At 39.1% G+C, this 214432-nt stretch overlaps 4 protein-coding genes across 6 annotated transcripts in view; 2 read left to right on the top strand and 2 right to left on the bottom strand.

Moving 5' to 3' along the window:
* Positions 1–1359: 1359 nt before the first annotated feature.
* On the bottom strand, positions 1360–21548 carry SLC39A6 (solute carrier family 39 member 6). 2 transcript variants are annotated; one of them, XM_083359790.1, is made up of 11 exons: positions 21382–21548; positions 18431–18496; positions 16254–16868; positions 14807–14987; positions 14096–14265; positions 11301–11513; positions 10723–10816; positions 7448–7825; positions 6212–6292; positions 3197–3387; positions 1360–2202 (listed from the first exon to the last, which is right to left on the bottom strand). In XM_083359790.1, the coding sequence occupies exons 3-11, from the start codon at positions 16857–16859 to the stop codon at positions 2050–2052; spliced, it is 2067 nt and encodes a 688-aa protein (XP_083215916.1). In that variant the 5' UTR covers positions 16860–16868; positions 18431–18496; positions 21382–21548; the 3' UTR covers positions 1360–2049. The 2 variants fall into 2 exon arrangements, with proteins under 2 accessions (XP_083215916.1, XP_083215915.1); XM_083359789.1 differs by having other exon boundaries at positions 18431–18499; positions 21382–21483.
* A 24658-nt stretch (positions 21549–46206) lies between these two features.
* TMEFF1 (transmembrane protein with EGF like and two follistatin like domains 1) lies at positions 46207–155706 on the top strand (the record flags this gene model as incomplete). Its single annotated transcript, XM_083360389.1, has 10 exons — positions 46207–46378; positions 101377–101486; positions 103292–103421; positions 113132–113158; positions 121862–121958; positions 136000–136148; positions 144566–144631; positions 149114–149237; positions 151576–151734; positions 155539–155706. The coding sequence occupies 10 exons, from the start codon at positions 46207–46209 to the stop codon at positions 155621–155623; spliced, it is 1119 nt and encodes a 372-aa protein (XP_083216515.1). The 3' UTR covers positions 155624–155706.
* Positions 155707–156837: 1131 nt separating this feature from the next.
* On the top strand, positions 156838–165720 carry CAVIN4 (caveolae associated protein 4). Its single transcript, XM_083358605.1, has 2 exons — positions 156838–157895; positions 164505–165720. Exons 1-2 carry the CDS (start codon positions 157488–157490, stop codon positions 165147–165149), a joined length of 1053 nt encoding a protein of 350 aa, XP_083214731.1. The 5' UTR covers positions 156838–157487; the 3' UTR covers positions 165150–165720.
* An 11456-nt stretch (positions 165721–177176) lies between these two features.
* The window catches only part of SLC12A7 (solute carrier family 12 member 7), a 115482-nt gene continuing 78226 nt past the window's right edge, over positions 177177–214432 (bottom strand). Inside the window, exons 18-25 of one of the 2 annotated variants that reach the window (XM_083358537.1) lie at positions 212497–212692; positions 207817–207986; positions 206441–206572; positions 204209–204316; positions 202686–202802; positions 197014–197195; positions 179996–180129; positions 177177–178048 (exon numbers count right to left, since the gene is read on the bottom strand). In XM_083358537.1, coding sequence (XP_083214663.1) covers positions 177957–178048; positions 179996–180129; positions 197014–197195; positions 202686–202802; positions 204209–204316; positions 206441–206572; positions 207817–207986; positions 212497–212692 — 1131 coding nt within the window. In that variant the 3' untranslated portion in view covers positions 177177–177956. The remainder of the gene's footprint in view (positions 178049–179995; positions 180130–197013; positions 197196–202685; positions 202803–204208; positions 204317–206440; positions 206573–207816; positions 207987–212496; positions 212693–214432) is intronic. The other variant, XM_083358538.1, reaches the window with a different exon arrangement.

Here is a 214432-nt window from a genome sequence, read left to right as displayed (position 1 = left end):
ATAGAAAAACGCCCCCACAGCATGAACAAACGAGATGATACCTCTTGCCTATCGAACAAAAGCAGCACAACTCACCAGTTCAGGTCTAAGGCTGGCAGCTGAGACCAGCCCATCCACTCAAAACACATCCGCACCCAATCAGAACACAGCCCCCATTCAAAACACACTCCCACCCAATCAGAACACAGCTAAGCCCCCACCCAATCAGAGCACACCTCCACCCCATCAGAACACAGCCAAGCCTCCACCCACAGAACACACCCTCTCTGGCAGTTTAAAAAAGAAAAAACAGCCATATAAAATTACAAAAAATGTTACTTTCAAGTTTGGAGTAAGACATTCTCAGGATTCAGTTCTGAACAATCATGGTCATTTAGGAACTGCCTGCTTAAAACAGGGTACGTGTTGTGAGGTAATGGCTAGCAATGTTAAACAAAGAGTGATTCTGGCTAGTTATCTTTCTGCCTATATAGTTATTGTGACAATAACAAAAGTAGAGAAAGCATTCAGAGAATCACTCCTAAAGTTCTTTACAAGTCCTTTAACTCCAGTGGCCATAGGAGGTATGTGTACTTTTTTCTGTGAATCAAAGTAGCATGTTGCATCTGCATATGTTCATTTTCTCCTTAAAAGACTGATCAAATTGTACATGTTACCACATGAGGCTATATTAACAACTGTCTTTTATCAGCCACTTTAACTCTCCGGCAGTTTTCTGCTACATGTTCTTCAACTTTTTCATAATAGCAATTTTTTTAAGAATGCAGATTGTTGAAAGCGAAGAATGTTTCATCACTTCTATTCTGAGCATATATGGTGTGAAAAAGTTGTTCTTGATTCTAATATGCATCATCTATCAAATAGCCGCTGAAGATTCACATGTACCCAGAGACTTAGACAGAATCTCACTATTATAACTATACAAATACATAACTCATAGCAGAAATCCTCCATTATATGTCCTATTCCAGATGTTCATGTACTTAACCCATTAATGAAGTCTGGAATAGACTTCTACTGCATTGCACTGAATGAAACATAGGCGGCCATTGTTCAGAGATGGTTGTATAGGCATTCTTTTTGCATGCCAGCAAATTTTAACTTTTCCCACTTGACTGTGCCTTGTCTTTTCCCGTCTCCCAATAGGAAGTCGGAAGCAATCAGCACGCAATAGGAAGTCGGAAGCAATCAACACACACCTCCACACAACACAGAGTTGGGATTCAGGAAGCGTTTGCAGCTCTCTAAATCCTCCACTTACCCATCAACCGCTTCACAATGTAGGTAGGTACACAACAACAGCTATAGGCAATTGGGGCAACTTGATAAATACACAAAAACATACTTTGGACATTTAGTCAGACCAAGAATCATGTAATTTTAATTGCAAATAAAATAACAGATTTCTTCTTTGGAATACATATTTGAAGTAACATAATTGTTCTCCACCATCACTACCAAAAAAAAGGTAATAATTTTAGATTTTTCTACATCTTAAAAGCAACAATAGTTGATATGTTTGTACCACTTTAACATATACAAGACAAACTTTAGCAAAGCATGCTATAATCAGATTTGCAATATTAATTTTCTTTTTTAAAAGAAAGTCCAAGTTACAAACTATTTATACTTTTATTTTTCACTATGTTTGGTAATAAGACAATTTTCTCTCTATGCCACTGGTAATCCCCTGCAATTTATGAAAGATTATTAAAATCTCTATGACTAATGGGAGGAAAAGTGCCTACAATTAAACTATATAGACAATATCAATAGTATGAAAAGTAAACAAAACATGCATCTGAAGCATTGTACTACTTCAATAAGCAAACTTCAGTTCATGGAAGCAACTGTAATCCTTCAGTGGTTCACCCCTGGATGAAGAAGGGGGTGAGGGTGATTTCACAATTTTCTTCCATCATCCCGTACCTCTACATTTCTCATCCTCCCTCGAAGATCACCCAGCCTCCATAGCAAATTTTCAGGAGGAACAAGAAACTTGGTAAAAATTCTTCCACCTCAAGTGCAGCTCTGAGTATGAATACAATCCTATAAATTAATGCTGAACACAATTTTATGTTCAAACACAGAGATAAGTAACATGATACCAAAACCTAATAGAATTCCTGCATTTTGTAACAGGAAATATCCCCAGCGGCTACATCCGTGATCACTAGCATCATTGTGAAGCATTTCCGGGACCTATATTTAAAGAAACATACATAATTTTAAGTCATGCATATTATAAAAATGTTTCCACGTATTCAGTGGTTAATGTTGGTATTATTGATCAACCCCGTTATAATAGACATGAAACCTGCCAGAAAATATTGCAGTATATTCTCATCTGTAAAATGTGCTCCAATTCTTACTTCCAGGCAGCTAACTATTGTATCTAGATTTTTTTTTAAAACCATTTAATTCCTTGCATCTGGATGGAATCAAGTATTTACTGGGTAGATGCCCTTCCTGATGCCTATGCAGTTTGCAGCAGACAATTACGCAATGCACCCAAGGAGAGAAATACCTGCTGCTACCTAGGATCGAACTCACAGCCTCCTGATTTTGAGCTGAGAGCTCCTCTAGGCCACCACCCCGCTCATATCTAGAAAAATTAAGGTATCAATTATATTTTCTTTATATTTCTATTTATGTTTTTCAGTGAATGACTTAATTTTCCATGCTTCCTGGATCCACTGATCATTATGATACTTAAAATGAGTACTGTGGCTGGTTGCCTGTGATCAAGTATGAGTTGAAAGTATTGTGCTTTAACAAATCTTGAAATTCTTCTTAGTATACTATTTACACACACACACACACACACGCACACACACCAAATGCATTGATTAGAACAAATCCTACTTAGGAATGTGTGTGCCAAGGTTTCATTCTTAAAATGAATCCAGGATGATCCTCAGAAAATAATAATTGGATGAATGAATACACTTGGCTATAATTGCCAGAATGGCCATGTTATTTGGGTAAAGTTTTTACAACGCTAATATTATTTCCCCACCCTACTCCATTCTTCTAATCACTACTTCTATTGGCTAGTGAATAAGCATATTCTGAGGTCAGTGCCAGACTAGTATTCCCCTAAGAATATCTCATTGGCATTCCAAAGGATGTGTTTCTATTTAGTATTGGAATGCTATTAATATCTATTAATGTCTACTAATAAGCATATACTTACCATATCAACAAGAGCAACATACATGAACAGCCCAGCAGTAAGGGCAAAGATCCACATGGAAACATTATCGGCATAATGGCCAATAAGTATCCCAGTAGCCATTCCAAGGTATGCCAACATAGCTGAGAGAGCATTATAAAGAACAGCTTGCTTGACAGTCATACCAGCTTTGAGAAGTACAGCAAAATCTCCTTCAAAAGAGAGATACAAACATGTTTATATCAATAATTTATATTAAAATGTCAGCATTTTGACATTCCATTTTGACAACATGGAAGTCATGTCAAAAAATTATGAGTTGTTTTTTTAAAAAAAATCACTGGCTTTCATATAATCAGGTGCTTCAAAACTGTAGAACAGGGGCGTCAAACTGCCGGCCCACGGGCCAGATGCGTCACGCAGAAGCCACGCCCACCCCACTGCCAACAATGGCAAACAATCCCGATACGTTGCGTGACGTCACATGACGTCGCGAGTTTGACATGTCTGCTGTAGAATGGAGACATGCGTAAGCATAATTGCTTTTGTCCTACTGTATAGTTTCTATGTGCTTGCCAATACACAAATATATACAAACTAGGATTGTATACAGGTAGGATTGTGAAAACCAGTGTCTTTTCCCAAGATTTCATGATTGCCATCCTCAGCTGGAGTACAACACCAAAAAAAGGACAGAGTTGCTTTAAAGAGTGGCTCATAAGTGCAGTATAATCACAGACATGCGAAAGGACCGCTTTCTTCACAAACCCATTCTTCTAACACACACATCTACAATTTATATTAATGTGGAATAAAACACTTTAAAATTATTTGCTACTACATATTACAGAAAGTCCTCAACCTAAGACCACAATGAAGGCCAGAATTTCAATGGTAAGTCATTGCAATCATAAAGGAAGGGACTGTGAGACCAGACTTGATTTTATAACTGTTGTAAAATAAGTCACCAAGGTAATTAAGCAAACCACATGCTTGTTAAAGAGAATCCAGCAAATCTAATGGCCATTTTCCCCTATTTTCTGTTGGAAAAGAGCAAAAAACATAGCAAATTAAGATCACATGACCATGGGATGCTGCAACTGATCACAAATGTGAGCAGATTGCCAAGCAGCCAAAATGCAATCGCATAACTATGGAGAGTGCGTGTATGTGCAGCAGGCATACCTTTCAGGACAGGTTTATAAGTAGCTTTACTGAAGTCCATTTTAACTTTAATAAGCAAACAGCTGTAAATCCAGGACTATCTGTAAAACCCTTTAAATTAGAAGCATGCAACTGAATTGAGACAAATCTTCACAAAGTAAACCAAATTAGATCAGGTTTGTGTGAGTTTGGAATATGCTTTTGAACATTATGAACTCTAGTACAACTGGTAGATGCAGTAGATAGGCAATAAAATTATATTAGCTCGTTGATAAGATTTTAGTGTTTGTTTGTCTTTTAATTAAACTTCTGTCTTCTTTACTCTATTGAAAAGTTTTATTGTATTATTTAAAACTGAATCACCAGACCATGTTTGAAACTGTGGGTGGGTACTCAACAAATCTTAAATTCACATATGCGCCAATAGAGTCTAGGTTAGCCATACAGGTAGTAAGAGGCATGGTACAGATCAGGGAAGATGTGAGGGAATTTGGAAGGGTGTATAGCACACACAGAGGAGCATGGAAGGTGCATGAGAGATGCACAAGAGATGCACAAGTAAGAAAGGAGACATAAGAGACACTGCATGGATCAAGAGGCGTGTGTGTGTGGGGGGAGGTGTTAAGTCGCCAGTGTGTGCAAGCACAGAGGGGCTGGGAAAAGGTGCACTTGGGGGCAAGACTTTCCCTAGAAACTTGCAATCTTCCCTGCCAGCTTCTGCACTGACTGGGGAAGTCAGCGAAGAAAGTTGCACACGGCAATCACATAATTGTGCGATGCTTGAAAATGGTCATAGATTTAAGGACTACCTGTATATGTAGGTACCTGTATATGATCTTGACAGCTTAATTTAAAAAAAAATTCAATATCCAAAAAGCAAAAAGTTATTTCTCAACAGAGATCATTAGAAAATGGAAAGAAATTTAATTTCTTCTGTAATGGTTTTGTACAAATTTAGGAATTTGGAATATATTTAGAATACCATGCATAGTTTTTGATGTTCCATGTCCCCCCCACAAAAAAAAGTGATGCCAAAGTACAGGAAAGTTATCCAGAATAATCAGAGAATTGAAATAACTCTCCCATGAACAAAGTAACAAGAGTAAGGATTAGTTTAGAAAAAGGGTACAATTTGGAATGTGGAATGTGTGGAGGAAGGGATGAAGAAAACAAATACAGAAATGTATTTCTCAATCTCTCACAATACCAGAAACCCAAAAAACAACTCAACTGTTATTTTTCTGTTTCTGTTTAGTTTAACTAAATGTAATGACGACCATAAACCCAGCTTAAGAAGGTGTACACCAGGGGTCCCCAACCCCCGGTCCGTGGACCAGTACCGGGCCGCAGCATGCCAGGAACCCGTCTGTACAAACAAGCAAAGCCCCATCCGTGGGATGCAGGCAGCACACAAAAGCACACACCCTCCGGTCCGCGGAAAAACTTCTCTCCACGGAACCAGTCCCTGGTGCCCAAAAGGTTGGGAACCCCTGGTGTACAGAAAAGAAACACAGAAAATTCTATGAAGAACAAGCTTATCAATGGCTACTATAGATTCAAGGGCTTTATAATATATTTAGAAACAGAAAAATAACAGTTGCAAAGGAACAAAAGCAGAGACTCCACTGTGCATGCTTGACAGGGTTCTGTGAGAAACAATATTTTCTCTGATCTGAGAAGGCAATTACACTGTGATAAACCTTAATAAAATGATAGATTACTGTTCAGCGTTTAAAACAAAAACAAAAATAAATACTTATGCGTCAGCAATGGGAATTTGGGCCTTTATTACTATTACTATCAGTCTACAATTGATATACGAATTAAAGCATGGAAACTATATCCTACTGCTCTCTAACACATATGTCTTACCCAACTCATGTGGCAACTCATGACAAAAGACTGCAACAGATGTACTTAAGCCACTGGATAAACCTTCAGTGAAAGCAGCCCCTAGGAAAAATAAAAGAACATTATTAAAAAGCAATTACATTGGAAAATGCAGGCAAATCCAAAAACAAATTTAAATTAAGAAAGATGTTTTCTAATCAGTATTGTGTATTATAGGTGCTGTATTGCAAGAAACATGGATTAAAATCATACAAGGGGGAACAAGAAATAAATGACTAGTTGTAAGAAATATGCTTCCTATAAAGAAAAGTTAAAAAAATACACCCATTTTCTGAACAAAAGCTATACAGTACTTTCAGCTAGCCCTCAAGGTCATTCTTATTTCTATTTCGGTTCTAGTGAAGAGAATCATTTTCCTATCTCTGTACTTGTTTAGAATTTCAATTTAAATGATGAGCAATTTATAGTTACCTGAAAATCACAGAACTACAGCTTTTAATAAGATGCAATCAGATAAAAGAGCTAAGGCAATAGCAACAGGACTGCAGATAGTCTTCACATAACAATAGTAATTGGGACCAGAATTTCTGTTGCTAAGTGATACAGTCATAAAACACAGCATCGCATGACCATGCTATCTACCAACAGCCATTCTAGCACCTTCAGTTTCTGTCATTAAGTGAATAACAGTAGGTTAAGTGAGGATGTCACATGGACGCCATTTGTGACTCCCTGCTGGTTTTCGCACTGACTTTGCTTGTAAAAATCTATCAAAAGTTGCCAGTGGCGATCATGTGATCATGGAGATGCTATGAGGGATGTACTTATGAAGGCTGGTCACAGCTATCATTCATTCAACACCATTGTTAAGTTTGAATGGTCATTGAACGAGTGGTTGTTAAGCGAGGACCACATGCAATTTTTATGTTCTTTAAAACTAAGACATCTTGATTCTTGGTTACAACAGGAAACAATAACCAATTATTAGCAGAGCCTACATACAGACAAATAAGATTCATGTCTACCTAACTGCTAGTTATGGTCAAAAAACAGAACATGAATTTTAATGCATTTGTAATTCATGACATAATTATAATTTCTGGGGAAAATAACTGAGAATCCTGACAGGCTTAATTTTAACAAAAAATCTTTTATTATTCCTCTTCTGCATTTACAAAAAAAAATGTTACTGCAATGTTGCTCCCATTTACCTTTATGAACTAGCAACCATAGGAAAGCCAATACGTATGGACTCACCAATCGCGAGACCGTCACTGAAGTTATGCAGGCCATCTCCCATTATTACCATCCAGGCTAATGTAGCTATACCAGCATCTTTCAATTCCTCACGTGAATACCGCTGGCTATGGCTATGTGGGTGATGATTTTGATGATGGTGGTGATGCAAAATATGATGATAGTCATGGTGATGATGACTGAGATCATCTGACTGCCCTAGAGTGTCATGCAAGTGTGAATGGCATTTGTTTCTACATCCTCTGGATGCATATTCATGATCAGCTGCCTCTTTCTGGGTGTGTGCGATCATGACCTCTTCTTCTTCTTGTACCATGGGTTTCTGAGACAGGAAATTTGATGGTTCTTGAGAAAGTACCCCCAAATAATTTTCAGGCCCTTGGAGGAAAAAAGAAAAGAAAACAACACAAATAATTATCCAATTAAAGAAAAAAGGGAATAATTAGAATAACTGCTATACAGCTAAAACACTTTGTTTTATTTTCACATGCTTTTACTGGAAGTATACCATGCAAGTAGATAATATTTTCATTTACTTTATGTTTTAGGACAAATCTATAAAAGGCAGGCACACATAACCATACATTATGCCACGTATTTAGAATCATATGTTTAAAAACTGGCCTATGCATAAATGCACCTAAAGTTCAGGTTCCAACATTTACCCATAATAAACAAGGTTTCCTGTCTCATCTCATTTTTTTTCAAAAAGATTGCACTCATAAAAAAAGAAAGTGGTATTAATATGAAAACAAAAATGATAATGACCTACGTGTTTCATTTGCAGGTGTGTCACATGCCCGGGGGAGGGGGAAAATGTGGGGATAATAGGGATCACCCTGGAACAGTCCCATGAACTTGATTTTGTCAGGGCCATCATGGCAACCTTTTTTTTTTAAAGGAAAGTTTTCTTTTACAATGGGAACTATTTAGCAACAACTCCCATTGCATGATTTTAAAATTCCCGATGTGTCCATCAGCACAAATGGTTCTAAACCCTTATCTTGCAGCATGTAGAAATCAATTAGAGAAAAAGCGGTGCAAACTGAACAGTCATTTTCGAAACTTACTCATAAAAGCCAAATCTATTTCTGATGGATCAACATAGCACAGGAATGCCTCACTATACTTTTTTTGATTTGGCTAATAATTTATATTATTTATAATAACTAGCAGCATGAAGAGACATGTGAAAGAATATCTAGCAATCAGCGAGGGCAAGTAAACATCAATCATCTCTCTGCAAATTCTTTTTTGTGTGACAAAAAAACAACAACAGATGGCATACAGTACATAAGAGCCAGTCGGTATAGTGATTTAAGGCACAAGTCTAGAAAATGGGAGATCAGAAGTTCTAGTTCCACCTCAGGCACAAAGCCAGCTGGGTGGCCTCAGGCCAGTCCCTCTTTCTTAGTCCTAGAAAGCAGGTAATGGTAAACCACTTCCAAAAAATACTGCCAAAAAAACTGCAAGACATTGTCCAGATAGTTGCCAGGAGTCAAAAACTGACTCCAAGGGACAAAAAAGAGGAAAAAATACACCAACAAATGACAATGAAGAGCAACTCTTATGGGGCAAAAAAAGCAGGTATGAAGAAAAGGTTGCAATAATGAGAAACTAAAATCGTGTTTGCCAAAATAGCTTTAGTAGCCTCTAGTAGAGATATGCAGGAAACTACCAATGAAGTCTAAATCATTATAGTAATAACGCATGATGAAAAATTATGAAATTAAATGTGGTTAAAAATATTCCAAACAATATCTGCACCACTTTCACTCAACCCTCCCTATTACAATGATTAGACTTTTTGTGAGATTTTTCTTTATAATTGTAGCAGCCATCTTTCAAAACCTGGGACCGAGAAGGGAGTTTCTAGATCCGTGGTGGCGAGCCTATGGCACACATGCCACAGGTGGCACGCAGAGCCCTCTCTGTGGGGACGCACGCCCTCGCCCCAGTCCTAGGCCTTCAGCTGGATTTTATAAAACCTTTTCGCTTTAAGCCTCCACCGCCGTGTGCAAAAAAAAAAGGTTCAATCAATTTCAATTTCTCGCGGGGAAAAAAGATCATGCAAAATTGGAATTGACTGAACTTTTTAGTCCCACCCAGTCTGCCATTACCACCACAGCCACGCCCACCCAATGGGCCACACCCACCCAATGGGCCACGCCCACCCGGCACCCGACAATACATAAGTGGATTTTGGGTTGCAGTTTGGGCACTCGGTCTCTAAAAGGTTCGCCATCACTGTTCTAGATTTTCAGAAACTGAGATGCATTGGCTGCCATACTTTAAGTTTATCTTCCCTATGTTAATATTTGGAACACAAAAGGAGCTGAAAAAATAAAACTCTGGATAAATGCTAAGCCAACACTGTTTTATGACAACAGCAACATGTTTCTTAACAGAATGTATCTCATTCATTACTCTCTGTAATAAGATGGTTTTTATTAAAGGGAAAGGACAATTCCCATTCACTTTTTAATATATTTGTCAAGAGATGGGGAGACAACAGGGAAGTTTGTTAGAAGAGAAAAAGCAATTTCTCCTTTTTTATATCCAATAATGTACTAGAAACAAGGGACGCAGTGGCTCAGTGGGTTAGGACGCTGAGCTTGTCGATCAGATGGTCGGCAGTTTGGCGGGTCGAATCCCGAATGCCACATAACAGAGTGCCTGTTACTCGTCCCAGCTTCTGCCAACCTAGCAGTTCGAAAGCACGTAAAAATGCAAGTAGAAAAATAGAGACCACTCCGGTGGGAAGGTAACAGCGTTCTGTGCGCCTTTGGCGTCTAGTCATGCCGGCCACATGACCACGGAGACATCCTCGGACAAGCACTGGCTCTTCGGCTTTGAAACAGACATGAGCACCGACCCCTAGAATTGGAAACAACTAGCACTCATGTGCGGGGGAACCTTTACCTTTTTTTACTGTACTAGAAAGTGCAATCTATAATGTGTTTAAGATTGAAACTAATATCGTGTATTTTATTTTTGTTCATTCTTGATTTGTATTACAAACACCATTTGTAATAGGTTTGCTTGGACTCTCTAGTGCTCTTAGTACCCACAGAAAATTGTAGGATTTTTGAAACTGCAGATACATACATGCAAAACTGGAAAAAAACATGTTTTGTATACAAGGATTTATATTAGTTTTTGCTAAACTGAAAGTTTCCAAGCTGTATGGTGGATTTCAGATCCCCTTATATTGCCATAAATACATTTCACAAAGATTTTAGAAGATTTTTATGCAAAAGTTTATTGAAACTTACTATCATCTGCATCTATTTTGTCATTTCCTGAAAGCTGAGAGTCATATTTAGACAGCTGTTTCTTGATTTCTGATTCATCATCATCATTTTTTTTCTAGCTCCAAAAAAAAAAAAACACAACAAAAAACCCACCATTGAAATTATTAACATTTTGGCTATTGTTCCTGAATGACACATGTATCAACAGATTATAGATATACAGACAGAATATAGTAATAGAATATAGAAAAATATAGACAGTGGAATAGAAAAATGTCGAAATACATCTGAAATTTCTCTAAGTAGATTGATTAGAAAAAAACCACACATTTTTGCTATTGTAATTTCTTTCAGTTTTAAAACTTCACATCAGCTAGGGCTTAAAATTCAATACTAATCTCAAATACTTATGGATATAACATTTTTTTCTTTGAAAAACTCCCTCTGTAATGGTGAAATCTAAGTAACTGATGCTATTACAGAAAAGCAATATCCAGTGAAAGCATTATTCCATAAATTGGTTATAAGCATTACTTTCAAATAGCCTCATAGAAGAAAATTTAAGCAAAACAAAATTCTGATAAAAACCAGTAGTTTACCTTTTTTTTCTTATCCTTAAACTGTTTAATTAATGTGATCAAGTGCTCAACAAGAAACATAAAATATAATCCTCCAAGGGCCGTGAGGCCTTTCCATGTAGAATCCAAATAAGCGTTTTCTTCTGAACTTTGGAAAACTAGATGCTTTAAAGGGAGATCATTACTGTGCGCCATCAAAGGTTTTTCATGATGATGGTGGTGCTTTCCATGAGACTGAATATGGATATTTGAAAAGAAAAATAAGTTTAGACAACACTCCATATAGAATATGAGATAGGATGAGTAGACAAACGAAATAGTGAGGTTTCTCAGCCCGATATATAGACAAGATAGAAAAGGTAAAACTTTTATTTTATATATTTTATTATTTTATTCATGTTATATATTATTTTATTATATAAATATATTATATATTAACTTATAATTAATTTAAATAAATATATTAAATATTATTTATTATTTATATTATTTATTTATTTTATTTTACTGCAATCAGTAACCACCCACAAGTAAAACTGATAGACTAAGGCCTAGGATGATTCCAGAAGAATAAACTCTTATAATTTCAGACAATACATAAGAATATGGAAATAGATGAGATTCTAGAGTCAAAAGTCCTTGTACTCCTTGCAAAAACTCCAAGAAAAATATGGCATATGGGTGTGTGGGGTGGACCTGGGAGGAACTATTGCATTTATTTCACCTACAGGATATTGTTCACTGTCATTTTTAAAAAGAGTGATACCACACCTGTAGCATAAACATTTGTAAAACACTATTACAATATCTCATATTATTCCAGGGATAAGATTCAAAATATATTCAGGTGACTGTCAAACTACACATTTAGCCTAATAGTTACATTTAGAAACTCAGAAACTTCTTTATGCCAGCTATGAAATATTTCCAAATTATACCAAATGTTTACTTATTTTTAGCCAAAATGTCACACAGGTTCACTGACCCCAGAAGATTTATTTGCTTTAAATACAGTACTGAGCTATGATGCTAAACCTTTCAATCCCCACAAACTGAATGACACAGAACAGCTTTGTATTATTTGGCAAATCTAACCTGAACACAAACCATAATTGGCAACATTAACTGTAAGTTCTTTTCAATACTGTTATTTTGGGAACCAGTCACTACTATATAACCAAGCACAGCCTAAACCAGTGGTGCAACAGGTTTTTACAAGGAATGTCCGTGTACAAAAATATGCTAACTACATGCCAATAATCCTGGATACCAAATTTAAAAGCAAAAAATATGAAAAATCTCAAAAATATAGATTTTATAAATGTTGATATTCAAATCTATTGAATGTCTCTATTTGGTTGCTATGCCACAAATGTTTAGCCATAGAAATTTTGTACTACTAAATCAGATTGCTACTGAACGGCCTTGTCACATGTACAAACTGCAATGCTATAAGCATCCCATGATGATCTCCCAAAATAATTTTTCTCTTCAACCAAAGCAGGAGGGGGTGATTTTTCTCCCACTATAAGCTATGCGAGCTACAACAGGAAGGTAAGGAGGAGGGGAAATATCTCCCTTGCATACGTGCACAAAGTTTCACAAAGCAAACTCTTCCTGAGAAATGCACAAGCACTGCAGCTTACAAAAAAATTCTACCTGACAAGGGGAGAGGAAGAAATTAAATTAAATCAAGTATGTATTTCTCTTATTCCAGACCTATGGTCTAATCCAGGGGTCAGCAACCTGAAACAGTAAAAGAGCCACTTGGAACTGGTTCCCTCACAAAAGGAAAAACTGGGAGCCGCAAAAAAATGTGTGCACATGCGCATACATGCGCGCATGCGCAGAACAGGGTTTGACTAAAGAGTGGAGTCAAGGCGAGATATGCACCTACCCTGCATATTTGAATTGATTGGTTGAACTTTTTTAGTCCCACTTACATGGCAGAGGACTGGGAGCCGCAGGAGACGGCTGAAAGAGCCGCATGCGGCTCCAGAGCCACAGTTTGCAGACCTGTGGTCTAATCCATCAAAAAGCTGATGAAATAATGTGACTTTTAAAATGCAAATAAGGATGATGCCCCAGCAGTATTTCCACTGGGAGTGAATAGTGGTTTTTCAACGGGAGCTGGCTATGGCTACAAAAGTTGATGGAATTAGCAGAGATGGCTAAATTGACTGTTTTGATAAAAGAAAAGAAAAAAATAAGTACTTTTGTTTCTACTTGGAAACCGCTTCAGGACTCTGTGCTTGTGGTGGAAAAAAATGATGCTATGATTTTGGGTTTTACTGATTAGACTGATCTGTTGATACAGAAATGGCTAGTGCATACTACTATAGAAATGTAAAAAGTTGAGGTTCGATGTTAATGCTCTATTGTACTGCAACAGAGGGAGTCGGAAGTCAACACCTTTTTTCTCTCCCACCCCCCTTTCCACACTTCTTTTTCCCCTTCCCCTCCCTTTGTTCTGTATTATTTGCTTTTATATCTTTGTATTCTATGCTATAAGTGAATAAAACCTGTAATAAAAATTATAAATTAAAAAAAAGGACTTGAGCTAGCTAAGCTCGCCTTTCCCAAAGTCCTGCAATTGTTTCATGCCCTTCCTCACTGTGGTCATAAAAGTGTGTGAGTGCAGTGTTCACATCATTAGTAGTACATTTACTTTAGCCCTAACATTGTTAAGAAAAGCAGAGGACACACAGTCATCAGATTAGATGCTTTTGTTTCACTCTGCATCCTTTTCCTATTTACAGGCTTCCACTGACCCAAGATCACATATGTACTATTAATAGAAAAAACAATGTACTTACATGTGGAAGGAGATGTAAAAGAGCATCTCCGCTTAGAGTTCCAACGGCTAGCGCCACCAGGAAACTTAACAGGAACTTGAAAAATACACGATTCATAAGGGGCACCAATATAACACCCAGTAATGAAAGAAAACTGATAATGGAAATGGATATAAAGCCACCAATCCAAGCTGAAAAGAAGAAGAGCTTTATCATTTGATTGAAAAGTACAGTCTTTATTGACTAACTGCCTTCTTCTATTTTATTTATTTATTTATTTATTTATTTATTTAATTTATATACCGCCCTTCTCTCAAGAGACTCAGGGCGGTGAACAGGGCAATACATAAAAATAGGATACAAAAATTAAAATTATTAAAACATAATTAAACAATGCCCATAAATAATACAGATTTAAAATTGAAGTAGTAATAAAATCCCACCCCGTCCCATCAGGCCAGGCCCGCTTGTTTAAAAAGATGGGTTTTAAGATCGCGCCGGATCGCGCTAGTGAGTAGCTAGAAAGATTTTCTAACCTGAAAGATCACTGTAGCATTTTTGTATTAGTTCGCTGCCATTTATAAAAAGACCCATTCCTGGCTTGAGATAAAAAAAATACAAACATTTTGATTCAGATAAGTGAGCCAAAATAAAACCAATCCTGGAATAAGAATACCATCAAAAACAAGTATAAATATTAAATGGAAAGTTTAATTTCACCATCAAACTCACCAACTTGCAGTGAATACGTTTTCGGAACTGTTTCAGCCTTTTCACTTGTTGCATGAATTATACAGTTTCTACCATCAATCTGGTTAATTATAGCTGGACAAAGATAGCTAAATTCAGTGGCTGTCAAAGATGCTTGAATACTTATTCCATGGAAAAGCATCATTTCTGATGTATTAAAGCACTGTGGGAAAAAGTGTTAGAAAAATACACACATTAAAAGATGTAATTTCAAAACAGCAGCTTTTCTTCAACTGACAAACTTCATAATTGTCAGAAAAGCCAATAAAACAAGCACACTGCAAAGTTGTCATGTAAAATCAAAGAATATTATTGGTTTCCTCTATCTAGGTTTTAACTGCCCACCTGATACTTGAATATTATTTCCTCCCCAATCCCTACTATTCCCATCCTCCCATCACACATGGGAAACTGCTGAGAGTAACAGCTCTGGAAAAAAAATCTACTGAGATAGTAGTCAAACAAGCTATTTAATATTTAAGACAAAAGTGATTTTTTTAAAAAAAGTTATAGATGCACCAAAAGCCATTTTATTTGATTACTTTATAGCATCATAGAGACAATGCATTTTTGTATGTCACAAATAATTTAACGTGTTTAAAAACCAAAGATATTACAACTGTCTTTTAAAACATGGCTAGCAGTATAAGAAAACAATGTGATAACTAAAATGGTTGTTTAAAAATCTGCCCAAACTAACCTTATAAATTAAAACATGAAATCCCCAAAGATTGCATTACTTTTGGCAATTGGATAAGGGTATTTTTTTCTATATATACTGCTCAAAAAAATAAAGGGAACACTTAAACAACACAATGTACTGTATTTAATAGTAGGATGTCTTATTTTTGTGTTCCCTTTATTTTTTTGAGCAGTATACTTTTGAACCAGTGGATATCTAAACATTTCAGTACATTCAGAAAGATCACCAATTGCAGACGTGTAAGAATTAAGAACATTTAAATGTCAGCATGAAAAGATTGTAAAAAAGCTATTAGGTTAGAATCAGATCAAGTTTCAGTCAATGATAGCACAATCCCGTGTCTGCCAAACCGGATCGTTCCAATTTAAAATGCTTCAGAGATTTATTACAAGGAAAGTAAATCCAGTGTTCAAGAACCTTATTATCCCAAAGAACAAGACTAAAATATTGATGAACATGCCATTCTATGCGTGATAATCATATGCGAAAGCTTCTGAACCAACTCTTAGATGGTATTTTATTTGGAAGTGGAATAATAAATTAAAGAGGTAACTAAATTATTGGGGTTCTAAAAGAATAGAATCTTATATCAAATGTTTTTTTTAAAAAAGCCTCTTTTCAAATCTTTTGTGCAATTTGTTTGCTAATTTTAGGAAGACAGGGGACCTCCTGTTTCAGACCATCCTCATAAAAATGATTCCTTTGCTTTTCTATTTAAAAACTTACATTGCTACTGCTTTCTAGAACAGTGCTGGGATTGGAGCTGACAGAGTCTACGCGTGCTGACAATTCTGCAGTTTCTGAGTGCTGCAGCAAAGGGTTGCCCTCTGTAGTTGTGGTGTTGGCACCTGTTGTTATAGCAACATTTGTACTTTTGTTATCCATGGATTCTTGCTCATGGTCCTCCATATTCTCTGTTCTAGGCACATCTTTTGCTGGGTTATTCCAAAAAGCTTTGCTGCTACCACCACCTGATTCATCATTAGGACAATTGGTTTTGTCAAAGTTTGTCCTGAGTGTAGCATGGTTGTGATGATGGTGGTAATGATTGTGATCTATTCTTTTCACTTTCTCAATGCCTATATTGCGTAGCAATTTTTTAAACCCTTCAATATTCAATGTATTGTTCTCCCCATAACGAGAGAAGAGATCCTGAAGATGATGTCTCTGCCTACATAAAGCCAAACTAATATTAACACCAACTGCCTTCTCAGGAGTGAGTTTCTCTGTAGTTTGTGAAATTGTGGCTGGTTCCAAGCTAGGGTAGGAAGCACCACAAAACAAGAATGTGGAAAGTAAGTGAAGAAAACTTATATGAAGCTTGTTCGCCATAGTAGGGTCCTATGAAAAGAGAATGACAAAATTAATTTTAAAAACTGCCCATGTATATTATTCGATTAATTCAATAGAAAATAAAACAAATATTTAAAAGAAATTGCAAACTTAAAATGGTAAATTGCACATATTTTACTATATGAAATGTGCCTTTGTTATTTCAAGCAGTACCAGGTAACTACATTAACATAAATCCAAGATGATATAAAGAAAAAGGATGTAGAAAATACAAAAAAAATCTACAATTTGAAGAGATGGTAATATGCATATGAAAATTTACTATCTATAAAGAATATATCAAATTAAGAGCCTTGGTGGAGCAGTGGGCTAATGCCTCCTTAAGTAACACCAGCTGCCTGCAATTAGTGCAGGTTCGCATCCCACCAGGCTCAAGGTTGACTCAGCCTTCCATCCTTCCGAGGTAGGTAAAATGAGGACCCAGATTGTTGGGGGCAATTAAGCTGACTTTGTAATAATGCCGCTTGGGGGTGTATGAAAGCCCTAATAAGCAGGCATATACATAGAATGAAGGCTACTGCTAAGCTTGTAAGCCGCCCTGAGTCTTCGGAGAAGGGCGGGATATAAATAGAATTAAAATAAATAAATAAATAAATAAAATAAATTATAATTATTACTTTTAACTCCAACCAAATTTGATGAAATTGCGGGTCCTGCTTCTGAAATTTTATTACTTTATCTGTATTTTTTTCTGATGTGGCAACTGAAGAGAATTTTTTAGTCTACTACTCAATTGTTATGTTTTCTAACATTTTCCAATGTTACACAATTATTGTTTTGGCTAATAAAATTAAATAATCAGTTCTTTGTTTTTAAGCTTATAGTTTGGTCCGATAAATAAATGCAACAAGCCTAACTCTGGACAGCATTCAAGTTTATTGATACTTGTCTATCCAAAAGGTTTTCACTGACGAGGTGTAACTTTTTCATAGGATCACCACAAATAAAGAAAATGACCCCTTTTTTGACAACCTCTCCAGCATTTGGGAAGATAATTTTGATACATATGTGCCAATTAAATAGGAGTCCAATGTCAACAATATATGATCTTCCACTGAAATTCTTGCATTGAAACTGTAGTGAATCTGAGAGTTTCTATAACTGCTGTCAGAATCAGAAACCAAAGCTTCCTTTAATCCATATGGTACATATTGTATTTCTCATTGCAGGAATAACCTATACATGTTTAGAACTTTTCTTCTGATTGTAATAAATAATAAAGTATTAAATTCTCAAAACAATGAATACAAAGCCATATTGCTGAAGCTCTAATATTTCTATTGCCCCCCAAAAAAGATTTAAATTGATACCAAAAAAGCCATGGTAGCTTTTCACCTGTCCTATTCATTGCCCTTCATTACAAAATTTCAAGAAAATGTGCTAAAAAAATGCCTACTGTAGTATCCCTCCTTTGGCATTTATACTCTATTCCATTTCTCTCCCATCCTCAATTTTCTATTTACCAATTTCTGAACTGCCAGTGAACATTCTGACATTTTGTGTCCACTGAACATGCATAAACTTCATTATTTTGTTTCTTAGCTCCATACCTGAACAATTCTATTTTTTAGTTTCAGAAGCCATGGGATTCGTAGATGTCTTGTAGAGTGAAACTGCTGCTTTAAAAACCAAGGGAAAAAAATCAATGTTATTGGTAAAGTAAATGGTAAGATACTGGTGAAAATTATCATTCATTACAACTGACTGTTACATATAGGTAGTCCTCGATTTACAACCATTCAGTGACTGTTGGAAGTTACAACGGCACTGATAAAAGTGAGTTATGACCATTTTTCACACTTAGGACTACTGCAGCATCCCCATCATCATGCGATCAAAATTTGGACACTTGGTAACTAATATTTATGATGGTTGTAGGGTCATGTGATCACCTTTTGCAACTTTCTGACAAGCAAAGGCAATGAGGAAGCCAGATTCACTAAACAACCATATTGCTAACTTAACAACTGCAATGATTCACTTAACTGTGGCAAGAAAGGTTGTAAAATAGAGCAAAACTTGCTTAACAATTGGGGTCCAATTGTTTATAAGTCGAGAACTACTGTTACAGAGTTCCTCTATCATCAGCATAGATCAGTGATGGCGAACCTTTTAGAAACCGAGTGTCCAAACTGCAACCCAAAACCCACTTATGTATCATCGGGAGCCGGGTGGGTGTGGCCCATCGTCTGGGTGTGGTCAATTGGCTGGGTGTGGCCAGTTGGGTGGGTGTAGCTCATTGGGTGGGCATGGCCGCGGTGGTAACGGCAGACTGGATGGGAGTAAAAAGTTCAATCAAGCAATTCCAACTTTGCAAGATCTTTTTTTTACCTGCGAGAAGTTGAAATTGACTGACTGATTGAACCTTTTTTTTTTTGCACACGGTGGCGGGGGCTTAAAGCGAAAAGGTTTTATAAAACCCAGCTGAAGGCCTAGGACTGGGGCAACAGCGTGCATGCCCACAGAGAGGGCTCTGTGTGCCACCTGTGGCACGTGTGTCATAGGTTCGCCACCACGGGCATAGATATTCAAGACTTCCAAAAGAAACAAACCACCAAATACTTTGAAGAAAAATCAGTTTGAATTTTCATTTAATACTTCCTAAGGTTTTAATCTTTCTATCTTACTTTAAATAACAAGCTTTCAGTTTTGTGGTACTCAAAACACTTTGCTGCATTCTCAACAATCTAATGTCTTGGGAAGAGGAAGCATAAATGTCTACACAATTGCAATAATTTGGAGGAAGGGTCACAGAGGAGACAGGACAATCAAAAGTAAATGGAAGTACAAGAATAAGCATTTTATAGTTAATTACCACTAATCATAAAGTGGGATACAATTCTAAAATGAGAATTTCAATCTTTTAAATTGAATTTACAATAGATATTGAATAGTAACTGAGTCCTAGTAGAAATATATTGGGACTTTTGCAACCATTTCCTGTTTGGTGAAGCTGTAGAACTCAGATAATAGTGTATTCCATGCTATGCCATTAACCAGATGACCTATTTGCAGCTACATGAGTATTATGTATGCATTATTCTACACCTACAATCTTAATGAACATTCATTAAAAAGACTGAGTAGTTTATCACTTATGGGTTTTTCCTTCCTGATTTCCAATCTTATACTCTTGCATTGACAAATGTCCTAGGCTCACTTTCCAAAACTAAAAATCAGGGAAACCTTGATGGATATGTCAACAATCTAGGGATCATAGATCTTAGACATTAGGTTTCTATGTTTACCATTCAACTTATATTTTTATCATGGGTCTGCAAGTAACTTTACTTTCTTTATAACAGTTTGTTTATATCCTCCCTTTCTTTCAAAACATCCAAGTTAACATACATGGTCCTCCCCATCCCTCTCATTTTATTCTGACATCCATCCACTGAACTAAGAAGAACTCAACTAAGAACCCACCCTCCCAATAAATTCTATGGCAAGGTGGAGACTGAATTTGGGACAGACAGGCAAGTACTGGCCAATCAACCAGACATCGTGGCAGTAGACAAAGACCAGAAGACAGTCATGGCGATAGATGCAGCAGTGCCAAGTGACAGCAACATCAGGAGCAAGGAGTAGGAGAACCTGGAGAAGTATCGGCCTGGAGTAGAGAACCTGGAGAAGTATCAGGGCCTGGAGTAGAGAACCTGGAGAAGTATCAGGGCCTGGAGTAGAGAACCTGGAGAAGTATCAGGGCCTGAAGGAGGTGGCAGAGAGAAGTGGAAAGTAAAGGCCAAATTGGTCCCAGTATTGGTAGGAGCATTCAGGGTTGGGACTCCTCAGCTGGGAGAGCGGCTCCAACAGATCCCAGGAATGACACCATGAGCTCTCTGCCCAGAGCAATGTAAGTGGTAGGACATTTGGACAAGTTGCAGCATGCCATGAGCGGAAAATCCTGCACCTGGCGAAACTCCTCTCCTACACGTTCCTCCTTCTCAACTATTAGCAAGCCAGCTTGCCCTCTACTGTGCAAGAATTGCCTCCGATTCAAACCAGAACAGATCCTGTTTATTCAGCCGGACGGCCCCAAGGAAGGGCTGCAGACAACAACAGCCCTCTCCTTTCTTCTTCGCTAGCCTATAATACCCAGAGATTGACTACCATAAGACATGGAGGCTTTGGAAGCTTGAACGACTACTAAAGCCACTTTCTCACCCCATTCACTTGAGAGAGGCTGATTAAAAGGGAAGCTCATTGATCACTGCTGATCCTTTAGGACAGGGGTCTTCAAACTTGGCCCTTTTATGACTTGTGGACTTCAACTCCCAGAATTCCTCAGCCAGCAAAGCTGGCTGAGGAATTCTGGGAGTTGAAGTCCACAAGTCATAAAAGGGCCAAGTTTGAAGACCCCTGCTTTAGGACCCTCCAACGTCAAAGGAACGACTTCCGGACAATCAGCGCTGCCGGGCTAAGGCCTCGCCAGACAAAAACACCCTCTTCCCCCTAATCCCCCAACACAGACCCCCCCAACCACGGAGCCGTGGTTCCTCACCAACCGCTCCGGTCATTCCGCGCACGGAACCGCCTTGGCTCCCCGCCCGGAGCAGGATCGCAGCAAGCCGGCCTACGGACTACAGAGGGATGTCGTCGCTCAAAACAGCCAATCAGACTACGCTCTCCGATCAGCTGGGCAAAGAAGAACCAATGAGCGTTTCGTCGTCCATCCCGTTTCGTCCTCAGAAAAGGAGGGCCTTGGTCGAAGGCGGGGCGGGGGGGGGGCGAAAGCGAGACAAAAGAGCACTTGTATATAAGGCGGCCCACGTGGGGAGAAGGGTGGCCTCTTGCGCATGGGTGAACTGGGAGGCGCTTTAATGTTAAGGAATGAAGTATTTCTAGGTGGAAATTTTAGTAGGCAAATTGGTCGGTTTATGTTTGCGGTTCGCCAGACTCTTTTTTGGCGTCAACCCTCACGCTTTGATACGGGCTTTCTATCCAGCTAGTAGCATAATGTTTAACCGCAATTATTTATTTTTATTTTTATTTTTATTTTTATTCCATTTATATCCCGCCCTTCTCCGAAGACTCAGGGCGGCTTACAAGCTTAGCAGTTAATTAGCAATTAATTAGCAGTTAATTAGCAATTAAACTTTTCTTTTCCTCCACGAAGCTGAGCGAGAGATGTACAGTTTTAGTTAGTGAGTTAGAAACTAACCCTAATCAGGTCAAGCCAGAGCCAATCAGTTCCGACGATATTTATGTTAGATCTATCTGAAAGCCTCACTATAAGCCGTAACACCCATCTACCTAGGACGATCATAGATCTGACGCTTTGGGGGTAACACCTTGATATTAAACAGAAATCCGGGGCATAAATCTTCATGGACTTCGACGTTAAACCTAAAATCTCAGGTGAATCACAACCAATTGCATTAAAAAAGCCGTAACAGTGGGGATCTGACAATTGTGGATTTGTCCCAAATGTGATCCAAACCATGGATTTTCATTTCTCGTGAACTTCTTTGGGAATGACCTACTCTGAATCTTGACTGTTTTTGACAGTCATCCTCATTGCTGCACCAAATACTCAGCTGAGCAGAACTGAGTCAGATATGCACACAAATTCTCACATTCACTCAACCAAATCTCAATGAAACTATCCTTGATCATCATCGACAACACTTGGTGGAGTGTTTTAGGAATGAAAAACTGAATTAATTTACTGCAATCATGGATCAAAATAAAGCCCCTCCCCAATTACAACCATTAATTAGAACCACACATGTAAAAAACAAAAAAGTTAAGGAAATGATTGATCCGTTAGTGGGAGAAAGTGGCAAGAAAGTGACAAGCAACAGGGAGAAAGCAGAACTACTTAACTCGGTTTTTGCATCCGTCTTTACACAAAGGGAAAAAACAGTCCAACCTATCAAAAATAGTACCGTAAAAAACAGATTAGAAACATAAGTTAAGATAGGCAAGAAATTAAGTGAGCACCTGTGCAGCCTAGATGAGTTCAAATCCCCAGGACCAGATGGACTATATCTTTCAAAGATCCTGAAGCACTGGGAAACTACCAGAGGACTGGAAAAGAACTGATGTAGTTCCCATCTTTAAAAAAGAGAAAAAAATGGATCCAGGAAACTACAGACCTATCACCCTGACCTCAATACCTGGGAAGATTCTGGAAAAGATAATCAAACAATGAATCAGTGAATACCTAGAGCAGGCATGTCAAACTCGCGACGTGACGTCGCGTGATGTATCTGAGCTTTTTCCCCATTGCCAGCAATGGGGTGGGTGCGGTTTCATCGTGACGCGTCCGGCCCGCAAGCTGGCAGTTTGACACCCCTGACCTAGAGGAAAACAAAATCATTACCAAAAGCCAACATGGGTTTGTCAAAAACAGATCATGCCAGACCAATCCTATTGCATTCTTGGACCAGGTGACAAAATTAGTGGACCAGAGGAATGCTGTGGATATAATTTACTTGGACTTCAGTAAGGCATTTGATAAAATAGATCACAACCTACTACTTTAAGACAGAAAAATGTGGGTTAGACAGCATCACCACCAAATTGATTTGTAGCTGGCTGACTGGCCATACCCTGCGTGTGGTCCTCAATGGAACTGCATCTACATGGAGGGAAGTGTGCAGTGGGGTGCCCCAGGGCTCTGTTCTGGGCCCAGTGCTCTTCAATATCTTCATCAATGATTTGGATGAGGGGATAGACGGGGAACTGATGTGTTGCAAACAACACCAAGCTGGCAGGAATAGTCAACATTCCAGAAGATAGGCTTAAGATACAGAAGGATCTCGAGAGACTTGAACACTGGGCACTATCTAACAAAATGAAATTCAATGGTGAAAAAAGTAAGGTTCTATATTTAGGCAGGAAAAACCAAATGCACAGGTTTAGTATAGGTGGTACCTTGCTCAATAGTAGTAACTGTGAGGGATCTCGGGAGTCCTACCTAGTGGACAATCACTTAAATATGAGCCAGCAGTGTGCTGCAGCTGCCAAAAAAGTCAACACAGTGCTACACTGCATTAACAGAGGGATAGAATCAAGATCATGTGAAGTGTTAATACCACTTTACAATGCCTTGGTAAGGCCACACTTGGAATACTGCATCCAGTTTTGGTCACCACGATGTAAAAAAGATGTTGAGACTCTAGAAGGAGTACAGAGAAGAACAATAAAGATGATTAGGGGACTGGAGGTTAAAGCATATAAGGAATGGTTGCTGGAATTGGGTATGTCTAGTTCACGGGTCGGCAACCCGCGGCTCCCAGTCGCCGCATGCGGCTCTTTGAGCCGTCTCCTGCGGCTCCCAGTCGCCCGGTGCGCGTGCACCTCTTTGAACGGGCAGTGGTGCGCGCGCACCTCTCCAAATGGAGAGTGGCACCGCCCGTTCTGAGGTGCGCGCGCACCTTTCCGAAGGGCGGAGGTGCGCGCGCACCTCTCCAAACCGCCGCCGTCCCGTTCGGAGACCTGCCGCGTTTGCCTGGTGTGCTCCCCCCCTCCCCGGGCCTAGACAGGGCTCGGATGTCCGTGCGCGCGCGCGGGGGTGACAGTCCCCGCAGGCAGGCTGCGCTGAGCATTACCCAGTTGTCTTAGAAACCAGCAAAAAAGAGGTTGGCGGCCCGGCCGGTCGGAGAAGGAGGAGGGGTGGGAGAGGGGAGCGATTTGCCCGCAGTCTGCGAAGTAGCAGCTTCGCCGGAAGAAACCGACGGGGCCGCTAAAGCGCTTGGCGACCTTTGAGTGCAGGGAGGTGGGGTGAAGAAACCCGACACTGCCTCTGGTCCGGCTTCTCGGGCTCTCTCTCTCTCGAGGGGGGGGGACTATCTCGCTGCGCCTCCCACTCTTAGGACCAGCCGGGCAGAGCCACGCAGGTAAGCCCTCCTCCCTCCCTGGTAAAAAAAAAGAAATGCAGCAAGGAGGTGCCTGGGGCGGACCTTCGGCATCTTCCCTCTCATTCCTCCCCCCCTGACCGTCCCCCGCTCCCGGTGGATCGAGGCTGGAAAGGAGGGAGCCACAGTCTGGACGTCGTGTAAGGAATAAAGGCGGACGGGACGGCGGCGGCTTGGGGGAGGTGCGCGTGCACTCTTCAAACCGCCGCCATCCCGTTTGCACAGCTGCCGCGTTCAGGTCTCTGGACGGGACGGCGGTGGCGTCTTGGGGGAGGTGCGTGCGCACTCTCCAAACCGCCGCCATCCCGTTTGCACAGCTGCCGCGTTCAGGTCTCCGGATAGGACGGCGGCGGCGGCTTGGGGGAGGTGCGTGTGCACTCTCCAAACCGCCGCCATCCCGTTTGCACAGCTGCCGCATTCAGGTCTCCAGACGGGACGGCGGCGGCGGCTTGGGGAAGGTGCGTGCGCACTCTCAAAACCGCCGCCATCCCGTTTGCACAGCTGCCACGTTCAGGTCTCCGGATTGGACGGCACGCACCTCTCCAAAGGGGAGACCTGTTGCCGTGCAGGTGCCTCCCATTTTGTGCATGCGCAATTTTTTTGCACATGCACGTGAGTGGACGCACGCGTGCGCACTTTTTGCGGCTCCCACTTTTTTGTTTGTGTGATGGAACCGGTTCTGAGTGGCTCTTTTCCTTTTTCCGGTTGCCGACCCCTGGTCTAGTTTAATGAAGAGAAGGACTACCAGTGACATGATACCAGTGTTCCAATAGCTCAGAGGTTGGCACAAAGAAGAGGGAGTCAAGCTATTTTCCAAAGCACCTGAAGGCAGGACAAGAAGCAATGAATGGAAACTGATCAAAGAGAGAAGCAACCTAGAACTAAGGAGAAATTTCCTGACAGTTAGAACAATTAATCAGTGGAACAACCTGCCTCCAGAAGTCGTGAATGCTCCAACAAGTTTTTTAAAAGAGACTGGATAGCCATTTGTCTGAAATGGTATAGGGTTTCATATTTGAGCAGGGGGATGGACTAGATGACCTCCAAAGTCCCTTCCAACTTTATTATTGTTGTTATCATTGTTATTATCATTGTAATTATGTTGTTCTTATTAGTATCATCTATCCATCTGTGGGTAAACAAGGTCAAAGAATTTTGTGGCATGTATGGAAATTTAAGGAAATAAGATAAACTTCATTGACTAGTATATAGTGTTAATAATACATATCAGAAGGTCTTGATATTTACATAAATAAGGGTGATCAATTGATGGCAACTATCTCTATAAAACTGGCAATAATGAGAAACATGAGCTATAATTTTCCAGAAAGAAAAATACTATTTCTATCTCCATGCCCACTCATCTCTCTCTCTCTCTCCTCTCTCCCTCTCTCCCTCCCTCCCTCTTTCTCTCTCTCTCTCTCTCTCACACACACACACACACAAACACACACACAAACACACACACACACACAGAGAGAGAGAGAGAGAGAGAGAGAGAGAGAGAGAGAGAGAGAGAGAGAAATGCAGGAAGCTACGCACGAGTACAAATAAATCTCTTATGCCATCTTCTGTTGAAATGAAAGGATGCAAATGTGCTTCACTGATCATTCCTTTTTTCTTTCTTTCCATTTTTCTCAGCATTATAGATTTCTCTGGAGAGCTAGGTCTTTGCATAGTTATCTAAAATATTGATAATTTGGTTATTTGCCCTGAATGAGAACACTGGCTTTATTTGTTCTAGAATCTAGTTTTCCTCACTATTGATGGTATTTTCAGGAATGTTCTTTAACACCAAACTTCAAAAACTTAAACATCCTTTTTATTCTGCTTCTTCAAAGTCCAACCATCACTTCCATAAAATGTCATGAGGAAAACTGTTCCCCACACAATTCTGATCTTTATATACACATGTTATGATATCTGAAATATTTTCCATGTCATTCATTCTTCCCCTACCATATGTTAGTCTATGGCATGTCTAGTTCCTTCACTGTTGATAATCAATCTGAACAGTCAGAAGTTATCCACCACTTCAATATATTTATTGTCCTTTCTCAGACTCATTCCTGAACCTGTTATAATTAGCTTGGTCAATTGTAGTCCTATTTTTTTCACTGTGTTCCTTGCTCCTTGACTTTCATTACTATAGCTTGCAGATTATTTGCATTTTCAACTATCAAAGTAATGAATGTCATAAGTATAGCACTAATGTGTCTTCCTCCAGTAGAATTATTGAGTAGGTGAAATTCTTTAAAGATTTGGGCATTTCTTTTCAATCTTCTACCTTTTTGGGAAAATCAAGCAAAATCATTATAATATCTACACACACTCCCAAAGCATTTCTAGCTATTATTAAATCTGCAAGGTGACATGTGAATAGTTTTGATCCAAGTGCAATTAAAATATTAAAAGCTAAAGTTCCAGTTGTTTTGCTTTATGGAATTCAGTTGTGTAACTATAAGAAGATACATAATTTAAATTTCCTAAACCAGTATAGTAGCAAGCATCCATCATTCGACTTTTAGTGCTCTAATGCAGTTAGAGTGGATCATGTTCCAGAATTTTGTTACAAGGTATGCGTAAATGAAAAATCAGTAGATCTGCACATGACTTACACAATACTTTGCAGGACAGTGGCTTTATTACCTTTTAAACCCTAATTCTCTCTTTTTCTGCAACAATATTGGTTCATTCTATACTTCTGTTCCTTAGAAATGGAAGGAAAGCTACAATAATATGTCATAACTTTTTATTTTTTCTTCCTAGGATGATTGTACTGTACATAGGTCCACATAACATTACTTAAGCATTTCATGAACTATTGTTGTATTAAAAGTTTTAAAGCCATCTGAACTCTACAGGTCATGAACTACATTTTTATTTTTATTTTCAATATGGCAGCTAAATGTCTGGAATATTCATTATCAGACTTATGTTAGTACTACTTAACCTAGCAAAGATTTATTTTACTAGAATTCATTTATCTAAAGTTTTCTTTTTAGTTTCAGTTTAAGGATTTCACAATAGCTTGCCCTTTTTGCATATTTATTTACTTATTTATTCATCACATTCAGAGACTGCCCGTCTCACTCATGGACCAATTCTTCTTTGCAAATTTTGATCTGGTCTTCTATTTTAGCCGTTTGAACTGGGTTGCTCCTAGATTTTAAAGGAGCCAATTCTTTCATCCCTCATGGCAGCTTTCAATGTCTCCCAGACTTACTTTAAAGTCATTTCCAAGGGCAATTCCAAATGTTCTTGCATCACATATTTCCACTGCAGGTTAGAAAAGGCCACGGATAACAGTCCTGAATCAGTTATGGCTAGATAATGAGAGGTAATTTTGATCTTTCTGCTTACTGTTCAAAGACCATCTGTCATTCAAAGCATGGACATTAATTTATAGCCAGTTCTATTTACAGAGTTGCCTTGTTAAAAATTTAAAAAAAAAAAACACCCAAACCCTCCTTACCATCTCAGAGTTTCACTTCTATCAAGCTCCCAGGCCCAGATGACTTTGAAAGTGCTAAAAGAACAGGGACCAGCCTGTTTCAGATTTTCGGGTGGTTGATTAAAAGTTTTAAAGCCTCATCTAGAGGCTTCATTAGGTTTACTATGTTTAAGCTTTGTGTGCATATTAGCTGAAGAGGGCTAGGTTTCTTTGGATTAAAGCAAATATTTTACTATTTTAGCAGGATTAACCGTCTAGTAAAATCCTTCATTGGCACAGAACATTTAGCATTCAAATAGCATGCTTTTCATGTAGAGAAAAGGATCTTCAGCAGAAATTTATCCCATTTCAAAGATAAATTACCAAAATTTTATCTTGCATAATTCCTTTACTTCATTAATATGCCCTGATGAAATAAATAGGTAGTTTTTCTTGGATATTTGTCTTTTTAATTAATACTGCATCCTAATTATAAACAGCATTCCAAGCCAAATTGGAATCACATCATCATAATCTAATGATACTTGTTGCAAAAATTATTACTCGCTCTCCCAGCACATTCTTAATCACCACACTCTCAGACTTGATTATCAGTTATAATTAGGGCAACTTTTATTCTGAGTGCGCATTCCACTGCAGCATCTGCAGCCTTAGCTAAATGTTGTACCAATCTCTTGCCTTGTTTATAAGGGTGGATTAACAAGATATTTCGCCCATCGTGTTTTTCTCATTAGTAGTTGTGAATATTTTAAGTGCTCACTGTATTTTCTACTCAGTTTCACTAACCCCTATGCTGTGAAACAATTCTTGAACTCTAAGGGTGGGCTGCTAGTTATAATAAGCACATTAAGCTTAACTAGTTTCATTCATATCAAGAGACAATTGGCATTGAAATATGTTAATTATCAGTCTGTATCACTGTTTTAGCCTCTGTGTACATACATGAACACACACTTTTATTCTCTCACCTGCAGTTATAATAATGCCTTTTATAAAGGTAAAGGTAAAGGGTCCCCGCACATGCGTGCTAGTCGTTTCCGACTCTAGGGGCCGGTGCTCATCTCTGTTTCAAAGCCAAAGAGCCAGCGCTTGTCCGAGGACGTCTCCGTGGTCATGTGGCCGGCATGACTAGACGCCAAAGGCGCACGGAACGCTGTTACCTTCCCACCGTAGTGGTCCCTATTTTTCTACTTGGATTTTTACGTGCTTTCGAACTGCTAGGTTGGCAGAAGCTGGGATGAGTAACAGGTGCTCACTCTGCTACGCGGCACTCGGGATTCGACCCGCCAAACTGCCGACCATCTGATCGACAAGCTCAGCGTCCTAACCCACTGAGCCACCGCGTCCCTTAATGCCTTTTATACTCAGTTATAATTAATAGTAAGGGACGCGGTTACCAATTGTAAATATTCCAGTTGCTCTGGAAGCCAACTTAATAGGCAAGTGAGCAGCACCAATATCACATAACAATGGTGATACACTTTCTGCCATTAGGGTTCAAAGCATAATTTGTAATGCTGGCTTTAACTGATAAATTTACAGTTCTGGCATCCAGGCCTCTTGGATAACTCATTTTGCCTGATTAAGAGTATTCCACCAATACAGGGCATATTGGGAGTGTCCTGCCCATGGTAACAAGTTGCTCCTATGGAGTAACTTACCAGCAGAGATCCAGACAATGCTCTCCTAATTGTGTTCAGGGGGAGGGGCAGCCAAGATGTTTTGATGTTTGAAAAAGACGGCAATCACTCAGATATTAGTGCTGTATATTTTTTGGGGGGGGGGATTTTTTAATGTTTCTATGGATTTTTTATAATTATATACCATCAGGAATCCATATAAGGGCAGTCTGTAAGACTGAAATTTTCTGGGAGCAGAACTCTGGAGAAGCTGGAGGGCAAGGCTGGGGAAGGAATGGAAGTTTTCTTCTTTATTTGTTGATATTCTACTAAGGATACAATTATTATATTATTCCCAGACATTAGTGTGTTGAGAAAGATTGAGCAAACTCATTTATTATCCAGGAGTCACGGTCTTTCACATTCCAAAAACTCAATAAGTCTATTATTTGTGATTTTTGGTATGGTCCATTGGAATAAACTCATTATTAACTTAATGGGGAAGTGCATGATTTGCACAAAAATGATTACTTTCTGCATTTGTATGAAGAAAACAAATAATGACAAAATATGATGAGATATCATTTGCAATCCTTAATTTCTCATTAATCATAATTTAGTTGATGCTTAACTTCTACAATATGCCAAGTTGCCATTATTGGATGGCAGATCTATCTATCTGATAGTTAGCTAGATAGATAGATAAATAGATAGATAGTTAGAAAGCTAGATATAGATAGATAGATAGATAGACTCCTAGACAAAGATTTTATTTATTAGATCTGCAGTTGTTTCTGTAGATCTAATTACTATGCAGTTGTAATTAGTAGTAAAATCATTAATAGTAATTGTTGAAGTCAAGAACTTAGCAATAAAGCCAGGGCAGGGTACATAAGTCTCTAAACTAAGGGATTCATCAATCTTTGACTGCCCACTGCAGGCCACACTGCAAAAGGGGGTGGAGTAAAGCTAATTTATCAGTTTAAACATGAGACTCTCAATTCATTAATTACTATTCCCATAACCTTTTTCTATATAAGGCATTTTGATAAAACATTATTAACCTTGAACAATAGAAGGAGTACCCGGAAAACTGTTGATTGATCCCAGCCCTCAGCCCCAGAGTTTTCAAGGTCCACTTCAGAACTGCAATTATAGAACGGATGGGACATGTAAATGAGAACCAGACCAGAATTCAGTTCCTACTTGATGTCTGCTTGGGTGGAGAAAGGCAGAACATTTTCTTAAGGATGATATACCCAGGGATGCTTTAGGAAGGACTAGACAACAAGAGGAGCTGTTTGATATAAAACTATGCAACTGATGCCTGGCCATTGCAAATACAGCTCCTTGCTCAGTTCTCTGTATCTAAAATCGGACAGCTCGCTTCCTCTTCAGGAAATCCTCCTCTCAGACCAGTTGGACAGCTCCTCAGCCTGAGCAGTGAGAGAACTGAAGTCACACAGAAAGATGGGGAGATAATCACTCAATCAAGGCCTAGAACAGGGGTAGGCAACCTTGGCTCTTTTATGACTTGTGGACTTCAACTCCCAGAATTCCTGAGCCAGCCATTCTGGGAGTTGAAATCCACGAATCATAAAAGAACCAAGGTTGCCTACCGCTGGCCTAGAACACACACACACACACACACACACACACACACATACATTTTTAATAATTGGATAGTTTTTTTAAATGAGAAACAGTATTACAAAATTCTGTATCTAATGTATTTTGGGTGTAAATTTAATATTTTATTTATTTGTATTCTGACTTTATTATTGTATTATACTATACAAAGCATTTCTATATTATACTATTCAAATAATTCAAGGCAAGGAATATATTCAACGTACCTTCCTCGTCCTATTTTTCCCACAACAACCATTGGGCTGAGGGAGACTGACTGGCTGAAGGTCACCTCGCTGTCTTTCATGGCTAAGGCAGGACTATAATTTATGGTCTCCCACTTTCTAGTTTGGTGCCTTAACCACTCAACCAAACTGGATCTCTCTAGGAGGTAATTGCAATAATATTATAAATGCAAAGCAAACAACCTCCCACTCCTAAGGTGTTTCATAAATGTATACACTGTAAGTAATCCTCGCTTAATGACCACAATTGAGCCTGAAAATTTAGTTGTAAGTAGGGAAGTCATTAAGTAGATCACTGTCTGACCTCACACAATTTTATGACTGCTTCTACAGTGGTCATAAATCATGTCATTAAGCAAATCATATGGTCACTAAATGAATCTAGCATATCCAAAATGGCAAGAATATGGCAGATTATGGTCACTTGCAACCAGTCATAAATGCCAGCCAGCTGCCAAGTGCCCAAAATGTGGTCATGTCATTGCAGGGGGCTGTCTTAACAATATTTTTTGCAATGTTTTGCAATGTAATGCATTGTTTTCCGTGACTGGAAGTGTTTTATGGGCTATAAAACACCCTTTCTGAGGCCATTGTAATTTGAATGGTTGTTAAGTGACCAGTTGCTAAGTATTAAAACAAGACAGAGGAATATACAATGTCTCAAGTCTGTATAAAATGATGGCTAACATTGATGGTAATCTTGTGGTGATTAAATTTAAAAATATAGTTTGCAGGTTTTTAAAAAACTCAATTATATAAGCAAACGCTTTTGCTTCCTACACAATAGTTGTGGGATCATCAGTGCCCATATTAGTCAACATGCTCATAAGGCTCATAATTTATGACTGTTCATTATTGCAATTTATAATTGTCTCCTACTGTCAGTCCGTGACTTATGACCACAATGGAATCCAAAATTTCTTTTAGAATGGAAGACAGTTGTTAAGCATGTTGTGTCCATTTTATGGCCCCTTTGCCGCAGTTTTTAAGCCAATCACTGCAGTGATTAAATGAATCACGCGGTGATTAAGTGAATCTGTCTTCCCCCAGTGATTTTACTTTTTGGAAGCCAGCTGGGAAGGTTAGAAATGGTGATCATATTGCCGTGGGATAGCGCAACTGTCAAAAAGAGATTTCAGTTGTCAAATGACCAAATTTTGATTATATGATCATGGGGATGCTGCAATGGTCGTAAGTGTGAAAACTGGTTGTGTCACTTTTTAAAATGCTACTTTAATTTTGAATGGTCACAGACTGAATGATTGAAGCTCGAGAACTACCTTCACTTGATTTTTACTATGATTTCTAATATCTCTGATCTGTGAATCTCCTAAGGTCATTCCACACTGAGGTGAGCTAAACCAAATAAACAGATAAACACCAGCTCCTGCAGAAGCTTAGAGAGGTATATATCTGAAAAGTTTTGAAGGATCAGATAAAGTTATGGAAAGTAACTTTACAAAAAAGAGATTAGCTACAGTAGGCTAAGCCAAAACTCAAGGTATATATGGCATCGTGGTAGTTGGATTCTGAGGAAAAGGAAAGACAGTATATGGCTGTTATTACTTCTGGCTATGCTAGCGACTCGGAAGCCAAAGTCATTTGACTGCCTATGCTGGAAACAGATCCAACCTAGGTGCTGATCCAGCAAGTCATTTCTTGTGATCTTATGTTCCTAATGCTATTTGTAAAACCTCTACTGACAGGACTGGAAAAAATTACTTGTAGCAATTTAACTGTTTGCATCAGAATCTTACTATCTGCACTCAGGATAATTACAATCAATATACAATAGATCAGCTGCAGTATAGGCTTTAGAGTGCATAAGGGAACAGTTTAAAGCCATGTTAGCTATGCCTGCAGAATTACTGAATGGAATGGAATCCATCCCAACCCCCTTCAGTGTGAAAATGAGTGGTGTGAGTTATATCTCCAAACACTTAAAGTACTGGTGAAGGTATCTCTAGAAATTGATATATAATGTTTCTAAAAAAATACTCAGCCATAGTGAAAGTCATTTAGGGCTTTGATTTTTACTCTTTTCCATTATCTAACTTGAAGGTTTTTACGTAGCTGGTGGATGGCTGCCAGAGTATGCATTTATGGGCATGAATTCTTCAGAAACTGCAACACAAGGAAAGGGCATGCTATTATTGTCCTAGTAAGAGGTTTGACACTATTTCTAAGACTTTATTTAGATATTATATCCAATTGGCTCAAAATAAAAACGCTTATCAAGGCAGGTACTAACTACTTTCAAACCCACAGTTTTCAAACCTGATTGTCCAGCATTTCCACAGCTTAGTAGAACAGGAAATTGTCCTCGTCTTGGCAAATTGAATTGAATTGAATTGAATTTATTAAATTTATATGCCGCCCTTCTCCCTAAGGACTCAGGGCGGCTCACAACAATAAAAAGTTAAAAAATATAAAATACAAAATTTAAAAAAGAATTAAGCAATAAATGTAATAAATACATAACAATTAACCCAATAAAACCAAATTTAAAACTATAGTCAGTCCAGGCCCGATTGTTGGAACATCCATGTCTTCAGGTCACGGTGGAAGGACCAAAGGTCAGGGGCCATGCGCAGCTCCGGAGGCAACTTATTCCAGAGGGTCGGCGCGCCCACAGAGAAGGCTCTCCCCCTGGGGTCGCCAGCCGGCATTGCTTAGCCGATGGAACCCTGAGGAGGCCGACTCTGTGGGAGTGAACCAGGCAATGGGTGGTTGACAATGGCAGCAGGTGGTCTTACAAGTACCCCGGGCCTAAGCCATGTAGGGCTTTAAAGGTAATTACCAGCACCTTGAGTCGCACCCGGAGGGCAACCAGAAGCCAATGCAGCTTCCGCAGGAGTGGTATAACATGGGAGTATCGAGAAACTCCCATAAGCACCCGCGCGGCTGCATTTTGCACCAGCTGAAGCCTCTGGGTACACTTCAAGGGCAGCCCCATGTAGAGAGCATTGCAGTAATCCAGGCGAGAAGTGACAAGGGCGTGGGTGACTGTGCATAGGGCATCTCGGTCCAAAAAGGGGCGCAACTGGCGCACCAGGCGAACCTGTGCGAAGGCCCCCCTGGTCACAGCAGTTAGATGATCCTCCAAGTTAAGCCGTGAATCCAGGAGGACACCCAAGTTGTGGGCCCTTTCTGAGGGGGGCAACACCTCCCCCCAATCAAAAGACACCTCAATGCCCTCCATTTCTAATTCCATTTTAAAATAACTTAGCAGCCATTATTACATCTTGTAATGCAGATTCCAAGGGACCTTCTGTACTATGGAAAGCAAATTTGGACAGAAACTCTAGTTTCATTGCATGACTCCAGATTACACAGAGAAAGAAAAATGTCAACACAATGCAATATTGTATACCACTCCACTATCTGGTTCTTCCTATTCTTTAAGATCTAAATAGGTATATGCAATAGCTTCATATAAAAGTATTAGGATATTCACATTTTTAATACCTTTTCTAATAGTCATCAATAGGAACTTTATGAAATTTGCTTTTTTTTCAGCGGCTGCACCAGCATTCCCTGAACAATCCATCCTTGCAGGGAAAATAATTTAATGAGTGACCCCCCTTCTTGCTCATTCACAAGCATTTCAAATGTCATCAAAGATAACATGTGAATTTAGGATTTTTATTCCAGTGACCTTCATTAAACAGTTGGTTGCTTTGAACTGTATTTTCTACCCTACTCAAAAGTTTGGAGACTTTCTTTAAGAGCTGGGGTTTACTTGTTTGTTTAGGGGTTTTGGTAGCATTTCAAAGTGTCATTAAGTTGGTGTCATTAGAAAATCTCAGTTTTTACAGGCTGATTCTTCTAATGTGAGAATAGCCTCTTTGACGTATTTGTTCCTTTTTACACTTAATATCAGAAGATCTTTTTTTTTTAATCCCATGACTGCTAAATTTGTTTAGAATTTTCTGGTTGCAGACTTTGTTGAACACCTTTTAAAAAGTTGATTTTGCTCACTCATTGGTTCTCAACCTGTGGCCCACAGACTCCTGGGGGCTGCAATGTAGTCACAAGGGGTCCATGAAGGCTTAAAAAAATGTTATTATTTAAATCATAAGTCTTGGTGGTCCATGGCCATGGTCTGTGGCCACAAAAGGTATTTAAAGGGGGTTGGTGGTGAAGAAAAGGTTGAGAACCACTGTGCTAAATCATATAGGTTTCCCCTATCCCCAGCCTCAATATCTTAACAAGCCAGTGCTTAAATAAGTCATTTTATGACTCTCTCTCTCTCTTTTCTCTTTAAAATATATAGAATGGCTTACATGGCACTGTCAGTAATTTCCCATTTTAAGAAGAATCAAGAACATTCCCATTACAGTTCACAGGGCAGTTATGGATTAACATAAAAATGGAATAACATCTCCAAAGCACTAGCTTCAAACTATTCTCAAGCCACATTCTATTTGTAGCTATCTAGGGAATACCAAATGTCCAATATGTCTTGTCTGTTTCCAATTCCTTGTGGGAATCTCATATAACACCAGTAATAAGGGAGAGAAAGAAGACTCGCCACAAACTTAAAATGTATTTCTTTTGCATGCTAATTTGCAGGGTAGCTATTATTGTAATTACATTACTGCATCTCCCTCTGGATTCAAAGGAGCATGATGGAATTGGTGCCAGTTTTTATAGTCTGCAAAGTCAGCTAGCCAGTCAGCCTGGCTATGCTGCAAAATCCATTTGCATTTAATACTTGCTCAATGTGGGGAATGCTGGGCAAATGAACATCTTGTTTGTTTGGGAAATAAGGAAGAGGGATCTCTAGAGGAGGAAAGAAATAAACAAGTGTGTGGTTTAATATAAGAGATGTTTAAAGAAAAGGAAGGAAAGCAAAGAGAAAGGAATGGAAAAAAGAGGCATCTGTAGGGATGTCTATGGAGATACTCAGTCATCCAGGTCATGGTTGCCCAAAGGTGCTTTTTTTTAATTAAAGAGTTTTACAAAAACAAAATTTTACAATATATCCCCAAATCTCTCCCACCCCAAACCCCCCCACTTCCCCCCCACTTCCCAGAGCTAAGTACAGGATTATAGTTACAATAATCATATTCTAAATAAAAATTATGCATAATATACAATTAACCAAATTCATAATGTGCTTTAACTCCCCTTTAACATAACTACAAAGTACCAATAACAATATCCCACTAAAATCTACTCATAAGCTAAATAGAACTTTTTAGTCCCATATTTGTTCTGAATATAATTTATCCATCTCCTCCAAACTGAAATATATCTTTCCTGTGAATGATCTTTCAAATAAGCAGAAATCTTAGACATTTCTGCAAGATTTGAAACTTTAAACACCCATTCTTCTATAGTGGGCAAACTATCCTTCTTCCAATATTGTCCCACCAGTAACCGTGCTGCTGTTATCATGTTCAACATCAAGTTAGTTTCTTTAACATCACAATCTACAACAATACCCAATAAAAACAATTGCAGAGAAAACTTTATCTTTCTCTTAAAAATCTTTTGAATGTTCCACCAAATTTTGATCCAAAAAGCTTTTATATTTCCTTAAAGACATTTCACTTCTCATCCAAGAACCTGAGATTTTTGAAGAAGCTTCTCGGATGAGGAGGGAAACATCTTCAAGGAAAAACAACGAAAGTCCAGTTGCCTTTTGAAAAAGCACCTTGGGGACATCTGTAGGGTTGCAAAATTAAAAGATAGTTTGTGCTGGTGGGTGTTTGAGTAAAAAGCAGTAGGTTAACAAGGTGTTTTTTTTAAAACATTGACTTAAAACAATTACCATAATGCATTTCTGCATGGAAGATGACAATATAATTTTCTCAAATTAATACAGTGGAAAAAGAAGTCCTCAGAGTAATAAAGGTTGTATGGATCCTAAGGTGGAGCACCACTGCCAAGGGAGCTTCTTTATATAACAAAGTAGATGCTAGCAGTGAGAAGTTGTGTGTGTGACAATTCCGAAAGCTATTTTATTAGGTCCAAAACCTAGTTGAATTTGGTTCAACTTGTAGAAGAGATTTAGTAAAGAAGGCAATTACATGAAGTAGTTAGCAGTTGTTTGGAAATACAGTATATTTACTTTGTTTCTTTCGACTGCTTCCTCTATATTCTTTCTCTTACATTAAGGCCAGTTGTAAACATGCTTCTCTTTCAGGGAAAATGCATCTCAGCTAAACACTCAGTTAAATAGTGCTCAGAGATCATGCAGACAAAACGTATTTTTCCAAAGAATTACTGGTGATTTGAAAGAGGCAGGGACATGGAGTTGGACACCATTCTCCCATTCTTGCTTCTGCAAAATATGTTTTGTGAACTTGACTGTTGTTTTTAAAAGCTGTTTGATTAGAAACCATATAAAAATGGGTGTGCACGTCATAAAAAAATGAAGCCTTTCTCTCTTTGTTTCCTTCCCCAATATATAAACAATTACTGGATTCAGGCATTGTGAATTAAATAAACCTCAGCTAGCTATGTCTGCCCAATACACTAAACCAAAATGAAACCAACGACCTTATGAGTGTCTTAGCATGTTTTTTTTTAAAAAAGAGACACCAAATTATAAAGCAATTACAACTAAAACAAACAATTGCTTGAATAAAGAAGACACAATTTCTGTATTGTTAAATGGAATTGCTTAGGATATTTCTAAGACCAGTCCAAAATGAAGCTGCCCAACAATGAAAATCATGTTTTAAAGTTCTCATATATTATACCTCCAATGAATAAATGTAGCTGGTTGGTTATAAGAAAGACAGCTTTCCCAATTCTATAGCCTCACATATGGAAGGTCCTTTTCAAAGAGATTTAGTTAACACCCAATATCTTCTGGGACCATGGGAAAATATTTCATTCCAATTTTTTCCAAGAATTATAGATGTTAGCAATTTATATCTGAAGCACTATGTATCTACACCAGGCATTTCTGTATTTAGATATCTAACCTCTTGTAAGATCATCCTTTACTTCTGTATACAGGAAGTCATTGACTTATATCCGTTTAGCGACCCTTTGAAGTTACAATGGCACTGAAAAAGTGACTTATGACTGGTTGTTGCACTTATGACCATCCCAGCATCCCCACAATCATGCAAATAAAATTTGGGTGCTTGGCAACCGGCATGTATTTATGACAGTGGCAGCATCCCAGGGTGATGTGATTGCCATTTGTGACTTTCCCAGCTGGCTTCTGACAAGCAAAGTTAATAGGGAAGCTGGATTTGCTTAACATCTGCACTGCAATGATTAGCTTAACCATGGCAAAAAAGCTAATAAATTCAGGTGTGACTCACTTAACAACAGCCTCCCTTAGCAACAGAAAATCTGGTCCCAATTGTAGTTGTAAGTTGAGGACTAGCTGTAGGTGATTAACACGGACATTATATCACCACAACAGTATCTGGCAAAGGGTATAAATCAGTACTGAGCAAAGAGTCCAAGTTCAGATGGTAGCTTTTAAATATACCTATATCCTGCGTTTTATTTCGACTTTGTTTTTGAGCTATGCAACATGGCACATATTTTCTCTGCTTTCAGGCTTTTTTCCCCCCAAGCATCAAATAAAAAAGCAAGGAAGAGCAAAGCAAGGTAGTACTGAATCCCTTAAACATGACAGGATGCCTAATCTCTCCTTCCATTTAATATCCTGTAATCCTCCTTTTTTTCCTTATTAGTTAAAGGGTCCAATATGGGGCATATTATCTAAGACTCAGAACAGTTGGCTTGAAGCTAGCCCTTGTTGATTAATCATCTACTGTATTCTGGATAGGTTTTGGAGGATATTTCCATTTGAGAGAACACGTAGCTAAAGTGTCACAAGGAACTTAAGCTTTCTGAGAACTCTAGACACATGTTTTCTATGTGCTTTAGGACACACAGATGCCCTTTAAATATTACAGGCATGAAACAAAGGCAGATGCTGCAGTTGCTTTCTGCTGTAATAGGACCACAGAGATTTTAGATTCAGAGACAAATATAAATTGTTGTTTTTTGATAAAGCTGCACCCAGCATGCAATGTGATAGACTGGAAAAAAAGTCAATAATCTAATCTATATGGGAGCCGGCTAGTAATTACAAATCAGAGAAACATGTAAACACAATTAAAGAAAATAGAGTTTGAGAATAGCAACAAACATGGCTAGTGAGCAAGAAAGATTAAAGCACATGTGACAATTAAGATAATGGTGGTGATGGTGATAGTAGTGGTGATGATGTTAATTTTATGGGACTTCTGAATCACAGATGTCTAATATCTTGCAGTGGTTGACACATCTGGAATATTAAGATTATGTTCAGGCACTCTTACAATTGAGAAGGCCTTTCATTCACAAATAATCAGTCATAGGATAAAAGCTACGTAATTATAAATAACTAAATTGCTATCTGAACACTTCTTCATTTTTCTCCTCCTGCGAGCAACTTTGATCAGCTTTAGCCACTATTGATAATGGTGTGGAAGGTTGGGAACTGCATAGTCTGGGTCAAAACATGAGAACAAAGCAGACCTAATCTTGGAATAGAAAACATATCCATGAGTAGGGTATGTAGCAGTTCATCAGCCCTGGTGACAAGAAAAGAACACAATTCCATTAGTTGGTTGCTGTTATGAGAAAGGTAATCACGATCAATCCAGTAGGTCACCACCTTCATAATTGTGATAATCTTTCTCAGCAACCAGTCAGTGCAAGTATGTTCTCCTCTTTCTTCCATAACTGGTGAGGAAAGCCTTCACTAATGCATTTACTGTTATTTTGAAATATCTTCCTTCATTCTTTTCAACAATTAAAGTTGGAAATATTTTTTATTCTTCTTTTTAGGTTGCATTATTAATGTTCTCATTAAAGTGTCTCACTTTTATTCCTATATTTCTAAATTCTACTAACTATAACTCTTATTCAGAGCTTCCTTCTAACCCATGTTTAGTATGTTCTGCTAATCTTCCTGTTTCCTCAAACCTATCATTTGTGTTATTATTTCTATCGGCTTCAGACATTTTTTGTATTAAATTTCAAGTTATAGTTTTTATCTTTCTAGTGGCTGGCTGAGGCTGTAGTTGGAAAATGCAGTATTCCAAGAAGACCACAAGATGCTACAAATGAGTGTTTTTAACTAGGTCTCACAAAAGAGACTGCAACACTTTCAAATCATATTACAAGCCATAAGAATAGTCTAAAGACAATATTATATCTTAATGCCTAGTCAAAAGAATGAAAAAGAGAGTGCACAGTGTTTTGTAACTTGCATGGGGAAAAAAAGAGAATTAGACTGAGCACCAAATCAAACATAGCACAATATTCTTGACTAAACATTTTACCTATTTCTATAGAGACAGGAAAACTTCCTGAAGCAAAATTGTCCTCTGCTTCAGTGTTCTTGGAGGTTCTTAGAAATCCCAAGCTTTTCACAGAGGATTTTGGGAAGAATGATACTTGTATTCCTTACCTTGTATTCTCTTTCTCTTGCTTCTCTGTCATTGTGACCCTAGTCTTTTTTTTTTGTATTCAGCAGAGAGGCTGGGGATATCTGCCCTTGTATACTTGGTAAGAGAATATCATGAACATGTATATCCTGTTTCTGGCAAGCAGCCTGCAGTTTTGTGAATGCTTAGCAAGTAGGCCCAACACTCTTCAAGCTATTTTTGTTTCATTTTGCTGAACCTCAACTTCCTTAGCTAAATCCTTCCAATTCTTGAATTGAATGGAATTATGCTGCAGTTTTAGTTTATGTGCATGATGAATTAGATACATGGTGGATGTTATTGCTACTTGTTTTGATATCATACCTCACCCAGATCTTGGAGGCCACTCAGGATTAAGTCCATGACCATCTCTCTTCTGTTGGTAACATGATTATTTTAATATTTGGGTTACCTGATACCATTAAATTCTTCTGAATCAGGGGTGTCAAACTGCGAGACGCATCATCCGGAAGCCGCACCAACCCCATTGCCGGTGATGGCAAAACTCTCCCGATACGTTGTGCAACGTCACGTGACGTCACAGGTTTGACATGTCTGTCCTGGATCATCATGAAAATCCTTTTTACTATGGATCAAGACTTATTTATTTTTCAAGTTTCTTCTAATTTCTGAAAAATATTGTCTACTTAATTGCATTGGCTTTAATACATTTGTCTTTTGGTTAATTGTACTTGTTATCACTTACATTTTGTTAAACATTTGACAGCCTAATTCAGTAAGATTACATATTTGAAATTGACAAAATACCCATCGGTTTAAAAAGTTATTTTTCAGGTAAGAAAGTGTTAGCATTTAAATTGGGAACTAAAACCACTACAGAAAAAACATATTGCAAGTAAAATAAACTCTATCCTCTCATGAATTGCAATTCCATTTTATTATAGTTGGTAGGCATTTATAAAGAATACATACTGTTAAAATGATAATTAAGATCAACAGCCTGTTCAAAAACACAAACACAATGTGACTGAAAATAGTTCAGATCATAGGATCTAAAATCAAATAGTCAGTACCTTTGAACTGGCAATGTCAATAAACCTGGGCCCCCAACAGGTGGCATACCATTCTGGAGGTGGTTATTGAATTAAGAAATCCCACACCTTTCCCGGTGTACTTTGTGTTCTTCTTATCCACATTTTTAATTGTGCCTATTATTATTTTGTTATTGTTTTATTATTTTAATGCTTACTGGCTTTAATGCTTGTAAGCTGCCAAGTGTAGCCTCTAGGCAAGATGGGAAGCACATAAATCTAATAAATAAATAAACAAGTGCTATCAGAAATAACAGAATTATATTTTATTGATATAGGCCATAGTACAGTAACAGAATCCTGAAAACCTGGTGTTTTATCTTCCATCCTTTTCTGTTTTCCTGTGTGAAACATATGATTTGGTAACAATTGCCTCATGTTTCTTCAAGTCCATCTATTTATCCCTCTATAATAAGGAATTAAAACTGTCATGGCGATCCGGGTGAAGACCAAGATGGCTGGCTACCAGGCATACTTTCAAGGAAGAACATTTCTAAGTTGGGATGCCAGGCATCAGCAAATCTCATGGTTACCTTCCAACATTTAGATCTGGGTCTACTTGGAGAAGGACCTCCCTAGATGATCTTATTTATTTATATACAAAATGTTTAGCTCACTTTTCACTAAAAGTCATCGCAAAGAAGTACAAATCTATATTTGCTTGAGTTGAAATCTTTCTGAGATGACTTACTAACTTCTAGGAAATCAAAAATAATAAGAACTGGAGGCATATCTGCTACTGTATTGTTGATATGTTAATTGTTGATTGAACAATTGTTTATTAATAAAAAGATTAGACAGCCAGTTTAGTGGTTAAGGTGTCAGGCTAGAAAGTGGGAGACCAGGAATTCTAGTTCTGCTATAGGCACAGTCAACTGGATGATTTTGAGCCAGTCATTCTCTCTCAGCTCTAGGAAGGAGGCAATAGCAAACCCCTTCTGAAAACACTTGTCTGGACAGTCTCCAAGAAGTGAACACAACTGAATGGAAATAAAATGAAAAAAATTCTTCTTCAGATTAAGAACAAACGTTATATGGCCATTAATCTGCACACTCTTTTCATCTACACAGCTTTGTTACTGAAAAGCAGAAAGCTCTTGATTTGCTTCAAGAAGCTGGAAGCTGAGACTTCTGCAAAATGGGATTTGCCATATTTTTCTTCCATAACATCCTTTTCTACATGACAAATGGAAGATACTCAGTCACTTATGGTCCACTGATTAGGATAGTGGGAAAAGAGAGGTCGCATGTTTTATCACTTGGCTGCATCAAAACAAATTGCTATCTATTTTGTGTCATTCCCAATAACCACTCACCATTTTGGTGAAGAGAACAGAGTTGAACTTGGGTCAGGGAAGGCCTTTGATCAAATGTCAGCTCAACCACAAATGACACCCAGCGACCTGCCATAACTTATTGCAGAGGTCTGTGCCTATTGTGCCTGAAAAGAGTACTTCTATATTCTATCAACCTCAGCCTTATTCTACTGTAGAGGAAAATCAATTTTACAGGCCACAAAACAGTATAGCGTCAACTTCAGTAACTCTTACCATGTTTGTTAACTCCATTGAACTGCAACCAGCACCTTAGTTATTTGCATTTGGTTGTAGCACTAACGATGATTCTGCAAGTAATCTTCCTTTTTTCCCCACTACTTGTTCCAAATAAAATCAACATGCTGTTGGCAAAACAGGCCCTAAATAATACCTTGTTTGATTGTAATAAGACACTTGATTTGAAATCTTGTTTATAGAATGTCTTGTGTTTACTGCTCTTTCCCACTTGGACTTAACCATCACATAAACACACCACGGCAAACCTCTTTTTTTTCCTGCCATGTCACATCATTCCCAACTTATGAAGGAAACAACTTTCAATCATCCTCAGCTGTATCGACAAGATCGTAGTGTTTTCTCCTTTGTTACAACACTCTCCATGGGCAGCCACAATCTGTTACGCTTCCACCCTTGTTGCCTTGAATGACTGGCAGTGATTGAGAACAGAAACAAAAAGAGGCAGGAAAGGAATCAGCAGTGGGAACAACACATTTCATATCACTATTGTGTTCTGGCAACTCAAGGCTTGGTGGATAGGACCAGGGCTTTTTTTCTCATAGAACGCTCAGAGCAGTCCGCTTCTCTGCCAGTGGTGACAACTATGGGACAACACCCTGTAAAGGAAATGGCAATGTTGAACAGATTTAGCCCTTGACAATGTGATCTTTGTGGCATGCTTTAGTCCTGTGCCCTACATGCCACAGAGTGAAGTGCCTTCAAAGGGATCATCTTGCTCAACTGGGATTTATCTCTGTCTTTACCGGGGCTTTTTTTCTCACAGAACGCTCAGAACGGAGTTCCGGCACCTTTTTTTGGATGGAACCTTGTAGGGTAGGCAAGGCGGGTTGTATGACATGTGTGAGTTCCCGCAACTTTTTGTTTTACAAAACAAGCACTGGATAGGACTACCTCCTAGGCCAGGGGTAGGCAACCTCAGCTCTTTTATGACTCGTGGACTTCAACTCCCAGAATTCCTGAGCCAGCCAAGCTGGCTCAGGAATTCTGGGAGTTGAAGTCCGCGAGTCATAAAAGAGCCGAGGTTGCCTACCCCTGTCCTAGGCAATGAGGCAAGGCTGGAAGATCAACTCTGCTCCCTCCCCCTCTAAATGTGAGATACTGCCTGATCCTGAACATGCTCCTGGGGCAGGGGTCAGCAACCTGAAACAGTGAAAGAGCCACTCAGAACCGGTTCCCTCACAAAAGGAAAAACTGGGAGCCGCAAAAAATGTGTGCACATGCGCGTACATGCGCACATGCGCAGAACAGGGTTGGACTGAAGAGTGGAGCCAAGGCGAGATATGTACCTACCCTGCATATTTGAATTGACTGGTTGAACATTTTTAGTCCCACTTTCTTTTTTTTTTTTTGACTGCACATGGCAGAGGACTGGGAGCCACAGGAGACGGCTGAAAGAGCCGCATGCGGCTCCGGAGCCGCGGGTTGCAGACCCATGTCCTGGGGAACCAAGCCAACTATGCGAGCTCACTGGGATTTCTGGTTTGCCAGCATGCAGGTTCAATTCTTGTCAGTTTCATTCTCCGGCGATGGCTAGTTCCAAGGAGATCATCCAACGCCCCACTCCCGAGACCAACTCTGACCAGCCGTTGCGTTTCTATTATCTTCTCATTCCCCTCTTTCTGAAAGCGGTTAAAACAGCCCCCCCCAATCTTGTTCCCTTTGGCAGTTTAGAGCAGTGTTTCCCAACCTTAGGAACTTGAAGATGCGTGGACTTCAACTCCCAGAATTCCCCAGCCAGCATAGCTGGCTGGGGAATTCTGGGAGTTGAAGTCCACGCATCTTCAAGTTCCTAAAGGTTGGGAAACGCTGGTTTAGAGGAGGGAGATTTGGAGGCAGAGGAGAAGCTCCCCCACTTCTCCACCCCGGCAGGCTTCACGTGCGAGATAGGAGCGGCCCGGGCGAACGATCCCAGGACCGGCGCGCGGCTGAGCAAGGTGCCCGCGCACGGGCAAGTGGCAGTCGGGAAACAGGGGGGGCGTGGCGACCTGGAGTCGGGAACCCCCCCCCCGCTTCTGTCCCGGTCCCGGGGGAGGAGGCTGGCGGCATCGGCATCACGTGGACCCCCCTCCCCCTCTTCTCCCCCTCCCCCTGCCTCCATCTCCCCCCTCCCTTCCCTTTGTTGTAGCCCGAGCGGTGAGCGGCGACGCCGGCAGCAGCGGCGGTAGTAGCAGCAGCATCGACGACGACGGAGCAGGAGCATCGCACAAAGGGGGCGCGGGGAGGCAAGGCTATCCCTGCCGGCTCCCGGAAGCCGGGGGAAATAATAATAATAATAATTTATAAAAATTTAAAAAAATAAAAAAAGCCCGCCAGAAACCGATTCGGCCCGGCATGCGGAGCGCTGGCTGGCAGCAAGGCCGGTGGGTCCGCGCTCCTCCCGGCGGCGCCCATTGAGACCCAGAAGGGCCTCCAGTCCCCGCTTTGCGAGCCCTCGCCATGGCGGCCACCGCCCGGTCCCGGCCCTCGGCCGGCTGCAACGGCGTCCTGTTCCTGATGCTGGCGGTGGCTCTCTCCACCCTCGGCCCCGTCCGGACGTCCAACCTTCTCTCCCCCGCCGCGCCCGCCGCCGATTGCGCCGGCAAAGGGAAGGCGGGCGGCAACTGCTCAGGTAAGCTGCCGGACCGGCGGGCTGGGAGCTGGGCGGGGAGCGGAGGCTTGGACGGCCCACAAGCGCTCCTGCTGCCCACGCCGAGCATCCTTCCTTCCTTTCTGGCTGCCCTCCTCGTCTTTCGCGCTCTTAACCGATCGGGGTTGTGTTTTTGTTTTTCCGCCTCGGACGCCCATCTCGGCACGCCACATGGGCTGGCCGTGCCTTCCTCGTCCGTCCACCCCTTTCCCTTCCGTGCTGAACAGCTTCCGTCGGTAGCCAGCCCCATCTTTGTCTTGCTGTCAGTCACACTTTTGAAAAGCCATCACGCCACTTGCCTGCCTGCCTGCCTGCCTGCCTTCTCTCCCTCCTCCTCCTCCTCCTCCTCCCCCGAATTCCCCGCGCCACGTTCCGGTTCCGAAGAGCCAGAGCCGCGGCAATTCGGAGGCGCTTTCCTTCACGTCCGTCTGCACGGGATTTCAAGCGCTGGGTTGTCGCTTTCTGCCCCTTTAAGATGCCGTGAAACGGAGTCCGCGCGGGCTGTGCCTTCCTTCCTGCTACCGTAATTTCATGTCATAGATCGGGTTCTCTGACGCTCTACGCCAGGGGTCTTCAAACTTGGCCCTTTTGTGACTTGTGGACTTCAACTCCCAGAATTCCTCAGCCAGCCATGGCTGGCTGAGGAATTCTGGGAGTTGAAGTCCACAAGTCACAAAAGGGCCAAGTTTGAAGACCCCTGCTCTACACACAATCCTAGAGCCGATTTGCAGCGCAATCCTAAATCGCCAGGAATCTGCTTGCCCGGAGCCATCATCAGGTTGTGCGGATGAAAAATGGAAGATGGGAGCAGTCAAGAGCTACATTTCAGCCAATCTGCCTTTGGACCCAAGGTTCAGCCCTGGGTTATAGAATATGATTTTCATAATGACAGTCACTTCAGGTGCAATTCTATAACTTGCCTAAGAACAAGATGTTACTCAATAGGTCTTCCTTTCTGAATAGACGTGCCTGGTGGGATTGCGGGTTAATCTTCAAAATGTTATTCAGTACTTCCTTAAACCTAACACTGTGTGTGTGTGTATGTTCCAAAGTAAGCAAAATTCACCTGGGCTTATTTTCAGCTATTGTGTACAGTAGTTTTCACTAGCAACCCCTTTTTTTAAAATTTGCTCATTCAGAAGTAAATTTAATGGCACTGAAATCTTGGGCCTGGGTTCAAGAAGATTTTCTTTTTCTTTTAGTTCAGATTTTTTTTTAGTTCCACTTTTATTGTGGAAGCTAAACACTAAAAGGTAAAGGTAAAGGTTCCCCCGCACATGCGTGCTAGTCGTTTCCGACTCTAGGGGCCGGTGCTCATCTCCGTTTCAAAGCCGAAGAGCCAGCGCTTGTCCGAGGACATCTCTGTGGTCATGTGGCTGGCATGACTAGACGCCAAAGGCGCATGGAACGCTGTTACCTTCCCACTGTAGTGGTCTCTATTTTTCTACTTGCATTTTTACGTGCTTTCGAACTGCTAGGTTGGCAGAAGCTGGGACGAGTAACAGGCGCTCACTCTGTTACGCGGCACTCGGGATTCGACCTGCCAAACTGCCAACCATCTGATCGACAAGCTCAGCGTCCTAACCCACTGAGCCACCGCGTCCCTTTTTAGCTAAACACTACCTGGGTCCAAAAATCATACTGACCTGTAAAATCTCACACATTATCATCCAAATCCCTTTTGTATACAAAGAGGTCTCAACAGAAGCTCCATCTTCTTTCCCTCTTTTTCTTTTCACCTGCATGCATTTCAGAGCCCTATGTTCCCTCTGACATGAACAAGGGAAAGTAAATCTGGGAATGTGAGCGTTGACCTTGTGTGGGCACTGAGGGGGTCAACAGCTCATGCATCTGGAACCTCTGGTTAGTTCAGGGGTGGGGAACCTTGGCTCTTTTATGACTTGTGGACTTCAACTCGAAATTACATTTATTTATTTATTTAATTAAATAAATAAACTCCCAGAATTCCTGAACCAGCATGGCTGGCTGAGAATTCTGGGAGTTGAAGTCCACAAGTCATAAAAGAGCCAAGGTTCTCCATCAACTGGGCTAGGTGATATGAGTTCATTTCCTATTGCTGGAACTAAAAACAGTGCAGCTCTGATTTCAAAATGTACTTTTTTTAGTTGTGGCACAAGAAGGGAAAATAATTTCTGTTCAAAAGGCCACAAAAGAAAAAGCAAACGGGAAGTAGCCTTTCTTTTGTTTCTCACTGTTGGATGTGTATCAGGCTTATCACCACAATTACTACATCCATATTCACCACTTTCCCACTCTTTTTCCCCCCTCTGTTTCTTAAAAAGATTGCCTGAGAAACTCCAAATACAGAGATGTTGCTTCTGTAACCTGTTTAGATAATTGGCCTGCTTCTTGTCAGATGTGCAGCATTAATAAATATAATACAAGCCCTAGATCAAATCTAGTCTCTATTATCTAGAAAGACATATTGTGAAATACTTTGTGATCACAGCAAATGTATTTTTTTAAAAAAAATGTATTGTGTAAATGGTTACTTTATCCTCTTCCAACGCCTTGCAGAAATAAATGCTGTTTTTTAACTTCACATTTATTTTTTAAAAGTTATCTTTCTAAATTAGTACTTAAACAGATCCAGGAAATTAAAGGAAATTAAACTTATAATTGGGATTGGGTTTCTAAAAATGGTTTTCTTAAGCATATTTCTAGTTTATTGTTCCTTTTGACTAGATGTTTTGCCTTCCTCAAAGCTTAAGAGTTGTCATTTTTGTATCCCCCTACCCCTGTCATTTCAAGAGCATGGATGATTGCTCTGAAAGGATTGTTAGTAGAAATTACCTGCAACTGCTAGTGTCAAATTCATGAGAGATTCATAAGAGATTCTTCTTTACAATTTCATTGTCTTCTCTGAGAGAAGAAGACGGCTACCACTTTTTAAACAGCTTTGAGTGCTTTATATAGTGCTCTGTTTTGGTAGCATAAGTTACTGACAGCACATTTGTCTTGCCTTTTCAGGAATATGTTCCAACATAATTTTTTTTAAAGCAAGTTTGTTTAGGATTGCAATCTTAAGATTGCAGCTGTTTTGATACTTGCTAAAGAGTAAATTCTATGGGAAATAGCAGGATTAACCTTAAACGTATACTGTATAGGTTTGGCTTGAGTTGACTATCAAAGGAGCAGGCACTCAAGGCTTAAACATGTAGAACAATGGAACGATCTATGTTTTAAATGTTGAAGAATAATAAGGAACTCTAAGGAAGAGAATGTGGAACTCTTTCTTTCCTGTACATTCTTCCAAATTTCTAAACAATTTTTCTTAGAATCTTTCTAAACATTCTGAATCTGGCTGCCCCCCACCCCCACCTTAAATTACCATCAGGAGAAATTAGTGAATAGGGAGGAGCAGTTGCAAAAATACAAGCCCAATAGCATTCAGCGTATTTCTAAGGTCTAGTAACTGGCTTATTTCCATGTAGACAGGCATAGGCTAATATCCGGAAGTGTTATTATATTGTATCTTTAACTTAAAATATTTATATTGCACTGTGCCTTCTTTGTTATAGACAACTCTGACAACAGTGATTGGTGTGGTTAGCAATTTCTCACAAAAGCAAAAGGCATCCCACAATGTAAATTTCACCTTTGTTTGTTCCCTCAATCCTTGCTTGTTGAGTTTCTCATGTTGTGATTAAGAGACATGTTGAGCAAAGTGTTGCTCTTGCATGCTTGACTTGGATTCCTTTTGCATCCACATAATGACTTATTATGTTTTGTGCAAAGAAAGATTAGTAGGTTAATTTGCTACTGCCAAATGCCAGTTCATCTAACCAGCATATATATCGTGCATGCTGCATGGGAAAGTCATTTTAAAAAGCTGGCAGGCAGAGCAGATTTTTGGACCTGATATTTCTCTGTAATGCCTATAAATATAGTTGTACTGTTTTAAAAGAAGAAAAATCACATGCATCCAGCATAAAGTACAAGAAAACAAAATTGAACAGTATAACATAAAAGACAAGATTGCAAAGGTTTTGGTATACTTGTCTAATTGGAGAACATATTCTGCAAATTATAATACTTAGTATGGAAATATCTCCCAAGGGTCTTCTTTATATTCAGAGCTGCTTAATTTGGATACAACACAGATTTTCAAATCTAATTAATTTATCTAGTGTATACGAAGATGCTCTAGCTGATGTTCTTTTTAAAGTTTAGTTCCTGCCTCTTTCTCTGTGCAGTTCCTGTGTCCAGTTATGATAAATTACCTTTTAGGGAATCATGTTTCCCACTTTCTTTATGTTTCATTATGCAGATATTTGATAATGTCATACAGATGCCGTATGACTGTAACTAGAATTCTTTCTCTGTTCTTTCCAGTCATCCAAATAATCCATTATTCCTTATGTACACTTTCCTCTTCCTTCTGACTTAATCTCTCATTGTACTGGTGATATTTGACAGAATTACAAGGCAGTGCCCAGATTATATTTGCATAATCCATGCTAACATTCTTCTTCCATCAGAATCTCTTGTCCTGGCATGAGCAATTCTTGCGGATTCCTCCCTGGATCATGTTGTTCTATTAATCAGACATTTTTGTATGGCAATTAAGGCATAATAGTAGCACATTAATTAAGATCTTAATGGGAAAAAGTCCTTTCAAATGAGCATGGCAGTTTCAAAACCTTTCCCTAAGTAGTTTGGTTGAATTAGACTTAGATGATAAAATATCTTATGGAACTTTTGAGAGGCAAAAGTGCTCATCTTCCTTAACTCCCAGCCATCCTCTGCCTCACAAGCACCATTGCTGGAGGAAACAAGAAGGAGATGGGTTATTTTCATTCTGTAAATCGTATTAACCTACTTTAGGATTGAATGATTTTAGATTATTGCTTAGTCTCATTCCATTCACATCAGTGAATGGAATCTGACTTCCTTTCTAAAATTTTAGCCGTTCAATAAATCTAATTTCAAAGTTCACTCAATCCACCGCTTCAGATTCTTTTGGTTTGTCTATTGCTATATCATTTATACAGGTTTCTTCTACTACTGAAAATAAAACTTATGTAAAGTTGACAGGTTTCCATTAGTTTATTGAAATACCGAATGTTGGCTTTCCCCCCGTTACTCATGTTAAAAATTTAGGGATAGGACAGTAAACAAAAATAGTGGCAACCTCATGATGACAGGGTTCACATTTTCCTTGCTCAGAACAAAGGGTTTTGTTTACCCTTGCCAGTCGCAGGCTTTGAGAAACATAGTAGTTCTGTTCTCAGACTGAACTTCTGAACGGTAGTTATAGGGCAAGAGAAATGGAGCAGATCAGTGGTGCGATTCAAATTGTGAACAACTGGTTCTTTGTGTGGATACCACTTCCGGAAGTCCATTCTGGGCCTGGACAACAAAAAATTAGCTACCGTACCAGTTCTGCCGAAGTGGTGCGAACTGGCTGAATCCCACCGCTGGAGCAGATGCTATAGCTCTTTCTGCTATAGGGCCTGGCTGAGGCCAGGCTAAATTTCCTTCTTCTCAAGAGGGAGGAAGCATGGGTTGGGGAAAGGGGCAGTGTGACCTTGATTTGGAACAGTTAGTCTGCTTTTCAAAAAAAAAAAAGTTTTGAAAAGAAGTGGGATGATGATGATGTAGCTTCATGATACTGCATCTTTCATTTGGTGATTGCTTAGCTCACCCAGTGACAGCTACCACCAGCGCTGCATGCAGAAGGAGGAAAGTGAATTGTGATGCCCCCCTGAATCTTCTATGTCATATTGGTTCAGGCATAACACCAAGTGATTTATTTGTTTTTGATTTAGCCCGGTGGGTGACTTCATCCTTTTAGACTTATCTGGATGAGCTACAGTGCAATACTGTACATGTATTCAGCACTGTTGTTGTCGCTGGGTATTGCCCTTCAGAAGTGATTACCAAGTTTGGAGGCACAGTGGGCTTTTCCCCCCCAGTGTTCACAGGGAAGGTGATTCAGTGGACTCTATAAATTCTTAATCCTATATCTAATAGAAACAAAAGTAATCATAAGTACCTTAAAATGTATGTACTTTTTTGTTGATTGCTAAGTTTAGTTTGGATTGTCAGGTAATGGGTTTATTTGGGAAAATTTAAAAATAATAATAATTAGTATGTTAATGTTTATGTTTATTGGACTTATATACTACCCTTCTCCCATAGGACTCGGGGCGGTTCACAAGGAATTTAAAATAATACAAATTACAAAAGTTAAGAACAATTAAAATAATTAAATTTAGTCCTTGAATAAAATAAAACCCCTATTAAACTCCAATTAAAACCCAATTAAAATAAAATTACAATTAAAATTCTCAGTCCTGGCTGGAAAGCTCAAAGAGCCAGGTCTTCAGGTCCCGGCGGAATGAACGAAGGTCAGGGGCAGTCCAGAGCTCTACGGGCAGCTGGTTCCAAAGGGCAGGCGCACCCACAGAGAAGGCCCTCCCCCTGGGTGTTACCCGCCGGCAATCTTTTGCCGGCGGGTAACACCATTACCGTTAGTATATTATAGAAGCCATAATATGTTGGTGGCGATAGCTGTATGTTTGAAAAAAAGCATAAAAAAGGCTTGCTGGACCAGATTAAAATCAGTAAGAGCAGTACTTTTGGGAAAGAGAGGATGGGAGAGCAAAATCCCCCTCTGGCTTATATATCCCAAAAACTAATACTGAGAAATATACTGGCAGTATATAACCACCATATCTAGCAATTATTGATACCCAACCTTCTATTTGCTTAACCCTCTTTAAAGTTGTCCAAGTTTGTAGCTGCCTCTATATTTTGCCATAGCAAATGTCATAGCTTGGCAATATTTGATATAAGGAAGTATTTCCTTTTATCTCTGTGTTTGGAAACAGATTATGGTACTATTAAAACCAGAGTGGTTTTCTGCTATTATCCTGATAATCACAAAAATTGGCATAATTTTTAACATGCAAAGTCTGAACCCACTAAATACGATCTTTCTAATATCATCTGGAAAGCCTTTTGCTGTCTTTTTCCCTCCTGGGTCTTCTGCTAGTTTCCCATTCAAAGGACTGATAATCTCCACTTCTGCTTATCTTCAATCTCAGTGCAACATCAGATGCTTTTAAACTATTTATTAATTTGTACTGTTTACTCCATATGGACTGTTCATTATGGGAATAGTTCTCTGCCCAATTTGATGAACAATTTTAAACAGCTTGCCTACATGTAGAACAATAAAGTACATTTTCTGTCTGAAAAAACATTTGTCTTGGAGTTGATAAATATTCCAGTATGAAATAATCATATAGTCTACTTCAACTCTTCAAATACTACTACTTTTCCCTCAAAGTGCAATGAAGAGAAACAAAAAAAAGAACGCCATTCTACAACAATGTAATAATAATGACATATGGGAAATAGAACTAATGAAGTAGGTCACAGAATAATTAAGTGTTACAGAAGATGAGAAATAAGGGAATCGTGAACATTTCTGACATGATGCCAATAAATGAAAGATATCGTCAATCATTTCAATGGACAAGTAGCCACAAGTAACCACTATAGAACGTGCTTCTTAGCTGCCTCCAAACTTTTCATGGTTTTAGTATTTATAGAAGTTCAGATGAAATTGCAAACTCTTTCAAGGTTTATATTTTCACTTTGGATTTAAAGAGATGAATGAGATGTTCAGGTGCCGCAGATGTTGAAGAATCATGGAGTCTGTCATGTAGTTCTTACTGTAAGTAACAAGAGAAGGAGAACTTTTGGAGGGATAAATGAGGCTGCTTACTTGTTTCCTGATCACTGCTTTTCTCAACAATGCCTCCTTCCAGTAACTTTGCCTGGAGATGGGACAAGTACACTTGCTTGAGGAACCCAAGTAAGGAGTAAAAACTAAAGGGGAAATGTCAAGTAGGAAAAATGAGGTCATGGTGTTTTGGCTACTCCTCTTGTCAATTGTCCCATTCACTGACATTTTCTTACTGCTTAGCAGCCTATGGAATTTCCAGGCCCTTGAAAAGGGAACTGTTAACTAATTGCAGTTTATTCTAAAAAGACATTTTAAAAACCCATAAAAAAATCTCTGTTGGAAAGCTGATTTGAAATAATATCAAATACATTTCAAGTAAAATATTTTTTCACTGACATTGGTAATTCAGTGTGTAGTCAGCACTACTCTTGCCTTTCTTTAGATCAGATACTTGTTTTTCCTGAAACTCCTTAGTTATAGTCAATAGAGGTATTCAATGTGTATTGAAAGTGTGTTGCGTTGTGCAGTCTAAAGTGGTAGGCAGAGCACTGATGACACTCAGAGAATTTATAGAACTTCTAACTGATCCTGGAGAGTAAAAACATTTGCAACTGCGACTTAGTTTGAATATAAATCCCATGAGGGATTATTCAATAGTTAAGGTTAGAAACGTTATACGCTTGACCTTTTTCAGTCAAGACATCAACTTACAACAGTTTTTTTAGTGACTATTTAAAGTTACAATGCCACTGGAAAAAATGATTTTTATGACCATTTTTCACACATGACCATTGCAGAATTCCCATGATCATCAAATCAGAATTTGAAATTTTGGCAACTGACTCATATTATGACAGTTGCAGTGTCTCAGAATCATGTGATCATTTTTTGCGAACATCTGTCAAGCAAAGTCAGTGGGGAAGCCAGATTTACTTAACAATCATGTTACTAACTTAATAACTGCAACGATTCATTTAACTATAGCGAGAAAGGTCATAAAATGGGGCAAAATGCACTTAACAACTGCTTTGTTTAGCAACAAAAATTTTGGGCTCAATTGTAAGTCAAGGACTACCTGTTGCCAAACACCTGAAATGCAGTTGCATTATCACATAGGGACTAGTGCTATGTTTTAGGATGACAATGTAAATTTTTCTTACATTCATATAATTTACAAAATTAATATATTTTAAGACTGGGAAGATTAATACAGTTTAAGACTGGGAAGATTGGAAGATTGGAAGTTTACAACTAAAGTAAACACTAATTATATGAGATATGCAAACAACACTTTTTTGTCATCTGAAAGTAAAGAAGACTTAGAAGTGATGATGGTATGATGATGATGAAGATGAAACGTAAAACTATAAAATGAAAATATGGGTTATAGTAATGATAGATATTAAGGACACAATGACAATTTCAAGTCCACAGTTATTGAAGTTACAGTTGATTGTGAAAGCATAAAGGTGTTACATCAAGCTTTTCTTGAGCACAAGATTAGATAAGATGGATTGTGATGGAGAAAGGAAGAGGGAGGAAGCAATGACAACACCATGAAGGATTGCTACCTTTCAATGAAAACAGTTACAGTAGTGATTATCTACAGCTGTGAACTGACAGTGTAAGAAAGGTTGATGCTTTCCATTTCTGTTTTTGAAGATGTTTACTAAGAATACCATGAACTGCAAGAAGAATCAATGAAATCAGTCCTAGACTACAAAAGGTCCGACTGTGATTTTGAGATGCTGATCACTAAAAGAAATTTACATGATTTTGACAAGTTATGTTAATAAGTAGTAGGCTAGAGAAAGTAACTAAGCTTGGCATGGCAAAGGAAGTAGAAGAAAAAAACAATAGATAAGCTGGATGGATGGGATGAAAGACATTACAGTAATGTTCTTGGAAGAACTATGAGTTGTTATTGAAGAAGTTCAAGATGGCACACACTTCTCATAATGTCCCAAAGAATTAAATCTGACTTATTTAAGAGTAGATAAAGGAATTGATTCCAAAACAGATCTAAATACATGTTAACGCTATTGTTAAAATCAGCAGGATTTAAATTCTTAGTGTTGGCTTGATAGTCCTATTCTTTACAATTTAGTGAATATCCTATTCTTCTATTTCGAGCTAATTTTCTTTGTTCAGGCACCTGAAAATAGGTTATTCAAATTTTATTTCAGTTTATATTAATGTAAATCATGCAGCTGAAAGGAGGAAATTAGATTAAGAGGCAGGAAGAAAGGGAGATATATGAGAATTTTCCAAGGCTGAGGAGAAGTTTGAATTTGGTTATTTCCCTATGTTCCAACCACGTTCACTAACCTCAATAGTACTTCAATAATTGTTGTCTTTATGTAATTCAGTTTGGATTCAAACAATATTTATTTTCTAAATAGTAATCTACATTATTAGTATTATTAGTTTGATTAGCATCAGTTGACTTTTTATAATCAATCCAGACCATACGTAAATTGGTTTTTGCCTTTTGCAATTCTCCAAAACCATTATCTATTAGATGATTCTTTCCCTATTCTGATTATTTCTTTTCTGTTTACTGATAAGATGTTACTTTCTTCTAAACAATTTTGCATATTGTCCACTATTACGTTAGTGAGTAATTTAAACATTTTCAGGCAAGTATATTATCAGCCTGTAGTTTCTTGGTGTTGTCTCTTATGCTGGATCTTTTTGAATCAGGTAAGTTTTGCCAAATATTAACCAGTTGCTGATGTTTCCTTTATGTAATACTTCATTAAGCCGTTGAGCTATAACTGGATGTAAACTACTCAGATATTGGAGCCAAAGGCCATGTAACTGATCATTTTCAGGAGATAGTTTTTAATCCTTTTCACTCCATTTTTAACCATTTTACTGTTACTATTAGTTCTTCCACTTGATTTTACTAAATTTACCTTCAAATTCTTTTATCACTCAGCATTTTTATTATATATACTCTCTTTGAGTTTCCCATAGAACTTTCCAATACTGGATTATTTCCTTTTTGTTTGGTTTCCCATTTTCAGAATTTCCTGGGCTGTATATATATAGACTCGTCTCTGGTCTGATGGAAATAGTTGATTTTGCTTAAATTGGACGATTTGTGCTCACAGCATTCAATTTTCCTACGATTGCTGTGATTGTTGCTTTATGATTTCTGAAGCTTCTCCCATTTCTCTGGTAAGCGAGTTTTTAACATTATGGTTGTCTTGATTCTTCATTCTTTTTGCGCTCTCATGTTCCTTAAATCACTTGTATCTGATCTTAATTTCTTTGTCTTGGCCTCCAGTCTGATCTGCCACTTTGGAATTGAATATGATTTTGTTTTTGTTTTTCTAATTTCAATACCCAGTTGTTCTGTAACCACTATTGTTGCTCAAGCCAACAAAGGTATCCAATGCACCTTCCTCCTGCTATTTTGCCTATGGCAACAACCCTGTGAGATATGTTGGGCTGAGAAAGTGTGACAGACCCAACATCCAGATGGAATTTATGGCGAAGGTGGGACTTGAACTTACAGTCTCCTGTTTTGAAGCCTAATGCTTTAACCACTAGAGCAGACATGTCAAACACAAGGCCCGGGGGCCAGATCTGGCCCGCGAAGTGGTTTCATGTGGCCCACGAAGCCATCCTGGAAACAGTGAGGGAACGGCCCCCACTGCCTTGGCCCTGTCCCAGAGACCCTCCTCCTGCCAGAGACCCTCAGATCTGTCCCTCTCCTGCCCAGGCCCCCATAGGCACCCTTGATGCGAATGATGTAGAGCTGGCCATGCCCACCCAGTAGGCCATATGCACTCTAGCCACGCCCACCCAGTAGGCCACACCCACCCAGGCCACACCCACCCGGCCCCTTGAGGGCAACCGCAATGCTGATGCGGCCCTCAATGAAATTGAGTTTGACACCCCTGCACTAGAGCAAACAGATTTTTATTGTAGGCAAATTGTAGGTCTTTTTGATAGGTGCTATTTTAATCCTTCCAAGTGCCTTATTTACATCCTTCATTATAGATGCTAGATCTTTTGAGGGCACTATTTTCAGTACTGGCAGTGTTTGTCTTTCTATGGATTATTCTGTGTATGTGATAATTTTGTCTTTTCATTCCTCTTTTTGTGGGGAGGGTCCATTCATAGGTTATTTCAGGGCTGGCTCGTACTGGCTGTGTTGTTATTACTACTTCTAAATTCTCATTTCTGAAGTTCATATTAGCTTTTTCGTTTATATGTTATTTTAATAACAACTGTGTTATCTGAATTTCTTCTACTATTCTACTATTGTTTTGGGATCTTCCATTTTCACAATTCTTCTGAATCTTTTCCAGTTCTGCATTCCTGAATATTTTATTTCTGGTAATGAATTTCCTTTGATTTGCTAATCATTGTTCAGTGATATTTGAGTCTGGATAAATTTTTTTCCGGTGTTCAAGCATTAGCTTTAAGTATTCCCATTTTGTTGGTTCCAATTTATAATAAGAGGCCATAATGGCATAATTTTCAAACACATTATGCTTTTGTTATGTCTGTGCTTGTTCTTCCATTAATCCTACAATCCCAGTCATAGCTCCTGAGTCCTATTGCCCACTTGTCAACAGTTGGCCAGGAACTCTACCATCTGACATGGTTTTAATTGACCTGTGTGATAAGCCATCCAGTATAGAATTCTTTTTCTGTTTTCTCACTGTATTAAATGAATTGATATATATACTTAGTCTAGCTATTCTACTAAGACATGTCTGCCATGGATACTAACCCTTCTTATAGAATACACTATCACTAACATAGCTCTTAACCTCATCAGATCATCACAGGCTTCTCCCACAACTAGGGGGTATTCATGGAATTGAATAAATTATTTTTATGGGTAATCTACAGTTAGATTCACTGTCTAAAACTGGTGGAAACTTAATATTTCAAGCCCTAACTAAGAACCTAACAATTTTAATGTAGCATCCATGAATATAGGCACTTCCAAGCAAGGTAGTTTTTTTGTAAAATTAGTGTGTTCAGGGGTTCATCATTATTAATTGCTTAATTTTAGCCATATAAATGAATGGCATCATTTGTTTAATGGAAGAAATTAAGGTTAATGGGAATTCAGGAAGCACTCATTGAGTAGTATGAAGTCTTACTTGTACATACAGGTAGTCATTGACTTACAACAGTTCACTTAGTGATCGTTTGAAGTTACAAAGGCACTGAAAAAAGTGATTTATGACTGTTTTTCACACTTACGACCATTGTAGCATCCCCATTGTCATGTGATCAAAATTCAAATGCTTGGCAACTGGTTCATAATTATGACAATGGCAGTGTCCTGAGGTCACGTGATCACCTTTTGCAACCTTCTGAGTGGGGGAACCAGATTCACTTACAACCATGTTACTAATTTAACAACTGCAGTGATTCACTCAATACCTGTGGGAAGAAAAGTCATAAATTGGGGCAAAACTCACTTCGCAAATGTCTTGCTGAGCAACAGAAATATTGAGCTCAATTGTGGTCGTAAGTCAAGGACTACCTGTATTTAGACAACCATTTGTCTGAAATGGTATAGGGTTTCTGGCCTGAGCAGGGGATTGGACACTAGAAGACCTCCAAGGTCCCTTCCAATTCTGTAATTGTATGTATCTAGAATAGAGCGATGATTATGTTTCCTTGATTCTGATGGGTCTCTACTGCCACTTTTTGTTCTAGCCCACTTCAATTCTTTCTTAAACTTCAGTAGTGTATTTCAGTAGGGTACTTTGTATGGAAATGCATGTTACTACAGATTCCAGCTGGACAGCCATCTTTCATTTTTCTTTCAGCAGACAAAGAGAGCATTATCATAGCTTAACTTTTTTTTCTGGCATAGCTTGATTGCAGGTTTTTTAATCAGATATATAAAGTGTTGTTTGCAAATAGGCAGATAACCTACAGTATATAAGTATAGGAAGAACAGGCCACGAGATGCAGAATGTTCAGTTTCTATGCAAACAGACAAAAAAAAAGCATTCAGCGTAGGAAGAGAACGCTTTATTCAAAAGAGCATAAATTATACATTCTTACAAATGGAAATGTAAGAGAAAACCATAGTTCTGAACAGAACACAAGTGTACAAAATAAGAGCTTTTGATATTTTGTGATTATTGTTGAGTTCTATTAAAGACATATTTTCTCTGAAATAATCAGCAAAATATTTCGGGAAAATGAAATATTTTCTTGAGAATTTCTGAATGTTGCCATCCCAGCATCTTAATACCATTTTTCAACATAATCTTTGGAATTATTAGATAGGCATCCATACAATATATTCATAACAACTTCAAATTTAACAAAATCTGTACTGAAATACAAAACACTAGCATAAAATCAATACAAACTAAAATAAAATTAGGTTTCAATCTAGCACTTTTTATGGAGAAATATTTTAAAAATGAATAAAGCAAATGTAAGTTTATAGAAATAGATAGCCCTGACCTCTTCCAACCGCCTTGGATACATCTTCCACCATTGGGTCCCCCCCAGTCTATTATTCCAGAAGAATAGTTTGGCGTTGGCAAATGAGCTGTTGAATGAATCCCTGAGAATTGGTCTTGCTGGGTTCTTTCTTCAGTTTTGTTTGGTAGATGGTCCTAACTGAGTGCTTTTGCTAGATGCTCTTCTTTGCTGCCGAGCTGATTTGGGACTTTTATGTATTTTTAGGCACACCAGAGAAGTCCCCTAAGAGAAGCCGCAAAATATAGGCTGGTCTGTTTGACTAAATGTTCTCTGAGGGCTTTTACTGTCAGGGAATAATCAATCCCACATGTGTGTGTACAAAGTAGCCTTCCACAACTTGGAGAGGCCACGCTCGGCTGTTGTGGGAGTTTCAGTGGCAAAACAGCTGGAGGCAATGGGTGGTTGGGAAAGGTTGGGCTACTTCTTTAAAACACTTTTGGCTGTGCATCATGTAGGCACAAGAAAAATAAAAATTGAAATAAGCCTTGGCATATAAAGGATAGTAATTGGTCAACATAAACAAGTAGAGTGAAAACCCTCTTAAAAGCATATAGAAATGCATCAGTATGTAGAGAGAAACCATCTGCCAAATTCAACAGCTTACAGATCAAATACCTACCTGGTACTTCATTGAAGGCAGAAATATTTTAGAGCGGAACTAGCATCGTGTCTCTTGTTAGAGAATTCTTAAGCCCAGAGTCAGCCACTGAGAAAGTCCTCTCTCATGTTCCCACAATACCTCTAATGAAGCTGGACTGAGAGAAGAACTCAGTGGGAGACTTCAGCTTAGTTTCAAACAGCATATAATATATACAGGCACACATTTTTTTAAAAAAATGTGTTATATAGCATCTAGCACATTAATAATGCGTATTGGTGAAATAGCAGATGATACCACTCTAATGAAAGAAAGTGAAGAAGAACTAAAGAGCTTCTTGTTGCGGGTGAAGGAGAGTGCAAAAGTTGGGTTGAAACTTAACATTAAAAAAACCAAGATCATGGCATCCAGCCCTCTCAATTCCTGGCAAATAGATGGGGAAGAAATGGAGGTAGTGACAGTTTTTATTTTCCTGGGCTCCACTGCAGATGAGGACTATAGCCAAGAAATTAAAAGACGCTTGCTCCTGGGGAGGAAAGCCATGGCAAATCTAGACAGCATACTAAAAAGCAGAGACATCACCCTGTCAACAAAAGTGCGTATAGTCAAGGCTATGGTCTTCCCAGTTGCAATGTATGGCAGTGAAAGTTGGACCATAAAAAAGGCTGAGCGCCAAAGAATTGAGGCCTTTGAACTGTGGTGCTGGAGAAGACTCCTGCAAGTCCCTTGGACTGCAAGGCGATCAAACCGGTCAGTCCTAGAGGAGATCAACCCTGACTGCTCTTTAGAAGGCCAGATCCTGAAGTTGAAACTCAAATACTTTGGCCACCTAATGAGAAGGAAGGACTCACTGGAGAAGAGCCTAATGCTGGGAAAGATTGAGGGCAAGAGAAGAAGGGGACGACAGAGAATGAGGTGACTGGATGGAATCACTGAAGCAGTAGGCGTGAGCTTAAAAGGACTCCAGAAGATGGTAGAGGACAGGAAGGCCTGGAGGAACGTTGTCCATGGGGTCGCGATGGGTCGGACACGACTTCACAGCTAACAACAACATTGGTGAAATAATGATCAGTGCTTTGCATCATGCCCCCCAAAACAGAGGATGAGCCAGTGTTATAATAAAGAAGTCACATGTTTCCTATAATTTTCCCAGTCAGTGATGTGGCTACAGCATTTGGCACTAACTAAAATTTTGAATTCTTTGTAGTGAAGTCCTGAACTGACTACATTGCAGTAGTGTGAACAGAATGCAACTAAGCCATCTACCATTATGGCCAGATCTGGCATTAACAGGAACAGGTATAGTTGTGCTCTCCTGGCTACTGTTGAAAAAAGGACATAAATGTTCAAGGCTGAATCTGGGAAGACAACCAAGCTACAAACCTGAGCTTCAGATGACCAGAAGGACTTTGTCTTGTGTCCAGATTAAGCTTCAAATTGTGTCCTCATTCAGCCCCTGCTGGCTTCATATACAGTACTAATTTTGGGTGGGCTAATGGAATGGAGATATAAAATTGGTTGATGACCATATGCAGACTTATGGACAGCATCTCCTAAAGTTTCAAGTATATGTTAATTGCAAGGGGGGCAAACATTATAGTTTGGTAACCCGGGGATCTGGAGGGAGGTCAACAGAATTGAAATGGCAGGTGCAACCAGGGAAATTGAGGTGCCACTGCTTTAAACTTGCATGCCGTGAATACAACACATGTTAAAACGGGCCAATATTTTGATCACTATCACACACATTGTTGACTCCTTGTGGACGCCACTGCTCAGTGGCCACAGCTCTAAATAGGATTTTCTAAGCAGAATTTTCTGAAATCTTTCCTCTGGAGCCATGGTAAGTCATTGCCTTCAAATCCCATTGTAGCCAGGTTATTTCAGTGCATAATATGGTAATAAAAAGTTAACAGTGTTATTATAAAACCAACAGGAACACATTTCCTTTAATCTGATCCTAGCATAGATTATTCATCAACGTAGCCAAAGCAGGCTCAGGATCCTAATGAGAACTAAAATAAATGAAAAGAAATATAGATAATCCCCACAACTCGGATGGAGCTGCACTCTAGTATCTTGTCCAAGTACAGAATACTAGAGAAGTGTTATAGTAAAGAAATCATATGTTCCCCTATAATGTTCCCAGTCATTGATATGGTTATAATACAGGTAGTGCTTGACTTAGAACAGTTCATTTAGTGACCATTCGAAGTCATAACGGCACTGAAAAATGTGACTTATGACTGTTTTTCACACTTCCCACCGCTGCAGCATCCCCATGGTCACATGATCAAAATTCAGATGCTGACTCATATTTATGACATTTGCAATGTCCCGGGGTCACGTGATCATCTTTTGTGACCTTCTGACAATCAAAATCAATTATTAACTGTGTCACTAACCTAACAACTGGAGCGATTCACTTAACAACTGTGGCAAGAAAGGTTGTAAAATGGGGCAAAATTCACTTAACAAATGTTTCGCTTAGCAACAGAAATTTTGGGCTCAATTGTGCTGGTAAGTTGAGAACTGCCTGTGCTTGGTCCTAAGTAGCTAAAATTTCTGAATATTGGGGAAGGAGCTGGAAAATATTCATTTCAGGGATTAAAAAAGCACAGTTATCCTCAAGCATCTTTTAGGTCCAAAAGAATTACATCTTATAAAGAGGAATTTAATGCTCCTACCAATTGTGTTCACTTTTCTCATCCTGGCTGCTTTTTGTAGGGTTGAACAGATTGGTTCTCACATTTCCATGATTCTTGTCTAATCTTTGGAGAGTCCCAGTTGTCCATAACCAAGCAACTCCAAGCCGACTTTGCAAAAGCATAAACAAGAGGCGCTACAGATACAGTGCAAACAAAAAAGTCTTTCATGTGCAAGAGAAAGAGTTCACTGGGTCTCATTAAGTGCTAGAGATGTTGCTGTATGGTAACATTATATACCTCTTTGTTCTAGATTCCTCTCAGCATTTCTGGGAAAACAGGGAGTCAGCATTTACTGAAGGAAGGCGGGTAAAAAAGAAAAGCCCAGATGACTAATTGATGACAACTAATAATCAGTTCAGGCACACATTTTGTGTTTTGTGTCTAATGGGTGCATTGAAAAAACAAGCTGAGACTTGAAGTGGTAACCACTTGCCTCCACAATCATTCACCTATGAAGAATAACATTTGGTGGCTGTGGCCATCACAGGACAGGCATGGATTAATTCCAACTTTGATAACTAAATCAACCCATGAAAATATAAAAGAGGGGCATGTGTATTAGTTGCTCCTTGGTGGAGCAATGGGCTAATGCCTCCTTATGTAACACCAGCTGCCTGCAATTAGTGAAGGTTCGAGTCCCACCAGGCTCAAGGTTGACTCAGCCTTCTGTCCTTCCGAGGTAGGTAAAATGAGGACCCAGATTGTTGGGGGCAATTAAGCTGACTTTGTAATAATGCCGCTTGGGGTGTGTGTGAAAGCCCTAATAAGCAGGCATATACATAGAATGAAGGCTACTGCTAAGCACATTTGATTTGTGCTTTAAACTGTAAGCTGCCCTGAGTCTTTGGAGAAGGGCGGGATATAAATGGGATTAAAATAAAATATAAATAAATAAAATTTAGGTGATGAAATCTACAGTACCTGCATTGGTGGATGTTGAAAAAGTAAGCAGGTCTGGATCAACTTAGTATTTAAATGGGAAATCACCAGAAATACTGGAACTGTAACCTAGACTTGGAATTTGAAAACTACATAGATGGCTCCATGAAGTCAAACAAGAGGAATGCATATAACACCGTTACATATTTGGGAGTTAGCCTGGCTATAAAATCTGTGAAATCTGATGCCTGCTGGAGTAAAAATTATTGGATTGGGGTACACATGCCACATTTACTAGCATTCTGTTTATTTTAACCTCTGGCCCTTGGGCCACATGGGGCTCTGCTAGCTGCCAGACAGGCTGGCCAGGCATTCCTTTGCAGCCCATTTGTCATTCTCTTCAGTTGTGCAGGCCTGAGGTAGAACAACAATAGTTGTTTGAAAGTTTTTTGAATGGCTGAGCTTTATGCCGGAAAAATAAAAGCAGTATTCTTATTCATGAATATTCAGTCTGATCCCCTCATCATTCCTTGTAGTTTTATGTGTACAGCTCACAAATAAATATACTGGAATATAGATATAAACCACTGATAAAACTTAAATTACAATTAAAATGTTTTATTCAGAATAAAAAGTAAATACAGGTAAGTCCTCAACTTACGACCACAATTGAGCCCAAAGTTTCTGTTGCTAAGTTGCCCCATTTTTCGACTTTTCTTGCAACAGTTGTTAATTGAATTGTTGCAGTTGTCAAGTTAGTAACATGGTTGTTAAATGAATCTGGATTCCCCATTGACTTTGCATGTCAGAAGGTCACAAAAGGTGATCCCCTGGGACACTAACCATCACAAATATGAGTCAGTTGCCCAGTGTCTGAATTTTGATCATGTGATCATGGGGATGCTGCACTGGACACAAATGTGAAAAATGGTCATAAATCACTTTTTTCAGTGCCGCTGTAACTTTAAATGATCACTAAATGATCACTTAAAAGAGCCTTGGTGGAGCAGTGGGCTGATGCCTCCTTAAGTAACACCAGCTGCCTGCAATTAGTGCAGGTTCGCATCCCACCAGGCTCAAGGTTGACTCAGCCTTCCATCCTTCCGAGGTAGGTAAAATGAGGACCCAGATTGTTGGGGGCAATTAAGCTGACTTTGTAATAATGCCGTTTGGGGTGTGTGTGAAAGCCCTAATAAGCAGGCATATACATAGAATGAAGGCTACTGCTAAGCTTGTAAGCCGCCCTGAGTCTTCGGAAAAGGGCGGGATATAAATGTAATAAAAATAAAATAAAATAAAATAAAATAAATGAACTGTTGTAAGTGAAAGACTACTGGTAACGTGGGATGATATAAGACATTAAAGTAAATAAACATAATATTTAAAAAACTGTTATAGGTAGCTATAGTTTGCAAACCATGGCTTATGACTTAGTGTTAAGTGTGAAATCAGACATAATGGGCATGTCCCAATTGATTGAGGGCCTGATGCACAATGGAAGGGTTGTACACTATATCTGGTTTTCATCTCAGAGCTGTTTTGACGTGATCTAGTTTGGGGGAATATTACCATCTGATTGTTCTCTGGTTCGCTAGTGCCGCCCACCCATGACATAGTGCCGGTTTGATCAGCTCACCTCAGGTGACTGACGAAACCTATTGGGGAGCTTAGGGTTTCCTTGAGAATCCAATGGGCAATTTGGTGGAGCAGTGGGCTAATGCCTCCTTAAGTAACACCAGCTGCCTGCAATTAGTGCAGGTTCTCATCCCACCAGGCTCAAGGTTGACTCAGCCTTCCATCCTTCCGAGGTAGGTAAAATGAGGACCCAGATTGTTGGGGGCAATTAAGCTGACTTTGTAATAATGCCGCTTGGGGTGTGTGTGAAAGCCCTAATAAGCAGGCATATACATAGAATGAAGGCTACTGCTAAGCTTGTAAGCCGCCCTGAGTCTTTGGAGAAGGGCGGGATATAAATGGAATTAAAATAAATAAATAAATAAATTTGGCTCAGGACTTAATTCAGCCTGGAAAAGGTGGGAGGTCACGGCCTTGGGGACTGAATTGCTCCCAGGTGACATCTCTCTGTGCCAACTTTGGCTTTCTGAGGAGTTTTTGGAGATGAAGCTCCAGAAGGGCATCTAGTACACCATTGGAGGAAGAAACTGCCTCTTGGGTAAATTGGAAGAGTGTTCAGGTAGTGGTTTTTCAGTTCTTCCTGGTCTTTGATCAGGCTTATCCCCTTACTAGAGGCTAGCAAGGAGGAGCATTTTGATTTAGAAGTCCCATAAACTGGCTTTGTATCACTGAAGATCTCTCTGGTGGCATTCATGTCTGTGTAACATTCCACCTCTCAGCCTTCTGCCACCGTTTGTTCTGCATTTCTGGCAGTTCTGTTTGTATTTTGGACTGCAGCTGCTTAAACTTGTCTTTCTTTGAGATGGGTAATGGATCATTCTTCCAGTCTTTGTAGGCCTTGTTCTTGGCCTGGGTGGGGGGCTGCTGAAATGGTTTTGTAGTTTTCATCAAAGCAATCTTGATATGCCTGGGTTTTCAATCCAAGTACAGTCCTTGCACTGTGTGGGATGACATCTTTAAATTACATCCACTTTTCAGGACAGGTTCCTACAAGTGATAAATTGCTGGAAAGTTTTTTTTTATTATTAAACGCGTCTTGGAAGCAATGAACCTTTAAGAGCACACTGATGTACTATGACATAGTCAAACATGTGCCAGTGTTTTGACCTGAGATGCATCCAGATAGTTTTGTACTTGCTTGCATTGTGTTAGTGACACATAGGTTGTGCTCAGCATGTTTGTTCAGAGGTATCAGGATGTTTGCTATTTAGTTTTCCCATCCCATGCCTCCCAAGAACTCTGTCCCAGTTGTCACTATCTGTCCTTAACCTAACACTGAAGTTACCCAGCATAACAAGTTTGTCATTAGTGGCAGTTATTCAAATAATCTGGTCTAGGTCTTTCTTGTAAAACCTTATCTTCGTCTGGATATTTGAAAAGACAGACTCCTCCACCAGTAATACTACCGCATCCTTGAAGACTCCATCCATACTTAAGTCAATCTAGACTTAGTCACTGAAGTCCTGTTGGGTTACTTGAAACATGACTAGGTCTCATCCCAATTTCTGATATGCCATGAAATGAGGGAAAAGAAACACTTTTAGCGTTTAGTGGTTTTTAGTCATTAATTTATTGATCAGAATAAATACATTCCAAATTAAAATTCTGAGTCATCCTGATAAATTATTCTAGTTTAACTAATACCATTATTTATAATAGTATTATAAATAATATATATTACTGACTGCTGCGTTGCCTGCCTGGATTCACAAGAATATTCCTCGGCTTCTTATAAAAGGGATGCACGCTCTTTCCTCTTGAAACAGAATCAACACCGGGAGAGGCATGACTTCCGTCCTGCAGAGCAAAGGGAGATGCTACAGCCTCTTCCTCTCCTGGGTAGGAAATGCTGTATTCTTTTAAAAGAGGACCCAGAAACCTGGGGAAACAGAGAAAGAAACTGCTGTGCCTGAGCTTGGTAAGGGACTGATATCTGATAGAATGGTATTACCTTCAGTTACCAAAACGGGGCAGGTCCAGAGAAAAGAAGCAAAGAGTTTGCCTTGGGATCATCTCTAAGAAATAGCTCAATGGGCTAGGCAGAAGTTGTGGTAGGCTTTGGGTTATAGTTACTGTGTGTTCTTATCATCAGCATTATTTATAACTCTGAACAAGCTCAGTCATTATATAAACTTTTGTACATATATTAGATTGTGTAGGAAGATACTCCTTTTTTCAAATATTTTGACTTTATTATTATTTTTTCCTTGAGAAAAATCTTTTGCCTCTGTTAAAAACTGGTACCTGGGAGTGTTTGTAACATGTTGTGTAGTGAGTTCGTTGCGCAGGAATGAAGATGAGGCGAGTGAGTTCAGCAATGGTCATGTTTATTTGCTTGCAGGATCTGAACTGAGAACTGAGCTGCAGCCTGCAGCAATTTATAGCCTGGCCCCTAGGTGGCAGCCAATAGGTTTAAAGCAACCCATTGCCGCCTAGGGGCAGCCAATTGCAGCAGTGGAGATGGGGTGTCTGAGTTGCTGGGAGCCATTAGCTAGCTCCAGCCTACCACGTGGTGTTACAATTAAGCCCAATACATAACACCCCTCCCCTCTTAGAATGAACAAACATCATAGCAACAATAAGCGTGAAAATAACAAATTACAAGATTTAACAATAGTATGAATAGGTTCCCATTAACAATACAATAAGACAGTTAACAACATTATAGCTCCATGATTGTTTTAGTACAGTCTCATAGTCAACAATTATCACAAATGCATACAATCATTATAGTTCCTTTATTTTACTATATAATCTGCTAAATAAGCAGGAGGAATGTGTGCCCTTGTGGAACGCCTCAGGTGTTCAGTCACTTTCTGGTCTACCAGCTTACCCACAGGGCCCGGCAGACCAGTGTCCTTTGATGCACTTGAGCCAGAAGGATTTGGTGCTTTCTGGCTGGCCTCTCCAGGTTGGCCCACCCCAGAGTCAGACTGTTCAGCAGAGTTGGCACAGCAGTTGTGAAAGTCAGGTTGGCTTGTTTTGTCAGGGGACCCATGTTGCACTTCCGGACTCCCCTCCTCCACGGCTAACTCCTCATTGCTTGTGCTATGAGAGTCTTCAGAGTCTATGCATGGGCTGGCTTCGTTGCCACTTTGGGGACCTTGGGAGGGACTTATGATGCTGTCCTCGCTTAGTGGCTGTTCTGGAAACCACTTTCTGAGTTGGTCAATGTGGCGTCTGACAACTCGCCCTCCCTCCAGCCCCACTTCGTAAGAGAGAGGACCAGATGATTTAGTGATTTTTCCAGGAACCCACAGATTCCCATGCCCATAGTTTCTAGCCCACACCCCATCACCCACTTGGAGTCCCCTCGGGGGTTTTGGTCATCATACCTGCAGCCTGCAGCAATTTATAGCCTGGCCCCTAGGCGGCAGCCAATAGGTTTAAAGCAACCCATTGCTGCCTAGGGGCAGCCAATAGCAGCACTGGAGACGGGGTGTCTTGAGTTGCTGGGAGCCATTAGCTAGCTCCAGCCTACCACGTGGTGTTACAGTTAAGCCCAATACATAACATAACATATCAATGCCATCTTATGGCATTTTGGTTTTTTTTTAATTAAGTTTAACCAGCTTGCTAGATGTTGCTTATTATAAATTGGGCAGCTCAGTACCCTAGGATGGTCCTGCAACACAGCATAATTAAAATTTTAAAGTTTGAAATACACTTCCCTTCTCATTTTTAAAAACAAAATTTTATTTTATCTCTAGTGAGATTGATTTATTTTCCAAGACTCTGGATGTGGGAGGGTATGGTGGAAGGAGGGCTGATGTTGCTAGTCACATATTTCAGTGTTGTGCACTCGGGAAATGGCATTAGAGCAAGGACAGCAATTATTTCATTATTATTTTTTATTTACCCCAAAGGCAGCCAAGTGTGGGAACTTTGTCTCTCTCGTGTCACTGAAGGTTAGCAAGAAGCAAATGACAGTGAAGAAGCCCTTTGGAAGGTAGGCAGGGCAGCAGAAACATCCAAACTGCTATGTTAAAGCAGAATGTAGGAAGAAGATGCAAAGATCTGTAGGATCTGTAGGAGAGCAAGTTTGAGAGATCTACCCTGTGCGCTCAGTCCTCCTAAATACATAGTCTTTATTTAGATACTGTGTAGAGGAATAACCCTTTTAATTACATATCCTCCCACCTATGCAGAAGTGATAATTTAGTACTCATATGCATTTGGGATATAATGTACGCTGCGAGCTCAAATTACCATTTTAATATTCTCGTTAAAGATTGATTGCTGTTGTTCAAAGCTGCTATTCCCTTTACTTCTCTATTCACCCTGATTTGAAATGATTATGTGTTAGAGAAATGGGAGGGAATCAGGTTAACTACTCATGGTAAAAAGCTTTTTTCTGTTTCAGTCAGAACATCCCTTGTTCTAGAATATTAAGAGAGATAGTTTACAACATTTTAATTTTATACTAGTTCTGCTGACAGAGGTGGGTGTCAGGAATGATTAATAAGCAGTTTTCTTAATAGCTAGCAATAGACAGCAGCAAGAGAGTTTTCAACAAGACTTGAATAAAATTGCCTTTTTCCTTTTGACTTCCATTCGTATTCTTAGTTTTTTTCCCCTCATTTGAATGTAAATTTGTTGATTTGCTTCTCAACTGTCTGTTTATTATTATTTTATTATTATTATTATTTATTAAATTTTTATACCGCCCTTCTCCCGAAGGACTCAGGGCGGTGAACAGGGCATATCTTAAAACTACAAAAATACAAAAATTAAAAAAAGAATTAAATTATTGCCCACAATAAAAACAATAAAAATATATATAAATATTAAAACCCTAAGTGATTCCCCATCAGGCCAGGCCAGCTTGTTCAAATAAATGGGTCTTTAACCCGCGACGGAAGGAGCGGAGATCCGGTGCCATCCGGAGCTCAACCGGCAGCTGGTTCCACAAAGCCGGAGCGCCCACAGAGAAGGCCCTCCCCCTGGGGGCCACCAGCCAACATTCTCTGACTGGAGGCACCCTGAGGAGGCCCTCTCTGTGGGAACGCACGGGGCGGAGGAGAGTTGACGCCGGCAGCAGGTGGTCCCCGAGGTATTCCGGACCCATGCCATGTAGTACTATATATTGAAAAAGTACTTAAGGTTTGAAGAGGACCCTGCAGTTAGTTGACTTTGGATCTCCTTGTTAACACAACCCAGAAATCTGAATATGGGGATCAGGTGACATCAGAAAGACTTTCTTGGGCCTTTGCCTGCTATCTGGTTCCTTGATATTGTAATACCAGGTGATGCCTGAATTGAAGAGAAACAACTGGGAAAAATAATGAAATACTGCAATCTGCAAATTGAAGTTGAGTGATTGTGGAGGAAGAAATCAATGGTTGTACCAATAATAATAGGAGCCCTTGCAGCAATACCCAGCAATACCTAAAGGGTTGCCCAGTTGAAATGGAAATTTTGAACTTATTAGACCTGAATATTCTGACTTTGCCAAAAACCACCTTACTCGGAACTGCCTGTATACTCAGATGTTACCTTAACAGCATCACCTTCGCAATATGCCAGTAAGGTAAGACAACTGCTACAACTACTACTTACAACTACTACACAGAGATTGTGACAGAAAAGTGCCAGTGACCATCTAAAGAGTTTATGTCAAAGGCAAAAGTTGATGCATATCTCAGTGTTTGTACATCTGCCTAATGAGAGTCCATAGAGTACCACAATTCATTGTCACTGAAAACAAACCTCTTGGCTTTCCTGGTGCAGAAAAAAGACACATTAAGCTGTAGAAGCAGCTTTATACATGCCAGCTTGCCCACCTACAGGTTTATCTTCTTCTGCTGAGTTGATTGCTTCAGCTTTTCCACTGTAGTTGTGTCATTGATCAATTTCACTGTAGGTTTCCCCCCACCATTCCAGAATGTAAGCGTCAGTGCCAGTCGATGAGAATATGCCATTTAGATAATGCTCTTGAAGAGTTACCTGTGGGAGACAGTTGAGGAAGTAATAATGGCAATGCATCAGACCAGAAAAGAGAGCCAAGACTGATAAACAGGAAGACTGAGATAATAAGAAAAGGCAGGGAACTGCTACATGTAGTAAGGGAAGGAGTAGGAAATGAAAAGCCTCTTCTGGAAAGCTACTTTTAAAAAAAAAAGTTTTAGGGTTTTTTTAAATTGCCTTCCCTTTTGATAATTCTGGAATTAGAATGCAATTCAGTGAAACTCGGTGGGCAGCAGATTTATTGCCAGCACAATTAGTTGTCCAGATAAAGCACAAGTTACCCAGTCAGAGACTGTGGCGATGGCCAATTTATTACGGTATTACAAACCTTCAGAGGTATAACTCCAGTACTGATAAGCTTTCTTTCTTTTTTTTTAAGCATTTAAGGTAAGAAACCATAGATGGGAAATTTTGGCTTACCCTTTTCCTTTGCAGCAGTGTCCTTCTTGCACGTTGTCAATGAAAAACTAAGGAAATTGTTTCACTGTGGCTATATCCACCATCTCTGTTTATCCTTAAGTTCCCATCCTTCATTTCTTTGCTATAAATTCCTGCCTCCCAAAGTTCAATTTTTTAAAAAAATAAAAAATAAAATCCATGGGTGCTGAGCTATTCATGCTTATGCTTCTTGTGTTGCGAGTATTTTCTTATGTGCTTTTTCCAAAAACTGTTCTAGGTTGGTGGCTAAGCTAGTTCAATTATCTGCCTAGCTTAAGGACAGTGCGCATTTGAAGAATGTATGATAGGAAAGCACGGCAATATAAGAGAACAGTTGGCTTTTGATCCCTTTGAAGTTCCAAAGGCTTCTAATTGACTACTGTTGGAAACAAAATGTTTGACTAAATGGATTTCTGTTTTGATCTCTTAGCTCCCCTTCCATTAGCCTGATAGATGAATTGCCAGCAGTTCTCTGGGTTGCTGCAGAAAGCCCAAGATTACTTTGAAGATCTATTGTACCAGAGTAATTATTTTCAAATAAGATGAAAAAAAATAACTTTTCTCTTAGAGATGGTGATTTTATGCAGATCCGCTTTCAAAATAGGCACTTTTTAAATAGTGAATCCATTTTATCTTTTCTTCACAAGGGCCAACGTGTGTTATAATAAACAGTGAGGACTGATCAAAATAAGACATAGCCTTATTGACTGATTGAAATATTTCTGCAGTCCTGCTGGTTAGTACAAGAAAGGAATTTGCAAAAAAAGAATAGTCCAATTTGCTCTTTTTAAGGCAGTCCTCCCCAAATTATTACCCATTGTCGAATTCATCATGCCTTCCCTTGGTATAAAATAGCAAAATCCCAAACCAAAATAGAACAATTCTTATTTAAGGAAATAAAATCCAAACAACTACTTAAATTACGAAGTCATGTAATAACAAAGTAAGTGAGGAGGGAATGCGATGGCTCAGCAGTTAAAGACACTGAACTTGTCAGCTGGAAAACTGACAGGCTGAGTTCGAGACCAGAGTGCTACGCAACGGGGTGAGCTCCTGTTACTTGCTGTTTCTCATTCCTAGCTTTCTCAGTGCTCTGTTCTCATTGATTTTTGGTAAAATAAGCCTGGTCTGCTTCTATAGGTGGTCTGGCCTAAGTTCCATTTTATTTTATTTTATTTTATTTTATTTTATTTTATTTTATTTTATTTTATTTTATTTTATTTTATTTTATTTTATTTTATTTTATTATTTTATTTTATTTTATTTTATTTTATTTATTTTATTTTATTATTTTATTATTTTATTTTATTTTATTTTATTATTTTATTTTATTTTATTATTTTATTTTATTTTATTTTATTTTATTTGATTTGATTTGATTTGATTTGATTTGATTTATATACCGCCCTTTCCCGAAGGACTCAGGGCGGTTTACAGGGTATTTAAAACAAAGATCGATACAAAAGTTAAAAACAATTTAAAAAGATTAAATCAATCCCTGAAAAAAATACAACCCCCAATTAAAATTAAAATTCTCAGCCTGGGCCAGAGAGCTTGAAGAGCCAGGTCTTCAGGTCCCAGCGAAATGAACGGAGGTCGGGGGCAGTCCTAAGCTCCACGGGCAGCTGGTTCCAGAGGGCAGGCGCACCCACTGAGAAGGCCCTCTCCCTGGGTGTTATCCGCCGGCAATCTTTTACCGGCGGCACCCTGAGAAGACCCTCCCTGTGGGAGCGCACTGGACGAAGGAACTTGATGCCGGCAGCAAGTGTTCCCTCAGATATCCCGGACCCAAGCCATTTAGGGCTTTATAGGTCATCACCAGCACCTTGAATCTCACCCGGAGGGCAACCAGGAGCCAATGCAGCTCGCGGAGTAGAGGTGTTACATGGGAGTATCGGGAAACCCCCATCACAACTCGTGCGGCCGCATTCTGCACCAGCTGAAGCCTCCGAGTGGTCCTCAAGGGTAGCCCCATGTAGAGAGCGTTGCAGTGTCTAAACGGGAGGTCACGAGCGCATGAGTGACTGTGATTTTTGGGTCTAGTCTAGATAAACTGGGGTGCAGATCAACTTGATTTATAACCTGAATGTACACTAGAACAGCAATGACAAACCTTTTAGAGACTGAGTGCCCGAACTGCAACCCAAACCCCACTTATGTATTATGTGCTGAGTGGGCGTGGCCCATTGGGTGGGCGTGGCTGCGGTGGTAACGGCAGACTGGATGGGACTAAAAAATTCAATCCATCAATTCCAACTTTGTGAGATTTTTTTTCCCCCGTGAGAAGTTGAAATTGATTGATTGAACCTTTTTTTTTTTGCACATGGCAGCAGAGGCCTAAAGCGAAAAGGTTTTCTAAAACGCAGCTGAAGGCCTAGGACAAGGGCGACGGCCTGCGTGCCCACAGAGAGGGCTCTGTGTGCCACCTGTGGCACACGTGCCATAGTTTCGCCACCAGGGCACTAGAATGTGTCTTTTGGTAAAACCTCTCCCCAGAAATAGATTATTTTGATCTGTAGTTGCTGAATAAATGTCTATTTCAGCATGTTTTGAGAAGCCAGACTATAATCTAGAATGTTTTTCAAACTTGGTAACTTTAAGATTCAATTCTTACAACTCCGTAGCCCAGGGGTAGGCAACTTCTTGGACTCATGGACTTCAACTCCCAGAATTCCTGAGCCAGCCTGTCCTAGCCTCACACCTTAAAGCTACAAGGCTTCTAAAACATTGACTTAAGACATGTGATTATTTGTGTATAAAATCAGCTTTACTTGTGTTTTTATTTTATTTTTTTATTTTTATCCTACTTTTATTATTTTTATAAATTACTCAAGGCAGTGAACATACCTAATGCTCCTTCCTCCTTCTACTTTCTGTCAAGGAGAAAATGGGTTGAGTTGAGAAAGAGTGATTGGCCCAAAGTCTCCCAGCTGGATTTCATGCCTGATGTCAAGTTTCCGACTATGGGCTTTTCAAGTGACTCTGAGGCATTGTTTACCTTAAAAGTCCTTCATTAGCCTAATACACCGGCAAATGCTTGCTCAAAGGAAGCTGGAATCTGAAATCTCCGCCCCCTTGCGCAATATATTAAAACACAATTCTCCACCTTTCTAATTTTGTCATTAATCATATTCTCCAATTAATTTAAAGAATCAGTTTCCCTTCCATTAGAAAACCAGCCAAGCTCTTACCTTCTTTAATTTCAGATGGCCTTGAGGAACAATCCTCCTCTTCCCCCCCTCCCAACCTTAATCCAATCTCTTAAAGCAATACACAGGTTTAACATATGCAATGGCTACTTCTTCATCTCTTGTCAAGCAAGAACATTCGATGTTAGCAGTTGACACCTAAGGTGGGACTAGAACACATGGTCTCCCAGTTTCTGCCAGGGGCCTTAACAGCCACTAGACTAAATTGCTCTTCAGAATCTTGCAGAATTGTTGTCTTGACAGAAGCACCACCCAGAGTGAAATTGCTTCTTCCTTCCAGTGCTGTGCTTCTCCCACTCCTGCTTCTCTGGAACATGCTCAGTAGGGCGTCTTCCTCAGGCTTTGGCAGCGGATGCCTCAGCCAGCCTGTTAAGCTGCAAGTTTGCATCCGTTTAAAACGTGCATTATTTTCTTACCTTAGAGGCAAATTGGCTAACCAACTAGCTATCTTTGGGTGCTGAGCCAATAATGGCACTGATATAAAGCCAATTCCCTAGTGCTCCAGTGCCTTGCCGGATCAGGTAACCCACAGGTAGCATCTGAACTGATTAGCTTGCTTTTTAGGGTAATGCATTGTGGAAGGGCAGCTGCAGTATTTTCTGAAAGCGGAAATGGAAGTTGCAGCCCAATGTACAGCTATACTGCATATATATTGCACTGTTTTGGGGAGTTGTTACCTGCTCATTTTGACCATGGGTCATCCATAGGGGTGCTTCATTGGGAACTGTAACGTGGAGCCTGCTGTTGTATTCCAGCAATAGTTGCCATCTGCCCCAGGGACTAACTGGAAAAGACGTCTTGTAATATAGTCACTGTGCTTTCCTTGCCAATGTAACAGGTCCTGGTTATAGGTGTGTTTCCTTGTGAGCCTCCCTTGACTATGACAGTGCAGATGGATGAAGTAGTCCAACCTCCCAACAATTGCTAAAGGACAGCAGCGCAACGGCGGTTTCCCCCACCTTTTGGAATCAGATGAGCAGAGCATGAATTGGGAGATTTCATTTCTGATTGCCATTTTGTTCTTTTACTGTTTAAGTAACTCTGAAGGAAATTGGTTGTTATACATTGCTTGTTTACAGTTTTTCTTCCTTTTCACCTTTTATATGCTGCCCAGATTCACATCTTGAGTTGGGCAGTTATATAAATGATTACATTAAATACATTTATTTATTATAATAAATACGATGATAAGCCGCTCAGAGTTGACCTGAGGTAAGATGGGAGGACAATTAAATTTAATAATAAATAAACATACAAATAAACAAACAAACAAATAATCCCATCACTATTAAAGGTGGAGTTTTGCACACTGGTTTGGAGGCTGTGGTAAAAATCAGGATAGTTTTGAACTCTTTGGTTAGCAGTTTGCATCTTTCCTCTTAAACATTGCTTTGCTCCAATACATACTAAGAATTTTCCTATAAAATGTGATTGAACATGATTTCCCTTTGTACATTAGAAGAGAAGGAAACAGCCACACTAAAAAAGCACTTCTGTGGATAGATTTTGTAATATTACTATTGAAAATATCTAGCTCTGAACAATAACACTGGGAACTGAATTAAGATATTAAATATATTTGCTTGGGTAAGTGGAATTGACATAATAGGAGCTCAGAGGAATTATCATAGTTGGTTATTTTAAACTTATTTCATTATTTCTTTTAAAACCGAGATTTTCCAGATTACCAAAAAGAGTCAGTTGGATTGAGATGGGAAGCTGTAGAAATTGAATAAATAAATAAATAAATAAATACAAATAGCCTTTTACAAGAAAATTGAATTCTGTGAGTATAACCTGAAACTGGCAATTGGATTTTAGCCTAAGGAAAGCTAGATATTAAAGGTAATATACTTTATTTTATATCCCTGCATTAAAGTGATGTTAGCATGCTGCGTTCATTGAACCCTCGAGGATTTTTTTTATGTGCTCTGCTGGATACTTTGGAGACATTTTGATTTCTATAATAGAAATTTACATCCTAGTTTAAGGTTTAATGTGCACACAGGTAGTCTTCATTTACCAGTGATAATTGGGATTGAGAACTCCATCACTAAGGGACGCAGTCGTAAGGCACAATGTCACATGACTTTGCCGACTTACAAGGGCAGTTCCAGTAGACCCAGTTGCTATTGTCAGATGAATCCTGCAAGGTTGATGTGTCCTGCAGTCACTTGATTGCTATTTGTGACCTCTTGCCGGCATCTCTATTGACTTTGCTTGTGGGAAGCCAGCAGTGAAATCCAGAAAGGGTGATCATGCATCTCCAAGATATTGTCATGATAGTTGCCAAGTTGTAATCATGTGACATGGGGATGCTGATGGCTGCAACTACAAGGGCCCATCATGAGTACCCCTTGTTTAGCACTGTTGTATCTGAATGAATGGACATTTTGCAAGGACTACTTGCAGTACATCTGACATGTACTACTTGCACACACGTGTGAGTGTCGGATTCCAGTATTCTGACATATTTGGTTTGTGCAACCAAATAGGAGAACTCAAGAACTCCCTGACCTTCTTCCATGGCATAGGGGCCTGGTTACTTGGGAGACCACCTGCCCAATCAATTTGATTCATCAGGATTGACATGCTCTAGGTTCCTTCAACTGAAGATCATCATCTCTCAAAATTCCAAAGCATACCTTTTCTGTAGCAGTGCCTACCCTCTGGAATGAGGTCCTCCCCTGAGATCTGGATGGCCCCCCTCTGCTCCTGTTTAAAATACCTGTGGAGACCTAGGTCTTCATTCAATACTTTGGTGAGGGAAAGTGGGACCCTTCATCATACTTTTACCTTTATTTTGTCTGCATTATTGATTTATTGTATCATCGTTGTGAGCTGCTCAGAGTCATTAAGGGTTGGGTGACATGTAAGTTTACTAAATTATTACTATTATGGTTTTTCACACAACCAGCCAGATGTTTGTTTAGTCTGGATTTGACATCTTTATCCACCTATTGCAACTTTCCCAAGAACTTGGAATAGGCAAACCTTGTTGTTTGATAGTGTTAAAGGTATTTTTGTAGGACGTAAGCTGTTCCAAGCAGAGCTGCCTTTTGGAACTGACTGATGGTAATTTTGTCACTGTCAAAGCCAGTGGGGTTCAAGTGGTGCTCCAGTTGTTTTCTGATTGCAGACAAGGCATCTATTACTAGTGATACTGTTGTTACTTTTTTTTTAACCATAGTTGTTCTACTTCTGTTTGCAGTTCTTCGTATTTCATGATTTTCTCCGATTCTTTCTCTTGTATTTTGCCATCTCCAAGTGCTGCAATGTCTACTATCTAGACTTTTTTGGCTTCTCTTACCAACAGTTGTTCAGCCTAGGGCAGGGGTGTCAAACTCAATTTCATTGAGGGCCGCATAAGCATTGCGGTTGCCCTCAAAGGGCCGGGTGGGTGTGGCCTGGGTGGGCGTGGCCTACTGGGTGGGCGTGGCCAGCTCTACATCTTTCGCATCAAGGGTGCCTATGGGGGCCTGGGCAGGAATGGGACAGATATGAGGGTCTCTGGCAGGAGGAGGGTCTCTGGGCCAGGGCCAAGGCAGTGGGGGCCGTTCCCTCACTGTTTCCAGGATGGCTTTGCGGGCCACATGAAACCATTTCGCGGGCCGCATCCGGCCCCCGGGCCTTGTGTTTGACATGTCTGGCCTAGGGTGTTAAGTGTCAGGTGCTGGTCTGTTTGAATTCTAAAAACAGAGCACTTTAGCTTTTTCATTTTCTATTACTTTGTCTATTTTGTAACCTATTTTGTCTGCAGTCAAGGTATTTTTTTGCAAATCTTCCAATGCACTTTGCTACTTTGTTATGCTGTTGTTTGTAGTTAGCCTATATGATCTTCTTGCAGCAGCTAAGTAGGTGGTCCGTTGTTTCTTCAGCTTCTTTGCTGTCTGATGCTATCTTCTCAATTCTGACGGTATGCATTCATTCTTAAGGCTTGGTCTTGTGCAGACAGAGTTAGCCCCTCTTAGCCATTTCCAGATCTTGTTATTATCTGTTTGGCCTGCTATTATTTTTTTTTAATATGTTGGTCATGTAACACCTTGCCACACCTCTTTTTTATTCTTACTTTGGTCATTCTTGTAGGCCAGTTTGGTCTCTCCATTACCCAGTAAGCTTTCACGGCATATTAGCTTCAATGCATCTTCATCACTGTCATATATTCTTCCAATGCCTTTTTTTATTCTTCAACTGCCTGGTGCACTTGCAACATTCCATGTCCGCCTATCTTCCTTGGTAAGTAGAGCTGTCAACATTGCTGCATGGATGAAAGGCATGATTCACTGTCATTATTTTTCTGGTCTTCCTATCCAGGTTTATTATTGTTCACTATTCCAACTGTGATTGGAACTACGCTGGTGTTCATTCCCTTCACGGCATTTCTTCCACTGAGTTTGGATTTTAAGATCTTCTGACTCTCACTTCTAACATTCTTTCTGATGCGGTCAACTTGAAGGATGCCTAGGTGTTTGTAACGATCATCTTCATCCAGACTCTCAATGTTATTTCCATAGGGCATATTGATTTCTTAATTTTTGCACTGTTTTACCCCCTGTTGTTGGTGAGGGTGGCACATTTGTCCTATCCAAACTCCATTGCAATATCTTGGCTGTAAATATGGACGGTATTGAGCAGCCATTCTATTTCAGATGGTGATTTTCCATACAACTTCAGAACATTCCTTGTAAAGGAGTGGGATACCTTGGCAGATGTTTTTAATGCTTGATAGCCGTGGTCTGAGTTGTTCAGTTTTATTGACAGAGGAATCAGTGCAATGATAAACAACAGTGGGGATAGTGGGTCTCCTTGAAAAATTACTTTCTTGATATTCACTTCTCCCATTCTATCATCATTGACTAGGAATTGTGTCTTCCATTCTGCACATTAATTTTTGCACAAAGCGTCTGATGTTTCTATGACTTACATTATTTCTAGGCATTTGATTGTCCAGTCACATGGGAGTGCTCCATCGTCGTCATCATCATCATCATCATCATCATCATCATCATCATCATCATTATTATTATTATTATTATTATTATTATTATTATTATTATTTCTTCTTGTTTATTTGACTTACAGTTGAAGATAAACAAAGGGACACAATCTCCCATATTTTAAATTGCTTTCAGAGAGACCACACAAGGTCAATGCAGCATCTTTCCAATGGTCTTGACAGTATATATCATTCAGATCATCCTGCTTTAGAGTTTGGTCGCAAGATTTTCCCTACACAGATAACTTGGCCAGCATCTGATTGGCATTTGGTGAAGCAGTCTTATTTTTGTTGGTTCATTTCTGATATACTCTTTGTTTGTGCTTCAGAGATAGTATACATTAGCGATCTGATTTAAGTGACATCATTTTAAGCAGGAGCAGAAAGGAAAACTGTTCAAATATAAATGTCTTTTCTTTTTAACATTCTGCTGGGTCTGCTGGTAAGAAATCATGCAAACAGTGGTGGAACTAACTGGAAACTGACAGGAGAAAATATTAGAAGTGTGGGAAGACACTGGGCCTTTTGGTAGCCAAAGAAAGTGTTACATAGATTGTTGTTGTTACAGAACACAGGGAAATGTGTTTCTAAGTATCTCAGAAATAGCATGAGTATAATGGATTGTGCTATTAAGCTAGGATGTTGGTCCATCTATGGCCAGGGCTTACAGAATTTTTGTAACTTTAAGATAAAGTTACCTGCTCATATAACAAACAATAAGCTTTTGGATACAGCAAAAGTTATATTCTATGACAAGATTTCATTTGGGCCTTTATTGCTTATAAAATAGAAATTATCTTTGTTGGTTATCTTTGGAGGGAGCTTTCTTATTATTTTTAAGTGTGTGGTGTAATTTGTGATTCTGTTCTGTGATGTAGGAAGGGAGAAAAAATACTATTTTGTTTTTAAATGGCAGTCATGAAGAATTACTGGGTGTTGTTTATATTAAAACTGGGAAATTTATGCCTCGGGAGTAATCTTGGGGTAATGAAAAAACCTCTAAATTTATAAGGTGCATCCAATGACCAGAGACACGTATGCAAAACATTTTCATTCTTCTTTTGTGATAATAGCAGCAATGCTAAATGATTATTTCATCATGTGGTGAAGAAATAAAAAAGAGGTAGATGAATTCATCTTGTTGAGAATTACTAACTTCGTGTTCCTATATGGTAGACATGTCAAACACAAGGCCCGGGGGCCGGATCCAGCCCGCGAAGTGGTTTCATGTGGCCCACGAAGCCATCCTGGAAACAGTGAGGGAACGGCCCCCACTGCCTTGGCCCTGGCCCAGAGACCCTCCTTCTGCCAGAGACCCTCAGATCTGTCCCACTCCTGCCCGGGCCCCATAGGCACCCTTGCTGCGAACGATGTAGAGCTGGCCATGCCCACCCAGTAGGCCATACGCACTCTAGCCACACCCACCCACTATGCCACGACCACCCTGGCCATACCCACCTGGCCCCTTGAGGGCAACCGCAATGCTGATGCGGCCCTCAGTGAAATTGAGTTTGACACCCCTGCTATATGGAATTTTTCTCATCATGTAAAAGTGGATTTGTGTAACCTCTTTTCTTATAGGCTTTTAGAACATTATTGTAGCAAAGGCTTATCCACTTTGAGGATGATTGTGTGGGATGGTGATGAGAGGAGAAAAGATTAGAAATAGATAATCTGTCTGTCAAATCTGATAGGAATTTATTATGATTTCATGCCTTCTCTTAACCCCCAAATTTTCTGCTAAAATAGAACAACTGATTATGCCTCATGATTATCCTGGCCAAATCCTTGCTGAGTGGGAACTAAAATTTTGTGTAATCTGTCCAGGCACCTCCTCACATTCATCATAATATTGGGAAAGTGCGTGTCATGTTAGAATTCAGTGCAGTTCACATTAACACTCGACATAGAAAAGGACTCATATGTCAAAAATTCTTAGGTCGCTTATTGCTATTAAAAGAAATATTTGGTAAAAACCAGTTTAGATTAGGCATAATTCTACTTCCTTTCCATATACTAATTTTATTTAGTTTATTGGGCATATTCCCAGGCCATTGTACTTACTAAAACTGGGAAGCATCAAGCAATGAACTTACCACTTGCAATGGATTTAGCTAGAATATGCTTCATACACGCTCCATATGTTCAGTGCCTTAGTTGTGCAGTATTCTAATGCAGACATAAGGGAAGGTACACCCCCCCCCCAATATTTTTTCATTTTGGTACATGACTGTGGCACTGAATTATAGCCAAATAGTTAGTGCCCCCTACCCTGAAATGGTCTAGTAAGGGGACTGGGCACAGTCTTTCTCTGATGCAGGGCAGGATACCCCTAGGAGGATCAAAGGAAGTACTTTGGTAGAGCTAATTTCTGTGAAACTTAAGAATGCTGAAGTTTCTCTAGATTGTATCTGCAATTTTTATTGTACAATCCCATGGCTTTAGTGGCTAACTCATTTTTATAAAGATGATTAAGATGAATAAGAGCATATGAATGCCATTCCTTCCGATAAAGGGGACAAAAGGGATATAATATCATATTCCAAGGTTTGCTTTAACTAGGAAGTCATTACTGGCTCTCAGTCAAAATGCTTCCCTAGGATAAAAGTCTTCATGACTTCAGAGGGAGTCATGAACGTGTATTTAAGAATACAAATTGAGACTGTAAAGTCTGACAATTATGCCTTCTATTTTCAGAGAAACACCAGACCAAATCAAGCCAAATTATTCCTTCTTTTCAAGAGTAATGGTAATCAACCTGTCTTCCCATTCTAAATTGGCAAATGAAGCAAAATTCATAAAGGCACTATTTTTATGAACCTGCCAGGAGAAACAAGACGTTTGTTGCATAAGAATAGATAATCACATCTGGGATTCCCATGCAAGCTATTGTCTGTCGGAAGCAATGAAAAGGTAATTGGTATTGTTTTCATGTGCATCAGTTGTCATGTACCCTACTCATAACTATGGTACAGAAACGTGTTGCAATGCACATCAGAGCTACTCTCCTCCCATTTTCATATAATCCTTGGTGCTGATAGTAATTAAGTAGCATACAGGTGGAACTGTAACTGATGGAAAAATGTCAGTTTACGAGTGCTGTGAAAAATATAAATTTCAGGTCACTTACCTTAGGAAAAGGACAAATTATTTTACCTTCATATAAATCAAAGCTGTCATTACACTTAGAATACTGTGTACAGTTCCATTTGGTGCATCGCAAAAATGATATTGCAGAGGTATAATGGAGGAATCAAGATGAGTGTCTTTTTCTTCAGAAAATCTTTTTCCTGGTTGTTGGAACAGTTTGAGATACGGAGCTCTTGAGCAACAACAACAAAAATATTTTTCCCAGTGGCTTATTTCTACTGATAAAAAGAATGTATTATCATTCCTATCCGTATAGTCAAGGCTATGGTCTTCCCAGTTGCAATGTATGGCAGTGAAAGTTGGACCATAAAAAAGGCTGAGCGCCAAAGAATTGAGGCCTTTGAACTCTGGTGCTGGAGAAGACTCCTGCGAGTCCCTTGGACTGCAAGGCGATCAAACCGGTAAGTCCTAGAGGAGATCAACCCTGACTGCTCTTTAGAAGGCCAGATCCTGAAGCTAAAACTCAAATACTTTGGCCACCTAATGAGAAGGAAGGACTCACTGGAGAAGAGCCTAATGCTGGGAAAGTTTGAGGGCAAGAGAAGAACGGGACGACAGAGAATGAGGTGGCTGGATGGAGTCACTGAAGCAGTAGGCATGAGCTTAAATGGACTCCAGAAGATGGTAGAGGACAGGAAGGCCTGGAGGAACGTTGTCCATAGGGTCACGATGGGTCGGACACGACTTCGCAACTAACAACAACAAAATCATTCCTATCATCTGCATAAAACAGAACTCTTCTGATTAAAATGGAATTGTGATTATCTTTGTAACTTGATAATGTAAGAGCTCAAAATTTTCTCACTGCTTCCAGTCCTTTGGTACTTTTTTCTGAGAGGCAGTGTACATTTTAATCTGATGATTTTCAATTCTGCATGCACAAAATTGAGTCTCTGGTCTCAGAGCATGTGGAATAGTGTATCTATTATCTGTTTTGTGGCAAACAGATGTGTGCACATTAGGCCTAAGTTATATACAGATAAACCAAATACACACTTGATTTACAGATATACTCAGTTGAAGCAGGACTCAAACCTAAGAAGCATAGGCTTTTTAGAAGAATATGTTTTCCTTTCTACAAAAGTATTTTGTGAACTGGAGGTTTCCTTCTTTTAAATAGTCTATCCATACCCCAACAGTTCTTTCAGGAGTTGTGGTCATCATGTATACAATGTTGATTTTAGTCTTCTCCATCATGATTAGATAATTTGACTTGGACAGCTCCATGATTTACAAACTCCAAAACAAGTCTGTTAGGGAAAAAGAAACCACAAAAAGGACTTTCCAGCCCAAAAGAATACCATGTTAGCTTAATATCAGGAAACGCTGAATGGGTAAGAGTTAATGAAATGGACAGAGGGTTGGGAACAATGAGTTGTAAAGCTGAATATGTATGATAGTAATATTAATTGTCTCTAGCGCCGGTTCAAATTCTACAGTGGGAAGTTGAAAAGAAAGCTGCTAATTTCTCTGTGACATGCTGAAAAATGAATACTGTCAGCAGAATTTAAGTTCAACTTTATAGGTATCCCTCGAGTTACAATCATAATTGGGACAAGAATCTCGGTTGTTGAGCGAAGTGGTAATTAAGCAAAATCTTCAGGATTTTGGCTCCATTTCTGACCCCATCAAAGGAGTTCAACTCCTTGCAAAAGACAGCTCTTTCAGCCAGCCCCCTGTGACAGAGGGAATCCTTTCATCAGGCAGCAGCAACACCTTACAGTCTTCCCTGCCGGCTTCCCCATTGACTTTCTGGGAAAGCCGTCACAGAAGATTGCAGATGGTGATCACATGAGCATGGCACACTTGGCAATCAGTTGTAAATGTGAACAAGTCTCCAAGCACACAGATTGCAATCACTTGACCCTGGATTTTTGCAATGGCTTTTCTGAGGCTGTCATAATTCCAGATCATCATTATATGAATGATTGTAATTTCAGGACTACCTCTGCCCCTTTGTCCAATCACTAATTGAATAAAAATGCATTTCTCCTATGCTCTAGGGATCAGCGCACTCTTAATACTTGGATTTTAAAAACTTCCTTCTTGCTTTGCTGCCCTACGTTTACCATATTTAAAAGCATATTGGCACTCTTGCTATAATTATAAATTGAAGTTAATTGAATGGGGTTTCCATCTACTCATTGTTTCTAACTGCAATTTGACTTACAATCCATGCTACATGTAGAAACCTGGATAATTTTGATCATAGTTAAAGAGGACATGGAGAATTTATTCTGCATAGATGGGGTCCCACAGTTATTAATATTGTGCTACTGCTGCATTTAATTGAGCTTCCAATGGCTTCCATGCGGTAAATATAATAATTAGGTTTTTAGCTAGCATATATGTTAACATTTCTAGATCCTCTTTGTATGCCCTGCCTCCTAATACAAATAAGTTAATATGTGACACGATTTCAGCAAGTGTGGGTTGTTCTTTCTTAATCACACAAAGAGGATTGTTTTCATGTAGAGTATAGGAATTAGGCTTTTAGAAGGCTTAGTATTCTTGAAAGCTTTGCACTAGAGATCCAACATCAGTTTTGCATATTATATGCAATATTTTCACTACACAAAGAATATTGTTACTGCGATATAAAATTTTGTCATGGTTTCCACACAGCAGCATTACTATTTTTTAATACATCATTTTCTAAAGATGGGATGGATAGATGGACGGATGGGTGGATGGCTGATGGATGGATAGATAGATAAATTCTTATGTACTACATGCTTGCTCCTCACTTGTTCTACTTTTCCATTAACTGGCACATTTCTAAAAACATCTTTTGTAGAATTTTGTTAAACTATGTTTGAACTGTTCATGCCTTTTTTATGTCCACAAAGCCAGTAGTGATCAAGCTTCTTCTCTGCTGTGGAATTTTTTTTCATGTATGAATAAGATGTTGAATTATTCCTCTGATATCTTGTTAATAACTAGCTTTTTAGTTTAAAAATGGACAGAAACCATCTGTTTGTGAATATAAACTTGAGATAGTTTCACTGTGGATATTGCAATGAAGAAAATTAATGCGAGCCATAATAGGGGGAGAAAATGTGTAATCAACGAAAAGCAAGCTCATCTGAGATGTATTGGCATGCAACATTTTTAAAATCCAAAGAGAGATAATTAGAAAACAACTGAAATGTTAGAATCAAGATGAATACACACATACAGTATATTTCATATAAAGTGTTAAAATCAGAAAATAAAGTCACAAAATCTATTTTGTACAATACACGTGTACTGCCAGCTCTGTAGGGACTGCTTAAGTCTGGGCCCTCCCAACCTCCCCTCCAAATGGCCACCAGCCCAAAGAGGTCTCTCTCGTTGGTGCCTCTGCCTAACAGGGCACGTAACATGGTGGCATTCAGTCACAATCGGCAGCCACACATGTGGGGCAGTGATGGTTGCTTTCTCTCTGTGGTGAGTCATGTGGGATGATGGTGGTTGATTTCAGGCAATAGGAACTTACAGGGAAGATGGTAGTCAATCTCTAATGACAACAACTTTCCCAGAACAATATTAATCAGCCTCTGGTGATGGCAACTTGCCTAGAACAATGGCGGTCAGTCTGTGGTGGCAGTAACTTGCCTAAAACAATGGCAGCCAGTTTCTGTTGGCAACAACTTGCCCAGGACAATGTTAATCCGTCTTTGATGACAACTTGCCTAGAACGATGGCAACCAATCTCTGGTGCTGGCAGAGGCCTCCCTTGTCCGCTCTCCTTGCCCCTCTCTGACCTCACTCCATGTAATCCCTTTTTATCTCCCCCAGCTGATCCTATAAAGAAAAAAACCACTTACCTCCCACTAAAAGACATATGTCAAACTCTTCCCTAACTCTCCTTCTGCCTAACTTACTCTGAGGGAAAGGAATTAAAATTCCCCCAAACTACACTCTCTCCCTCTCTTCGTCTGGCCTGCCCACAATGACAGAGAAAGAAGCAATAAAACTTTGCCTTCCCCACCCCTCACTCTCTCTCTCTCTGCCTGGCCTGCTTTAAGCAAACAGCTCCAACCAGCCACTCTCCCCCCTCTCTCTCTGCCTGGCCTGCTTCAAGCAAACAGCTCCAGCAACTACTCTCATCCTCTATCCCGCTCTTCCTGGCCTGCTTCAAGCAAACAGCTCCAGCAACTACTCTCACTCTCTCTATCCCTCCCCCTCTCATCAGGCTTGCCTGTAACAAAGCAAAAAAAGCAAACACAAAAACCCCAGCTTCTTACTCTCTTTGATCAGCTGGCTCAGAATGGCGAGCTCCACCAAGCCTTCTCTCTTCCTTCTTTTTCTCTGCTTCCTACCCTGAGACATGCCCTGCTGCCTGACCCATGGCAGCTGCCAGAGCTCCTCATCTCTCTGCCTAATCTGCAGGGCTTCTGCAAAGCCTCTCAGCTGGCCCCATTCTCACCCCAACACGTATATTCTAGGCCAATAACAACACTGCTTTGATAATAATAAGTATATTAATATGAATATACTGGAAATATCCTGCTGAACCAGAATACTAGGAACCAGGTCCCCTTGATTTGGATTTGCTCCTACTGGTTTATAATTTGTCTTGACTGATTAATCAATTGAAGATTTAGTTCATTAGTCCATAGATTTGAGTGTATAGGCCTAGATTAAAACTAAAAGTTCCCATTGGATTTCATTCAGTCCTGGTGTTTCATTTAAGAAATTTGTTGATTGCATGGTGCCCAACAACCTTTTCTGGTTTTTGTGGCCTTGACTGACTGTCACAAAGTACTTTAGTGGCAATATGGGGGAATGCAAATGCAACAATAGTTTATGGGACTAAACACTGCTTGTTTATTCATATTGTTATATAGAATGGTAGTTTTCTGTCTAGGCAGATCTGAACCAGTTAAGCTTCAGCAAAATGGCATCCTCCTGTTCCTTTAAAATCCTAATTCTTGAATTCAGACATCTTTCCATCTTTTCAAGTCTAATGACCAAAGAGAGAGTGTTATTGAATTGGCCATAGACAACCAATTTGATGGAACTAGAGATCCTACTTCCAGTTATAGTGGTCTGTTTAGTTTTCTTTCCTTGATTTAGATGGTCTACCCAAAAGAATAACATGTAGATGATACCAATCAGTTTCTGACAAAGGTTTGAAAGAGCCAAGCCCCATCATCCCCTGCTATGTTTAACACTTTTGTTTCCATATTTATATTAATAAAACAATGGAGTGTCCAGCTGCAAACTTAACTGAGACAGAAAGACATATCATACATATTTATGTCATACATATTTAAGTTATAAGAAAAGCATTTAAAATACTTAGTTGCAGACATATCTTCTCACAGGTAAGAAATAAGTTGTATTTGTAAAATACATGCTAAAATAAAAACTCTGATTAATGACTGTACATGTAGAGCAGACATGTCAAACACAAGGCCCGGGGGCCAGATCCGGCCCACGAAGTGGTTTCATGTGGCCCGTGAAGCCATCCTGGAAACAGTGAGGGAACGGCCCCCGCTGCCTTGGCTCTGGCCCAGAGACCCTCCTCCTGCCAGAGACCCTCAGATCTGTCCCACTCCTGCCCAGGCCCCCATAGGCACCCTTGATGCCATGCCCACCCAGTAGGCCATACACACTTTAGCCACACCCACCCAGTAGGCCACACCCACCCAGGCCACACCCACTGGACTCCCTGAGGGCAACCGCAATGCTGATGCGGCCCTCAATGAAATTGAGTTTGACACCCCTGATAGAGCAATTTTAGCCACATTCACTATGTGCTGATCTTTATCTAAAGTCGTGGGTTTTTAGGCTTGATTCTGGAGCTGCCTCTATTTGGGATTTGCAGAAACTGGAAATTATAGCCAATGGTCAAGCTGTATTACAAAGCAAGCTGTTTGTCATGGCTAACAAAGTGGATTAAATCCCTAACAGTAGAATGTCAATATTGGAATGAACCAGCCCAACTAATGGGCTTCATAGATATTTATGGTACATGGATATAAAAGAGGACAAAAGCTTATAAAAAAGATTATACAGAATGCAGACTGCTTGTTAGGACATGTATAAAATTTTCTTTTTACCCCTTTGAGTGTGTTTTCTGCAAGTGAGACAGATGCTGAGGTGTTAAGTGAAATTTGCCCCATTTTACGACCTTTCTTGCTATACTTGTTAAGTGAATCACTGCAGTTATTAAATTAGTAACATGGTTGTTAAGTGAATCTGGCTTCCCCATCAACTTTCCTTGTCAGAAGGTCATGAAAGGTGATCATATGATCCTAGGACACTGCACCTGTTATAAATATGAGCCAGCTGCCAAGCATTCAAATTTTGATCACGTCACCTTGGGGATGCTGCAATGGTCATAAATGTGAAAAATGGTCATAAGTCACTTTTTCCAGTGACCGAAGATTATTTATTTATTTATTTATTTTATTGAATTTGTATACCGCCCTATTCCCGTAGGACTCAGGGCGGTTTACAGGGCAGTTAAAACCATGAAATACAAAAATTAAAATCAATTAAAACAATTAAATTAAATTCAAGCCCCAGGAGTAAATCTAAAACCCAGTTAAATTAACAACCCCACAGTCTGAACCAAACAGATCAAAGAGCCAAGTTTTCAGGTCCCGGCGAAATGAGCGAAGGTCGGGGGCAGTCCTAAGATCCTTGGGTAGTTGGTTCCATAGGGCAGGCGCACCCACAGAGAACGCCCTTCCCCTGGGAATAACCCGCCGGCATTCATTAACCGTTGGTACCCTGAGAAGGCCCTCCCTGTGGGGGCGCACAGGACAATGAGAAGATGATGCCGGCAGCAGGTGTTCCCTTAGATAGTCCAGACCCAAGCCATTTAGGGCTTTATAGGTCATTACCAGTACCTTGAATCTCACCCGGAGGGCAACCGGAAGCCAATGTAGTTCACGGAGGTATTATACGGGAGTATTGGGAAGCTCCCATCAAAACTCGCGCGGCTGAATTCTGCACCAGTTGAAGTCTTTGGGTGGTCCTCAAGGGCAGCCCCATGTAGAGGGCATTGCAGTAGTCTAACTGGGAGGTCACGAGCGCATGAGTGACTGTACGTAGAGCATCTCGGTCCAGATAGGGACGCAACTGGCGCACCAGGCGAATCTGGGCAAAAGCCCCCCTGGTCACGGCTCCTATATGATCTTCAAAACTGAGCCATGAATCCAGGAGGATGCCCAAGTTGCAAGCCCTATCAACGGGGGGTAATACCTCATCCCCTATTGTTAATGATGGAGAAGGCTGGTCAGCCCGAGATTCCGGTATGAACAGCCACTCAGTCTTGTCAGGATTGAGACGAAGCCTGTTTCTCCCCATCCAAACCTGGACCGCCTCCAGGCAATGGGACATCACGGCGAGGGCATCACTGGGTTGATTCGGGGTGGAAAGAAAAAGTTGGGTATCATCAGCGTACTGTATACTCCTATCTGCTGGATAATGTAGTGCATGGGTGTCAAACTCGCGACGTCACATGACATGTTGTGATGTACCGCGACGGGTTTTTTTTGTTTGTTTTTATCCCATTTATATCCTGCCCTTCTCCGAAGACTCAGGGTGGCTTACAATCTAAGAAGCACAAATCAATGTGCTTAGCAATGTGCTTGCATTGCTGGAGCTGGGGTGGGCGTGGTTTCTGTATGATGCAACTGGCCCGTGGGCTGGCAGTTTGACTTCCCTGATGTAGTGGATAGATATAAAATTCATTTCCAGCTATGGTTTGAAAGAGAACTGCTATAAAATGTTTTTACAGATAGTATTTAGCCTCATGAATAATTGTCAAAATCGGCAAATCATACAGGAATAAAAGCTGAAAATGCCACAATTTGGGTGCTTGGCAACTGGCTTGCATTTACGACAGTTGCAGTGCTTTGTGGTCACAATTTGTGACCTTCCCAGCTAGTTTCAGACAAGCAAAGTCAATTGGGGAAGCTGGTATCAAGTGCAGGAGATCAGAAGTCCAGCCAATATAAATGAATATATAGGTTGATTGTATGCTAATGTTCTCTACAAGAATCTGAACTACTAATTATCAAAGCAAATTGGTGGCAGTTAGAGTCAATGGAATTGACCAGGTGGCCTGGATTTAGATCTCTTGTGGACACTAGGCTGATGACACATTTGATCCCCCTTTTTTTTTTTTACAAATTTTATTGATTTTCTAATATTACATTCACATATTTGAAAAGCAACGTGGTGGCTGAGTAGTAGTAATTCAATTACATACAGATATCATTAGTACAGATTTCAGATTGCTACCATAAACATTTCCTCTCTTTTTCCCTTCATACATACTGTCTATTTGTAAATTTAAAGTTTTATCTTATCAATCACATAGAAAATAACTTTCTTACAAATATCCATAATTTTTAGTTTACACATATTCTAGTTGTTTTAACATACAATCTTTTAGACAATCAATGACCTAATAGGTTTTTCAGTTTTAATTTCCACTAACATTTAGATTTAACGTTTGATATTTATCATTCCCAAGATTTTTAATATACTCCCAATTCATCTGTCACCATTCCTCACAAAATCTAATATTCAAAATACACATCCCGTCTACTTAACTTCTCACTCTCTATGTCAACAAATTAAGGATACAATATGATACCCTTCCTTTTTGCTAGTTTTCAGTTTTTGTTTTTCTTAAATAGTAACCAAAATTTCTTTATATTTCAGTATTTAATACTTCCTCTCTCTTCCTCTTTGTATCTGCTATCTCTTGCTTAAACTGATAATTTTCGTTTTTAACGTTCCATATAGACCTGTTTATTACTTTCATCAATAAGTTTTTAGCTTACCTACATTATTCACCTTTACATGACCTTTACGCACAAATCAATATTCAAATTAGCTATTAGTATTTATACTGCTAAATTTTAATGACCAATTTTTTTTCTTTATCTCAGTTTATAACAATGTCTTGTGTTCAACATGCATCTCTTATCTATTTAAGTACATTCTGTTTTAGATTTCAATAAGATGGTCAAAACTCCATTTTTCTTCAGTCTTATTCTGGCTTTTTTCTTTTGCCAAATCATCTTCCATGTCTTTGTTTTTGGGTCATCGACCAATCTCCTTGTAATATCATGTATCATGTATTAATTGATATTGGCAAAACCATCCAGTTGCATTTTTTTGAGAGGACCTGTAGATCTAGTGGGTTGTCTCTCTTCCATATCAACATGGTTGTTCTGTTTTGTATATCTTCTCATCCAACTGTTCTTTTTCAAGGATCCTCTAGTTCCATGGTGGCGAACCTATGGACGTGTGCCACGGGTGGCACGCAGAGCCCTTTCTGTGGGCACGCGCACCCTCACCCCAGTCCTTCAGCTGGGTTTTTAAAAACCTTTTCGCTTTAGGCCTCTTCCGCTGTGTGCAAAAAAAAAAAGGTTCATTCAATCAATTTCAACTTCTCGCTGTTCACAGCCTAGGGATGAGCCATAATGGCTGGTACTTTCGTCTGCTGGTTTGGAGGGAATGCCAGATCTAACGGGAGAGTTGTGGCTCTCCCGTGATCCAGCGAGCACCCCTCCTCACTGGTTGCCTCTTTGGGGTGACTTGGCCATTTTCGGGGTCCCTCAGCGATGCAAAACTGGACGGGGGAGAGAGAGCAAGTCTCCCAGCTGTCTATAGCAGCTGCCTGGCAAACCGGAAGCCACATTTGATCCCTTCTTCAGTCTCAGCCTGATCATCTCCTATATCTGGATTTGCTTACTGGCTGTGTGACTCACTTAATGACTACATGATTTGTTTAATGACTGCAGTAAAATTGGTTGTAAAATTGGGTCTGGTCATGAGATGATTTGCTTTATGACCGCACCAACTTATGACAGAAATTCTGGTCCCAATTATGGTTGTACTGTATGTGAAGGACTACCTATGTACACTGTATCATTGTTAACGTTTTTTAAAAACAAACAAACAATGGTCATCATATGTTTGAATTCTGTTTTTCCTAAATTTCAAATGATCAGGTGCTTCAGACTGGATAAGATGTGAAGTCTTAAGATTTTGGTTAAAGAATTCTCAATGAAACAAGATAAGTTGAATATATATATATATATATATTCTCAATGAAACAAGATAAGTTGAATATATATATATATATATATATATATATATATATATATATATATATATATATATATATATATATATATATATATATATATATATATATATGTATACCTATACCGTATATACTTGAGTATAAGCCGAATTTTTCAGCCCACTTTTTGGGCTGAAAAATTCCACTTCGGCTTATACTCCAGTCAACAAAAAAACTTACCGAGGACTTGTGCGCGGCCGAGGCTTTGGTGCTTCTGGGATCGCGCACACCTCTCCCAAGCCACCGCCGTCCGGAGACCTGCCGAAGTTTGGGGAGGTGCGCGCGCACCTCCCCAAACCTCCCCAAATGTCGGCAGGTCTCCGGACCTCCACGCCCTGCCTGCCTGAGCGGAAAGAAGCAGGCAGGCAGGGCGCGGAGGTCCGGAGACCTGCCGACGTTTGGGGAGGTTTGGGGAGGTGCGCGCTGGGGAGGTGCGCGCGCACCTCCCCAAACCTCCCCAAACTTCGGCAGGTCTCTGGACGGCGGTGGCTTGGGAGAGGTGCGCGCAATCCTGGAAGCACCGAAGCCTCGGCCGCGCGCAAGTCCTCGGTAAGCTCCGGGCGGTCACTTGCTTCGTGTCTCCTGAGGGAAGGGGGGGCGACTGGAGCGGGCGTGTTTCCTCGCCTGCTGGGCACTGCGATTTGCCCGGGGAACGCGCGGGCCCCGAATGGCAGCGTGGAGCGAGGAAGCGGACAACCAGGGCTTCCCCGAGAGCCGTGGCCACACAGGGTATTCCTGTGTATTCAGGCTTGCAAAATGGCGGATCGAGCCTCTGCTGGCGGCAGAGGCTTGCAGAGCGCGGATCCAGCCTCCGCCGGCGGTGGAGGCTTGCAGAACGGCGGATCGGCTTATACTCGAGTCAATAACTTTTTCCAGTTTTTGGGGGTGAAAATGGGGGTCTCGGCTTATACTCAAGTCGGCTTATACTCAAGTATATACGGGGTATATGTGTGTGTGTTTGTGTGTGTGTGTGTGTGTGTGTGCGTGTGTGTACCTATTAACAGGCCATTGGTGAGTTGCATGGATAATGCTGCTGAAGGTAAAAAGAAAGCAGCCATGACAATATGAAAAATCCAGGTATTCCGTTTTTGACATTTAAATGACAGAACATTTGATGCCCAATTAAAATGGCAACTCAAGTGACAGTTCTAAGAAGGGATAAGGTAATGACAATTAATCCTAGCTGAGCCAAAGTGGTTTGCATTTTGTGAGGGAAGCCTTCCCTCTTTCTCTCTTGCTGATACCAGATGGACAATTATGTGATATTGCTCTTTCATAATTTGTGCCACTGCTCTTAAGTGAACTGACAGGGGAGCAGACAATCCCAACCAGGTGGATGGAATGTGCCATGCTGGCTTTGCTCTTCTTTGTTGCTCTCAAAAAAAAGACTTTTTTTGTGATACTGCACCAAGCTGCAGTATCCAGTAGCTTGGAAGAGTTGCTATAACAGTTCAACTAGCTTGATGGAGATCAGTTTTGTTTCCCCACACGTTCAGATAGAAGTTAGGTAACCACAGTTCTACAAGGCACAGCCTAGGAGCAATTTAGCCATATAATTACAGGTACTGAGGCACCGCACGTTGTGAAGTTTTTTGACAAACCTGCTTCATATTATTTCAAAGTGATTGTGGAATTGGGTTTTTTTGGAGATTAGTTGGTTAATTTTCTCCTTTTTTGGGGGGGGGGGGTTCATCCAAAGAATTCTGGGGTTGTAGTTTGTGAGAGATCATTTTTACCTGAGAGAATGATAATTCCAAGTTTAGAGGGGAATGAGAAAAATCTGAATTAGGTGGGGAACTGGCAACTTGTAAGTCAGATACAACCAGCAGAGCATTTCAGCTCAGCTTGCTTGTCAGGACTCAGGAGTAAATCATAGATCTTTTGACAGATAACAGCTTAGCTCGGTTCCACTTATGAAAATTCTCAGATACAGCTTGTCTGGGTTGCAGTCTTTCAGATGTTGCTAATGCAAAGATATAAAACACTATTTTCCCCTGAAGGTTTTAAAGTTAAAGGTTCTTCCTCCTCCTCTTTTGAATTAATGGATACTTCACACCTCATTTGGTGGCTCTGAAGCCAAGCAGTTACATATTTACATCAGGGCTACGTCTGTCCTGGAAACTGCTGGCTCTTCTCTTTCCCATCTTAATCCTATACCTATTGACTCCTCCTTTCCCAGGTCCTACTCATGTGCTTAAGGCTGGGCACACAACTCTAGCCTGATCCAGTTTTAGCAATGTTTTCTTCTTGTGGAGGATGGGGAATTGAGCTTGAATAAATTATATTTTATAATCATTTATTTTTATACAAATAAAATATTGTATAGACCAGGAGTGTCAAATTGCCGGCCCACAGGCCAGATATGTCATGGCTAAATGGTGCACCCCCAATGCTGGCAATGGAAAAAAAGTTGCGATACATCGCAGCACATCACGTGACATCATCATCGTCCTTCCACAGTGAAGTATATGGTGAGTTTGATAGAAGAACAATTTAAGCCTTGACACTTTCAGTATGTCAAAGCTGTTACCTTGCATTTCAAAGGCTATGTTTGTAACATTTTATAAATCATGATGGATGCCTGATTTTTCTTTTTCTTTATCTCTCCATTGGAGATTCCTTTTAATGCACTGTAAATGAATGCTAACATTATATATAGACCTATGTGACATTGGGCTGCTTTTTTCTTGGCTTGTTTGGATGCAAAACACCAGTGACTCCTTGTAGCCTGCCAGCTTTTGAAAAATGAACCATCATTTTTGTTTATTTCCAGTTGTTGGCTCTTATTGGATGAGTTTTCCACCACATTTCTCTTTCCACATTTTCAAATGTGGTCCCTGAATATGCAAAGGAGCATATTCACAGATGCTTGGACTCCCATTAGCAGTTATACAGGTCTGACTTTAAGAGCAGCAATAAATATGCAAGCATATCCTTGTTGGTTGAGATGAGCTTTACATTAATGGAGGATTGAGAGGAGCAGATGATTGGAACAGATGAGAATAGGAGGTGAAAGGAAATGAAGTGTGGTAGATAATGGGTTTACCTAGATACCCCTTTAGAGAGCAAAATCAGAGGACAAGCAGGAAAGGAAAGATTAGAAGCCTAGATAGAAAAGACAGGAGATGAACATCAGGATATGTAACTGGATGAAAAAGTATATGAGAAACAAAATGAGATTGTGAGAAGCTGATGAGTGTGAATAGAAAATGTATCGGTCCACAAGAATGGCAAGATGCACATAGACCAAAAAATTATCTACCTGGATACCATCATGCTGTTCCTAACCCAAACCTTAATACACAGAGTCAATTTGGTTTTCCACTGAGGCTAGACACTAGGAGGGCTATTGTGATCTTCCTGAGTTTTGACAGTCTCCTAGTATCTTTTTGATAATCCCACCGTGGCTACAAAACTTCACTGACCATAATCTTTAGGTAAATTGAAGCTTATTTCAAATTAGCAGACTTTGGAATTAGCCTGCTCCAAAGCTAATTGACCAGAAGTATAGCAATTCCAGCTGTCTCCAAGAGTAATGCTTCATAGCAGCTATCTGGAGTACTGCTGTTTGGTTCTTTAGGTCTTCCTTTAGAAGTAGGAAGATCCAGAGGACCACAGGGAACACCATCAGACTCTTGCAGTTATACTTCAAGATCAGGCGGAAGATCGTGTTCTGAGCAGTATGGTAAAGCAGGTGGCATGCAGATGGTGAAAAATACATACAGATAAGTCCAGTGTACATTTTCAGTTACATTTATTCTGACATTTGAAGTGACTTAAAATATAATCCTATGAGCTAGTAACTTTGTTGTTGTTGTTAGCTGCGAAGTCGTGTCCGACCCATCGTGACCCTATGGACAACGTTCCTCCAGGCCTTCCTGTCCTCTACCATCTTCTGGAGTCCATTTAAGCTCACGCCTGCTGCTTCAGTGACTCCATCCAGCCACCTCATTCTCTGTCGTCCCCTTCTTCTCTTGCCCTCAATCTTTCCCAGCATTAGGCTCTTCTCCAGTGAATCCTTCCTTCTCATTAGATGGCCAAAGTATTTGAGTTTTAGCGTCAGGATCTGGCCTTCTAAAGAGCAGTCAGGGTTGATCTCCTCTAGGATTGACCGATTTGATCGCCTTGCAGTCCAAGGGAATCGCAGGAGTCTTCTCCAGCACCATAGTTCAAAGGCCTCAATTCTTTGGCGCTCAGCCTTTCTTATGGTCCAACTTTCACTGCCATACATTGCAACTAGGAAGACCATAGCCTTGACTATGTTAAGTTTCAACCCAAGTTTTGCACTCTCCTTCTTCACCCGCAACAAGAGGCTCTTTAGTTCCTCTTCACTTTCTGCCATTAGAGTGGTATCATCTGCATATCTTAGGTTGTTGATATTTTTTCCGTAAGTTAAATAGGCAGGGCGACAGTATACAGCCTTGCCGGACTCCTTTCCCAATTTTGGAGTTCAGTTCTCACTGTTGCTTCTTGGCCCACATATAGGTTTCTCAAGAGACAAATAAGATGGTGTGGTACGCCCATCTCTTTAAGAACTTGCCACAGTTTGTTATGATCTACACAATCAAAGGCTTTAGCATAGTCAATGAAGCAGAAGTAGATGTTTTTCTGGAACTCCCTAGCTTTCTCCATTATCCAGCGTATGTTGGCAATTTGATCTCTAGTTCCTCTGCCTCTTCGAAATCCTGCCTGTACTTCTGGTAGTTCTCGGTCCACATACTGCTGGAGTCTAGCTTGTAGGATTTTAAGCATAACTTTACTAGCATGAGAAATGAGTGCAGTGGTGCGATAGTTTGAACATTCTTTGGCACTGCCTTTCTTTGTAATTGGAATGTAAACTGATCTTTTCCAATCCTGTGGCCACTGTTGAGTTTTCCAAATTTTCTGGCAAATTGAGTGTAGCACTTTTACTGCATCATCTTTTAAGATTTTGAATAACTCAGCTGGAATACTGTCACCTCCACTAGCTTTGTTGTTGCTCAGCTTTTCCAAGGCCCACTTCACTTCACATTCTAGGATGTCTGGCTCAAGGTCAGTGACCACCTCATTGTGATTATCAGGGACGTTAAGCTCATTCTTGTATAGTTCTTCTGTGTAATTTTACCACTTCTTCTTAATCTCTTCTGCCTCTGTTAGGTCTCTGCCATTTTCGTCCTTTATCATGCCCATTTTTGCATTAAACGTTCCCTTCATCTCTCCAATTTTCTTGAAAAGATCTCTGGTCCTCTCTATTCTATTGTTTTCTTCTATTTCTTTGCACTGTTCATTTAAGAAGGCATTCTTATCTCTTCTAGCTATTCTCTGGAATTCTGCATTCAATTGGGCGTATCTTTCTTTTTCTCCCTTGCCTTTCGCTTCCCTCCTTTCCTCAGCTATTTGCAAAGCTTCCTCAGACAGCCATTTTGCTTTCTTGCATTTCTTTTTCTTTGGGATGGTTTTGGTTGCTACCTGTTGTACAATGTTGCGAACCTCTGTCCATAGTTCTTCAGGCACTCTGTCTATCAGATCTAATTCCTTAAATTTATTTCTCACCTCTACTGTATATTCAACAGGGATATGATTTAATTCATACCTGAGTGGCCTAGTGCTTTTCCCTACTTTCTTCAGTTTAAGCCTAAACTTTGCAATAAGAAGTTCATGGTCTGAGCCACAGTCAGCTCCTGGTCTTGTTTTTACTGACTGTATAGAGCTTCTCCATCTTTGGCTGCAGAGCATATAGTCAATCTGATTTCTGTGTAACTTTAAGAGTACCAAATGAATGCATATATAAGTATTTGCAAATAAAAGCCTTTGTAAAGACCACAGCTTTCAACTGTCTGCCTTCAAGGAACATTTTCAGTATGCATTGCAGAATGTTTTAAAATGCACACAAGCGATTTAGATATTGCTGAGGTAGTAAACTCATTCAGATAGGTAAGAGATGATTTGCATGATAGAATGGTCTTTCATACCACTTTAAAAAAAATCCACAGAAAAATAGATACTAGTGAGAATGGTTCTTGACTAACATTTGATCAACATTTCCCCACACCTAAGATATTGTCTTGTGTGGAATAACATTCATTCATATGCCTCCAGCTTAGGATGAAATACATTTCAGTTCCCAGAGTATATCCGCCAAGTATGTAATCAGTGGAACATCGTATTGCAATTGAATTGAGGGTGGTAGGAGCTGGGCAGTAATAAATAGCTTTCTCTGAGGCTTATCCATTGGTACTGATCTTTCTCTGAGGAATCCCAGAGTTTTGTGGTTCATGGTTTAACAGGGAAAAGGAAGTATGTTGGCAATTGTGCTCTAATATTGTACTATACATACATTGGGCATTAATCACAGATCTTAACAAGTTATGTCAAGTTGAAGTAAGCTGCTGCAAAATACATCTTTGGTTCTCATTTACTGCAATAGTTAGCAGCTTGTTGACATTCACTTTAGTTTTCCTCCCCACTTCTTGAAATGGAAAACTATAACCTTCCTTGTAGACTCAGGGAAGTATGTGATGGCAAATACTGGTAGTATTTCCCTTCTGACAGCCTTACTGTTTGAACAACCATCTAGTTCATCTTGTTACTTCACACTTGTGGTGTTCCAAGAACGGCATCAGCTGAGACATCTTGCTGAGAATTGGCAGTCTGGGAAGGGCCAGAGTACATATGATCAGAAATTATTTTCTAAAGGGCAACCAACAAGGCAGCTATGATTCTGAGCATCAAAGATAAGAGGAAAGAGATAGTCAATATTTTTCCTAGCATCTTTGCTCTGTTTTTCCCCCCTGCCCAGAATTAAATCCTCTCTAAACTGCCAACTCCTGTCCAAGGTTTACCTCTGGTACGCCTGAATAAAAGCAAGTTATGATCTATTGATTATGAATAGCAAAATGGAAAGCGGGGAGATAGTTTAGCACTATAACTACTCAATAGGCTCTATTGATCAAAGTTGCAACTTCCTGGTTGCTTTTTATTAAACTTTTAAAAAAAATCTTTCAGTGCTTCATTATACATATTTCTATTAGATGCTTTTCTCCTTAATCAGTACAGCAAAATTAGTTGATATTTCTGAAAACACACAATATACCAGATGTTTAATCTTTTATTTTTCAGAGTTAAATGTTAAAGAATTGGATGAGAAAGTATGTGATGAATCATCATGTAAATACGGGGGTGTTTGCAAAGAAGAGGGAGAGAGTTGGAAATGCGTATGCCAATTACAGGTAAGGATTTTTCATATTCATGAATGGACATAGAGTGAACTGTTGAGATAATTATAAACATGTCTGAGAATTTGATTCTTGGAAATACATAATGTGGTGTACCGTATTCTTTAGAACTGAATTAGACAAAGAGACAAGGAGGAAGACTTTAAGCATTCTGATCAATGGTTTTTGGAGTTGTTTTGTTTGCAACTGAATTTGCTAGGCCTTTTTTTCCTTTTCTTTATTATGATAATGAACTTATCTTTTAATATGGAATATATACATTTATTGTCTTAATTAATTTTGCACAATAAAAATTAGTAGAAATAGTATGTTTTTAGAAGACTGAAAAGTCTCTTAAGCAATCACATGGATCCTTAAGCAGAACATGGGTCATAAGTTGTTCAGCACCTTTGTAATTTCAAATGGTCACTGAATAGTCATTAAATGAGAACTACATGTAATTGCAATATGTTGTGGGAATGTTGTTGCATAATTTTATAGACATGCATGCCTTGTAATTTGACTCTTAGATCAGCTTTAAATATTGAATTCCATTTTGATTTGTACAGTAGATTGATCCTTTGCCTTGTCTCTTTCTCAGATTAGTACATATAAATTGATTTATTTACATATCATCCTTTACGTTGCAGATTGCTCTAGACCCTAACTCTTTAAAATGTGTCAAATATGCCAAGGACATAAGGTGTGTTAACATGATATCACAGGCAATCATATGATAGCATCTTTGCAAAACTGCCTTTTTTATTTTCAAAATTCACCAGACATCTGCTGAAGAGCAATTTTCAGAAACCATTCTTTTCACTGAAGTTCTATATTATATCACACAGGCAAAAAGCACAAATTCATAATGGTAGGGTATTTGTGCATTTGTGTATACATACCTTTTAGTGAAGAAACCTGTGACATAATTTATTAACTGACAAATAAACCATTTAGGAATACTTTCTATGTGTGCCTGTGGGTGTGTAGTTGTGTTTTATTTCAAACTGTTTTTAAAAACCATTCTAACAAATCCCATGGATTGTTTGTAGTCTAATTTCCAGATCCTGTGTTTGATAAGAATGCTTAGTGATTCTATAAATTAGGAGAAAACTTGTTCATTCCCATATTAGAACAGAAGTCGTTGAAAACTCAGAAATAGGCTGAAGGTTTCCTGCTGAAAAGCTCAGATGTCTTTTAAAATTAGCTCTTGCTTGAGAGAAGCTCCTTGCCTGGTAAATTTAGCTCTTTTGGTAATGTTTATGCAGAGCTTCTATCTTCTGTGCTATTCAGTTATTACTTACTTTGGCCTCAGTTTATTTTCTTTCTTATAGATATCTTCTTAGTGAAAATATCCCTCCCTTAGAAAAAAAAAAGTGGATCAATTTTTATTATTTTTGGCTGTTTCTGTTGGAAGGATGGAAAGGAATGAAAGTACGTGCTTTTGTAAACTTACGTGTAAATGATTTGAGTGGGTGAGGAAGAATGCTTGGTATATGCCAACCAAGTAATTTTGTAAATGATATCTTATTTTATAGGCTAATAATTTTATTAATAATTAATTCTAATTACCTCTCTCCTTTACCATCCCTGACCTGGTCTTACCTCATCTTTTGGAGGGTCTTAAATTCAGTGTTGTCTTCTTTTCAAATAAACATTTTAAGTCTTGTGAACTTCTGCTGCAGAATTATTTTAGGTTGTATACATGCATGGATTTGCATAAATTCCTTCCTTCCTTCCTTCCTTCCTTCCTTCCTTCCTTCCTTCCTTCCTTCCTTCCTTCCTTCCTTCCTTCCTTCCCTCTCTCTCTCTCTTTCCAGTGTCATACAAATTATATTCCTGTTTGTGGTTCCAATGGAGACACCTATCAAAATGAATGCTTTCTCCGAAGAGCTGCTTGCAAGCATCAAAAAGATATAACAGTGGTTGCCAGAGGTTCATGTTACTCAGGTGAGTTTGTGTCATGATGTCATAATGCACATTTGCCTGCCTTATGCCTCTCTCCTTCAGTTGCCTATGTCAGTACAGTATCTTAAAGTTTTGGATTTAGCTATACTGTTCCAGTGGTTGAGACAATGAAACCTGCTTCAGTGTGGCTGAAATGAGTTTGGAAGAAAAGACGCGGTGGGTTTTTCTTCTTAAATTTTAAGGGCTCATCAGTTAAAATTTTAGAGACTTAAAGATTTTGCAGTTTAGATATCCAAAATACGTACTCTTCAATAGATACGACTTTTTACTCTGCAGTGCTTTGGAATTTCAAAGAGCAGCAGGGATTTGACTGCTATAAAACAGAAAAGTGGCAAAGCTGCCATTATTAACTTATAGCTATTTAACATTTGATACATTGTTAAAATTGTTAAACAATTATAATTTAAGTTATGGATAAGAGGAAACTGAACAAAACATTTACGTTTTTTGCAGAAGAGGTTCTTGGAATAATTAACAGATATGCATTAAATTTAATGCAAAGTACAGCTCATTTTATTCTTAGGTTTGGTCTTGTGTGCTGTCTCAATATTTTATTTATTACAGTGGTACTTATGTGTGCTATCTGTAATAGATGTGGAATTTATGATTTTTGAAGGAACATAAATGTTCAGGATTTTAGATATTTATTGTATATGAAAGCAGTGGATTTTGACGATATGGTAAACAATACTTACAGTACTATACTGTATTTATAGTCATGCAAAATATATATATTAAAAATAATTATGAAATTATTTATGGAGAAAAAAGGAGAGAGAAAGAGAGAAAGTGACCTGACTGGAGATTAATCTAGAGGAATTTGTATGTATAGAATATTACTCTAAGCCATTTTCAGTTATTGTAATTATTGTATTTAAATTTATTGGTCAATTATTATTGCACAAATGATGATATTTCATTAAAATATGTATTATTTGTGTAAATATCTAGCAGTGTTAAATCCTTTTAAATTATTATAGGCTGTAGTGCTAGATATATTCAGTATTTAATTTATGCATGATTGCAAGATGATTTTAGTGTATTCTTTTTGCTATTGTTGGCCTGAAGAGACAAGTGCTGATTAAAGTGTAAACTTGGCTTTATTTGCATTATTTGTTGAACTATCACCACAATCAGTCTTTGATTACGAAATAAAATATTTTCCCTATCTGTTTTTCATACCACTTTCATCTTGTGAATTAGATTACAGTTAATCTATTATTAATTTTGAACGCCATTTGAGATGAGAATAAATCAATATGCTTTCAAATATACTTATCATGATCTCAATCAAATAAACTTTATAAAGAATATCTTATATTAGAGAATGTAATAAAAAATATTGGTGTCCCTATCCCCCGGTGAACTAGGGCAGGATAAATAAAATTATTTGGTTGGGGCAGAAAGAAGGCTGAAATCTGGTGAGTTATAATTGAAGCAGAGAGGAAATGGTGCCTGCCAGCCTTTCTATTCCCAAAACTAATTTAAATACTATTTTAATTCTTGAATCGGAAATACACTAACTGGCTGGCATCCATATAATAATGGGATGAACCAAGTCGGCACACAGTCTCTGATATCCTCCCATGGGTATCATTAATGTATGCTATTTGAATATACAGTAAGTCTTAATTTTTCTTTTATTTTCTTACTCTTTTTGGCAAAGTTGAGTGCTGTTTGTTAAGCTGCTTTGTTTGGTTCATTTGCAATTTGCGTGATAAAATAGAATGGATTAAATTCAAATAATATAATTGCCTAAAGGGAGAGTAAAATCATGCTCCCAGTTCACTTTAGCTCTTTATTGACTACGTAGAAGTTTCAGCCAGATTTTGTTTAGCCTGGTGCCATCTAATAGGTTGAATTGGCTGGGAGACTTGAAAGGATATTTTATAGGTGACATTTCTGCAAAATGTTAGGCAGTCTCTCTTCTTTTGTTCCCTGATACTGTAACTTGGCTTAGGATTCTTTGGCGAAGATGGAAACCATTACCCAACCTTGCACGAGGTTATAGGATTCAAAAATTAAAACCCTTTATAATAACTAAAATTATCTTATAAGACCTTCAAATTGAAAACCTGGGGATTTTCTGAACCTTGTACCGAACAATGAAATCTAGTGCGTGCTATTAGTCACAAGATTGAGCCTTTTTTTAGTTTTTTTTTAAAAAAAAAAAACGTTTTCAGTAGTCCATGGAAACTAAGAATATTTGCCATGGTGTCAGTGCATATTGTCGATTTCTGCTGTAATTGCTGTGTATGTCTAAACTGAATATTTAAAATGCTTCTTATTGGTTAATTTATACCATGTGCATTTGAGAATTACAGTGTCTTCCACAGGAAAAATGAAAAGCAAGCTCAAAAGCTTGCAACTTTCCAAATCCAATTAACCAACTAAGGTTGCAAACCATTTCTTACTGTTCCTAGGCAGTAAAACTAGGAAGCTGTACATACACTATATTAGTATACAATTATTGTCTATTGGCTATGTTTACTTAAAAGATTACCTTACAGTGGCATGCAGTTAATTTGCATTGTCCCTATTTCTGACAAACTCAGGAAAGCTTTTCTTGATCTTAAAAGTTGTCTCAGAACATGGACAAAAATAGTTAGAACATCCCACTTACAAAAGGTGATGAATGAAAAGTATTAAAATGCTACTTAGCACTGTTTGCTTGTTTAATAGTTGCGTTCATGCAGACAATATTTTTCCTAAGATGTTAGGAGAGAGAAGTTTTTATTGTTCTTGTTATTTGCTTTAGTTAACTATTGCTGCAACAACATGAGTTCGCAACATTTGGAATATTTTATTATCACAACATTTTTATTCTTAAAACAAAATTCATCAGTACCTGTGACTGCCAGTTGATAGTTGCTCCATTGCCTCAAGTAGATGTGAGCTATGAGATTCTTGGCAACATTACTTTGATATTCTTGTGCTTATAGAAAAACAACAATGAAATTCTGCAAAGGCTTTAGCTGTGTGAGAAATTATAAAAAAGGGAAATGGGTGATATAACCCAAAACAACTAAATATTCCATAATACCTTAAAGCTACCATGTAACAATTATAACTTGGCTGATGCCTGCTAGCATTAGTTCTATGGACCCAGAATAGGTAGGGACAAAAATTGGGTTCTTGGGATAAAAAATGGAAATGTGCTAGGAAATAAGAAATGGGTACATAAGACAACCATTTCTCCTTTTATAAATCTTCAACACCCTAAATAGGCTTTGTTCCTTTATGCTTTTGGAGGGTAGCGTAGAGGAACATAGCATGCAAAGCTTGGTATGTGCCCTCAAAATAACAGAACTTGCATATCCCATCTTAAAACTTAGCATGTTTTAAGACGGTTTGAAGTTGTATAAAGCTATGTTAAGTTGTAGATGAATGGTTTTGGCTACAACTTGCTAGTCAACTTGCTAGTCAAGTTGTTATGTGATACTTTTCCATTGTTGATCAAAAGTTTTTTTCTAGAAGGTTAAAAACATTGGGGAAACATAGGAAGGTAACATTAAAATTAAGATTATTTCTGGTTCCACAAAACATTTGAAAAAGAAAGGAGGGAGGTTTCAAAATACACGTGATTTGGACGCATCCCATGATTTGGGAAAATATATACAGATAGTCCGGACTTACGATCTTAATTGCGTCCAGAATTACAGTCATAGGCTGTGGCTGTCATTAAGCAGGTCACCACAATCTTTTTGTTAGCAGTCATTAAAGCAAATCTGCTGATTGTTAAGTGAATATGGCAGTTGTTAGATAAGCCCATTTTCTTCAATGGGTGTTTTTTTGCTGCAAACCAGAAGTAAACTCTGGAAACTGGCAAAAAATGACAAAAATTGCAGTGATGTGACTGCAGGACACTACAAATGGCATAACTGCAAACTGGTTGCCAAGTGACCAATATGTGATTACGTGATCATGGAGAAGTGTAGCTGTCAGAACTGGTCTGTAAGTACCATAGCTCTGGAGAGCTCTGTTGTAACTTCCAGTAGGCCCTATCACAATCACTAAGCGAGGATTACCTGTAATCTAACTTCATAGTCTAACTCAGGCGTGTCAAACTTGAGATGCCATGTGATGTCGCATGATGTATCGGAACTTTTTCCCCATTGCCGGCAATGGGGTGGGCACGGTTTTGGCATGACGCATCTGGCCTGCGGGCCAGCAGTTTGACACGCCTGGTCTAACTCAAACCTTATTTTCAAATCCTAAATGTTGGGGTTCTTATGTATTAACTGTACAGTATAGAACAATTAAAATAACTCATGCTGATGGTAAGAAATTTGTATCAGCAGAGGGAGCTTGTGATCCTGTAGTGTGAATCTGGATCTGATCCCAGTCATTTTATTACAGTGTACTTAATAGCAGTAGCAATAGCACTTATTACATATACCACTTCATAGTGCTTTGCAGCCCTTTCTAAGCAGTTTATAGCATCAGTATATTGCCCCCAACAATCTGGGTCAACCTTGAGTTGGCCAGGATCAAACTACTGAACTGCTGGCAGTTAGGGTGCAGGCTACTCTCCACTTGTTTCTATATTATTATACCTAGCTGCCCAAATAATATTTTTAGCTAAAATACCCCCCTTTTTTCTTATTACGGTCCAGTAATTTACTAAGCAATTTCATTACTTACAAAATTAGCAATTCCACATTTAATTGTAGAAGTTATGTCTTACCATATTCTCACATTCTGAGTTCAAACCTTGCTACAGGATGCCGATTAATTAGCAATAGAAAAGTAAAGTAAAGCCTTTTTGTCTTTTTCAATGCTATTCATTTTTCAATTTAACTACAATAAACCAAATAATTTTTCCCTGGATTGATTTCTGCTAAAGTTGGCTGAATTTCCCCTGTCAGAAAGTTAAATGCATTAGAAAATGTGGTCTTTTTGTGTTCTTATTACAGCTCTTAAACTGAAAAAACAAAACTATTAGTTATTTCTATTATTAAAGTAAACTTTTTTTAAAGTGGATAACAGATACGCATTTGGTTCTCTTGTTTGTTTTACATTTCACCAAAGAAAAGGCCAATTTCAAATTAGTATCCCACATTTTGAGGTAATTACACTTTATTGTGGGCTTAGAGCATCCTGAATTTTGTGACATGTACTTACACTTCAAAAATGCAGTGATGATAGCATTATTGGGGAGGTGTGTTTGTGTGGGGGGCAGTGGCAGCAATGGTTTAATTGTTTTAGCATGACTACTGTAATTAACAATTGCTAGGTGATTTTTCTTCTTGGACTACTGAGAGGAAGATTTTAAGCCATTCCCTTTTGTTGTTCAGTTCCATACCTAAGATATTAATGCTAATCCAGAAGCAGGAGCTAAACTTTCTGAATGAAATGGAATATTATTTTTTATTTCTTTATTAAACAAATGTATATGGCAGCCGTGTAATCAGTGGAATTTATGTAACAAGCAGAGATAAAAATACAATACATTTATCAAAATGTACTGAAAAAAATCCAAAGAAAATAAAAGTTGAGACCCCTATAAAAAAGTGATTGCCTCAGAAACCAGCTGCTTTAGATCTTCCAATCGGAACGAACTTTGGAAACACTTTCCCAGGGTTTATATGAAAAAGTCTCCCTCTGTCTCCTGCCAAGCAATAGTTTAAGGGCCTATCTTTAACAGTCCTGCTCTGGGCAATTAAGTAGAAATTTTGCTGTTGAGGCTAATTGCCAGCAGGCATGCAGTAGATTGGAGAGAGAAGGGCTATAAAGAGGACAGGTAGCAGATGGAAACGATGCTGCTGGAAGATTGGGCCTGAGTCTCACTGGGTTTGTAAACTTGTGCCTTGGATGAGTAACTTCAGATGGCAGGCGGAGCTCATAGAACTGGGCGTCCTTTCAATTCAGAGAAAATGAGCAGTTGAGGAGAAGAGTCCTTGTCAAATGTCTTTCCTGAAATCCTACTTTTGGTCTACAGCTTTTTTAAAAAAAATTGGGTAAACATTGGATTCTATGAGCCCCTGCACCAGCCTGAGTGCCATAGGCGATGTGTTTTTCCATGCCTCACTAGTCCTGGCAGCTTGTTTATTTGTTTAAATTATTAACAGCTGCAGGGTGAATAATTTTCATCTTTTCCTCTTCCGATGAAATCCTGAATCCATGCTGCTTTTCACCTCAGGAAAAAAAGCTGTCACTGGGTATTTCCCAGCCATCCCTTGCAATGATGCTACCTAGATTGTCGTGCCAACCAGAACATTTCAATTTTATTTATGTCCACTCTCCACTATAGAGTGAACCGTGGGACTCTTGTTTATTGATTGTAATTTGCAATTCAAATTTTATTTTGGAAGAAGAGGTCTACTTACAAAAGTCTTTTACATATGGAACAGATTGAATTGGCTGTGCAGATTCTTTCCATTCTCTAATTTAAAACATTGAATTGACCCTTGTTTCATAGGTTAATTGGCCAAATTTAGTGTCATTTAAAAATACAGGTGGAAATCATGTTTAATTATAAGTACTTAATTTAGCTTTGAAAGCGACCGTCTGGAACTGATCTTGCCTACAAAGAATTTTTGGCAGAAGAACGGTAGCATTTCAGTGGTGTTGCAGAATTTTAGGGAAAAAACATTTTTTTTAATTTTAATTCCATTTATATCCCGCCCTTCTCCGAAGACTCAGGGTGGCTTACAAGCTTAGCAGTAGCCTTCATTCTATGTATATGCCTGCTTATTAGGGCTTTCACACACCCCCCCAAGTGGAATTATTACAAAGTCAGCTTAATTGCCCCCAACAATCTGGGTCCTCATTTTACCTACCTTGGAAGGATGGAAGGCTGAGTCAACCTTGAGCCTGGTGGGATGCGAACCTGCACTAATTGCAGGCAGCTGATGTTACTTAAGGAGGCATTAGCCCACTGCTCCACCAAGGCTCTATAAATGAAGAATGTCTTCACCCAAAGGATGCAACTTAGAAAAAAACCATACATACATATATACATACACATATACATATGTATGTTCATAACTTAAAAAGTGGCCATATAACTGGACTTCTCTGCATTCTGTTTCTTGCCCTGCTTTTTCTTGCACATGGCTTTAAACCTACCATCCTGTCTCCCACAGTGACTAAACAAATAGGTCTGATGAATCCTACAAGAAGAACATCAGATCAGTAACTCTTCCTCCGCTGTGGTTTTGTGGGAAGTGGTATTTAGAGGCTTGCTGTCTCTGAGGCTGATGGGCTAGGATTAGATTCCCAGAATTCCCAGGGGCATGACTAATACTGTATCTTCATTGTGACCGAGAACATGAGTTTGTTAAGTCTTTTGAGGGAAATTAAAACAGTTCTCCTTTCTTTGCTGAGAAGTAGCCTTTTTAGTCTGTAATAGCAAAAAAAAAAAAAACCAAAACAAAATTCCCATCATGGGTCTTTTGGCTCTTGAAAAACTATCAAATTTATTATTGGATCAAGGGCCTCCCTTATTTCTTTCTAGATATAAGAAAATAAGGCTGGTAAACCAGGGGGAAAGAACCTGAAGATTTCATTCATCATCTTTACTCAGATTTTCAAGGTGACGTGAAGATGATGTAAATCACTAACTAAGAGTTTTTAATTATTTTCATTGATTTTCAAAAGAAAACTGGAATTGACTCGCATTAAGGTAATCAAGTGTAATGCATAAGAACATTTTCCATGCTACATTTGCTCTAGTGGATTTATCTGCGTTCCACAATCTGCAGTGCTTGTTAAAGGTCTTGTATCTCCTCCACTTCAGTTGTATGCTTCCATTTTTAGTAATTGTTTGAAGAAAAAAAGGAGATGAGGAAACTCTACGCCATTTCCATTACTTTAATGCCTGAGTGGTTGCACCGACAAACCTTCAGTGAATAGCTAAGGTTAAATCGTGATATTCCAGAAACAATTTGTACAGTAATTTTAACAATAAAAGTATCTTGGGCTATGGTGTTGGGTGATTTATTGTCATTATGTGCAGCTTAATTAAGTTCTTTGATATGAACTACCTTTCCTTCAGATGTAGAGCTTTTATATGTGTGTGTGTGTGTATGTGTGTGTGTGTGTGTGTGTGTTTCTTACTTGGTTAATATATCACTTATATTTCTCTCATGTTTTTTTGCAAGTAGCTGCCTCATTTTCATTTTAATATCACCGAATGCAGGGTAGAGTATCTCTAGAAGATATTTCTGCCATTACTTAACAACGGCAGAAAAATTCTAAAGGAGGAAAGATCAAGGTACACATGGAAAGAACGAAAAAATAAAATGAGAACAGTTATCTGGGCAAACTTCCATTAAGTCACTGCTGGGTTTATAAAAGTTTCAGGAAATAAATTGCAGTCATTTTGTTGGCTAGTTAATGTTTCTTCCCCTCCTCCTTTTTGTTATGGGAGAAAAAAATTGTTCACCACCGACAGAGCTGTCTTGGAGAATATATGTATCTCATGTATTGGAGTATTGAACTGTGACAGACAAACAAAGCAGTTCTTTATCTGAGGACATTGCAATTATTCCATTGGATGCATGCTGCAGTATCTATTAGTCTTGTTCCCATTATACCTGTGGTTTGGTACCACAGTATTTTGCTGGCTTGATCAAGAGGGAACTGATTTCGAAGTTGTTCTGTCTCTATTATGTCCCCCACCCTCCCGTTTCTCTCTCGTGGGTTGAAGCTAAGTAAAAACAGCTTTTTGACAGTTTTCACCATGAGAATCAATCTTCCACTGGAATTTCTCACATACACATCCAGATACTCATTTTTGTAAGGGGCTAAAAATCTAATCAAATGGGAATGAGTGGGTTAGAAGAAAGTTCTGGCAAAGGTTTCGGTTGCTGGAAGGAAAGGGTCAGTTCCGGTTCATCTGGACTAAGTCAGAACTGCTCCAACCTCCAGTATCATATGTCCAGTTCCTTTCTACATTTGATGCTACAGCTATTGAATAAGCCTCTGAATTGTAGCCTCGGCAGGATATGAAATGGTATGAAGCTGCTGACGGTTAATTGTTGAGTGCCTGCTTTTTGGAAGAGCACAGTGGGAAAAATCTGTGGGATTCCTATAGATTAACTTGTTAATGTATTCATTTTTACTTTATTTTATATATTTTAGAAAAATTACATGGCTGCCCTTCTTACATATGAATTCTGGGCAGCTAAGAACAAAAACAATAGATAAAAATCTCTATAAATCAGGCAAAAACAATTTAAACAATCATAATGGTATGAGCAAATAGAATATAACACATTCAATGACACAGATTCCACCTATAATTTAGTTTTTTTTTAATAAGCCAGTTATATTATTGTAAAAGAACTGAAAGGGAATAATACTGTGAGCCTTAAGAATTCTTAATTACAGTCTGCACTTTCCATCCTTACATGTACATGTTTTCCTCCTACAACAACTTATTGCTCTTCTTTTGGTAGATCATGCTCAGACGAGTTTCATTATCAGTTCCTCCACCACACTTTTTAAACAATGTAGAGAGAGAAATGAATGTGCATTGTATATATAAAAGTATAATGCTAGTTACAATTGAAGGTGACTTCTGAGTTTGGAAAAAAATGAGCAGTTCTTTGTCTATAACTATGCAACTTTATTTTCTCTAGAATACATTTCTAAATGTACAGTAAAAAGGAGAAAGTGCCATCTGAATAATAGTCTCTCTCTCTCTCTCTTTCTGTGTGTTTGTGTATGTCTGTCTCTGTCTCCAGATAATGGCTCTGGATCAGGAGAAGGAGGTAAGTAGTGATCCTTCTGTTCTTTTGTATGATTGCTGAAATCTAGCTTGAAATGTTTGAGTGTTGTAGACAATTTGGCAACAGTACAAGATTCTTTTCCTTTGCACAAATTTCCTAGAATCTCATTTTTCTAAAATCCCTCACTTTCCTTGGAGAGAATGGCTAAAAGAGAGCATTTTTAAATGAGAAATTATGTGCCTGCTTAAAGCACTCTGGTTTAAATTGTAGGAGTCAACATATTTTACTTGGGCCCTTTGTATATCGGTCAGAGATGGACTTGAATAGTAGAGAATATACATACATATATAGCTCAGGGTTGAACTGTTGGGTTTTTACTGTTCTCTGAGCTTAGAAAACTCTTCAAGAAACCCAACAGATATGCACATTTGAGAGACTAAGTAAATATATTTATTAATAAGTAAATTCAGTATATGGGCACATGTTTTTTTAAAAAAACCAGTTTCTAAACCTGCCAGAGGGGCTGAGGGAAGTAAGACTAACAAAGAGTTGTTCAGCTGAGCATTTCAGAATTAGAGATTTGGATAACAAAGTCTTTTTGTTTCCATATGCCCTTTGAGTGAAAGTTTGTACTAGAAATTTGATTTATATTTATTATATTGTTGCTGCCTTGGTGCTTGTTACAGACTACCTAGAGTCTTGTGACAGAAGCAATATTCAGATGGGTGTAATAAATCACTATGTGATGTAAGTTAACTTGGTAATGCATTAACTTCAAAATACTATAGACAGAATTTATACTCTATTTGGATGATGAATATTTTTGGGGGGTTGGAGCATTCAAAGAGAGCCTGAAATTTAATAGAAATTAAATTTTAAATAGCATCCTGTTTCAAATAGCTCTCAGATAGTAGGGTTGGAAAATACATTTGTATAAATCCAGGGAAAATCTTTGCCAGTTGTAAAAAACGTATGTGAAATAGTAGACAAATATTCCAAATTACTAAGGCATTATGTCCCAACTGCAGTTCCTTTCCAACCATTCTTCCTGGAGTGATGGGAGTTGAAGACAAAGATACTATGTATCTTTTATATATGATGTTACTTGGAATGCCTAATTTTCCCTTAATTATTTGAAAGCCAAACTTATATTTGGTCAACAATTCCCTACATTCTTCTCTGACATTAAAACTCAGTGAACTCAATAGATTTTGTTTTCTGAATAAAGGAATCCAGACCGAATGAACAGCTTATGAGCCAGGTGTTGAACAAATCTAGCTATATAATTGATGGATCATAGGACAACAGCAATATAGATCATCTAGGAGGAAGATGAGGAAGGAGTGTTTTTCACTGTATTTTTCTTGGATTACATAAAATAAAGCAAAGTGTCCCTGACTTTTTGCTTTGTTTCTATTATTTTAATTTATGGTCAGCTTTTTTTCTTTTATTGGCGATGCTTTCAGAATTTACCTAGTCTAGTAATAACACCATAAAAATAGGTGAATTATTTTGAACCTTCCTCAACTGGAGCTTTCTGGATATGTTGGACAACATCACTGTTGCCAAGATACTTGTTGGCTAGGAATGACAAGGTTAGCGGTCTGGCACATCTGAAAAGCTACGAAGGGCTGAAATGAGTTTTCCAAACAATGTTGGAGGGAAGAGCATTTTTGTGCCAGGATGGTTGGCCTAAAAGTTCATTGATTATTCTAGTTTTTGATGATTTGGCGGAACTGTATATAGAGAATTATTCTGCCTATGTTATTTATAACATTGAATCATTGGTTAGGGCTAAATGCAGATGTCTGAGTATATCCAAATGAAGCTTAAAACTTTATGCAATTCCTGGGTGTGTGGGTTAAGGATCTCAGCAGAGCTTAATTTCCTTTTATTAAAATAAAAAAATCCTGGGGAAGAATTATGTTCATATAAGCTTACAATGAACTTTACATTCTGCTGCCTTTATTCTAATCTATAAAAGTAGTCTCAAGTTATTTTCCCAGCCACGTAGAAAGAGGAGGAGAGAAGAAACCCACAGATTTGACCCTGAGTCTTATTCTCACTAGCAGTCCTTTGAAACTGCTAGTGGTGGTGATGGGAAGCATTGTCTGTATAATGATGCCTGGTCCTAATTCTCTTTATTCTTCTTGGTCTTTTGTGCTATGTGAAACAGCAAAATGAGCCTGCTTAAATCATAGCCCAAAGACGAGACAAAATTAGAATCATAGGTACTAGGTACAGAGGGAGGGCTGTTAATCTGATCTGGTAATGCTAAATAACAAATAAAGCCAGGTACGCTTTCACTTTAGGCTTACCAGCATAACACATTACATATGAACCAGCCTCCCGCAGAAACACAGCTTTGCTAAAAGAATATCAGCATGGCTTCCTTCAAAATGCATTTTCCATTCATCTTGTCTTTTTTCCATCTCTCAGAAGACAGCTAAGAAACATACATGATCTGACCACTAAGATTATTGGAACAAATATCTAGGATGTGGCCCAGCACTCCTACATTCTGTGTTTCTTAAGTAGAGTAAGGGCTCATTGCCAGCAGTTTAATTCTTGATTCTTTTTATGTGTGCCTATTTACCTAAATAAACTTTAAATTAAATACTTAAGAACTATCCCAGATTTAACTGAGGACAGATGGTAATTGATCAGTCTAGGCTTTCGAGCTGGTGAAATGATATGCTTGCAATACAGATAGCCATGCTAATTGTTATTAAAATAATTTGTTTTGTGGAGTCGTTGATGCTGTCTGAGCATGGATATTTGCTTGCAGATGTTTCATTACCCAACTAGGTGACATCATGAGTGCCAGGGAGTTTGGTTTTGCTGCCTATTTATATACCCTGGTTGCCCTGCCAGTTTTGGTAGGGGTGTGTCCTTGATAGTTCTTTGATTAGGATATTGCTTTCTGCTTGATTGTCTGGTGTTGATCCTTGTTTATCTGGGTGTAGGCTGACACCTTTGTTGTACCGGTAATAAAGGAACAATAGAGAAGACACATGAAACCATCAACAACACCTTCAGAAGGGAAGAAGAAAACAACAACAACAACAACACACTACCCATCAGCAAAGGAAACAATGGCAAATTAGAAATGCATCAAAAAAACAACTCACACTAACCAAGTATTCCATTACTAAAGTAACAATGCAACCTCCCTCAATTTGTAAGAACATTATCTAGATGAGTACAAACCCACTGTAGTATCCCAGAATCCTGAAAAAGGAAACAGCCTATATATTTATTAAATTTATACGCTGCCCATTTTCCCAACAAGGTGATTAGGTGGCTTATAATCCATAAAAAGATAAATAGAAAAAGAATTAAAAATTTAAAAACTGTGCAAAGAACTAGAACCAAGGAGATGGATGGAGAGCCTTATACAACAGCTTCCAACAAAATGAATACCCATACATCTGTATCAAAAAGTACCTGACACTTAACCCTTTACAACATAACCAAAGCAAGCTATGAAAAGGATAACATTACCATACATCAAAAATATTTCAGAAACAACCAACAGACTGTTACAAACGCACTGCATCATCATAGCACACAAGCCAACTAAAGGCCTTCAAAACATCTTGGTAAACCAAAAGATCCAGACTCCAGGGAGTCATCTAAACATTACAGTATAAAGACTGTAATAGTCACTATGTAGGGCCAAAAACAGAAGACTAGTAGTGCGTATCCCTGAACACCAACTAGCAGTCAGAAGATATGATGAAAACTCCTTAATCTCATAACGCATGGACAGATCAGCCATCAGTAGACACATGGAAATAAACAACATTTAAACAACATTCTAAACAGACAATTAAAAAGCTAAGAAGGAAACAAAAAGATCAGAACACATTACTCTAGCAGCCTATATTCAGATAAGCAAGGAAACACCTGACAATCAAGCAGCATACTCTCATTGAGGAACTACTATCCCATGCCCCCATCAATACTAGTAGGGCAAGCTACTGTATATAAACAGGGAGTAAATCCCACACTTGCTAGCGCTGGTAATGTTACCTAGTTGGGTAATGAAACATTTGCAAGAACACAACCACATTCAGAGAGTGCCAAGAGCTGCACAGTTCAACCCTGAGCTACATGTATTCTCTTCTATTGGATAATTTGTTTTGGATTCCTTATTTCTAAAATCCAGTCACGGAAGTATTGTAGAGAGGCTGTGGCAGATTGCTTTGACTGATTAATAAATTGATAAACATCATGTCCTATACAGCTGACTGCCATCTGTCACACTTTACAAAACAATTATTAAAAGATTAGATTTACATATTTCTATGAATATATACAGTATAGTGAAACATAGAAGTTTTAGACATTTTAAACATTTGAAAAGGTACATTTTGAAGTGATTTTCTAATTAGAAATAGAATATTATGATCCTCTCAAGTGAAATGTTGTACAATCTACTAAGAATTGATATAGCATAAGTCTTGAAAGTTTGGATTAAAACCGAAAAGCTTCCGTTCAGATTTTGCCATTGCTATTCAACATAATTCACTTACTAATCCCCACCCAGGGGGAATTACTGTTTTTTTTATATCTCATGCTATACTAGAATAAATAAATGAATGACTGAACACACACACACATAGACACAAGAGCAAAGTATAATATTTATTAATAATAAATACTGAAGCATCCGATTGTTTCAGTCAATCACAGTTGTAGAGTTGGAAAGGACCATTGGAATAATCTAATGCAACTCTACAATGTGCAGGAAAACTAATTAGATTATCCATGAGAAATGTCTGTCTTGTCCCAACTAGCGATGGAGAACCTTCATAGTTCAAATGCTCTGCTACTGTCCAGACATTTTAGTTAGAGAGTTTACATATACATATACATATACATATACATATACATATACATATATATACATATCTATCTATCTATCTATCTATCTATCTATCTATCTATCTATCTATCTATCTATCTATCTATCTATCTATCTATCTATCTACACACACACATATATATAAAATTTTAAATGAAATCTATATAAAATTTTAAATGAAATCTAGGTAGCTGCAACTTATGCTTTTTATTCCTCATCCTAGTAGTGTCTGTGGGCATAGAAAACAGTTCTTTATCATCTTACCTATAGCTTCTTTTTATGAAGATGGCTTTCATGCCTCTTCTAAACTTTCTTTTCTTCAGACCGAAAATCCAAATTTTCTTCAGCCAATCTTCATAGGACATTACTTCAAATTCCTGTGTCTTCTTTCTGGCCATTCTTTGAACCGCTCTAACATATTAATAACCTTTTATAAAGGCAATGCTCAGAACGGTGAGCTGTGATTGTCTACTCAAGTGTTGAATAAAGAAAGGAATATACTGATTTCATGTATCTTCAGTGCAGTGCTTCTAATGTAGCTTACAACTATTTTAACTCTTTTAGAAATTGTCCCATCCTTTTTTTTCAGCTTGTTGTCAGTGGCCACATCCAAGCTCTTCTCAGATGTTTTCTTTCCCAACCACATTTTCCCCATCTTGTTACTCGTCCCAGCTTCTGGCAACCTAGCAGTTCGAAAGCACGTAAAAAATGCAAGTAGAAAAATAGGGACCACTATGGTAGGAAGGTAACAGCGTTCCGTGCGCCTTTGGCGTCTAGTCATGCCGGCCACATGACCACGGAGACGTCCTCGGTCAAGCACTGACTCTTCAGCTTTGAAACGGAGATGAGCACAGGCCCCTAGAGTTGGAAACGACTAGCACGCATGTGCGGGGGAACCTTTACCTTTACCTTTAAATATAATCTCAACATGCATTGTTATTCTTAGTCCAGTTTTCAAAGTTGTTCAGATCAACTATGTTCTCTTTCAGTTACCTGGGTTTTTGCTAGACCTCCCACTTTGTATAATGTACAAATTGATATGCAATCCATTAAATCCAGCTTGTTAATAAACTTGGCTCCAAGACTGATTCTTATAGGATGAACATGTGACTGCTCTCTAGCTTGATATAGAGCCATTCATGCTGAATGCGATTAATTCTGGATGCAGTTGCCAGCCAGCTGTTGAGCCACCTTACTATATTGTTATCCAAATCAGCAGCTTGTTAATGAGAATGCCATGTGAATCTTTGTCAAAAACTCTGCAGAAACCAGGGTAGATTATATACACAGTTTTTCCCCTGTCCAGTAGAAGAGTTACTTTATCTGAGGGGGAAACAAAATTTGTCACATATGATTTATTTTTGATAAAATCATGGTGGGTCTTAGCAGTCACAGCATTAACTTACAGATGATTACAAATAGGCTATTTTATTACCTGTTCTAATATCTTTCTAGAGATTACTGTTAGGTTCACTGGCCCACCAGGGTCCTCTTTTTTCCTTTCATGAAAAGAGGAGCTACATCTGTTCTTCTCCAATCCTCTGGGCCCTTTCCAGTTCGCCAGGACTCCTCAGTGGACAAGGTTCTGCAGAGCACTTCAGTTCCTTTGATATCCCAGGATGCATTTATTTCCTAAGGTTCTAGGAATTTGAAGCTAAACATTCCTTTACTACAGCATTACTGATTTACATCCTTCCCAGCCATTCCTGTGACATTGTTGACCTTTGACAAAGCTTTGTGCCTGAAGGTTTTGTCTGATCTTTGGAATTCTTTTTCTGTGGCTCGTTCTTTAGTTCTGACAATGTAATCAGTGAGATTTAAAAGCAGTTAGCACTCTTGAGTTTCTAGATTTTATTTATGAAGATACAGGGTGAAGTGAGCACAGAGTATTCTAACCAGCTCCTGGTAAGTTATGTTCATTTGTCAGAACGCTGGCCAATTACTGAAAAAAAAAGTCAGGAGTATTGCCATTTAATTATTTTAAAATTCGAATAGTGGTAATGCCCATTATTAGTTATATTAAATATTTTTTAATATTTTGCATTCTCCTGTGATACCCTCTATCGAATATTTGTTGCAGACCAACTGTTTGTAAGATTTGTGTCTGCCACTTACACTGCTACCAGCAGTGAAATGGAAGTTTATGGTTATGTGCAAGAGACATTCCATTTTTGAAATTAACTACAGCTTCACAGGAAACAAAAAAGAGTATGTGAGCTTGTGAGGGTGGAGGAATAGGGTTGATCATTTATCACTTGGAGTTAGATCAAAGTTTTTCAATCTGGGCAACTTTAAGAGGCCTGGAGTTCAACTTCTCCAACCGGCTTTCTGGCTGGAGAAGTCTGGAAGTTGAAGTCCAGACATCTTAAAGTTGCCAAGGTTGAGAAATACTTGAGTTGGCTATTTGTTTCCACCAGTTCTATGTATAAACAAGGCTGAAATGAGTTTTGCCTATGAATTGGTAAGCACAGTTTTGTGGATTCACATCTTTGCCTCAGATAACTCGCAAAATATCGCTGATTTTCCCATTATTATTTTTTTAACTTTATGTTCATATATTATATACTACTAAACATAGAACGTAAGGCTGGGAGAGACCTCAGAGGTCTTCTAGTCCAAGCCAAACATATACTGATGTTTGTATTATAAATTCCTGATGAAATGAATCAGAGGCAAATTTATCATGAATTTTTTCTTGCTGTTTGCTGACATAAGTTTTCAAGTTCAGCAAGCTTGTTAAACAAAACAAAGCCAAAAAACAAAAAACGAAACAAGTTAAACAAAACAGGCCAGAAAAACCCCTTCTTGATGAAGTCTTAGGAATAATGGCATAGGGAAAAACAGATCAGTAATCCATTTTTACATTCTTATTCATATTATGATAATGTCTAATATAATTTTATTATAGCCATTGTGTCACAATAGTTTAAAGCATACTGTTATGTGTACATTTAAGTGCATCACCCAGTTTAATGGAAAGAAGTTGAACACATAGCTCTCCCAAATGAAACCAGTGACATTTAAAATAATTTATCTTCAGCTCAGTTATGTGCTATATTATTATTACTAACATAAGGAACTAAGTTAAAGGGTATGGGATTTGTATAATTCTAAAAAAAGGGGGGGATTGGCTGTTATTTCAAGGTAATAACCTGACATTCACTATTATGTCTAGGGCTAGGTATTTCAGCTGTGGTGGATACACTTCAGTAAAACTTTTTACAGCCATACATCCTTAGGCCCTTTATGTTTTTATGAATTGTTGTTCTAGACATTTAGATTCTGTCAGGACCATAGACTATATACAACATGTCATACAGTGAATTACGAATAGGACTTTTTGAAGAATTTGTTTATCCCGCCTTCAATACTTTACAAGTAATTCAAGGTAGCGAACTTACATAATACTTCTTCCTCCTCCTCTTTTCCCCACAACAAGCACACTGTCAGGTGGGTTGGACTGAGAGAGACTGACAGGACCAAAGCCATCAAGTTGGCTTTCATGCCTAAGGTGGGACTAGAATTTGTTAGAATGATGAGAAATAAGTAATAGAAGTAGGATGACTAATGTTATTTAATCTATGTCAGAAGTCCCCAACCTTTTGGGCTACAGGGACTGGTTCTGTGGAGAGAGGTTTTTCTGTAGATCGGAGGGTGTGTGGTTTTGTGTGCTGCCTGCATCCCGTGGATGGGGCTTTGCTTGTTTGTGCGGACCGGTTGCTGGCATGCCGCGGCCTGGTATTGGTCCACGGACCAGGGGTTGGGGACCCCTGATCTATGTCTATAGAGAAGTATGACATGTATAATATGAAAAATATTTTAAACTCTTTTAGAAATCTTCATTAGATAATACCGTTGATGTGGCTTTGTTTTAGAGTATGAAGGATCTGGAACAGACGTTCATAGAAAACATTCCAAATGTGGAGTGTGCAAGTACAGAGCTGAGTGTGATGAAGATGCAGAAAATGTTGGGTAAGTAATTTCCCCCAAAGGCACAAGCTACCTTCTCCTAGTAGTTAAGATGGCCACTGATATGAACTGGTCCCAGCTTTTGTTAACGCAGACCCTTCTTTTGAAGAATTCAGCCTATTTTGAGCTCTGAAAAGCAGTATGTTTCCAGTTTAATAGCAACAACTGTAAGAATGTATTATCTGATGTATTTCTTGATGAAGAAATATATTACTGACCTCTCACATTATAAAAAAATTAAGCTCATTTTTAAATAATTGTATAATGAAATCAGGAAAAAAGGTTAGACTCGCAATTACCTAGTACAGAATAGCATTGTATACACATAAAACCTTTCTAAGTGTGTCTATTTGAAAAAATAGAAATGGTTCTCAATCTGTTGCTTTGAAGCTGGAAGCTGAAAGGGGATTGTATTCCTTATGTCATCTGCTGAATGAGTTATCCATTTTCCTGGGATAAAATCACAAGTGAAATCTGGATCAAGGATGCTTCATGTAGCTGTCTCTTCTGTCACAAAGTTGGTGTTAATGGTGGTGGTTATGACAAGTTATTTGCTCAGTTCAAATGTTATGGATTTATGCACTAATATGTTCCTTGGATTAATTGACCAACCATATGGCCTAGCAGCATAGCCCTTCTCAGGGCTCTCATTCTGGAAATAAGGGATGGAATTTGATCTTTGTAACAACTACTTCTTGAAAGGCCTTGTGCCTCCAGAAAGGTTTCTCTGGAAATTTCAGACTGTCTGGAGCAGCCTGAAGGAGGAAAAAGGAATCAGCTGTGATTGGCTATGCTCACTACTTCTACCAATCATGAGCAACCGCAGTCTCTTGGATATCTCGGTGAACAGAATAATTTATGGAGTGGCCAGCATATATACACATATATACATGCACACACACACACACACACTCACACACACAGACACACACATATACAGACATACAGATCTGCATATCCATGGGTGTATAGATGTGGAAGAAGTGAAATTTAAAGATAACAGCTTGCTGTGCCCAGTGATGTATTTTTTTTAAAAAAAAACAACAACAACCCAACTTGATGAAAAGCATATAAATGCTCTGAGAGTTAAAGGATGAAGAATTTTATTCCAACTGCCTGCCTATCATTGCAGAACATCGCTTTTCTAAAATCTATTGAAGCATTCAGCCATTATGAGGGAGTCATCTCAAGCAGCATTCTGGGAAGTATTATTCATACTAACTGGTGCAAACTTGCATTTTTCATTCCTAGCAGTAGGCTGCAATTAGACTGTCAGCTATACCAGAACTCATTACATTCAGCACAGAGATACAAACAATCACACTTATTATCATTTCCCCCCCTTTCCTTTAACTTCTATTGAGCTTATTAAGGGAAAGAGGTGACTTTTGAGCAGGTGGTTGTCATGAGCTGCACAGCACAGTTGGAAAATTAACATTTGGATAGATTCAGATGAGTACAGTGTGTGACATTACTGCGTATAAATATGTGAGCGAATCACAAGGAGAAAATATCACTAAAATATCATTTCTTCCTTGGTTTCCATTTCTGGTATAAATAAACAATAGATAATGTAGCTTCTGGGAGAAACGAATTAGGTTATATAAAACATTTCCAAATACGCCAAAGCCTTATAGATTGCATAAACCCTCTCGAGTTACAATATCTTAATGCGCATCTCTTAACAGCAAATCTTCTTCTTGGCATAAATCACTACGTTGAGTGATGCTGAGAATCTGATCAGAGGGAGAGAGAACTAGCTTTAGAAGGGGCACAGATAATTAGTTCTTGCACTGGTTACTTCATCAGAAAGAAAAAGACACTGATAATTTTAGCTCCCTGTCATACCCACACAGCAACACCCTTTCCGCACAACTACAGTTACAGCGCTCTCGACAACAAGTTGAGCACACAAAGTGGGACAGATTATGTCTTGGGATTCATTGACTACCTGCCCCGTGACATTTCCCATGTATAATAATAAATAAACCTTTATTGTCAAAGTACATGTAAGGAATGAACTTGAGACAAATATTGCCTACAATGAATACGCTTTATTGGTCTGGTATCTATGGTTTTGGCTGGTTGCTTCAGGTAAAGAAATAGAGCTTTCCTGGCTCTAATTCAGTTTTCCACTTAGTTTTTGGACTCAGACAAAGTTTGCAGTAGGGAAGCTATTGGTGGATGGTAGTGAAAGTGCTCCATAAACTTTCTTCACCCTGATTGTTAGCCCTTCTCTTAGAATTCACACTTGGGTCTGGAACCTAGTATCAGTATATCTTTTGGGTAAAGATTCCTTACCTTTACGAAGTATTTAATTTCAATTTCTAAGAACTGAGACAACAGACTAAATATTTATTTATTTATTATTTGGATTTATATACCGCTCCTCTCCCGAAGGACTCGGGGCGGTATATAAATATGAAACTTCAACAATCAGATCTCCCTCCTTCCCCACCATTTTTATCCAGAGTTTTCTATTTCTTCTCTTTCTTACTTCTTTGGATGGACCATCTACCCTCTATCTAGGATTCGTAAGCTGTGGAATGACAGCTAAAATCTTCATAGATAGCTCTTTTTATTTCCATATTATAACAAGATAGCTGAACCTATTGTAACTAGAAACAGTACAGGTAATCCTCAATTTTTAAGCACAATTGAGTCCAAAATTTATGTTGCTAAGCGAGAAGTGGGGTTTGCCCCATTTGATGACCTTTTGTGCCATAGTTGTTAATCATTGTAGTTGTTAGTAACAGGGTTGTTAAGTGAATCTAGCTTCCCCATTGTCTTTGCTTGTCAGAAGATCACAAAAGGTGATCACATAACCCCGGGACACGGTGACCGTTATAAATATGAGTCAGTTGCTAAGCATTTGAATCTTGATCTCATAATTAAGGGGATGCTGCAATGGTTGCCAGTGTGAAAAACAGTCTTAAGTCACTTTTTTCAGTGCTGTTGTAACTTTAAATGGTCATTAAATGAACTGGCTAGATCCTTGGCTCCTCACTTTACAATCATATTTCCTTCAAATGTCTGAAAGCTGCAGTGTCTCCTTGTTTTCCCTCAAGAGAAAGGTGATTTGGGGGACAAGCCTTGCCACTAGAATCAGAAGTGACTGTGGTATTAAGGGCAGGGCTTTTAAATGTGAACAAAATCTGAGCAGAGATGCTGCCATTGTCCATGCAGATTAAGGAACAAGTTTCTTGACACATACTTTTCTGTTACCCTATTTACACATGCTGTTTCCATGTGCACATAAAATTTGTCAGTTATATTTGGTTTGTTATTTTCCAAGTGCAAGGAGGATTCTTTAAATGTATTTGTCTTCCTGATCCTGTAATAATGTTAACTACCTGAATTTTTATTGCTGAACTAAATACTTTTGGATAGAGAGTTGCTGAAACATTACTATAACATAAGGCCTACTGAAATTTGCTTTCCTTTTGGCATCTATATTTCAAAAGCCAGCTGTGTCAACAATAATTTGATTCATCTTTTCAAATGTGGCTTTTTAAAAATAATTCTTTAAGAAACTTTAAGAAATGGCACCATCTTTTCCTAGTACATGAACAAGTGAACATGCAATATTAATTTGCAATGTGCTTTGTACATACTTTGCACATTTTTAAATGGAACATTGATTTGTCAACCCCAAAACATTCCAGAACTAAAAAATAGAACATCTGATCAGATTTGCAATTCTAGGATTTGGTTATTTCAAGACAGTGTATACAGAATGTATTCTTGTTGACATAGAAGCAGATATCATAGGCTACTTTGTCCTGGGTGTTCCCAGATGACAGCACCTCATGACTCCTAGCAGTGTCATGTGTTATACTAAGGATAGTTTCAAAAGACCTGTGTAATATGTGGATCTGTCTGTGGGATAAATATAAAACTGCTACCGTGTTTGTTTCAGTTATGTTTGGGATGGAATGGGAGAACTCACCATGGCCAACTTGCTGCAGTCAACTCACCTCTGCCAATTCGCCATGGACAACTCACCATGGGATAACTTGCCTTGGGACAATTCAACAATGTTATTTAATTATTTAAAATAATTTAAAAAATTGTTTTAATTTTTGCCATTCACGTTTCACTTTGGTCCCTCCTTTTGTATCCTTTATTTAGTGATTCTATTCCATTATTTCTTTGATATTATGTAACATTTGTCCCACGCAAGTTGTCCTGTGGTGAGTTGGCTGTAGTGAGTTGGCCGCGGCAAGTTGGCTGTGGCAAGTTGGCCGTGGTGAATTGGCCATGGCAAGTTGACCTAGACCCTGTTTGGGAAGCAAATAAGAATCAGTCTCATGAATGGCTTGGCCAAGTCTTCATTTATCTTCTTACTTTTTATAGCTGTTTTTGCTTTGCACCTTTATGAATTGATCTTTCTATAGAGACTAGGTATAATGTATAGGCTGGGAATGTACATATTACTGTCAATGTATGAAATTAGGTTTTTTATAAAATGCCTAGGAAATCTATAAAATGCCAAAAATGGGACATCACACTAAAATGCCATTCTAGCCTTCCTTGTTGCATCAATAGGTCAGTACTAGTCTGTCTGTCTGTCTGTCTCTCTCTCTCTCTCTCTCTCTCTCTCTCTCTGACTCAATTTTGCATTTCTTCTTTCATTGTCAATTGCTTTAAATAAAGGGTTAAGGTTATCTACTTTGCGTAATAGTTCTTGTCATTCTGCATAATGCCTAGATATTATATACAATTAGAGATGATGGAAAATATGGGAAATATTTATAGCTCGGGTGGCAGATGTTGTTGATGGTTTGTTCTCCGAGCTTCTTCACCCAAAGTTCAACTGAAGATATTACCTACCCTGGTGATGAACTGTTCAGAAGCCAAACAGCAAGCTTGGATAACAAACCACCACCAATATATTATATACTGCTCAAAAAAAATAAAGGGAACACTTAAACAACACAGTGTACTGTATTTAATAGTAGGATATCTTATCTTGTGTTCCCTTTATTTTTTTGAGCAGTATATATAATGCCTAGAGAAAGTATATAGCATATTAAAATAACACAGATATTTCATACTTTGTCTAAAAACACCACATATTTCCTAGGCATTCTAATGAATGCCAGCTTTTTACATATTGCCGGTAACGTATATTTGCTGAATAGTCAGTAATGGTGCCTAACTAGTTTAATAACCTTGTTGGCACCTCATGCTGAACCAAAAACAAATAAGGCTCACTGTAGTTTGATGTTACATTTGAACCTGGCTGCAGAATTCCAGGCATCTTTTAGCCAGCTTCTCTCTGCAAAATCTATCTCAGAAGGTTGTTGAGTTGGATATTGCCTTGAACTCCTGGGATGTAAAAGCAGGTTGCACATATCACAAAGAAATCCACATATTGTTCAAGGGAAATATTTGTTCTGTTCTACGAAGGTCCAAGTAATGAGCATTACTGCATCCTTCTTTGCTTGCCCCTCTCCGGGTGGGCATTTGAGCAAATTATGCCACTCTGCTCAGGGACCTGTTGTTTCCAATTACCCTTCAATGACACTGACAGGGTTGAATGGCACAGCTGGAAGCTGGTGACTGGATGTATCCATGGCAACCCTTGGGATGGAACATCACCTCTTTCAAGGCAGCTTTGGTTGCTTACTGAGAAAAAGAAACCAATATTTCATCACAAGCTGATTTGTTTTTAAAATAGGTAACTGTAGAACTTTACACTGCTGCTGGACAAAGATTTTAGTTGTTGTGGGGAATAACTGCCCTAGTCAAATGTATTGCCCCACTCCCATGCTCACTAAGTCCTGGGTGGAATGCTCTTTAACTTCATCTGCATTATTGTAGGTAATTTCCAGAGTAATTTGCACCCAGCACCCTCCCAGTCAGTCCCTGTGCCTCAATCAGAGCAGCAACATACACTATTCAATACAGCTTACAGGTCAGCAACCCTCAGTTCAGTTTTTCTTTAATGTATAAGGGATCAATCAATAAGTCAAAAGGCATAGAACTTTCAAGAGCCACATGGAAACAGTTAATTAGCGTGGACATTCTCAAAACCTTTGGATGATCTAGTTTTAACTCTTTCAACAGCAGAATAAAGATGAAAATAGGATACCAGGTCATCCCTTCTCTGTTCTGTATCATTAAACAGTTTGATGGATGTGGATATATCCCAACAAGTCCCTCATGCCTACCAATAGCAAATGAGAGAAAGTGACTGAAATTGCTGAAAACATTGGGTGTGCATATTTCCTTAAAAAATCATTATAAAATCTGGTAATTTACAACGTATTCCCTCATGGGGAAAACTAAAATAGTGTAGCATTTCAATAATTTTGATGGTGTTGTATGCGCATTCTATTTAAATCTGACAAACTGATCCAGTATTCTACATCTGAGACTAAAAAAAGATGCTAAACTGTAAAAAAGGTGTCAAAATTATTTCATTTTCTGGCACATCTTTAATTTTCATAATGTATGAAAAATGGAAGCAAAAGTAGGAATCAAAAGTATGGACAGAGAGATTTAAAGTTTTAAGATCTGTAAAGCGTAATACAAGTATTACAACTGTTAGATGAAGCATATTTACAAGCACACCTATTTTGATTTCAAATTCATATGTATGCCTAAAGACTCATTTTGACCCAAAACAATTGCATTATTAGAAATTAATAAGTTGAGTAATTGTTGAATGACATAAATACAACTTGCAGTAAAGCAAAGACGAAGAGAATTGAATGGCTGCACTGAAAAGGAGCTGTTTTTAACTTGATTTGAAACCTCTGTCATTTCAACTAGGATACTTATTTACGTAAGCAAATTATCAGTTGACAATAGCAATAACCATATATTGAATAAGAACTAGCTGAATTTATGCTTTGTACTCATTTTAAAGTTTATGCTTTACGTCTTTCTCTCTAATGATGTTGTGGTGCAAACATCCCAACCCATTATTTCTTTTCTCTTATGGCTTTTTTCTGCACTAGTTAAGCTATAAATTCACTGAGAGCAGAAATGACTTTGAAGGTATATTAGAGCAGCATTCACCCAGACAAATGCATTCTAAACTGATCACTCGACTGGAGATATCCAACTGGCAGCCTACTAGCTGTACAAGTCCCAAAGCAATTATCCAAACTCTTTACTGTGGCTGTCCTAAAATGTTGTCAAGTTATATTAAAATAGGGATTGCACATTCTAATGCTACATCTTCCCCTTGAGTTGTGCATGTCATGCATATTTGCAACTCTCTCTCTCTCTCTCTCTCTCTCTCTCTCTCTCTCTCTCTCTCTCTCTCTCTCTCTGTGTGTGTGTGTGTGTGTGTGTATCTAATCCCAAAATGAGTTGTACAAGACTACAGACCTCTCTATAGAATAGATCACGGGTCGGCAACCCGCAGCTCCGGAGCCGCATGCGGCTCTTTGAGCCGTCTCCTGCGGCTCCCAGTCGCCCAGTACGCGCGCACCTCTTCGAACGGGCAGTGGTGCGCGCGCACCTCTCCAAATGGAGAGTGGCACCGCCCGTTCCGAGAGGTGCGCGCGCACCTTTCTGAAGGGCAGAGGTGCACGCGCACCTCTCCCAAACCGCCGCCGTCCCGTTTGCACAGCTGCCGCGTTCGTCCAAACGGGACGGTGGCGGTTTGGGAGAGGTGCGCGCGCAGGTCTCCGAAAGAGACGGCGGGGGCTTGGGAGAGGTGTCCGCGCACCTCTCCCAAGCCACTGCTGTCCCGTTTGCACAGCTGCCGCGTTCGTCCATGTGTGACAAACGCGGCAGGTCTCCGAAAGGGACAGCGTGCACCTCTCCAAAGGGGAGACCCATCGCCGCGCAGGTGCCTCCCATTTTGCGCATGCGCGTGAGTGGACGCACGCGCACGCACTTTTTGCTGCTCCCACTTTTTTGTTTGTGTGATGGAACCGGTTCTGTTGTGTATGTAAATAGTTAGCAATAAGCCATGAAAGATATTGCAATCGCTGTGCAACTTGCAAGGTTTAAAGCGGGAAAATAAGGTGCAATCATTGGACGCCACAACCTAGGAGCGGGAAAACAGACTGTTTGTATTGGTTACAGTTCAAACGCTTTCTCGATAAAAGGGTTGCAACATTTGACATTTGACAGTTGACTTTGTGTATTCAATAAACTCGTTCAGTGTTAACCACTCTGAGTCCTCGTCAATTCGAACCAAACAACTGGCGACGAAGGTGGGATTGACAGAAGACCAGAGATTAGGAAGAATTGTCGTGAAGGCGGCAAAGTCTGAGCGAGTCACAGTCAACCGAGCGGCCGCGGCAGAATAGGAAAAAAATTCTCCGAATGGCGCAAATCGGGTCATTGAAGGAATTTGACCCTAACTTCCCCGAAGATTGGGAAGAATATATCGGTCAGGTCGAAGGATTCCTGTTAGTGAACGGAATCACCGACGACCGGAAAAAAGCGGCGGCACTTTTAACAATTTGCGGCACACCGGTCTACAGAGTCGCTGTCGGGCTGTGCCAGCCACAACCAGTCTCCAGCGTGCCCTATGCCGACCTCCTTGCAAAACTAAAGGTGCACTTTACTCCCCGAAGGTCCGAACTTTTTTGGCGGCGCATCTTCGAGAAGAGAAATCAGAGACCGGGGGAGTCCATACAGAAATTCGTCGCTGCCGTCAGGGAAGCCGCAGTTCGTTGCAAATACGATAATTTAGAAATTAGGATTCGGGACAGAGTCGTGCTGGGTTTACGCGATGAACAATTACAAAACAGAATAATTGCCAAACCTACTGGCGATTTACAGGAAGTGCTCGACGAACTCCTAACGTATGAGTCAACCGGGTATCGCGACCCCCCCCGCAGTAGCATGGCGACAGCACCAGAAATTAACCAAGAGGGCTATGTGGACTGCGGGGAGGTGGACCAGCAGTGGGAGGAAGAGATCGCCGAAGTCTCCAGGCGATTCGGGAAGATGGCACCCAGACAACTTAGAAGCGAAGGGCCCGAACCCGGCCGCCGGCAACAACCCGCAACACCGCAGAGACCACCGACCGGGGCACAACGACCGTGGCGGGACACCGCAACCAGACCGCGCGACAACGACACCCAGAACCGATGTGGCAGCTGTGGCGGCAACCATCCCCGCGCTTCCTGCCGATTCCGCACCGCCAAGTGCAGGGCTTGTGGCAAGACCGGCCACATCCAGGCCATCTGCAGAAACCGCGTCCGGGACTCCCATCTGAATGAAGTCGATGTGTGGCCAGAGGGTAAGGTAACCCCCAATGCTAGTGGCAAGGAGACCCCTAGATCCCGGGCGAAATTTTCAAACCCAGGGGAGGTGGCCCGAGTCAATCGGAAACGGCAGGGAAGAGGGCACAATTTTCCGGACGGAAAATTAAAAATCACAGTCCTTCTGCAAGGGGTTCCTTGCAGAATGGAAATCGACTCTGGGGCTTCAGTGTCGATAATTTCCACTGAAACCCTGGAAAAAATAGAACAACTAAGCGGAAAAAGAATTCCACTTAGCCCAACAAATATTCAATTAATGGACTTCCAAAAAAGTCCAATAATTGTAAAAGGAAAGACCAGCCTTAGAGTTAACTTTAAGGGATTTAAGGGGGTCTTAGATGTGGTAGTTACGGAGGGGAATAGGACTAGCTTAATAGGGCTTAATTGGTTTCCTGCCCTGGGAATTTGGATAGGGGGAATAAATTCCGTGATTAGAAATAAGACCCTCGAATCCGTCTGCAAAGAATTTGCAGACGTATTCGATGGATCTCTAGGCAAGTACAAAGGGCCCCCCATTAATTTTAACCTAGACCCCTCAGTAAATCCAATCAGGCTAAAGGCCCGGAGGGTACCTTTTGCCTTAAAGGAAAAAATCGAGGCCGAGCTCGACCGGCTTGTAGGCCTCGGAGTTTTAGAACCCGTTGAGGGCGGTTTATGGGAGACGCCGATCGTCACACCCCTCAAACCCAATGGGGATGTGAGGATCTGCGCCGACTATAAAGCGACCCTCAACATTGGAATGAAAAAGCATGCTTACCCGGTCCCGACGGTGAAGCAGGTCCTCGCCACGATCCAGGACGCCGCCATCTTCGCCAAGCTCGACTTGGCGCATGCGTACTTACAGTTGACTGTTTCCAAAGAGGCTGCAGAGGCACAGACAATTGTTACCCACAAGGGGGCGTTCCGAGTCCACAGACTGCAATTTGGAATTGCAGCTGCTCCAGGCATCTTCCAAGAAGTGATGGAGAGGACCTTAAAGGGCATACCTGGAGTATGCCCTTACTTTGATGATGTCCTAATAGCTGGAAAAGATGAAGGAATGTTAGTAGAGCGGCTGGAACAGGTACTGGGTAGATTTAGAGAGGCTGGATTAAAATTAAAAAAGGAAAAATGTAGCATAGGGGTTAAATCCACTGATTTTTTGGGGTTCAGGATTGACAAAAGCGGAGTCCACCCTACCCCTGAAAAAATTAAAGCAATAAAAGGGGCTCCTGAACCAAGGAACAAGGCTGAGCTACAGGCCTTCCTTGGCTTGGTAAATTTTTATCACACTTTTGTGCCTCATAAGGCTGCCATTGCAGAACCACTGCACAGGCTTTTAGATAAGAAGACCCCTTGGCATTGGCAAGACAAGCACAAAGCGAGTTTCCAGACCTTAAAAGACATCCTTTCCAGTAGCTCAACTGTAACCCACTTCATAGAAAACAGACCAATCTACCTGGCGTGCGATGCTTCGCCTTATGGCGTTGGGGCAGTAATCAGCCATTTAGACACCCAGGGAATGCAAAGACCCATCGCTTACTACTCCCGCACACTAACCAAGGCAGAGCGGAACTATGCTCAAATTGACCGGGAAGCTTTAGCCATAGTGGCAGGAGTTAAAAAGTTCCACGACTACCTGTATGGCAGGAACTTTACAATACTGACAGACCACAAACCCCTGCTGGGACTGTTTACCACAGATAAACAGACTCCCCAAATTATGTCTCCCAGGATGCTGAGATGGTCCATTTTCCTCTCAGCATATTCATTTTCCCTCCAATACCGACCAGGTAAGGACATGGGTCATGCAGACGCTCTTAGCAGATTGCCCCTTAGCACAACAGAGGAGGACCCTGCCCCAGTGGGACAAGTAATGTCCCTACAAGATATTCCTGATCTGCCCCTAACTGCTAAAGACATAGCTGAGGCAACCAATAAGGACCCCATCTTAAGGAGAGTAATGGCCTGGGTCATGAGCGGTTGGCCCAACGCCAACCCAGACGTAAAATACAGTCCATTTTTCCGAAGGAAGGATGAACTATCAGTTCATATGGGTTGCTTACTTTGGGGAACTCGTGTAGTAATCCCAAGAATCCACAAATCAGCTATTCTATTTGAATTGCATGAGGGACACCCTGGAATAGTAAGGATGAAGGCCCTGGCTAGGAGTCACTTGTGGTGGCCAGGATTGGACCAAGACATTGAGGAATGCGTTGCCAATTGCCATCTGTGCCAACGTTCCAGGCCTGAACAACAACACATCCGCACACATAAATGGGAGCTAGCTAGGAATCCTTGGTCCAGGATTCATATTGACTTCGCTGGACCTTTCCAGGGGTTAACGTTCCTTGTAGTGGTCGACAGCTACTCTAGATGGCTAGAAGTAGTACCGGTCAGTTCAGTAACGGCAGGCAGAACAATACAGGCATTAAGGGGCCTCTTTGCCACTCATGGGTTGCCGGATTTAATAGTGTCTGATAACGGGCCACAATTCACATCTATTGAATTTCAGGATTTCCTCAAGGCCAACTCGATTAAGCATAAGACTTCTGCACCCTTCCACCCCTCCACCAACGGATTGGCTGAAAGGAACGTGAGGACCACGAAGGACGCGCTTAAAAGAATCATTCGAGGTGACTGGCATCAGAGACTAGCTGAGTTCTTGTTGGCTCAACACACAACCCCTTGTTCGGCTACAGGGAAAAGTCCAGCTGAAATGAGGTGGGGAAGAAAAATCTTGACCAAGTTGGACAGACTACACCCCGACCGACTCCAACCAAACATTGAACTAGACATTCCTAACAGAACATTCGAAGTGGGGGACTTGATTTGGGCCAGGAACTACGCCCAAGGGGATAAATGGATTCCTGGGGTGGTAACTGAAGTCTTAGGTCCCCTATCATACATCATTGAGGGGGAAGGGAATAGGGTCTGTAAAAGACACATAGACCAGCTGAGGAAAAGATCTAGTGGGTGTGTGCCAGCTGAGGGGGACCAAAGCTCAGTTAGGGCAAACAGTACAGATAACATTAGGCCAGAAAGTGGTGTAGCGGGTGGGCAAGATGACATATTTCCTGATGCCCATCAACAACAATTCAGTCCAATTGATTGGGAAATACCCCTGCGAAGTAGGCCAGCGACAACTGAATCCCAAACACAACCTAATACACAAGGCAGTACATCTGAAGCCAGTAACCCTGAGCCCAGGTCTAGTAGTAACCAGCATAGTAACCAGCAGCCAAGCAGTCAACCAGGAAGAAGGGTCCCTAGCAGCCAAAGTAACAGATACCCTTCTAGAATACATAGGCCACCAAAATACCTAATGGACTTTGTAAAGAAATGACACCAACTGGGGGGTAAGGGGTGTTGTGTATGTAAATAGTTAGCAATAAGCCATGAAAGATATTGCAATCGCTGTGCAACTTGCAAGGTTTAAAGCGGGAAAATAAGGTGCAATCATTGGACGCCACAACCTAGGAGCGGGAAAACAGACTGTTTGTATTGGTTACAGTTCAAACGCTTTCTCGATAAAAGGGTTGCAACATTTGACATTTGACAGTTGACTTTGTGTATTCAATAAACTCGTTCAGTGTTAACCACTCTGAGTCCTCGTCAATTCGAACCAAACAGGTTCTGAGTGGCTCTTTTCCTTTTTCCCCTGGAATAGATGCTGCACATAAAAGTTCTCTGGTAGCAAGTAAAATGAAACATTGCTGGTGAAAATACCACTATCAGTTTAAATAAATGGAAGAACAAATCATCCAGGTTGCATAATCTTTCAAGGCTTCATAATCAACCCTGTGTGGGAAAGATTTTGAAATAAATTAATTAAAATCAATTTTAAAGTATTAATTGATTGATTGATTAAGAGGAATTTAATGAAGTTAGTTACATTAATTAAAGGAATTATTAATATGTCATTGTTACTGGCAATTCCTTTTTTCCAGCAGTATGACTTTAAAATACAAATAACACAATACCGGCTTTGTCTGGATTTATAGGAAGAAACATAATTGAATTCTATTTTATCTTTTTCAGTGTTTTGCAGCAAAGGTAATATCCGACATACTGTACAACATTTAGAGAAATATTTTGCTGTGGAAGTAGAGATGGCCAAAGATTTAGAGTCTAAGGCATATCTTCAAATTACACACACATTACAAAAATGAATACAGGAGTAGACTGAAGTGATTATGTTAATAAATCAGTGGAACTTAAACTGGTTTTCACTAAACTTTCACACCGATTTCAATGCAATCAAAATATTATTAACAATGTGGATTCAACTGTGTTTATATACCACATTTCTTTCATGAAGCTGAGTTATAAATGATTTCCTTGTGGTCTTTAATCCATATACCGCTTTGAAGCAGAATACCTTCGCTTCAGCAGCTGAACTATATTGTTTGTCCTCAGGCTGTACCTTAAATGTGGTAAACATTCACAAGAATAATATCATGCTTTATTTATGAGCGTTTAAAGGCCAAATTGTTTGCTGTTAGAAGTTAAGGTTGCATAACATGAAACCAAAGGTATGCAGAAGAGCAGTAGGGAAGGGCTGGGGGAAATATATTGATGGGTTATCACTTTGAGGGATACAACTGATACTCTCTAGCTGGAGAAAGGCTTGACCATCAGAGAGAAAATGCATCTGTCTCTTCTGCGCCACAGTATTTGAGTGACTTCATGGATACATCTTAGATTGTCTTCTCACAATATATATTTGTGTTAAGCAATGTGATTTCATTTCACATATGCCTTTGCAAATAAAACATTTATCTTGAGTGAAATACTTATGATTTAATTCGTGTTTATGTAAATAGGTGTGTATGCAACATAGACTGTAGTGGCTACAGTTTCAACCCTGTTTGTGCATCCGATGGAAGTTCCTATAATAACCCATGCTTTGTTCGAGAGGCATCTTGCCTGAGGCAGGAACAGATCGACATCAGACACCTTGGACATTGCTCAGGTACCTTTAACTTCATTTTTCAATAGTGATTATTTCATTAGGTGATTGACTAGAGGTAATGCTGTTTCTTTGTGGTTCTGCTCTCGTAAAATCACGGAACAAAATGTTGGATTTCATTGAGATTTAAAATGTCAGAAAGGTTTTATTTTCATTTAAAAAACACGTACCCAAGTGTGTGTGTGTTATCACCCGTCATGCTCATGAGTTCATTGAAGCTTGGCACTCCACAAGCCATTCCATCAACAGACACTTTGACCTACAACCAGTCTACGAAGCCCTCAGAATCCAAATCAGCCACACAGCCAACCAGAGACAGTACCAACCCTCAACCAGCCCACTCAAGCCCCCCTCTTCTCCCACCAGCTGTTCACCTCCCAGTGACCCTGACCTGATGTAATCTCCCCATCACAAGACCCATCACAGCCTTTCACTGATGACTCACACCTAACCCAACAAAAGACCCTCAGTTGACAAACCCACACCTGAAACCCTTAGAAGAACACTGACACCGACATCCTCTAAACTTTGCTGAAGATGTTACCTAGCCTGGTAATGAAACATTCAGAAACCAACCCATAAGCTCAGAGACTGAACCTTCACCCTCATATATCTTTAAAAAAAATCTTGGTTGCGTTTTCTCCTTTTCTTTTAGATCTTAAACGAAATGCAAGAAGTTATACTTGAAGGACTTGTGATCCATGAAGCTAAATAAACTTACTAATAAAAAATAAGATTATGTGTTCTACAAAGAAAATTTACATATTTTATTTACATAATTTTATTAAGGATTATAATTACTGTTGTAATCGGAAGCACTATTGCCACTATCTGAGGTCTGATGTATTTATTTATTTTAAAGAATTCTTCAATATAAGCATCAGCACACTTGTTTTTCAATAATTTCATAAATGGCAAGGCTATTCCTCCCTTTTCTCCTCCCTCAGCCATACAAGTTCTTAATGATTCATTGCTTGCAGGAATATTCAAGGATCAAATGCTGCTGGGCACCCTTTGATGCCAACATGAACAGGCTGTATGTTTTTTTTTTACAATCAAGTACTATTAAAATGGCTTTCATGTGTGGTAATGAATGGAGGTTATCTGATGCATTCCTCCAACTATCAGATGCAGCCAAAAGTTTAATCTTTTGGGGAAGCAGAAAACAGCATTGCTGACAAAAAATCTCAGATATTACAGATAATCTTGGATGCTGTATTCATTATGTTGGTTATATTCAAATAAAAGACAATGATTGACATCAGGATATGTACAGTATACCCTGTTTCAGAAGGTCCTACTCATATTTCAGGTTACATTTAATGTGTGTAACTGTATGTACACAAACTATAGAAAAAATATCTTGAAATATTGGCAAGAAACATGCACTTATAAAACTGATGATCTTTCAAATAAACCACAGTATTTCTTATGTTTGTTCTTCATCCATTCTCACACATATTCACACATATTAATATACTGTATATTTTTATTTTATGGCAGTTGGAATAGTCACAGTTTAAGGTTGAGATGCATATTTTGGATTGATTATAACCAAAGCAAATTTCAACATTTGCTGGTTTCTAGGGATGGGCAAAATGTTCTGTTCACAGAACACCTAATTTCTGGTTGTCTGTCTCCAGATAAGAACAGAAGAGAAGCCACTGGGAAGATCATATGGGCCAATGTGTTAGCCACCATTTGTACTGTTCTTGGCCCATGTGTCTTTGATCTTCCCTTTCTCTATCTCCTCATAGGCCAGGCTGGAAGTCCATAGTATTGTCGATAGCTAAAGAAAAGTGGGAAAAATGTTTGGTGCAAGCAACCAGATCCACAGGTGTAGAGTGCAAACCAATTACCTTATTATATTCTGCCTATTATACAGGAATCTACTCAAACATACAGCCTTGGCCTGGGAACAGATAGATAAAGCTCTATGGAGCTAAAAGTGTGTGTGTGGGGGGGTGTTAGTTTTGAATCTTTGCAGTTATCTTTGCAATCTTTGCAATCTGTGCAATGATTTGAAGCTAATTCCGTGCTAAAGCCCCCTCCCTCTCTCCCCCCCAACCTGGCTGGGTGTTTCCTAATATCAAAGACATCATTGGGAAAAATTTTGAAATGGGCCAGCTGGATATGCTTCTCTTGAAGCCAAGGAAATTGGCAGTCCACAGCGGTGGCTGAGCTAGTGTTAGGAATGAAAGGAGCTTGGATGATCAAGGTGGTGAACTGTCTGGTTGAATAATAACTGTACTTCAAATGGCTGCTTGATGTTACAGAAGGTGCTGGGAAGATTGGTGGGCAAAGTGGCATCCAGGCCTTGTGGAAAAGCAGGGAGAAGATGCTCAAATCCCATCACTCTTACCCTACTAAATAAGATGTCTCCCTATTTTGTCTTGGTCTGGATCAACCAAAATGCTCTTAAGTTTCTCTTCTGCCGAACCAAGGCCAATCTGGGGCAGTTGGAATAGCATTTCTGACACACAATATGTTTGTTTCAGTTTTGAGCACCCCTCCACCGATTTCCTAGGAAATGCTTCTGGATTTTAATTTAGAATTTATATGATTGTGGCCAGGTTAAAGAAAGAAACTTCTCATTGATAGAAAGTTACTTTATTAAAGGTACTTTAACAAGAAATTGTGTTGTGCGCATGTCCAAGATGGTTCCTCACTGGCTTCTGGGCTTTTAATGTCGAGCGGTTTTTCGGCTCTACTGGGTGCCATGGGGCTTTTTGTCATCGTTTTGGCCCCCGTTCGGTTGGTGGAACTGCTGGTGGAGCGTTAGCTCCCTCCCCTGTCGGGATACGTCTTGGAATGGCTGAGGACGGGGGAGGAGAAGCTGGAGAAGCCAACTTTCTAACTCACTGGTGAGAGGATGCTGGCAGCTGGGCGGGGCCGACTCGATTGTTTCCCTGCTCATCCAAGCCGAGCGGAGCTGTGACAAGTGATCTTTGTCGGAATTTCTGGGCTCTGCCCATGCCTGCTTGTTTTATCGAGACCAGGGTTGTGGCAGGGGGAAGGGAGCTTCGATGTTGTTTCCCCCCTCCCCCTCTGCCACTCGGCGAGTTCGGCTCTGTGAGTGCAGTGGACCTGGTCCTGCTGGCGCTGTGGCTGCAGCTGTGGGGTCTGCTGTTGCTGCTTTCCCTGCTGTTGCGGAGGTTGCAACCACCCTTATGGCTGTCTTTGAATCTTGCTGTTTTGGGTCCGTCGCCATTGTCATCAGGCCGCCCTTCCTCCTTTTTTTGGACCTGTCATCACCACCTGTTATGGCTTTTCCTGTTGCTGCTGTAGACTACTCCACTTTTACCACGATTGTGGCTTTGGGACCTGCCACATGTCGACTGAATTTTCCATTGACTTCGTCTGCTAGCACCCTCCATTGTCGGATACCACTGCTTTCCTTTGTATGCCAGTGTACACCTTGGGAGATCTTTACTTGCTGCGAGATTCCCCCCTCTCTCAGGAATGCCCATCTGTCCTACATAAGAACTTTCTTGATGACGGGTTGTGGGACCCTGAGAGATGGCATGTTTCAAAGAAGAGGCTGAGAGGATTTTTATTAAGATTTTTATATAAAATTTTAAGGGGACCCGGGAGTGGGGAGGCTCTAGGGATCCAGAACGAACTTGGGGGAATTCGACCTGGACAGTAGTCCAGACCATCAGATGGTCGCGGGGGGGAGTAGGGGCTTGGGGGCAGACTCAGCTCCGAGTGCAGAGGGTCTACCTATCCTGATGGTGATTGGGAGGGGCAGAGAGTGTGGGAGCAGAGGGCTCTATCACTATTGGGGAACGGGCCACCGCTGTCTTCAAGCGGTTGCCTGTTCCCACCCTCGTTGCTCTTCTCGCCTCCCCGGGGGCATTGGATTGCAGGACCCTGGGCTCAGGTTGGTTTATTTCAACGCCAGGTCCGTGGTGAACAAGGCTCCCCTCATACATGATCTTATTGAGGAGAACGCGGACCTGGCCTGCATCACAGAGACCTGGTTGGGCCAAGAGGGGTGTATCCCCCTCTTGGAACTATGCCCCCTGGGCTTCCGGGTGCTTCACCAGCCATGGGTCCAGGGCAGGGGTGGTGTGGTGGTTATTATTAGGAAGAGTCTTTGACTGTGAGTGGCCACTGTCCCTCAGATAGGTGGGTGTGAGTCTCTCCTTTTGAAGTTGGGTCTTAGAGTTCAGTTGGGCCTATTGATTATGTACCTGTCTCCCAGCTGCGTATCATCGGCCATGCCCAAGCTCCTCAATGTCTTACCCGGGTTGGCAATTGAGTTCCCCAGGCTTATAGTTCTGGGGGATTTCAATCTGCCCTCTGCAGGTGAGGCATCTGAGTTGGCCCAGGAGTTCATGGCCTCCATGATGGCCATGGACCTGACTCAAATAATTCAAGACCCGACCCATAATGGAGGGCACACACTCAACCTGGTTTTTATCTCTGGGCAGTGGATTAATGATCTGGGTAGGGGGGATTTAACTATCCAACCCCTGTCATGGTCCAATCATTTTCTTCTCCAGCTAGACTTTCAGTACGCCACCCCCCCCCGCCTCTGGGAGGCGGAATTGACCAGGTGGTTCCGCCCCAGGTGCCTGATGGACTCTGAGAGGTTCCAGACGGAGCTTGGGACATTTCCTGCTTCCCTTGCCCACGACTCTGCCGAGGCCCTAGTGGTAGCCTGGGATAGGGCTGCCGCTAGGGCCTTGGATCGAGTTGTGCCTTTGCGGCCTCTGACCCAGTGCAGATTCTGGGTGGCCCCCTGGTTTACCGAGGGACTCCGAGAGATGAAGTGCCAGAAAAGACACCTAGAGAGCTGTTGGAGGTCCAGCAGATCCGAATCTGATCGAACACGGCTAAGAACGTATCTTAAGTCTTACCTAGTGGCGATGGAAGCGGCAAATCGTGCTTACTTTTCCGCTCTCATTGCGTCTGCAGATAACCACCCAGCCGCCCTGTTTAGAGTGACCCGCTCACTGCTTAATCAGCGACTGAGGGATGACCACTTGCAGAGTAGGGCTGAGGAATTGGTACAGTATCTGCAGGACAAAATCGCTCAGATCCGGACTGGTTTGGACTCCGACTGGGCAGAATCCGGCGGAGTGGAGAGGGCAGGTCTTGGTTATACCATTTGGAGTGAGTTTGACCCTGCGTCTTTGGATGATGTGGACAGGATTATGGGTAGACTGAGTGCTACAACTTGTCTATTGGACCCATGTCCCTCCTGGCTGGTTTTGACTGCCAGGGAGGTGACAGGGGGCTGGCTCCAGGCAGTTGTCAACGCTTCATTGATGGAGGGTGTCTTCCCCTCCACCTTAAAAGAGGCGGTGGTGAAGCCCCTTCTCAAGAAGCCTGCTCTGGACCCGGCCTCCTTGAATAACTATCGTCCTGTCTCCAACCTTCGCTCTGTAGCGAAGGTTGTTGAGAGTGTTGTGGCACGTCAGCTTCCGCAATTCCTGGACAAAGCGGACTATCTGGACCCGTACCAGTCTGGTTTCAGACCTGGTTACAGCACGGAAATGGCATTGGTCGCACTGGTAAATGATCTCTGGTGGGCCTGGGACAGGGGTTGCTCCTCTGTCCTGGTCCTACTTGACCTCAGCGGCTTTTGATACCATTGAACATGGTATCCTGCTGCGACGGCTTGAGGGGTTGGGAGTGGGAGGCACTGTTTTACGGTGGTTCTCCTCCTACCTCTTGGGCCGTTTGCAGTTTGTAGTGGCAGGGGGGCAGAGATCTACCCCGAGGCCCCTTTCTTGTGGGGTACCTCAGGGGTCAGTTCTCTCTTCCCTCCTTTTTAACATCTATATGAAGCCGCTGGGTGAGATCATCTGTGGCTTTGGGGTGAGGTATCACCAATATGTGGATGATACCCAGTTGTACATCTCCACCCCGAGCCAACCCAGTGATGCCCTTGATGTGATGTCCCGGTGCCTGGAGGCGGTGCAGGTCTGGATGGGAAGGAACAGGCTCAGGCTGAACCCCTCCAAGACCGAGTGGTTGTGGATACCGGCATCTCGTATTGTCCAACATGTTCCATCTCTTTTGATGGGGGGGAGGTGTTGTCCCCCTCAGAAAGGGCCTGCAACTTGGGTGTCCTCCTGGATTCACAGCTTAATTTGGAGGATCATCTAACTGCTGTGACAAGGGGGGCCTTTGCACAGGTTCGCTTGGTGCACCAGGTGCGCCCCTTTTTGGACCAAGATGCCCTATGCATGGTCACCCATGCCCTTGTCACTTCTCGCCTGGATTACTGCAATGCTCTCTACGTGGGGCTGCCCTTGAAGTGCACCCGGAGGCTTCAGCTGGTGCAAAATGCAGCCGCGCGGGTGCTTATGGGAGTTTCTCGATGCTCCCATGTTATACCATTCCTGCGGAAGCTGCATTGGCTTCCGGTTGCCCTCCGGGTGCGACTCAAGGTGCTGGTAATTACCTTTAAAGCCCTACATGGCTTAGGTCCGGGGTACTTGCAAGACCACCTGCTGCCAATATCAACCTCCCATCGGCCGGTTCGCTCCCACAGAGTCGGCCTCCTCAGGGTGCTGTCAGCCAGGCAATGCTGGCTGGCGACCCCCAGGGGGAGAGCCTTCTCTGTGGGCACGCTGACCCTCTGGAATGAACTGCCTCTGGAGCTGCGGACGGCCCCTGACCTTCGATCCTTCTGCCATGACCTGAAGACGTGGTTGTTCCAACAAGCGGGCCTGGACTGATCATGGTTTTTAAATTTGGTTTTTATCGGCTTAAATTGTCCTTTATTTCTTTATTTATTGTTTAATTCTTTTTTAATCTTTGTATTGTATGTTTTTTAATTTTTTTATTGTTGTGAGCCGCCCTGAGTCCTTAGGGAGAAGGGCGGTATATAAATTTAATAAATAATAATAATAATAAATAAACTCATTATCCAAAACACAGACAGGTTACTGGATTTTCTCCACTCCTTGCCTTCCTGTTTTTCGCTTCCTCAGGTTTATTGTCCCTTGAGTCCCTCTGATTTCAGAGTGGCCTCTTCACAAAATTCTCTCCTTATTATTGCTGCCCCGGAAAGATACGCAAACACTTTTAACTTTCAGTTTGCAGAACTTGTTTCTGAACTCCAAAAAAAGAAACTCCAGAGACTACCTTTCATTGTGGGTAGCTCAAAGTATGAAGGCAACATGAAGGAGACTGCAATACTTTGATTCCTCTACTTGATGATAGAGCTGTTCCACATCTTCACTGAATGAGAAGCATCTGAGGGCTTCAAATGTGTTAATAACTTATTATGTTGCACTGTATATGAAAATTTGCTTCTGCCTTTGTATATTTTCAACGATGGAAATGTTTTTAGGAAACAGCCAGTTGCTATGTCCGGGCTGCTACTAATAGTAATATTATTATTGTTTAATATAATGGCATGCTATAAATGGTATATGCTACACTGTTAATATGCTAAGTGTTTGTTATAGGCATAATTAAAAAAATATTTAGGTTTTTGTCTTTTACGGATTACAGAAATGACATAGATGTGTTTCTTACTTTGCGTGATCAATTAAAATCCTGCTAGATGTGGGACAAGTCAAAGAACTCAGAGGGTTTTGGATTATCTGTCCTTGTTGACTTATAGTTTTATCCAGCCAACTTTATCAGACATTGTCATACGCTTTTAAAAACATTTTTGCAACCAGGAGAGGTTGAATCTTAGTTGATTTGGGGTGCCCTTTCTGGGCCGATAGAGAACTGTGGAGCAGATATACTGTAGGCCTGATTAAACTTGAACAGAGTGTCTTACAGTTGCATCTGCATCAGACAAGTTTGAACAAACAATATCGGGATATCAGAGCACTTAAAAGACCATAAATAATAAAAGAGATGGAGTTCACATATCCTCTAAGCAACATTCATTTGCTAGGTATTAACATTAGCTTGAAATTGGTGATGCTAAGATAAAATACTTTTTTAGAGTGGGGGGGGAGGGAATGCCCTCAATTGAATGTTGATTCCTAAAAAGCCTGTGCAGTTTTGTTGGCAAGCTTTCCTAGGACTGAGAGAGAGTGAGTAGTCCATAGTCACCCAGCTGGATTCATGAGTAGGGTGGAACTAGAACTCACAATCTCCTGGTTTCTAGCCTCACTCCTTAAGCACTATGCTAAACTGGCTCTCATGATTACATATTAAAATGGCATATCACACCTAATTGTTGCTATGTGTTTCACTGCTACACTGTGGTGGGAAAGTATCATATTTGTGATGGGTATTTTTTTTGGTATTTCTAACTACTGCTGAAATTATAGTAAAAGCAGTCCTGGATATTATTTATTTATTTATTATTTATTTTATTACATTTATAATTGTTTTAGCCATGTGAGAGGAATATAATGCATGTTGTCTTTTATTTAACTGTATCCTTTGATAATTGTACATTAATTGTTAGCACTTTTTTCTCTTCCTCCCAATAGACTCTGATGATTCGAACTTATTGGGGAAGAAGGATGATGGAATGCAGTATCGGCCGGATGTGAAAGGTAGGGCATAAATGCTTATGTTAGCTTTTATATATAAATGGTATAGTAACTGAATCGTGCATTTCTGATTGTGTTCCTCCTCCTCCTCCTCCAGTGAATCAGGGAATTGTTGGCCTGAGCTGTTTCTTTTCCAGGACTTAAAGTGTGCTTCAAACCTCTTTGCCTGAGTAACAATTCTTGCATATTTTTACCAGGGTCACCTCTCCTACTCTCCTACTCTCTATCCCTGATTCCCTTCAATTGTTCTGGAATTTCTTAACTCTCACAATTGCCAGCCAGCAAGACTAAGGGTAGCCAAAAGCCAGTTTAAAAACTATGTGTGACCCAACTTTTGGGAAGACCAGGATAGGTAGAAGGGCAGTGTTTTTTATCTACCATTTTACGTACCATTAAGCATAGTTAATATACATAATGAATTAAAAGTTTACTAATTATATATTATATAAATCATGAAAGCATAGTATAATATGTAGTGCTACATTGCAGTGCACTGTAATGCTACAGTGAAATACTTTATACTTAATTAGGGTTGGCATACTTTTTCTACAAAAGGACCAGATCCCACCCTTCCACTACCTATATGGGTGGGGCTAGCAGGATTGCTGGGTAAGAAATGTGGCAACTATTGATTGTCCCCAGCCTTTTAGCAAGGAGGCTGCTGATTGGTCACTACTGTTGCCTAGGTTAAACTTTCCCTCAGCCCCACCCCTCAACGTGGGAGCTCAATTGAGGCTCAGACCTGGCAATCTGTTGCCCAGGCTGTGCCTTCTTAGCTTGTAGGCTGTACAAAAACAGAAAACAGATTTGGCCTATAGATCATAGTTTGTTGACCCCTTACTAAATTATACAACAATACGTATCTATCTATCTATCTATCTATCTATCTATCTATCTATCTATCTATCTATCTATCTATTAATAGGTTATTTACTCTATTAATATGATTGTATACTGAGTGCCTTTATGCCAGTCTTTCCTACCCAGGTCATCCTACTTTACTGGGTAGTTGTTGAGAAAAAATGAAGGAGGAAAGAGTACATATGCAGGATATAAATCATATTACAATAGCTAATTCTAATCAAAGATATGTCTGGTGTTCTTTAAATAAACATATATTCCTTGCTCCTTTAAATTCCTTTACATATTCCTTTAAATATACATAAATTCCTTGAAAATATTTTGTGTGATGGGTTTTAATACTTGAATAATAGTACAATAGAAATTATGACAAAAAGTGTTAAAATAAGTTGCTGTCCCCCAATTCATTTCAAAGTAATCCGTTTTTGCTCAAACACAATTTTACAAGCACCTCTGTTGGCCTTGGAAGTTCTTCACAGTTATGCATTTTGAATAACAAAGGCATTTTATTTATTCAAGAAAATTTAACATATCAATACTTTCAAATAAAATGATCTTGTTTCTTTTGCTTCCCCCCCCCCCGTATGAAGTGGCTAAGCCCTGCGTGTATTTCTTATATTAATGCTAAACATAATCCTGCTGTTAAGGATTGAAAAGGAAGTGTTCATACATTGTTCTGAGCAATGACTGACTCTGAACAAAATAGATTTCCTGTATTCTGCACTTGAGTTTTAAGGGTGACTTTTAAAGCTGGAGAAAATGGGCAAAAGAAGCTATTTCTACAGAAAAGCAATTTCCTTCTCCTGTCACTTTCTCTTCTCACCCTTTTATTGTTTATTGGAAAAATTGTGGTAGAGGAAAAGAGAAAAATATGGAAGTTGTGAAATATTTCTAGGGGCATAGAGTGGATTTTTAAGAGGATTCATAATAGCAACTTATTTTTTCATTAATCAAATCCTTATTAACACTTTGAACATGCACCATGAATATTACCTTATGTTTAATCTCTTGGTATATGCTTAGTTTTTATAAGTTTATCAGAATTGGAATATTAATTGGACAGATAGCTTATCTGTGCTAGGTTTTAAAATCTGCTAAGGAAGCTCTCCTTAATGTATGCAGAATAGAATTTTATCATATTTTGGCATTTTGTTTTGTGTCCCTTTCTGGTTTGCCTGACAATTCAGTTGGTTAGCTTGCCCCACTGAATTGCTTTTTAAAAATGCTTATTTATATTTACATTTCATAATGTTGTGCATATATTAATATGTTTAAGATTAAATATTTGTCTTTAAATCTTCTTTGCACGGGCCTGCCATTTAGCTGACAAAGACTTTTTAAATATCTTTTTTAAAAATGAGTATTCATGTGAATAATTTTATAATGACAGCAGTAGGAGAGGTATAAAGAGACTGCATGGAGACTGACAATTTTGCATAAATTACTGTTTGTACTACCAACATACTTTAGGCTGTGTTTGCACATTGAAGAGCTAGGGATCAAGTAAAGGAGATTCTGCACAGTCTGCTGCTTTCTGGATGACCTGGGTGCAGATTTCATAATATGCTACTATTAGCGTAGCACAGGCATGTCAAACTGCTGGCCCACAGGCCAGATGCATCACACCAAAACTGCGCCCCACCCCATTGCCAGCAATGGGGTAAAAGTCATGATACGTCGTGCGACATCACATGACGTCGCAAGTTGACATACCTGGTGTAGCATATTTGCAGGGTAGCAGATTGGAGAAGTTTGATATAAAGAAATCAAGAGCATAGGACATACTGTAGGTGAATGTGTTTTTAATTATATAGTATGTTTCCTTATTTGTGAAATCAGGACATCTTGGAAATAAAAGACTGGCTTGTAGACAGCAGCATCTACAAGATGTGTATGTTGTGACAAAAAAAAGTTAATATGGCTACATGGCCACAATACGTGTAATAAGGGACAACCATGTTGTCATGATTACCATCTTGACTTTTTTGACCCTGCTTACAGAAACCACGGCTTCTTCCTCTGTTTTCCCTATTTAACATAGACTGTCCTATAGTGGAAAGAATACGAGAATTATTTTTTTCTGAAATTTGCAAATCTTTGCTTGAATGCTATCTTGTTTTTTTAAAAAAATATTTGCAGTCTAAGCTTAAAGATTTACATCTTAGCAATATGTTCAGTAGGTTGATTCAAAACAGACTGCCCCTTCAGGCACAGAAACAGACCCAAATCCCTGTGGTTTATTTTGTTGAACCTGACACTCTGTCTTTGAACTTGAAGCTCTATTTCAGAGCCTTTTTAATTGATTGATTATATGCCATAAAGTCAGTGTTGACTGTTAGACCACCTAAATGAATTTTCTCCAGGAGGATCTTTTCCCAACCTGCTTCTTTAGGTGTTCCAAACAATTTAACTGTCGCCACCGTATTTGAGTCTTTCTGCCTTTCTGCTGGTTTTCCAATTTAAAAGCAAGAGGGATGGGATGGGGCATCCTCATATTGTTCTCTCTGCTAATTTATCAGAATTATGAACAGCCCCTTCCTCATACTCCCTCAGGCTTTCATAGTGTTATCTCTATGAAAGATTGGTCCACTTGATGGGGAAAAAATCAAAACAAGCTGAATCTAAATCACTTAAAATAGGGTAAAATGGCACAAAAGAGTACAATATCTTTGGAACTTTCAAGAACGCTTTATCAAGCAAGGTGTTAACAAAAGCAAGTATTTCAGACATGTTGAAGTCATGAAGTTTGAAGGCTGGATATAGTTAACAGTGGTGCAATCAATGACTGCTCTCACTCCAATTTTGTAAACACAAAGATTGTCCTCTTGTCACATTGGTTTCATTCTGAGTAAAAATGAACACTGTGGTAAACTTTTCTCTATCTGAAACTGTCCCATGACTGAAGTGATACACTTCTCCACAAGGCAGTGAAATTTATTTTCTATATAGCTAAATAGAACTATCATTTTCAAATAGTGAAATTTTGCAACTATTTATTTGGATCTATAATCCTTTGAACATTATTACTTTTTGAAGTAAAAATACAAAATGGATCAACCCAATTTAGTCCACATTAATGAAATTCAACGTCATTTTAATTTAGATCTAGTTTTAACATCTAAATAAATAATTTAGTATTATTTAATATGGATAACATTTCTTTTCAACACTGGATTTAACATTATTAGATTTTAGAACTAATATTACTACCTAAAAAGTGTAAATATTCATCCTTGAGACTAAAATTCAAACAAATGTACTTTCATAATACCTTAACTATCCTGTTTTTCTATAATTTGGGAATATTTAAATAAAAAATAAGAATATTTAAGTTAGGGTTTTCCCCAAATTAATTCATTTAGTTGAAAATTAAAAAAAATATTTTTCTTTGTTTTGTATTTTATCTTCGGTGATAAAAGAATAAATATGTTTAAAAAATCATATGTTTTAAATATCGCTAAAATAGAGGTGCGGTGACAGCTTCATTCCAGAGATGTTGTATAGTTACTGAAGAAATACCCACATATTACATTTACAGTATTGAGTGGCTGTCTTTTATAATTGTTTGACTATATTTGTAAAACAATAAGCTACTCTGCCTTATATTTTTGTTTCATACAAAAGATGCAAGTGATCAAAGGGAAGACATCTATATTGGAAACCATATTCCTTGCTCGGATAGTTTTAGTAGCTACTGCATCCATGGGAAATGTGAATTCATTTATTCAACACAGAAAGCTTCCTGCCGGTAAGTCAATTAGACTAATAAAAGCATCATCTGAAAAATCTACATTTCTTCTATATTCTTAAATATGGTCCTGGAAACAAATAGCCAAAGAGTCTTTGAAAGGAGGTTCTCCTCTCTCCTATCTGGAGGGTTTTAGTCATATCCAATGTTGTGTTTTTGTTAAGTTATCATTTTGAATGTAGAGCATTCTACTATTTTCTACCTGTTTTTACTCCTGTCTGCTGCTATGTGAACAAAGTAGATTCTGTATAGAATCGTTTGAACAAAGCTAAGGAAAGAATGTAACAGGGAAAAGGGGTAGGTTTCATTTTTTTAAAGAATGCCACTTTCTGCATGTTTGTTGGGCCATTGACATACTTTATAGTCACCACAGCTTTCTCTTCCCCTTCCCTGCCCCCCCACAACAAAGGCACAAGGATGGTCTACAACCTGACGGCAGTAAAATTCAGCGTTTTTTGTTTGTTTGTTTTTCAAATTACCAAGGGTTGACTGATGGCAGCTGTCAATTACTGGCGGGGGAAAGTGACAGAAGACCTCCTTCAGTGCAATGATAGAGGATATAGACATAGACACGGATACAAGGACGAATCTCTTAGAACTCTTAATAGATCAAAAACAAACCAAAGTACAGAAAAACATCCTCCTGCAACAAGCACTTCCTATTAATCTTTTTAGCCCAGCCTGCTTAAGCCTAGCAAACGCCTATGAATTTTTTCCTCTCTATCTTCTTTAGATTTGCTAGAGAAGGAGAGCAGGTATCAAAAGATTGGGGTACCAGGAATGTTTATGAAGGGTGCTCGTCTTGATTCAGTTTGCTGCAGTTCAAGCAGGGTTACTTGCATAAGTGTTCCCCGCCACCACCCTGGTTCACATATTTCTCCCCACTGCAGTTAGGAGCCAGGAGCACATAAGCCTTTCTGTGTATGCCTTTCCAGATTTTTCTTTGCCTGGGGAAACTTTAGTAGCATTGCAGTTGATACGTTCGAATGGCATAAAGAGATGATAAAAGGTGGTGCTGAAATGTGCCGGAGAGGATAAAGGTATCAGTTGAAGGCTTTGGCTCATTTCTCTAGCATAAATAGGCATGGATTGCAGATTTTTATTTTTTAAGAAAAGGAAGGGGAAAATCCTTGCCGCTGTATTGTATTCATGTTAGATTGAATGCCATTGCTCTTTTTATTAACTAACCTTGAATTAAAGTTGCAACTATCCCTGCAGAAGTTTTAAAAGCAGTTGTGATTTTTGTATTTGGATTAACCTCTGTTAAAAATGCTCAGATTAAATTAATCAAGGTGTAAACTTTTTTTCCCCCCAGGCTCGGAGAAGTAGTTATAGTCATGTTGATTTAACAGTAATTTATTCCCTGGAAAACCAAGAACTCACACTCACCTAGAGGACAATTTTAGGATAAAAAAAGACATTAAAGGAGAAGAAATAAATAAGTCTGCCAGTTAATCTACCATATAAATACTGAGGTGATAGATACACCCTAAAAATAGTTGCTTCTAATCTTTTGCACATTTATCTGTCTAGAATGCACTCTTACTTTGTCGTCTTTGGACATTTTAAATTTTATAAATCTCTGTGCAAACTATGCAGTACATTTCTATAAATCTTAGTGGAGCTTTATTAGTATAAAGACTCACGTCTTTGAATTTTTCTCATTTGTATGGTGCAAATTACAAAATAATGTCAATTATAAAAAATTACTCCTTCAATCTTTTTTTTTTAAAATTTGAACTGATAAAAATTTTATTAGGTAGAATCTCAGAAAACACACTCGAAATATATCAGAATTTGCTAGAATATATGCTGACCGTTTGCAAGAACAAATTCAACAAATCATTGGAAAAGAGGAACAGTGATGGACTATATGTCCATAACAGAAACAGAAATTTAGGCAGGAGTGGCTTCCTTATGTACTACACATTATACAACACAGCTCATTTAGACATTTGGAATATAGTTTGTAGGAAATAAGATATGAGACCAATGAAAAACAACAACAACAAAAGGATTTGAAAAAATATTAGCAATAATCTTCAGTCTTCAATGTAAAGTATTAATAAGCTGCAGTCAACAATTGGGAAAAGAAAAATGGAAGGGAATAGGAGAAGATATTGCTATAAAGTTTTCCATAATGTTTTTGTTTATACTTAACAGTTGTTTCTCTTTGTTTTATTCTATTGTCTATATTATCTAATGCAGAGCTTTTTTGTTTAGATTTTACTATTCTATTCTAACAATAGTGTATGTGTGTGTGTATCACTACACACAGAGTATATCATATTATATATAGAATATTCCTACTCTTAGGCCTTTTACTCTTGTTTTTTAGGTGTGAATCTGGATACACAGGACAACATTGTGAAAAAACAGACTTTAGCATACTTTATGTTGTCCCGAGTAGACAAAAGTTCACTCATGTGCTTATTGCAGCAATAATTGGAGCCGTCCAGATTGCCATTATAGTTGCAATTGTTATGTGTATAACCCGGTAAGTTAAAAGGCACAACATCATTTATTTTGTTAGGATCATGATTTGTACGTTCCCACCTACTTTCTTAATGGATTAAGGTAATAAGTACTTTTGCTATTTGAAATGTGCTCTCTCTTTCACTCTCTTTCCATGGAAGTAGGTGTATATGTGTGAAACACTTATATACACTCTGAGTCTATATATAGTAAGTGCACACATGTGTTCTATTATTATCAAGGTAAAATACTTAGGTAAGTATTCTTGATGTAAATGTCACAAGATGCCACAGTCCTATAATCAAACTTCCATGTGTGGAAAAAATGTTTGAATTAGAACTCAGTGCAGAAGATTTCAGAATTATTTACTAAATTTATGGGCAGAGGAAAAGGGTAAGAGAATTTCTCCAGCGGTTTGTCAAAACTAGGATGCTGCATTGCTATTGAAAAAAAGCCAAAGCAAGGAATTCTCTCCCTAGGTTTTCTTGGGATTTAATTGAAACATAGGATGAAAATCACTGGAGGTATAATTATATAATGAAAGGTGCAGTTATATAAAGAAAATAAGCATGTATCCTCTGGGCAGCTTCTAATTAAATAAGCGCAAGAATGACCTAGTCCACTCAGGAGAATTTCTTATTTCAAGTAATTTTGAAAACAAATGTTCTTTCAATCAAAATGAATGAAAACTGAGAGAAGAAAGTGAATTTCTCACTCCGGCACTAACTTGCATCCCCAATGATATGTTGGCACTGAGATCCGAATCCATCAATACTGTATTGGAATCAACTTATTTCCTATCTGTTCATCATCCTGTTTGCCTATCCCCTTTTCTATATCATTGATCTCAAACTCCACTAAAATGTTTTACAAGGAGGAATGTTGGCTTCATTCATCTCAGTTATTTCTAGGGGTGGAATAAGTACAGCAAAGAAATAGAAGGGAAATCAGGCTCTGGAATATGATACACATACCAGCCCTTCTTGTTCCTTTAATCCATGCTATGGCTTAAAATACTTCTACAGGATTGCTGCTTGCTCATCCACGCCCATGTCAAAGATAGATTCTCTGTGGCCCTATTTACACTCACAGGATTCATTCCAATTCCTCATGGTGAAGCAACAATTTGAATCTCTCCTCTATGTGTGTCAATCATTTACTATGTGCTCGGATCTCCATATAATATTCTTTGTGAGCAAGAAAATATTAAAGCATACTGGGTTATCAAGAACACTTTCTCACATGTGAAGTTGTAGATACCTATTCACTTGGCTGAGTTGGGCGGCCCTACAAAATGAATGAATCAATTAATCAATAATAAATAAATTTATCAGCTCAATTGCATTGTGTGCAAGAGTGAAGGAGAAGGCCTGTCTGCAGTCAAACAAAGTAATGATAGTTGTAATGGATTTATTCACTGGATTTATGTAACTTTGAAAGCCCATTTGATGCAGTGGTTAAAGCAGCAGGCTAGAAACCAGGAAACTATGAGTTCTAGTCCTGCCTATGCACAAAATCCAGCTGGGTGTGACTTTGGTCCAGTCCTCCTCTCTCAGCCCTAGGAAACAAGCAATGTTTGTTAAAAAAAAAACCATTTCAAGAAACCTACAGGGACTTGTCCAGGAAGTCACTAGGAGTCACAAACTGACTTGAAGGCACACCCACCCACATGTACCTTATTTATTCTATAATGCTGTATTTATTGAGTCCTCATGTGGCTTGCATTGTTTTTCAAAAAACCGATTTCATACATCAGTCAACCTGCTGGACAACAATGGTGCTCAAAATAGTTTTCTGCTTTGTATCTCCAAAGCTTTATCCTACAGCTTTAACAAAATATAATTCAAAGGTCAACATTTGTTGGCTGGATGACATATCATGGCCAACGTAAGCAATAGATTGCCCAATACAGACTGCCTCCAATTGCTGAAATTAACTCAGAACTAGTGAGTATGAGGGCTCCCCTACAACTGGAATGGGCTTCATACCATTTTAGAATTCTCTTAACTTCTCTTCTTTGATAGCTGATAGTAAATAACCTGTGTTCTGGCAACAAACTCGGGACTAGGCTAATAATAAATTAATTTAGAAAATAATTTTGAAGTTGTTCAATAAAGTAAAATAAAATTATCTTTCATTTTTCATTTTGCTGATACGCTGAAGTGAAGCAGTTTTACAAGCTCCTCAGTAATAAGACTGCCCAGGAAAACAGTTAAAGGATCAGATTTTCTATATGCATTTATTTGGCCATAAACTTAAATTCTATGCATATTTATTCAGAAGTAAATCTCAAGTAAATGTATATAGGCTTGAAGCCTTTGGGTCTTGGTTTCTCATCCTGGCACTTGACCATCAAGTAATGTTTGGAACGCTGTTTTAGCCAAACAAGGTTATCAAGCGAGAAGGAGAAAGAGGATATCCGACAAAAGCTCGTGAGCCTTAATTATGGTTAACGATGCCAAGCATGACTCATAGTAGCTCCTTGATTAGATGAATCTTAATTTTCTTCCTGGAATGTCTCGTTTCTCATTGCACATGCCCATTTACAACTCCCCTAGATGATTCCAAGAAAAAGGAAGGGGAGCCTTACCAGTTTCTTGCATCAAAGGATTCAGGAATCTGTGCTTTGAGAAGCCTGTAATACAGTAATTCCAAATACTAGGAGCTGGTTTTACATTATCGCTGCATTGACTACTCCATTCAAATGTATTCTTTGTAGAGGTTTTACATTAATTGTATGCACCCCAAAGAAACACTAATTATCTCCCACTTACCATTAATTAATGTTTTAAAATATTGTTTTCATGTATCACAGGCCATAAGGGCTATCATAGCAATATAAGTGGTGGAAATGGGGTGGCATTGTTAGCTATAGCATTGCCTGTATATGTTCATTCGTTCACTGTACCTTCCTTTCTGTCTATTTGGATACCTGAACATTCTCACCTGGGACTTTCCTGATTGGTGAGGGAGTAAAATACCTTGGAATATCTGGGGCTATAAAAAGGGAAGGGTCAGGGGCTGGGAATGGAGGATGCTTACATGCCTCTTATTAAAGTGATACCAGAGAGCATCTGTTCGTTCTTTTTTTTAAAAAAGAATTATTTTTCCTGGTGGAAGCTGCTGCAAAACATTTTTCCTGCACTGCTTCTGAGGCTCCCAATATGAGGACTGCTTGCAATGGTTTTGTTGTTGTTGCTGCAGTATCTCTTATTATACTTATTGTATTTTTACTCTTATGAATGCACAGAATATGGAAGCTGCTCATTGATTGGAGCAGCAGAGAAAGCAAATACATACATACATACATACATACATACATACATATGTGTAGACTTCTCTGAATGACTGCCCTGTTTTGCAGTGGTTCAGTTACAACTGCACTGATCAAGTAACTTTTTGACCAGTGCTTTTGTTTAAGATCATTGCAAATAATTGATCATCATAGTCATGTGATCAATGTTTGGTCACTTTGCATCAGGCCAGGGCTTAAAACCATAACAGCGTCCCACTGTCAGATGATCAATATTTGTGTGCTTTGCAACCGGCTTCTGACAAGCAACGTCAATGGAGAAGCCGGTATTAAAATTGCAAGTCATGTTCATGTGATATCTTGTTTAACAACTCGTGGTGACTCACTTAATGACCAAATGGGAAATGACATCATACGTCTGCCATGATATTTTCGTTAGGGACTGCACCGCTTAGCAACACAATTGTTGGTTCCAATTGTAACTAAGCCAGAACTATCTATAATTGTAAAAAAATGTTTTTAAATACTTTGTTTACTGATCCATTTTTCTCTCCTGCTTGCTTCTGATAACAGGAAATGTCCCCAAAACAACAGAGGACGACGGCAGAAACAAAATTTAGGCCACTTTACATCAGATACGTCATCCAGAATGGTTTAGCATCATTTTTTATACCTACATTGACCATGTGATGTACAATTTTATTAACTTTTTTTAAAACAATGGAAATATTTATTTCAGAGGCCTTATTTTTGGACATTTTAATTATTATTGTTATTATTATTTTTAGTGTAGCTGTTTTGTTTTATTCCAGGAAGCAGCTAATAGCTATGGACTGCTCTAGTAACATCCCATTTCATGGTTTGAGGAAGATGTTAGTTTATTTCTTGTATTTGTATCCCATGGTTATATTGATAAGACTTGTGCTTTGATCATGGAATGTAAGAATTTTGAAAAGAGAGACATTTCACCAATGGTTGTTCAACAAATGAAAATGGAGCCCATCCTGTTTCCTAGCAAAAAGGGTAAAGATGTTTACAACATACTTTTCTTATGAGGAATTAGAAGACACTGTGTTTAAATACCGTAGATATTTAAATGTTTTTAAAACTTAGTAATGGATTTTTTTAGACACTGCCAATCGCATGAAATGTGAAGATGTGTTTTTGTGTGTAGTTGTTACATTTAGAATGGGCTGAATCCAGACTAAGTTAGCTCTACCTTGTGCTCATAAGAATCTAAATTCCCATTGTTTTCAATGAAAACAAATTGTGCAATTAACTTAGAATGCAATCCTATATATCTCTCCTCAGAAATAAGTTCCATTCAGTTTAATGGAAATTATTCCCAGGTAAGTATGTAAAGGACTGCTTCTTTAGTCTGGATCCAACCCAAACTTTATGGCCCAGGTTTCAGCGCCATCTTCTGCATAAATAGTTGACACTTTATTTTTAAATTGTACAATAATAATTATAATATACAGTTCATTATTCGAAAAACTGCTCAGCTGAGCAGAGCACATTTGTCCTGGACAGACAAATATATTGCTTTTTTGTTATGAATTATGGTAATAATCCACATACCTGATTGGGATGTAACTGTGTTAGCCACTGTTTAAACAATTTTCATATTTACTACAGTTTTCTAAAGAAGATACCTGTTTTCACATCAGCAAACACAATTGTACAGTCTTTGTGATTAAAATGCAAAAAAACAACAAAAATAATATAAAAAACTGTGCTCTTGTCAAGAATAATTTCAAGAGCTGAGAATGTGTCTCCAAATAAAGTCTGCTGGTTGTATTTATTATATTAATAGGATGTTAGTAATTGTTCGGACGATTCAGAGCTAAAATGTAACTAGGGTGTGTTCCAACTGTTTAACATGTAGTTTTAGGCTTTCCAATTCTGCATGTAGGAATAAATAATTTGTTCAATAAAAAGGCTTTGAATATTTCAACTGGAAAGGTATGCCAATGCAATGTTTTCTTTTCTTATTTAATCTGTCCCCTATTATTGGAAGGAGCAACCTATGTGCTTTGAAAGAAAATGGGAAATGTCATTTCAGTTGCCAAAGGTCTGTTAAAAAGCATTGATCCTCTCCCTACCACCTGAACACAAGAAAAAACACAGTAATTTAAATTAAAATAGAAGTAACATGGATTTTAACAGATTGTGAGTTAGTTCTTTGATTGTTATATTGTTTAACTCTTCCCAGATTAACTCAGATAAGTTTATTGGTTATAGGAATGTGCTTCTTTCAGTGCATGTTCTTTTCCCAGAGTGCTGCTTCCTAATTTTAGAGGGTTCATATTGCAGGAGGCACTTGAACAATCAGGCGTGGCTATTTTGTGGGTATAAATATTTGACAAGTGCTTTGGGGTGGAGTTTCAGACCCTGCTTCTGAACATTCCCTTAAAGACAGCTGTCGAACAACCTTCTTGCAACAGTGCCAGGATTGTCCCACTGAGGTTTGAACGGCTGTTATATTTCAACTCCCGTAGACTGATCCGTAGACGGGCAGTATGGATCATCGTGCAGCTCTGGAAATGGATAAAATCCACCCAAATCGCCAGTCAAGCATCACGGATGATGAAGAAGAAGAAGACGCTGCGTTTACCATTGTCAGAGTCCTGGACAAGGTAGCCACTATCGTAGATAGCGTGCAGGCCAGTCAAAAGCGGATTGAGCAGCGCCACAGAGAAATGGAAGACGCCATCAAGACAATTCAGATCGACATTCTAAAGCTGGCTCAGGCACATGGTAACACAGGATACACAGTTAACAAGCTGTTGGAGAAAACGCGCAAAGTTAGTGCCCGGGTCAAAGAAGTGAGAGTCCGAGTAGAGAAGCAGAATGTTAATGTGCAGAAGGTGGAGACCAAACAGGAAGAAATACTGCGGAAAAACAAGTTTCGTGTTGTCATTTACCAGGTAAACCTTTTTTTTTTTAAAAAAAAAAACCTGTTGTTATTGCTATTGCAACTTCACACTTTCTGGTTTGCTTAACAATCCAAAGAATGGTTCTTTCTTAAAAGCCCTCTCCATCTCAAAATGTGTTATGCTTTGTGGTTTTTCAGCATTGATTTTTGCTTCTGAATGTGCTGAAGCTTATATCCACTGGTGGCAAGGCAGGCAGTCTATTATTAGTTTGGGAAGTCTCTCAGCCAGCCAACATAAGATTAAGTGTAGATCAGCAAGACTGTGCGTTGCATCTGTGAAAGGCAATCTGAGGCAGGCAGTTGGGTATCATGACTAGTATTCCAGGCGTGACTGTCGTCCCTTTTATTTTTTTAGAGGGTTAAGTAGAGAATTTGGCCTCAGCAATTCTTTGCACAGTGTAGTGCTTCCATTAATTGCACAGTATTTTTCCCCTTTTAAGAGCTCAGTTATATTTTCTTTGCTGATTGCCTTTAACAATTGGAAACAGTTTGCTTCCAAATTCCCTTTTTCCCAAAGAAATTTTTTGTCTAAAAAAACAAAAAACAAGCCCCCAAATCCTGGCACTTAAATGGACATATCAGTGTAAGGTGGGAAAATAAAGTTAATTGACTTGCAAAATTCACAGTGTCTTATTTGGAAAAGAAGTGAACAGTTCTTGAGTTAAATTAATTTGTTATTCAAAATGGTTCTGTCCTAATCAAAGTGTTTTATTGTACATAACACTGATTTCATATGCAGTGTCCAAATAATTAATGTTGTGCTTAGCTGCAGGGGCATTGAAATTGCAAATGCAGTAGCGTGTTTAAGAATCCCAAATCTTGTTGGAGAGTCAGACTCCTTCCTTCTCGTTAAAGTCATCAGGTATTACACTGTCTTCACTTTAAGCTATTGGAATATTATATTCCTTTCAAAGAATAACAATTGCAGTGAGAAAAACAATATTGCTGTTTAGTTCATCAAAATGCTTGATGACACATGAAATGCCTTCCTTTGTGTAATTTTTTTATATGTTGAGGAAGTTGACATATCACATTCATTGAAAATACGATGTGCTGCACTGGAAACAAATAGTGGGAAGTATCCAACCTAAATATTTTTCAGCTACAACTCATTTGCTGTGATGCTGAGCCCTACTGAACTCATGTTTCTTTCAAAATGAGGATTATAGATGCTCACTCTTCCTTAAAAAAATTAAAAAATGAATTTAGTAGTCCTTAGTTTTGGCTGGATTGTTCCTGTGGTTGCACTGAAACCATTAGAATTATTATTTCCAGATATGTCAGTTTATAAAAGACATCACACTTTGGCTGTCATGTTTGAGCATAGAAAAAAAATCCTTCTGCATTACTGTTTGCTTTTATTTTTATTGTGGATGGTATGGTACATTTATAAAAAACAACAAATTCTAATCTTAGGTGCATTTATGTGCCTCTCGCACATATGGGTTTTGATGCTGTAACAGTGGAACTCAATAAATTATGTATATGTATATTCATTCTCTGAATTATGCTAGCATGTCTTGATTATGAAATTTAGAAATGTCATTTTTAGTTATGTCTGTTCTTCACAGAGCGATCCAATATTCAGATCAATCGTCGCTAGATAGAGTATAAATAGCCAAGTGGCTGAATGGTCCATGGGCTTAGCTAGGCTTAGCAGTACGTTTGCATTTTCCATGATGCTCCAACTCAACAAGGAGCAAAGTTTTACCAAAACACAGAAGAATGGTGGAAAGATTAATACTGCTGTAGCAATACAATGAAAGCACCTTCACCAAAAGTGATTGATCATGATTGAATATGGAGTTTGGTGGAAACCAGCAAACATTGTCATTAGTTGCCAATTAATTGATTATTCTCTCTTTCCTCCAAGATGTTTAGTTGGACAATTGGTCAACATGCTTTATTGAGAAGAATATTGAATGTCACATTGACTTAAATATTATTTAGATTTTGGTATAATGTGCAAAAGTTCAAACTCTTCAGACTAAAATTTGCTTTGTTGTGATTTTGACAGGCTTGAAAGAAGTTGCTTATTATCATTGGAGGAAACAGCAGTTGAACTATGGTTAATACCCTCCAAATGAATCAGGATTTAAAAGCCAGTATTAAGAAATAGCTTTATATTCTGCATTATTTGGGAGACATTGCCATTATTTTGTAAGAGATAATTGGAAATTGACTGTGGCTTCCAAGCATATATTTTTTTGAGTAAGGAAAGGAATAAAGTGACTGCATACATACGAAATAAGTTCATATGATTTGCTCAGCTGAAAGCAGCCATTTTGTGGGGTTTTGTGAAAGATAGATTGATTTGCAGCAAAGCCATCTTTAGTGGCAACAAGAAAGTACAGCAAATCATGTTTGTTCTTTCCCAGACATTGGGAGGGAAGGTTACATTTCAAAACTGGGTTGGATAAACATGGTGTTTCTTATTTAAATTTCAAATCTGGTTAATCTTAACACTGGCTGGTTTCAAGAAAGCCAGTCTCAAACACAAAATCAGTAACAGAAAAATTAAATAACCCCACCTCATTTCTCAGGCTGTTGCATAGATTGGGTCTATATTCTTTCTTCTTTTAATTTTGAAAAAGAAAAAAAACACTATCGCATTACTGCATTCTATCATGTACATTATGCTTGTATCAGAAACAAATGAATTCTGGCTTACTTGTTTATCACCTAATAGTTCAAGGATCAACATAGTTATCTTTCGTCTGGAAGAACTGAGCCTGCTGAGCTAAGCAAATTACATTTTTTCCTCAAAGATTTGGGTGAAATGTTAAACAATATCTCCTCTAAATCTTTCACAACTGAAATTATTTTGCTGACCTTTCCTGAACTTCCCTTTTTATGTTGTATATGTTCCATTAAAGAGCAAAATATCTTCTAGGAAATACTAGAAGGATGTGTGATGTACAAACACAAGGACCCAGTTTCATTCTCTGACATTTTCAGATGCTGGAAGATGGTGATTAATCCCCAGAACATCCTGGCATCCAAGCTGTAGCCAATGTCTCTTTTCCAGCAGCCTGTAAAGAGGCTTAATTTAAATCGTATGGGATCTATCTTCAACCTCTTTGAGGGAAGATTATTGGGGCCTGTGACTGTCAGGTTTTAGACTATATTATGATCATATTGGCTGCCCTCATGGATGACATGTGGCAGGGCTTGAGGAGGAGGAGTATGACAATCCTTTCTATTAGATTTCTCAATAGCTTTTGACACCGTTTTCCACAGCATCTTTTTGGGTTGTCTGAGATCCCATACTATGATGATTCTATTCCTTGAATGAGTGGTTGGGTGGGGAGAAGGTGGTTCTTAGAGCACTCCAGTAGAAGATGCTACAGTATTTTCCCGTCTTGTTAAAATCTTTGTGATGCCCCTGAAAGAAGTAAACTGCCAGTTGGAGGTGAGGTATTAGTGAGGTGATATTACTCAATTGGGAATCTCCACTGCAGGTTGAATGGAGAATGCAATGGAAGTTCTAAAGTGCTGCCAGAAGGATGGCAGGGTCTGGATGGAGAGAAAGAGGATCAGATGCACCCTGAGCAAGATGAGGTGGCTATTGGTTATGTTAGCCCCACTAGATAGTCCAGTCCAAAAAAGTCAACTCCACAGAAGGCTAAAATTACCTTTATTAAAACTAAATATAATAACAAAACTTGCAAATCTGATTGTGTTGTACAGGTAGCTCTCCACTTACGGTCACAATTGGGACAGAACCTCCTTCACTAAGCAATACTGTCATTGAGCAAGTTATGCTGATTTTACAATCTTTTTTGCCACAATAGTTAAATGAATCACATGATCATTAAGCAAATCCGGATTCCCCCACTTACTTTGCTTGTTGGAAATCCTCTGGAAAGGTTGTAAATGTCAATTCCTTGACTCCGGGGCTGTTGCAGCCATTGTAAATGGGTTGCCAAGCACCCATTTTGCTCACAAGACTGTGGGGGTGCTGCAACAGTCTTATGTGTGAGGACTGGTTATAAGCCACTTTTTTCAGTAAAAGGCCATTAAATGAATGGTCGCAAGTCAAGGACTTACTTCTCCTACTTTTAGTTCAATGACTTTGGGAGATAGCTGCTTAAACCACTTCAAAATGTTAAATGGAGGTTCTGGATTTAAATCTTATTTTACTCCCTGTAACAAAGCTTTGGCAACAAAGCTTACACATTTCGGTCAAGGTCATCTTTCTTACTGTCCACTTTTGAGAGGCCTGGTGATTCTGAAATAGTACCAGCTTTGTCTCTCAGTTGACTTGTGGTCCCAAGCAGAGTACCAGATGATAACTTGTGCTATTCATGAATTCAAAATCCTGCTAGAAGAACAATTGGAAACCATGGACTCAGGGGCCCTGCCCAGCTTTAGCTGATGCATTAGGAACAACCTTATCAACTAGATTACTGTCATTCAGGCTACTGCCCTTCTCAAAGACAATCTGCTTGCCCAATCTGAGCAAATGCCGAGCCACCCTCCCCATAATAGGTGTGGTGGGAGCAGTCACAGAAGCAAGCATTCTCTGTGGGAGCTCCTCTCCTTTGGAACATCTTATTTCTTCTCTCTGACACAAGGAAGTCTGCAAATCTCAGAACCAGATGCATAAGAATGCGGATAAATGTAAGGCTCTGAATTTAGGCAGGAAAAACCAGTTGCACAGGTATAAGGTAGGCAGTATCTGGGTTAGCAGATGAGAGAGATGTGGGTGTCCCAGGAGATAACAGACTAAGAATAAGCCAACAGTGCATCACAGCTGCCAAGAGAGCCAATGCAGTCTTGAGTGGCATCAATTGAAGTATAGTGTCGGTATCTTAGCAAGTGATACTACATTCTATGTTAGACTGCTCAAACCACAGCTGGAAAACTGTGTCCAGTTCTGCTCTCCATAATACGAGAAAAATGCTGAGGAACTGGAAAGAGTGCAAGGAACAGGCACAAGAATGGTAAGGGGCTTGACATTTTGAATAATGAGGAATTCAGTATGTTCAGCCTAAAGAAGAGAAAGCTAAGGGAGACATGATAGCAGTCTTCCAATACATGAAGGGATGTCAGTGGGAAGAGATCGAATTGACCCCTTTTAGCACCTGAGAGTAAGACAAAAACCAGTGAGTAGGTTTATAGAGATTCAAACTTGAAATAAGGAAGAATTGCATGACAGTGAGAACCATTATGGAATGGAACAGCTTCCTTCCTGGAGTTATAGATGCTCCATCAATGGAAGACTTAAAGAAAAAAATGGACAGCCATTTCCCCAGGATGATATGACAATCTGAGTAGGGGATTGGACTAAATGATCTATATCAGAGGTAGGCAACCTTGGCTCTTTTATGACTCGTGGACTTCAACTCCCAGAATTCCTGAGCCAGCCATGCTGAGGGCAAAGAGAGAGGTTTCCAAACTGAGCCATGTTGGCTCAGGAATTTTGGGAGTTGAAGTCCACGAGTCATAAAAGAACCAAGGTTGCCTACCCCTGATCTATACGATTCCAGGTACAGACCAGGTTGTTTTAGAAGACCATGAGAGGCTGATAGTTGTTAGCATGATATAGTATGATAGTTGTTAGTGTGATATTTAGAAGGTTGTTACCAAGATATGTTAATTTTTATACTAGTACCTTATTGTTTATGCTGCATGGTATTATAATTGCTCCTCGTGCACACTGTTCCTTGTGCATACATTGAAGCAGTATATTCCAACAAGTTTCTCTACTTCCACATTTGCATGTCCTTTCAAGATCTCAAATCGTATAACAGTCTCCTAGGTTGGAAAGATGATTCTTTTTTAAATAGAGAGATCAAACAGCATATTTTCAGGACATATTGCTATTATATAAGTCAATCTGGAGCCTTTTGGTGATTTTGGCCACTGCTAAAATGCCACCTGTAGAATTCCAAGCCTCGCTGCTCTATTTTCTCCATGGACACAATGCCCATTAGCTGTCTCTTTGATTTTGATTGTGATTATTTGCCCATCTTTAATCTCCATATGACTTTTATTCTTGGATTTGTTTCTGTAGCCCAACTCTACAGTTTTTCCAGGGTAGCTGTACTGAAAACAACAAAGATTGGAATAGACAAAAGAGCAATTGGTCACTTAACTATTTTTTAATCATGAATGGGCTATTGAAGGTTTACTTCCCATACAGTTTTTGTGTATGTGTGACTGACATTTGTTACTCATTATGCTACGAAGACTCATCAGGATTTCTTCTTGACCGCAGTTCAAATCTGGGTTATTATTAACTGGGATATTAACAGTAATTATCTGGGTTATTAACAGTAATTAATACTGTTAGAGAGGAAGGAGCAATAAAGTATAAGAAAAATATGATTCTGTGGTTAATTTCTTATTAATGGTCTGGACTAACCCCTTACATATGAACAATTAGAAAGCTGTTTGGAAAAATAAAATAGGCTACACAGGGACAAGACAACAATAATCACAGGCCCTTATGCTACTGAATCTTTGTGAATGTTCTGAAAAATCTATAGCATAAGGTGGAATGATTGAGGCAGCAAGTCTCTTGAACTTTCTAAATTTGCTTTGAGCCATCCTTGAGAAGTGTGGTAGAGACATAACATTGTGCTCTTACTTATAGGAAGACATTCAGTGTCCATCTTCTCTGACGGTTGTCAAAGACAGAACACAAGCGGAAAGCAGAGAAGACGTCTTCTGCCCACCCGATGATCTCTCGTCTGATGAGGAGTATTACATAGAAGAAAGCCGAACGGCCCGTTTTAAGAAATTGGGGATGAGGCGCATCAACATCATCAAAAAAGCATTTTCAAGAGAAAACCTTCAGAAAACAAGGCAAAATTTTGGCAACAGGGTGGACAGGCTTCGCACTCGAATAGTAACACCTGAGAGAAGGGAACGAATAAGGCAATCGGGAGAGAGGCTGAGACAGACTGGGATACGGTTCAAGAAAAATATTGCCAACGCAGCACCAACTAAGGAGAATTTGAAAAAGTATAGGAAAACTAAAGGGCAGCCGGCGGCTGAAGGCCAACAAGGAACCCAAGAATCTGGCACTGAAACAGCAGCAGAAAGTAAGGAAGCTGAACCAGCCATTGAAGAAATTTCCTACACTGAAGTGATAACCAAAGTGAAGAAGGACAAAGGGAATGGATCAAAAAACCTTTCTCAGGCAGATGAGAAAATAATGACTCCTCCTGAGAAGAACCTGATCAAAGCAGAGGCAAAAGAGGACGCCCTTCTACTGGATCTAAAGCAGCCAGCTTAAATGGCAAAAGTCTACTGGTGTGGTGGTGTCACTATGGCAGGGGAAGAGCATTTCCTTTCATGCTGCGGGTGCAGAACGGTGGCTTTCATACTGCCTGAAGATACCTTGAAGTATTGCATCTTGCAGAAGGTTTGGGGCCCAGCCCAAGGTTTGGTTTCTATTTGGACAAGCCAAATTGGTCTGTTGGGTTTATCTGCCATCCCACCAAACCAAGCAGCACATGTTAAGACATTCTTTTCCTACCTTGTGTTGTTCAAATGTATTTTTTTCTAAAGCTCCCATTATCTCCATTCTTACTGTGGATTGTGGTAATGGTACCTTGTAGGGTGCCTGGTTGGAGAAAGTTGGTGTAGGACTCTTTTCATAATTTCCCAATATTTTACAGAAAAGTCAGTCATGACAAACTTGCTAATTCTACAGTTTGTCTGATGATTGATAGATCTCTCCTGGACAATCTGCAATCATGTAAAGAGATGAGCTTGGATTAAATTGCAGAATAGATCTGTATGTATATATATATATGTATACTCTTCTTTTACATGCAATGGGTGTATCTTTATCACCTGATGATTTTCTGCTAATAATAAACAATTTTCTTTTGATGTATATGCAAATTTCCATTTACCCTAACAGGTACTACACTTCAACATTAAAAGGTGGTAGAAACACTCCCCCCATTTAATGACAAAAATTTCTCAAGTTTCTTCTGGTTTTATGTACAGCAACAACTACAAAAATTAAATTTCATTATTTGACTTATAAGACATATCTGGCTGTTACACGGAGTAGGTGAATTGTGGGCATGAACACAATGAATATCCATCAACAGGTAACCATTAACTGTTTCTCCCTGTCCCTTATACTTTTATCCAAACAGGTTTCTCTCCCCTCCCCCCCCAAATCCTTTTTATCCAGATAGGTTTGCTGGAGAAAGTTGATTATGGAAAATTGCAGAATCGGATACTTCTTTGCAAGACAAAATACAGAGAGAACTCTATTTAGGAATGTGGGAGAGCTACAGGGAGTTCATCTTTGCTCCACCTGGAAAAGATCATGGGTTCCTGTCATTTAGGAAGACAGTAGGATTCAGCATTGATGTCTCTGAACAAGGAGGAATCGTGGTATCCCAAACTACTAATGGTTGTAAGTGGCTTATTGTTGTTTTATTCAGCCAGTGTATATTCTGTTCAGTTTCGGAGGCTTAACAGTGTAATCAGACAGTACTATGGTGAGATCCTTTGAATGAAAAAATAAAAATAAATCTGTAAAGGGCCTGTTTGTATTCCTTTAGCCCAGGGGTAGGCAACATTGGCTATTTTATGACTCGTGGACTTCAACTCCCAGAATTCCTGAGCCAACTGTGCTGGCTCAGGAATTCTGGGAGTTGAAGTCTGTCAGGGAAATAAATCAATACTTCCCTATCAGAGGGCGATGAACCGTGGTTCATTTGACACATGGTAAGTATCAGGTAAAAATAACGAAACCCGAGGCATATTCTACTGTATATAAAACTTTAATTAGAAAGCAAAGAAAGGACTTAACTGACTACATCCTCTCATCAGACAGAATCAAAGAGAGAGAAAAAAGTAAAGTGAGAAAACTTTTGTAGACATGCGCACTTAATAACCACAAAACAGATTGAAACCATAACATGACTGGACATGTGACAATCACCTTGGTTACATTGATCAAGATTACTATGCAGCTGGCAGAAAAACAGAGTGAGACGTGCTGAGCTGACAAAACAGAAAAAACGCAGTCACATCCCCTTCTTTTGTCAGTAAAGCAGAACTCAGATAAGGCACATCTTGTTGCGCAGATACTCGTGCTGAGCTGCATGAAGTGGCTTGTTTAGCATATCAGCAATCTGATCATGTGTAGGCACATACTGCAATTTTACAAAACCTTGTTTAACTGCTTGTCTTATATTTTGATAACGGATGTCAATGTGTCTAGATCTTGAACCTGTAAAACGATTCCCAGATATATAAACCACAGATTCGTTGTCTTCCATCACAGTCATCGGTCGAATTGGGTGTGTCCAGATATCTGTGACTAAAGCATCAAACCACGTTAGAGAATTACATGCATTTGAAACACAAGCATATTCAGCTTCAGTAGAAGAACAAGAAACAAAATTCTGTTTACGCACATGCCAGTAAACAGGACATCTATTTAAAAACATCATATAACCTGAAGTACTTTTACGTGATTTCTTATCACTCGCCCAATCAGAATCTGCATAACAACATAACTCTGCATAGTCAGTATGTGTGGGTTCTAACAATAACTTCATGTTTTTAGTGTGTTTTAGGTATCTCAATAATTTCTTAACACATGTCCAATGAAACTGTTTTGCCTTGCCTACGTGTCGTGATAGGAGATTAACACTAAGTGCAATGTCGGGTCTAGTCCAACTACTAATATACAGCAGCAACCCAATGACTGAGTGATAAAGTGTTTGATCCTCGAACTCAGGACTTGGTTCATGAGCCAAGTTGTGAAAATCGGTTTGCATGGGTATACTCACTGGTTTAGCATCCTTCATGTTGCAGTGATGCAATAGTTGTTCAATTTTATCTTCTTGTGTGGGACTGAACCCCTTCTGAGTTTTGACAACTTGAACACCCAAATAAGTGTTAATATATCCTAAAGACTTCAATGTGAAAAACTTTTGTAAAGCTTTAGCAAAAATCTCACTCATCTGCTTATTTGGACCAATATAAACAATATCATCAACATAAACAAGAACTATCTCATACCTATTATCAGATCTTTTAGTAAACACGCATTCGTCTGTTTCGGACTTAATAAAGCCCATTGAATTTAGTTTGTCAGAAAGACATAAGTACTACATTAAACCAGACTGTTTGAGACCATAAAGACTTTTGTGTAGAAACCAGGTATCCCCTTCCTGTTGTCAGAAACCTGGAGGACCTTTCACATAGATTTCTTCATCTAGATCAGCGTGTAGATAAGCCGTTTCAACGTCAAACTGGAAAGCCTCTAAACCAAGGATAGTTGCAGTGGCTAAGGCGATTTTCACACTCTCAGTCCCCACTGTGGGTAAGTATTCATATAGTCCTCAGGATAACGTTGAGAAAAACCCTGAGCTACAAGTCTGGCCTTATACAACGACTCACCATTTGGCTTCTTTTTAATTCTGTAGACCCATCAAGTGCCAATAACTTTCTTGTTTGCTGGAGGGCTTGCAGGCGTAAACACTTGAAGTTTCTTTAGACTGTCCATTTCAGCCTGCATTGCCTCATACCATTTATCTTGCTCTGATTCAGGAAGATATTTGATTTGTGTGAACTTATCAGGAGGAAGTGTAACATTACAAATCAAAGGTAAAGGTGCTTTCGTTACTTGCCATTCTTCTTCCGTTTCGTCCTCGTCTTCATCATCATCGCCAGCGACAGCATCGGCGGCTTGCAAAGACGGAACAGTAGGTTGAGAAGAACTCGTGGAAGGAACATTCACCTGTGAATCTTGATCATCAGGCTGCGTGGCATTAGCAGCAGCATCTCTAGGAAAATAAACTCCAGGATCGTTAGAATGAATCCTGGACCAGTCAGCATCTTCCTCAAAAGTAGCGGATTGTGAAATCACTATTACATGAGAAGAGTCGATGTATTTGCTCCATTTTGAATTATCATCAATACCCACAAATCTCATTCTTTTTGCTGCAGGACCCCCTTTCTTTCTTTGAGCTAAAGGAATATTCACCATAGTGTATGAACCAAAAATATGGAGATGCGTGAGATCAGGCTTGTGTTCATATAACATGAAATAAGGGGTCTGATTTATTACATTACTCCAAGTACGGTTGATGATATGATTAGCATATTTAATAGCCTCACCCCAGTATGGGAGACTGAGGTTAGCGTCTTCAAGTAGGCAACGCATCATCGTTTGCAGAACCCCGTTTCTGTGTTCTGCCACTCCATTTTCAGCCAGAGTGTAAGGAGCTGTCTGGTGTAGTATGCCATTCTTACGCATCCAGTCCTGAAAACGCTGAGACATGAATTCAGCACCATGACCACTCTGAACTCTGGCGATGCTAACTTCGTGTTGGGTATAGACAAGAGCGGCAAAGTCTTTAAAGATCTGAAAGGTCTCAGATTTTTCTCTCATAGGAAATACATATCCATATCTAGAGTAATTATCAACAATTGTCAAGAAATATCTTTTACCACCAATTGTTGGTGTAAAAGGACCCACTATGTCAGTGTGTACCAAATCAAAAATGCGTGTTGTCAGGCGTGTAGCGCGCTTTGGAATTGCTGCTGCTTTGGATTTCGATTTTTTGCAGACAGCACAATCCAAGAACACCTTACACCCCTTTAGATCCAAACCTCTTGTGAACTCTGGCATCTTCTTCAGAACACAGAAACTGGCATGACCCAATCTTCTATGCCACTTATGAATACACCTGTAATGCAAAGGTTTACCAGTTAGTGAATTCTCAACATTAGCATGTTTATTAGGAACCTCAGGCTTGCTGTGAGCAACCTGTGCTTATTTGTCTTCTTGTTGGCTTTAGGAGTCTTTGAAATAGCAACAGGATCTCTCTCTAGGACATCTCTCATTGGGCCTGCGCTTTCCCTTTTTGGAGCTTGTATACTTGCCAGCTCTTGCTGCTTAGACTTTGGCTTTAAGTAATAAACACCACCAATCAACATGGTTTCAGCAACAATATCTCTGTCTTTAACTACATAACTTGCTTTTTCGAGATGATGAACCTGGAATTTTGATACCCTAGACAAGTGACTGACTAAGCAAATTACTATTAGCTGATGGTACATAATAAACATCAGGAATAAATGCATCGAGCTCTTCAATGTAAACAGTTCCTTTCCCCATGACCTGAACAGGATGATTAGAAAAAGAGTAAAGTTCACGAAGTTCAGGTTCAGGCTCGTGCATCTCTGTATACAGCTCTTTTCTGTAGGTAACATGTAATGCTGCTCCACTGTCCAAAGTCCAAAGAAGTCATCTGTCGTACTCTGGTTGAGGTGTGGATCGTTGGTTAAAGCCAATGTGGCAAGTGGAGCTTGTGGATCACGCCTGGGACCACGACCATGACCTTGTTGTCCACCTCTACCTCCGCCTCCTCTGGAATCTGTTCCTCTGGGATGGTACGTGGCGGGCACTGGAAATCGTTGGGGAGAATCCCGGGTGGCATGTCCCACATGATTGCAGATGTAACATTTTGGCATCCTTGGAATGTAGGCTCTTCCACAGAAGGGACGCCTCGCTGGAGGTCTTGATGCAGGTGGTCCTCTCAAATGTGGTGCGGCTTGCATAAGTGCCTCTTCTTCAGTTAAAATTCTGCATACATGATCCACTGTGCGTTGAGCAATGGGCACTTGATAAATCTTGGTAATAGCATCTTTCCATTCATAGTTCAATAAAGTTTTTCTTCAGCATATTGCAGCAATTAATCACACAGCGTTCCTCAGTCGCCGGACTAACTAGCTGGCTAATTGCCTATACACTTATGAGAAGCAATAAATCTTGAAAATAAAAGCAAACCATCCTCTGCTACCATTGTCAGGGAAATAAATCAATACTTCCCTATCAAAGGACGATGAACCGTGGTTCATTTGATGCATGGTAAACGTCAGGTAAAAATAAAGAAACCCGAGGCATATTCTATTGTATATAAAACTAAGAAAGAACTTAACTGACTACATCCTCTCATCAGACAGAATCAAAGAGAAAAAAAAGTAAAGTGAGAAAACTTTTGTAGACATGCGCACTTAATAGCACAAAACAGATTGAAACCATAACATGACTGGACATATGACAATCACCTTGGTTACATTGATAAGATTACTATGCAGCTGGCAGAAAAACAGAGTGAGACGTGCTGAGCTGACAAAACAGAAAAAACGCAGTGACAAAGTCCATGAGTCATAAAAGAGCCAAGGTTGCCTACCCTGGCTTTAGCCGCATCAGTTAATAAGAGAAGTTGCTTCAACTTTAGCAAGTTTGTTGCAATGTTTAAAAAAAATCGGAATAGGTGCTTTTACAGAGCTTTCACAAAATCTCCAGAAGGTGCTCATTAATGGCCTTTAAATAAGGTATTGTTTTCTGTCAACTCTCAAAAGACTTTGCTCCAGAATAACCCATTATGATGCAGTTTCTTAACCTGCTTCCATTTTATGGTTTCAACACTGATGACTTCAGTGTAATCCAAGTATATACATTTTGCATCAATATATGCAGTGTTCCATGACTATATAAATTATGCAAACTTTTTTCTAGAATTTGCTGTATTCTGCAGATTGTTGAGCTTTACCAAATGCTCATGCTTTTTGATTATAAAAACTGTGAGATTCATCTACCTCAGTATAAACATGAGATATTATCCTTTTGAGCATTTTAAAATCTATTTTTGGACTCAAATTTAATAGAAAAAATATGCTTATCTTCTGCTTCTTCGCCTGCCACCTGCCCAAGATCATTTAAGATACTGTTTTCCATGACCAACATATCTTTGGTTTAAATTTCTGGTATTTTTTAGTTTCTCAAGTAGCTGGTAATAGCACTTAACTTTTGGAGCCAAGGAATAGTAGTTGTAAGGAAGTAATGCTACACGTTACATTCAGTGGTTCAACAATTTCAAAGTGGATTAGCATTTCCAGATTGAGATGGGTGACCTAAGTGCTGTGGAAGGCAGAAGAGACAGACTGTATAAGGAGAAAGCAGTTTCACATGTACTGTATGTTTCTACACACTGTAAAAATAAGAATGGTATCAAATAAAAAAGAATGTGTAACTATGTAACTATGTAACGGAATGTGTTGATAATTGTTTCACAAACTGCTGATCAAGAGACTTTGTGGATAGCTTAGGTTTCATTAAGGATCAAAGACAACCCAGGTTATTTTGGTCTTAGCTCTGCATGATTTACTGTTACTTTTGCCTTAGAGAATAGAATGAACTATAAAATAAAAAAGTAGAAAAACAATTTCTTATGTACATATTCCAAGTCAAGGAAGAAGGTATTTTTATCTTTCATGCCAATGTTGCAGAAAATTAATTGCAACACTGATAATTTTCTAATTCAGTAAACATCAGGATATGTTTATGGATTCTCTTCAACAACCCACTACATCTGGGTTCTTGGTTTGTTTTTTTAAAAATGTCCTACTTGGACAGGTGTACTTTAGATTGTTCTATGGAAACCTGTAGGTCCATAGACAAGTATTTTCACTGATGTTCAAATGCAAAATCTAGGTTCCCCCATCATCTCTAAAATCAGGACACCCTTTCCAAGTGCTGCTCACCCCAACAGGAAAAGTTACTGGATTATCCTCGTTCTGATTCACATGCATATTAGTGTGTGCACTGCTCCCACTAATCCTCTTTAAACTGAAATGAGGAGAAGAGGAATAAAAATAGAAGAGTAACACAAGTTAAGAAAAGTTGGGGGGTGTTTGACTTGAAAACATGGCAATCTTTCCCTCTTCCACTTTTTTCTAAATTAAGAGAGCAGTTCAGGTAAACTCTTATATGGCCTCTCAAGAATAGAGGGTGGCTATTTCTGCTGCTGCAGGAATTTCATAGTTGGCATCCATTATAACATCTCCTTTCCCCCCAATATATGCTCAGTTATGCTTTTGGAATCACTTTGCAACTTTTTTCAGATTACCAGTGAAATAAAGGAAGAACACAAACATTCTGCAAATGTTCAATGAAATGTCTTAAGAGTAGAAGGCTAGTCTTAAATCTATTGGCATTAGGCAGCTACTAAATTCAAATTAAATAAAGTCCACTCTAGCCTTGCTTTTTGAAAAAATTGAATTCTGCTTTTAAATTGCTTGAGGTGGAATTAATTTTCTCATATTACGCAACAGATCCAGTTTTAGAGACACTGCCACTGCTTATAGAGCACAATGCAAGGCAAGTGGGCCATGAATCTCCTTGTTTTTCGGTTCCTTTGAGGCATAGAAACATCTTTTAAATATGGGCAAAGAACAGCTTCACATCCATTTGCAATTTAAAAATTGTACCCCAGCTACAAAGATTACTTTCACAAATATGCAAACATTTGGTACAAGCTAAGAGCTATTGTTGTATGCATCAGACCCTGATTTTTTATTACATGAATCAGCTTAAAAACACATGTGGATTTAGTGATTAGCCATTTATTTTATTGTGCAGTTATCATGCAAATTTATGATTGTTTATGATATAACGTGAGTGCTTATCGTGAGGATGTTGCATCCTAAGTTAAAACACATAATTGGCTCAAATCAAGATTCTTTTCTGTCCTAAATCTGAAGAGCTGATGAGATAGCATTATCACATGAGGAAATGCTTGCCTGATCTGGTTCAAAATGTGGCAGTGATAGGCAATCCTACCTAGGTTTACCCATGTAACACCTTTGTTGTACAAGCAACACCTGCTTCCAGATTCCTTCTGGATACAGTTCAAAATTCTGGTTATTACCTTTAAAGCTCTATATTAGGGGTCCCCAACCTTGGCAGCTTTAAGACCTGTGGACCTCAACTCCCAGAATTCCCCAGCCAGCTGGCTGGGGAATTCTGGGAGTTGAAGTCCACAGGTCTTAAAGTTGCCAAGGTTGGGAACCCTTGCCCTATATGTTGCATTGCTAGGTTTTTTTTCTACAGGACTGCCTTTCCCTAAGGACAGCCACCCTCCTTCCCAGGTTAGATAGGGTAGACATATTCCTAGTCACTTCCCTTAAATTTTGCCAATTATGAGAACTAGGAAGCGTGTCTTTTCTGTACCAGCCTGTCCTATGGAACACTTTGTCCTCTGAAATTCAACAGGCCTCTCTATCCACCTGTTGTTGTTAGCTGCGAAGTTGTGTCTGACCCATCGCGACCCTATGGACGACGTTCCTCCAGACCTTCCTGTCCTCTACCATCTTCTGGAGTCCATTTAAGCTCACGCCTACTGCTTCAGTGACTCCATCCAGCCACCTCATTCTCTGTCGTCCCCTTCTTCTCTTGCCCTCAATCTTTCCCAGCACTAGGCTCTTCTGCAGTGAGTCCTTCATTCTCATTAGGTGGCCAAAGTATTTGAGTTTTAGCTTCAGGATCTGGCTTTCTAAAGAGCAGTCAGGGTTGATCTCCTCTAGGACTGACCGGTTTGATCGCCTAGCAGTGCAAGGGACTCACAAGAGTCTTCTCCAGCACCATAGTTCAAAGGCCTCAATTCTTTGGTGCTCAGCCTTTTTTATGGTCCAACTTTCACTGCCATACATTGCAACTGGGAAGACCATACCCTTGACTATACACACTTTTGTTGACAGGGTGATGTCTCTGCTTTTTAGTGTGCTGCTCTGTCCACCTAGCCTTCCATAAAGTTTTGAAGACCTTGCACCTCCCTCTCCAGCCCCCCCCCAGCGCTGGGATAGAATGAAGTGACTGTGTGTCAGTGTTTAACTTGGCACCAGGTTTTTTGTTTTTATTGTTCATGGTTTTAATCATTTTAATGTGGTTTTATTACTGATATTGTTTTAATTCTTGATTGGGAGCTGCCGAGAGTTCAGAATAAGATGGGCATGTATATAAAGGTTTAAAATAAATAATAAATAAATCTTTGCTCTATATCAGAAGGGTGTAAAGATGCTAATTTCCCCATTTACTAGGCTTAATAAACACAATGTGTTAATTACAAGGCTTAACATCTCATCATAACATGTTTCTTTTTACTTGTAAGTACATTTCACACTAATAAGTTAACATGTTTTAATAAGCATTAAGCAAACTAACAGAAACTGGGTTCTCATAAACTACTTCAAAAACCTTTAGAAAAGTTCAAGGTAGGTTCTTCTGACAGAAGTATAAATAGAGATGCCAAGTAAAACAATAAGGTGTAAAAATGTGGAAAAGGTGAATAAAATGAATCCTCTGTAACTATAAGAACGGGAATATGAATGTTTTCTTTCACACCTAAAGTCTACCTCAATGTTACATGTCGAGAATGAGACGTAAAAGTAAACCCTTCATTTACTGTATATGTACATGTTTCTAGACCATCCATCTCCCTCAAGGGAGATTTTACAATTTTTAGTGAGACCATAACATTCTCACGGAATGAAGAATATGAGGAAAATCAACATCCTAGAGACAGTTGGAGTTTCAAATTCCAATGTAATATGGGAGCCATCATCTAAGACCAGAATAGTATCTTTGATAATGTAGATCATGCCTTATCCTGGCAACTAAGAGTTAATGCCTCAAAACTGGTTATTCCTAAAACTGGTTATATCTAAATTATTCCTGGGTATGCTAGCACAGTTGAAACAGAAATAGTGTTTTCTGCTAGTTATACATAGAATTCACCTTTTAATTGCAGAAAATACTTTGAAGATAAAATATTCATTATACAGCTACAGCTCAGTCTGAATTCTTGAAATTTTTGCTTCAGCACCATTGATATATACAGGTGCAAGGATATACTTCCCAAGAAGGGTGTCAAGAGTTACAACCTATTTGAAAAATCTCTCTCCCACTGTATCCCAAAGGAAAAAGCTCAGGAAATGAAAACGATAATGGCTCACCTGTTGGAGTGCTTAAATACATTTGATTCCACCATCAGCCACCCATATCTACCATATTTATAATAAGCTACTTCTTCTGTCAGCTAATTGCCAGAGGAAAAAAAAGGTAACATAATTTCTGAGTATTTTTTAAAAAAAAATTTGGGCAACACAGCATACTATTGAGAAGTTGCTAAGTAAATGCCATCAGCTTTGCAGGCCAAGTGTTATATCCTTAGGAATTATTCCTAAAAGCTCCTCAAAAGAAGATCATCTGGTTGACCAAGCAAAACGTCTCTGCAAAGGTATGATTAATTTTCCCTTTCAGCATGATACTTTCACTAATATTACAGCTTATCTAGAACTGTCAGGTAGTGATAGAAGTCACTTGCACAGACAAGACTCCATGTAGCAAGTGACATAAAAACAGGTAAGATTCAACCATTGCCAGAACAATAACAACAAGCTACAATGAGGAACAAGTGGGATCAAATGTATATTACCCAGCAGCTCAGGGTTTCCTTCGATTTCTTTCAAATAAACATCATATTATTTTTCAATAGGGAAAAACCCTACCATATTATTAACGATAATGAAGATCTAGATGGCAAACATCCAGAGGGAAAAAAAGAGTATATTTTAATGAGTCCAATCACAATCAAATATCTTCAATTGGAAAACTGAATTGGAGTGTATTTCCTTTTTAATGGGAATACTGGAGTGTGGAAAAGTTTCTTTCTCTACCTGGAGATCATGGCAATTAAATCTGGGGTTTTCTTCTCACAAAGCGTACGCTCTGCTATTAGCATATGCTTTTGACCATTTTTCTATTACTTCAGGCAAGCAATTATTCTAGATAACTTTGAAATTCTTTTGTCTCTCCAAAGTAATTTGCCAAACTCTATGATTCTGAAATGATGTACTGTACTTCAAAGCAGCCTATTAAGGTCATTTGAAAGAACAATTTTCTAAATGTTTGTGGAGTTATATGGAACAGTGTGTAACTATAACCATGAAATACATTATGGGCAATCAATAACTAATTAGACTATCCCTGATGACTGGCCAGCAACTATCAATTCTAAGTCACAAAAATAAACTAGGGAAACAGTGAACAAATTATAGTGAATGAAGCTATTGTTAAGTTTCTCATTAGTTCTGTCATAAAAACACATGAACCATTACGTTGGTGGAAATGCTAATGTAACTTACAGATATTTCCATTTAATAATTCACTAAAGTGCAGTAGATATATGAAAGTTATCCCCATTTAATATTTTTAAAAATGGTAATCATACTGCAGTGGAGTCTTGACATAGAAATATTCAACAAACCAAAGTTCACTACAATAGCGAATACGTTAATACCAAGTGAAGGTTAGGAATCATATGCGTCCCAGTCCTTGGAAAGACAGAAACAAAGATAGTGGGAAAATGTAGTAGTAGAGTCATCCAAAGGAAGTTGATATATGTAATGGTTGATGTAATTACTGCAACTAAACCTGGTTGTTGGAGCTTCACATGTGATTTTATTTTACTAGATTTTTACTGTCTTTTCCTAAAACATGAGATTATTCAACAAGTGAATATGTACTATAGAATGCAATCTTGATTTGCTCCACCTGTTATTGGCAAATGAACTTTCCACATCAGCTACTCAATGAAACATCTTAAGGGAAAATAAATAAAATAAATAAAACTCAAGAGGTTCCACTTTCAAATAGTTAAATAGTTGTGGTGACTAAATTAAATTATTTTTATTAAACTATTTTTTCATAAAAATACAGTGCTAGGCATTTCACAAATTGATAAGTAAATACGAGCACAGAACTAAGGAGAAATGATATGGGGGAAAATGGTTTTAACTTAGCAAGGTCAGTAGTGAAATGACAATTGTAGACATTTATAAAACAATTCCTGGAGGTCCCACCCCACTTTTTTTTGTTTATTTCTTCTAACCCATCGTTATTTTAAAAAAAATACTAAAATGTGTTCCTCTATCCAAAAAAGAAAAAAAAGAAAAAAAAGGTTTTCTGCGTATAGATTTTATGAGCAAACTCAGTGCCCCATCTTCATGTGAAGGACAAAAAGAAGTCTCCAGTTTTCGACATTAACAATATAAAAATATATACATCCCCATTTCTTCAGGAAAGACAAACTTTAAACATCTACGTAATAAACAGGAGAGAGAATACTTTCAACTGTAAATGTTGTATTCTGCACACTAGAAACGTGAGTCTAACCCAAAATTGTTTACTCCAACATTTGCTAATGTAAAATTATTAGGAGTAAATGGTGATCACTTCACGTCCACCTCCTCGCACCAAAAGCACTCTGTTCAAGCCTTCTGTCAAAACTTCCAAAAACTCCATGTCTGGGTGTTAATCAGTCAAGGTTGTAAGAAATGCATGTAATCTATATGGCACTCATATTATTACTCTATGCTATTCTTTCCCATAAGATGCATAATGTGCACACCCAGAAGAACTGTTAAGCAAGAGTCAGACAGTACTTTCAAATCTACATCTAGCCATGAAACTGAGATTCATACAAAGAGAGCAGATTACTTACTTTTGCTGGTTGAACGTGGAGATGAATTTAAAAGCACCTTGTGCAATTCAAAAGGTCCAGGGCAAACATAATATTACTCAACTCCTCATGCTTAACGGGTTACAATCCGCTCCAACCCTCATTCCTCCTATTAGCTGCCTGCCTATCTATTCAATTACTATAGCTGCCCATCTCAGTCAATGACTCTGGGCAGTCAACAATTCAATTCATATTCTCTCTCTCTCTCCCCCCCCCCACCCCAATTTAGTATTGAAACCCGATATATACGTGATGATGCTAATCAAGATTTGTTTTTAATCTCTTTGAAAACAAATGCATTGGTTTACTAATCATGGAATATTACATGATTACATTAGTGCAGCTCTGTTACACTATACTTAAGGCAAGAGGGAAATATATACTCCTGGTAATTGATAGAGTAAAAAAAAATCCCAATATTTTAGTCATAATTATCAAAGTGCCATTTAAGATATTCACACAGTGAAAAACAAGACAGCACTTGCTACTGATGCTGTATATTATTTTCTTTTCTATATTCGCATAAACAAATGTGAGAAGAAATTCATATCCCCTTTATACTTCACAAATGAAAGTATATCTGTATAGGTAGTCCTTGACTTACAACCATTTAGTGACTGTTCTAAGCTACAGCGGCACTGAAAAATGTGACTTATGACCATTTTTCGGTTACAACCTTGGCAGCATCCCCATGTTCACGCGATGAAAATTCAGATGCTTAGCAACTGGTTCATATTTATGACCGCTGCTGTGTCCCAATGTCATATCATCCCCTTTTGTGACCTGACAAGCAAAGTCAATGGGGAAGCCAAATTCACTTAACCGGATTGACAACTTATCAACTGCAGTGATTCACTTAACAGCTGTGGCAAGGTTGCAAAATAGGGCAAAATTCAGTTAACAAATGTTTCACTCAACAGCAGAAATTTTGGTCTCAATTGTGGTCGTAAATCAAAGACTACTGGTATTCTAAGGTATGTTAAACATTTGATAAACAAGAAAATGGCTTAGGCCCAGGATACTTGCAGGACCATCTGCTGCTGGGAACGAATTCCCATCGCCCAGTATGCTCACACAGAGAAGGCCTCCTCAGGGTACCGTCGGCCAGACAATGTCGGCTTGCGACCCCCAGGGGAAGAGCCTTCTCTGTGGGAGCACCAGCCCTATGGAACCAGCTCCCCCATGAGCTTCGGATGGCCCAAGATCTCCAGTCCTTTCGCCGCGGCCTCAAAACACTCCCTTTTCCACCTGGCTGACCTGGACTGACAGGGATTTTAATTATGTTTACAATTTTAACTCTATTCTTTAATTTAGTTTAATTTAATTCAATTTTTAATTTTAATTTACTGTACAGAGACCTTTAAGTTTTGTTGTTGTTAGCCGCCCTGAGTCCCTCGGAAGATAGGGCGGGATATAAGTCCCATTAATAAATAAATAAATAAATAAATAAATAAATAAATAAATAAATAAATAAAGGTTCAGAAGATTATAAATGACTGTAATAAGTTGCCATTAAACACATTCTTTTCCCTGCTTATATGTTCACCTATTTCTTATTTCTTGTAATGCCACTTTCATACCTTTTATTTGATTATATAATGTCACAGTAAGTTTCCAGAAGAATAGTTATATTAATCTGTTATAGCAAAGACTTTTCATTTTTGTTTTGTAAATTGATGAAGCCCAAAATTTTAGACTTTGCCTAAAGTTATTTTTTCTCTCTAAAGGATACAGTTTTCATCTCCATGTCTGCTCTTGGGTGGTCCAGGCATGTTCAATAATACCAGCTGGGCATTTTGTGACTTGTTTAGCACAACTCCATTGAGCTTGACAGCAGTATGCATCCTTCGCACATTTGACTCATTCCTATGATATAATAACAATTAGAAATACCATTTCATTGATAATGAAAGAAAAAGTCATTATGGCAGCCAATAATGTAACAGAACAACAGAGTTGGGACCTTGGAGGTCTTCTAGTCCAACCCCCTGCTCAGGCAGGAAACCCTATACCATTTCAGACAACTGGTTGTCCAATCTCTCCGTAAAAACCTTTGCTAAACGTTTGCTAATCAATGGTACATCTCACAAAGTGAAAACCAGTGCCATAGCGTGGGTTGTCAGCACCCGGGGCAAGGCAAGTAATTTGCGCCCCCTAACCACACCGCACGCCTGGCAACCCCCCTCCACAGTGGGCGGCGACCCGGCGGCTCGGATCGGATTCGCACAGCCAGCACTGCAGTGAGAGAGAGTGAGCCAGGCAGGGGCAGAGAGCTGTGAGTGTGAGCGCGCCCCCCCAGATGTTGCGCCCGGTGCGGCCGGCCCCCCCTGCCCCCCCCACGCTACGCCACTGGTGAAAACCAGCATTTGACATAGAGCAAGAATAGGTAGGTGGATCAAGACAAATTCCTTGAAGCAAATTAATTTGGTTTTCTACAGTGTATAAAATTTTATCAGGGAATGATAGAACTCTGGGTTTAGTTTCATTTGTCCACAAAAGACGTTTCCATCTCGTTCACATTATGCTGCTTTCTGAGAAAGCAAAGCACCACAACCAATTAGGACCATGCAGAGTTCAAAAATAAATTTGGAAGAAATGCTTTGAACGCCATTCAAGTACAACATGTTTTGGCTGTTGACTGAAATGGTGTAGCTGTGCTAAGGATCCCATTAACTTTGATTAGCAGAGCTTGAAACACTTTTATCACAGTTCAACCAAGACACTTCAAATTCAAAACAATCAGGTTCAGGTCAAACTGTTTTTGAATTTGCTACAACATAAACCTACAGTTCTTTGATTTAGAGCAGGAATCCTCAAACTTGGCCACTTTAAGACTTGTGGACTTCAATCTCAGAATTCCCCAGCCAGCCATGCTGGCTGGGGAATTCTGGGAGTTGAAAGCCCACAAGTCTTAAAGTGGCCAAGTTTGAGGACCCCCGATTTAGAGGAATCCTAGAGTAGCACCCATTCAGCATTTTTTAAAAGTAATATAAGGTTAATCCAATAAACAATTTCCTTTTGTAGCTGGAAGCTATTCTTAGCTAGGACACCACAGCAGTATCAGACGAACAAAATCTTTTTTTTTTACTGAAGTGCTACTGAAAAAGTATTAGTTGTTGCAAATCTTTTTGGCTTTTTGGCTGACGCTTGCAAGTTAAGTTTGTAGTGTCTTGAAAAGACAGAACTTGAGGAGTGTGTTACTGCTTTGAACACACTGGTGAAAAAGGCTTTCAGGATGGCCATACTGCTCGTGTAGTGGATCATGAGAGGATAACAAAAGACTGGACCTTGAAGCTGGGAACGATGCAGATTCACAACCACAATAAAGCCAACAGAAGCATACTGCAACAGAAAGAGGAAACTTGACTTGTGCCAAGTTTTGGTTAGCGTTATCAATACTTCTGAGGGGAAGCAAACCGGGAGCAGGCAGAAGGACAGTCGGCATATATATCTTGAATCTTATGAGAAACAGAATGGTCGTGGGCATGAGCATGGTCAGAAATGAGGCTGGAAACAACATGCAGAGATCCTCCCTAGCTGAGAAGGCTACCAGCTCTGCAGTCTGGCTCGCTACCAGGGACAACACTTTCCAAATAAAAAAAAACCTTGTGTTCGTTGGAACAGTGAGATGTAACACAAAGCTTTTAGGTCCTGCGTTGGGTGTGGTTGAGCATTGTCCTCAAGGTGGATAGTTCCGTGCAGAAATTTCTTGATGTGCAAGTGTGCACAGATGGGTGCTCCCGGGAAGAGAGTGGATTGAGACCTAGCTTGCATATGGACTAGACTGCAGGATCTTGTTGAACGCTGCTTGCAAAAAAGCCAGGGCCAGAGGAATGAACGCCATCACGACTATCTCTTCCTCTTATACTGCGTAAGTAATATGGATGTATTAAATTGCTGAATATGTGTCCTACCAATGGCAGAAGACATGCTAAACAATTTAACACATCGTGATTACCTATGCCAGGGGTTTTTCAAACCTGTCCCTTTTATGACTTGTGGACTTCAACTCCCAGAATTCCTCAGCCAGGTATGCTGGCTGAGGAATTCTGGGAGTTGGAAGTCCACAAGTCATAAAAGGGACAAGTTTGAAGACCCCTGACTTATGCAGTATAGGAGGCAGAAAAGGTCTGGAGGCTGCGAGGATCTGGATGACAAACACCAATCTGAAGCTCAATCCTTAGATGGAGTGGATGTAGGTTTGGAAGCCAACCATGACCGGTGATATTTATTTCTGGATGGGGTTACTTTCTCCTGGACTAAAACTATTTGTAATTTGATGGTACTGCCTAGCTCACAACTCCTGCTTGAGAAACATATGGCAGCTTTGGCTAGGCCTTAACACAACTCCATCTCATGCACTAATTATGGCCATTCCTGGATCAAGAAATATTCACAGAACACACGTCTTGATCACCTCTTGTCTGGACTATTCTACATGGGGCTGCCCTTGAACACTACTTGGCAACTACGATGGATCCAGAATGCAGCAGCTTGAGTAATTGGACCCAATGGGTTTCCTGAAGCAGTACTCACAGAATAACACTGCTAATGTGAGAGATGCAACACTTGCCAGGTGGCTAATTGTTACCTTTACAATATATATATAAAACTCATGACTGGGTAATCTTCAGGACTGTTTCTTGCATTGGTTTCTGCCCCTCCAGTAAACTCTAGCACAGAAGTTATCTTTAGAGTCATCCTTAACTGTCTGCCAACAGTAAAGACCAGCTAGGGATGGCTTTCTAGGCTGCCCACTCTTTGAATAGTGCTCCACTCAATTCAGATCAGCCCAGACATGTCTAACTTGTGATGTCACATGACGTATCGGAACTTTTTTCCCATTGTTGGCAATGGGATAGGTGCAGTTTCATCGTGACACGTCTGGCCTGCAGTTTGACACCCCTGGGTCAGCACCTACCCTGCTGGCATTCAGAAAATCTGCAGGAGTGCCTGTTCTCAAAAATCTCTGTTGGTTTTTGGATGGGTTGTTATTTACTTTCAATTTTATTTTGTATTATTGCAAACTGCGCAATCTCTAGAAAAGGCTCTAACGTTGGGAAAAGTGGGAAGAAAGAGGATGATTAGCAGCAAGGCGAATGGACCCAGTTACAGTGAAGATGGGACTCCCATTAGAAGGTTAAGCACAGATCGTTGTAGAGAAAATCTACATGGCTGTTAAAAGTTGAAAATGACTTGTTGGCACATAAAAGTGCTAAAAAAATGATTGGCATGTAGATTGCAGAAATAAACACAATTAAAATTATAGAGCTAAAAGGGTTCTACCATCTGCTCGGTGCAAGATGCCGTGTGTGTACTGCTTCAGGGAACCCACTGGGTCCCATTCGCAAACATCTTCCTTCTCTGATACTGGTGACAGAAGAATCAAAAGATCAGTGCCTGGGGCACATACTTAGATCTTGGGAAGACACCTCCACTCAGCCCTAATTTGTGAATGTCAGTGCTTGCTTTTCTTAGAGGTAATTTCCTGCTTTGAAGAAAACAATTAATTCAGCTTAGGAATGAGACGACTTCCATCTCAGGCACCTTTGAAGACAATGCTGATGGAAGGTCTTCTGGGGGCAAATTAAGACAGCACTTCTGTGAACCGTCTCCCCCAAATGGTGACTCTCCCAAACCCAATGAGATCAAAGAGCACTGGAATCAGAAGGAAAATGCTCAAGAATCACATGAAGTAAATGTTCTGATGGACAGCAACTCTATCCATGGTGAAAGGAAACCTGCTATCCCACTGCACTGCTATTTCACTTTCTCTGATCCACCTGTCCTTGGTTCCCCCAACAGGATTCAGACAACCCAAACATCCCAGGGAAATTAAAGAAAACTCTGCTGCTCCAAAGGTCTTGGGGTGGTTGGGAGGGCAGGCATTTTTAAGGCTACTGAAGGTGTTCCTCCAAAGCCTGAGAATGGCAGCTTCAACTATTTGAAAAAATTCAAAGGAGAGAAAAAGGAAATATACTGCCCCCCCAATGTCTTGTTTATTAGAGTGGGTAGAACTGAGAAACTGACTAGTGGCTGTCAAAGTGTTTGGCCCTGCCAGATGGAGTAAATCAGAGCAGCAATCAGCTATGGATACTTTCAAGGCAACAACCTCTGCTGAAAACACCTGGAATTCATTATAACTGAAACCCGGCATGGTAGCCATTTCATGCTCTTAAAAAGCTACACACGATCACTCTTTAGAGATCTTACATACAGGATACATCAATCAAAGTGGACGTAAAGCCTGCAGAGATTCCCCCTCCTAAAATCAGAACGTGACATGCTCTGGAAGTTAGAAGACTGTTCCTGCTTGCTAAACTGCTCCAAATAAAAACATTTGCAGAGGAAAAGGCAAATCTATATGCATTTTTACACTGCACAATGCTCATAGGTCTCCTCTACACTTAAAGGGTCACCTCAAACTCCAATCTAATTCACCTAGCAGAGAAGAGTCTGGTACACTTTTTTCTGCCTAGCTAATGTGATTACAAGGCAAAAGCTTTTGTGAGGTGCAGCTCAATTCACCAGATGCACAGAGTGGCTAGACTGAGACAGAAATGAAATTGGGATGAACTGGGGTGGGGGGGTGGGAATGAATTCCAAAATTCTTTTACAAAGAAAGCAGAGTTGTCACCATATTTATGAAGTCGTCCAGTTTTTCTCTACTAATGTACCTAAGGAAGGTGAACTGTTGTGCTGAGAATAAAATAATAGAACAGTTTGTGCACTGTTTTTGCCTTATGGGTGTACCCAACAAAGCAGGGAGACTGTTTTGAGCTCAGTTCAAAGCAGCTCTACTCATGACATTCTGTCAGTGGGATGAACTTGAAAAGCCTCAAGTACATGAAGCTCCAAAAGAACAAGGACTCAAAACATCTTATTTTTTAGGTTTTTTTTAACCCTGCCTTTATTGCTTTTCAAGTAACTCAAGATGGCAAACATACCTAATACTTTCCTCCTATTTCCTCAAAACAATAACCCTGTGAGGTAGGTTGGGCTGAGAGAGTATGACTGGCTCAAAATCACCCAGCTGGCTTTCATGCCTAAGGTGGGACTAGAACTCACGGTCTCCGAGTTTCTAGCCCAGCACCTTAACCACTGCACCAAACAGGCTCTTTGACTGATGCACACATTTTGCAGCACAGGAACACAGAGCCCAGGGATTCACTTTCAAGCAAGCCTACGAAAACAGGAAATGCATCCCTATCAAACCTACAGTTTTCTTAGGTAGATCAGGGTTTTTCTTTTTTGCACAATATCATCAACATCCTGACTGACACTAGAACCATTTGAAATATGCCACTCATGACTTAGACCAGGGGTAGGCAACCTTGGCTCTTTTATGACTCGTGGACTTCAACTCCCAGAATTCCTGAGCCAGCATGGCTCAGCCTGGAAACCTCCCTCAGCATGGCTGGCTCAGGAATTCTGGGAGTTGAAGTCCACGAGTCATAAAAGAGCCAAGGTTGCCTACCCCTGACTTAGACGACTAAGCAAATACGACACTTAAAAATAATCTCATTTTGTTTTGAGCAACCAACCTGGAACATTTTTATCCTAAGCGTATGATAAACCTCTTCAGAACACTTAGTATGGCTTTTACGAACTTAGTATTTTGGTGTCATAATCTTTTGAGTATACTTAGCCTGCCTGAATTCTGATCAATTCTGACCACTAAAACTGCTATATCTTTCACAAATGTCCTGCCATGAACCATAATAATATTTTAAAGCAGACATGTCAAACACAAGGCCCGCGGGCCACAAACGGCCCGCCACATGATTGAATCCGGCCCGCACAACTCTCCCAGAAATTACAAAGGTCCGGCCCCCACCACCTTGGCGCCGGCCCGGCTGAGCACTTGCTCAGTAGGAGGCAAGTGCACTGGGCTGGTGGAACCCAGCACTATTTGCATCTTATTAGTCTCCTGCGGCTCCAAAAAAAAAAGTGGAGGAGGAGGAGGTAGGAGGGAGTGAGGTGGGACGCGGGGGGGGGGAGGACGAACAACACCCAGCCGGTGAGGGGGAGAGATGCCCAGGCCAGCCCCAACCTCCGCAAGTGAAAGCAAGGGAGATTGCAATTGGCTCCTGCAATCTCCCTGCGGCCCGGCTTTCTCTTGCAGAAGGCAGGCTGAAGTGGAGCAAGGAATGCGAATCGGCCGATCTCGCGCTCCTAGGATCTCCTCTGCTCGGGTTCAGCTTCACTTGCTACAAGAGAAAGCAGGCTGAAACAAAGCAAGGGAGATTCCCTCGCTCCGTTTCAGCCTGCTTTGTCTTTTAGCAAAAGAAACTGAAACCGAGAAGAGGAGATCGCTGAAGCGCGAGATCGGGCGATTCGCATTCCTTGCTCCGTTTCAGTCTGCCTTCTGCAAGAGAAAGCCGGGCCGCAGGGCTGCCTCCGTAGGTACTGCTCTAACGCGGAGAGGGAAGGACAGAGAGGGAGGGAAGGAAGGAAGAAGGAAGGAAGGAAAGAAGGAAAGGACAATGGGAGAGGGAGGGAAGGAGAGAAAAATAGAGAGAGAGGGAGAGAGAGAGAAGGAGAAAGAAAGAGGGAGGGAAACAGAGGAAGAGGGAGAAATAGAGGGAAAGAGAAAAATAGAGAGGGAAAGAAAGAGGGAGAGAGAGAAGGAGAAAGGGAGGGAAATAGAGGGAGAGAGAAAGAGGGAGAGAAAGAAAGGGAGAGAGACAAGGAGAAAGAAAGAGGGAGGGAAACAGAGGAAGAGGGAGAAATAAAGGGAAAGAGAAAAATAGAGAGGGAGAGAAAGAGGGAGAGAGAGAAGCAGAAAGAAAGGGAGGGAAATAGAGGGAGAGAGGGAAAGAGGGAGAGGGAAAGAGGGAGAGAAAGAAAGGGAGAGAGAAAAGGAGAAAGAAAGGGAGGGAAATAGAGGAAGAGGGAGAAATAGAGGGAAAGAGAGGGAGAGAGAGAGGGAGAGAGAGAAGGAGAAAGGGAGGGAAATAGAGGGAGAGAGAAAGAGGGAGAGAAAGAAAGAGAGAGAGACAAGGAGAAAGAAAGAGGGAGGGAAATAGAGGAAGAGGGAGAAATAGAGGGAAAGAGGGAGAGAAGGAGAAAGGGAGGGAAATAGAGGGAGAGAGAAAGAGGGAGAGAAAGAAAGGGAGAGAGAGACAAGGAGAAAGAAAGAGGGAGGGAAATAGAGGAAGAGGGAGAAATAGAGGGAAAGAGAAAAATAGAGAGGGAGAAGGAGAAAAAGGGAGGGAAACAGGGAGAGAGAGAAAGAGGGAGAAATAGAGGGAAAGAGAAAAATAGGGAAAGGAAAGGGAGAGAGAGAAAGAAGGAGAGGAGAAAGAAAGAGGGAGGGGGAGAGAGGGAGAGAAAGAGAAGGAGAGAGAGAAATTAAATTAGTAACATGATTGTTAGGTGAATCTGGTTTCCCCACTAACTTTGCTTCTCAGAAGGTTGCAAAAGGCGATCACATGACCCTGGAACAATATGACCATCATAAATATGAATCGATTGCCAAGCATCCGAATGTAAATCACATGACCCTGGGGATGCTGCAACGGTCATAAGTGTGAAAAATGGTCATAAATCACTTTTTCAGTGTCATAACTTTGAACGGTCACTAAGTGAATCATTGTAAGTCGAGGACTACCTGTACTTTATCTTTTTTTTTCCTTTTTTAGGGGGGGTTAAGTTTTTGACACGTTGCTGGGTGACACTGCCTTGTCCTAAAAGTGGTACAATGGATGAAAAGGTTGAAAAGCCCTGTTTTAGTATACTGGTACTATTTGGTTCAGAATATTTTTTTTCTTGTTTTCCTGCTCTAAAAACTGGGTGCGTCTTATGGTCAGGTGCGTCTTATGGTCTGAAAAATACGGTAGCTCGCACGCAAAACAAGCACGGCAGAGGAGCCCTTGTGTGAAAGAAGCCTGGCAGAGGAGCCGGAGCGGCTCCACTGCTGGGGGCACGTCTTGGCTGGGGCCTTCCAGGATCCAAGCCGGGCGCCTCTGCTCGCCACTCCGGCTCCTCTGCCGGGCTTGTTTCGCATGCGAGCTACTTTGCCGGGCGCTGCTGAGGGCGAGCAGAGGCGCCCAGCCCAGATCCTGCAAGGCCCGGCCAAGAGGCGCCCCCAGCAGTGGAGCCGCTCCAGCTCCTCTGCCGGGCTTCTTTCACGCATGGGCTCCTGTGCTGGGTGCTTGAAGTGCAAGGATTACATCCAGGCAAGAATGTTCAGCTCACAGAAAATGAGATTCTGGGCATATGCCTGAAGTCACGAGAGATCTTCCTGAGCCAGCCCATTTTGTTGGAACTAGAAGCCCCACTCAAGATTTGTGGTAAACAGCGGTATAACATAAAATTATGGAAGACCTTCACTGATTGCTTCAACTGCCTACCTATCACTGCCAAGGGCAGAATCCTTTAATTCCAGGCTGTGTTACGGGTAATTTTGCAGGTGCTGGGTTTCTGCTGCACAGGGTAAAGCTGTAAAATGGAAACTGAAGTGGGATCCCCTGCTGCCGGTGTGGTTTTGAAAAGCTGGCATGGGTACAGAAGTGTGATTATGTGTTGAATTGCTGTTCAAGTGTGTGTACTTCAGGGGCACTCCTAGCCTGGGGAAAGTAAGTCTCTGGTCCTTTTTAGGAAGGTTTCCTGAATTTGAAGCCCTCTACCACACCAAAAAGGACATAGAAATACAGGTAGTTCTCATTTACCGACCACAATTGGGACCAGCCACTTGGTTGTTAAGCAATGCAGTCACTCAGTGAAACTGCAACTGACTTAGGTTCTTACTTCAGCTGCCATTTGCCACACAAACCTGAAAAAGTTCTAAATGCAAGGATTGGCTGCAAAGTTACTTTGTCACCACTGTTGTAACTGTACTGTTGCTAAACGAGGACTACCTATCTTACGGCTATGCAATGCTCATCGGGGTGCCTGCAAATGAGCCAATATCCGGCCCCACCCCACTAGGCTTTTTCGGGGGACTCGAGGACGAAGGGGGAAGTTGGCCCTCTGGGAACCAGGTTGAGTGGCACTCTGCCTGCTTCAAGTGCACCTACCTACAAGGGTAACCCTGGTGTGATTGCTTGATTTGCTGGTATAGTAGAGCTGAGCGCTAAAAACTGTTTTTGCCACCCTGCCTGCCCCTCAGGGGCACTGCTGCCAACTTTCTTTCATTGAGTAAGCTGCGCTGAGTGAGCAGCATTGAGCTGGCCACGCCCACCCGGCCACGCCCACCTGGCCACGCCCTCCCGGCCCCCCGAGGGCAACCGTAATGCTGATGTGGCCCTCAATGAAATTGAGTTTGACACCCCTGTTTTAAAGCAACATTTTTAACCTGGAGACAACTTACCTGTTATCAATGGTAACTCAGCCTTTAGTTGGGTTAAAAGTAGGAATTGGTAGACATTATTCAACTCTAATCTTATTGTTCTATTGCTACAAATCATTTCTCCCAATGCAAATTTGCAGTATCTTGAGTTCTAACACAGAAGTCTATTTCCACAGTAAATTTCTGCAAGATCTCAATCAAACTTGGGAACTGGGTGGAGAAGAATAGACACTGACTTAACCACAGCAAAACCAAGTGCTTGTGCTTTTGGAGTCAGGATTTAGGCATTTTCCACTTTTGGTTCTGGGTTGAATTGTCTTACCTCAGTTGAAGCCATTGTGATTTGGAGATCTTCCTTCAGTTCCTACATGAGGAGCAGCTGGTAGCCATAACCAGGAAGGATTTCACACAACTCCAACTTATGCACCAAGAGCACTTGCTTCAAGACTGGGAGGCCCATGTTCATTAATGGCTTAGTCACCTCCAGATTGATTTCCTGCATTGTGCCTTACCTTGGGCTGCCCCTGACAATAATATGTAAGCTGCAACTCACCAGTGACATATGTATTTCTATATGCCTATCACTCTCAATGACCTGCACTGGCTCCCAGCAAGCATCCCATGTAAAGCAAAGTGCTGGCTATATCACTTATAGAGTGCTACATGGCCCACGATCAGGTTATTTGCAAGACCCCTGAGTCCTGTTTCTTCTACCTGTGCCATCAAATTGCTCAGGATAGGCATACAATTATTGTGTTTTATTACTGTTGTATCAATTTTTTTACACTGTTTTTAATGTACTCCATTGAGAGTCAGAAATTGTGAGTGGGCAGCCTTATAAGCCTTTATACAACCATAAATAAAATCAATTCACTTATATTTCTCAATTTCTTTGGCTCGGTTAACATTTTCAGTTTTAGTTCCAATTAAAATATCTGCAACAGTTAAATGGTGGCCTTTTTGGGGAAATCACTGAATTCGAGTACCCCAACTGAATGAGAAGCATGAAATGGACTGAGTGTGTTTTTTATGAAGTCAGGATAAATCTAACTAGCAAAACTATAAACAATTTCAAAAGGAGTTTTCCAATTAATGGAATTAAGATAGAGAAATTTAAAAAATGATATATATTATTTTCATTCAAAATCTTGCTCTAGTCATTTAGAGAGATTCTGTTTACATCTGCTAGAACTTCCAGTTATGTAACAGTTCATGCTTCAAATGCAATCCTTCCTCTCTTTTAAAGAATTAGGGGCCAAAACCGTAGGACCAAATAATAAACCTTTTTATAGCAACAGATGCAAAGCAACAAAATGGCTATATGGAACAATCATGGGTTTCCATACATTTGGCTGAATATACACACACTAAAAAAGTGAGGGGCCCCCCGCACACACATTAACTGGATATTATGGTGTAAGTCAACCAGATCCATGGGTGCAAAACTTGCTCATGGAATATCTTTGTTGTATTAAAGTAGTCATGTACCGTACAGTAAAGATAGTATGGATAAAGGATTAATTGCTTTTTAATATACATGACAAAACTTTAGTGCTCTGTGGAAAGATTTTTGAAACAGAAGATGACTCACTCAGGGAAAATGCAGGAGACAATCAATCAAAAAAAATGGAAAAAGTAGTTTCTTTAGTGCATTTTAAAAGAAAAGTGGAGAGAGTAAGAAGAAAATTCTGTGCCACTCGCTGTAATTATACCTGGATACATGACATATCATCTTATTTTGATAAGATGATCTACTATGGTTCCTGAGTTTTTTTAAAAACATAGGAAGGAATCTGGAGATACGCAACACAGCAGTATATTCTTACAATTTAAGTGACCATAAAATGAACAATGATATGGCTTAGCAAACCACTCAGGAACAAGAAAAATACGTTTTAAAAAATACTTTCAGTATCATTAGCAAAATATCAGGAAATAATGTTACGTGTTTATGAATGAATATGTTATTTTTATTTCAACACTATTGTGCATCTCTGGTTAATGAGTTAATAAAAAAAACTTTGCATTCTGGGATTTTGATGAAGAAATGGTCAAACGATGTATACAAGCCAAAATTTCATGAGCTGAGCTCTAGAATATTATTTGCATTGAAAGTCGACAATAAAAACAGAGATGTGACTTTAAAAAAATAAATAAATAAAAACCAGGAGAAGAATGCTATGCCATTTCACTTGCATGCTAAAGCACAATATATGGACACAATAAGCATGTAATACAAAACTAATACATGCACTAACAATTCAACAAGAAAGCACAAACAAACAGAAAAACAACCTAAATTGCAGCAAATTTGACTTACAGATTTTCCCATTCTCTACATGGAAAAGAAACAAATATGTAATGTATTACTTGACACTTGAGGGGGCATATATTTTTATATACACATCTATCTATATCTATCTATCTATCTATCTATCTATCTATCTATCTATCTATCTATCTATCTATCTATCTACCTATCTAAATAGATTTCAAGTTTTTAATCATCTGTAAATAATATGCTTTCTATATTTTAAAAACCAAAATATTATAGTAACTCCAACTTTGACACTCCCATTAAACCTAGATATGACTAGGCACGTCCACACACTTTTTGCTTCTGAAGAAGCCATTCATGACTGACCCAGCAAAACAGTGTATGTATCTTCTCAAGATGTGGGTTCTTTTTGTTTCTAGAGAGAAGTTCCTAAATTTCAGGCTACATGAAAGCTTCTAGCGAGTACCTGTATTTTTAGTGGACTTTAGGTATTGAAAATTACCATAAACACTTAAAATACCATACAGGTTTGACTGTGCATTATCTCAGTATTACTAAAAACAAACACTTTGAAAGCAATGACATTTTCTCAAGATTAAATCTAGTATAAGTACATCTGGATCCAATTTTGTATATTCAAGAACGGTTCTTTGAACTTGCTTTCTGTCTGTCCTAAACTGGATCATATTCCTTCCATAATGAGATTTTTTTTCCCCTTGAAAACTCAAATGGTGCCACACTATCTCCCAGATGCCTGAGAAAACATAAATACTGTGTTCAAAAAGGAGAAACTACTGTGTGTTACTCCGTGAGAAAGAAAGGATGTAGGGGCAAGGCAGCACAAACGTCCTCCTCATCCCCGTATTACCTGATTATTTTGGAAATATTTGGGTATATACTTTCAAAATTAAATTGCTAACCTGATTATTTGTGAATTTTCAAATACACAAATGAAAAAGCAACACTCTTTTTTCCAAAGGCATACACAATTATTTCCCTAGATCAATATACTCATGTATGTAGATGCAAATATATGTAAAGAGTGGTTGCAATGTTGTAAGTTGCAATGGACATGAGAGCTTCGACACCTTCAAGAAAGTCAATTTCCATCACTCTTTTATTATTCATAAACAGAATAAGCAATCCATGCTTATGAAAAAGTATTATAAACAGTTAACTTATAATGTTATTTTTTTTTGTTGGCATGCACTTTGTCCCTTCTTCAGTATACTTGTTTCTACTTATTTAGGCAGGCAGTTTCACTTGGTTGGTGCTGCCTTTCTGTGCAGTTATTATTTAGTTTACATCACCATCTGGTGGTTACAGGGATATCTGTTCCTTGTACTATTATGCAAATAGTAATATAGCTATTATATGGACCCCTATCTACTAACAAAAACTTCCTTAGGTCATGCTAAAATCTCACAAGGGTACGTTACTCCCAAGAGCTATCATAACGTGTTACTCAAGATAAGGAAAACAGCAGCATTTTATAGTTGTATTTTTGAAATGTGTATACAGGGAGTCTTCATTTAATGACCACAATTGACCACTGGCAAATCTGTGGCTGATTGACACAGCCTTTAAATGAAACATCATGGGACTATGCCAGTCTTACATCGGTTCTGCAGCAGTCATAAACTGAGACATCACGTGACCATGACCTGCAATTTTACTGCCAGCTTCTCATTTACCTAAGAAGTCAGCTCTGAAGCAAACGGAGTACGGCAACTGTCTTAAATGTGTGGTGGTTGTGAATGTCCAAGTGGCAATCATACGACTACAAGGATGCTGTGGTCATAAGTTTAAAGACTGGTCATAAAGTTACTTTTTCAGTGCCATCGTAACTAATATCGAATGGTTGGTAAACAGGACAATCATTAACCGAGGATTACTTGTATATTGATTAAACAAAGTATTTCCCTTGGCAAAGAATTTTCTTAATGTATTTTGGTAACTCTATCCATTTGCAATCTTTGGGTATCTTAAGTCTGTTCTTCTATGCCTGTATTTGTTTCTTTCTTTTGTAAATTTTTCAAGGCCCTATTTATTCAAGAAAAAAAACCCTCTCTGAAATACTTCACAAACGACAAAGGGAAAAACTGTTCTCAGTAGTCCTTGAATGTATTTAATTTACGAATTCAAGAATGTAAGGAGTTTGCTTTCACAGTGGACAAATGACTTTTCTAATGAACAGTGCAGCTTAAAACCAGTCTGCTCAGAATTTACTGTGAAATGTTTTTAGGATTACTAAGGGAACAGAACAGGTAGGAAATGATTTATTCCTTTTTGGAAGAGAAAGGCTTGCTATATTCTGTCTCTGCAAAACAATGGCTATGGAGATTATAGTTCAAATTAATGCACAAAATACTGGAAAACATTTAAAACATTAACAGGATGAAAATAGAAAAAAGATACGAGGAATGTCAGGCGCATAAAGATTTGTTTAGAATGAGGTAGATTTTTGTTCAGAGAAAAATCTTATTTTTTTCATTTCACTGATGGGGACACACAGACTTTTAATGTGGCATGAGACACAGTAAATGCTCAATGGCTAATATAATATTATTTTTGTTAAAAGTGCTAAAAACATTTTGTTGTTCCATCTTAAAAAGTCGAAACAACAAGTCTTCTGAAAGAGGTATATTGAATATCAATTATTAGTTGATAACTCCTACCTCCTATTTTCCTCACATCAACAGAATTAGGTAGGATGAGCTGAGAGGAACTAGGCCAAACTCACCCAGCTGCTTTCATGCATAAGGGCAGCCTAGAACTCACACTCTCCTGCTTTCTCAGCCACTACCTTAACTATTACACCAAACAATTGTTTCTTTATTTTAAATACTGTGTGCACAATGTTTTGAAAAGGAAGCAAAGACATGAAAAGCATACAGAATTCTGCAAATACAGACATTATATCAAACATATCTGAAAGTACATGAATGTCCATAACTTCATATATTAAGAATGTGAAATTCAGGAATTGAAAAAATTACTAATGGTCTCAGAAGAACAGGATGTTCATCTAGAACTGCAGTTCTTCAATACGAGTTATGAGCCTGCACAGAGCTATGTCCAGAAATTTCCAGAACTAGTCATGAAAAAGTAATGAAGAGAGAATAACTCTTCCAAAAGTTGCGTTTCTATGGAACATAAATCCAGTTTATAGCGCTGAATGAAGATGATGGGCTAGGCTTGCACGGCTAGCCAGCACAATTTGGTCAAGGAATAACTTGAAAGAAGGTTTGGTCAGTTCTTAGCAAAGCCTGATGGATGCTATTATGCACTTGGAGAAATCCTATGTAGACAGATTATGCCCTTTAGATGGGACATGAATGGCCAAGAATAAATACTGGTCTTACTAAAAGGATGCTATACAACCCAGGCAAAAAATTAAGAGCAGGAAAGACATTCAAGAGAATGATACAAATTTTCCAGTGGTTTGAGAGACCAGAAAAATATTCTGATTTAAGTGAAAGATCATTGCTTTTAGAAATAAATAAATATATGGGTGAAAACCACTTTCCTTTTTCTTCTTCAAAAGGGAGAACCTCTTCTTAAGGCCCGCAGATCATTAGATCCACAAGATGATATTATGGCTACCAAAAAAGCTACTTTCTATGAATGAAGGTAAATTTGGGTGGGTGGGGGAAAGCTTAGGATCAAAGGCATACAAAGAAGAGACAGACTTCAGGTTAGACAGAAGCAGAGGAGAGAGATGTACTAAGGCTTTCGTGAAACACTTTGATAAGGGGTTAAAAAAAGAAAAGAACATCTTGTTGGAAGAAAAAGAAAAGGGATGAAAAAGAGAGAAGCAACCTGGAATTAAGGAGAAACTTTCTGACAGTCAGGACAATCAATCAGTGGAAAAGCTTACCCCCAGAAATCGTGGGCACTCCATCGCTCAAAGTTTTTAAAAAGAGACTGGACAATCACCTGTCTGAGATGGTACAGGACAGGTCCTCCTGCTTGAGCCAAAGGCTGGACTAGAAGACCTCCAAGGTCCCTTCCAGCTCTATTCTATTCTATTCTATTCTATTCTATTCTATTCTATTCTATTCTATTCTATTCTATTCTATTCTATTCTATTCTATTCTATTCTATTCCATTCCACTCTACATTCTATTCTATTCTATTCCATTCCATTCTAAAGAGAGAGCCAATCTCTACACTTTGAAATTGTCAAAGGACAATGTTTGCCCAGTGTTTCTGGGCAAATATTTGCTGTGTCTCATGAAGCAGAGATTCATTTTAGGATTGCCCCAGTGAAATTTCACATGAAGAATTGCCGAGGGAGGCAATTTCCATTTGGGTCATCCCAATAGGGCCAAGCTAAATGGTGAGAATATTGTTACATTCTGTCCTATGGATTGCCAGAACAAAGATGGAATGACGGACACACAAATGTCAAGCCTGGAATACAAAATTCGAAGCATGGGTACCATCCTGTTTGTTAACTCTCCAATATAATCTAGAGAATTGGTTACAGAAAAGGCCTTGGAGGGCTCAGAGTATCAAACTGGCTGATGCTTGGGATGTTTCATACCTGGACTAAATTCCTTACAGAGAGCTCAGAGGTGTGCAACCCATCTAAAGAGGTAGTTAGGACATACGATGGGAAGAAAGGTGAATTTGTCTGCAATTAACCACCTACGGAAGGACTTCTTAACATAGGAGAAAAACTATCTTACATCTACTGAATGTTCAAAGAACAGCAACAAAGGTACTTCAATAGGGGAGACATCTTAAGAGGATCAAAATAGACACTTGAGGTCACATCCATTATGTGATGCAATAGTTGGAGAGTAATAAGGGGGTGTGACTCTTATTAGGGAAGCAATCTTGTGTTCAAATGCCTGAAGTATATGGACAAACTGCTAATGTTCTGATTGTTAAAATGAAATTGCATCGATTAGTTGCACAAAACATGTGAAAGGCAAGTGTTCAATCACACAATTTAGTAGGTTCTAGATGAGGCTCTGTGCAAGTGTATAACCCATGTCGGTGAATTAAGAGTTATCATAAAGAATGTTAGGATAAAGAGAAGGCTGTATAAGCAAAAAGGAAAATAGAATAATTTACACTTTCAGCATTGAAATATACGATTAAGCACATTCACAAGCCTGGAAGTCATCTGTTCTTAATAACTTCTTCTATTCCTTAAGTAACTACTTACGGTTTCATACTGAAGATATCTTTGTAGCCTGGCGCACATGCTTCTTTATTTTTATGCTTTTCAGATACAAGTTTCTCTTTTGTCCAGGTCATCTGTACTTTTTCTGGGGCAGCAATAGTTGTCTGTGATTTAACCATTCCTATTCCATGGGATGCAGTGTTTCTGTCATGGATTAACTGAGCCTGGCCAAACATAAGCAAGCCAAGTAAAGATCAGCATTTTTGCCACGTCAGCTAATTCAAAACAGGCAGAGGCCTGTTCTTATAACATGTACTACTTGGGAATTAAGACTGGATTTTTAATTTGTAACAAGACCATTCAATATCTTGACTTTCCAACTGAAAACCTCTCTCTCTCTCTCTCTCTCTCTCTCTCTCTCTGTGTGTGTGTGTGTGTGTATACACACATACATATATGTGTGTATATATATACACACACATACACATATATACATATACATGTACACATACATATATACACACATATACACACATATATACACACACATATATATATATGTATATGTATATGTGTGTGTGTATATATGTATATGTATGTATGTGTGTATATACAATATATGTATGTATGTATGTGTATGTATGTATATGTATATATATCTGGGTTTTTCTAAAAGTATTGTGGAATTCATTCTTCCATTTTGTTGCAGAGAACCAATAATATTGTGGCTTGACAAAATATATGCTATATAATAAATTTCAATATACAATAGGTGAAAAGTCTATGCAAAATAGCTTTGGAAAGACAAAATAATAATTTGCACTTACAAACATACATGCTTTCCAAAGAGTTTATATTGTAGGTTTGTCTTGCAATATCTATTCCCATCTACCACATAAATAATTGGGACAGCTGCTATCATTATCATAGTCACATGATATGAACAGTCAATATTATAGTATCAATAATATCTAGCTGTTTCACAAAACTCAAATTGACATGACTATCTAAAAATCAGTAATTTCTTACTGATTTTTATCACTACTGCTTTATCTTTACTGATACAACTATAATGATATCGATATCAATAATAACCAATTGTATTCTATTTCAATCACAGGGGAATTGACCTCTAAATTAAAAAAATGGACTTACAATCAAAAGATTTACTGTTCAGCATTGGAAACACAAACATGCTTTAACTATTCAGCAGTTTGCAGAACTGATTAACATATACTAACCAAGGATGATTGTAATAAATCAATTTATTTCATATTTATTTTATTTATTTTAATTCCATTTATATCCCGCCCTTCTCCGAAGACTCAGGGCGGCTTACAAACTTAGCAGTAGCCTTCATTCTATGTATATGCCTGCTTATTAGGGCTTTCATACACCCCCCCCAGGCGGCATTATTACAAAGTCAGCTTAATTGCCCCCAACAATCTGGGTCCTCATTTAACCTACCTCGAAAGGATGGAAGGCTGAGTCAACCTTGAGCCTGGTGGGATGCGAACCTGCACTAATTGCAGGCAGCTGGTGTTATTTAAGGAGGCATTAGCCCACTGCTCCACCAAGGCTCTGTAATGTATCTCTATATACATTTTGTATGTATATATTTTATGCTTTTTTATATAACTGTGTATTTGGGTTTTTTTGCATTCTTTTAAAAACTTAAACAACCAATTATAAATCAATACTTATCTTTAAATTATATTTTTAATTATTTATTCTACATATATATATATATGGTCGCACTGGTGAATGATCTCTGGAGGGCTAGGGACAGGGGTTGCTCCTCTGTCCTGGTCCTATTAGATCTCTCAGCGGCTTTTGATACCATCGACCATGGTATCCTGCTGCGGCGTCTCAGGGAGTTGGGAGTGGGAGGCACCGTTCTACGGTGGTTCTCCTCCTACCTCCAGGGCCGCTCGCAGTCGGTGTTGACAGGAGGGCAGAGATCCGCCCCGAGGTCTCTCATTTGTGGAGTTCCTCAGAAGTCGGTTCTCTCACCTCTCCTGTTCAACATCTACATGAAGCCGCTGGGCGAGATCATTCGTGGTTTTGGGGTGGGGTATCACCAGTATGCTGATGATACCCAACTTTTTCTTTCCACCCCGAACCAACCCAGTGATGCCCTCTCCGTGATGTCCCGGTGCCTGGAGGCGGTTCAGGTCTGGATGGGGAGAAACAGGCTTCGTCTCAATTCCGCCAAGACTGAGTGGCTGTGCATATCGGCGTCTCGGGTTAACCATGTTATTCCACCCCTAATGATGGGGGGTGAGGTGTTACCCCCCGTTGATAGGGCTCGCAACTTGGGCGTCCTCCTGGATTCACGGCTCAATTTTGAAGATCACATAGGAGCCGTGACCAGGGGGGCTTTTGCACAGGTTCGCCTGGTGCGCCAGTTGCGTCCCTATCTGGACCGAGACGCCCTACGCACAGTCACTCATGCGCTTGTGACCTCCCGTTTGGACTACTGTAACGCTCTCTACATGGGGCTGCCCTTGAAGACCACTCGGAGGCTTCAACTGGTGCAGAATGCGGCCGCGCGAGTTGTAATGGGGGTTTCCCGATACTCCCATGTAACACCTCTACTCCGCGAGCTGCATTGGCTTCCGGTTGCCCTCCGGGTGAAATTCAAGGTGCTGGTTATCACCTATAAAGCCCTACATGGCCTGGGTCCGGGTTATTTGAGGGAACACCTGCTGCCGGCATCAAACGCCCTTCGCCCAGTGCGCTCCCACAGGGAGGGTCTGCTCAGGGTTCCGCCGGTGAGAGATTGCCGGCGGGTGACACCCAGGGATAGGGCCTTCTCGGTGGGAGCGCCTGCCCTCTGGAACCAGCTGCCGGTGGAGCTGAGGACTGCCCCCGACCTCCGATCATTCCGCCGGGGCCTGAAGACCTGGCTCTTTGAGCTCTCGGGCCCAGACTGAGGAGGAATTTTTAATTTGGGGCTCTTTTTAACTGACTACAGGGTTAATTTAATATTTTTTTAATTTGGTTCTTAATTTTTGTATTTTGGATTTTTAATTCCCTGTAAACCGCCCTGAGTCCTCAGGGAATAGGGCGGTATATAAATATAACTAAATAAAATAAATATATACACACACACACATCCAAGATCTCACGTGTTTTTATTATTAGCAATGCTTCTCTTTTGAAAGTTTGCTCTTTTTTCCTAGTGCATTTAAAATCCAGGATAAGTCTTTCCTGTGCACAGAAAGAGTTCCCTTATTTTTCTCCTCTTCTTTTTCATCACTATATTTTTTATTTCTTTCATCAGAGCAAACTGTAGAATTGTTAGATTATAATCTATTTCAAGGGCATTTCCTTATAAAAGCGACTTTCATATTTAAATTCTACGCAGTGTTATTGAGAAAATAATGGATTTTTAAAAATGGAGTCAAAAACAGAATAATCATCATTTTTTCTTCCTTATCCTGCTAAAATGTTTGGCCTGCCAGCCAAGTTAATTATAGGCTGAAGAAATTTGGGATTTTCAGTCTGAAGAAAAGATGACTTAGATTCGGGAAGATAAAGGGAAGGTAGCTAATAATTATTTTCCACAGCCACAGAAACCAGAATCACAAATAACTCTAAACTTCTTATTGTACGTTTCTGTAATTCTCTTTTTTGAGCGAGCAAAAGAGCGCAATCAATCCTCTATCACTGGCGTTTCCTCTAGATGGCACTGCTTTGCTTCATCACGTCATGCACATTTTAAAATCTGGCTGTATTCCATTAAAGTGGACTTTTCTTAGTACAATTTAGGTGTTAAATATATGCCAGATTTCAAAGGTTAAAATCTTTTTGAAGATCTTTAAAAACTTTTTGATCATCCCAAACAAGCAAGAGTATGTGGGAAAGAGAGAAAGATACAATCTGTAGCAGACAGAGGTACAGAGGTTGGTCATATGGAAGGAAGGAAGGAAGGAAGGAAGGAAGGAAGGAAGGAAGGAAGGAAGGGAGGGAGGGAGGGAGGGAGGGAGGGAGGGAAGGGAAGGGAAGGGAAGGGAAGGAAGGAAGGAAGGAAGGAAGGAAGGAAGGAAGGAAGGAAGGAAGGAAGGAAGGAAGGAAGGAAGGAAGGTGATAGCATTCTTTCTTTTTTCTCTCACACCAATTTGAACAGATTATCCCCTAAGGCACTATTCAAAGTATCACCAAGAATGTCCTGCAGCATAAATTATGAAAGTCTACAACTTGGACTATAAAATAAGTTAGTAGGCAAGAGTATGAATTAATAAAAGAATAAAAACAGGTATGTAAATCAATACAACATATCAATGTGGTTCTTTAAAAAAATAGCAAAGCAGCCCTCTTTAATCAAGTGTTTTGTAGTTATCTTGAGAAGTGCAGTAAGGAGTCATTTCATTCAATGACATGTTATTTAAAATTTTGGTAAAAAAGAATTGTAAATTATCTCAGATGCAAGAGGACTTGTCATGATCTGAAAATCTTTCACATGAAACAATGGCTTTAAAGCACAATACATTACACATGGAAAGGAGATGATATCTACTGAATTCTACTTTGGAGATATTTTTTGTTATTCTTTTAAACAAATATTGACACAGAACCTACTAAAGGTTAACTATAAACAATATTCCATGTTGCTATGAACTAAGGATTTGCCCACACTTGAAGTGCCACTTTTTCATGTACTGCACTATAGCAAATTTCTTCTGAATGAGAAATTTAAAATTGAAAAATAAAAATATAAAATAAACGCCTATTATTAAATTAAGAAAAGATGAAATGAGTAGTGTAAGTTTGTAGGCAATAAAGTATGTTTAAATTAATTTCATTTCAGATGAGAATAATCAAGTGATCAATGGACAGGTTTTTAATGTCAAAGTTTGTAATTTTAAAAAGTAAAGAGGAGATGGTTATGTGAATTCTAATGGCAAATATAGAAAATATCTATGCAAATTCCTGCTTTTCCTCCTGGGTCTTAAATGTTCAGCTCTTTAAACAGAACTCAGTATTACACTGGCAACTAAAACAGACTGCCTGTTTCTGACGTATATCTATCTATGGTGGGGGGAAAATTCTGTAATTGAAATAAAAATGGAGTAATCTGAGGTAATTTCCAGTGTGCATTAATATCAATAGTTAACATTCTTAAGCAGGTGTATTGAACGATATCCTACTGATAGGGTACTCCATCTTATTTAGCACTCCTTTTAACTGATCTGTTCTAGAATGATATTATAATTCAGGTAAGGCAATGCAGGATATATTCCAAAAGGTGATATGCAGTACCGTACAATTTATGTGGAACATTTCTTCCTAAAAGATCTTCATCAATAAGCATACTTTATGTTGTAAAGATTAATAGCTAATGGATTCATTGAAGGGTTATTTCCCCCTTTATATCATCACAAACTCACGGAGTCAATGAACACTTACCAGAACAAATCCAAAGAGATGTAGTTATTCAGAACAAACTATTTTGTTTAGTTCTTCAATATAATTAAGATTGTCATGGTATTAATTCAAGGTTAACTATGGAAAAGCACTATTGAATGGTATACATTTTTTCACAAAAATGTACTTTTATTCGTGGAAGGGGCACTCTCTACACGTAATGTTAATATCAGTAAGAATTAGAAAAACAGGCAGTGGCAATAATTAGTACAGTTACGTTTTAGAGAGGCACTAGAAGTGTTGTGTTGTGATGGGAAGGGAACAACTAGGTGGGTATCTTCTACCTCTTCTTCCTGAATATCGTTAGGTAGCAGACTGTCTACCGCTTGGCCAATACCCTGTGGGCTAGAGCGGCTCTTTCTTCTGATTGAGCTACGAGATTCGTCAGTGATGCTCTGAATCTGAGACAGGAAGGCCACCACGCACAACCAGCATACAGAAAAAGGATATTACATTAGACAATGAAATACAATATTTAATTAAAAAATAAACCACAGCACATTTAAATATCAGATACCCTTCAACTCGGCAACGTAATCTTTAGCACATTCACTCACAGTCACATTTATTTACCCAATTTCTCAAAAAGGAATAAAATCCAATCCAATTATTTCTCTAGGCAGTCAGTGCAATGACCAAACACTGACTGGTTTCCAAAAAAGAAGAAAAAACTTTTTAAATTAAAGTTTAGTATAAGAAAATTAGTAATCATATACTAGAGTTTTACCAAGAGTGATATGGTGTGGTTTCAAAGCTCTTTTGTATTTTATTTTCATCTTAGGGCCCAGTTTATTAGTTAGATTAATGTGATATCATAAAGGGAAGGCCAAAATCAAAAACATATTCTCTAGGTATTTTAAACTAGTGATGTTATCTGTTTAAGTTATAAAACATCACAGCAAAGAAACTCATTACATATGAGCAACAGGATTAATGTCCCATATAATTAAAAAAACTCTGGATTTTACAGTTTAATTTTTAAACATATTTCTCCAAAGAAAAAGGAGAGAAAATGCAATCAAGCAAAATTTAAACATGGACTTAGATTAAAGAATGGCAGTCTTAGATTAAAAACAGCTTTCCTTTTTCATTGCCAGCTTAGTCAACTTGATCCTTTTATTCCTAAAATTTGCAAAGGAGAATGTATGAGATACCTTGCAAAAATCCCAGTCTTGCTGGAGAAAAAACAAGTTAGCAGAGCTGCTAAGCTGAATGAAAAGTCTGCAGTAACATGACATGAATATAAAGACTGGAGTCCAATATTCTGAAAATGTTCAGAAATTTGCAAAACTAATTAGGTTAAAATAGTGGGTCCCCCCCCCCATCCTCCCCAAAGTATAAAGGTTTTTGAAATTGTAAAATGTCTTAATAGAGAGAGAAAAAATGAGTTTTAAAACATGAAGGAGAAAAATCAGTATATTGATTAGAAATGATATTAAATTGCTTTTAAAAGGCTGAAAAGAACAGAGATGAAAGAATAAAGTCCTACCCTGAGATATTCTCAATAGTGTACTACTCTAGCCATCATTCAAAGGTTTTAAGATTCTAAATATTAACAATTTAGCATTTCTGAAAAAGTAATGGAACTTATTCCAAAGGAAATCAAATTAAATCTTGACAGAAACTCTGCTCAAGACTTTTCTATTCATAGCATGCTGCATGTTGAATAACTGCTCCTCTTCACTGTAATAACAGATTAACTTTTGTCGCACTTATGATTCATAAAAGATTCCCGCTTGCGGGAATATCCAGAAATAATGTTCTCATTAACTAAAATGCTATTGCCAAACTAAAGAAAATTCATTACCTCCCTCTCCCTTTCATTCTTTGAGAGCTGCATTTGTTTTAGCATCTGAGATCTCTGCTCCATCACAAGAGTCTTCTCGTATGTAAAGGCTGAAATATCATTTTCAAACTGTAAAAACAAGTAAGTGTTAGTTACATTCAAATTCCAAGTATAATCTCTGATTTTATAGTATACTGCAGCCCTTGGCAAAATTTGTACAGCTAGCTCTAAGTCAATAACAGCTGTTGGGACCAGAATTTCCACTGCTAAACTTGCACAGCCGTAAAAAATGAAGTCAGGAGATCTTGCCACTTAGCAGTGGTACTTCCAGCATTTTCATTAATGACCTCCTCTTGGCTTCTCCATTGGTTCTGCTTGTCAGAAGACAGCAGTGAACTTTGCAAATGGTGATCACATGACCATGGGGACAGCCAGAATGTCAAAGATCTGTTGTTAACTACCACTCATTCAGTGGTGCCATAAGTTTGAACAGTCACAGAATGAGTGGTTGTTAAACAAGGACCACCTGTATGTGCTTCAGATCAGATTCAAATTTATATCTCCCAATTTTAAAGCATGTATTACTGCTTTAAGCATGTTTTTATACTGTAAAATAAGACGATGATACAGACATGGGCATCCTGATGCATTGTGATGCAAACTCTGGGAGGTATCAGATTCAAATTTATATGTGCCAATTTTAAAGAATGTATTACTGCTTTAAGCAAGTTTTTATACTGTAAAATAAGACACTGACGCAGACATGGGCATCCTGATGCATTGTGATGCAAACTCTGGGAGGTTACCACAAATATGTAAGGGGTATCACTTGCATGCCCATGTCGTGTTGTACATTTTTTCATTTTAACAAAATTTTGTCTTGTAATAGATATGCCTGATGCAGAATGGTTATGTGGACATTAACAACGATGGGGAATCTGCAGTCCTCCAATCAATGCTGTGGGATACTGGAAGTTGTTTACAAAAGTCTAGAGGGCAACAGCTTAAGATGCCTTGAAAAGGAAAGAACGTAAAGTAGCATCTTGCCAATGCATTATTAAGTCAGTGGCACAGATGTCTATAGTTATGGGACAACAAATACATAGAAATAAATCCAGAAATATGCTTAACAATAATTCAGAAAGAAAATCATGACCGCACTCACTCTATCATTTCACTACCAATGGCCGCTTCTAGGCACCTACAGACTGCTATATGTGGATCCTGGCCGTCAAAAGTTATCCATCAAGAAGATGTTTTCAACTTTTAAAGTCAAACATTGTAAATCGAACATCTCTCATTTTATATTTAATATAACATTTTTTCCCCAATGAAACCAGTCTACGTCATCAGCAAAGGCACTAAAATACAGGATATGTCATCCTATATTGCATTATGATAGTCAATGAAGACTTTATAGAAATGTACCAATTTCATGAATATTATTAAACTATCCAAAACACACACACACACACACACACAATGAAAGTTTGTATACCATTTTGATGAGCATCAGTATCAACTATCAAATTATCTCAAGGTTTTTTTTTCCTTAAAGTTTAGAAATACTTACTTTGGGAAAGCCAAATAGCATATTTTGCACATATCCTGACTTAACATTGTACTCATCTAAATATGGGAGCAAGGTTGTCCCCTATTTTTTAAGTCACACCCACTCACTGCTTTTAGCATCCTAGATTCCTTTGTTAAGAATTCCTTTCCTAGCTGTGGAATAAAGAAAGAAAAGGAGTGGGAAGCCGCTGGCAGCTGGAAAGGACAGGTGCAAAGTTACATTGAATGGGATTCTTTATTTACACTGTGACCTATTCTGCTGTTACACAGTTGTTTGGTTGGATTTACTGTTCTATCCCAGTGGGTCTAGATTGACAAAGTGCCAGCTGTTTTAGTGCACTGCAGCTTTGGCTGAAGCGGAGAAAGGGCGGGAGATATAGATGAGAGATGTTTGCTTGGAGCACAAAGTCTCTTACCAACTTTCCCTAAAATCTAATGTTAAGAAAATGAAGTTCAGTCAGATTTAGTTCCAATTCATCCTACGTACTCTTTTAGGATCTACTTTGAAATTCAAAGACTCCTCCAACAATTAAAACTTAAAATCTGAACTTGCCTCTTCTCTCCAGAAGGACTTATTGTAAAGTGACCAAATCCTCCCACTGATCTGGGGGAAATCACACTTTTTTCTGCCAAAATTGTGCACTTTATAAATGCATTAATTGGTAACTGCTTAGACCTTACCATTTCAACAACTTCCACTTCAGCTTTAATTCGTAGATGGTATAAAAACATCTGAAGATCACTTTTCATCTGAATACTATTGTCATCCATCTGAGCTACAGTGAAGATCCGCATTCTACATTTTCTCCACACCTATAAAAAGGAAAGTACGCTGCATTTAAAAAAATGCAATTAATTTGACCCCTACAGTTGTTGCTGGGAGATTGTTTTTAACTGAAGGCATCTGATATTTATGAAAAGATATAGCACTGCATATATAATATTTTGAAGACACCACAATATAGTTTGTTTTTAGCTCAGCTTAAATGAACCCAGATGGTGTGGCTTAGCAGTTCACATTGTAAATCAGACCACAATAACCTATCCAATAAATAATTGTTAAAGGAATGTTGGTGGATAAGTGCATAATGTAAAGTCACCAGTGTTGTTAAAACGTAGTTTGAAGAGGTTCCCAGTTACCATAGCTAATAGTGAGATGCTGGAAGGCATAGACACATCAAAACTAAATATTGCCTAATGTTCGTGTGAACTATTTTGTGAATTAAACTAATAGTGCTAATGCCAAACTGTGTCATCTCACATTTAGGACTACCAGATTTAAACTGCAAAAATCTGGACAATCATTAGATGCTAGCTGGTAGCAGAGAATAATCCAATCTAAATTATCTTTTAGTTTTTATCGTCTAGGGTATTATCCCACCAAACTGAGCCCTTGGTAAGTCTCATAAGAAAGCCGTCTCTTCATTCAAATTATTAATTTAAAATGTTGAAGAATTTAGGGGCCAGACCTGCATCTTATGGGACCACAACTGATACCTCACACCAGGTGGATGAGGAACCACTGATGAGCACTTCTTAATTTTCAAGTCAGTTTCATTTACTTAGTTGTCATGCATCTAGCCTACCCTTAATTTGGTTGTTAATTAGAATGTCAGAGGTTATTTTGTTGAATGTTTTGCCATGATACATGCTTTCCCACAATCTATTAAGGAAGTTACCCAATCAAAAACTGAGATAAAATCAGCCTGGCAACACTTGCTTATGATAAATCTGTGCTGATACATGCTAGCATTTTGCCGTCTTCAGTAAACAGCTGTACATACTCTTTCTTGCTTTGAACATATCCTAAGAATTTGTTGTTGTTGCTGCTCTCACCATCACTTACCAAGCTCATTCTGAGATTTACCTTTCTTGACTGTCTCTCTTCAGTTATGGACTATGTATAGCCAATAGTTTGATTTCTTGTCTCTCTTTTATCCTGTTTTTTGTTGTTGTTTTTAGATCTCTATGAGTCTGAAATAATATTACCTTCTTATATGTCAATAGCAATATATCTCAATCTTTGCCAAGTTTCCAAAGTAAAATAATGCTACTACCTTATGGTGTTTCAGGAGGAAAGGAAGCAACATAAGCATGCCACCGTCATGAACAATCCACCATATATCTATATTGCCCTCACTAAAACGTTCCTGATTCGTTGGAAACAAGTCTATGTTTTTAGCAACTAGTAGAGCTTGCTGTGCAGCTGTTGTTTCTCGTACAGTGTCTGAAACACAAAGGGTAATCGGTATTTTAGAGTTTTACTATTAATTCATGGGAAGCATTTCTAAGAAGTCTGAACTATAGCTCCTAACTTAAACAGAAAATAGTACATTGATGTTTTACAACATTTTAAATTTTAATTTTAAAATTATAACAAGCAGATCTGTTTTATATACCTTTTATACACCAGACAATTACTTAAATGACTTTGTTTTCTTCAAGTGAATATCACATCAGAAGTATTTGATAGGAACATCAATAACAGACAAAATTGCTCTGAATAGAAATTTAGATAATTATTTGGGTAAGTAATGTTTAAGGATCTTAACAAGAATTAACATGTGCACTAGAAAGCATATAATAAGAACTGGTTACTTAGCTGTAACTCCAGTTCTATAAGAAGTCATTTATTAATTCACACCTAATGGTTAGATGAATACACCAAAGCCTATTTGCAACGTTCCATAATTTTTTTGGTAGAAATCACATCTGTGTGCAACATATAACCAGGTGTGGTTTCCACTAAATCCCTGGTAATGTGAGAGGAATGCTGAAGTCATTCAATGCTGAATAGAATTAGACAATGAGTTGTGTGAATAACCAGTTCCTTATCATTATCTATATACATATAGATAATGTACATAGCTTATTATCCAGTCTGGTGCTCATATGGTGACTGAACAAAGCACAGGTCTTCAATTCTCCAAGAATGGATGTCCATAATGAAGAATAAAAGTAGAATACTGGGCTCGTAACAACCTAAATAATTCTGATATTGTAATTATGGCCTTCCTTAAAGTGATCGAAGATCTGAGGAAGATACTGTCATCTAGCTAGATCAAAACAGTTTGATGTCTGCAATTTTCTACATGAAAGGATTTTGAGGAGAAAGACTCAGTCCCTTGAAAAACTCAAAACAAATGCCAATCCGTTTGTAATGATGTAACTTTATGACAGAGAAAACAACTTAAAAAAGATGATTTGGACTAGTCACCTGCTGTTCAAAAGGCTTTAACATTAGAAGCAGGGAAAGGTCCCAAGCAGGAGCTGATAGGGATACTAGTGGTGAACACAATCAAATATTTCCTAAAACTCTTTAAAAAGCATTAGAAAAGAGTTAAATAGTATCCAGTAGAGGGCAAAAGAAAGACGTAGGTTTATGGAAATGAAAACCAAGCCACACTGCTTCAGAAGTAAAGGAAAAGCCAAAAGTAAAAATACTGAAGGGAACTGAATTTATTCCCTTCTTGCATAATCTGCAAAGGATCTGTACTTAGCTGCATAACAAGTTCTTAAGCAACGCTTCCAAGACATTAGGAGGACCTATCTATGTGAACCTGAAGGGAAGTTATGGCCAAATCCTTCAAGCTGTAAGGGGAAAGATAGTAGACCAGTGCTTGGTTGCAGGTTATCTCAAGACGTAAAGATATTCTCACAGCAAGCTAGCTGCAGTCTGAGCTGCTGAGACTACTACATGATAATGAGGATTCAACTAGTTAATTTTTGGGAAATTTTTTCAAGGAGTCTGGTAGCAGAGGACCAGGGTGAAGAAGATACAGAAAAGACACATTCCATGAGAATAAAAAGTCCGAACAGTTCCTCTGCTTCCAATTCTGTGTGTGCCCCAAGGGAAACTAGATGACAGTCATTATTGTGGTGTTACTTGATCAACTGATCATGGCTGTATTCTGGCATGTAGATTGCAATAATAATAATAATAAATCATACAGATCAGCTTCCGGTTTTGCGCAGTAGCGCAAGTAGAGGGATCACGGGGCTCCACACCCTACGACCAATTTCTTTCTGTTTGGGGACCCTAAAGTCACCCTGGAGAGATGACAAAGTCCCGCCGATCATGGAGAGACGGCGGTCGATCTGGTTATTCAGGGAGAGCCCTCCAGAAACCAGCAGGCTAGCTTAACTCCAGAGTCTAGCCCAAGCTACAACAGCTGAAGCCCTAAAGCGCCATTTTAAGCTGACTGAAAACAAATGTGATTGGAACTGGATAAGAATATTGATTTTCTCTCTTCTACTTGATAATTGATTTCCTGGAGGGGGGGCCACGAAGCAAAAAGCCTCCAAAAGTGAGGAGGGGGATTTTGGAGGGGGATTTTTCCCCACTCTCCTATAGACAGAAGCAGTGAATTAAACTTTTTATGGGGGACAGGAATATATTGAAATGAAATGAATATAAGACCCAAACCTGGACAAGTTTAAAATTGGTGGTATTTGTTAAGATTTTCTTTTTAAATCATGAAAACAGAAGAAAGCAATTGTTTATTTTGAAAACTGAAAAACGAACTGGTGCTGGATGAAAACATCCAACAGTAGTTGCTCCAGTATAGGAACTGGCAAAGTCCAGGAAAAGATAACTTGTTTTTGGTGACCTTAATGTCTTAATAACATAACAATTGTGGCAAAAAAGAAAACATTTTGGGCTATCTACAAAATGAAAATTATAAACTTTAGGGAAAAAACTTGACCTTTCTGGATTATAAATACCTACTCAATTGTGACTTTAAAGCTGTTTTCAGAGAAAGGAAAATCCTGATTTTTGGCTATCATGGAAAATCAGAGATCTGCAGAAAGAATATACCAAGAAAAAACACTTTCCAATAGGAAATGTATGCTATGTTGCAACTAATTCAAACAACACTGATCTCAAACCAGAAGGAAATTAAAAATAACTTTGAAAATAAAATGAATACATCTCCAATTTAACTTTACAACAAAAACACTCTTAAAAAATAAAAATAGAGAGTGAGCAGATAAAACAGACAACTGAATATAAACCAGAGGAAAGAATTTTAAAGATGGAACCTAACAATAGAAGGAAGTATGACTTAACCCAGGTGGGAAAAAAAACTTGAAGGAAATCTTGGATATGGAAAAGATAACTTATACTCTAAGATCATAGAATAAGTCTGAGGACAAGAAAAAAGATTCAACAAAATGGATTACAGAGCTGTCAGGAGAATTACAAGAACATGACAGACAAAAAATGATAAGAGAAATTAAGAGAGAAAGAAGGGAAAAGATTTTCAAGGAATACGAAGGGGCGAAACCTTCCCATAAAAACATCTTACTTGATTTGCCTTTTGTGCTTACAACATTTACAAGACTATGGGAAGACTCTTTGATTCAGCGGAGCATACTGATCAGGAAAGATGTTTGACAAAAAAAAGATAAAGTGAGAATTAAGAAATTAGATGGGACTTATCAGAGGGAATATTTAAAAATTAAACATCTGTTTGAATATGGTTGAATAGATTTTGGTTATAAATGAATTTTAGTTTAAGAGGGATGACCCCCTCAAGTAACATAGTAGATTTCTTCTTTTTTCTTTTGTTTTTTGACATGAGAAATATAAAAATGATGGGATGGTTTATATAAAAGAAATGTCTTAGATGCTTAAGTGTAATTGATCTTGAGAAAACTTTAATGGATAAAAATGTTTTGAATAGATCTAAAAGATTAGATAATTGGATTTATTAAATGGAACATTTAAAGATTAAACTTATGTTTAAATATGGTTAAAAGAAGAGAAAAATTCTGTATATAAATGTACATTAGCCTAAGAGGGACATGTATTTTAACTAGTATACTATCTTATTTTTCTTTTCTTTTTAAGACATGAGAAAGGTAAAAGTGTTGGGATGGCCTGCATGAGGAAAAAGACTTAAATACTTAAGTGAAATTAACTTCGAGAAAATCTCAGCCGGTAAGAATGTTTTGAACATTGCGGGAAAAACAAACTTAAACAATAATTTTGTAAACAGGATCTATGATGAGGGATGATCAGTTAGAAAAGAAGCTTTATATTTAGGTGGTTATTACTTGCAGAAATAGTAGAAAAATGTCTATATTTAATTGTTATTTATTAAAATAATAAGAATTGTATTAATGCAAGGTGGGCAAAAAAGAATATTATTGGAAGAAGAGAAAATCAAGCAAAGCTACTATGTGGACTATAGAATTATAGAAACTAATTGTTATTGATTGTTTTTTAAATATAAACCCAGACAACATGCTGTTTAACAAATATTAAGGTGATTATGTTAAAAAAATCAATGAAATATTTTTTAAAAAAAAATCATACAGATCAATGCCTAATAGAAAGTCTAAAAGTGGAGTAGATTTAGTAATACTTTCTTGGCATCACCTGATATAATTTGAGCTGTTTAGTATTTGAATAGATCCTGGAAGGCTGAAAAAACTAATCATTTCGCTCTGTGTACAAATCACAGAGACTAAATATAGGAATTTCATTTTTTAAATATTCTTTAAGTAGGAGTTTAACTCAGTAAAGAACAACTGCGAATGGGTACATAAATTTGTATACATTCAAGTGGATTATATCCCAACCATTAATTACTGTCTGTGAAATTCACTTCACTTTGTTATTAAGCCATCAATTGCATGATAAAGTTATCTTTGAAACTTTTGACATGATACAGTCAATTCAATAAATATAAATTATCAATGTACTCATATCAATTTTAAAAAACACATACCAACAAAGTTTTTCCAAGAGAATGTATTATTCGTCTGCTTCCAGGATTGAGGCCATGCCATCAAAACAGTATTATGTTTCATCCCCCCAAGACCAGCAGACTGAATCAAATGAGAGATTCCATCTCTAACACTGGGGGATATTATGATTTGGCAAAATCCTTTGGTTTTTTCTGTTCCCATTAAAGATCGAATATTCTTTAGGGGAAAAAATATAAATTAGGGTAAATTCAGACAATAAAAAAATGATGAAGAATCTTAATGCATTTTATGGATTAATAAATTTCTCTAGAAAGCTTTTGCTTGATACTTATATAATTTAAATGATTTGGCTAAATAAGAAGGAAAAAAAGTCACAGGCTTAATGAAAGAAACCTTTAAAGATCTAAAAATTAGGAAATGAATTACTGATGGACCAATTATCACCTTTGTTATCTGAAAATTGGATTTACTTCTTAAACAGGATGCAAATTTAGCAATTTCTATGAGTAAGAAAACAGAAGAAGACTAGGTGTAATTAACTCTATTATGCAATCTCCTTTTGTGTTTCCAGAACTAAATATAAATTAATATAATACATAGCTTTTAATATTAGGAAAATTGGCATGGAACACAGCTCCTTGTTTTAAAATTATTATAAATCTGATTGATTCCGTAATTATGTGTGCAAAATAACTTATATTGGTTACATGAAATTAAGTTACCGTACTTAAGTTTTAGCCAGGGTTCAGAAGTTACTGCAGAAATGTTCCTCATGCTTATTCTTTTCTCATGTGAAGTTCATTCTTCATTTGACTATACAGTCTTTTAAAATTTATTTTGAAAAGCAAAGCACAATTTCAAAATATCATCTAATTTTAGGACAAAGCACTGAACTGCTATATTGCTTTTAAAATAATCAAACAGTGGGATTAAAAATTTATAGCAGCAATCATTTTCAAACTGCTGAACCATTCTCTTTTCCTGAAAGTATTCCAAACAGACTTCTGAGTGTCACTATCTTGTTAAATATTTAGAGGAGTCTACAATTAAGTCAATGCTGACTTCATACAAGCTGAGAATAAAAGTATATTTTGTTAAGCATTTTACTCCAAATAATCTCAAATTTATTCTAATTCTGTATTGCGGACAATGATTCAAATCCTATTATTGTGGAAAAAAACCTATTAAAATCTTTCTAAATATAGATATTAAAAAGAAAACTTTATGCTCACTTACTATATATTAAAATATTTTGTGCAAGAAATGGGATAGCCTTAGATATCATGCATTAAATTCTGTATAAATTTTAATTGAAAAAAATTGCAAACAAAATGTATTAGTAGACTATTTTTCTTTTTGCAGAATATATACAGTAAGTGAATAATTTGGTCTAAAGCACAAGGAATCTTCTACTATCTTTGTTTGGTAGGTCAGGAACTACTATAAATCATGATATTGTGTTTTTGTGTATATCATGTTCCCCTATTCCAATGACTTGGACTGCTCTGATAATTTCTAGCTATAACTTCTATCTTCCCTGATCAACAGCAAAATGGATGGATTCAATTATAAGGGTGATAAGTACAATATTGGATGTTCTGAAGGGCAAGGTTAGAAACAGAACACCTTGCCTAAAATTATCTACGTGGTTGTTAAGAATTAGTGTTCAGTTTTCCATTAAAAATAATATCCAAAGAAAATATAATTGTTCAATTTGTAAATCTGATATCCATATATTCTCTTTTATACCATTAGTTATGGTTAGTTATTGTTGTGATTGTGAGATGGGTGGCTATATAAATCAATTATTAAGTAAATAAACCAACAAATAAACTTCTACCTTTTACCTCAGTACCAAATGTTTTAGTATTATATTGTAGCTGATCTAGGATAACCCTTCCTTGATTGGCTTTTAATTAGCTTCAAACATTGATTATAGAATTATAGAGTCAGGAT

This window comes from Vipera ursinii (genome assembly GCF_947247035.1).
Source record: "Vipera ursinii genome assembly, chromosome: 3".
Classification (NCBI taxonomy): Eukaryota; Metazoa; Chordata; class Lepidosauria; order Squamata; family Viperidae; genus Vipera; species Vipera ursinii.
Note: the sequence above shows the minus strand (reverse complement) of the source record. Positions and strands in the feature narration are given on the sequence as shown.

Coding starts and splice junctions, on each gene's coding strand:
- SLC39A6 (XM_083359790.1), bottom strand. CDS start 16,859: ATGGCGAACAAGCTTCATATAAGTTTTCTTCACTTACTTTCCACATTC. Junction 7,826..10,722: donor CAAAATAGATGCAGATGATA/GTAAGTTTCAAT, acceptor TTTTCCTCCAAG/GGCCTGAAAATTATTTGGGG. Junction 2,203..3,196: donor ATGTTGCTCTTGTTGATATG/GTAAGTATATGC, acceptor CTTTAAATATAG/GTCCCGGAAATGCTTCACAA.
- CAVIN4 (XM_083358605.1), top strand. CDS start 157,488: ATGGATCATCGTGCAGCTCTGGAAATGGATAAAATCCACCCAAATCGC. Junction 157,896..164,504: donor TTCGTGTTGTCATTTACCAG/GTAAACCTTTTT, acceptor TCTTACTTATAG/GAAGACATTCAGTGTCCATC.